General features: G+C 42.9%; 11 protein-coding genes, 1 long non-coding RNA gene, 3 other non-coding genes and 1 pseudogene across 28 annotated transcripts; 8 read left to right on the forward strand and 8 right to left on the reverse strand.

Annotated features, from left to right (window-relative positions):
- Positions 1-1742: 1742 nt before the first annotated feature.
- Positions 1743-1849, reverse strand: LOC122419954. The gene has a single exon (XR_006263154.1). It is a non-coding gene; the product is annotated as a U6 spliceosomal RNA (small nuclear RNA).
- Positions 1850-2735: 886 nt separating this feature from the next.
- On the reverse strand, positions 2736-18258 carry CATSPER2 (cation channel sperm associated 2). Its single transcript, XM_043434287.1, has 13 exons — positions 18180-18258; positions 17353-17499; positions 16443-16616; positions 15773-15841; positions 10944-11116; positions 10278-10433; positions 9881-10005; positions 8321-8499; positions 8006-8105; positions 7625-7681; positions 4765-4973; positions 4230-4397; positions 2736-2869 (listed from the first exon to the last, which is right to left on the reverse strand). Exons 2-13 carry the CDS (start codon positions 17495-17497, stop codon positions 2838-2840), a joined length of 1587 nt encoding a protein of 528 aa, XP_043290222.1. The 5' UTR covers positions 17498-17499; positions 18180-18258; the 3' UTR covers positions 2736-2837.
- On the forward strand, positions 17685-18414 carry LOC122419602 (vegetative cell wall protein gp1-like). The gene is made up of 2 exons (XM_043434295.1): positions 17685-17798; positions 18020-18414. The coding sequence occupies exons 1-2, from the start codon at positions 17720-17722 to the stop codon at positions 18412-18414; spliced, it is 474 nt and encodes a 157-aa protein (XP_043290230.1). The 5' UTR covers positions 17685-17719.
- PDIA3 (protein disulfide isomerase family A member 3) lies at positions 18344-37698 on the forward strand. The gene is made up of 13 exons (XM_043434288.1): positions 18344-18666; positions 23930-24008; positions 26109-26226; positions 29175-29282; positions 30803-30932; positions 33258-33374; positions 33527-33652; positions 34221-34403; positions 35240-35348; positions 35882-36010; positions 36538-36617; positions 36971-37028; positions 37247-37698. The coding sequence occupies exons 1-13, from the start codon at positions 18500-18502 to the stop codon at positions 37358-37360; spliced, it is 1518 nt and encodes a 505-aa protein (XP_043290223.1). The 5' UTR covers positions 18344-18499; the 3' UTR covers positions 37361-37698.
- Positions 24768-24874, forward strand: LOC122419830. Its single transcript, XR_006263050.1, has one exon. It is a non-coding gene; the product is annotated as a U6 spliceosomal RNA (small nuclear RNA).
- Positions 37699-38858: 1160 nt separating the features above from the next.
- On the reverse strand, positions 38859-56485 carry ELL3 (elongation factor for RNA polymerase II 3). Of its 2 annotated transcripts, XM_043434292.1 has the most exons (13): positions 56388-56485; positions 48153-48216; positions 42027-42160; positions 41758-41793; positions 41294-41409; positions 40964-41165; positions 40795-40874; positions 40587-40662; positions 40230-40404; positions 40098-40140; positions 39819-39990; positions 39549-39593; positions 38859-39471 (listed from the first exon to the last, which is right to left on the reverse strand). In XM_043434292.1, the coding sequence occupies exons 3-13, from the start codon at positions 42156-42158 to the stop codon at positions 39361-39363; spliced, it is 1188 nt and encodes a 395-aa protein (XP_043290227.1). In that variant the 5' UTR covers positions 42159-42160; positions 48153-48216; positions 56388-56485; the 3' UTR covers positions 38859-39360. The 2 variants fall into 2 exon arrangements, with proteins under 2 accessions (XP_043290227.1, XP_043290226.1); XM_043434291.1 differs by lacking the exon at positions 48153-48216 and having other exon boundaries at positions 56388-56479.
- Positions 43844-44429, forward strand: LOC122419603 (proteasome maturation protein). Its single transcript, XM_043434296.1, has one exon. The coding sequence runs from the start codon at positions 43904-43906 to the stop codon at positions 44327-44329; it is 426 nt and encodes a 141-aa protein (XP_043290231.1). The 5' UTR covers positions 43844-43903; the 3' UTR covers positions 44330-44429.
- SERF2 (small EDRK-rich factor 2) lies at positions 55887-57730 on the forward strand. 2 transcript variants are annotated; one of them, XM_043434293.1, is made up of 3 exons: positions 55887-56040; positions 56665-56773; positions 57371-57730. In XM_043434293.1, the coding sequence occupies exons 1-3, from the start codon at positions 56034-56036 to the stop codon at positions 57654-57656; spliced, it is 402 nt and encodes a 133-aa protein (XP_043290228.1). In that variant the 5' UTR covers positions 55887-56033; the 3' UTR covers positions 57657-57730. The 2 variants fall into 2 exon arrangements, with proteins under 2 accessions (XP_043290228.1, XP_043290229.1); XM_043434294.1 differs by having other exon boundaries at positions 55890-56040; positions 57394-57730.
- A 121-nt stretch (positions 57731-57851) lies between these two features.
- SERINC4 (serine incorporator 4) lies at positions 57852-63457 on the reverse strand. Of its 2 annotated transcripts, XM_043434300.1 has the most exons (12): positions 63297-63457; positions 62648-62824; positions 62299-62477; positions 61790-61869; positions 61466-61559; positions 60999-61210; positions 60572-60667; positions 60325-60451; positions 59868-59940; positions 59397-59445; positions 59107-59260; positions 57852-58913 (listed from the first exon to the last, which is right to left on the reverse strand). In XM_043434300.1, the coding sequence occupies exons 1-12, from the start codon at positions 63396-63398 to the stop codon at positions 58718-58720; spliced, it is 1539 nt and encodes a 512-aa protein (XP_043290235.1). In that variant the 5' UTR covers positions 63399-63457; the 3' UTR covers positions 57852-58717. The 2 variants fall into 2 exon arrangements, with proteins under 2 accessions (XP_043290235.1, XP_043290236.1); XM_043434301.1 differs by lacking the exon at positions 60999-61210 and having other exon boundaries at positions 61466-63457.
- Positions 63456-65260, forward strand: HYPK (huntingtin interacting protein K). Of its 2 annotated transcripts, XM_043434297.1 has the most exons (4): positions 63456-64179; positions 64517-64572; positions 64914-64965; positions 65104-65260. In XM_043434297.1, the coding sequence occupies exons 1-4, from the start codon at positions 64018-64020 to the stop codon at positions 65197-65199; spliced, it is 366 nt and encodes a 121-aa protein (XP_043290232.1). In that variant the 5' UTR covers positions 63456-64017; the 3' UTR covers positions 65200-65260. The 2 variants fall into 2 exon arrangements, with proteins under 2 accessions (XP_043290232.1, XP_043290233.1); XM_043434298.1 differs by lacking the exons at positions 64517-64572; positions 65104-65260 and having other exon boundaries at positions 63988-64179; positions 64914-64973.
- Positions 65261-66557: 1297 nt separating this feature from the next.
- MFAP1 (microfibril associated protein 1) lies at positions 66558-77794 on the reverse strand. Its single transcript, XM_043434289.1, has 9 exons — positions 77563-77794; positions 73773-73992; positions 72516-72645; positions 72059-72246; positions 71211-71319; positions 70947-71107; positions 69882-70041; positions 67331-67420; positions 66558-67237 (listed from the first exon to the last, which is right to left on the reverse strand). Exons 1-9 carry the CDS (start codon positions 77639-77641, stop codon positions 67055-67057), a joined length of 1320 nt encoding a protein of 439 aa, XP_043290224.1. The 5' UTR covers positions 77642-77794; the 3' UTR covers positions 66558-67054.
- Positions 77795-77870: 76 nt separating this feature from the next.
- Positions 77871-134205, forward strand: WDR76 (WD repeat domain 76). Of its 9 annotated transcripts, none has more exons than XM_043489900.1 (15): positions 77871-77989; positions 79336-79437; positions 79652-79752; positions 80566-80976; positions 91867-91959; positions 93008-93063; positions 105347-105473; positions 106664-106765; positions 106853-106896; positions 109300-109453; positions 116662-116820; positions 124263-124480; positions 125119-125271; positions 127097-127150; positions 132642-134205. In XM_043489900.1, exons 3-15 carry the CDS (start codon positions 79690-79692, stop codon positions 132895-132897), a joined length of 1890 nt encoding a protein of 629 aa, XP_043345835.1. In that variant the 5' UTR covers positions 77871-77989; positions 79336-79437; positions 79652-79689; the 3' UTR covers positions 132898-134205. The 9 variants fall into 9 exon arrangements, with proteins under 9 accessions (XP_043345835.1, XP_043345843.1, XP_043345834.1 ...); XM_043489899.1 differs by having other exon boundaries at positions 77888-78009; XM_043489904.1 differs by having other exon boundaries at positions 77888-78009; positions 79652-79746.
- Positions 97692-98131, reverse strand: LOC122455067 (annotated as a pseudogene).
- Positions 134206-134329: 124 nt separating the features above from the next.
- Positions 134330-134401, reverse strand: TRNAA-CGC. Its single transcript has one exon. It is a non-coding gene; the product is annotated as a tRNA-Ala (tRNA).
- A 418-nt stretch (positions 134402-134819) lies between these two features.
- On the forward strand, positions 134820-153342 carry LOC122455069. The gene is made up of 3 exons (XR_006273577.1): positions 134820-139085; positions 143012-143428; positions 151969-153342. It is a non-coding gene; the product is annotated as an uncharacterized LOC122455069 (long non-coding RNA).
- Positions 139751-181607, reverse strand: FRMD5 (FERM domain containing 5). 2 transcript variants are annotated; one of them, XM_043489910.1, is made up of 14 exons: positions 181500-181607; positions 177509-177551; positions 177204-177282; positions 168217-168314; positions 165851-165974; positions 163057-163144; positions 155187-155275; positions 152186-152249; positions 151556-151647; positions 148871-148945; positions 148247-148315; positions 147361-147467; positions 140705-141045; positions 139751-139825 (listed from the first exon to the last, which is right to left on the reverse strand). In XM_043489910.1, the coding sequence occupies exons 3-14, from the start codon at positions 177263-177265 to the stop codon at positions 139751-139753; spliced, it is 1284 nt and encodes a 427-aa protein (XP_043345845.1). In that variant the 5' UTR covers positions 177266-177282; positions 177509-177551; positions 181500-181607. The 2 variants fall into 2 exon arrangements, with proteins under 2 accessions (XP_043345845.1, XP_043345844.1); XM_043489909.1 differs by lacking the exon at positions 139751-139825 and having other exon boundaries at positions 139881-141045.
- Between the last annotated feature and the right edge of the window lie 104548 nt (positions 181608-286155).

Here is a 286155-nt window from a genome sequence, read left to right on the forward strand (position 1 = left end):
GGCATAGAGTTTGAATCTCTTCCTTGACTCAAGGATAGTTATAGATGGGCTATAGATGGGCTTCCCTGATAGCTCAGCTGGTAAATAATCCGCCTGCAATGTGGGAGACCTGAGTTTGATCCCTGGGTTAGGAAGATCCCCTGGAGAAGGGAAAGGCTACCCAGTCCAGTATTCTGGCCTGGAGAATTCCATGGGCTGTATTGTCCATGGGGTCGCAAAGAGTCCAACACAACTGAGAGATCTTTACTCACTCTTAGCAGGGATACTAGGTCAGAGCAAGGATAAAAAGGAAGCTGGAGGAGTAATGGACTCATTGCCAGTGGGGCTTGATCCTTAGGCCCTGAAATATTTTTATTTTGTCAGAAAAAAAATGTTTTGGTCGTGCCTGTGGTGCTTGCGGAATGTAGGATCTTAGTTCCCCACCCAGGGATTGAACCTGGGCCCTCGGCAGTGAGCGTGTGGAGTCCTGACCACTGAACTGCCAGGGAACTCCCTGAGTAGCGTCTTTGAGTAGTTTTTCTGAGTAGGGTCTGAGGACCAGCAGAATTGGCTTCACTTGTTGACATGTTAGAAAGTACAGAATCTCAGGTCCCATCCTCAGGGCCTATTGAATCAAGTGTTACATACACACATTAAAATTTCAAAAGCACACTATAGCTATATGATGACTGATTCCCCTTCCCCTTTTTATATCTAACCTTCTTAAATGAATGGCCTGTGCTTGCTGCCTCATTCTTTTAACTCCTTGTATATATAAGTGTGTGTATTTATTTATTCATTCATTCATTCATTTATTTATTTGGCTGAACCAGGCCTTAGTTGCAGCATGTGGAATCTCTTAGTTGTGGCATGTGGGATCTAGTTCCCTGACCAGAGCCCAAACCCGGGCTCCCTGCATTGGGAGTGCAGAGTCTTAGCCACTGGACCACCAGGGAAGTCTCCCTCTCAAACTTCTTTTTTTTTTTTCCTCTCAGACTTCTTTCTGGCTCCTCTTTCTCCTCCTATCCTTCAAACGTTCCTGTTTCCCAGGCTTCTGACTCCAGTCCACTTTTCTTCTATTTGCGCTAACTAAATGGAAATCTTTTGTTATCTCTAATTCTGGCTGATTCCTTTGAGGTTGCTACGTATACAAGGGCATCTAAAATTGTATCTGTAGTTCTTCGCTCCAAATATTGATGCCATATTTCTTCTTATACGAGTTTATAATTTTATTGATTTATTTTCGGTTGTGCTGGCTGTTCATTGCTGCTTGGGCTTTTCTCTAGTTGTGGTGAGTGGGGGCTGCTCTCTAGTTGAGGTGCACAGGCTTCTCATTGTGGTGACTTCTCTTGTAGCAGAACACAGGCTCAATGGTTGTGGTGTATGGGCCTAGCTGCTCTGTGGCAAGTGGGATCATCCCAGATCAAGGACTGAACCCGTGTCTTCTGCATTGGCAGGTGGATTCTTTACCACTGAGCCACCAGGGAAGTCCATTAGTACAAGATTTTAAATATAATACTGACATTCATTTTTCAAACATTTGCATTTTATTCCATATTTTATGGGAAATGTCTAAAATGCTTTTCCTTGAAACATGTTAGTTCTTAATTTTAGATAATCTTTACTTAATTTTAAAAATTGAGATTTAATTCATATAAAATTTACCATTTTAGAGTATACAATTTAGTGTTTCAAGTATTCCTCATACATATATATGTTCATACATGTTAACATTCAACAAGTGATAGAATTTTTTTTTTTTTTTAAATATGGAACGCTTCACGAATTTGCGTGTCATCCTTGCGCAGGGGCCATGCTAATCTTCTCTGTATCGTTCCAATTTTAGTATATGTGCTGCCGAAGCGAGCAAGTGATGGAATTTTTAATAATAAACATTTCTAAAGATTTGAGTCATCCAACAGGATCCTGTCTAGATAATGTTACCAGTAACTAGAAACATCAAACATTGGATAACCCCCTTTCAGTGATGTTCTGTAAAGTCTTGCTACTTTGACGGGAGACAGATTAACTCTGAGGTCTGTTCTAACACTAAAAAATCTGTGGGACATACAGATTTGCCCTGCCCCCTACAGAGTGGACTCAATGCCCTCAGAAATAGCAATGGAAAAAAGGGACTCAGTTTTGGCCCGGAAACAGGTGAAAACACTTTGATTAAAACTTTGAGTAAAGGTAACGGTGCACAGGAGAAGCAATGTTCTTAGAGAAGCAATGGGAACGACCGTCGTTGCTGTTGAGTCGCTAAGTCACGTCCAGCTCTTTTCGACCCCATGGACTGCAGCACCGGGCTTCCCTGCCCACTATCTCCCAGTTTGCTCAAATTCATGTCCCTGGAGTCAGTGATGCTATCTAACCATTTCATCCTCTGTCACCCCCTTCTTTTGCCTTCAGTCTTTCCCGGCATCAGAGTCTTTTTCCAGTGAGTTGGCTCTTTGAATCAGGTGGCCAAAGCAACGGCAACAACAGTTTTCGATTAGTTACACTCACAGCTTCTGGGGTCTCCTCACCCCCAACCCCCAGGGACCTGTACTCACTAGTGAGGTAAATTAGGATTCTAGCAGGAAGTGGATGCTTCAGAAAAGATGGGGGCTATAGTGACAATGCCAAGGGAAGAGTGAGACTCAGGAGCTGTGGAAAGGGTAGAAAGCCAACAACTGGGGCCCCCAGCGGCATCTGAACCGACTTTCACCTGATCTTGTTATCGTTTCAGTGTCCCCTCTGTCTCCGAGACAGATCACTGCACAGTTATCAACAGGATTTATTAGACTTTGAATTCTACATTTCCAGCTATTTCCTTCCTTTATGTTGGCCAAAAATAGTGAAGCCATCCACTGTCAGCTTTACTTGTCTTCAAAGTTCATCAGTGCCTGCACTGTAAAGAAACAAATAGACTGTGAGGCTGGACACCTGAGAATATTCAGAACATACAAATGTGAAGATCCTGCTTCTCTGGGTTCTAGGTTCCTCCTCATTTTTACTAATCTTTACTCTAAATTAAGCTGTATGAGTCTGTCCTCTTGGCCACAGATGAATTAACCAGTATTTAAAGAAACCACCTTGCTACCTTTACCTCTCTTTCACCCTATTCTCCCCAGAACACATGGAGAGGCAAGGCCAGGACAACTGGAAAAATGCACCATTCTGAAGTAGGCAAAACCTGTCTGACATCCTGCTCTCAATTCCATATTTCATTGTTACAAATTCCTCTTATTGCTCTCCTGTGCCCACCTCTGGGGGGCACATTCCTCTTCCCCCATTGATATTTTCACTTTGGGTTGATTTTAGCCAGGTATTAGGAGGATAACACTAATCCATATTAAACTGTAAAAGTATAAAAATGCCCCTAACTCTTCTAGTTTTTGTATTTTTAGAGGAAAAATTCATTGATTCAAATTCATCTCCAGGTAGTGAAATCTCAAGTGAGAAATAAGGAAAGATAATTTTGAGCAGGTAGTTCTCAGCTTAAATCAAACTCTGCTATTTCAATCACATATTGTCTCTGTATCGGCCGACTCTAGAAAGGGCTGAAAGGAAGAGAATTCATAAATCTCTTGAGGACAGTGGGCTCTTGAGAGCTTTCTGCCAACTATCCAATCCTCACAGCTATCAAACTTGAGCCTGAGGCCCTTACTGCCTGCGTCTGAAAGGCGACCTTCAAAGAGAGGAAACACGCATTACAAGAGGGGGTGGGCTGCCCAAACAGAGCAAAAGCCCACCTTACTATGCTAATTCCCAATAGCTGGAACTGGATACTTTTCTCTTGGGAAATCAGCTCTCAGACATCACAAGATTTGAGTCCCCTACCAGGGAGATTCCCACGTGGCACAGTGGTAAAGAACCTGCCTGCCAATGCAGGAGGCACAAGAGACGCGGGTTTGACCCTTGGGTGGGGAAGATCCCCTGGAGAAGGGAATGGCAATCCACTCCGGTATTCTTGCCTGGGGAATCCCATGGACAGAGGAGGCTGGCGGGCTACGGTCCATGGGGTCACAAAGAGTCAGATACGACTTAGTGACTAAATAATAACCAGAGAAGCAGAGTTGCCAGGGCCTCACTAGGTTAGAAGAAATCAAGACACATGCCCAGAAAGTGATATGCCAAATGCTGAATTTGCCTTTTTTAGGTGTGAGGTAGAAATTCAGAGGCTGAGATGCCACAACAGTGAACATAGTCTGTCTCCCCAGTTATATATGCTGTTCTGATGAACTTAACTCCTAGCATCCATGGCATACCTGCAAACTCTTGTAACCGCTTACGCTCCTCCAGGTTATACTGAAGCTCTTCTAGCAACTCAAAATACCGGAAGAGTGAATCTCTAGGCCAGACAACACGTTCATCCTGATCCATGTCCATTAGCCCAGGCAGATTCTGGTGCACGTGAGTCTCCCAGTCCAGCTGACCTGGAGGGAGGAATGCTTCTTAAAAATGTATTGAGATTCATGGAAGTTGGATAAAAGCTGATAAATTCTATGGGGGTAGAGGTGGAGAAAGCAGGGATGAAAGAGGATGTGGGAAGGAAAGAAGGAAAAAATGTGTAGCACCAAGAAACCACTTTTACAGTAAACAAAGAAAGCCACACCATATTTTTAAAAACTGCAGCAGAATCACAGAGGAAATGAAGAGGTGTGAAGAAAGTAATCAAGGCCAGAACATCGGACTGGTGGAGAAAATGGGGAAATAACACACAGTGGGAGGACTCATTAAGATTTTGGGATGTCTCATGGAAAAGAGGGGTCTGAATTCAACTGGAAGAAATCTTCTGCTTACCGATAGGGTCATAACATCTGGAGCTAGAAATAGACGAGCAGGAGGAAGATGAAGAGGAGGAAGAGAAGGAAGATGTAGACTTTCCCCTTTTGGACAAGGACTTTGTTATTGACTTAGATGCTTCTGAACCCTTTCTAGTGGCACTCTGTTTAGACTCTTGTTTAGAAGCTTCTGTTAAGTCTGAAGCTCTCTCTCGTTGACTGGCATCTCTGTAAGTGAAAAGGGAAATTTCATTACTTCAAATACATCTACACAATATAACTAGTTCTATCACTATTCTAGTCCTGGCCCTGGCCTAAAAGTAGAACTTAAAAGCAATGAGGCATCTCTGTTGTGGCATCTCAGCCTCTGAATTTCTACCTCACACCTAAAAAACTGCTGCCAAGATCTAAGCTTAAGTATATCTGACCTAAATTAACCAATGGGATGCACTTCTATTAGTGCTCTTCACTGCATAACTTCTGTGCTCAATCTTACCCAGGCTTTCACATTCCACACTCCACCTTATTTTTCAGAGTTTTAGCCCCACCCACAGCCCTTGGCCCTATGTCTATTACACCACAACTATGCCCCCTGCCCCCTCGATTCCATCTCATTATCAGAGGGACCGTGGGCTCAGGTCTTTATATCTTCTCCATTTACAGTTGCTCCTTTGGGGATCTCATCTCCTGAGTTTAAATGCCACCTAGATCCCTGGTGGCTCAGATGGTAAAGAATCGACATGCAGTGCAGGAGACCTGTGTTTGATCCCTGGATCAGAAAGATCCCCTGGAGAAGAGAATGGCTACCCACTCCAGTATCCTCACCTGGAGAATTCCATGGACAGAGGAGCCTGGCAGGCTACAGTCCATGGGGTCACATCAGACACGACTGAGTGACTAACACTTTCACTTCAGATGCAAATTTAAGCCCCTTGTCCAGATGTCACTCCTTAAACCAGACTTGAATATATAACTTTTACTCATGTAGAAAGCTTGAATGTCTAATGGACATCTTAAATCCAATAAAAACTAAACTCTTTTCCCACCAATCTTCCATTCACAGTCTTCCCCATCTCAGCTAACTGACCCTTCCTGCTCAGGTCAGAACTCTCATCCTTAATTCTTCTCTCATAACCTACATCCAACCCACCAAGAAATCCTGTTGATTCTACCTTCAAAATATATCTTTAAATATATATATATCTTTTCTCATTAGTATTGGTGCCACTCTGGCTTGAACCATCATCTCTTGCTTGGATAGCAGCATAGCCTAACTCATCTCTACACTTCTCTTCTTGTTCTTCTTACAGTCTATCATCAACACAGCAACCAGACTAATCCTTCTCTCTTTTGAAAATATTTATTTGGCTGCACTGGGTCTGAGTTACAGTGTGTGAACTTAGTTGCCCCAACACATGTGGGATCTTACTTCCCGGAGCAGGTATCAAACCTGTGTCCTCTGCATTGCAAGGCATATTCCTAACCACTGGACCACCAGGGAAGTCACCAGACTAATCCTTCTTAAACATAAGTCATTACATGTCGTTACTCTGCTATGTTCCCCTTTTCACCCAAAATCAAAGCCTAAGTCCTTACAGTAGTCCCCCCAACCCTATCAGGTCCCCATTGTCTTTCTGACCTCATCTCCTATCACTCTCCCCCCTGCTCACTCTGCTTCAGTCACAATAGTGTCCTTGCCATTTCTCAACCACCACCAGGCATGCTTCTTGTTTAGGACCTTGGTACTAGCTGTTCCCTCTGCCGATAACACTCCTCCCATAGATATCCACATAGTAATGCCCTCACGTCCTCCCAGTCTTTGCTCAAATGTTACGTTCTCAATAAGGCCACTCTATCTGTTTAAAATTAAAACCCATAATGAATCCCCACCCTATACTCCAATCCCCCTTAACCTGTTCTACATTTTACTTTTCCATAATGCTTATCATATTTTTAAATTTTTTAATTGAAGTATAGTTGATTTGCAATGTTGGGTTAATTTCTGCTGAACATTGCAAATGTTATACTCAGTTATACACAAATATACTTTTTATATTAAATGCTTATCATATTTTAACATATTAATTTTCTTTCTAATACGTTCATTGTTTATTGTCTCTTTCCTCCTACTATTTTATATAAGTTCCAATGAGAACAGGCATTATTGTCTATTTTGTTCACTGATATGTTCCAAGCAACTAATAAGTATTCAATAATTATTAGTTGATGCATTTCTTCTTTTTCTTTCTGCTCTCTTGTCTACTGCTGAATATTCAAGGCTTTGAATAGCATCTGTTTCATGGAAGGTACTTTTACTAGTTTCCTATGGTTGTGATAACAAATTACCACAAACTTGGTAGCCTAAAACAGCAGAAATTTATTTTCTCACAATTCTGGAAGCTGGAAATCTGAAATCAACATGTCAACAGGGCCATGCTCCCTTTGGAAGCTCAAGGACAGAAGGTTCCTTGCTTCTTCTAGCTTCTGGTAGTTGCCTGGCATCCACTGACTTCCTTTGGCTTATGGCTGCATCACTCCAATCTCTGTCTCTGTCTTGATAACTTCTTCTATTCTGTGTCTATGTCTTCTCTCCCATATCTTATGAGGCTCCTTGTCACTGGACTTATGGCCCACCTGGATAATCCAGGATGATCACATCTCAAGATCCTTAATTTATTTGCATCTGCAAATACCCTTTTTCCAAATAAGGTCATGTTCACAGGTTCCGGGGGTTAAGACATGGACATATCTTCTTGGAGGCCACCGTTCAACCTGATACAATAAGTAGTTATTGAAGGAACAGAACCCTCTCTCAAAGCCAATCTTCACCTTTGGTTTTCTACCACTTTCACAGGTGTGCATCCCACTTCACTCCTAACCTGGCATCCAGTTTGCTAATGCTTGACCTCTGTGCCTCAGGGATTAGGTTTTGTCTCCTGAAAAGAAAAAAAAAAAAAAAAAGCAAAACAGTGAAGAGAGTTACACTGAAGCAGGAGGGTAGTAAGGAAAAAGAAGAATTCTGATCATTAAGTGAAGAAAACTGAGTGAGGAGAACAAGTTGTAGTATAGGAGTGAAAAAGAGTGGGAAAGCCCTGAAAGTGGATAAAGAATCAGGCAGTATTTTAGAGCTGGGGAATTCTAACTCTGAGGCAAATCTGTCACACAGCAGGAAATGGGATGAAGGCCAAGGAGTAGAAATAGGGGGTGAGATCAGGAAACCCTCGAGAACTGAAGGTGTGTATGAAAACAAGACAGCAGACCTCTGGATGATCTGCCGCTTGAATATGTCGGCTTTGTACTGGACCTCCAGGTGTGTCATCTCCTCGTTCAGCTCATTCCTGATATTCTGGAAGTTAGTAACTGCCCCAAAGGGCCATTAGGAGTCGGAAGGCGGCGGTGACTAGACCGGGGGAGACCGCTTGGGTGGGGAGAAACCAAGTGAAATATCCATTCCAGGGCCCACACTTTCCTGTTACATCAGATTCTCCTCCCTCTGTAATCCAGCAAACCTAGCTTTCACTCTAACTTCTTCCCAACCTCCCCCTCCCACCAAGTTTCACCTCTTCTATGCTTACCCATCATGGCTACTATGATATTTCGAAAGATAATGGAACCAAGTAACAACCAGAGGATGACATAGATGCTGCTGAAGGCGCGACTGACCTCAGGCACCTTCCAGGTGTCCTGAAGCAGTGCATACCAGTGATCCAGGGTGAAGAGAATGAACACGGTTACTATGGAATTCAGTAGGTCCCTAAAGGAAAAGGAGATGTGTGTACAGAGGGAGCTAATTCTCTACGAAACACTATCATTCATACTCTCACAGCAACATAAGAGCACTTCTTTGCAGTTTGCTCTGACTTCGGCTCCTTTTCTACCATACTCTTTTTTTTTTTTAACCTAATCTTCAGTTTGAGATTGTTTTACTTGCTTTTCCCTTGTTATGAATAATCTATGAATATCTCTCAGTATTCCATCAGTGCCTGGGGCACAGTAGGTACTCAATACATAGGTATTAACTGAATGTTTAAAAATTGAATCACCAGGGAGTGGGGTTCAGGATGGGGAACACATGTACACCCACGGCTGATTCATGTGAATGTATGGCAAAAATCAGCACAATATTGTAAAGTAATTAGCCTCCAATTAAAATAAATAAATTTTTAAAAATTGAATCACCAACTACATATTATTTTTGCACATTCATTCTACACTGTCCTTCAGTGTAGTATGGACTTCACCTAGTAGAGTCACAAATTTAGCAAACATCATGCCTACTTGGTTTGCTGCATGAATTGATAGCCAAGTAAGTGGATGGATACGTGGCATAAACATGTGATTCCAGATAATGAATGATGATGAATATATCACAAAAGATCTCAGAAGATATCTAAATTTTCCCTGTTATCCCTCCATATACAAATTATTGAAAACATCAGAGCCTGAATAGAATGAATTCTATGACTTCCCTAAATCAATACTCTTACAAAACCACCTGTTAGTCTAAGATAGAGAAGTGCTGACAAGATTGGATTCCAATTCATAAATAACTTTGTCTCCTCTAAATCCAAATAGACTTTCTACTAGTAATCAGAGTTCTCTAGACAGAGATTACTAGGATTTTACTTTTGAAAGAGTGTAAGTATGTTCATGTGTAATTTCTACACTGAGAGATTGCAGTAAAACCAGTGACCAAGCTCGAGACTCATGGTAACATTTATTGATCACTAACAATGTGTGAAATGCTGTGTAAGTGCTTAAATAAATTACATCATTTATCCCTATATTCATGAAGTTATGTTACTTTTAATCCCATTTTTCAAAAGAGGTAACTGAAGCATAGAAACCAGGGCTTAACCACTGGAGTATACTGCTTTTTAAAGATAGTTGATGAGGGTAAGTTTGGATTTGCAAAACCCAGAGCAAACCAGGAACTAGCTGCCCTATTCTCAAAATTGGAGCCAATACCACTCACTATTCTTTGCTTTCTCTTTCCCTCTCCCTCCAGTGTTCTATTCCCATTTCTTACAACAGACTATACTTGTATTACTGCACTTTGGGTTCGCTTCCCAGTCTCATGTCCAGATTCTCTCCCCCACCCTCCAGGCTCCCCTCCGCCACCCAGTCCTGCCTACGAGAAGCACTCATGATACTCCAGGTCCTGGCGAGGTGAACGGGTATAATTCTCGAAGAAGTAGACACCAGCCACGGCAAAAATGTAGAAGAAGATGAGCAGCAACATCAGGAGGAAGGTCATGCTCTGAGGGCCATGACCTTGAGTCAGAGCTGGGCCAGACTAGGCTGATTGCCACCTGCAGCCCAGTCTGGCCCACCCTGCAAATCCCCCACCAGACCCTCGCTTCTAGCCTCAGCCCAGTCATCTCTTGAATACAGTGGCTTATCCCCAGCCCTTTCTCGTGGACATTTCACAGGGTCTCTTATTGCCTTCTTTCACCCACCCAGACTGTTTCATGTTATACCCCCATGCTTTTCCACTTTGCCCACTTGATAGAGCTGCAATAGTCAAATTACCTTGAGGGCCCTGACCAGGGCCAAAATGATGACTCGAACTTGATGGAATCGTGCAAAGAGTTTAAGAGACCTTAGCACCCGGCAGATCCTCAGCAACTGGAGCCATACAGGTTGGCTTGTTACCCCTGCCAGCACCACAATCTCAGGCATCAGGGACTGTAGGAAACACAGGTCGTGAGTAAAATATACCCCTCAAAGCACCCAGTACAGCTGCCCCTTTTTTATCTCTTCTTTTTCATAGTTCTTGGGTCATCATCCTTTGAATAGCATTTTCTGGGGACTGTTTCCTATTCAGTATCCCTATAAAAAATTACTTAAACTTTGCATTTCAACTTGCTCAGATGTAAAAAGGGGATAAATGCAGTGCTTATCTCATTGGATTACTGTGGAGCTCAAATGAAAAAAAAAAAAAAAAGCAAGTAAAACAGGATAGTTCCTGACATTTAATAAGTGCCTGATAGAAGTTATTGCTGAGGTTAATGTGATTAGATTCTTCCTTGCTTCTAATAACAATTCCTGCAATGCCTGACTTTTAGTTTTAGAGAAAAAACAACCAAAATAAGGAGGTTAGGTACATTTCTATTTGTTTCTTCCTATTCTGTAATTATCTTTTCTTGTCTTTCTCAGTCCAGTAAATTAATCTTCAGGATATCTATCTATCCTTACCAATACTGTGACCACAAAGTCAAAGACGTTCCAGGCATTCTTCCAGAAGAGGAAAAAGCTGGATAGCCACATAAGAAGGATCTCCAAGATGAAAACAAGCAAAATGAACCACGCTGCCACCTCCAGAGTCAGCTTCAGTGTCTCTAATCGGGTATTTGCAGATTCGAGCAATTCTGTGAGAACAGAGCAAAGGATGAGTAAAGCTTAAAGAAGGGGGAAGTTGAATGATAGAGAATGATTAGCAACTGCTAAAAAGCCACAGTTTTGCCCACTGCTATGCCATTTTTCTTTTGGAAAATGAAGGAGTTTGTCTCCTTAATACTGTTGTTGCTTCAACCTATGAAACAGAATTAATTGAACATGAAAAATAGCTTCAAGTCATCTCCTGTTGGTACTGGTACATGTTGACAGCTACAAGTTACTGCCTTCTCACTCTGGGGTCAGAAAATCACCAAGGAATTGCTTAACTACCGCCAATGCTGCCTGCTGCCCATTGTTTGGTGTTACCAGAACACCAAACTTCACAAAGCAGCAATGGGCCGTCAGAAAAGAATGAAAATGTAGGGTCATGGTATGGAAAGTGTTTTATAACATATCTAGGCACAAGAAACCAAGTTCATGGGATGTATTAGGCTATAATAAGAAATTACCTGGTTATTTTTATTTATTTGGCTGTTATGAGTCTTCATTGGGGCACATGGGCAGCACACAGGCTTACCAGCACAGGTGTTTCTCTCTAGGTGTGGTGCATGGGTGGGTTTAGTCATGCAGGTGAGTTTACCTGCCTCTCAGCATGTGGGATCTTAGTTCCCTGACCAGGGACTGAACCTATGTCCCCTGTATTGGAAGGCAGAGCCTTAACCACTGGACCACCAGGAAAGTCCTTTTGTTAGTTTTAATTTAAAACTTTCCCTTTCTAGTTTGCCTAAAATTGATTTTATTCTGCAAACTGAATCCAAACTGAACCCTCTGTAGAACCTATTTGCTAACTTTGACTCCTTAACTCATCTTTCAACCCTCTTCACCTTTTCTATACACTTAATAGATGTATATCATTCTGTAGGAAAAAAAACATTAAGATCACATCACTCTTCTCTTTCACCCTTATCAAGAAGCTCTAGTTCTTGTTCACTATCTGTCACTAGAGTGGTATCATTTACAAATCTGAGGTTGTTGATATTTCTCCCAGAAGTCTTGATTCCAGTTTGTGATTCATCCAGCTCAGCATTTTGCATGATGTACTCTGCATATAGATTTATAATCAGAGTGACAATATACAGCCTTGTATTCCGTTACCAATTTGGAACCAGTCAGTTGTTGGGTTCTAACTGTTGCTTCTTGGCTGGCACACAGATTTCTACAGAGAGAGGTAAGGAAGTTACCTGTTTGTTGTGATCCACACAGTCAAAGATTTTAGCATAGTCAATGAAGCAGATGTTTTTCTGTAATTCCTTTGCTTTCTCTATGATCCAACAAATGTTGGCAATTTGATCTCTGATTCCTCTGCCTTTTCTAAACCCAGCTTGTAGATCTGGAAGTTCTTCGTTCACGTACTACTGAAACCTAGCTTGAAGGATTTTGAGTATCACCTTCCTAGCGTATGAAATGAGTGCAAATCTACTGTAGTTTAACATTCTTTGGCATTGCCCTTCTTTGGGATTTGAATAAAAATTGACCTTTTCCAGCTCTGAGGCCACTGCTGAGTTTTCCAAATTTGCGGACATATTGAGTGCATCACTTTAACAGCATCATCTTTTAGGATCTTAAATAGCTCAATTGGAATTCCATCACCTCCACTAGCTTTGTTGACTCAATATATAATGCCACATAAAAATTCATTTCTAGACAAATCATACACTTTCTTTTTAAAAAAAGCATGATCACTTATAAAATGGAAAAAGTATAAATTTACTCACATTTTATTATTAAAATTATATAACACTAAAATAAAATAGTAACATGTTACTCTAAAATATTATTTTTACTTCAGTTTATTTCTCCATATCACAGGAAAAAATATGATAAAATAAAATGATTATAATTACTAAGGAGGTTTTCAAAGTTATATATGTTTTCCTGGGAAACAAAGTCATAGGACAACAAAGATTGGGGAGCTTTGATCTAGAGAACTGTTACTTACATTACTATTTTTCTCCCTATCTCTAATAGTAATATTTATGATCTGGAAAACTGCTTTTAAAAATCTAAACAAAGTCTTAATGTTTATCACACAAATTAGTCTATTCAAAAAAACTCTGTTGTCACAAATTATTTCCCTCTGCCAAATCCCTCCTGCCTTTCTATCATGCGTGCATGCTAAGTTGCTTCAGTCCTGTCCACTCTTTGCAACCCTATGGAATATAGCCCGCCAAGCTCCTCTGTCTGTCCATGAGATTCTCCAGGCAAGAATATTGGAGTGGGTTGCCATGCCCTCCTCGGGGATCTTCCCAACCCAGGGACTAAACCCTCATCTCTTATGTCTCCTGCATTGGCAGGCGGGTTCTTTCCACGAGAAGGTACCTAATGATCTTGCCGGGTGGTTGCCACACAGGCAGTCCACCCATCCTCTGGCACAATAATCATATTTCATATTCAGCTGTTTTACTAAAAAGAATGGTTAGTGTTCTTCTATTTTGGTTTGCCCATTAGATCCAAGGAATTCCATATATTTACTGCCCATTAGATCCAGGAAATCTCATATATTTACTTTATTCTAAGGCTTAAGTCTATACCCCTAATCCTACAAGGTAAACACTTGCCAATTATTATGATTAACGAGAAACAGGAAATGTGGGTAAAATCCTCACCACAGTGGGGAGGAAATAAAAGATTTCAAATCATATAGTGTACTGGAGTTGGCCAATGATACCAATTACTGTTGTGTCTCAAAATACTTTTGACCTGACTGCATTGAAAGACTACTGTTAAGGTGGGAAACTTCCCCCAAATAGTGATGAAACAAGGAAGTGAGTACTTCTACTATCCTTTCTGAGTGGTTTGTTTGAGATGATAATCAAACGAGTTCATTGATTTTTCCAAATATTCTTTTGCTTTTAATACATTTCATAAAATTTATGACAGGTTTTAGAGTCATTTACTCTTTTTTTTTTAATTTTTTTTTTTTGAGTCATTTACTCTTTAAGTCATTCTTCTGGCTCATCTAACATCTTAGTTGTACCTTTACATACATTGTGAGCTTTCTTATTTGTACTTAAATAATCTTTCTAAATCTATTTGTAGAAAGGTAAATGTTGGATCACCTGCTGATAGGCACTCAGTATCTCTATTAGGAGATTCATTATTAAAAAAAAACACACACAGTATGTCCCCTACACACAAACATTCAAGTTGCAAACTTTCAAAGATGCCAATGTGCATTCACACATCCAATCACGTAAGTTAGTGCATGTGTCTGGTGTACACGGTCACGCGTGTGCATCGTCTACATGCAGTTGTGCTTTTGTGTACTTTACTGTACAGTACCACACAGAGTACAGTATCTTTATTTCAACACCAGGATGTCCAGAAGCAAGTGTAAAGCAGCGGTGATGTAGCTGGTACTGATAAGAGGCACCAGAAATTGGAGGTTCAGAGGAAGGAACAAAGAGAGACAAGAGAAAGAAGTTAACTGAAGAACCAGAGAGAGTCACAACGCAGGAAATGGCGAGGGGATTTTCTGTGAGATACTATTAGCTTTTGAGGCACAGAACCCGAACATAGAACAGTACACAAAAGGTTGCAGCAGCCGTTCAGAACACAATCCAGTGCCCCCGTGTCATCTGGGACAAGATTAAAAAAAAAAGAGCTATGACCCAGACATCACTGGATCGTTTCTTTCATGAGCCTAGATAGAAATGAATTCAGCAAGGAACCAGAACCTTTCAACACCTGCCGTCAACATCAGGCGTGAATGAAATTGCAGCTTGCCCTCCATCTCCTATTGTCGATGATGCTGAAGCTCTACCATCTCCCACCTCCTCTCCCTCCTCATCAGTACCTCTTCTTGCTTGGTCACTTGATGCCAACTCCTGTGTGCCAAATCTTGTAGTGTACCTTTCAAGGTACTGTACTGTGAGATTTAAAGTATTTTATTTTTTTCAGTTTTTAAATTTTTTTAAATTTATTTTTGGCTGTGCTGGGTCTTTGTTGCTGCCTGGCTTTCTCTAATTGTGATGAACAGGGATGCTTTCTAGTTGAGGTGTACAGACTTCTTGCTGTGGTGGCTTCTCTTGTTGCAAAGCACAGGCTCTAGGGTACACAGGCTCCAGAGCACAGGCTCAATAGTTGTGGCACCCAGGATTGTTCCTCCATGGCATGTGGGAGCCTCCTGGATCACGGATGGAACCTGTGTCTCACGCGTTGCCAGATGGATTCTTTACCACTGCACATCAGGGAAGACCTTATTTGTTTTTTCTTTACATATTATTTGTGTGAAAAGTATTATAAACCTATTACAGTGCAGTAGCACTATATAGCAGATGGTGTTAGTTGGGTACCTTGACTAATTTTGTTGAACTTATGAATACACTCTCGGAATGACTTGTTCATATGTAGAGGACTTCCTGTATTAGACTAAACTAACACAAGAAATACAGCTGGTTTTCCCATCCCCAATTCCTTAGGAGTCTACAACCCCTTCCTCTAAGCGTCTGGACTAACTTAGATTACTTTTGAGAGCCCTCCCAATGCTTCTAGGCCTTAGCAGTTGCACAAATCCAGAAGACTTAATATAATTGTCACTATCACAATTCAAATAACGTTCAAAAGTGTAAAATGATCAACTTGAAGGAAAAATGACTCCCATCCTTTCATTCAATGTGAGTTCTCACCTATTTCAACCATCAGCACAATTGTATTCAAAAAGATGAGGAAGATGATAAAGTTTCTGAATATAGGACCTGTCTTCTCTTAAGAAAACATACAGAATGAAGTTCTTTCTAATTTACGCAGGTGACATAATTAGGGCAATAAAACCCTAATGAGAAGAAAATGGAGTTTGGGAAGGAAAAAATAAGTCCTTAGAGGGATGATGAGGCAAGAGAGAGTAAAATGGGATAAAAATGAGTGGCAAGAGGAACCTCCCTGGTGGTCCAGTGGTTAAGATTCTGCCTTCTAATGCAGGGGGTGTGGGTTCAATCCCTGGTCTGAGAACTAAGGTCCCACATGCCCTGGGGTATAACCAAAAATTAAAAAAAAAAACCAAAAAACTCTTGTTGGGGGTGGGGAGAATAGGAGAAAGGGATAGTTAGGGAGTTTGGGATTGACGTGTACACACTGTTACATTTAAAATGGACACCCAACAGGGACCTACCGCATAGCACAGGGAACTCTGCTCAATGTTTTGTGGCAGCCGGGATGGGGGCGGAGCTTGGGAGAGAATGGATATATGTATATGCATGGCTGAGTCCCTTTGCTGTCTGCTATCACAACACTGTCAACTGGCCATACTCCAATAAAAAATAAAGCTTTTTTAAAAAAATAAGTGGCATGAAAGGATACGCTCAAGGACCCATCCAGCCCATAAGGAAAGAGGTGGCCTCTTGCTGCATCGCACTCGAAGGGTGCTCATTAGCCTCTGGGCATGTGTAATCCGTTCTACATGACGAGGTTTTATGGAGAAGCGCACAAGCTGGTGTTGATCTCCCAACATAAGACTCTTCAGACGGGAAGAATCTACATCAAAAATAAAAGAGACAGTGGATAAATATAAAAAGAAATCTTTGGGAGTATCAAGAGCAGGTAGGGTTGGGGGGCAGGAACACTTGTTAAGTAATGGACTCCCCCCCACCCCCCGAGTATAAGGGCTTACCTTGCTGTTCCTTCACACAACAACTAATACTAGTTTGAAGTAAGAGCTAACCTATTGCTTATGACCAACACTGTTCATTCCCAAGATAAGTTACAGGTTCAACCCTCAAAGTTTTGTGTCCTTGGTAGAAATATCCAGGCCAGCCAGGACTACTAGCTATCCTAGGCCTGAAAACAAGGGACATAGTTCTATCTCCTGGATTCAGAGTTTTATTTATTAAGTCTTTATCAAGTTTGGTGTAACTTTTTAAAGCTGCAACCAAACCAATCTCCCCTGAATTTTCCACCCTTAAAATTTTCTCTGCTTCCTACTCTTTGGAGGGTGTGGTTACATGTGTGTGTGTGTGTGTTCAGTCACTCAGCTGTGTCCCACTCTTTGTGACCCCATGGACTGTAGCCCCCTGGGCTCCTCTGTCCCTGGGATTTTCCAAACAAGAATACTGGAGAGGGTTGCCATTTCTTCCTCCAGGAGATCTTCCCCACCCAGGGATGAAACCCGCATCTCCTGCATTGGCAGGCAGAATTCTTTACCACTTTGCCACCTGGGAAGGGTGTGGATGGGAGCCTTAAATGCATCTTAGTGAAGAAACAGGCTGCTGACCAAGTATCTCTCGGATGGTGTGCCGTGGCACAGCTTGGCTCAAGCCTTGGAGATGCTCGATGAGAGAGAAAGTATCAATGAGCCGGGAACGAATGGCATCAGCCCGGGGTAGTTGCATGTGTCCTGATGGGTGATAAGTGGGCATGTCTGTTAAGAAAATAAAAGAGTGTCATTTCATTTTTGGAGTTGCACCAAGACTTGGAGATTCTCTTCCCTTTCTCCCAAGGTCTTCGCCCTTAAGAAGACAAATACATTGTACTCAGACTCAAGGCCTTTTGAAACAAAAGGAGACGGGAGTCATTAAGGAATCTGCGTAGTTGACTAAGCGGCCAGGCGCCTTCACCCGTGTGACAGCATTTCTAGTTGAATGCAGCAGCCACAAAAGGTAGGAGTCCTGGGGTTGGACAAAGAGGAATTCAAGCACCACCTGGACCTGAAGGAGTCAGGTAATGCAATGAGTTGGGACAGAGGGAGGGCTCAGGGACAGCCCCCGAAAAGAAAAACCCAGTTCCACGAGGAATTGGGTAAAAGGCAACAGCCTGACATTTTGAAGATGTGTCCGATCCCAAACGTGACCACTTCAACGCGCTCCCTCGGGCGCCAGCTCCTTCTCTCAATTCCCGCTCCTGGGCCTCATCTCAGCCCAGGCTCTCTTCCGCCCACTCAGCCCTGACTTCAACTCCTCCGCCTCCGGTTCTGGAGCCCCCTGAGGTCGGCTCTCCGCAGGCGGGACGAACTCAGGGCCGGCTCCCAGCTCCGCAGCGCCACACGTCCGGCTCCCGCCCGGTCCCGCCCGGTCCCGGGTTCCGGCTGGCCCCCGGACCCACCCCCAGCAGCAGCCAGCGACCCGGGCCCCCCTTCGCAGCCCCGGTCGCCCCGGCGCTCGCCGCCTCGGCCCCGCCCCGCGCTCCGGCCACTCGGCGGTTACCAGCTGGTCCCGCCCGCCCGACGCAGGCGCCGCACAGCCAATCGGCGGCTGCCACACTGCGGCCCGAGCCGGGCTGGGGGGTTGGGACCTCCGGCTGCAGGTCCGCCTGGGCCAGACGCGCGATCGCAGGCTGAGGGTGCGTGGTCGCCGGCCCGGTCTCCGCAGTCCCCGCCGAGCCCCCGACCCTCCTGGCCGCCCCCCTCGCCTTACCTCGTCGCCATGCGCCTCCGCCGCCTACCGCTGTTCCCGGGCCTGGCGCTGCTCCTCGCCGCGGCCCGCCTCGCTGTTGCCTCCGATGTGCTGGAACTCACGGACGACAACTTCGAGAGTCGCATCACCGACACGGGCTCTTCGGGCCTCATGCTGGTCGAGTTCTTCGCCCCCTGGTGAGGCCACTCAGCCGGGGCGTCAGAGGGGCGGCCGGGTGGGCAGGGGGCGAAGGCGCGGGAACGGTTGGGCCTACGCAGCGTCGGCGCCCTCCATCATTCCGGAGAGCACGGCTGCGGCCGGCAGGTTTTCCGCCCACGGAGACCCGAGCTGCCTTGCCGAGAGCGGAGACGTCGGTGCTGATCCTCCTGGAAGCGAGAGCCGAGAAGGAGAAAGCGAAGGCCCCTCTCGCGCAGGGCCACATCCTTACCTCGGTGCTCCTGCCGCACTTCCTATTTGCAGAGGGTTTAACCACCCCCTCCCCCTCCACCCAGCTTCGATGGTATCTTTAGAGTTTCTGCGTGAGTCAGTGCTACTGTCTACAGACTAGGCTTCGCGAGACCTTATATTGAAAGCTAACGTTTCGCCAAATGCGGAGGCCCTGGGCCCCCAGGGTACTTCCTTTCTTCTTGCCCCAAGCAGCCGTTGGTATCTAGCCAAGGTCACTCAAGTGGCTGCAGAATGGTCACTTGTGCCTTCTTAAGGCAGGCAGTTATTGTGTCCATCGCCTGGTGCACACTTTATTCGTTCAACTGATGCTTCTCAGCACCAGCAGAATTCAGTTAGAAAGAGTAGATGAACAGATTAATTCCACCAGAAGCTGTCTAAGTGGTCAGTTTCAATTAGGATTTCTGGAAAATCCCAAAGAAGACCCCAAGGAGAAAGTAAGCAGTGTTGGAGAAATACTGCACCTAAGGGTGACTTTACTAGGGTGTAAGTTCCTTAGGATACAACTGACTGGGGCTGGGGGTGGGGAGAGAGCAAATAGAATTTCTGGCCCAGGAAACCTGAATGTTGGCTTTTTTTTTTTTTTACCCCCAAGATATTTATCATAGCAAACAATGATTATCTTAACGCTGGGGACGGCTCAATATAACCATGCTAATTACAGTACTTAATTTTTCTCCTGCCACAGTGACCCTTAATTAAAAACTTTGTATTCAGAAGTCTAAGGAAAAGAAAGTTAATGGATAACTTGCATTTACTTCTGTCAGTAACTCTGGTCTTCACTCTACAGGGGCTCAGCCGACTTGAGGGTACACTAGAAGTCCTGTAATGAAGACCACCCGAACCAGAGGGTGTGCTTATTTAGCAACATGTTTTCAACTTCTGATAGACTTGCATCTAGGGCGTTCCCATGACTAACTGGGAGTGCTGATTACACATCATAGGTGGTCTTTATACATCTCTAGAACTCCCATTCTCTCAGAAACAACTGGTCCCAATCACATAACAATGCTGTTGACTTTGAGGGGGTGTTCCTGTAGTTAGAATGGCTGTATGGAGCTGTATCAAAGCTGGGAGGTGCCTCTGTGACTACAGGGGTGAATATGAAGTGAATTGCTGGAGAATTGTGGGCTATCAGACAGTTTAAAGCAGATTTTTATTTTTACAATTGAGGTGTTCTGTGCTACTTTATGGGCTTCCCTGGGGGCGCTAGTGGTAAAGAACCGGCCTGCCAGTGCAGGAGATACGAGAGACTCAGGTTCGATCCCTGGGTCAGGAAGATTCCCTGGAGGAGGGCATGGCAACCCACTCCAGTATTCTTGCCTGGAGAATCCCTTGGACAGAGGAGCCTGGCGGGCTACAGTCCATGGGGTCGCACAGAGTGGGACACCACCGAAGAGACTCCACACTCACGCACATGCTACTTTAAATTGTTGTATGTGCTTCCCTAAGAACTGCATGGCCCATCGTGCACTAAACTGTCCCTAAAGTTGGGTGGACCTCTGCTATGGTGTCACCTTTTAACTGGTCTGAAAGGTAAAGAGTCATCCTCCACAATGCCTACAGGAAGGATCAGTTTGCTGAATGAGTAATTTGAAATCAAGGAAGTCTCCTGTTGATGATGTCCTTATTTCTTCACATTCAGCTATTTTTATTTATTAATATTTTAGCTGAAAATATTTTCCAGCTGCTATTATTCCTTCGTACTCTTGTTACACGTGAGATAGGAACAGTTAAAGAAGCCTTGTTAAGAGTAAAATGGACCTGTTTTGAGCAAGTTGTTTTTCTCATTTGTCCTAGGGTATTTTTTCCACTCTCGTTTTACAAGTGAAAGTGACAGATTTCTTTGCAGCTGATTCTGTAGCCTAATGTTTCCATTATGAAGTCATCATCTATGTAATTTGGAAGAATGGGAGTATCTGGATTTCTGGGGGAATAAATAGAACTATTTAAATGTGATAATTTCTGAAAATTATTGGTCAGTGTGAAGTTTTAAGTCTTCAGCATCTGCATGTGTTATAGGTTTGTGCCCTGTCCTCTGGGGCAGTAGTATTGATACCTGCTACTGTGTTTATAGATATAGAAAAAGATAGCATGAAGTGGATTTAGTTAATATTTTTCTTACACATACTGATTTCTTTCCTTGGAATTCCCTTCCCCTCTCCCACCCCCATTTGGTCTTTTAAATAAGGTTTAGCTCAATAGTTAACTTCTTGCTTCTCTGGACCACTAACTGGTTGCTCCCTCTATCAGGACCTATTGATACTATCTATCACCCCTGCCAGACTGATGTTTCTGCAGGGCTAGGACTGTATCAGTTTTTCTTCTGTCAAAAGCTAAAACAGCATATGACACATTGCAGTCATGAAGTAATGATTGTTGGGTGAATATATGTTGGGATTCCTTAAACTACCTGGATTAGTTGCTAGGTAGCATCCCTGGTGGAGAAGGAAATGGCAACCCACTCCAGTGTTCTTGCCTGGAGAATCCCAGGGATGGAAGAGCCTGGTGGGCTGCCGTCTATGGGGTCGCACAGAGTCAGACTGAAGCGACTTAGCAGCAGCAGCAGCAGCATCCCTGAAGGTGAATGGGATTATTTGTGTTTTAGTATTATCCAGTAGTAGGTGAAAGAAGTAGTGGTAAAATTTGATGATCACCTTCAAAATCCACCTAAATTCCATTCCTGATGAATTTTAAAGAGGCAGTCTCCTCCACTGGAACTTGTCAGACAGGTCCTCCTGTTGGGTATTTGATGATATTGTGAATAGTAGCAGTGCTTAAGGTTTTTAGTCCCAGCCCAGTCCCTCTGATTATCTCCTGCATTCCCAGAGGAATCATTCAGTGAGCCCCAGGGGGGTGCCTCACCACAGGGTTTTGGGGTTTTTTTTAATGCTTAATTGATATTTTGTATATGCATCTGTGTTGAGACCCACTGGTCTGGCCTAATTATTTTATGCTATTTTTTCTCTTCAGATGTTTAAAGGTAGCTGAAGTGAAACTGTTCAGAAATCTGTTGCCTCAGTCTTTTTGGACAATTACTACATATGTATTCAACAGAAATCTCTTAATACATATAACACATTTATTGTCTCTTACAAAAAAAAGCCCTTCATAGTTCTCTTGAATGAATCATTCTTACTAGTAATTTTACTTTTGCTCTACTATTCCCTTCTCTAAAATACCCTATCCTGTCCTGTATGAAGCCTTATATCTTTAAGACCCAGATCAGTTCTTTAATACACATTCATTTTTAACCTTTGCACCTGTATTATATTCCCAGAAGCCTAGATTTCTCAGCTAATTTGGTTATTTTATTAAATCAATTGGAATTTTTGTATTTTTGTTACAACCCACGTGCATGAATTTTTTAATATATTATGGAATACAGAGGATATAATGAGTAATACCATATTTTATGTCTCACAAAGAGAGAAATGTTACCACTGAAACCATGACGTGATTGCAAGACATATCCCAGTTTCTGATGTTCTGATTCAGTAAAATGTGCGTCTGTGAAATACAGTATAAGGAATGCCATTAATTCACCATCCGCCCAGTCTAAAAAATAAAGTGAATACAGTTGAAGTCCCCTGTGTGCCCTTTCCCCATGTTACACACTCCTTTATCCTGAATTTGGTTTTTATCATTTGGTTCTTCTATACTTTTAGTAAATATGTCTGTGACCCTAGTTCAGTTCAGTCACTCAGTCGTGTCTGACTCTTTGCAACACCATGGACTGCAGCACGCCAGGCTTTCCTGTCCTTCACCAACTCCCGGAGCTTCCTCAAACTCATGTCCATCGAGTTGGTGATGCCACCCAACCATCTCATTCTCTGTCGTCCCTTCTGCCTTCAGTCTTTCCTAGCATCAGGTTCTTTGCCAGTGAGTCAGTTCTTCGCATCAGGTGGTCAAAAAGTGTTGGAGCTTCAGCTTCAGTTATCAGTCATTCCAGTGAATATTCAGGGTTGATGTCCTTGTAGTCCAAGGGACTCTCCAAGAGTCTTCTCCAACACCACAGTTCAAAAGCATCAATTATTCAGCGACCCTAAGCAACATCTAATGTTATAGTTTGTTTTTAATATTACTCTTTTTTCTATGTCAGCTTTCTAATGATTATTTTTGAGTAGGACTTCTATGGACCTTGAAGAATATAAATTCTTCATTTTGTTTTAAACAAGTTTTGGGGGGCAAAATGTTTCAGAGTTACTTATTCATCCATTACTAAATAAAATATGTGACTTTTGGCTATGAAATACATCAGCTCAAATTTCTTCCTTGTTTCCTTATGTTTTCTAATTCTATTTTTGCTGTCTGTGGGAAGGTTGAAGAACTACGCACCTTCTCTAAGGGCTCCCTCTGCAACCTGTTGGTTTTTGAAGAGATGATACATAGTGGGGCTAGCTGTGTACTGATGTACTCCTCCCCACGTTGGAAGTACAGTGTGCCTGAGGGATGGGTAGGACTTCTGGGCAGAGGAGCAGGTGTTACGATGGCCCTCTGGGAAAATACTCTAATTGACATAATGCTTTATCCTCGTCAGCTCTTATAGTCAGGTGAACTCTGTAGCCATAAAAATCAGGCTTGCTTCTTAGATACATCTTTTAGATTCTTTCCCATTATAGGTTATTACAAGATACTTAATATAGTTTGCTGTGCTATATGGTAAGCCCTTGTTTACTATATAGTATCGTGTATATGTTACTTCCAGACTCCCAGTTTATCCCCCCACCCCCACTGCACTTTTAATTGAGAAGATAGAAGCTGTTCTGGACTGAGTCAGTCCTGTAGAGTAGATCACAGGCTTGAGATAATAGTACCTTTACTTCTGAGAGATCTGATTAACCTTATCAGTACTGGATTTTGTTCAGGTGATGTGTTTTCTTTTGGAAGCAGCTAATAGTCAAAAGTAGTAGGATAATTTGAAGTCCTTCCTAGAGAAACAAAATTAATAAACTTATAGGATATATAAGCTTTTTCTTTAATATATTTACATAGGTGTGGACACTGCAAAAAGCTTGCCCCAGAGTATGAAGCTGCAGCTACCAGATTAAAAGGAATAGTCCCATTAGCAAAGGTGAGTATAGGCAAATTCTTCATTAAAGGAAACAAAAGTATTTTAAATAGTTATTGGTTAACAATTAACATTGATTTTCTTTGTTCATACTTGCTAAGAAGAGAGAAAATGGGGTTCTGGGCAAATACACGACTGACTATTGATTATGGGTTTGAAAGATTAAAAGTGGTAAAACTAAGGGAAATACTGGCATATGACAAAAGTACGATATATGGTAAATAAAAATTAAGAGGCAAATATGGAAAGTAAAATTACAGTAGACAAGGTCAGAGAAAATTATCGTTGAGTAATGAGTTCCCTAAATTACTATACACTAGTCACAGTGATGGGAATAGGAAGATGACAAGAGGATGTTAAGTGAGTAATTGGTCAACTGTAAACTTAGTATTTGCTTTTACAGTCAAAGTAATGCTTCCAGAATTTTGTCATTGTTGTGTCGCAGACTCCTAGTTGCTCCAGTCTAAAAGTTCATATCTTACCAGCCTCAAGTAAATAATTCATATCTATATGGGACTGTTTTTGAAAACTGATATATATATATATATATATATATATATATTTTTTTTTTAATTTATTACTTTGGCTGCACTGAGTTTTAGTTGCAGCATGTGGGATCTAGTTCCCTGATGAGGGATCAAGCCCTGGCCCCCAGCATTGGGAGCATAGACTCTTAGCCACTGGATGACCAGGGAATTCCTGAAAGCTACTTTTAATCCTGATGTTCTATGGCAACTTGCCATAGGAAAAAAAAAGAGTTCAGTGCTCACTTCGGCAGTACGTATACTAAAATTGGAACGATACAGAGAAAGATTAAATGGCCCCTGCGCAAGGATGACACCCAGATTCGTGAAGCGTTCCATCTTTTTTTACATTACCATATGTAAAATAGACAGCCAACAGGCATTTGCTGTGTGGCTCAGGAAACTCAAACCAGGGGCTCTGTATCAACCTAGAGGGGTGGGATGGGGAGGGAGGTGGGAGGGAGGTTCAAAGGGAAGGGGATATATATATATACCCATGGCTCATTGCCCTGGTAGCTCAGACAGTAAAGCGTCTGCCTACAGTGCGGGAGACCCGAGTTCGATCCCTGAGTCCGGAAGATCCCCTGGAGAAGGAAATGGCAACCCACTCCAGTATTCTTGCCTGGAAAATCCCATGGACTGAGAAGCCTGGTGGGCTACAGTCCGTGGGGTCGCAAGGAGCCGAACACGACTGAGCGACTTCACTTTCACTTTCATGGCTGATTCATGTTGAGGTTTGACAGAAAACAGCAAAATTCTGTAAAGCAATTATCCTTCAATAGAAAATAAACTAATTTTAAAAAGAAAGAGTTTCTGTCATGACTTTGTTCCTGCCTCATGTAGCTGTAGCCTACATTACTGTAGATACATTACTTTTCTGAACTTCAGTTTATTTTAAGGCATTGGGATCGTGCCTCAGAATCTTGTGTAGGTTAAATGAGGTAATACATGCAAAGTGCTGGCCACATTACCTTGCTTGGAATAAGTGGCTAAATAAACGGAAAAATGTTTTTTGTCTTCCTGGTAGGTCTCACTAGATCTGTCTGTCATGTTATAGTTTAGCCCAGATTCAGACTAGCTCAGGGAACTTGTTTAAATGTCAGTACCTTTGCTAATAACCATTTGTGACTTGCTAAATCAAATTATACCCCACCTGATGGTTATATGTCAATCCATACATCCCATTGATGATAATCATTATCAAAGTAAGCCACTGTTACTAATTTTTTTTTTTTTTTTTTCACTGTTACTAATTTAAGTGATTTATTTCTTGCATATTCTGAGGGATGGGGAAAGGGTGGAAAACATTGCTTTAGACAATAGAGACTCCCAGGGTAGAATTTAAATAGTCATTTGTGCATTTTGTGTGAGGCCTAGGAATCTAAATTTTAGAGTTCCTGTTAGGTGGTTCTGATGTAACTAGACCAGCACCAGTCTGCCTTTAAAATCTAGTGTTCTGTGGGGTGTGTGTCAAGAATTGCTTGATATTTTGGTTTGACCGCTCTTGATGTTTTGGGAATGTGGGAAAGCCTGCAGCAGACTCTGGGATAACAAGTGGCTCACGTGTTTGCGTCTTCAGGTGGACTGTACTGCCAACACAAACACTTGTAATAAGTATGGAGTGAGCGGGTACCCCACCCTGAAGATCTTCAGAGATGGTGAAGAGTCGGGGGCCTACGATGGGCCCAGGACTGCTGGTAAGGACCCTGAGTTACGTCCTGGAAACTGTAACTATTTGGGTCCTCTGTTCTTTGTAGTGGAAACTTGACATTTTCTATACAACATATTTAAAAATTCCTCATCTAGGAGGTCAGAGTGGACACTTGACAAAAGACTTCTCTAACTGAACAGATTATGTAAGTAATATAGAAAATACTTGAGGTTGATTTATAAGGTTTACCAGGCATTTTCTTATTTGACAAATATTTATTGAGTACTGACTGTGCCAGATCCTGAAGTATGGTGCCCAGAATTTACTGATGAATAAAGCAGCCACGGTTCTCACTTTTGTGATGCTCAGATTCTGGGCAATGGAGGCAGCACTCACACGTAGCACTATGTGCACCACATAAAATATACACAGCACTACATAAAATATACATACGTAGATAACCACATCACGTCCATTAGGGTAACTACTGCTAAAAAAGAAAAGAACAAGTGTTGGCAAGGATGTGGCGAAATTTGAACTCTTGTGCAATGGTGATGTGAACTTGACATAAAATAATGCATGCAGCCACTGTGGAAAACAGCACAGCGGTTCCTAAAAAAGTAAAAATAGAATTACTGTATGATCCACCAGTTCCACTTCTGAGTATATACTTAAAAGAATTAAAAGAGTCTGGAAGAATTATATATAAATTGTACATAATACAATGGAATATTATTCAACCTTAAAAAGTTAGTTCTGATGTGCTGTGACATGGGTGAACTGTGAAGACATGCTCAGTGAGATAAGCCAGTCACAAAAAGACAAAACTATGTCATTCCACTTCTGTGAAGTTCCTTGAGTGGTCAGCTTCCTAGAGACAAAGTAGAATGTGCTTCACAAGGGTGGTGGGGAGTTGTTTATAATGAAGAGAGTTTCAGTTTTGCAAGATGAAAGCAATTCATTTCTGCAGTCTGGAAATTAGTTGAACAACGGTGTGGACGTACTTGATGCCACAGAAATATGTACTTTAAAATGGTTAAGATGGCAAATTTTATGCTATGTATATTTTACCACAATTTAAAAAGCGTGTATGCTGTATTATTATACACATAAATAATCTATATGGATAAGATAAATTCAGTTAGTTATAAGAGCATTAAAAAGGAGAAAAATAAAACTGTATGATATGATAGTGATTGGGGGTGGAATACCACATTATTATAAGGGTGATTAGGGAGGTAACCTTTGAGCTGAATGCTAGGAAGGAGCTCGCCATGAGAATATGTGGACCAAAGCTTTCCAGGCAGAGGGAAAACAGGTGCAAAAAGACCCTAAGATGTCACTGAGCTTGATGTGTTCAAGGGACAGAAGGACCTTGTGGCTGGAATATAATTAGCAAGGATGACAGGAGAGGTTTAGGAGGTAAGTGGTCTGGCCCCATTGTTAGGGCCCATAATGGATGAGAAAATATATTTTGGACAGTTTTATCTTGAGTCTTAACAATTAACTGGGCATATTTTACCTTTTTATGATGAAAAACTAAGAGGAAGGTTCGCTCAGTTTGGGCATTTTAGGTGACGTGGGATTTTTTCAGCATGTATGATTGTTACTTGTACACAAAGCTCTACATACCATGGCCCCTGCCTAACTCTGACGTTTAATTAATTTGTTGGCTGTGCTGGATCTTAGTTGCTACTCGTGGACTTCTGAGTTACAGGATGCATGCGGGATCTAGTTCCCCAACCAGGGATCAAACTCCCTGCATTGGGAGCCAGAGTCTTACCCACTGCACTACCAGGAAAGTCCCACTATCTGATAGTTTAAATTGCTTACTTATTTGGGGATTTAGTTGGAGATTTACTTATATTGTAAGCTCCAGGAGATCAGTAATAAACTGGTTGCTCAGCACTCCCACTATACCTCTCAGAATTTTAAATACTCAGGAAGAAAAGTAACACTTTTCATCATACCCCTGAGGTAAAGTTCTTTATAGTAATTTATATGGTGATATAGTAATTACTGTCCTCTTGCAGGCCAAACAAATGTGACCTGATTGAGTGTACCTATTTTTAGAATGTATTCCTTTACCTTCTGCTTGCTGCACACAGGCTTTCTCTGCCTAGTGCTGGGGTGCCTCTGCAGCACAGGGGCTCGGTAGCTGCGGCTCTTGGCCCCCAGGCATGCAGGCTTCAGTAGTTGTGGGGCATGGGTTTAGTTGCTTCTCAGCATGTGGGATCTTCCCGGACAAGGAACCAAACCCTTGTCCCCTGCATTGGCAGGTGGATTCTTACCCTCTCTACCCCCAGAAGATGACATTTTGAATGAAGACCTAAAGGAGGAAGTGAGGAAGGAAGCCAGGTGGTTATCTGAAAGACTGAAGCAGGGAACAGAATGCACAAGGGCATCATTTATGTGGTTGTAAACGCTTTACTACAGTACTGGTAGGGATATAAATAAGTACCGTCTCATTGGGAGCCAGTTAAACAGTTATAAATGTATGTACTTTTTTTGACCCAGTGAATCCACTTTTAGGAAGTTACCGCACTCAATCATGTGTAAAAGGACATTAGTACAAGGTTGTTTATGGTAGTATCATAGCAGCAAGGAATTGGAAACAAACGTTCATCAATTGTGGCTGGTTAAATAAATTATATTACATCCATACAGTGAAATACTATGTGGCAATAAAGAGATTGAGATAACTCTTTATGTTTACTGACGTAATTATCTCTAAATTGTGTTAAATGGCAAAAACAAAATACAGAACAGCGTATGTGTATGCTGCCTTTAGAGGAGCAAAGAAAATATGTCTGGAGGGATATATAAAAAACTGACATGTTATCCTACAGGGAGGAAACTGGGTAACTAGGGACAGGAAGAAAATGTCATTGGGTATGTTTTTTAACTTTTCCAACTTTAAATCATGTGAATGGTTGGTTACCTTTCAAGTATTATAAATTTGTGTTGCTATAATCTTTCATCTTGTCTTTTAAGATGGAATTGTCAGCCACCTGAAGAAACAGGCTGGACCAGCTTCAGTTCCTCTTAAGACTGAGGAAGAATTTGAAAAGTTCATTAATGATAAAGATGCTTCTGTGGTGGGTAAGTAGCAAGTTTGATTGTGCCACAAAATCATCAACATGGTTTCAAAAGTCCTCTAAGTCTGAGTAAACAATCAAGTTAAAACTGTTTACGAAACCTTATGGGCAGTTAAAAGACAACTCGAAGAACTAGGTCAGCGTTACTATTAATGTAATATGGGGGAAAAGTGTTTTTTTATTTGAGTGGCTTGGTATTCTTACAGATGTAAAGATTTAATGTCAAAGAACTAAAATAGGAATAGCTTTAGTTTTTCCTATTCTTAAACTCCTGAGATTTAACTCAAATAATACGACTGAAAATGGGGTTTTAAAGGGGGAGGGTAAAAAAATAAAATAAAGGGGGAGGGTATAGGTAAATGATAAACCTCTGTAGCTGCTATTTTCACAGTTGTAGAAGAATTTACAATTAAGATTGAATTGCTGGCGTTTGTATGTATTTTTACAGTAATCTTTGCTTTTCCAGATGTTATCATATCTCATTATTTTTGAAATAACTTGAGCCAATTAAACACGTTCTACATCTTGAGTGTTCTTTGTTTTGTTTTAAATGTAATGTATAATACATTTGACTTAAAAATAAATTTAAACATACAGTTTTGTGCTTCTCTTAATCTCCTCGTTATTGTAATGAAACTGACTTTCTGGCAGTAGAGGATGATTTATCATTTAAGTTTGACTAAAAGTCCCTTCTTAGCCGGATTTTATTCATTCTGTGTATGTATGTGTGTTTTATTTATTTAGGCTGTTCTCCATCTTTGTTGCTATGCAGACTTTTCTCTAGTTTTTTCTCTAGTTGCAGGGGCTACTCTCTGGTTGCATGAAAGGATTTCTCATTGCAATGTCTTCTCTTGCTGCAGAGCATGGGGTCTAGGGCACTCGGGCTTTAGTAGTTACAGTTCTCGGGCTCCAAAGTGCAGGCTCAGTAATTGTGGTGTGCAGGCCTAGCCGCTCTGCGACATGTGGGATCTTCCTGGCCCAAGAATCGAACCCATGTCACCTGCATTGTAGTTGGATTCTTTACCTCTTTGCCACCTGGGAAGCCCTGAGTCTGTATTTTTTACAAGGAGTTAACCATAAGTAGACATTTAGTAAACATTTTACTAGATTTGAAGTTCTAAAGATATTAGACATAGAAAAAATATGGTGAATTAATTTACATTTTATTTTGACATACTGCCTTATTTACTCCTCTGACACCTAAAATAGTCCCTGAAACTCTAAGGAGTTAAGCAATATGCTCAAATTTTTCAACTGTGAAAACTAGAATTAAGACTTGAACCCTGACAAATTCTCTCGCTCGGCTTCCTCAAGAATGTTTTTTTTTTAAGGGTAGAGAAAGAATTCTTATCCTAAATATTTTGTCGAATATCCTCAGTAGTCATGGCAAAGCAGAACTGATCCTTCTTCCTATCTTGCTTTGCTTATCCATAATAAAGGATTTGAAGAATAGAGGAGTTTTAAAGTTTTGAATATGTCTCAGCACTTACTGTTTCTTCCTTGTGTTTGACATTTTCTGTATAGGTTTTTTCAAGGATTTATTCAGTGAAGCTCACTCTGAGTTTCTAAAAGCAGCCAGCAACTTGAGGGATAATTACCGGTTTGCACACACCAATATTGAATCTCTGGTGAACAAATATGATGATGATGGAGAGTAAGTAACTGAGTTGAATGCCCTTATAGATATGCGTCTTGACCAAGTACTATTGTGTGAACTGGTGGTGTTTTTATTTTTTATTAAGATTATTTTTTAATCTTTTGGCCATGCCTCTTGGCATACGGCATCGTAGTTTCCTGATCAGGGATCGAACCCAGCCCCCTGCATTGGAAGGTGGAATCCTAACCACTGGACTGGACTGAACTGGTGGTTTTTAAACCTAGTTTTTCCAAAAACTTTATTGAGTACCTATTAGGCAGTAAGCTAAGTTCTGGAAACTGTTGCTGCCCTTGAGGGGCATCTAGTAGCAGGAGGTAGTAAATATATTTAAAACTACAAGTGTCAGTGAGCATTACAGGTATTGCGATAGAAATTAGGCAGAGTACCAGAAGTACATAGGAGGGATCGGGAGTAGTATCAGGAAAAAAAAATTCATAGAGAAAGTGACTCTTGAGGTGTATCTTGAAAGATAAATTTTTCTGGGCAGGTTATGGTGGGGGATAAAGATTATTCCATGTAGAGCAGCAGGAGGGAAGGCCTCGAGATGTGAAATAACCTAGGTGTGTTGGAACCTGTGTTCCTGCTGGAGTATTGTTCATAGATGAGGTCGTCATGAAAGGTGAGGCTGGAGAGGTCAGCAGAGACCAAATTAGAGAAGACCTACGTGCCATACAGAAAAGTGTAGGTTTTATCTTTTAGACATTTGAGAGCCATTGAAAGGCTTTGAGCTAGAGAGTAATGTGATGAATTTTGTGTTTCAGAGGAAAAGTCACTGGCACTCATACAGTGGAGGTTTGAAAGGGGAGGGATGGCAAGGCAGTCAAGAGAGTCTAAGGATGACATACAAGGAGGTTAAGCTTTACATGCTATATATACATGGCAGAACTAGGGTGGAACCTTTGCAGCCAGAAGGTCTGACTGCAAAGTTGTTGGGCTTAGCCATGAGGCTCTACTGCTCATTACGCACACCACATATCAGCTTGTTAACCTTAGGTTTGTTCCCTGTGTCTGCCTCTCACACTTGCCATTAAAGGTGGCGATCAGCCTCTGATCAGAAGTCTTATTTAGAAGACCTTATAAGAAGGGTGTCCTAAGGCCTTCATGTGTACCCCAATGCCATATCATCATTAAAGATCACATCTGGAACTGATTACAGTTTTTTCACAGTAGCTGCTCTGAAACTGGTAACACCGCTTTAAAAAATAAAAGTCTTAGATTTAGATTCTTGGTTGCCCAGCATGTTTGTATTAGGTCCTTTTTCACTGTGTAGTTTCCCTGTATGCTATGAAAATACCTGTGTTTTAAAATTGACATAAAGTTCATAGTTAATGTTGGAAGAGTTGAGAGGGGGCTGTAAGGACTTAAAGGTGCTGACACCTAGCCCAAAACAAGTGATATAACTGTATGGGTGTGATTAGTATGGAGAGGAGGAATGAATGAAGGAGAAGCAAAAGCAAGAGGCACGATATTAATGGTTAGAATAGTGATATTTTCTGGGAATGTTTATTAGATGTGAATCTGTGACTCAGAACCAAATTGGGGTTCGGTGTTAGCTGAATAAAAGGCTAGTAGAAAGTAAAGAAGGAATTTCCTTCAGATGTTCAGTGGGATGAGGAAAACTTGGCTTAGGGAGAGAAGCAAAGTAGTACCAGCAAGGGAAAATTACGTAAACTGGGTTTACTGGGATAGAGAAATCTAGAACCGAGAAATTTCTAATGAACTCAACCTAAACATTATCTATAATCATAGAATTATACCTATAGAATTTCTATAATTGGAAGGGATCTTAACTATATTTTCTCTATTGAAGTAATTTTCTTACTGTATGGGAAAGTTGAATTTTCAAGGAGAGTGTCAGGGCAAGGTACCTTCCAATAAGAGCAAGTTCTGCTTTCTCTTATTTGTACATATTAGGGCTTTGGGGTAAGTTTGGTACTTTTTTCTATTGTTTTTAAAGATTTGGAAATTGTCTACTCCAACCCCCTTTTGTACTGATGTAAAAGCTGAAGCCCAGAAGAATTAAACTGATACGTGGCCCAAGATCTTTGAAGTTAGTTGGTAGAATAAGAATTAGAACTAAGGTCTCCTAACTTTCCAACCTAGGTTTATTAAAACCAATTATTACACTTGAGATTAGAGTGGTTAGCTCTTCAGTGTTGATGAGAGGGTCGTGTTGCCAGGGCTGGGGTCCCAGAAGAAAGTCCTTATGGGCTTAAGTGGTGACAGTAGAGGTGGCCGCAAGTGTAGGTAGTCTGAGCTTCAAACAATAAAAGATGGGAGATAGTTCTCTGTCTACCTACTAAGTTTTGTTGTTTTTTTAAGGGGTATCACCTTGTTTCGTCCTTCCCATCTGACGAACAAGTTTGAAGACAAGACGGTGGCATATACAGAACAGAAAATGACCAGTGGGAAGATTAAAAGATTTATTCAGGAAAACATGTGAGTACATCTTTATACTTTTTTTGGCATTTCTTGGCTTCATTTTAGTCTTTTTAAATCTTAGTTATTAAGCATACTATCAGCTACTTAATGTTAATTTCATAATATAGATAAAAACCTGCCAGATTTGATAATGGATTTTGTCATTTCAGTTTTGGTATCTGCCCTCACATGACAGAAGACAATAAAGATTTACTACAGAACAAGGATTTACTTATCGCTTACTATGATGTGGACTATGAAAAGAATGCTAAAGGTTCCAACTACTGGAGAAACAGGTAATAAGAATAATTTTTCCCCTTTGTAGACAAGTTTACGCAGCACATAAACAGTTTCTTCTAACTATCCTGTTACCATGTGTGATCATTTGAAGCTATAAGGACAGATAAACTATTTCCAAAAACTATTGGGCATATCTTCCATAGGTGTTCCTTTGCCTTATGACACAGCTGATTCCTGCCCTCCCAGAAAAGATTCAAATGCCATCTGAAATGTCCTTTAACACATTGTGCCTTGTTGCCCATTGACACCCTCAGTGCACTTTATCCTTAGAGATTTTCCTTTTGGGTTAGTTATTGATGCCTGCAGTATTTTGTATTATATAATATGGCAGCATTCAGTGGGAATGGATTGTTTGCTTGGATACCACCAGTTTGGCGGTGAAGTTCAGTAAGACTTTGGAGTACACCCTAATCCTATGTCAGTGCACAAGAACACAAGTTCAGACTGACCCCAGAGGGCTGCAGGGACTCTTAAATGTTGCTTTCTGCTTTCTCGCTGCTTGGTTTCAGAAGTGCTCTACCGTCCTGGTGTCCTCTTGGCGTAAATCTTCCTTGTTTCCCACAGAGTGATGATGGTGGCAAAGAAGTTCCTGGATGCTGGAAAGAAACTCTATTTTGCTGTAGCCAGCCGCAAAACCTTTAGCCACGAACTTTCTGATTTTGGCTTGGAAAGCACTACTGGAGAGATTCCTGTTGTCGCTATCAGAACCGCAAAAGGAGAGAAGTTTGTCATGCAGGAGGAGTTCTCGTGAGTTACAAGTTAGCGTGGATTTGGGATTTGATTCTGCAAAGACACCATTAAAGCCTTTGACACTACTGAGGATGTATAAAGAAGAACATTGGAATGTGAAGCTAGGTTAAGACCCATGACTGTTGTTTTTCTCAATTAATTAGTTATAGATATTTTAAGGATCATGATTCTTAATGAATTTTGAAAAGCAAAAAGATTGGCAGCTTGGAATTCTTACGTGACTCTTTCCACCCTGCCATTAAATATAGTAAATAGAGAACACTAGATAGCGTCTTCGAGACTGATGTAATTTCAGACCAAACCAGTCCCCTCCCATCCCTACAGAATGTCTTTTTTCTTGGAATACCACCTTGGCCTAAAGTAAACTCAGGAAATTGGAGACATCTTAAGACAAAACCAGACAGTTTTGACCATCACCTTCTGAGACTTCGGGAGATTAAAACAAGAGAAAATTTTCCTGTGAGTGAAGCTAGTAAAACAAGATACCATAAATAGGCACTGTTCTCCAGAGCAACAAAGACAGACCTGGTTCTTTTGCAGAGTTGAATTTCCAGAAGGACTGACGTGTTCTTTCTCTGGCCTTTCTAATCCCCAAAGTACACACTAGAAATACAAGAAGGTGGTGGCTTCTTACTCAGTCTGTAGTTCTGCATATTGAGAAATCAGGGCTCCCTCTTTTTTTTTTTTTAAACTTCCAATTACTTCCTAGCGTTGAAACTTAAGCTAAAACAGAAACAATTAAGCTAAAGTGGAAACTATTCTAAAAAATTGCCTTTAGTTCTCTCATTGGTGGGAGTATGTTAAGAAGCTCATCCTTGTCTTTCTAATATCAGGCGTGATGGCAAGGCTCTTGAGAGATTCCTGCAGGATTACTTTGACGGCAACCTGAAGAGATACCTGAAGTCTGAGCCTATCCCAGAGAGCAACGATGGGCCTGTAAAGGTGAGGTGCTCACAGTGTCCCCAAGCCTCTGCACAGCTGCCTCTCCTCACTTTTTTATTCCCAAAATGCTGGGTCTAAGTGAAGACGAGGTTGGCTGTTGAGTTTCTGTTTTTATTTGTCCTTAACCTCTCTCATCATAAATTAAGCATTGGCAGAGCTCATAATGCTTAATAGAGGCAGGAGAATTTTATGATATTTGTATTAGGGCTCGGTGACTCTTTGGGACAGAACAAGCTAACTGCTAAGAGTAGTTTTAAGATTGTTGCTGTGAGATTATTTTAAGGAAGAGTTGGGTAGCACTTGTTTCCTGTGACTTCTTCAACTTAGTCTGACAGGTGACAGACATGGGAGTGAGTTGCTTTCTGGGGAATGGTAATATCTTAATAAAGCCTGTAAGTGCAAGTTGGATTTCAATAATGTATTTTTCGGTGGCAGCACAACAAATTTGAGAGGGATTGAGTCCAGAAACAAATACAGCTCATGAATGTATTCAACTGGCCTTACTAACTAGAGAATCTTAACGTGTTTTCCAGGTAGTGGTAGCAGAGAATTTTGATGAAATAGTGAATAATGAAAATAAAGATGTGCTGATTGAGTTTTATGCTCCTTGGTGTGGTCACTGTAAGAATCTGGAGCCTAAGTATAAAGAACTGGGAGAGAAGGTAAGTGTGAACTGTATTATAAAGTTGAATTTGAGTTGGAAGTTAGCATTGGCTATTGATTAATAGTTACCCTAATTAGTTCAGAACTTAAGCACTGGTGGATTTTCATTCAACTATCTCCTGTGATCTGTCTCCTGACTGCACTCTGAGCCTACTCGGTGCCTTAGCTACTTGCTTTAACTTTCCACTCCTTGGACTCAATCTAGATTATGATTAAAAAGTAACTTGGCTTCTGAATTTGGTAATGGCATATATGAATTCATTATATTTCCGCATCTTAAATCACTTGTTTTAGCTGATATCTTACTTAGGCCAGGTAATTTTGCAGCTGTCTGTATATAGTCTTAATATGTAGGAACCAAGAGAGAAAAGGGAAGTTTATGGGAAGTTTGATACTTGTGAAAGTATCACTACTCTTTCCATCTCAGCAGCAAAACCTATCCAGCCGTTAATGGTTTTAAGTCCTAAATTGACTGTGTCCGTCACTGAAAGCTTGAAACTCAAAGACCTAACCTTTTTATTAACAGCTCAGAAAAGATCCAAATATTGTCATAGCCAAGATGGATGCCACAGCCAACGATGTGCCTTCTCCATATGAAGTCAGAGGGTAAGTAGATTAAAAACTGTAAAAGTGTCTAGGCAATTGATAGGAAAAAATGAGCTTGTAAACCATTTCTGTATTGGGCATAGTTTGGAGAGTCCTCATATTCCAGTTGAACACAGAACCACCAGTGCCTTCCTGGCTTAAAGTTTCTGCAGCATGGCCCCTCATGACTGCCCCAGACCTTGTGAGCCGTCGTATTCCTGTGTTTTAGTAGGATGTAACCTCGTCACTGATGGACAATAGTATCTGGTCAGATTAGAAATCATGAAGAGAAGTTATTCATGGAAACAGCTATTATGGAAGTGTATGTTAGAGTTACTCTGAAATCTGAAATTCATCTTTTCTTCTTTTCCCAGTTTTCCTACCATCTACTTTTCTCCAGCCAACAAGAAGCAAAATCCAAAGAAATATGAAGTAAGTGCATTTTCTCATCTCCCCACACATACAGACACACACATACAGATCCAGTTCTTTAACTGAGTTTATATAACTGGAAACTCAACTCTCATGGTCCATATATGTGGTTGTTAATGTACTTTTTAAAATACAAAAGGCTTCCTATTAGGCGGGGGGGAGGAAAATTGTGGATTTTTTAAAAGGTTAAATTTTCAGACTTATCTTTCTGTTTTCAGGGTGGCCGTGAATTAAGTGATTTTATTAGCTATCTAAAGCGAGAGGCTACAAACCCCCCTGTAATTCAAGAAGAAAAACCCAAGAAGAAGAAGAAGGCACAGGAGGATCTCTAAAGCAGCAGCCAAACATCATACCACTTTGTCAAAGGACTCTTCCACCAGAGATGGGAAAACCAATGGGGAGGACTGGGACCCGTATGGAATTACTGCCTCTCAGGGCTGAGAGGGCAGAATGGTTATAATCTGAATCCTGTTAAATTTTCTCTAAACTGTTTCTTAGCTGCACTGTTTATGAAAATACCAGAACCAGTTTATGTTTGTGGTTTTGGGAAAAATTATTTGTGTTGGGGGGGAATGTTGTGGGGGTGGGGGGAATTGAGTTGGGGGGTTATTTTCTAATTTTTTTTGTACATTTGGAACAGTGACAATAAATGCACCCCCTTTATACTGTCTTTTCTCCATGAGGTGGGGAACCAAAGGTTCTCTAGACCAGCACTGTCCAGTAGAACTTTCTGCTATGATAGACATGTTCTATAATCTTCATTGCTCAATACCTATTGCTGTTGAGCATTTGAAATGGAGCTAGAACCATATTTTAGATTTTCATTAAATAGTTATGTGTAGGGCAAATAACTACCATGATGGTCTGCACAGCTGTCTGCACTGGGTCCATAGTTAATCACCTGCAAATCCTTTCCAAATTTCATCTCCTATCCTTATGTGTTTATTGCACAGGACCCTAGCCTGATGATTAGAACAGGTGAAGGACCTTTCTTGTTGGGCTGTTTCTGGCCCCCCATACCTTAAGGTTGGGTTGCTATTTATCCTTACCATGCAGCTAAGCATGTTTATACCTCCCAAGGGCTATTCTCTCCCCAGAAATGCCCTGTGTGGGTGTGGCATCAGGTTGGGGTTCATTCAAGCTGTTTTAGGAATTGCTGACACTACTGGTACAGCTCTCTCCCCCAAAGTCCAGGGTGTGGTCGTTAACTTCCTCCTCCAGTGGAAACGGGAAAGGAAACAATCATTCCTGGTTGTGAGTGAAATACTCACTTTCTTATGCAGCAGTGAGGAACAAAAAGGATAGGACTGGCAAAAGAATTGAACCATTTCCCTCTTCGTTTTTTGGGTAAATCCAAATCCTATCCACAGTTATAGTTTTGAGTTACTGGATAATTCTAGATAGGAGCCCTAGTTGTAGGTAGGAGCCCTAGTTGTAGGTGATCCTCATCTTCCATGTTTGGAGAAGGAGAGTTTACTAATCCTATCCACAGTTATAGTTTTGAGTTACTGGATAATTCTAGGTAGGAGCCCTAGTTGTAGGTGATCCTCATCTTCCATGTTTTGAGGAGAGTTTACTAACGTTCCTAATGCAGAGGGCCCAGGTTTGATCTCCCTGTCCAGGGAACTAGATCCCACATGCTGCAACTGAGAGTTCACATGCCACAACCAAGACTCAGCACAGCCAAATAAAATAATAAAATATATATTTTTTAGAAAAGACCTGGGCTGGAATCTAAGGATCTAATTTTTTAGAGAGCCCAAGAAGTGGTTCATATACACAAGCAAGGGTGAGAACCACCATCTTGGAGGATTTAAGGAAAACATAAACTTGACACAGAAGCAATCAGTTTTAATTTTTTTAGCCGTGTTTGTAAAAGAATTCACTTCTAGTACATGGGTAACACCCAAGCCCTTTCCCATTATATCCTGTTGTATTACTAGTTCCTTTAGCTTTGTTACCAAAGATTTTTTCAGGGAGGCTACCAGGTAAATTCTAATGTTCTCAAGGTATCTTGTCTTGGAGATGGTGTCACTTCTCAGGATTTGAAAATGACTTGGCTGAACTAAAGGTGGAAAAGCCAAGCCTCTGCTACTTTTCCTAGTTTTCAGTTACTGGATAACTCCTGGGCACAGCTGTGGAGTCTTGGCACTGTGCCCATGCCCTAAAAGTTTAAATATGGTAATAATGAAAACCAAACTTCAAGAACCTAGAGCAGTTCTCCTACTTGCCATTACGGACTCAACAATACGAAGAGCAGACAACTGTCCTCTTAGTTAATAGCTGCTGTTTTCTTCCATATCACACTAGGGTAAAGAGCCATGTGTCCGCTTCAGCTGCCCCTGTTCTTTTCCTCAAACTCCAAGATGAGACCTTTGATGTGGGACAGTTTCTGATGCAAGTACTCACAGCGGCGCTTCTCTTCCCTGTAACCTGGGTACCGCTGCAGAGAAAAAGTGCCCATGTCAAAAAAAAAAGTCAATTCTGCCTTCTTGCTACCATTCCCAGGCCCGGTCTTACCTTCCTGAACTTTTTATATTCCTGGACTATCTTTTCTTCCAGCACCTGAAACAGAAAATGTTAGCACTAAGTTTAACCTTGAGAAAAACTCCAACTCTCTTAGGGACTAAAGTAGCTTCATATTATGCCAAATTATGCAGACTTAATTTTTCTCTCAAAACAGACTTGCTTGTCACTTTGGTCATTGAACAGACATACTTAATGGGCAATTAGCAGGGAGTTTATGGCCAGTAGAACTTGAAAGCCAGCCTGGGTTCATCCAGTCCTTACCTTGTGTTCTGGAGTTCCTCGCTGAACACTGTTCATCTCAGCTGCCAGCTCTATGAACCTTTGGCTTGCAGCCCCAACACGAGCATGCAGGATGCGGTATTCAGCATAATCTGTCTCAAAGTCCTGCTCGTAGGCATGTTGCTGTTCTGCGCTGTGGATGGCCCTGTATTGCCTGCCAGGAGCAGAGTGTTGTCACCATCAGTAACATTGACCCCCCAAAGCTTCCAGCTCCCAGGAATGTACAAGGCTTGATAAAATTGGAAATGGCAAGGGACTCACAGGAGGTAATCTGGTACTTCTTCAGGGTTTGGGGATTCAGAATCTAGAAAGGAAACAAGACATGAAGGTGATGATAACACTTTTTCTTTTCCCCCTCCCCACAATGGCAGTTTCACCCTCTCTTTAACTCACCTGCTTGAACTGAGGGACTGTGCTCCAGCCTGGGACCCACATCTTCATCTTTATCTTCTTGCTCCCAATCTTCCTCCTGTAAGTCCTGACTGGGCAGTCCTTGTAGGGGACTTGGAGCTAGAGTTCTGAGCCTCTTTTGTTTTAGTTCTACCATAGCTGCAGGCGCTGGACGTTTCTGTTGGGAACATATCTCAGGAACATAAACAGTAAGCCAGAAGCCGCCTATTGTGCCCTTCTCTTGACAATTACTTCCACATAATGAGCTCTGGGATCATGAAAATGATAAGCTCTCAGTTTTAAAATGTTAGCCTCATTGGACACAACTCTCTTAGAAAAACCCTTGCTATTACAACTTACCTTGTCCACATGTTTCTGGCTAGCAGATGGAGGCAGCGCCTGATCAGGATCTCTGTTTGGAAGAAGGGTCTGGTTCCTAGGAGAGGAAATAGAGATCAAGCCCAGGGTAGGAAGGAAGTAGGGCTCCATCTCTTATCACAGCATTTAGAGTGGCGATTAGAGAGGAATACCAGAGCGCCCTGGGTTAGTCCCACCCTGCTCCAAGTACCTCACTTCCCACTGTGCCATGTGCTCCCTCGAGGATCCTGGGAGTGACTGTCCTTGGCTGCTTGCCAGTGGTTCTGGCACCTGGCAGGGAAAGTGGCAGGGGCACATGGCTCCCTAGGTTTCAGGCTTTGCCCCACCTTATCCTAACTCCCTGCACTTTCTGGCCTCACCTCTTCTAGTGCCATCTGTGACTGTGAAATTGTGTCTCCTTCAGGATAGTCTCCCACACTCTTCCAGCTCTCACGATCCCTGGCATCTCCAGTCCGGTTGTGTCTCTGAACTGAAGATGGAGCTGGGATAGAATCCATAGCTGCCCAAATCGTGAGGCGCTCCTTGAGTGGACCCAGGCAGTGGAGACGGTTAGGCCCAGACCTGGGAAAAGGCGGTTAAAAACACACACACACACACATAAAACTGAAGGGTGGAGAACTTTTAAGGAACTGTGGACATCCCCTTCCCTGACTTACCACAAATTCTTACCTGCTACCCATTTTCCTTACCTGCCTAGGCGTTGGCATACAAGGTCCAAGCCAGGACCACCAGCGCCCTCCTGGCCACACTGAGACGCTATGAAGGAAAAGAGGCAGGACCAGTGGGGACCTGGGAGCCTCAGGTACTGTGGGTGAAAGGAGACAGTAAACCCCATGAAAGTCAGTTCCTCCTCCCCAACCAATGCTGTTCCTGCCTGAACCAGCCGAAGACCAAAGATGGGTCCCATGGGGCTCGTTAGCACACGAGGTGCAGCTGGGCCCGAGTTCCTCAGGAGGTTAAGTCGCCGAAGTCTCTTCAACCGCAGCCTCTTGGGACCAACCCCAGCAGCCCCGATTTCCCCCATTTTGGGTTCAGTTCTCGAAATTTCATCAGACCGTGACTGCTCTCAGCCTCTCGCCCTGACGGTCCCTTCCTGAAGCCCATGTCTGTTCTCCCTGCTCTTCACCTCTACACAACCCAGACCCGCGCTTACCCCTCGGTTCCCTTGGAAAGCAATCACCGGCCGAACCTGCGGGCAGAGCACAGACTTGAGCCAAGAGCAGCAGAAGCGGCGTCCCCAGGACCGGCGTCGGGAGCCCGGGGTGGGGGGACTTGCCTAGCGGGCTTCACTTGAAGAGATGGGGAGGCCAGAGCCCGAGGATGCTGCTATCCACCCCCAGGTCCCTTCGCCGGAGTCGCCGGCTGAGGCCCGACCTCCGGAGAGGCAGAGGATAGAGAGAATGGGGCCTGGGCCAGCCGTACCTGTTGCTGATGACACTCCTGCAGCGCCCGCAGCGCTGCGTCGTTGAGCCTGAGCAGTAGGAGGCTGGTCCGGGCAGCCGGGGTGAAGCAGAGCTGGAGCTTCCCACTCAGAAGCTCCTGGGGTCCCTCCATGGCTGCGAGGTTCAGGGGCAGGTAGAGCGGGAGCCACAGACCCGGGCCACTACCACCTCGGCTGTGCAGGGCTGGGCTGGCACACCCGGGTGCCCAGGTAGGCCCCGCCCTCCGCCGGGACCCCACCCCCGGCCCCACCCACAGCCGGCGCCACCCCTGGGATTTCCCAGTCGCCAGGGGCGGCACCTCGCTCTCCCCCAGATGTTAGCAGCACCAACCCCAGCGTTTTTTTCTTGGATGGGCGGGCAGCTCTTTGGGCTTTCTCAAGAGGCTCTCTCAGTTCCGGAGAGAAAGTCTGCGGCCAGCTTCAGACGCCTCACCCGAGTCCCCAGTCCTGCCTGAGTTTTTCTACCTAATCTGAACTCAAGAGCTGCGGTCTCTAAGTGAAGCTGAACCTGCAACCCCCTAGAGGGTTTTAGATGCAGAAGGGCTGGAGATAGCGACTGGTTGCGGGGCGGGGCCAGCTCATCACGCCAAGAGCCCCAAGGAACCAGAGGAGGGCAGACCCGAGGGGCGATTTCCGAGGCCAGCACCTGGTGTAGCCTTTTGACTTTTCCCAGCCAGCGGTACTCCTGCTGACCCGAAACTAGCTTCTAAGAATGAAGAGGAAATCGGGCCCGGTGGGTGTGGCGGCAGGCGAGAAGCTTGACTTCCCAAGCTGGAGCGCCCCCCATTGATGGGCAGAGATGCGGGCAGTGGTTGATGGCAGGGGAGTTGCAGGACAGGCAAGAGACAGAACTCAGTCCCAGGTCTCCATTCCTGGCCTGTACACGGGAGATTGGTGGAGACTGGTGTGAAAGAGAGCTGGCTCACTCGCTTGGGAGGACCAAGAGGTGCCGCGAAGTTGCCAGACATCCCAGAGGTTCAGATCCTGCTGCAGTGAAACCCCAGGACCAATAATCTCCTGTCGGCCCTTGACCTCTCTGCTTGGCCCTGTTTCCCAAAAGCCCTGGTGGTGTTCTCTTTCCTGGCCAGGATACCTCTGCTAAATCCCTGGTGACCTTAATGACCTTACATTTGTGAAAACTCATCAAATTGTACACTTAAAATGTATCTATTTTAATGTCTGTAAATGTACCTCGATAAAGTTGCTTGGTTACTTTTTTTTTTTTTAAGTGAAAGCTCAGAGTCTTGACGACCAGGGAACTCCCTGAAGTTGATTTTTAAATCTAACTTCAACAACAAAGCATTGACCTAGCCCTCTCCTCAGGCCGTCTGCTTCTCTGGGTAACAATTTCCTAATTTGATAAACAGTTGTGGTAGTGGGTAGAGTTGGTCTCCCAGAGTCCTTTTGATTCTCAGATGATATCTGTGGCCTTTTGTTGGATTTTCTTGGATTTAAACTCAAAGGAGTGATTACAGGGGTTAAAATGTCCAAAGAGGTGTGAAGAAGCAATGCTGTAGGAGGCAACTAGGGAAGACATTTGAGGAAGAGAGAAGGGAGGTGGGGATCTAACAGTGTCAGGATCTCTGTATGTTACTTAATCCCTACAGCAACTTTTTAGAATGAGTATCATTATCCACATTTTTCATTTATTCATTCAACAAATATTTACTGAGCACTTATTCTGTCCCTGACACTGTACTAGATCCTTGGGATACATCAATGAACAGATTCTTGTTTTGGGAGCACTTATATCCTAGAGGGGAAGGAGACAGTAGATATGCATCAAAGAAATAAACATAAGGCGGCGGGGCCGGCTGACCGTCAAGGGGAGAGCTTCTGTACGCTGAGCGAGTCGAAAATGAATGCCAGAGGACTTGGATCCCAGCTAAAGGACAGTATTCCAGTTACTGAGCTGTCAGCAAGTGGACCTTTTGAAAGTCATGATCTTCTTCGAAAAGGTTTTTCTTGTGTGAAAAATGAACTTCTGCCCAGTCATCCTCTTGAATTATCAGAAAAAAATTACCAGCTCAACCAAGATAAGATGAACTTCTCCACACTGAGAAACATCCAGGGTCTTTTTGCACCACTAAAACTACAGATGGAATTCAAGGCAGTACAGCAGGTTCAGCGTCTTCCATTTCTCCCAAGCTCAAACCTTTCACTGGATATTTTGAGGGGTAATGATGAGACTATTGGATTTGAAGATATTCTTAATGACCCATCACAAAGTGAACTAATGGGAGAACCGCATTTGATGGTTGAACATAAACTTGGCTTGCTGTAATGCTGTGTGCTGTTCATGGAAGTAGAGGGACTGCGTCTTGTTTATAGTTGTCTTTTTCCTATAATTTGATGTGCGCAACATTAAAAGTACTAACACGTGAGAAAAAAAAAGAAATAAACATAAGAAATATAGTGAATATTATAAAAAAAAGAGAAAGAAAACTTAAAATTTTTTTAAGTAAAAACAAAACAAAAAATATAGTATATGTTAAAAGGTAATAAGAGCTATAGTAAAAAAAAAGAGAGAGAGAGAGAGCAAGGTAGAAGGTTTGGAAATGGAGGAGGAAGAAGAGGGTGGAGAGGGCTGGCTGTATATTAAGTAAGGTGATCCAAGAAGGCCTTGTGGAGAAAATGAAATTTGAGCAATGTCTTTTTTCTTTTTTCTCCCCCCTCCGCCCGTTTTTTTAAATGGCCATGCTTCGTGGCTTGTAGAATCTTAGTTCCCCAACCAGGTTTTGAACCCAGGCCCTCAGCAGTGAAACCATTGAGTCCTAACCACTGGATCACCAAGGAATTTACCCCCCACACAGGCACCTTTTTTTTTTTAGTGGGAGCAATATCTTTTTTTGGGGGGGAGGGGAGCAATATCTTAAAGGAAGTGAGGGGACTGGCCAAGCTACACAGTTGGAGGAACTGTTTTCTAGGCACAGGAGCTAACTAGCTGGTGCAAACTCTGTAAGTCAGGAGTATGTGTGGGTAGTGTGAGGAATAGCCAAGGCCAGTGTAACAGGAACAAGGTAACTGAGGAAGAGAGTAGTGAGAGATGAAGTCAGGAAAGTAAGAAGCAGGGGTGGGTCCTTGTGGGCCACTGTAAGGACTTTGGCTTTTACTTGGAGTGAAATGAGGAGTCAAAGTAGGGTTTTGAGCAGAGGAATCACATGAAGTCACTTCTATTTTTAAAGGCTCACTGTGGTTGTTGTTAAGAATAGACTGTAGGGGAGAAGAATAAAAGTAGTGTGACCTGTTAGGAGAATATTGCAGTAATCCAAGCTAGAGATGGTGGCAACTTGCACCAGGACCAGAGGTGGGAGAAGGGACAGGGTTCTGGACATATTGAGGGTAGAGCTGACAGGATTCCCTGATGGATTGAATGTGACATGTGATAGAGAAACGGCATCAAGAATAACTGGGATTTTTGGCCAGAACAACGAGAAGGATGAAACTGTCATCAGCTGAGGTAGGAAACATTGCTGGTGGAAGAGGGTTAGTTCTGAGTTGTCTATTAGAATCCACATGGGGGTGTGGAGCATGAAGTTGTACAGATAAGTTTGGAGATGGTGAGGGATGACCAGGCTAGACATGTAAACTTGGTAGCATTAAACAGATGCATAGCATTAGGTTGGTGCAAAAGTAATTGCAGTATTGCATTGTTGAACTTTGCCATTTGATATTGGAACCACCAATTGAGAGACTCACTGAAGCTGATCCTCTTACAACTACACAGAATTTGCTCAAGAACTCAACATCGACCATTCTACAGTCATTTGGCATTTGAAACAAACTGGAAAGGTGAAAAAGCTCGATACGTGCGTGCCTCGTGAGCTGACAGAAAATTTAAAAATCATCATTTTGAAGTGTTGTCTTTGCTTATTCTATTCAACAACAATGAACCATTTCTTGATCAGATTGTGATGTGCAACAAAAAGTGGATCGTACCTAGAAGCAGCGGTTGGACCTACAAGAAGCTCCAAAGTACTTCCCAAAGCCAAACTTCCACCCAAAAAAGGTCACGGTCACTGTTTAGTGGCCTGCTGCCAGTCTAATTCACTAGAGCTTTCTGAATCCCAGTGAAACCGTTATATCCAAGAAGTATGTTCAGCGAATCGATGAGATGCACCCAAAACTGCAATACCTGCATCTGGCATTGGTTTACCGAAAGGGCCCAATTCTTCTCCACAACAATGCCTGACCACATGTCTCATGTGCTTCAAAAGTTGAACAAATTGGTGTACAAAGTTTTGCCTCATCCACCATATTCAACTGATCTCTTGCCAACCAACTACCACAACTTTTTGCAGAGAAAATGCTTCCACAACCAGCAAGGAGGCAGAAAATGCTTTCCAAAAGTTCCTCAAATTCTGAAGCACGTATTTTTATGCCACAGGAATAAATCAACTTATTTCTCATTGGCAAAGATGTGTTGATTGTAATGGTTCCTATTTTGATTAATAAAGATGTGTTTGGAGCCTAGTTATAATGATTTAAAATTCACAATTGAAAACCACAATTAGGTTTTCACCAACCTAATATTTAAAGCCATAGGGCTGGATGACTCATCCAAGAAGACATAGAACAGCCTCAAGGATTACACCCTAAGGGTACTCCAATCTCTAGATATAAGTCAGGGGGAAGAAAAGTAAAGGCAATTGAAAGGCAGTGAGAAAGGAGGGAAAAGAGAGTGTGATGTTCTGAAAGCCAAGTGAAAACTATGTTTCAAAGAAAAGAGAACTGTGTCAAACGCCATAGAGAGGGACTTCCCTGGTGGTCTAGTGGTGAAGTCTCTAAACTCCCAATGCAAAAAAACCCACAAAACTCCTAATGCAAGGGGCCCCAGTTTGATCCCTGGCCAGGGAACTAGTCCCTACATGCCACAACTAAAGATCCCAAGTGCTACAACTAAGACATGGTGTGGCCAAATAAATAATAAATAAATTTTTTAGACTGCCACAGACAGGCCAAGTAAAATGAAGATTAAGAACTGACCACTGTGATGAAAATATTTTAAAACAGACAGCAGCGGTGGTTGCACACATCTGTGGATTACACTAAAAACCATAAAATTGTATGTACACTTCAAATGGGTTAATTGTATGATATGTGAATTATATTTCAACAAAACCATTACAGAAGAAGAATTGACCACTGGGTTTAGCAATGTGGGTTCATTGACAACCTTCATAAGAGCAGTTCTGGTGAAATGGTAAGGTGAAAGCCTGATTGGAGAAGGTTTAAACAGAATGATAGATAAGGCATCTACAGAGGCTATAAGGAACTTAAGCTTTGCTAAATACAGAGCAAAGAAATAGGGAGTCAATTGTTAGGGGAAATAAGATCAAGAGAAAGGTTTATGGTGGGAGTAAGGGCATATTTGTATGCTGGTGAGAATTATTTGGGGAATATCCCCCAAACTTTGATGATGTAGGAAAGAGAAGAGGGTTGCTAAAGTGGCATTCTTGAGTAGGATAGAGGCAGTGGGATCTATTCAGGATTGGCTACTCAAAGGAGCATGGATGGTTAATCTATAGGAGAAGGCCACATGGACAGAGAAGGTAGGTGCAGGTGCAAAAGATTGGTAGAGGTGTGGATTTCCCTGGTGACACAGTAGATAAAAATCTGCCTGCCAATGCAGGGGACATGGGTTCGATCCCTGGTCTGGGAAGATTTCACGTCCCATGGGGCAACTACTGAGCCTGTGTGTGCTACAACTATTGAAGTTCAAGTTTCTAGAGACTGTGCTCTTGCAACAAGAGAAGCCACTGCAATGAGAGGCCCAAGCACCACCACGAAAGAGTAGCCCACGCTCACTGCAATTAGAGAAAGCCCTGCAAATCAACAAAGACCCAGTGCAGGCAAATATAAAATTAATAAAATTATAAACAAAAAAGACTGGTAGGTGTGGAGAAAGTCTGGGGGAGTGCTCTTCTGATTGCTTCTGTCTTCTCAGCGAAGCAGGAAGCAACTGAGAAAGAGTATGAGGATGAAGGAGGAGCAATAGGAGTTTAGGGATAAAAATGGTGTGAAATAATTGCCTAGAAGGGCGAGTGAGTTAGGAATGTGCCCAATGCTAAGGACTGAGGAGAAAACCAAAGTTTAGAGGAGCTTACCCAGGGTCCCGGAGCAGAGGTTCTAAAACTGTCTGCAGACCATAGAACTCAGGAATTCTGTGAGCTTGGAAAGGGGAAAATGACACCTTTATTTTCAGTAACCTTAATAAAATGTAACATCTCCTTCAGTTATGAATGTAGGCACAAACCACTTGTACTGGCAGTAATGATGTTCTCACAAAGAGAAATGAGAAGTATTTTCATTTCATATCACATTTGTTGGAGCGATAGCTAAACCCCATTTGCACTCATCACCACTTTATAATTACAATTGTTATTACCATTACAATTCTTATTGCCTCAATCTTTTATATTACGCATTGATAAAAATGCAGTTACTATACCAGAAGCATTTTAATATTTTGATAACTATATATGAATATAATCATTTATGCCATTTATGGTCCCATGCAGTCTTAATTTTTTAATTGTGGCAAAATACACATAACAAAATTTATCATCTTCACCATTTTTTTTTTTTAATCTTCACCATTTTTAAAGGTACAGCTCAGTAGTGTTAATAGTACAGTAGTGTTAGTGGTAAGGCTTCCTAAGTGGCTCAGTGGTAAAGAAACTGCCTGTCAATACAGGAGACCCTGGAGACACAGGTTTGATCCCTGGGTCAGGAAGATCCCCTGGAGGAGGAAATGGCAACCCACTCCAGTATTTTTGACTGGAAAATCCTATGGACAGAGGAGCCTAGCAAGGTACAGTCCATGGGGTCGCAAAGAGTCAGACATGACTTAGCAACTGAGCGTGCACACAGTGTTAATTGTACAGGGCTTGCACATTGCTGTGTAACCAATCTTCAGAACCCTTTTCACCTTGTAAAACTGAAACTCTGTACTTATTAAACAAGAACTCTTCATTTCCCCCTCCTCCCAGTTCCCACTGACAGAAAGTCCCTGCTTCTTCCTGTTTCACTAAATGTGACTACTTTAGATACCTCCTAAGTGCAGTCTTATAGTATCTGTCTCTTTGTGACTGGCTTATTTCACTTTGCATAATGTCGAGGTTCATCCATGTTGTAGCATCTGTCAGGATTTCCTTCCTTTTTAAGGCTAAATACGATTCCATGGTATATATATCCCACATTTTCTTTGTCCATTAATCTGTCAATAGACATCTGGGTTGCTTCTTATTGCTTGGCTATTGTGAATAATATGAATATGGATGTACAGATACCTTGGGTGTGTTTTAAAAAATATTTTATTTTTGGCTGTGCTGCATCTTCATTGCTGCCCTTGGGCTTTCTCTAGTTGTGAAGAGTGGGGGCCTTGCTTTAGTTGTGGTGCATAGGCTTCTGCTTGGGGTGGCTTTTCTTGTTGCAGATCACAGGCTCCATGGTGCTCAGTAGTTGTGGCACATGGCTTTAGTTGCTCCACAGCATGTGGAATCTTCTCGGAGCAGGTATTGAACTGATTGGCAGGTGGAGTCTTAACCACTGGACCACCATGGAAGTCCCCCATTGGTGTATTTTAAAACCTTTTTTCACAAGGGATCCTTAAGCTTTACCAGACTGCTTTCTGGCCTAATTTTCTGGACTATTTCTTCAACTTTTATCTTCCAACTCTTCTATCATATTTTTAATTTCCAAGAGCTGTTTATTTTCTGAATTTTTTTTTTTTTTTCCTAGCTCCCCTGTTTTTGTTCAATAGCCTCTTCATTTCTAAGGATAGTAATTACAGTCCCCTCTCCCCACCTTTTTTTGTTGTTGTTGTTGTTCCTGGAATTGTTTCTAGTCCTCTTTGAGCTTACTTTCTGTTTCTGTTTTGCTTTGACCTATTTTTATGTTGAGTGTTTTCTTCAGTGCTTGCTGATCCTCGGCTATCTACTCATCTCTACAAGGCACTAAAATCCAACTAGAAGTTTAGTACTCATGGAGAGGACTGGTTGCAGTTTACAATAAATTTACTGGATTATTTCATTATGTGATCCCTCTAATTAATCTATTTATTCAAGCTTTTTCCCATCTCAGGGCCTTGGCATATGCTATTTCTATTGTTTGTCTATTGCTTAAAAAGTATTTGGAGGAAGTAACAGAAATCTGACTCAAGACACTTTACTCAAAAAACAAATATGGTGGTTTTCATAGCAGGAAGCTCAGAGAGAGAACAAATGTTACAGTTGATTTATTCAGTGGCCCAAGAGCATCATCAAGGAGCCAATTTCCTCCTGCCACTCACTTTGCTTCAACTTAAGGATTGTGCTTCAAAGAAGCCAAAAGCAGTTAAGGGCTATGTGAATGAATCCTTATTCAAGTCAAAGAGAAAGAGCTCCACAATGGAACAAAAGTCCCTCCCTTTGGTCTTGTTACCAAAAGCTAGGCCTCTCTGTACACTGGTGGCAAATCAAATCCTGGATACAGGGCTTCCCTCATGGTTCAGTGGTAAAAAATTCCTCTGAATGCAGGAGATGCTAGGTCAGGAAGATCCCCTGGAGAAAGAAATGGCAACCCACTCCAGCAGTCTTGCCTGGGAAATCACATGGTCAAAGGAGCCTGGCAGGCTACAAAGGGTTGCAAGTTACACATGACTGAGCGGCTTAAAAAAACAGTAACAGCAACAAAAACAAATCTTAGAGACAGAGTTTTGGGGTTGATTTTGTAGATCTTTTTTTCTTCTCTTATATTCTTGACTATATAAGTTCCTTTAACAGGACACAGAGTTTTGGAAGACGCAGAAAAGGATAGCCTTATTGATGCACTGGGCTTCTGCCTTGAAAAACCATCTGCACCCCAGAGAAGTTGATGAGGGTTTTTAAAACAGTGGGTCAAAAGTGGGGTCTGACAAGATTAGGGTGTGAGCAGGGCTTGCACTCCTTTAATATCCTCTCAGGTGGTTGATCTCCTAATCTTTTTTAAAAAATCTATTTATTGTTGACTGTGCTGGGTCTTCATTACTGGGTGGGCTTTTCTCTAGTGAGGCAGGGCTCTAGCGCATGTGGGCTTTTTAGTTTCAGCAGGTGGCCTTAACAGTTGCAACTCCCAGGCTCTGCAGCACAGGCTCAATAGTAGTGGTGAACGTGCTTAGTCACTCTGAGGCATGTGGGATCTTCCTGGATCAGGGATTGAACCCGTGTCTCCTGCATCAGCATGTGGATTCTTTTAACACTGAGACACCAGGGAAGCCCCTCCTAATCTTATGAGCTTCTGCTGGTCCCTTTAGTCTTGCCTCAGGTGGTTTCTTGGCTTCTCCTCCCTCAATTCTCAATGTTCCAAACACGGAGGCTGGAGTCTTGCCTACAAGAAATGGGGAACACAAAGTCTTCCATCTTTGGGACCCCCACAGGACTCTGCTTGGTTTCACTCTGATCAGACCTATTTAGGTCACAGGCTAACTCCCGAACCAATAACTGTCACCAGATGAATACCATGCACCGTTTAGGGAGGGATTCCTGAGACAATCAATGCTAAGACTGATGAATTTACTTTGATTGACTTAGCGATTCAGTTCCACCCTTGGAACTCAGGGAGGAAGGAAAGAAGTTCCTAAAACCATTGCTCTTCCTTGTTAAAGGAGGGATGTTAGAAATGTTAGGGATTCAGCTGCATGGCTGGAACCCTCTTCTACTTTTCCTACAGCTGGCTCCAGGCCTCAGTTTAAAAGTGACCACAGGGAATTGCTTGGTGGTTCAGTGGTTAGGACTCCACGCTCTAACTGCAGAGGGCCCAGGTTTGATACCTGTTTGGGAAACTAAGATCTCATAAGCTGCGTGGCACAGCCAAAAAAAAAAAAAAAAGTCAACACAGAAGTGGGGTTTTCCCATTATTCTTTGTCCTTACACTTTTGTTTCTTTTTAACACTTAAAGTAAGCTGTAATTTCATATTGTTTGGTTTGGCTACTTGTAAATTGTTAAACATCCTCCACTAAAGTGTTGGGTTACCCTGGTGGCTCAGACAGTAAATATTCTGCCTGCAGTGCAGGAGACCTGTGTTTGATCCCTGAGTCAGGAAGATCTGGAGAAGGGAAATGACTACCCACTCCGGGAATCTTGCTTGGAGAATTCCATAAAGAATATGAAAGAACCCAGGAATCAATACTATCTTCCTCTCTAACTGAATCTCCAAATATATATATATATATACATATATATTAATATTTCCTTTTATTTATTTATTTGGCTCCATTGGGTCTCTTACTTGTGGCACACAGGATCTTCGATCTTCATCGTGGTACGTGGGATCTTTAAGTATGTCACTCAAACTTAGCTGTGGCATGTAGGATCTAGGTTGTGAGTTCATAGTCTTAGTCTCTTGGACCACCAGGACAACTTCTCCAAAAATATATTTTGAAGCTGCACACTTTTGCCATTTCTGCTGCCACCATTTCAGCCCAAGTAACTATCTTCTGTGCCCTGATGTAATGGACATCTTTTATCTGTCTAGCATCCTCCTTTTCTGGGGAGTAAACTCTCTTTCTTTGATAAACCTGTTCCTTCCCCATACTAACCAAATGGTTAGCAGAACCAAATGGTTCTGCTGGGGGCTGCTCTCATTATATTCTGCTTCACAACCACCTCCCCACCACAAAGGTGGGCACCTAAACCATAAGAGCTCTGACCTGGGGTTTTAAACACTGAATTTAAAGGACGAGACTCAGAACTTCTCTCTTGGACATGGTGTGAAATTTGAGGGCAGGGACCATTTGAAGCCATTTCCTATCATGTCAAGGGATCAGGATCTGAGAGAACAGAGCAAAAATAAGAGATGGGGAGGCATCCCCCTGTTACTGGTTTTAGTTTCCCCTACAATCATTCACGTTGCAGCCCATGTCCTAGTTTGGTTACGTAAACCAATAAATTCCCCTTTCTGCCTAAATTGATCTTAACTTCATTTCAATGATCTGTTACCCAGTTAGGCCTAGCATCCTGGATGTCTGTGAGAGCCTCCTGACTGGTCTCCCCATTTCCATTTATCTGTTCTAATCCACTTTCTTCCCACAGAGTGATCTCTTAAAAAAAGAAATTTACATCCTGATGAATATCAGGGGCTGGGTTAAACTCTCAGCCTCACCCTTTACTGTCTGTGCTTCCTTGGGAAAGTTATTTAACCTGACTGTGCCAAAATTTCTAAATCAGTAGAAAGGGGATAATGACACCTCAAATGGTCATTGTAAGGTCCAAATAAGAAAAGTATACTTAATAAGCACTCACTGTTAGCTAGTAGTGGTATTAGCAGTAGTGACTCAGAGCATATAACTACCCTGCCTACTTTCTGACCTAGTTTCATACCATGCTCACCAGGCATCAGTTGGCTTGCCTATTACTTGTCAATACTATCTAATACCTATTGACTAACCCAGGTGGCATTAGTGGTAAAGAACCCACCTCCCAATGCAGGAGACATAAGATATATGGGTTTACACAGGTTCGATCCCTGGGTTGGCATGCAACCTGATCCAGTATTCTTGTCTGGAAAATCCCATGGACAGAGAAGCCCAATGGGCTATGGTCCACAGGGTCGTAAAGAATTGAACACAACTGAAGCAACTTAGTATGCACGCATGCATGCTTATATATGTATTATATATATAGAGAGAGCTTCTTCTTTTTCTCTATACTATATGTTCTATGAGTCTGGTGATACATATGTTTTATTCATCACTGTAAACCTAGTGACTAATACAATAGATGGTACATCCTTGGTGCAAAACACAATGAATATTTATCCAAAGAATGAGTGACTTCTTTGGCAATTTCAGGATAAGTTAGATTAGAAGGAGTTGCGGCAATCAGCCTAGGTTTTGTTAGGATTGGAAACAGACTCTCGAACAAGGGGATAGTGTTGGGTAAGTTAAGTAAGAGGAGACTGGTCACAGGGTTGTTCTACTCTGTCTCTGCTGGAGCTGATAAAGAGGTAGCATGTGCCAAGAGAGAAATTGCTTCCTCATCCTGCACTATTTCACTCATCCTTGGCTAGCTAGGCTTTCTCCATGGGGCTGGCTCTGTAGTCTCTCTAAATGCAAGGGGACCATGGGAACCTGGGGCTAGGAAAGCAGAGAGTCCCACTTCTTTTTGTGAACCGTGGTCTGTCTGTGGCTCTAGGTCTGCGATGCTGTCCCTATCCTTGAAGTCCAGTTTCCTCATCTACTCACTGTATATGTGGGATCCTTAAATCCCACCTCACCTCCTTCTCTGCTTCAGAGCCTTGGATCTCCATTTTCTCTAATTTAGTCCCTCTCAACTCCAACTCCCAACCTGAGTTAAAGTGGAAGTACTTTCTCTACCCTCTGACTGTTGGCCAGTGACCATAGTTCTTCACCCCATGGGCCTCTCCTCCTGATACAGCAGCTGGCTCTCCATGAGCCAGTGATCCAAGAGAGAGAGGAAAGCAAAAGTCACTATGTCTTTTAGCATCAGAAGTGATGAATCACCAGATGCCGTTTTTTTAAATTTACTAAATAAATATGAATTTTGCATTATATCCTGCATTTGAAACTGATACAAGGACTTCCCTGGAGGTCTTGTGGTAGGATTTGGTGCTTTCAGCCCAGGTTCAATCCCTGGTCAGGGAACTGAAATCCCCATAAGCACTGCAGGGCAGCACAACTTCCGCCCTCCAAATATGAAAGTTTCAAGTAATAAATAGTAGTAGTTCAGGTGATACCTGGGTATGGCAAAAATTGTGAGGATAATACTGAATGAGGTTTATTGTGCCCCTCCCTGGCCCAGTTTCACGTTGAGAGAGAAGACAGTTTGTAGTTCTAGCCTCATCTTGGTTTTACTGTGGGCACTAGCTGGAGAGGATAAGTTGAAATTTACAACTAATCCTCTCCTGTGAGATTTCCTAAGCATTTCTCCTTTATCCAGAGAAGGAAATGACAACCCACTCCAGTACTCTTGCCTGGAGAATCCTATGGACAGAAGAGCCTGCTAGCCCCAGTCCATGGGGTCGCAGAGCGGGAAACGACAGGGCAACTAACACACTTCTCCTTTATCCAGTGAATTCCTCACGACTGGTGGGGAGTCTTGTAGACATATTAGTGAATCTGGGAATGAGAGGGGGAAATCTAAGCTTCCCGCCCCATTCAACTGCCAATTAAAACCAGGTGTTGCTGGTAGATACAGTATAGCGGAGGAAACGCCAAAGGAGAAATGAACATAGTATGTGCATTTCCCAGTCTCTGAGTCCCTGATACAAGGCCACAGTCTGTGACTTTGGGGTCCTCAAATGCTGCCAAGCTACGTATTTAAAGCTTCTGTGGGCAAATGAGCAGGGCCAAGATTTTTGTACATACTGGATGTGGCCGCGAATCTCTATATTGGAGTTTGGGATGGGCGAACATGTTGGAAGGCAGTTTGTTAAGTTGTTCTGGTACATGATATTGTGCACTCAAGTGTTCAAATAGATGGTTAGTTGGGAAGGATCCTAAGTAATACCGGCGTTTTGTTCCAGTCTTGGTAACAGCACCAGTCGGACCAACTCAGCCCCCGCGAAGCCTCCCCAACTCTGTTCCCCCAGCGTTCCCTCTGGGTGAGTTTGTGTCCCAAACCGTCCCCGTATGAGGTCACTCTGCCAAGTCACGTGCCCGAGCCCGCGGGAGTGCCACATCGCCAGCCGCACCCCTCCACCTCCCCCCGCGCCGACCCTGGTCACGTGACCTGGCCTACTTTCGCTCCACCCGACCTAACGACTTGCTCGGAAAGCCCCGCCCCACGCAGCGCGCTTGGCCTGCGAACCTCCCCTTCTCGTCCGCCGGACTTCCAGCGTGGCCCGCGGCCACATGTGTTTCTTCCTGACCAATAGGAATCGGCGCCAGGGCGCGAAGGGGCGGGGAGTAAAAGACGACTTCGTTACGCTGCGAGAAAGGGGCGGGGCCTGTAACGTCGTACTGAACGAGGGGACGCAACGGAGGCAGGCCGGAGCCGTTGCCGTCGCCATGACCCGTGAGCATTGAGACCCTCTCTCCTTGCCCTTTTCTCCTCCTTTACCCTGAACACGACTGCCGAACCTCGGCATTGACCTCCTTTTGGCTTCCCCAGGGAGACCTTTCTCTGGGAGCGCTCTTTAGCCACCCTCACACTCGGAGCCCGGAAATCGACCCTTTGCCCACCGCTACTTCTTGAGAACCTTCCCCCCCCCCAACCCCCCGGCTCTTAGGCAGGCAAAGGCCCTCCTCGGTTCTCCGCGGTGTGGGAAGAGTTGCGCGCCTGTGATAGACCCAGAGCCCCCTACTCCGGATCCCTGCCCATCCCCCACAGAGACCCAGACCGTCTGCAGACACCGCCACTACCTGTCTGGGTCCTCATGCTGCGCCGAAATTCGAAACACGCCTCCAGCAGGCTCCTCAGAACCGTCCTCTGTCCACTCTCCAGTTTGACCTGCCCCGTGGCAGCTCCCCCCCTCACCTCCCCCGCCGAATCTGCAGCCCAGGCCCCGAAACGGGCCGGTGTCGGCGCCCCGGGAATGAAGTGTGGGAGAGCCTACTGGTGTCTCGTGAGGGGAGAGGGTCGCCGGTGTGCGGCCGGAAAGGCCCTCGCGTCTCACCTTTTAATTTTTTTTTTCACTAGGCGGTAACCAGCGCGAGCTCGCCCGCCAGAAGAACATGAAAAAGCAGAGCGACTCGGTTAAGGGAAAGCGCCGAGATGACGGGCTTTCTGCTGCCGCCCGCAAGCAGAGGTAGCCCCAGGGAGGGGAGGGGAGGGTGGGGTGGGACCTGGGTTTAGACCGAGGGTTGTACCTGGAAAAGTTAGCTCTGAGCTTACATCTGGACTAGCCGTGAGGGGCAGAGTGCATTGTTTCCTCTAGGGTTTTATTCCTCTCACCCTCTAAATTGTTAGTTCACAGCGTTACATACAGGAAGGGACTGGGACGGGTGCTGCCCTCGGTCTGGTTTCTGAGTGCCCCCAGGTCTGACCTTAAGGGCAAGGGCAGGGAGTTTCACATTTCAAATGCAGTAGTGGTTATGACAGCCCCATACTTTTGGCCCTCCTTGCTGTTCATTTGCCCTCCCTTCTCCCAACTTTCTCACTGGTGTGGCGGGGTGTGGTACTCGGCACAGAATAGCGTTGGGCCTGTGTGGCCAGACTTCTTACCCCTTGGGCAACAGCCAGATAGAGACTGACTGCCTTTTGAGCCTCAGCTCTCTTCCTCTTGTTCTCCTAGGGTGGGAATACAGCAGCCATATGCTGAATTTTGTCCCATCCACTTCCATCTTATCCTTTGTGCCCTTCATCCCCCTGCATCTTGTCCTTTTTGCCCTCTGGTACCTCCCAGTGCCCCATCATCTCTACCCCTAGGGACTCGGAGATCATGCAGCAGAAGCAGAAAAAGGCAAACGAGAAGAAGGAGGAACCCAAGTAGCTTTGTGGCTTCGTGTCCAACCCTCTTGCCCTTCGCCTGTGTGCCTGGAGCCAGTCCCACCACGCTCGCGGTTTCTCCTGTAGTGCTCACGGGTCCCAGCACCGATGGCACTCCCTCTGCCCTGAGTCTGCAGCGGGTCCCTTTTGTGCTTCCTTCCCCTCAGGTAGCCTCTCTCCCCCTGGGCCACTCCTGGGGGTGAGGGGGTTACCCCCTCCCAGTGTTTTTTATTCCTGTGGGGCTCACCCCAAAGTATTAAAAGTAGCTTTGTAATTCCTTGAGCGCCTGGTTTGACTGGGGATTTGGGGGGGATGGGGATGGAGGAATGGCTGCCCTTTCCCACCAAAAGGGAAGGGAATTTCATACTCTGAAAGGTTGTGGATATGTAGGCTAAGTTTAAACATCACAGAAAAATTCTTTATTGTACTGCAACAGACAGACAGGTATTGGGTGTGTGGTAGAGATATCCTCTTAAGAGCTGTAGGGACCTCTTTTTTGTGGTTTTTGTCCCTTACTCAGACCTGAGACATCATCCTAAGGATGGAGTTGAGGTCCTGAGAAGGAAGGCTGCAAGACCTAAATTTATGCTCCCTCTTCCTCATTCTTCCTCAGTTTGTTCCTATGCTTGAAAGTTGGCCCAGACCCTGCTGTTGACGGAGTTCCCATGGTTAGCTGCTCTCAAGTGCTCACATTCTCTTCTGTCATTCCTCATGGAATGAGGGTAGATTTTGTCTTCCCATTTCCTTTGACCTCAACATCAGGATTAAAACTTAGGGTAGTCTCTGTGTGCCTTTCTTCCTATGTCCTGGTTTGTTCTAGGGTTCTGGGCTTCTTACATCCCTGTACTCAGGGGTGGACTCCTGTTTTCCTTTTTATCACCAAAGGCAAAGCCAAGTAAGTCTTTGGTCCCCTTTGGTCTTTCCCTGCCCCCATCTCTACCATGAGAGCCAGGAATGAACTGGTGCCACACTGTCTGCTGGGTTAGCAGTGATTCCTGAGCTGCTGACTTGGAAACAGGCTCTTCAGCTGGGTTGAAGAAGTAACAGTAGCTCCAGTGAGTCAGATACTCTGCCTAGGGTATTAGGGTGTGTGTGGCCACTTTTTTCAAGTCAGATGTAACTACTGACTTCAACTTAAAGGGAGGTGACTTCCCATTGTGTCTTTGAGGAATCTGTTGGGCTGGACAGCTCCTGTGAGTTAAGACTTGGGAACTCCAGTTCAAGGGAATTCCAGTTTATGAAAAGTATCTAGATTGGATATTTGTCATTTGGCAATAGTGACACGATGACAATGTCGCCTGAAGATAGGATGCTGGGGGTCCGGGGTTGGGGACCAACAGAACGGTGCCAGTAGCAGCCCCAGATAGAGGAGTACACAGGCCCAGCATGAGGCAACCTTGACCCAGAAGGTAGCCCAGCTACCTGTGGTGAAGGTCTTTTCCAGCTCTGCTCCCTCATAGCTGTGGAACCAAAGTCTCTGGTTAGAGAATCTGCAGGGCTGTGACTTTCAGAGCTTAGAGCTGTCCTACTGCCCCACCAAAGAATATGGTAGACTCGTGTGTCTCGGGAGAACTCAGGACTGGCCTTGAAGTGCTTTTTTCCCTAAAACAACTAGGTTTTTGGAAGAGTATCCCAGGCCCCCCTCCATCCTACCTGAACCAGTTGGTGAGGGTAACCATGACATAAAGTGATGCAAGGAAGAAGACGAAGTGGAAGGCAGAATAGCTATAGGAAAGCTGCTGGACTTGCACTGGAGGAGCTGGAGAGGTCTCTTGGTCAGCTGGCCTGGCAGCCACACCGCTTGGTCCTGGAGAAAGGAAAGAACTGCTGGTAGCAGAGCTGCTCAAACACCTCTTCCTTCCCCCAGCCTCTTTCATGAAGGCATTTGCACTCTTTGGCATTCTGCAGAAATCTACACTTATGGATCCTCACTTGACACTCACCTTCCTCTGGCTCCACTGTTTTAGGGCAGCAGAAACAGAGTGAGGGCTTCTGTAAAATGAAAGGCAGCATGTTTTGGAAAAAGAATGTCTGGGTAATAGTAGAGGAAACTCCTCCTCTTTAAAAAGATTGGTGTGGTGTGACAAGTGGAGGCACACCTGGGTTCAAATTCTAGCTCCAGTATATGACTGGCTATGGGAACTTTGGTAAGATGTTTAACCTTCTGTGCCTCAATTTCTCCATTTGTAAAATGGAGCAAACACCTACCTCACAGGGTTGTTGTGAGGATTAAATTAAATGAGATTGTGTATGTAAAGTATCTAGCACAGTGCCTAGCATATTGTGGGTACTCAATAAAAGGTAACAGCAGCTAGAATCTGAGCATTTTGGGTAGAGGTTGATAGGATGTGTGTGTGTGTTGCTATGTGTGAGGGGGGTTGGGGTATTGGGGATATTGAGCTATCCGTCCTCACCTGGAACTCATAGCTGTAAACCTTGACAATCCACAAGGGCCCAAATACCTCAGCCAGGTAAGAAGCCTCGTTGCTGAGAAGAGACAGTTCTCAAAGTTGATACAGTCAAATAGTAGGAGGGTTACCTGATGGCATTTACTCCCAGCTGATCCCTATTAGTAACTCAGGAGGGTAGTGATCTCCCAAAGCCCCTTTCCCCCCAAAATTTTGAAATTTTTTCATGTGGGGCCCTGAAATCTTTTGTGCTTTTAAAGTTTCTCAAGTCATTTCCCCTGTCCCCTTCGTCTCATACAGATCATCTGACGGGTGCTATTCTTAGAAATTGTTTTTATGAGGAGCTTTCCTCTTACCTTCCTTTAAAGTTTAAATAAACCATGGCCCCAGACTATCTCCTAACCATCCCTGTCCTTGTGAGCATCCTCCCTTCTCACACCTTTCCCTTGACACTTTTACGCACCAAGCAAAAAGCACGCAGGCATACATGATGCCAGCACTCATCATTGCCAGAGAAGTATCTGGTGTGTGGGATTCCATTTTACTCAGGCCAGGCAGGCACAGAGTGTGATTCTGTCCTTGAAGGATTACTGAGAAAGGGCAAGCAACAGAAGAGAAAGATGATAAGAACAAAGAGCTAGGTATTTGGCAGGAGCGAAAAAGGTTTTAGCATGGGTAAACCTTGTTAAGAATCCAGGTCCTTTCCTTACCCCTCTCTGGAGGACGGCTGGACAGTGCAGAGAATGTCAGGTACATGATATAGCAGCTGATGATAGAGGCTTGTAGAAGGCCAGAGCGAGGTTGCTCTGGGGAGAAGGGAAATCATTGCATTAGCCTACTGGGTACTAATTTCCTTCACTGCTACCCTCACCTGTGCTTCTGTCTCCCCACCCTTTGGAGGAAGCAGAGAATTGGTTGAGATTAGGGAGGCAAATGAAATTTGCTATCTGGGCTTCCCTGGTGGCTCCATGGTAAATCTGCCATGGGAAAATCTCATGGACAGAGGAGCCTGGTGGGCTGTGGTCCATAGAGTTGCAAAGGGGTTGTATAGAGAGATGACTGAAGTGACTGAGTACAGTGCAATTTGCTATACTAAAGGCCCCCCCCAATCTTTAATGCTGTAAGGCATGTACCTACTGAGGCGGATGCAGGGAGCGATGGAGAGGAAGGAGAGGAGACCACAGAAACAAAGGTGCAGACTAAGCAGCATCTTGTTGAGCAGGCAGCCAGCTGGGTGCGTGTAGTGTTGGAACAGGAGCACGGCTGCTGCACCTGCCATGCTGTAGAATCCTAGGGTGGTCAGCAGCACAGCGAGGAGCCAGCGGCAGTCTTGGGCTGCACCTGTTTGCCTAAGGGTGGGAGGTGGGCAGTGGCTTGGGGCTCCCAACTCTTGCTTTTACCCGTTATCAGCTATTCCCCCTCTCCCAGAAGATTGGTGAAACTTGTCTATCCCACCTGGCCTACAGCCATCATATTCCTGAGCTTTTCCATATTGCTTAATTGGAAGCTTTGGGGTCATCAACCTGTCATGTCCTTTGCCCAACCTGACTGGGTCTAGTAATGTCAGATTTCCCAGGAAGCCTTCAGGGTTATGTGCTCCTTACCAGTTCTTGTTCCAGGAATGAGCAAAGGCAGTAATAAGCACCAACTGCAGAAGGATGAATGTGAAGCCGCCACATATGCCAATGTAATGCCAGGCTGCAAGTGAGGCACCAGTAGAAAAATGTAACTGATCATATCATTACTCCTGGTCCTCTTCCTATCCTATTTTTTTTTGGCTGTGCTGCGAGGCTTGTGGGTTCTTAGTTCCTCAAACAGGGATCAAACCCGCATCCCTTGCATTAGAAGCATTTGGACTGCCAGGGAAGATTTTTTTCTTAGAAAATCTTTTAGCTTACACCTGCTGATCAGGATGAAACAGAACGTACCTGGAAAGAGATGCTCATCAGGGATGCAGAAGGCAACAGCACAGAGACTTAGCAGGAATAGCAGCTTGAGGAGCCAGAAACTGGTTAAGAAGCAAAGAAAATGTCTCAGAATAGGCAAAGGAGAAAGCAGAACTATAGGAAAGGAGAGAAGAGAGACAACTAAGTAGAGGAAGGGAGGAACCAGTCCCATGTGAGAGGGGCTGGGGACAGGCTGATCACAGCCTATTCCAAACTCTGACTCTGATACCTAAATGACATCTGGACAGTGTTCTAGAGATGACAGAGGGTTTGCATATAGTAACTCCACTGTTATCTCCATTTCAGAAAACTAGAAGATCAAAGAGGGTAAGTGTGTGGCTTGTGGTTACACAGCAAGTATAGTGGAAGCAGGGACTTAAACCTGTTCTCTGTCTTTTTACAGTGCTATGACTTCATCTGGAAATTTCCTTTACTCAGCTTGTGTCTACTTCCCTCCCTGTCCTCTCCCCACCCAAAGAGTACACACAGACCTATTATGTAGCTGTGCTCTTAGGCTGGTGCGGGAGTGGAGGTCGATCAGCAGCATAGCCTGCAGCAGGTGGAAGGTGGCAGTTCCTGCACATACTCGGTATACAGCCCCAGAGCCGCTAAGCACTGGGCACTGAGAGAGGCCAAACAGATGGGCACACAGCCCTGAGGGCATCTGGATCTGGAGGGAAGGTACATGTGAGAAATGGCTGGACAAGTCGTCATGCACAGAGAAGTACCTACTCGTGGGTTCGTCCACTCATGTGTCCCCTACCCTCAAGCCAAATCTCCTTTACCTCAGACTTTCTCCGTTTATCCTTTCCCACTGCAGCCCAGCCTCCTCCCACGTACCCCATGTGCCTTGCCCCAGACTCTTTCCACCACTGTCCTTGACAGCAGGAGGCAGCAGACTGCTGAGGTCCCCACGTGGAGGAGGATGTAGAACAGGCGGCTACAGGGAGACTCTGTGAGAGCGGGCCACCTAGAAGGGCAGCAGCAGGTACAGGGAACGGGCCCACAGCAGGACACCTGAGGGTAGAGCAGATGCAAGGCAGCAAGGTAGAGATTTGCTGAGGACAGGCTTACATTAATACATTTGTGAGGTAAACCCATGAGGCTGAATTCCAAAATATCCCCCTCCCCTCTCTTCTCTCATTTAGGAATTCTCAAGACTGGTTCCAAGCTATTTAGGATTGCTTTCCACTGACCTCACGTAGAGCTTTCATCATAAGAACATAACTGGCAGAACTTCCTAAGAGCCTGTCACATCTGACCTCTAATCTTTCCCAGGACCTAAACATCTGGTACCAGGAAAATAGGAGGAGAGGTTTAATGATAAGTAGTCTTAGATCCAAAGAAGCAGAAGGCCTCAGCAGCAAATGGCAAGTCTGCCATGTTTACCAGCTCCCGTGGGTTTTCCTCCACAGCTTCAGCCACCATTCCCTTCCCCTTTTCAGACAGCTCTTGCTCCAGGGAGTTCTCTGCCCACGTACCCTCTCACCTGATAGAAGGGAGGACTCACTATGACACTGTTGACTCCCCTGCGTTGCGGTGCCAGGCGGAGGGAGGTGTTGGGACTTGTGACCGCTTTTGCACCCACCATCCTTATACCAGGGATTAGGCCCAGGTCCACCAGATGGAAGGCAGATGAGAAAGTAGAAGCTTTCTTTCGTCCTCAGCCCATTGGACTCCTGCTATCCCGTGCTGTTCACCCAATTTAAGGCAGAATGGGGAGGGATACCAGGAAAAGAACACCGACCCCCCCCCCTCCCCCGCCCCCCGGGTCGTGGAAAATGCAGATACCCTGTGAAACTACTTTCTTCCCAGGGCCCTTTGGGCTACTCAGGCTGTTCTCCCCAGATTAGGGAGCAGTTTGCCTATCTGGTCTGTAGATTAGCATTCTTAATTGGTTTAGGATTAGACGTCATTCATCTTGAACAGAGTTCCTTGGGGTGTGTGGGCTGGACCTAGTTTAAGAAAGGCTGGGATGGTCTGCAGTGGTGACGGGTCTGGGACACGGCCTGGCATAAAACACTGTACAAGCCCGAAAGAAAGTCCGAGAGCCGAACTGCTTTGCTTGCTGAAGCTTCTAGAACCAGCGCACTAAAAAAGGTGTGGCCCAGGGCCAGCCCCGCCCCCCATCCCGGCGGAAGTTGCGAGTTAGTTGCCGGAAGTCGTTCTAAGGCGGGGCCGGGCCTGTGTGGCGGCGCGTTGGGATCGATATGGCGACGGAGGGGGATGTGGAGTTGGAGTTGGAGACAGAGACAAGCGGTCCGGAGCGGCCTCCGGAGAAGCCACGGAAGCATGACAGTGGTGCGGCGGACCTGGAGCGAGTCACCGACTATGCGGAAGAGAAGGAGATCCAGAGTTCCAATCTGGAGACGGTGAGGTTGGCCGGGCAGCGTGTTTGGGAGGGCTGAGAGCAGACGGGGCTCGGAGGCCGAAACGGCAAGCCTGGTTCCAGGAGGGGCCCGCATCCCGCTGGTGGGAGGAGGCGAGAGGGAAACTGAACCGTCACTGGGCCCCTCCGCTTGAGAAAAGGAGCTTGATGGAGATGGGGTTTAAAATGGGTCTCAGGTGCGCAGAATTGAACTAAACGTAGGCCCGGGTTCCTGGTTCGCTCGTCATTATGAATCCACACCTCACTCGCTTGTTACTGGTATTTTAGATTGTTAGGAATTGTGAGTAGCAGAGCAGTAACTAGATCTGTCTGTCCCATAGGCTATGTCCGTGATTGGAGATAGACGGTCCCGGGAGCAGAAAGCCAAACAGGAGCGGTAAGTCTTACCTACCTGCCCCACTCAGAAAAAAGCCATCGTTAGGCTTTTGTACTTCGTACTGTTCTTCAACTCTATCACCAATTTATGCAGACCTAAGATTTACGACTTTACTGTTTTGTTGGTGGAAGGAAAGACCTCCTGGCTACACCTGCCTGCTCTAAATATTCCAGGGGATGCGGTGGGATGGGATGTTAGGCGAGGGAGCGGGAGTCCTTTTGTATTTTCAGTCAACAATGTTTATCAAGTCATTTATTTGTAAGGCACAGCTGGGAGTGATCCTTTCTGGGAGTTTATGGTGGAGGTAGAAAATGAGGACTAAAGTACCTGAATATTTTCAGGGAGAAGGAACTGGCAAAAGTCACCATCAAGAAGGAAGATCTGGAGCTGATAGTGAGTAGTAATCCGTAACTACTCTGTGGGTGGGGAATATGTCTTTTGTTTGCTCAAACAAGTGGAGTCCTCACGTTTTGCTGGCACCTTATTGCCCAGGAGGAGACTTCGGTAAAATCATTGATCCTTTTCCTGCAGATGACAGAGATGGAGATCTCCCGAGCAGCAGCAGAACGGAGCTTGAGGGAACACATGGGCAACGTGGTGGAAGCTCTTATTGCCCTAACCAACTGATTTGGGTTTCCTCAGATCCACTGGATTAACTTATTTCAATAAAGATGTCTTTTTTTTTTAAGTTGCAGTTTTATCATTTTGGACCAAGTATAATATATATCATATTTTATTGTGGAAAGTTTACATCTTGGAGTATAACCCTTAATGAACCTATGTTGAGGATTAGTGTAGAAGAGTACCTCATGTTCAGATGTTAGGTAGCAGACCAGGCTCATTCATATGACTAATTCTCGGCAATATTCAAAGTGCACTTAGCGGCTCAGTAAAGTTTACCCCATGGCATGTGTCTCTAGGGTAGCTCATCAATAGCTGAAAGGCCAGCACCTGTCTAGGAGCCACTGTATACAGATATAAGTCACCAATCCAGTTCATAAGCCACTGTGAGTTACAGTTTAGGTACTGAGGTGGGAACAGGTAACTACAATAAGAAATTATCAAAGGTTATGTCTTAGAATTAATTTATGAAAAGACTTTGATTTAATTACTATTTTAATTCTGAACCACAGCACTTACACCTTAAGATTCCATTTTCTAACCTAGAGAGAAAGCAGTTTAAAAGTTGATCAAGTTTGGCCAAGTCACCCTTGCTAAACTTCTGTTTCTTCAGCTGTAAAATGATACATATCTGATAAGATTGTTTTAAGAAGTGATGAGCAGGTACAAGTAGCTCTTACTTTTATTTTGGCTCTAGGGTGATTCTTAGATTCTATCTCTTGGCACATACAACAGTGACTTATATATATCTTTGTGTTTATTACTTCATAGTAATTATTTGCACTCATTTTTATCCTAGGACATTTAAGGATTTATGAATGATTCTGCTAGTGGGGCATTTAAAGATTGTGAAAAGACCTTGCCCTTCTCATTTTTAAATGCAATATAGAGATAAGTCTTCCCCCTGGTTATATGTCATTCTTTATAACCCCTAGGCCTCCTAATTTCTGCCATATGCAGGGTGGTTATGTAGTACATACTAAATGAAAAATTTAACTCTGCCAGTGATATCCAGCATGATGTCACTACATTGCAGCTCAAGAGCACTTTGCCCTCCTTGGAACATGAGCTAGGCAAGCAGATACTGGTGTGCTGCTTGGATTCCGTGTTTTGTGTGTCCTGTTTTGTTCTATATACAGCTACAATTTAGACAGCAATGACAATCACATATTTGCTCACGGAATAATTCTAGGTGCCATTTACAATATAGCTTGTCTAGCATCTGTGCTTGTTCCTGAGATGAAAGGGTATGATTAAAATGTGAAACATCCTTTGCCTGGCAATTCCCTGCTGTCTTTTATCTTAGTTAATAGGTAGCTATTTGTCAGCTTACACATTTTATTTCTGATATGCTAAAAAACCTCTTGGTGTATGATTTTTTTATTTCTTGACACTTGCACATAAATGGATCAAAAAGTATGTTTGCCTAGAAAAATTTACCCAAAAATGCAAAACAGGTTTTCAATGACCTTAGACTTCCTGTAAGGTAGAAATAATACATTGTCCACTTACATGCCCATCCATGTTTCTAACCCAAGCTCAGAGCTGGAAAAAGAAACTTGGAACAGTCCCAAGTGAATATGGGAAGCCAGAGCAGTAATGACATTCAAGATTTCTCAGAAATAGTCCTAAGTGGGAGCCTCTAATCCTACCTGGACAGTGCTTTTTTGCGGGCTTCTCAGCATGAGTCCAAACCTCACAAAGCACTTTCAAAGACTGGGTTTGCCCAGTGCCACAAGTATGGCAGTAGGTTCAGCAGGCTGGATACAGGGGCCATGTGAATAGTAGTAAAAACAAATCAAGGACCAGATGCTGAGATTTCCCCTTGTGTCCCACAGCTGGAAGAAAAAGTAGCTGAACTCTAAGTAGTTTTCCGCTTCTTGGCAGATGGCCGTTCAAATACATCTCGTACCCCGGCTGCCTTTTGTTTAAAGAACTTTGTATTTTGGGCGCTCTCTTGGCCCCATGCTGAGTCAAAGGAGGTGGTGTCTTGATCAACGAGGTGGGTGTATTTAGTACGACCAGAGCGTCCAAAGTTCTTGACCTGTATGGATAGATGATGAGTTATACCACCAGATTTATCATGGTCCAGCCTCAATACGTTACTTTTCTCTCATGTCATTAAGGTTCCCCATACCTGCATGACTTTGGGAAGAATGGTTTTGTTGAAATGATCCTCCAGGGTAGGTGCGCTGAAATCTCTCTTGTATACTTCTTCATCCTCATCCTGTAAAAAAGAGTCTTATCAATCTTGTGGTTTTATTTCTTATGTATCTCTCATTTTTCAAACCATTTAAAATTATTTTTATTTATTTATTTGGACTGCACTGTGCAGCATATGGGAGCTTAGTTCCCTGACCAGGGATTAAACCCACACCCCACCCTGCAGTTTAAGCGCAGAGTTGTAACCACTGGACTGTCAGGGGAAGTCCCTCAAACTACAAATTCATTAAATTTTACAACAAAGGATAAAAAGAAACCAGAGGGCATTGAACCTACTGAACCAAAAGCTTACATCAAGTTGAGGAGATGATACTCCTTTTTTCCTTTGTGTTGTCTTTTTCCTTCTTAAATGTAGCTAATTCTTGAAGGTTGGTTATATTCTTTTCACTCAATATGTTCATTCACTCACATGATTTCAACTTTATACAGGCCTCTCAAACCTCCAATCCTGATTCTTCTACTGCCCAATATATATCTTAGGTATTCTGTTCGGATTTCAAACTCACAACCAAAGTGAAAACCACATCCCTGAAATTTTCCAAATCAGCCTTTTCCTGACTTAATCTCTGTAATAGGACCAACATTCTCTCTAGATTCTCATTACTTTGGTTATTAACAGTTTTTGCCTGCAATCAACCTTACACATTTCATTAGATTAATGTGTTTCCTAAAACACAACCCTCATTATACCTTTGTCCTGCTCAAAAGCTTTCAGAGGTTCTTTCTTTTACTAAATAAGCATAATTCCTCTGTGTACTAGTCAAGGCCAAATGCTACATAGCCTTAATGTACTCCTTGCCTTTACAGATGATACTTTCTGCCTCCATTTCTTCTGGTTCCTTTCTTCCTACCACCAAATGTTAGAAAGTCTATACATCTAACATGTCATCTCCTTGATATCCTTTTCAATCCTACCAAATCCAACACCTCTCTCTTCAGAAGTCCTTTAGTACGTTCACTCTTTATGTTACATACAAATTTGTATGTTACATACAAATATGTATCTATTTGCCTTAGCTCTATTATTAGATTGTAAGCCTTCTGAGGGCAAGGAGCTATGGCTGTGTTAAACAGTACTACCCTTCATACACTAAATGCTCAAAAGGTTTATCTAATGAACTGTATAAAACAATTATAGAGTAGTTTCAAATCAACATATAAATACAACTATAATGTTGTGATACAGACCATAAACATATATACTGAAAGAATTAAAACAATACCATCTTAAGGGAAGTTTCACAGAAGGGCTGAATCTTTTAACCAAACAGTTTTGGGATACTCTGTTCCTGTCAGCTCTTGAAAGGCCCAATTTAAAGGTAGGCCTTTCATGAGACCAACTTTTCTCCTTGTTAGAGCCTGAGAGTCCCTCATTTAATCTCAGAAGCCATTTCCACTTCACCTTCCTTGTCTAGATGAGAAGAGTTGATATTTGAGTATGTGCACCAAAAGACTTTCACATGAACCTTCCCTTATGTATCTTAGTCAGGAATGCACTGGTTCTCTAAGGAGCTTGATTATTAAAACTGTTGAAATGCTAAAGCAATGATATCTTACGACTTTGAAGCAATCTAAGAAGTAATTAATAATCTCCACTGACTCCTATCTAGAAAGCTATGTGGGCTGGAAAACTACATAATAAGCAAACATTTCCTGCTGACTAGATAGACTGATTTTGGTGGGAGAAGAATAAGGAATCCTCCTTATTTTTCAAAGTTTTACAATTTTACTGGTATCTACAGCAAAAGGCAGGAATTTAGCTGCAGTGGAGATACTTAAGGTTTGCTAAACAGCATCTGTAAAAGCTAGATTACTTTTTGATACAAACTTCTTTAATATCAGGAAATAATTTAACAAACCACATGCCACTGGAGTAATAAATGTCATCAATTCTCCCATTTCCTTTCCTGCTATCTCTCTATTAAGGAATTATCACTAGTGCTAATCCAAATAATTTGGAAGCAGTCCTTTTCATTTTATACAGGGTTAACAGACTGCTGTTTTGACTTTGGTTTTTATATAAAGAACAAAGATCATGGCATTACAAATAATGGTTAGATAATTAACAACTTTCAGGTCAGATTTAGTCACTTTCTGTCCACTGAGAATGAAGTGAATTAAACTTAAACCACCCAAACATGAGTTAATCTAAAGCTCTTTACAGAGCTTGGTTTTCTCATAACCAAAATTTCTCAGCTATGAAAAATGATATCTAAGTGATCTGGGGGCCCTACATAGTCTAGTCTAGTCTAGATCACTCTCTCTTTCAGTTCCTCAATTCTGCTGTTACATCATTTCCTCCTGAGAGCTGGGGCCAAAAGACAATAGTTGCTGCCATTTCTGAAATCCTGCTGCTAATGCTTTCCTCTGTTTGGTTTTACATTCTTCACAGGCAAAAAGCAAATGAGAAAGTTGACCACTGGTAGGAAAATGGGGGGTTATTCCAGTCTCTTTTCACTTCTTACCATGAAGAAGGCACCCCGGTGATAATACTTCTGTAGGAACTTATATTTGCCCTTAACAGCTTTGTTGGTGATGACTTTGCCATTTGCCCGAAGCTCAGCTCGCCTCTCTTCCTCAGTTAGGTTTCTCATTCGTTCAATTTCTGCTTTCTCCTTCTCAAGTCTGTTCAGAGAATGAAAACTATTTATTTCATTTTAGTTTCAGAAAGACCCAGTTATCTAAATATGACACAGTCCCACCTCCTTTCAAGCATTCTATCTTCATCAATTCTGGTTACTGTTAGGAATTAAGATCGGAAGTTTAATACATAAAAAGGTCAGGTAGTCTTCATTATGCACGAAGACCAGGTACTGCAAACTTCGGAAAGTTGATTCTAGTCTTTTTGAGGTTCAGACACACTACTACTGCTTGATTTTATAACATTATGAATTTCCCTTCCCTGAAGAGCCACCTTTGTTTAAAAAAAAAATCAGAATTTAATTCTGTATAAGACTTGACTGGTATTTCTTTAGTAATGTGCTTACATGTCACAAACCAAGGATCACCGTCATTAACTAGATTGCAGCAGTTTTAACCTTTTTTGGGAGGTGCAGTCATAGGTCCCTTTTCTTCAAAAAAAAAAAAAGAAAAGAAAAGCATTCCCAGTAGTTTTTAGGAATAGGTGGTGCAGCTCCAAGATGATTTTGCTCTAACAGTGAGTATGGTAGAGGAACTGCATAGCAGCCTCCAAAATTGTGAGAAATAATTGTTTTAAGTCACATACTTTTGGGTTGGGTTGTTATGCAACAACAGAAAACTGATTAAAGCTAGTAACTAGTTTGTGTCTACCAGGAAACTACTAAAGGGAGTATCAGCTGTACTCTTATGGAGAAACACTGACAAAATGTGTTTCTCTTCCCTGATTTTATTATAATAAGCCACATTCCAGTTATGGGGAACACACCTAGCTGTAGGAACCCTGAAGAAAGCTAGAATGGAACTCACAGTAGGTGTGGAGCCTGAGAGCTACCCTACTAGGAACCTGACCACCCAGCGGTATTAAGCTCTAAGCTCATCCTATTACTCACGCTTCTCTGTCTTCTCTGTCCCTCTTGATTCTCTTTAACTCCCGAACTTTCCAGGCCTCATATTCCTCCTCATCATTTTCATCATCAGTATTGAGTGCATCCAGGGCAGCCAGAGACCGCTTGTTCTCCTCCAGCTCTTTCTTGGTTTCCTCCTCTACAATCTGGATAGGGAGAACAATTCAACTGTTGGACTTCCTTATTCTCCCTCAGACAGACCGAAACACACAACTCCTCACACTCAATCCTCACAGCCACGCCCAGCACCTTGAGTGTGTACTTGCGTCTCTCCTCAGCCATGTGTTTGGCCTCCTGCTCCAGCTCCTTCTGTTTCAATGCTTCAGCCTCACGTTCTTGAACTGTCACCCGGTCCTTCCTGCAGCACAGAGGTCCTGTTAATTACCCAAAGTCCTTAGAGTGGGGCTCTTTGTTCCCTAAATCAAGTCACATTCAAACCAGACAAAGCCAAATGGTTTCTGGCTTTATTATTTGCAAAGAGCTAAAAGTGGGAATCATTTCTGGTCTTTAGAACATCAAAATCCCATCATCTTTGAACTGCCTGAATATCAAGAAACCTGCTGGACTGTAGGATTTCTAGCCATTAGGGTAGGTAAAGGAATTTGCTCTTAAGCTTGATTTTGTATTTAAAATAATATAAGACCTTGGCAGGTATGTTTTCTTTAAGTGGAAAAGGAGATGTGAAAACTAACTCAGACCATCACCAAGATGCGTGTGTGCGTGCTCAGTCACTTCACTTGTGTCTGACTCCTTGTGACCCCATGGACTGTAACCTGCCAGGCTCCTCTGTCCATGGGATTCTTCAGGCAAGAATACTGGAGTGGGTTGCCATGCCCTCCTCCAGGGGATCTTCCCAACCCAGGGATCGAACTCATGTCTCCTGCATTGGCAGGTGGGTTCTTCACCCACTGAGCCACTTGGGAAGCCCAGCACCAAGCCACTCCTCAGCAAACACTCTGCTGAGCTGGGGCACCGGGCAGAAGACTTTCACTTAGTGCCTGCATTTCAGGAGAGCATGAGCGAGAAAAGAGGCTTCCCTCTTCAGACCCAGAAAGCAGTAATTATGTGGATTCAGGCCAGGTCTGTGAAATACTTACTTCCGAATGAAGACTGGCTTAAGGCGAGGCTCCATCTCATCCTCACTGTCTGTGTACTCCTCATACTCAGACTCTGATTCGGACTCCTCCCCAGAACGTCCCTCGTCTTCCACCTCCATGACTTCCAGCTCTTCATTTTTTCTCTCCTGTGCTCTTTGGCGCATCATGCCACGGCGCCGTTCTATTTCCTATCAAGTTACATGTCCAAGCCAGTCAGCCAAACGGCCTGTGCTCTGCGGTGGCTTTTTATTCTTACCTCATCAAGCTCAACAAGTTCTGGTCGAGTAAATGCAACTTAGTACCACTCTATTTCAATCCTATCCAAAACAAGTAGGGAACACTGGATCTGACTTCTGCCAAAAGCTTATATCTTATGCTGCTAAGGCCTCAACAAAGGAGCACTGGCCCTAATTTCTTCTTCCACCCAGAAAGAACTTCCCACTTTCCTTAATCATACCTCTTCATCAATCTCTTCTTCCTCTTCTTCACTGCTATCTTCTCGTTCCATGCGCCAAGGATCTCCTTCTACTTCGGAGTCACTTTCTCCAACCACTTCAGGTTCCACTATTTTCCGGTGTCGAGCCAACCTGAAAGACAGTGTCCAACTGTAATACCAACCTCACAAAAATGACCTTTCCTTAGTCACAGAGCACCAGGACGTGACGTTTCCTTTTACTAGTACTGAAACCTCGAGATTAGGAAACTGAGGGGCAGATTAAAGAAACTAACTCAGTGTCAAAAGAAACAGTCAAGTTGGACCTAAAACATTACATGTATGCTGAGGCACCCTGGGGCACTGGACCAAGCTTAGATGGGTGCCATGGGATATACTGTAAAGCTCAAAGTAGTTGACTTTCAACAGCAGATCACATTATGTTTCCTTTCAGTGGTATCGTATCTTTGTAAAATTGTTCTTTTTTTTTTTTTGGGCTGCTGTGATAAAAAGCAAGTTCTGCATGAAAGTCAATACAGAACTGGAAATGGGTGACAGGGTCAATGTGACTCTGAGGTTTGAGAAGTTTCAGTGCCCAAGAGGCACACAAACCCCAGTAGTAAGTAACTGTGGTTATATAAAAATGAAATAAAAATCTTTTTTCTCTTATAGGTATTAAAGTTTTCAAGTACCTAAGTTGCTAGGATATAAATATTTATTAAATCATTTGGCTCTAACTACTTAATAAAATAAAAAGAACTGTTTAGGCCCACAGGGTCTGTGAAAAAACTCCTGAGACAATGTGAACTATGAAAGTTGGGAACCTCTGGCTACTCTGTAAGGTAATGTCTCAGTCAATACAAAATACACAAAATCCCTTGTTGGGAGGGGTCCTTTTCTGACGTGAGACCACTCATCAGTCCTTTTCTCCTACTTCATCGGTATCATTTCTCCTCATTAGCTTTTAGAATAATTACCTGGAAAAGATCAATTTCTCAAATTTTAGAAAACATCTCTGTGCTAAAAAGACCCCTCAACAAACCAACCAATGTTCTGTGCTTTCAATTCCCTTAATGAGTCATTTTCCAAACCCCACTCTGCTTCAGTTTCCTGGCTGGTAAAAATGGGGGATAATCTTACCCTCATAAAATCATTATGTGGATTACAACAATTAGTTAAAGTAATATACCAGGAACAGTGCCTGGTACACAGTAAGTACTACTCAAGTATTAGCAATTGTTGCTGGGTTCACATCCGGGATAACATAGCCCTCATCATTACCTCTCCTCCACATCTTCACTAATACGGTTCTGCAAACGCCGCAGCCGAGGGTCACTAGATGAATCCTCCTCCTGTTCCTCGGGCTCTGCTTCTTGTTCTTTGGCTTTCTTAATGAACTGAAACTCTTCATCCTCCTCATCTGAGGACTCCATAGGGGCATAGTCTGGCCTCTTTCCCGACACATAACGTTTTACCTTCACTTTTTCCATCGAAATCTCACCTGGATAAGAGACAGAACTTACGTTTCAGTAACCTCTTTCCCAAAATCCTTCAACCCTTGGCCTTTCCAGGTAAAAAAGCCCTGTATTCCTGGCAAACCAAGTCCAAGCAGAAGAAGGAGCCCTGACCCAACCATCTATTCAACTATATCTTTTTCCTACAAAGGCCAAGTCATTAGAAGGTGTTCCTGTGAACACCAACACTAATGATAATGAGGTTTAGCTTGGGTACAGTGAGTGGAGGAAGGGTGGGCAGTGAAACAATACAAAATCCTTCCTAATAGGGAGACTACATCCACCTTAACTATATGCTTAAGTGAATTATTTGTAACAGTGCCCAGCACACAGTAAGGGTGACCTAACTGGGAATATAAGATTGAAATGGTGTTCGGTCATTCTTTTAGTTCCTCAAGATATTTCTCTGGCAGTCGCTATATGATCTATTACCACATAACTCGATCTTCTAATGTTTATTTCTACCTTTTCTTTTAGCTTATGTGCTACCAAACCTGCAAGAGTAGATTATCTGTCTTTTACAATCCAATGAACAGAAAAACAGTGAAAACTAACCAACACATTTTCTAAGATGAATACAACCTGGATAACCAAGCTGGACAGTTCAAGGGAAAACTTTAGGTGGACTTCACTTACAAACATAGATACAGGCAACATAAAAACTAACCAAGAAGCCCCTCTAAGCTATAGGGACATAATTAAGATTTAGCCCAGGGCTATAAGGATGGCTTAACCTTAGAAAATTAACAGGGGAAAAAGTAATGTACTTTTTAAAGTTTATATACTTACAGTCACACAATCTTAACAATAGATACAGCAAACATTATATTTAATGATAAAATATTAGAAGCACTCCTTTAAAAAACAGTGGGCATCATTAGGTTGTCCCTATCATACCTTCTAATCAACACTGTATTATGGTTTCAGGGCAATAAGAAAAGAAAGAGATAAAAGGTAAGAATTAAAAAGGAAGAAACTTCCACAATTGGCAGCCAATATGATTACTTACGTAGAAAATACAAGATAACCAGAGAAGCTTAAAAAATTCAAGTAGAAAGGAGTATAAATGCTAGATAAAAATAAATGTACCTGTACATTGGCTACATATAATTAGAAAATACACTTTAAAAATACTATGTACAATAGCAACTAATCTATAAGATACTAAGGAATAAATTCAACAAGTGATGTGTGAGGCTATAGGAGGAAAAATATAAAATATAATTGTTTTAAAGATATAAAAGATCAAAATAAATGAAGAAATGTATCATGTTCAAAGATGAGAAGATGGCAACTGTGCCCAAGTAGATCAATAAATGCGTGCTCTATAATTTTAATGTAATTTCATTAAAAGCTGTCCCCAGGCTGATTCTAAAATCATATGGAAGAATAGGAGGTCAAAAAGAGCCAAGACAATTCTGAAGAACAAGGTAAGGTAAAAGACCTTAACAGACACCTTGCCAAAGAAGATATACAGATGGCAAATAAGTACGTGAAAAGATGGTCCACATTTTATGTCTTTGTGCATGCTCTGTGGCTTAGTCATGTCCGACTCTTTGCGACCCCATGGAGCGTAGCCTGCCAGGATCCTCTGTCCATGGGGATTCTCCAGGCAAGAATACTAGAGTGAGTTGCCATTTCCTCTCCCAGGGCATCTTCCTCACCTAGGGATCAAACCTTTGTCTTCTTCATTGGCAGTATCTTTTTAAACCACTGAGCCACCTGGGAAGCCCTTATATGTCTTCAGGGAATGCAAAAAAAAAAAAAAAAAAAAAGACATGCTGCTACACACAGAATGGCCAAAATCCAGAGCTCTGACAATACCAAATGCTGGGAAGAATGTGGAGCAACAGGAACTCCGATTTATTGTTGGTGGGAGTGCAAAATGGCACAACCACTTTGGAAGATAGTTTGGTGGTTTCATACAAAACTAAGCATACTCTTACCATATGATCTAATTTCTGCTCTTTGGTATTTATACAAAGGAGCAAAACACAAAAACCTGAACATGGATATTTATTGTAGCTTTGTTCATAATTGCCAAAACTTGTAAGCAACCAAGGTGTCCTTCACGCGGTGAATGGATAAATAAACTATGGTACATTTAGATGATGGAATATTACTCAGCAACAACAAAACAAAAAGAGCTATCAAGCCATGAAAATACATACAGGAACCTTAAATGCATATTACTAAGTGAAAATACTGTGTGATACCATAACGATGGATATATATCCCTATACATTTGTCCAAATCCATAGAATGTACATCAGAGTGAATTTTAATGTAAACTACTGACTGAATGATAAATGAGGTGTCAATATAGATTCACACTACCCTAGTAGAAATTTTTACATAAGTGCACTAAAGAGACATGTTTAAGCACTATTTGTAAAAGGAAAAAAAGTAACAAAACAACAACTAAGTGTCCCTCAACAGGGATCAAACTGTGGTTTAATTATACAATGGAACTTATAAGCAGTTAAAGGGCTTCCCTGGTGGCTCAGAGGTTAAGAATCCACCTGCCAATGAAGGAGACATTGGTTCTATCCCTGGGTAGGGAAGATCCCCTGGAGAAGGAAATGGCAACCCGCTCCAGTAATCTTGCCTGGGAAATCCCAAGGACAGAGGAAACTGGTGAGTTACAGTCCCATGGAGTCCCAGAGTCAGACAGGACTTAGCTACTAAACAACAAGCAGTTAAAATGAATGAATAAGATCTTCATGTATCCAAAGGACACTTCTCCAAAGTCGTGTTGATTTAAGAAAAAAACAACAACAACAAAAGGCAGAATACACAAAGATAGATACTGTATATTTAAAAGATGAAACAGAACTGACATTATTTCCCAAATACTTTACTGAAAAAACTAGGACTTTCAGTCTGACTCCCCAAACAAGTACAGCTTTCCTTCATCCATCTGCACTCATAAGAATCCTAACTCATCCTTTAAAGATCAAGTTAAATACTCCAATCTGAAGAGATTACTCCTTCTCTGTCCTCCCAAAGCATTTCGTTTATATCAACTATGTGACAGGTTTTATAGGTGGGAAAGACCATAAACTTGTTCAGAATGTGCCTCTTTTTCTATGTCTCACATCTACAGACTATGAGTTCCTTACACCACAGTTTTACACCATTTTGTATTCAATTTAACAAATACAGTCACTGCGATGGCTGAAAGGGATAAAAAGTTTTAAGATAGAGTTCCTGCCTCAAGTAGGTTATTAACTTACGATGTAGTAGACGGAGGTGGACACGTAATTACAAGTTATAAAAGCACCATAATCAGACAATGGACAATGAAATGCCACACAACAAATAGCAGGCATTCACTATATTAGCCTAACTTATTGGTGGAGAGAGCACACAGGTCCTACTAACAAGATGAGTTCTAAAAGTAGCACCGCGATCGGATCCGAATTTGACGGGGAAAGTCGAAGAAATAGGGGCAGGGTCTTAAGGATTGCTGGGGATAAGATGGTGGGCCCGGGGTAAGTTTGGAATATGCTGGCGAAAGAGGTAAGATCGGACTGGAAAATCACTCAACACAGTACCTTTCTCATTGCGAACCGGGACGGCCCCAGCCGTTGACTGGATGGGCGGTTGCTTCATGAGTGAGCTTGGGACCGACATGTTGACGACAGCGGCGGTGGCTCCCGAAACTCGACTGATTTCAAAGTGAACAGCTACAACGTCAACGAAAAGATAAAACCCTCTGCTCCTAGGACCACTGGAAACTGCTACGCGACTGATAGAAACACCACCTACGGCCGAGCTAGAAAAACCGGAAGTACGCGACCAGAGGATTGTGGGATTGTGGAGGACTTCTAGACGCCTAGGCCTAGAAGGCGGAGTCTGTTACTGCGCATGTCCATAGGCTGCTCTGGCGTTCGCAACCTCGCAGTGTTTGTACGCGTCTTCCGTGCGGGAAGTTGGTTCCACTGGGATTTGCTGTTAAGACTGCGACGAGGGAAGTCTCAAGTAAAGGTTTTGTTGGTTAGGTTGGTCTGAACCCGAGTATTATAGGGTAGTGATGAATAATGAAACTCAGGAGATAATGAACTGCAGTTTGTTCAGATTGTCAAATTTGAAAGCTCAGAGTTTAATCGGAATAGAAATCCCGTTAACAGCACTTGATTAGCTCAGTTGATGAGGCTGAGCGGATTGTGGTGAGGTATTTTTTGGTCACTTGAGGGCAAGTGGTGGTAATTTAGGCCAGTGGCAAGAGAAAAAAAAAAATCCCCCAAGCGGCTTAGAATAATGTCTGAAATCCGAACACTATTAAGCTTTCCGTTCTGTCCATTTCTGGAGACTGCCTATTACAACATATTCCTGGCTGGAATGTTTGTGTATGGGTCCGTAAGTAATTATTAAGCACTTGTGTTTAGCTCACTTAGGAGTATGGAATATTGTTAAAAGGCTCGTGTCCTCCAGGAACTTGAATTTTACTTTGTAAGCCTTAAAGGGTTTATAGAATAGGAACAAATAACCCCAATTTTCTAGGTGGATCGTGTTAAAAAAAAAAAAAAAAGGCTAGTTGGTAGAACACACGCACTGTAGAAAAGATTTTATAACTGCTGTGTAGGGAGAGAAGGGACAGTGTGAGCAAAGTCTTGAAGTCCAGAAATATGGCATATATCAGGCTCTGTGAAGTTTGATTTTATCAGTAATTTTTGAGTCTGGGGTGAAAATTGCTGAAGGGAACTTTCCTGAAGGTACTGTTAGTAGCATTACTTCTCAAGTGGTTTCACCTGTTCTACAATTGGGCCTCAGCTGGGAGAAGATATAAAATTGGGCAAGTCTCAATCAAAGAACAGTGCACGACACAAATTTTGAGCTACAAAGTACTGTAAAAGTAGAGTTGATAGAAATTTGTATTGTAAATATATCAGCTCCGAAATTATGCTATCCCGAGGGAGTAAATCTAATGGGAAGGCAGTTCTTTCTGCTCTTGGCAACCCAGAAAATAGAAAACAACAAAACAACTTTTCATATGACAATAAGAAATACAGTGTCCTAAAATCTTATTTATGGTACTTTGTGATACAAAAATTATTTAAGACTTTCCCCCTGTCCTTGGACTTTGTAAGGTCATCACTAGAATCTTAGTTAACTGGTGGGTGAAGTTTTAAACCACCTTATCAGCTCTTGGGGGGGAAAAAGTCAAAATACTTCCCTTCCTAGGAAGAAGAGAATACGGTAGCCATAGGGCATAATTTTCTGGTGGGGGGATCACAAGGAACCATCGGGTCGAGGTAAAGCCGGCAGGTTGATTTCATTTCTTCTCTAGTTCATCTGGCAACTAAGTACCCCTGAATCTTTTCCAGGTTCACATTGCTAGGCGAGGTGGTTTTTCTTTAGGAGAAGCGCAAGTGGTTTTCAAAGTAAGATACAGGCAGCAGCAGCGTCAAAAACCACCGGGATACAAGGTAAAAATGTCGATTCGGTCCCTTCGCTTCCCTAAAGAATTTGAGTTTGGGGTGAGGCTGGCAAGCTTGCGTACCTAGACGAAAATGTAATGCCCCGTGCCCCTTCGCCCTCCCGCCGGCCGGGGGCAGCGCCACCCTTCGCCGCCCGCGCCTCCCCGGCGCAGGGCTCCTCCTCGCCCCTCCCATCTCCACTCATCCCCGCCTCTCGCCGCAGTCTTGGCGGGAAGACGCCGGCAGCTACGCTGCGGAAAGATGTCTGGGTCCCGCGCGGAGGCTGAGCAGAAGGGGGGCTCCAGAGAGCGACTTCAGGTGAATGTGAGAAACCGCTTGTCCCTTTTGGGTGTGTTGCTGCCTCATTCTTCGTGAGGGATATGCCTGGCATAGGCCGGGGAGAACTTGCCAACCGGCACCTCCTCGCTGCTACTTCCCGCTCTTTGGGGCATCTCTCAGTAACGGGTTTTGGTTTTTTCCGGGTGTTGCTTCAAAAGATAAGCTGGGATGCCTGTCCTGGTTTTCCTCTATGGAAACTGGGCCCTTAGCCCCAAGGAAGATGTCTATCAGTAACCCCAGAAACAGCGTCAGGCTGGGATCAGGAAGTCTGCGTTTGTTTTTGCAGTCGTTTTGGTGCGTTTCCCACTCTTGGAACAATTCCAGTTATTCTCAATTTTTCTCAGTTTTCTCAATTACAAATTGTAGTCATTTTTATTATTGGTCTGGGGGACTCATGGCTCAGAAATGTGCGCAGTATAATAATTCTATTTAGGTTAATGAATTAGGTATCTAGATTTTGGAGGGAAAAAAAGTTTCCTTACAGGCTGTCAGCTGGGATTTATGTTGTCATTATGAAATAGGAATTAGAAGTACTTATACAGATCTGTGGGACTTCCCAAGTGGTGCTAGTGCTAAAGAACCTGCCTGAGAATGCGGGAGACAGAAGAGAAGTGGGCTCGATCCCTTGGTTGGGAAGATAACCCTGGAGGAGGGCATGGCAACCCACTCCAGTGGTCTTGCCTGGAGAAACCCATGGATTGAGGAGCCTGGTGGTCTGTAGTCTGTGGGGTTGTAAAGAGTAAGAAAAGGCTCAGGACCTGGAATTTTAATACTCTTTTCCTTTATTGACCTGAATAGGTGAATGAATATAAGGAAAACCAAAACATCGCTGATGTATCTCTGAGACCGGTACAGACTACAGTTTTAGGAAAAACAGCTAAGGTGTATCTGGTCCCCTTTTCACTGAGTAACTACAAGGCAGGCCAACTTAAGCGCCCCAAATCCCTATTAGATAAGAATTCTAACAATGAAGTGACATGTAAGAAATCTAAGAAAGCTGAAATAACGAAAAGTTGCAGAAGGATTTTAACTCCAAAGATGGAAGCCACATCTTCCAAGGAAGAATCCACTCTGCAAAAATCATCCTTGGATGTTCATGCTGAAAGCAACAAATGGCAGTCCAAGAGCCCTTCAGATAGAGTGGTTCTCAGTGCTGATACAGAAAGCAGCCAGGAAGGAGACAGTGATGAAGACACCACACCAGGCCTGGTAAGAATCTAATTACTAGCTTACTCAGATTTTCATGTTTAAAAATTTGGAGTTTTGTTAAGCCACAGTTATCAAGGGTCTCTTTAGCTCAAACAAATTATTTTACCATCTAATTTACACTTAAGTGAAATTTTATTTTTTAAATGTACAACAGATACTTTCCTTGAGTTTGTTTGGCTCTTGTTTTTTTCCTTCTTTGGGAGGCTCTTGGTTTTGGTTTGTGAAGGAGAGGATTGACTTTGCTTCTCTCTCTTTCTCAGTTTGCTGCACTTATTTTTGAGCTTACTCCTACTTTACCGTGTCTTGCTCGCCTTCACATTGTTTACGCATAGTATACCAGAAGAGGTTGACTTGTAAAGGACATATAGTACTTGAGTAACTCTCGATGTTAAGGTGGGAAAATCACCATTAATTGACTGCATTGATGTGCTGAATAATTCCCTTAATTACTTAAAGGAGACAAACGGTGTAGTAGAGAAGATACATGAAAAACACTAATTCTGTTTGAAATGATAGTTCAAATCAGTTTAAGAATTAAGCATCTAATTCTTTTGGCTCTTATTGCCTACCGGGAATGTTGTATTTCATTTAAAGTGACAAGTTTTATGACTCTACCATGTGATAAGAAGTAGATGGAACTGGAACAGAAAATGATGGTAGGGAAAGGGAGATAGGATAATTGAGGCGGTGTTGTAATGAACTAGGACCTGTGGTGGGACAGTGTGGGCTGTCAGAAATGCATTGGACTGGGGGTTGGAAGCCTAGGTTTTAGGCATGGCCACTCTTAAGAAACTGTGTACCTTTAAGCAAGTCACTTTTATGGTGAGGGAATTAGATGAGATTGGTAGTTCTCAAACTTTAAGCCTGTATTAGAATTACCTGGGGGGCTTGTTAAAACCCTGTTTCAGGCCTTCACCACCTGTTTCTGATTCAGAAGTTTTGAGTGAGTGTTGAATTTGAATGTCTAAAATAGCTTCCTAGAGACTGGTCCAGGACTGCACTTTGAGAGCCAGTGGACTGGATTGTCTCTTTTGCCTCTTAGACTCTAAGATCTGAGTATTTGAGGCTTAATATAAAGCAGATTTTGTTTTGATGTAAAATAAATAGGGCTTCTCCCTTTGGCTCAGCGGTAGAGAGTCTGTCTGCCAATGCAGGACCCTAGGGTTCAATACCTGGGTCAGGAAGATCCCCTGGAGAGGGAAATGGCAATCCACTTCAGTATTCTTGCCTGGGAAATCCCTTGGACAGAGAAGCCTGGCGGGTTACAGTCCATGGGGTCTCAAAAGAGTCAGACATGGTTTCGCAACTAAACAACAGCAACAAATAGGGTCAGAAATTAGAACATGAGATAGTGAGTCCTGGAGATAGTCAAACAGAGTCATAAATGCTTAGCATACATTCTCTTATGACAAGCTGAAAGATCTCACATCTTTTTTAGAACATTTCATTCTTTTTTTCTCTTCCCTCTCGTTAATTATCGTTTGGGGGTAAAAATTTATGGTACCATGTTTTAGGAACAGTATTTAGTTTATAAGCTTATTTCTTTCTAAATGAAGGGTGGCTTTTGTCACATCAAAGACATATAATGATGTGTAATGTCCCCCAGTTTGTGTTTGTTGTTGTTAAGTTAGTAGGTTGTGTCTGACCCTTTGTGACCCCATGGACTGTAGCCTGTCAGCCTCTTCTGTCCATGGGATTTCCCAGGCAAGAGTTACTGGGGTGGGTTGCCATTTCCTTTTCCAGGGGATCTTCTTGACACAGGGATTGAACCCAAGTCTTCTGCTTTGGTGGTGGATTCTTTACCACTTAGCCACCTGGGAAGCCCTCAGTTTGGGTTTATCTGCTATTTTCTCATGATCAGATTAAGATTTTGCATTTTGGGGAAGGATACCACAGAAGTGAAGGTGCCCTCAGTGTATCATATCAGAGTGTACATGATGTTGATATTTTACTGGTGATGTTGACCTTCATCATTTAGCTAAAGTGGTGTCTGCCAGGATTTTCCAGTGTAAACTTAATATTTTTCCCTTGGTAATTACTGAATACTTTGAGGAAGATACTTTGAGACTATGTAAATATCTGGTTTCTCTCATCAAGCATATATTTATTTCTTTATTAAGACAGAATTCCCATATAGTAAAGTGTATAATTCAGTGTTTTTTGTGTATATACATGAAGCTGTGCAGCCATCATCACTATCCAATTTAATAAATTTTTATCACTCCAAAAAGAAACTGCATACCTGTCAGTAGTGACTATAAACCCTTACCCCTCCCTCTCTCAGCCTTGGAAAACCACTTATCTACTTTATGTCTCTGTATATTTGCCTATTCTGGACATTTCATATAAATGGAATTATACAATATATGGCTTTTTTGGACTGACTTCTTTCATTTAGCATGTTTTCAGGGTTCATTCATGTAGCATGTATTGGTACTTCATTTCCTTTCATGGCTAAATAATATTCCATTGTATGGATATACCACATTTTATTTATGCATTCATCAGTTGATGGACATTTGAATTGTTTTCACTTTTTTTTTTTTTGTTTTCACTTTTTTTTTGCTGTTAAGAATAATGCTGCCATGAGCATTTACTTGTGAGATTTTATGTGATGTTTTCCATTCTCTTGGGTACACACACACACACACACACACACACACACACCTTGGAGTGAAATAGGGTAACTGTGTTTAGCTTTTTGAGGCATTGTCAAATTGTTTTCCAAAGTGACTGCCCTATTTTTACATAACCAACAGCAATGTGTGAAAAAAAAAAATCCAATCTCTGTATACCCTCAGTAATACTTAGGTCTTTTTTAACATTTAAAATTTTTAATTGAAGTAAAATGCACAATATAAAATTCACCTCTTTGCCATTTTTAAGTGTACAGTTCAGTAGTGTTATGTAAATGTACATATTGGAAAACCAGAACTCTTTTCATCTTGCAGAACTGAAACTCTATTCTCATAAGGGCTTCCCAAGTGGTAAAGAACCTGTCTGCCAGTGCAGGAGACATAAGAAACCCAGGTTTGATCCCTGGGTTGGGAAGATCCCCTGAAGGAGGGCATGGCAACCCACTCCAGTATTCTTGCCTGGGGAATCCCTAGGGACAGAGGAGCCTGGTGGGCTATAGTCCATAATGTCGCAGAGTCGGACACGACTGAAGCGACTTAGCACACATGCCCATACCTGTTAAAAAACTCCTCATTCCCCTAGCTCTTTTCAGCCCATAACCATTCTACTTTCTGTTTGTATGGATTTGATTACTACAGGTACCATATATAAGTGGAATCATACAGTGTTTGTCTTTTTGTGACCGTTACTTCACTCCTTAACTATTTTGGTTATAGCCTTACTAGTGGATGTGAAGTGGTATCTCATTGTGGTTTTGATTTGCATTTTTCTAATGACTAATCATGTTGAACATCTTTACATGTGCATACTTGCAATTTGTACTTTGGAGAAATGTCTATTTAAGTCCTTTGCCAATTTAGAAAATTAGGTCGTGCCCATCTGAGTCAGTTCTAAAGAGGTGGATGAACCTATTATACAGAGTGAAGTAAGTCAGAAAGAGAAATACAAATATCGTATACTGACACCTGTATATGGAATCTAGCAAGGTGGCACTGATGAATTTATTTCCAGGGCAGCGATGGAGAAACAGACAGAGAAAACAGACCTGGATGTTGGGGGAGGGGAGGGGGGAGAGGGTGAGGTGTATGGAGAGAGTAACATGGAAATTTAAAATACCACACGTAAAACAGATAGCCAGTAGGAATTTGCTGGGTGACTCGGGGAAGGCAAGCAGGGACTCTGACAGGCTGAAGGGTGGGGTGGGGGGGGAGATGGGAGGGAAGTTCAAGAGGGAGGGGACGTGGATGTACCTATGGCCGATTATTGTTGATGTATGACAGAAAGTCACAAAATTCTATAAAGCAATTATTCTTCAATTAAAAAATTAAAGAAGAATTAAGTTGTCCTTTTTTTTTTTTTTTGGTCTTTGTATTGTTGAATTGTAAGAGTTCTTTATATATTCTGGGCACTGGATCTTTACTAGATATATTATTTGCAAATATTTTCTCCCATGCTGGGACTTTGTTTTCACTTTCTTGACAGGGTCCTTTGTACAAATGTTTTGAATTTTACTTTAAATTTTAAAACATTTATTTTTATTTTTGGCTGCTCTATGCATTTTTTGTCTTCGTTGCTGTTCGTGGGCTTTCTCTGGTTATGGCAGATGGGGACTACTCTTTGTTGTGTGTGGGCTTCTCATAGTGGTTTCTCTTGTGGGGCGTCAGCTCTAGGCACACAGGCTTCAGTAGTTGTGACACTTGGCAGTAGTTTTGTTGCACGGATCTGGTTGCTCCATGGCATGGGGGATCCTCTTGAACTAGGGATCGAACCCATGTCCCCTGTCCTGGCAGACAGACTCCCAACCCCTGGACCACCAGGGGAGTCCTTAAATTTAATTGTTAGAAATTTTATCAGTAGTTTTAATTTGAGTCCAGTTTTTTTTTTTTTCTTTTGTTGCTGATGCTCTGATGTCATATCTAGGAAACCATTGCCAAATCCAGGTTTCTGGAAACTTACATGTATATTTTCTTCTAAGAGTTTTGTAGTTCTGGCTTTTAAATTTAGGCCTTTGATCTATTTTGAGTTAATTTTTATATATGACATGAGATAAGGATCCAAATTCATACTTTTGCATGTGGATATACATTTGTCTTAGAGCAGTTTGTTGTCAAAACTCTTCTTTCCCATTGAATGGTCTGGACTTCCTTAATGAAAATAAATTCACCATAGGTGTATAGATTTATTTCTAGACTCAGATTTATTCAGTTGATCTGTCTGCCTATCCGAATGCCAGTACCACCTTCTTTTAAATACTGTTAATATTGTTCTTTAGTTGCCAAGTTGTGTCTGACTCTTTGCGACCCCATGAACTGCAGCACACTTCTCTGTCCAACACTTTCTCCCTGAGTTTGCTCAGACTCATGTCCGTTGAGTCAGTGATGCCATTCAACTTCTCATCCTCTGTCACCCCCTTCTCCTCTTGCCCTCAATCTTTCCTAGCATCAGGGTCTTTCCCAGTGAGTCAGCTCTTCGCATCAGGTGGCCAAAGTACTGTAGCTTTGTACTCAGTTTTAGAAATCAGGAAGTGTGAGTCTTGTAACTTGATTCTTTTTCAAGATTGTTTGGCTATTTTGGGTTCCTTTCATTTCCATATGAATTTTAGGATCAGCTTATCCATATCTGCAAAAATGACATTTAAAATTTTGACAGAGATTGTATTGAATCTATAGATCAGATTGGGGAATATTGCCATTTTAAAAATATTAAGTATTTCAGTCTATGAACATGAACTGTCTTTCCATTTATTTAGATTTTCTTTAATTTCCTTCAATGTTTCTGTGCACAAGTCTTCCACTTCTTTGGTTAATTGTGTCAAAGTATATTCTTTTTTAAAAAAATTTTATATATACTTGTGGCTGCACTGGGACTTTGTTGCTGTGTATAGTTGTGGTGACCTGCCTCTTGAGAAACCTGTATGCAGGTCAGGAAGCAACAGTTAGAACTGGACGTGGAACAACAGACTGGTTCCAAATAGGAAAAGGAGTACGTCAAGGCTGTATATTGTCACCCTCCTTATTTAACTTATATGCAGAGTACATCATGAGAAACGCTGGGCTGGAAGAAGCACAAGCTGGAATCAAGATTGCCAGGAGAAATATCAATAACCTCAGATATGCAGATGACACCACCCTTATGGCAGAAAGTGAAGAGGAACTAAAAAGTCTCTTGATGAAAGTGAAAGAGGAGGGTGAAAAAGTTGGCCTGAAGCTTAACATTCAGAAAACTAAGATCACGGCATCTGGTCCCATCACCTCATGGGAAATAGATGGGGAGACAGTGGAAACAGTGTCAGACTTTATTTTGGGGGGCTCCAAAATCACTGCAGATGGTGACTGCAGCCATGAAATTAAATGATGCTTACTCCTTGGAAGGAAAGGAGCAACCTAGATAGCATATTAAAAAGCAGAGACATTACTTTGCCAACAAAGGTCCATCTAGTCAAGGCTATGGTTTTTCCAGTGGTCATGTATGGATGTGAGAGTTGGACTGTGAAGAAAGCTGAGTGCTGAAAAATTAATACTTTTGAACTATGGTGTTGGAGAAGACTGTTGAGAGTCCCTTGGACTGCAAGGAGATCCAACCAGTCCATCCTGAAGGAGATAAGTCCTGGGTGTTCATTGGAAGGACTGATGCTGAAGCTGAAACTCCAATACTTTGGCCACCTCATGCGAAGAGTTGACTCGTTGGAAAACACCATGATGTTGGGAGGGATTGGGGGCAGGAGGAGAAGGGGACGACAGAGGATGAGATGGCTGGATGACATCACTGACTCGATGGGCATGAGTTTGAGTAAACTCTGGGAGTTGGTGATGGACAGGGAGGCCTGGTGTGCTGCTATTCACGGGGTCGCAAAGAGTCGGACATGACTGAGCGACTGAACTGAACTGAACTGACTGGTAGTTGTGGTGCATGGGCTTCTCATTGCAGTGGCTTCCTTTGTTGTATCTTGAGGGCTTAGTTGCCCTGCAGCCTGTGGGATCTTCCTGGATGAGGGGTGGAACCCATGTCCCTTTGACAGGCAGACACCCAACCACTGGACCACCAGGGAAGTCCCCAAAATATATTATTCTTTTTGATACTATTATGAATGGTATTTTTTTCTTAATTTCATTTTCTGATGGTTCATTGCTAATGTACAGAAACACAACTTATTTTTGTATATTGATCTTGTATCTTACAACTTTGCTGAAGTTGTTTACTCTCATTTTTTTGTGTATGGATTCTTTAAGATTTTCTACATATAAGATCATGTCATTGGCAGTAAAGATTATTATATTTCTTCCTTTCCCATCTGAATGTCTTTTATTTCCTTTTTTGCCTAATTGCCCTGGCTAGAACTTCCAGTACAGTGTTGAATAGAAGTGTGAGAGCAGACATATTTATCTTGTTCCTGAGTTTAGGGGAAAAGCTTTCAGTCTTTCACTGTTAAGTATGATGTTAGCTGAGAAATGTATATTTCTTAAAATTTTTATTTCGAAGTGTTTAACAGATGCATGCATGCATGCTAAGTCGCTTTAGTCGTGTCCGACTCTGTGCAGCCCCATGGACAGCAGCCCACCAGGCTCCTCTGTCCACAGGGTTCTCTAGGCAAGAACACTGGAGTGGGTTGCCATTTCCTTCTCCATAACAGATTCATAGGAATTTGCAAAAATAGTGCAGAGTGGTCTCATCTACCCTTCACCCAGTTTTCCCCCAGTGAGTACATCTTATTTTCTTTTTTATCAATTAATTAACTTTTTTGGCTGTGCCACACAGCTTGTCGCATTTTAGTTGCCTGGCCGTGAATTGAACCCGTGCAGTGACAGCGCAGAGTCCTAACCACTAGGCAGCCAGGAAATTTCCCCCAGTGAGTACCTCTTAAATAACTACACTGCAGTGTCAAAACCAGGACATTCATATTGGTACTAGGTGTGTGTCCAGTTCTATATGATTTTATCACGTGTGTAGATTCATGTAACCACCACCACAATCGTGATACAGAACTGTTCCATCTCTATAAAGATCTCCTTTAGGCTACCCCTTTGTAGTTAAGCCCGCGGCCCTCCTTCCCACCAGCCTTAACCCCTGGCAACCACTGATTTGTTTTCCATCTCTACACTGTTGTCATTTGGAGAACATTATATATGTGTCACACAGCTGGTAAATTTTTGGCATCAAGCACATTTTTAGTTCAAGTTACTTTTCTTCTTTTGTTTTCTAAAGGTAGCATTTTCCCTCTTATTTTATATATGCAGTAACTGCTTAAGTGTCTCTGAAGATAAAACATTAATGGGATTAAAAACATTTCTGTTTCCTATATTTACTTTGAGAGCCCACTTTGATATTCTTTGGTTGGTCTTTGATGTTGCAAGTTCTGGAGGGGCAGGTAATGGGTGAGAATAGTTTGAATGATGCATACCTCGAAAAAAGTCTGATTTTTATTAATACATTGTCTTATTTTTTTCCTGTGGTAATTAGAATCATTTAAATTTTATTCCTTTGATGTCCAAATGCAGCATTTTAAGATAGATTCTTAGGAAGTCCCTGATGATGGTGGTGGTAATGTTTTCCTCTGAGAGGCATTGTTCAAGGCAATGACAAAATAACCATTCACCTTTGCTGCCACTATTATTTGTGTGAGAAAAATCTTCATTTTGGTCAAATTGATACATGTACATACCTGTAAGTCATAATTCCGTGTGTGTGTGTATATATTTGTTGTTGTTCAGTTGTTCATGTCCGACTCTTTGCAACCCCATGAACTGCAGCATGCTAGGATTCTCTGTCCTTAACTGTCTCCTGAAGTTTGCTCAGACTCAAGTCCTTTGAGTCAGTGATGCTATTTAACCATCTCATTCTCTGCTGCCTGCTTCTCCTCCTGTCTTCAGTCTTTCCCAGAATCAGGGTCTTTTCCAGTGAGTCAGCTCTTTGCATCAGGTGGCCAAAGTACTGAAGCTTCAGCATCAGTCCTTCCAGTAAATATTCAGAGTTGATTTCCTTTAGGATGGACTAGATTGATCTCCTTGCAGTCCAGAGGACTCTCAAGAGTCTTCTCCAGCACCACAATTTGAAAGCATCAAGTTTTCCGTGCTCAGCCTTCTTTATGGTCCTACTCTTACATCTGTACATGACTACTGGAAAAACCATAGCTTTGACTATATGGACCTTTGTCGGCAAAATGATGTTTCTGCTTTTTAATATGATGTCTAAGTTTGTCATAGCTTTTCTTCTAAGGAGCAAGCGTCTTCTAATTTCATGATTATAGTCACCATACACAGTGATTTTAGAGCCCAAGAAAATAAAATCTGTCACTGTTTCCACTTTTTTCACCATCTGTTTGCCATGAAGTGTTGGGACTGGATGCCGTGATCTTAGTTTCACACAAAGGTAATTCCTTACGTGGTGGTTGTTGAGTCACGGTGTCATGTCCAACTCTTTGTGACCCCATGAACTGTAGCCCACCAGGCTCCTCTGTCCATGGGATTTCCCAGGCAAGACTACTGGAGTAGGTTGCCGTTTCCTTCTCCAGGGCATCTTCCTGGTCCAGGAATTGAACCTGCCTCTTCTGCATTGCAGGTGGATTCTTTACCACTGAACCAGTGGGGAAGCCCCAATTCCATATCTACACACATGTATGTATACACGGAACCAAATCTAAACAGCCAGCAATTTTCTGTTACATACCTATTTGTGATTACTGCTCAACAGACAAATTATACTTTAGGCCATTTTAGCTTTTATTTCACATTATCTGTTGACTTACTATAGAAGATTAAGTTTACACATGTGTGCTGTCTCCTCCTTCCCATGTTTTTACCTTCTGCGTTACATATAGTCCAAGCTTTACCTGAGTTGTAAAATTTTTCTTAGTATAAATCAAAGAATTCTAATGGCTTTATATATATTGTATATCTGTGTATATGTATGTATATAATTCATAAAATGTTTTCTGGGACCCTCCATCATTCTGGACTGTTTTCTCTTTCTTGGCCTTCTCTTTACTGTTTTTCTTTAAATTTCTTTTTTTCTCTCTCCTGTGTTGGACTTCTGTAGCCTGGATCCTATCTTTCTCTTTCTTGGTTTATTGTCTAATTTTGATGAAGTGCAGCTTATAGTAACTTCCTGAAAGCTGGTGTATGACAGATAGTTTGCTGCTGGTAAGTGCTCAGTCATGTCTGACTCTTTGCAACCCCATGGACTGTAGCCTGCCAGGCTCCTCTGTCCATGGGAATTTTTCAGGTAAGAATACTGGAGTGGGTTGCCTTTTCCTTCTCCAGGTGATCTTCCCAGCACAAGGATTGAACCTGGGTCTCTTGCATCTGCTGCATTGGCAGGTGGATTCTTCACCACTCGCACCACCTGGGCAGCCCAACAGATAGTTTGCATGTCTGAAAAAGTCTTTATGCTTTACATTTGATTGTTGGCATTATTGAATTTAGAATTGTAAGTTAAAAATAATTTTTCTTTAGCATTTTTCGCACATTCTTCCTTTGTCTTCTAGCTTCCTGGATATTATGAAGTTATCATTCTTGGTTCTTTGTGGTCTATTTTTCCCTCTGCAAACTTTTGGGATCTTCTCTTTATTTCACTCATCTTCAGGTATTGAGAAATGATGATGTGATGATGTGCCTGGGCTTGAGTCTTGTTTTCATTCATTGTGTTGTATACACGTTGGGCCCTTTTAATCTGGAAACTCATTTCTTCAGTTTTGAGAAGCTTTCTTGTATTATTTCTTTAATGATTTTCTCTCCTCCATTTTCTCTGCTCCTTTCCCCGCCGCCACCCCCCCCCACCCCCGACAGTAACTATTAATTGGATATCGGACCTCCAAGATTCTCTAGTTTAAAACTGTCTTTTCTGCTCATGTGATTCTCTTTTTTATTGAATTTCTTTAATCTCAGTGAATTTAAAAATTTGTTTTTGAGTTCTTTCTTGTTTTGCTTAATAAAAAGGTCACTTTGTGAAATAATATAGTTAAGGGCCAGTAGGAAATAATGTGTTATTGGGCTATCCTACTTGACTTCTGATATCAGATCACCTGTTATTTAATTGGGAAGCCATGCATATATCCTGCAATTATCCCAAACCCAGACTTTTTCTCTTAGTATCCAGTGCAGCAAAGTTTATGTGCTGTTTGGTAAGATAACATAAAATAACCATGGTAGGTGCAATTTGAAGGAACATATACATGTGGAGAATGCAACAGCTAGTTTTGTGAGGTATTTTTGCTGTGGATTATGTAAATAACAGAATCTTTTTGGTGTTATTTTACAGGATGATTTTTCAGAATTGTCACCATACGAAAGGAAGAGACTGAAGAACATATCAGAAAATGCAAACTTTTTTGCTTCTCTTCAGTTGTCTGAGGTTTGTTTGAAGTTTCTAATCTAAGCTGAGATTCTATTCCTCTTGCCAGTAGGTCAATAAAATACTCATAGTATCAGGTTTCATAGTGTCAAATGAGGGAGGGTAAAATTAGCAAGATTTACACTTAATACAGTTTACCATATTTTATTGATTCCAAGACTTTTTTTTTTTAAACTGTTGTATTAAAGCTGTAATTGGAAGCTTCCCCTCACTCCTTTCTATCCCTGGTCAGGGAGCTAAGACCCCACAAGCCTCGAGGCACAGCCAAAACTGAAGAAAAGAATAGAGGAGAATATGGTTAGTATTGTCAGCTTTAAGGGTTAATGGCCATAAGTATGCTAATGTTTTCTAATCATCTTTACTAAAGGTATAATTTACACTGAAGGTCTTCACACTGCAGTCAAACTTCTATGTGTGTGAGAAGAGCTGTCCAGGAGGATGTGTGATGTTTCCCCCTAAAATACATTAAACCCTTGGCTTTATTAAATAGTTTCTGGACATACCAAATTCCTAAATATTCAGTGTGTATTTGCATTTTGAGGGGAGGGAGGGTGAGTTAATATAAGGCACTAAATTGCTGAGTCACTCACAGTTGAAAATTCATCGGAAATGGAGACAAAAATATCTCTGATTTTGACTTTAGTTAACAGAAATTACTATTGATTTATGGAAGTACAACCTGTAACTTTTCTGGAAAACACCCACAAAGGGTTGCCTGAAGTATAAGTTAAACTTGAAAATTTGTAATAGCATATTTAATAAATGTTTACTTATGTAAACTTGTTAGTAGCCTGGTCCCAGGAACCAGAATGTCAGTACTTTAGACAGTATTATATACTTCTCTTTATTATTGATAGTGTCTTTGTCTCATGTCTACTACCAAGAACAGTTGTCATATCTCAAGGTTCTTTACTTCCTGTACAGATCTTGGCTTAGTGTACAGATAGTAGCAGATACTCAAATGTTTTAGAAGGTAAGCTATGTAGTTACAGTATTTTTTTTTATAAGATAGTATTTTTACATGTATTATGTTTTGTGTATTTTGCAGTCAGCTGCAAGGCTCCGTGAAATGATAAAGAAGAGACAGCCTCCTGAATCCAAAAGGTAAAAGATTGGGTTTACGTTTCCTATACCATGATATATTGCTGAGTTGTTTTATAATTTGAAAAGAATGGTTCTACATAGTACAATAAGTAGCAGATCAGAAACAGTAATTTGGTTTAATCGTTTATATCTCTGAGGGAATACTATGTTTTATTAACTCTAAAGTTCTCATCTTCATCAAAGGACTGTAGAGGAAATAAAATCTTGAGAACTGAATTTTATTTATATTTATTATCACTGCTAATGGAAATCTTTTTTAAAAAATATTATTTTTTTTGGTTGTAGTGGGTCTTCATTGCTACATGGGCTTTCTCTAATTGTGGCAAGCACAGGCTATTCTTTAGTTGCAGTGCATGGGTTTTTCATTGCAGTGGCTTCTCTTGTTGTGGAGCATAGGTACTAGGTACACAGGCTTCAGTAGTTGTGGCACACGGGCTTTGGTTACTCCATGGCATGTGGAATCTTCTTGGACCAGGGATCGAACCCATGTGCCCTGCATTGGCAGGTGGATTCTTATCTACTGTACCACCAGGGAACTCTGAGATAAATCTTTTTTACCACTAAATTGTTCTTATTTTTCCCTAAAAAAACTATTGTTTTTAAAGATTCCTCTACTTTATTTTTTTGTTTTTTCTTTCCCATTCCTAGAATAAAAGGAAGGAAATGAACATTTGTTGCACATCTGTGAAATACAGTGCACGCATGCATGCCAAGTTACTTCAGTCGTGTCCGTGTCTTTGTGACCCTATGGACACAGACTTTGCTGTCTATGGGAGTCTCCAGGCAAGAATACTGGAGTGGGTTGCCATTTCCTTCTCTGAAATAACAATGCAGTGACCTAAACATTTTTATCCTATATTATCTCATTTAATTCTGGCCAAAATTTTGTGAGATCTAAAACAGACTCAAAGAGGTAAAGTAATTTGCCCAAGGTCAAAGTAGCTCTTAAAGACTTCCCCAGCAGTCCAGTGGTTAAGAACTCCCCACTTCCAATGCAAGGGGTGCTGGTTTGATACCTGATCAGGGAGCTGATAGCCCACATACCATGTGGCATGGCCAAAAAAAAAAAAAAAGTTAGCTTTTAGGTGAAAGCTTCAGGATTTGACCTCCAGGATGCCTTAGGTTCTCTTCTTTGCATTTTCACAATGCTTATGTATAAATGAAGAAACTGAAAATCTTGGCATCATTAGATCATTGTTTTAGTACTGGATGCTAATGTAACATCATTTAATTGATTTGATTCTGGTATAGGTCAACTAGCTTGAGAAAAGCTAAACCTTTAATTATGACCAGGTATTTGCAAGTGTGAAAAATTGTTACAAGAGGAACAAACAGCGTTTAACACTGGAAGATAATAGCACCTGTCCTGTTGTCAGTTGATCATTAGCTTTATATTTGCATACATCTGTATATTTTTGGCTGCTGCTCAGTGTGGCATATGGGATCTTACTTCCCTTTGTATGTTATTTTATTAGCAAAGATTAGTGTTTTTTTTTTTTTTCCCTAAATCACCTAAGTCACAAAGTTCCAGCACTTAATAGTTGTGTAAAGATTAGTATCCAGCAGCTAGAGCAGAAGTTATATAGAAGAAAGAGCATAACTTTTGAAATTTGGCAAACTTGATTTCAAGTTTCAATTCAGCAACTTATAACTGCGGTATTAACTTTGGACAGTTTATATAATCTTTCTTTCCTTATCTGTAAAGTTGACGTTATGCCAATCTAGAGGGGTTTTTAAAAATTACTAAATATACATACAAAGAAGCACATATGAGTATTTATGTAATTGAAAAAATAATAATAATTCAAGCATCCATCCATATATCTGCCATCCAGGTCAATAGAAATTTATAGTACCTTTTAAGGCCCTCCTCGAGGTAACAGTCATTATGCTGAATTTTGTGATAATTACTCCTTGCATTTATTTATAGTTTTACCACCGATGAATGTATATTAATATAATATTAATATTAATACAGTATTTTACTTTTTTTACCTGTTTTTTATATTAACATATACTATGATGCCATTTTTATATTCTGGGATTTTCTTTTGCTCACTTTTACATCTTTATATGTTTTAAAATTCATTCATGTTGTTGTGTACAGCTTTACTTCATCCTGTTTTTTTCTGCTCTATGAATGCACTATGTTGACTTGAATATGGACAGTTGAATTTGTCTTCGTATTTCCTTTATTTATTTATTTTTTCCCCAATTATTTTTATTAGTTGGAGGCTAATTACTTTACAGTATTGTAGTGGTTTTTGCCATACATTGACATGAATCAGCCTTGGATTTACATGTGTTCCCCATCCTGAACCCCCCTCCCACCTCCCTCCCCATCCCATCCCTCTGGGTCATCCCAGTGCACCAGCCCCGAGCACTTGTCTCATGCATCCCACCTGGACTGGCGATCTGTTTCACACTTGATAATATACATGTTTCGATGCTGTTTTCTCAGATCATCCCACCTTAGCCTTCTCCCATAGAGTCCAAAAGTCAGTTCTATACATCGTATTTCCTTTATTATAAAGACTGCTGCTCTGATCAGTCTAAAGTCTGTTGGTGTTGATGTGTGAAGAGTTTCTCTCTGAGGAGGATTCTCTAGGAAGATTATACATTAGAACCCAAATTTTTCCATATGCTGAGGATTTTTTTTTGGTTAAGTGAGGTATTAAATGCTTAGTATAGTTTCTACCACACAGTCTACTTTAAATAGTAGTTATCACTCATCTTCTAAACAAATGTGGACTGTGGTTGAGATTTATGCATGCGAATTTTTGGAAGTAATTTCAGAGGCTTCTCTTTCCCCAACATTTTTTAATGAACTACTTTTTTTTTAAGACTTAATTTTTTAAAAAACAGTTTTAGGTTCACAGCAAAATAGGAAGATACAGAGATTTCCCATATATTCTCTACCCCTGCCCATTCGAAGCTTCCCCTATTGTAAACATCACATATTAGAATGGTACACTGGTAGATTATCAAGGTTGAACCTACACTGACACATCATAATCACTTAGAATCCATAGTTTATCTTAGGATTTGTTGTTGGTGTTGTATTTCCTGTTGGTTTTTACAAGTGTGCAATGACATGTATCCATCATTAAGATGGCATACACCGTATTTTCACTTCCCTGAAAATCCTCTGTGCTCTGCTTTTTCATCCCTCCCCAAAACTACCCTCCAACAACTACTGATGTTTTTACTGTTTGCACAGTTTTGCCTTTTCTAGAATGTCATGTAGTTGGAATGATACAGTATGTAGCCTTTTCGGGTTGGCTTCATTGCATTTAAGTTTTCTCCAGTGTCTTTTCATGGCTTGATAGCTCATTTCTTTTTAGTGCTGAATAATAGTCTGTTGTCTGCATGCACCACACTTTATTTATTGGCTATTGCCAAGTTTTGGCAGTTACGAACAAAGCTGCTGGAAACAACCGAGTGTGTGTTTCTTTTTTTTTTTAAGTACCAAGGATCTTTATTCTTAGGTCTGATATTCAATCTGTGGCTGCAGATAATACGTCACTATTTAGAGAATAAAAGGTCCCATTATCTTCATTCAAGTCTTCAGCCAAAAAGTTACACCTTATTCTCATACAAGATAAGGGTTGCTAGGGGATTAAGGAGGTACACTGAGGAGAAAAGCAAAAGGGAACAAACACTTTTACAAGCATATCGTCCCAGTTACCGTGAAGGTTACGTCTCAGGTTAATTTACAAAAGTAGTGACAGGACCATGATTTCAGTGAAAATCAGCACGTTATACCTTTTAAAAAACCAATTCAGAAATACTAAGTCAGGCAAGCATGCAAAATTCAGAGTATAAAAAAATGCAAGGGCTGGTGGCCCAAACAGGTATTTCCCTCAGAAAGAGGGATTTGAAAATGCTGCACAGAACCAAAGGAATTAGAAGCTGAATTAGCAGACCCATTTCCTCAGTTTATATATGAGGCAAGTGGGCAGACATTAACTGGTAAAGCTTACTCAGCCAGATTAAGAATGTATAGACATCTAATTCCTGGTGCTATCTGCAACTACATGTATCTAAAATACAAGGAGATAAATATCCAGAACACATCAAACCCACTGATTTAAAGAAAACATTTCAAGGGTGGGGGTGAAGTTGTCATAGCATAGCAGCACATTAAACATATTTAAGAGATTAAATGGAAAGAAATAATCTCTTATTTTAATGCTCAGTTTTGATCAACACAAGTTTCCAGCCAACTTTCTGATGTAGAACAAAGCAAGTATATTCTTCAGTTTTCTTCTACACTTTTTTGGGCCTATCTTTCAAAACTGAGCACTGGGTATTTTTAATGTAAGTAATGGGATGTTATATGTACATTCTAATTACACATTTTAGGAATAAACAAAATGCATATTTCACTAACTCAGAGTGTATTTGTAAAATGAAAAGCTCTCTATCAAAATACACTTTTCACTGGGAAAAATAAATAAAACAGACAGATGGATCTACACAAAGTAAAAGTTAACTTTGGTAGACTTCACTGTGGAGGACAGTCCATAACAAGCTCATCTGCCCTTACTCCCCCAGAGCTGATCATCTTCCGAGTTAAGATTTTAAAAATATGTTTTAATTGATATCATTATGTTGATATTTGTTTCTCATTCCACATCATCTTCAGCCAAGCTCTGAGCACCTTACAATTCTCTGACTAATTGTTGGGAGCTTAGTCAGAAGCATCTGGAACACTGGTGGTGGAAGAGTTTGTTGCAACACTTGCAGTAACTGCTGTGGCTGTCCGCACACAGCAATTGCATTTGTCAGATGGTCCACACCCTTCTCATATTCACCTTGAGCTAGTAATTCTTGACCAAGCTGTATTTCTTCTAGAAAGAATTTCTGAACGGCTTCAGCATCTTTAAGGTCAGGTAACTTGGAAAGCCCAGCTCTCTCCTTGGCAAGCTTTTGTTTTCTTTCTTCGTTCTCGCAGCCTTTTCTTGAAGTTGGGGTCACTCCGTCTCTTGTGGTCGAAGTAAATGCAGTAACCGATGAAAAGGGCCCCACACACGCCGGCGGCGATGGCGCTGTTCCGGCCCACCATCGTCTCTTCATTGAAGAGCCGGGTTGGCTGCGGCGGGGCCCGCAAATCCCGAGTGTGTGTTTCTGTGTGGAGTTTTCAGCTCCTTTGAGTAAATATCAAGAAGCATGGTTGCTGGATTGTATTGTAAGAGTTTGCTTAATTTTGTAAGAAACCACCAAACTGTCTTCCAAAGTGATTGTGTCATTTTACATTTGCACCAGCAATTGATGACAGATCCTGTTGATACATATCTTTACCAGCATGTGGAGTCATCAGAGCTCTGGATTCTGGCTATTCTAATATGGCTGTAGTGGTGTCTCATTGTTTCAATTTGCATTTCTCTGATGACATATAATGTGAGGCATCTTTTCATATGCTTATTTCCCATCCGTGTATCTTCTTTGGTGATATGTTTGTTAAGGTCTTTGGCCATTTATAAACAAAGTTTTCTTTGTTGTTGTTGAGGGTTTTTAAAAATTTTTTTGAAATTTATTTTGGCTCTGCCTGGTCTTAGTTGTGGCAGGTGGGATCTTTAGTTGCAGCATGTGGGGTCTAGTTCTGTGACCAGGATTGAATGTGGGCCCGCTGCATGGGGAGCACATAGACCACCAGGGAAATCCCTAGTTTTAGTTTTTTAAGGAACCTCCGTACTCTTCTCCATAGCGGCTGTATCAACTTACATTCCCGCCAACAGCATAAGAGGCTTCCCTTTTCTCCACACCCTCTTCAGCATTTATTGTTCGTAGGTTTTTGGTGATGGCCGCTGTCTGGTGCCGTCACATATTTAGAATCATACAGTATGTAGCCTCATTCGGATTGACTTCTTTTTTTAGTACTATGCATTTAAACTTCCCCCATGTCTTTTCATGGCTTAATAGCTCATTTCTTTTTTTCTCCATATACTTTTATTATGAATCTTTTGTTGTTTAGATCATTTCAGCAAAAAGACTGAGGCTAAATTACATAGAAACTGCCATTGACTAAGTAATGTGACAGACCTGCTTTTCTCCAACTGCCAGCCTTCTCTCTTTACAGAGTTCAGTTACCATAGGTCAAAGCCTTTTGGAAATAAATGTCAGTTTTAGTAATATGTGATACCAGATTTTAGTTCTGTTTATGATGCTATCATTATCTTCCTGACAGAAGATTTAGAGGACTCTGAAGTTGGCACATTACCTGTAATATTTTAATACTGTGAATTTTCATAGAGATTCCCTGGTGGCTCAGATGGTAAAGAATCTGCCTGAAATATAGGAGACCTGGGTTTGATCCCTGGGATAGGAAGATCCCCTAGAGAAGGAAATGGCAACCCACTCGAGTAGTCTTGCCTGGAGACAGGGACAGAGGAGCCTGGTGGGCTACAGTCCATGGGTTCACAGAGTTGGACATGACTGAGCACCTAACACTTTCACTCTCATGAAAGTTAATAATGAATGTTAAATCTACCGAAGACTTCTGCAGGAATCTTTGGTAAATTTAACCAGTATTTAACTAAGTATATAGCAGGTATACCTGGTTTTGTTTTATATTAATACTTCATTGTTAAGCTAAAGTGATAACATTTATTTTTTAAATTATTTATTTATTTTTGACTGGATCTTTGCTGCATGTGGTCTTCCTCTAGTTGCAGAGATTGGGGGCTGCTCTCCAGTTGTGGTGCACGGGCTTCTCATCGCAGTAGCTTCTCTTGCTGGGGCGCACAGGCTCTGGGCACACGGGCTTCGGTAGTGGCAGCGTGTGGGCTCAGCAGTGACGGCTTGCTGGCTCTAGGGCACTCGGGCTTCAGTAGTTTCAGTGCACTGGCTTAGTTGTGCCACGGCATGTGGAATCTTCCTGGACCAGGGATTGAACAAGTGTACCCTGTGTAGGCAGGCAGATTCTTATCTGCTGTGCCACCAGGGAAGTCCTAAAGTGGTAGCATTTAAGTTAAAAGGAGCTGGTTACAGTCCTTTTAAGGCCTTGGGCAAGAAATCAGCCCAGTTTTTGGACTTCATATTAGCTTTCATAGCAGTGCAGTGTGCTGTGCTGTGCTCAGTCGCTCAGTGCTGTCTGACTCTTTGTGACATCATGGACTGTGGCCCGCCAGGCTCCTCTGTCCATGAGGACCCTCCAGGCAAGAATTCTGGCGTTGGTTGCGATGCCCTCCTTCAGGGGATCTTCCCAACTCAGGGACTGCACCCAGGTCTCCCGCATTGCAGGTCTGAGCCACCAAGGAAGCCCAGCAGTACAGTTTAAGTACATATCAATAGGTCATATACTTTATTAAATTGTGAACCTCTCTCACCAGGGGGGAAACAGCGTTACCTCTGGATCCTATTTACTCAAGATCATATTAAAATTTCCAATATGTGCTCAGTTCCTATTGACTGATCATAATAATGATGGGGATGAATGGGAAGCCAGGCTGCAATTGTAGTCCGTTCTCCTAGGATTTTTTTGTTAATGAATATGATAGTTCCATATAGATAGAATTCCAGTTGAGCTGTTTCAAATCCTAAAAGATGATGCTGTGAAAGTGCTGCAGTCAGTATGCCAGCAAATTTGGGAAACTCAGCAGTGACCCCATGACTGGAAAAGGTCAGTTTTCATTCCAGTCCCAAGAAAGGCAATGCCAAAGAATGTTCAAACTACCACAAAATTGCACTCATCTCACATGCTAGCAAAGCAGCACTCAAAATTCTCCAAGCCAGGCTTCAATAGTACGTGAACCGTGAACTTCCAGATGTTCAAGTTGGATTTAGAAAAGGCAGAGGAACCAGATCAAATTGCCAACATCCGTTGGATCATTGAAAAAGCAAGAGAATACCAGAAAAACATCTACTTCTGCTTTATTGATTACGCCAAAGTCTTTGACTGTATAGATCACAACAAACTGGAAAATTCTGAAAGAGATGGGAATACCAGACCACCTTACCTGCCTCTTGAGCAATCAGTATTCAGGTCAGGAAGCAACAGTTAGAACTGTACATGGAACAACAGACTGGTTCCAAATAGGAAAAGGAGTATATAAAGGCTGTACATTGTCACCCTGCTTATTTAACTTATATGCAGAGTACATCATGAGAAACGCTGGGCTGGAAGAAGCACAAGCTGGATAAAGATTGCCAGGAGAAATATCAATAACCTCACATACGCAGATGACACGACCCTTATGGAAGAAAGTGAAGAACTAAAGAACCTCTTGATGAAAGTGGAAGAGGAGAGTGAGACCATGGCATCTGGTCCCATCACTTCATGGCAAATAGATCGGGAAACAATGGAAACAGTGAGAGACTTTATTTTTTTGGGCTCCAAAGTCACTGCAGGTGGTGCCTGCAGCTATGAAATTAGAAGATGCTTGCTCCTTGGAAGAAAAGCTACGACCAACCTAAATAGCATATTAAAAAGCAGAGCCATTACTTTGCTGGCAGAGGTCCGTCTAGTCAAAGCTATGGTTTTTCCAGTCATGTATGTCATGTATGCATGTGAGAGTTTTACTATAAAAGAAAGCTGAGTGCTGAAGCATTGATGCTTTTGAAATGTGATATTGGAGAAGACTCTTGAGAGTCCCTTGGACAGCAAGAAGATTAAACCAGTCAATCCTAAAGGAAAGAAACCCTTGATATTCATTGGAAGGACTGATGCTGAAGCTGAAACTCCAATATTTTGGCCACCTGATGAGAAGAACTGACTCACTGGAAAAGACCCTGATGCTGGGAAAGATTGCAGGCAGGAGGAGAAGTGGACAACAGAGGATGAGATGGTTGGATGGCATCACTGACTCGATGGACGTGAGTTTGAGCAACCTCCGGGAGTTGGTGATGGATGGGGAAGCCTGGTGTGCTCCATTCCATGGGTTCGCAAAGAGCTGGACACTGACTGAATGACTGAACTGAATTTTCTGTTATCTGGAAATACCACAGTTTATTTGTCCATTGGTTTATCGAAGGATATCTTGGTTGCTCCCCAGTTTGGCAAGTTGTGAGCAAAGCTCCTATAAACATATATTATGTGTAGGTTTTTGTGTGGACTACCCTGGAGTTTTTTTTTTTATTCTGTTGCATATCTTTTTAAAAATTTATATTTAATTAAAAAATAAAGGTATAGTTGATTTACAGTATTAATTTCAGGTGTACAACACATTTAAAATTCTTATAGATTATACTTTATAGTTATTATAAAATATTGGCTATATTTCCTGTGCTATAAATATATGCTTATAGCTTAGTTTTTACAAAGTAGTTTGTACCTCTTACTCCCTTACCCTTATATTCCCCCTCCTCTATTCCTTCTCCTTACTAGTAACCACTAATTTGTTCTCTGTATCCATCAGTGTGTTTCTGTTTTGTTATGTTCATTCATTTTATATTTTAGATTCCACATGTAAGTCATAACATACAGTATTTGTCTTTTTCTGTCTGATTTATTTCATCAAGTATACTGCCCTCCAGATTCAGTCATGTTGCAAATGGCAAAACTTTGTTCTTTTTTATGGCTAAGTAGTATCTCTGTGTGTGTGTGTGTGTGTGTGTGTGTGTGTGTATCCATTCATCTGTTGATGGACTTTTAGGTTGCTTTCGTAACTGGGCTATTATAAAAAATGCTGCTATGAATGTTGAGGTGCATGTATATTTTCGAATTAGTGTTTTTTGTTTTCATAAGTACCTAGGGGTGGAATTGCTGGATCATATGGTAGTTCTAATCTTTTAATTTATGCTTGTTGACCATCTGTATTTCTTCCTTGGAAGAATGCCTGTTCAGATCCTCCGCCCATTGTTTAATCAGATTGGTTTTTTTTTATATTGTGTAAGCTGTTCATATATTTGGGATATTAACCCTTTTATTTGACTGTGCCCCGTGGCATGCAGGATCTTAGTTTCCCGAGGGATTGAACCTATGTCCCTGGCAATGGAAGCTTGGAGTCTTAACCAACTACTGGACTGCCAGGGAAGTCCCCACATATTAACCCTTTATTGGACATACCATTTTCAAAAATCTTTCCTTCAATTGGTTGCATTTTCATTTTGTGGGTTTCCTTTGCTGTGCAAAAGATTTTAAGTTTCATTACGTCACATTTTATTTTTTGCTTTTGTTGCCCTTGCCTGAGGAGACATATCTGAAAAATATTTCCAAGACCACTGTCAAAGAGTGTACTACCTATGTTTTCTTCTAGGAGTTTTATTGTTTCAGGTCTTACGTTAAAGTCTTTAATATATTTTGAGTCTGTTTTTTTATATGGTATGACAAAATGTTCTAATTTCATAATTTTATCTGTAGCTCTGTAGTTTTCCCTGGAGTTTGTCTTTTGGTTTTTAAAAATCCTTATTTTATTTTCATTATTGATTGGGGTGCACTGGGTCTTAGTTGTGTCATGTGGGATCTTTTAGTTGTGGTGTGTGGATTCTCATTCCCTGACCAGGGATTGAACCTCGGCCCCATAGATTGGGAGCGTGGAGTCTTAGCCTTGGAACTGGAATTTATAACTCTTAAGTAGTTTTGGCGTGTGGGCTCTAGGTAAGTGGTCTTCAGTAGTTGTGGCAAGGGGGCTCAGTAGTTGTGGCTCACAGGCTTAGCTGCTCTGTCTTGATATGGAGTGGTATGGAGTCTTCCTGGAGCAGGGATTGAACTCATGTTCCCTGCATTGGGAGGAACGTTCTTATCCACTGAACCACCAGGGACATCCAAAAGCGCATTGTTTTTATTTCATGATTACGGCGTGTTGTCTATGTGAAACTTTTTATTTTATTTATTATTTATTTATTGACTGTGCTGGATGTTTGTTGCTGTGCCCAGGCTTTTTTTGGTCTAGTTTCTGAGAGCGGGGGCTACTCTCTACTTGTGGTGCATGATCTTATCATTGTATTGGCTTCTGTTGTTGCAGAATTTGGGCGCTTGGTTATGTTGGCTCAGTATTTGTGGCACATAGGCTTAGTAGTTGGAACTCAGACTATAGATTGAGAGCATCAGTAGTTACAGCACATGGGCTTAGTTGTTCCATGACATGTTGAATCTTCCCAGATCAGGGATGGAGCCCATGTCCCCTTTTTTGGCAGATGGATTCTTAACCAGTGTATCACCAGGGTAGTTCTGAACTGTTTTTTTAAATTAATTTAGGTTGATTATAATTATTTTTTCATAGTTTTATTTAGTTTATTTACTTTTGGCTGTGCTGGGACTTTGTTGCTGCACAGGCTTTTCTCTAGTTGCTATGGGTGGGGTCTGTTCTTCGCTGTGGAGTGTGCGTTTCTTTCTGTGGTGGCTTCTCTTGTTGTGGAGCCTGGACTATTGGCAAGCAGGCTCCCGTAGTTGCAGCACGTGGGCTCAGTAGTTGTGGCACACAGGCTTAGTTTCTCTGTGGCATGAAATCTCCCTTGAGCAGGGATCCAATCCATATTCCCTGCGTTGGCAGGAGGAATTCTTGTCCAGTGTACCTCTAGGGACATCCAAAAGCACATTGTTTTTATTTCATGATTGCTGCATCTTATCTCTCTGAGGTTTTTGATTTTTATTTTATTTATTATTTATTCATTTATTGGCTCTCTGAGTCTTTGATGTGCACAGGTTTTGTTTTGTTTTGTTTTGTTTTCTCTCGTTGAAGAGCATGTATTTTGGAGTGTGTGGGTTCAGTAGTCTTGGTTCGTGAGTTCAGTAATTGCAATTAGCAGGGTCGAGGCTGCGAGCTTTCATAGTTGCAGGACACAGGCTTACTTGCCCCATAGCAGGTGGAATCTTCCCAAACCAGGGATTGAGCCTCTGTCCCTGCATTGGCATGTGTATTCCCACCACTGAGTCACCATGGAAGCCTCTGAACTACTTTCTTAAATGAAAAAATAATAAATAAAAAGTAGGGTATCTCTATGATTTTACAAGGTAAACTATATGGAAGCGAATGCAATGAAATAGGTAAGTCTTTTTTTGTCAAAAAGCAAATATTACCATATTCAACATATACTGTACCTTCTCTTTTGCTTCTTATATCTTAGAGTTCATATCGTCGCACATAGAGATCTATTTCATTCTTTTTTTATGGCTGCTTAATAGTTGACTAGATATGAATGTCTTAATTTAATACCCCTTTCCTCCCCATAGTGAACAGTTATCGTGTTTCCAAACTTTTAATTAAAATTAGGTATGTATATATATCTTTGCAGTGTTTGACTGTATGTATGAGATACATTACTAGAAGTTATCGCCTTGGGAGTAATAAATACATATAACTCTTTTATGAGTATAACATGGTTTTCCCTCCATCCTTAGGAAGAAGCCCAAGAAAAAAGAAAATGGAACTGGATGTAGAAGGTCAATGCGGTTACTAAAAGTTGATCCTTCAGGAGTCTCGCTGCCAGCAGCTCCAACCCAGACAGTATTAGAAGTAGATGAAAATGTAAGAAAGACACAATGTATTAACTCAATAAAATACTGAAAAATTTGAAGTGTTTGAAAGTAGAGTAAAAGTAAAGTATGTTTAATTTGTACTTCATTAATTTAATACTTGACTGTAATATGGTTTAATGAGTAAGATTTCAAACTCATGAAAGACTGGATTATTTATTTCTGCAGACTTACCTATGTCAGATTGTGGGTAAACTGCTTAGCCATTCTGAGCCCCAGTTTCCCTATTTTTAAAATAGCAACAATAACAGAAACCTCTCACAAGGGGTGTTATGAGGGATTAAGGTCCTTACATTATATTGAATGCTTTATATTACTTAGTAAGTAAGCAATAAATGGTGGTATTAATAATAATATGTGATAATAATGATGGGGGTCCTATACTGTAGTTAATTTATGCTGTCAGTGAGTGGAAAGAGTTTTATTTACCAAATTTATTGTCTGAGTAAGATCATTTTTTATTCAGGAGCACCTACTGTTTTTAATACTTTTTATCTAAGTGCTTAATTATAACTTGGAAGATAGCACTCATTAGCCTGGTGCTTTGAGAGCTAATTGGAAATTAAGTTGCTAAGGATAGAGTAGCTCATTTTTTTGAAGCCTCTATGCATCCATGATAGGAAATACATTGAATCTACTCCGCGTACGCGCACGTGCGCTCACACACACACCTCTGAAACAAACCTTTTGTGAAATGATATTTAACTCTTACTACATATGATATACTGTTGTATTTTCTGGTCTATTCTTTTCTCATTCAGTAAAACACACTGTTGGTTGTCACATATTAGAATGATTTCATGACTTGTGGGTTACAATCCCTGATATAAAAAAATGATACAGAGTGATAACTTTTGAGTAATGAAATTGAACTGATCTGAATCAATTCCTAGCAACTCTATTTATGGACAGTGTAACTTTGGACAGATTAACTTCTCTATGTTTCATTCTGCTGTCTTTGAAATGTGGTATCTCATTCACTGGATTATTAAGGGAATTAAATGAGATAATACATGTTATTACTTTACAGGATACTTGGCATTCATTCATTGAACAAATATTTTTGATTGCTGACTATATGTCACCCTTGTTGTAGATATTGAAAGTAAAGAGAAACCTCAAGCTTGAATTCTAGGGCAGAGTGACAACCAAGTTTTTTTTTTTCCTTATTTTTTATAACAGCCTTTGATACCTCCTGGGCCTTTAGAAATGACTCCTGAAAATCGAGATGATGATGATGAACTACTTAAAGGATTTTTGCAGACTTGGGCAGAACTGAGCAAGGTATCACTTGGGAGGGTAAACCCAAGCTTTTAAGCAAATTTCAGTTCATGTGTTAATTTAGTACTTTGGTTTCTTCCATTGTTTCAGACAAGAAGTAAAAACACTGAGAAGGAATTATCTAGCATTAAAAGGTGAGTTAAAATCCCTTGCCTTTGTTTTACATTTCCTGAGATCTTTAAATTATAAAGACTATATACCATTAGAGGAAATTTGAAAATGAGGTGAAAAGCATTATCCATCATGTTTCTACCCTAACAACTGTTTTTTGTGTGTATTTCCTTTCAAATATTGCCATATACAAAACCACTGTGACACAAGCTTCATGAATGCATGAATTTTATCTCAATAGCCAGAAAAATACATGGCGCATAATATATATTCATTCAGTTTTTAATAAACGAGTATAATTACATACATTTTTGCTTCATTATGTTTTAATATATGTACAGTTTTGCATTATGCTTTTCTATTAACATTGTGGTTGGATGTTACTACTCTTTAGATTTGTGGAATAATTGAGTAATATTTCATTCAGTAGATGAAATTTGCTTAACCTCTTGGTATTTGGAGTTGTTTTCTATTTAGTTTTGAGTGTTTGTATGTGTGTATCTGTTGAAGATTATATTGTGATAGTGGCTTATTTCCTTAGGATAGATTCCAGAAGTGAGGTTAATGTGTCAAATATTATGGACGTTTTTAATAGCCTTTCAGTTCGGTTCAGTCTCTCAGTCGTGTCCGACTCTTTGTGACCCCATGAACCACAGCACGCCAGGCCTCCCTGTCCATCACCAGTTCCCGGAGTTTACCCACACTCGTGTCCATTGAGTCAGTGATGCCATCCAACCATCTCATCCTCTGTCGTCCCCTTCTCCTCCTGCCTTCAATCTTTCCCAGCATCAGGGTCTTTTCAAATGAATCAGCCTCTTTGCATCAGGTGACTGAAGTATTGGAGTTTCAGCTTCAATGTCAGTCCTTCCAATGAACACTCAGGACTGATCTCCTTTAGGGTGGACTGGTTGGATCTCCTTGCAGTTCAGAGGGCTCTCAAGAGTCTTCTCCAACACCACACTTCAAATGCATCAATTCTTCGGTGCTCAGCTTTCCTTATAGTCCAACTCTCACATCCTTACATGACTACTGGAAAAACCACAGCCTTGACTAGATGGACCTTTGCTGGCAAAGTAATGTCTCTGCTTTTTAATATGCTATCTAGGTTGGTCATAACTTTCCTTCCAAGGAGTAAGCATCTTTTAATTTCATGGCTACAGTCACCCTCTGCAGTGATTTTGGAGCCCAAAATACAAAGTCAGTCACCGTTTCCACTGTTTCCCCATCTATTTGCCATGAAGTAATGGGACTGGATGCCATGATCTTAGTTTTCTGAATGTTGAGCTTTAAGCCAACTTTTTCACTGTCCTCTTTCACTTTCATCAAGAGGCTCTTTAGTTCTTCACTTTCTGCCATAAGGGTCATGTCATCTGCACATCTGAGGTTATTGATATTTCTCCCGGCAATCTTGATTCCAGCTTGTGCTTCATCCAGTGTTTCTCATGACATAGTCTGCATATAAGTTAAATAAGCAGGGTGACAATATACAGCCTTGACGTACTCCTTTTTCGATTTGGAACCAGTCTGTTGTTCCATGTCCAGTTCTAAATGTTGCTTCCTGACCTGCATACAGATTTCTGAGGAGGCAGGTCTGGTATTCCCATCTCTTTCAGAATTTTCCACAGTTTATTGTGATCCACACAGTCAAAGGCTTTGGCATAGTCAATAAAGCAGAAATAGATGTTTTTCTGGAACTCTCTTGCTTTCTCAATGATCCAGCAGATGGTGGCAATTTGATCTCTGGTTCCTCTGCCTTTTCTAAAATCAGCTTGAATGTCTGGAAGTTCACGGTTCACGTATTGCTGAAGCTTGGCTTGGAGAAATTTGAGCATTACTTTACTAGTGTGTGAGATGAGTGCAATTGTGCAATAGTTTGAGCTTTCTTTGGCATTGCCTTTCTTTGGGATTGGAATGAAAAGTGACCTTTTCCAGTCTTGTGGCCACTGCTGAGTTTTCCAAATTTGCTGGCATATTGAGTGCAGCACTTTCACAGCATCATCATTTAGGATTTGAAATAGCTCAACTGGAATTTGATCACCTCCACTAGCTTTGTAGTGATGCTTCCTAAGGCCCACTTCACTTCATATTCCAGGATGTCTGGCTCTAGGTAAGTGGTCATAGCATTGTGGTTATCTGGGTCCCCCTTTAGGACATGCCAAATTGTTTTCCAAAATCTCTTTTTTTTTAATTTCTGAAAATCTTATATGAATTTACTCTGCTGTTGGTATATATGAATGTTTAACTATAGCCTGCTAACTTTTATGAGTGAAAAATAGCACCCTGTTGTTTAATTTGCTTTCCTTGATTGCCAGGAAATTGAATATTTTCCCACATTTATTGTGACTTTTCTTTTTTAAATCACCTTTCATTGTTTTGACCGTTGAGTTTGGTTTTACTTCTAAAGTTTAACTTTTTAATGTTCTCAGCTACAAAGTCAAATTAAATGGCATGGTCATTAGTGAAGATACTGTCTGTAAAGTTACCAGAGGCTCAGTTACCTCAATGGCCATCCACCCATCAGAAATGAGGACTTTGGTGGCAGCTGGGGCCAAATATGGGCAAGTTGGACTTTGGGATTTGGTAAGTTATTATTTTTTTGAAGATACTGAAATTCGACTAAAGGAAATAGTCTGCGAAAGAACAGCCTAGAGCCATGTGTTTCTAGATGTTACTTGAGATTTATTGCTTTGTGATTCCAAATTTTAGAAACCTAGAGGAATTTAAATTTACTTTATGGAACTTCTGACATTTTTAGCTTGAATATCATTAGTCATCTGGGCATAAATGCCTGCCAGGAAACTTTATTACAGCTTTAAATGTATATATGAAAATATCACAGCAAGTTCTTAGTTTTCTAATTTTGTTTAAAATATAATTTTCAAACGGGATCAAAATATCTTCCCATGGATCTTCTTAGGATGATTCTAGTCGTTTTTTGATGAGTCAGAAACTGATATTAAATTTCATCTATTGCATATATAATAATGCATTGATTGCTTTTAGTGGTTACAAAATTGAAGAAAGCCACGTTAAATGTTCTCTGAATTTATTTATTTATTTATTTTTGGCTTTGCTGGGTTTCCCTTGCTGTTGGACGTTCCTTCAGGCTCGGTGAGCAGGAGCTCCTTTGTAGTTGGGAAGCTCAGGCTTCCTGTTTTGGTGGCTTGTCTTGTTGCAGGGTCTCTGTGGCTCCTGGGCTCTAGAGAACTGGCTCAGTAGCTGTGGTACACCGGGTTAGTTGCTCTGCAGCATATGGGATCTTCCCGGATCAGAGATCGAACCCATGTCTCCTGCATTGGCAGGCAGATCCTTCACCACTGAGCCACCAGGGAAGCCCTGAAGTTTATTTTCTAATTGGGGAAGTAGAACAAAGACATGGAAAATGCCTTAAGGACAGTTAATGGAGATGGAGAAGCCATTGTGACTTGTCGAGGGTTGGGGTTAATAAATAAAATGAATATTGTGAGAAGAGAAGAAATAAAAACCAAGTTCTCTTTTATTTTGAGTGCATAGGTTCTTGCTTATTTTGATAAGATGTTAGTAGGGGTAGGAGGTGAAAGGATTTGGTAAAGAAAACAGAAGAAGGGAAGTGGGAAGAGGACCAGAAATAGTATAAGGTTGTATAAGCTAAGAGATGAATTTCAAGCATGGGAGTCTGACAGGGCTTTTTTTTCAGAGGAGTTAAGAAGAATGGGCGGCTTCCCTTGTAGATCAGTTGGTAAATTATCCACCTGCAATGCAGGAGACCGGGGTTTGATTCCTGGGTTGGAAAGATCCTCTGGAGAAGGAAATGGCAACCCACTCCAGTCTTCTTGCCTGGAGAATCCCAGGGACAGAGGAACCTGGAGGGCTATAGTCCATGGAGTTGCAAGAGTTGGACATGACTTAGTGACTAAACCACCACCAAAACGAATGGGAACAGAAAAAAGGGCTGTTAGTTTTGACATAGGGTCTGATTAGTGAGTTGAGAGAATAGCTTCAACAATAAGGTAAGGAAGGAACAGAGACTTTTAGGAGATTAAAAAAGTACGGGGTAGGGGACTTCCCAGGTGGTGCAGTGGATAAGAATCTGCCTGCCAAACATGCTGTGGAGCAACTAAGGCTGTGAGCCAGAACTACTGAAGCCTGAGTGCCTAGAGCCTGTGCTCTGCAACAAGAGAAGCCACTGTGATAAGAACCTTGAGCATCCCAATCAAGAGTATCCCCCACTCACTGCACTAGAGAAACCCGCATGCAGCAATGAAGACCCAGTGCAGCCAAAAATAAATAAAACAAAAATTTTAAAAATATGAATTGAAGTTTAGAACAGTCCATTTGTCATGTCTTTTCTGATGACTCCAAACATCTTTTTTACTGGATGTCTATCTACAGTGCAGTGTTTTTATCAACTTTCTAGTTTTTCAGGACACCTGGTTATCTCAACAGACTGAGCAAGTCTAAAGTCAGTGTCTTAGCTATCCTGTTCTCACTTCCCAACTTCCTTAGTTTTTTTTTTTTTAATATTTATTTTTATTATTTAACTGTGCTGAGTCTTAGTTGTGGCACATGGGTTCTTTAATCTTAGCTGTGGAACGTGGGATCTTTAGTTGAAACATGTGAACTCTTAGTTTTGGCATGTGGAATCTGATTTCCTGACCAGGGAACAAACCCAAGCCCCCTGCACAGGGCGTGGGGCATCTTAGCCACTGGACAGCCAGGGGCGTCCTCCCCTAGTTTTTGTTTTTTAAATTAGTTTTGTTGAGGTATAATTCACAGTTTATAAAATCCACACATTTAAAATGTACAATTTAATGATTTTTAGTAAGTTTATCGAGTTGTGTAACCATCATCACAATTCAGTTTTAGAACATTTTCATCACTCCTGTAAGATTCCTCATGGCTATTTACATTTAATCCCTGTTTCTACCCTTATCCCCAGGCAAATCTCTACAAATTTGCACTTTTTAGATATTTCATATAAATAGAATCATAGACTATATGGTCTTTTATGTTGGTGTTTTTCTTTTAGTATGGTTTTCAGGTGTATCTGTGTTACTATAACATGCTAGTAGATGCTAATCCATCAGCACTTCTGTCTTTTATTGTTGAATAGTATTTCCTTGTTAGATTATACAACATTTTATTTATGCATTTATCACTTGGTAGACATTTGGGTTGTTTCCACTTCCTGGCTGTTCTGAATAATTTGATTTTAAATATTTGTGTACACATTTTTGTGTGGCAGTGTGTTTTATTTCTTTTGAGTGGGTACCTGGGAATAGAATTGCTAGGTCATATGGTAACTGGTTAACATTTGAGGAACTGCCAAACTGCTTTCCAAAGGGTTTGCACCATCTTCTATTCCCACCAGCAATGTATGAAGGTTCCAGTTTTCCTCCATGCTTACCAACATTTATTATTGTCTGTCTTTCTGATTATAGCCTTTCAAGTGGGTTTATCTTCCTAGTGAAGTTTTATCTCCCTGTGGTTTTGATTTGCATTTGTCTAATGAATAATGATGTTGAGGCTCTTATCCTGCCATTTGGGTGTCTTTGGTGAAATGTCTATTCAAGTCTTTTGTCAGTTTTTTTTTATTGGATTGTTTGTTTTCTTGTTGAGTTATAAGAGTTCTTTGTATACTCTAGATGTGCATCCTTATTAGATACTTGATTTACAAATTTTTCTCCTTGTCTTTTCATTTTCTTAATGCTACTGAAGTGCAAAAGTTTTGATTTGATGAGGTCCAGTTCATCAAATTTTTAATTGATTGTGTTTTTGGTGTCATCTAAGAAATCTTCCGTGTAGCCCAAAGTCAGGAAGTTTTTCTCCTATATATTTTTCTAAATATTTTTATAGTTTAAGCTTTCACATTTAGTTCACTGATCCACCTTGAGTTATTATTATCTTTGAATTATTTTTGTATATGCTCTGAAGTAAGGGCCCTAGTTCATCTTTTTATATGTGTATATCCAGTTGTCCCAGCACTGTTTGTTGAAAAGACTCCTTTACTGCATTGAATTGCCTTGGTAGTCCTTCAGTTTTCCATTTAACTTTTTGTCAGATCCCTAGTCTCACCTAAGGTCAAAAGTTGCGTTGTCATTCATTTGGTCACTCATGCACCCATTCATTCATTCCACACTTACTGAGTGTTTTGTGTTAAGTACTCTTCTAATGATACCCCAGCCATATTTGTGAGGAAAGACTGTCCATGTTCTCACAGGGTTTGGAATTTAGTGGCAAAAGCAGCATGAATGAAGTAATTATATGTTTGATAAGTGGAGTGAATTATATACAGTGATTAATGGGGTGAAGGAAGAGTGATATTTTTCCGTAGCAAGTAGACTGGCCTAATTTGGAGGATCAGGGAAGACTTCCCTGAAGAAGTGAGAATTGAGTTGAGATTTGAAAGCTAAGTAGGAATAAACCAAGCAAACAAAGGGAAAAGAGCATTTCAGGAAAGAGGAACAGAATGTCAAGGACCTTCGGCAGTAGGGTGCCTGCTTGATACATTCAAGGACCTGAAAAAATGCCTGTGTGGCTGGAGCATGGACAAGAAAGGCATGGATGGAAGGGATGAGTAGAGTGGGGGTGGGAAATACAGAGGTGGGAAGAGGTCAGATGTATGTCTTCATAAATTTTGTTGAGAATTTCGCTTTTTATCCTAAAAGCAAGAGGAAGCCATGGAATAGTTAGGTTGTCCCTTCATTCCTTATATCTAGTAAAATCCTTTAATGGTTTTGCCCCCCCTTTCCTATCCTGGCTAACACCACATTAGTGAGGGCTACATTTTCTTTTTTGGGATTACTGTAATAGTCTTTATTGGTGCTTGTACTTTCAGTTTTCATGTTCCAATCCAGTGTGTACAGACAGTCATTTCTAGGCTCAAACCAAACTGGTCCTGGACTCATTTCGGTTTGAAGTCATTAGATGCACACTTGTTATTTTTGGACTGAAATGAAATTTGGACTACGGGTTTCCCTCCTCATCCAAAAGTAGAGTATTACTATGAAACTGTTTGTAAACTCAAATGGTATAATGAAAGAGGCAATTACCTTAAGATGTCTTGCTAATACATGCACAGAATAAATCTAGATAAAGTACAGATGCTGTCAGACACAGTTCAGAGCTAAGAGCGACTTCACGCTGAGATGCTGAGTGTAAGTCCCCTGGGTCAGAGCTTGGTGGTGCCCCTTGCTGCTTGGGGTGCGCTGCCTCTGTAACAGCTTCCTGCAAAACAAATGCTGAATGCTATTTTCATTTTTTACCTTTTCTCATAAAAATAAAAATCCTCTTGGATTCCCTTCAGTTAGCAAAAATAGGTATTAATATAGGTGTTTTGTAAGAGTGAAGTGGTATAAAGCAAAAAGCAAACTTTTTGAATAGCTAGGATACCTGTGTTTATTTTTAAAGTAATTAAAATAGAAAATTCAGTTGTTCACTTATACCAGCCACATTTCAAGTGCTTAATAGCCACACATGGCTAGTGGATACCATATTGGACAGTGCATACATATATTATTTTTGTCATCTCAGAGAGTTCTTTTGGACAGTGATGCTGTGGAGTAAGTTAATAACAGCATTAATTTTGGTAAAATAAGGCTCAAAGATAAGATAACAAACAATGGAATGAGGGAGCCAGCAAAACTAAGAAAACAAATAGAAAATCAGTGAAACTAATAGATTAGAAGGAACAGAATAGTAGACATTGCTGAAAATAAAATTACTGATATTAAAGGAAAGATTTGAGGTTATCTTAAACACAGATGAAAAAAGTTTTAAGAGAAAAGTCAGAATTGGATTGGCACGTTTGAAAATGTATGCCATGTTCTCAGAAACTTTGGAGCTTAAAGGACAAAGAATTCTTCAGGTAGGAAAAACAAATTATATTCAAGGGGAGAAGTCAGGCTTGCCTCAGTTTTCTACAACATTTCATGTAATGTCTGCAAAGTTCTGAGGGAAGGAAGTGTGGCCTGGAATACATAGGTAGCCCAGGATATTATTCTAATGTAAAGGCAGCAGGTAGGTATTTTCACATGTGAAAAAACTCTAGAAATTTAAGACCTGTGAGTTTATCTGGAAAAACTGCTTGATAGAAAGTCTCAGCCAGTTAAAAGTAAGTCAAAATTAAGAATTCAGGAGAGAAGAAGCTTGACAGAAGAATCAATGATGAGTATTAAATCCATTTAAGTGCAGAACTAATATTAAATAGCAATATGAATTATGATTACAGAACTAGATATGAGTGTTGTTAACCTGGACAAAATAAAAATAAATCTAGAGATAGAAAAAGGGGAGATTGGGTGGGGGGGAAATAGTGTCCTCAATCAATAGAAATCTGAAATTGAGACATACATAGTTAAATTTAAAAATAAAGCTTAATGACTGTAAGTGCTTTATGCTTTATACTTTTTCCTTCTTAGATAACTCTTGTAAAGAAATACTCGAAATTCAAAAATTCCTTCAGCTTGCTTTTCTTTTATTATTTTAAAGTATAGTTAAATTTAATACTATTAAAAGTGGCCTTCCCCCGCGCCCCCCCCCCAAATTTCTTCTCTATCCTATCCATATAAGTAACTGCATGTAAAGACATCTATAATGATTGCTTAGTATTTCAGTGATAATTTTGGTCAATTTTGGGTTTTGAATGATTTTTCAGAATTTTATCTGGGGAGTATTGTTTTCCTAAAAAATATATGCTATGGACAATATGCCAAAGTGTTAACAGTGGTTAACTCTGGGTAGGAGGAGGAGTTTGTGTTGTTGTAATTTTTTTCCTTTTTTTAAAAAGATTTTTTCTTTCTTTCCTTAAAAATTTTTTTCTCTTTAAACTCTTAAAAAAGACAAAAACAATGCTTGAGTATTTCAGAGCAGACTAAGATAGATTTGGAGATGATAGTTGTTGGTTCATGATATAACATGTGGTATAGGAATATAACATGGAAATTCAAAACATGATGATTTCGGAGTTGATAATCCAGTAGTGAAAGGATAATCTTTAGAAGCAGTAATATTACTATATAAATTCAAATACACGCATTTTTCATGGGGTATTTAGGGGATTTGGTTTTTTTTTTTTTTCAGTTGCTAAGTTGTGTCTGACTCTTTGTGATTCCATGGACTGCAGCATGCCAGGCATCCCTGTCCTTCACTACCTCCTGGAGTTTGCTCAAACTCACGTCCGTTGAGTCAGTGATGCTATCTAACCATCTCATCCTCTGCTGCCCCCTTCTCCTCTTGCCCTCCATCTTTCCCAGCATCAGGGTCTTTTCTAATGAGCCAGCTCTTTGCATCAGGTGGCCAGAGTATTTAGGGGATAAAATATTTAAAAAACTATCATTTTGTGCCAGAACCAAACACCGTATGAAAATTGTGTGCAGGATGATTTACTCATATACAAGCATACTTAGCAAGCAAAGTAGAAGTGACATTGATGTATTTTAGTAGGAAGGAATTATCCTGTGTGTGAAATAAAAAGTAAATCTCACATTTCCTGAGGATTTCATGAAATGAAGTCAGAATAAGCAGTAATTATTTCCCCTCTGCATTATGAAAAACTACTTGTCTAGTTGCAAAAAACTGGAAACTATTAAAATTAATGAGACAGTTCTGTTGGGTTGAAAATTAGGAAAATAACTTAGAGTATAAAGTTTCTAGTTCTGACTTTCTAATCGGGAGGTTGGGTATAACAACAGACTGAGAAAAGACTGAATATAATACAGACATAAACATTTTAACAACTTAATGACATGAAATATATTACTATTTCTCACCAGTTTTTGTCTCTCTCCCCACCCCTAACTCTCTTCCAGACTCACCAACCTAAGGAGGATGGAGTTTATCTTTTTCAGCCCCACAGTCAACCGGTTAGCTGTCTTTACTTCTCACCTGCCAATCCAGCTCACCTTCTGTCACTGAGCTATGATGGCACATTACGCTGTGGGGATTTTTCCAGGGCTGTTTTTGAAGAGGTAAGTGTTAATATGTTTACATATTGACCTTAGATGATAGTCTAGATTCTTTATGAAGTACCATGTGAATGATTATTATACCATCAGACTGGATGAGCTGGTATGGAACAGGGACTTTAGAACTATACTGCCTAAATCCATATCCCGTCTGGTACTATTTGTTTGACCTTGGCAAGTGCCTTTACCTCTTTGTGTCTCAACTTCCTTAGTTTTGAAATGAGACAGTAATACTATTTACCTTACAGGATTGTCACAAGGATGAAGTGAGTTAATGTACTTAAAACAGAGCCTGGCACATAATAGTTTTTTTTCTCTTATTTTTTATTTTTGCAAAAATATTTGAAAAACAATAACCTATTCTTCTGTTGTTAAGGCTTAAAACTTGTGTTTTATTCAGGAAAAATATGAGAATGTTATTATATTTTTGTTTATTATTTCTAGCCTTTGCAGGTATGAATTTTTGTGAGGCTGAGTCTTCAATGTGACAGAAAAGACTATAGAGAAATTCGTCACATAACAAACAGTACTATAGCACATTATATGTAAAACATATGGCCAGTAATGTAACACAAAAACTATAAAATTTGTTTTTTTGTCTTCTAGCTAAGATTTATCATGTCTTACATGCCATATATATATCTGTTAATAGATTAGCTCAGTTATTTTTGTCTGGTGAAGTTAGAATGAAATGCTGCAATTGGATGTGATAAAATTGTACTCTGGCCAAAAATGGACACCCAGGCGATTTCATTCAGAACATCTTACGCCAGGTTTATTCATAACCACCTCTTGAGGATAAGGTCTTTTCCTGAGCTAATGTAGCCCCTGTGAGGTCAGATTAAGTTGAAGTCTGTTTAAGAATAGTTGAAAGATGTTAGGCTTATACTTGTGACTATCCATCCGTCTAGAGATACTCTACCAAGATAAACAGACTTTACCCCTTGAAGGTTTTCTAATCCATTTGACCTCTGGTTGGGTGGGCCAGAAGCTTCCAAAGGCCTGAGGAATCCTCACAATATTTGATCCTAGTGATTACATTTGGTCTCCTACTTAAATATCTACTACTTAATGCTTACAACAAACATGTCATTTCAAGTGAGCTTTCACATTTGCTTATTAACCATATTAGATTTCCTCGTTTAGAGAATTCTTATAAATTAAACCCTTTTTCAATGTGAATTTTAATCTTTGTGAAGTTTAGCATGGTTTAGATGTAGGTTTTCACCCTTTAACTTATTTTGAATGGAACTTTTGAAGTTTTTAGACATCCTCAGTATTAGGGCAATTTTATATGTGATAAACAGTGAAGAAAACACAGTATCACCACTGTTATGATTTATCATCATAAATACTAATTGATGATCTAATTTTATGTATGCCTTAATTGTTTATGTAAACCGGTACTCAAAATTAACACATTCTGATGTCTTTGTGATTATTCTAATGTTCTGTGTACAGATTATTCATAATTACTTATAGGAATTTCTCTTAATACATAGATTTATTGAAGCATAGTTGACTTACAGTGTCTCAGGTGCACAGCAAGGTGATTCAGTTATACATATATACATATTATTTTTCAGATTATTTTCCATTATAGGTTATTAAAAAATATTGATTATAGGTCCCTGTGCTATACAGTAAGCCTTTGTTACTTGTTGCATCTATTTTTTTTAAATTAGAAATCTAGCATTCTCTTCATACTAAGTCAAACAAGTGGAATCGAAATGTCATAAATTTTTTACTTAAGTGAAAATTTATAAGTTTTCTAAAATACACATGACATATACATATGTATACAAAAGTTTTTGTGCTATGCTTGAGAGAGAACAAAAGAAAAAAGGGTGGAGAAGTTGGAAAACCTAAACTGAATGAAATGGAGCACTGAGTATGAAATAGAAAAGGTGAAACAAACTAGATGAAAGTAAAAGATCGTCATATAGTCCAGTTGGATTTAAACGTGGCTGCTCATTAGAAACATATCTGGAGCTTTGGACAAAAAAGCAATACCTAGGCATTTGTAATTCTGATATGCATCTGGATTTAAAAAAGTGATTATAGGTTTTTCTATTAAATGGTAGCTTTGGTGATAGAGAGTTCTATTATTTTTCTGTTGATCAATCACGATACAATGGTATTAAGTGAGTAATAGTTCAATTCAGTTGCTCCGTTGTGTCCAACTCTTTGTGACCCCATGGACTGCAGCACGCCAGGCTTCCCTGTCCATCACCGACTCCTGGAACTTACTCAAACTCATGTCCATCAAGTCAGTGATGCCATCCAACCATCTCATCCTCTGTTGTCCCCTTCTCCTCCTGCCTTTGATCTTTCCTAGCATCAGGGTCTTTTCCAATGAGTCCATTCTTCACATCAGGTGACCAAAGTATTGGAGCTTCAGCATCAGTCCTTCCAATGAATATTCAGGACTGATTTCCTTTGGGATGGACCAGTTTGATCTCCTTGCAGTCCAACCTGTCCAACCTTCTGTTTTTTCCTAGCATCAGGATCTTTTCCAGTGAGTCATCTCTTTGCATCAGATGACCAGAGTGTTGGAGCTTCTGCTTCAGCATCAGTCCTTCCAATGAATATATACAGGGTTGATTTCCTTTAGGATGGACTGGTTTGATCTCCTTGTAGTTTAAGGGATTCCCAAAAGTCTTCTCCAGTAACACAATTTGAAAGCATCAGTTCTTCAGTACTCAGCCTTCTTTATGGTCCAACTCTCACATTTGTACATGATTACTGGAAAAACCATATCTTTGACTATACAGATCTTGTCGGCAAAGTGATGTCTCTCTGCTTTTTAATGTGCTGTCTAGGTTTGTCATAGCTTTCCTTCCAAGGAGCAAGCGTCTTTTAAATTCATGGCCACTGTCACTGTCTATAGTGATTTTGGAGGCCAAGTAAATAAAATCTGTCACTACTTCCACTTTTTCCCCCTCTCCTTGCCATGAAATGATAGGACTGGATTCCGTGATCTTAGAGTTTTGAATGTTGGGTTTCAGGCCAGCTTTTTCCACTCTCCTCTTTCAGCCTCATCAAGAGGCTCTTTAGTTCCTTTTTACTTTCTGCCATTAGAATGGTATTGTCTGCCTATCTGAGGTGGTTGATATTTCTCCTGGCAATCTTGATTCCAGCTTGTGCTTCATCCAGTCTGGCATTTCGCATGATATATTCTGCATATAAGTTAAATAAGTAAGGTGACAGTATAAGCCTTGTCATACTCCTTTCTTAAGTTGGAACCAGTAAGTTGTTCCATGTCTGGTTCTTACTGTTCTTACTGTTGCTTCTTGACCTGCATACAGGTTTCTCAGGAGAGAAACCATCTCTTATATCAATGTATGGCAAAAACCACTACAATATTGAAAAGTAATTAGCCTCCAACTAATATGAATAAATGAAAAAAAAAAAAAAAGAATTTTCCATAGTTTGTTGTGATCCATACAAATATTTTAGTGTAGTCAGTGAAACAGAAGTAGCTGTTTTTCTGGAATTCCCTTGCTTTCTCTATGATCCAGTGAATGTTGGCAATTTGATCTCTGGTTCCTCTGCCCTTTCTAAACGCAGCTTGTACATTGGAAAGTTCTCTATTCATATACTGCCGAAGCCTAGCTTGAAGGATTTTGAGCATAAATTTACTAGTATGTGAAATGAGTGCAGTTTTATAGTAGTCTGAACATTCTTTCTCATTGCCCTTCTTTGGGATTGGAATGAAAACTAACCTTGTCCAGTCCTATGGTTACTGCTGACATATTTTCCAAATTTGCTGACATATTGAGTACATCACTTTAACAGCATCATTTAGGATTTTAAATAGCTCAGCTGGAATTCCATCACCTCCACTAGCTTGTTTGTAAGTAATGCTTCCTAAGGCCCACTTGACTTTACATACTAGGGTGTCTGGCTCTAAGTGAGTAACTGTACCATTTTGGTTACCTGGGTCATTAAAACATTTCTTTTGTATAGTTCTTCTGTGTATTCTTATCACCTCTTCTTAATCTCTTCTGCTTCCATTAGGTCCATATTGCTTCTGTCCTTTATTGTGCCCATCCTTGAATGAAGTGTTCCTTTGATATCTTCAGTTTTCTTGAAGAGATCTTTAGTCTTTCCCATTCTGTTGATTTCCTCTACTTCTTTGCATTGTTCATTTAAAAAGGCCTTTTTATCTCTCCTTGCTGTTCTCTGGAACTCTGCATTCAGTTGGGTATATCTTTCCCTTTCTCCCTTACTTTTCACTTCTCTTCTTTCCTCAGCTGTATGTAAAGCCGCCTCAGACAACAATTTTGCCTTTTTGCATTTCTTTTTCTTCTGGATGGTTTTGGTCAGTGCCTCCTGTACAGTGTTACAAACCTCTGTCCATAGTTTGAAGGACTATGGCACTCTGTCTACCAGATGGAATACCTTGAATCCATTCTTCACTTCCCCTGTATAATCATACGGGATTTATTTAGGTCACACCTGAATGGTCTAGTGGTTTTCCCTACTTTCTTCAAGTTAAGTATGAATTTTGCTATAAGGAACTGATGATCTGAGCCACAGTCAGTTCCAGGTCTTGTTTTTGCTGACTATATAGAGTTTCTTCATCTTTGTCTGCAAAAAATATAATCAGTCTGATTTCAATATTGACTATCTGGTGATGTCCATGTGTAGAGTGGTCTCTTGTGTTGTTGGAAGAGGGTGTTTGCTGTGATCAGTGCATTCTCTTGGCAAAACTATTAGCCTTGCACTGCTTCATTTTCTACTCGAAGACCAAACTATCCTGTTACTCCAGGTATCTCTTGACTTCCTACTTTTGTATTCCAGTCCTCTATGATGAAAAGGACTTTTTTTTTTTTTTGGTGTCAAATCTACAAGTTTTTGTAGGTTTTCATAGAACTGTTCAGCTTCTTTGGCATAGGTGGTTGGGGCATAGACTTGGATTATTGTGATGCTGAATGGTTTGCCTTGGAAATGAACCAAGATTATTCTTTCATTTTTGAGATTGTACCCAAGTACTGCATTTCAGACTCTTTTGTTGATTATGAGGACTACTCCTTTTCTTGTAAGGAATTCTTGCCCACAGTAGTAGATACAATGGTCATCTGGATTAAATTTGCCCATTCCTGTCCATTTTAGTTCACTGACTCCTAAGTTATCCTAAGATTTTTTTAAAAAAAAATTCTAGTATGTCAGTGTTGTGAACTAAGTCATAGTTTAAAGAACATGATGAGAGTGAAGTTTATGGTATAGGAAATACTACTTCTCAGTAAAACCGTAAAAAGAAATTAAGAAAGGGAAGGAAAAAAGGACAGTGGGCCAAACCAAACCCAAGTGCAGACTTGATTCCGTCAACTGACAACTGTTAGATGCCTTGAAGTTGAGGCAGAGGTGTCAGTAGTTAAAGCTTTAGGCTCCTGGTTTGTGGTTGAGCTTTGTTGGTCTAGTCAAATGGTGTCAAGGGTAAATAACATCATTTTGGGGATTCTCGACCTGTAGATCAATCTTGCCATCTCCTGCTTTAGTGTGTCCAGTTTACCTTGATTCATGGACCTCGCGTTCCAGGTTCCTATGCAATACTGTTCTTTACAGCGTTGGACTTTACTTTCACCACCAAACACATCTGAAACTGAGCATCATTTCTGCTTTGGCCCAGCCACTTCATTCTTTTTGGAGCTATTAGTAATTGCTCTCTGCTCTTCCCTCATAGCATGTTGGACCCTTTCTGATTTGGAGGGGGGCGGTGTCCATCTTCCGGTGTTCTATCTTTTTGCCTTTTTATACTGTTCGTGGGGTTCTCCTGACAAGACTACTGGAGTGGGTTGCCATTTCCTTCTCCAGTGGACCGTATTTTGTCAGAACTCTCCAGTGTGAGCTGTCTGTCTCGGGTGGCCCCGCACAGCATGACTCATTGAGTTAAACAAGCTTCATTGAGTTAAACAAGCCCCTTCACCACGACAAGGCTGTTGTTCATGATGGAGATTTGCTTATTAGTAATTATTGTAATTATTTAAAGAAATGTCTATTTGGATCTTTTGCCTGTTTTTAATTGGGTTATCTGTGTTTTTAGTATTGAGTTGTCAAAGTTCTCAACTTACTTATTTTTTTAAAATCAGGTTTATTGAGGTATACAATACATACTGTAAAACTTACCTATTTTAGGTGTGCAGTTTTATGAATTTTGGCAAACTTATGTAACCACCACTGCAGTCAAGATACAGAAAATTTCCATCACCTGAAAAATTACCTCATAATTCTTTACAGTTAGTCCTCTCCTCTTTCCCAAAGCCCTTGGAAACCACTGATGTTACTACTGCCCATATAATTTTTTAAAAAACTTTTATTGGAGCATAGTGGATTTACAGTGTTATGTTTCAGATGTACAGCACAGTGAATCAGTTACACATATACATATTATCCGCTTTTTTTTTTTTTTTAGATTCTTTTCCCATATAGACCTTTACAGAATATTGAGTACAGTTCTCTGTGCTATATAGCAGGTTCTTATAGTTATCTATTTTATATATATTAGTGTGGATATGTCAGTCCCAATTTATCCATCTCCCCCATCTCCTGGTAAACACAAGTTTATTTTCTACATTCATGACTCTACTTCTGTTTTGTAAATAAGTTCATTTGTACCCATTTTTTAGGTTCCACATGTAAGCAATATATGATATTTGTCTGTATCTGATTCACTTCACTCAGAGTGGCAATCTCTAGGTCCATCCATGTTGCTGCAAGTAGCATTGGTTTGTTCTTTCTTGTGGCGGACTAATATTCCATCAGGGTGTTCTGGTGGCCTAGATGGTAAAGACTGCCTGCAGTGCAGGAGACCTAGGTTCGATCCCTGGGTTGGGAAGAACCCCTGGAGAAGGGAATGGCTACCCACTCCAGTATTCTGGCCTGGAGAATTCCATGGACTTTATAGCCCATGGGGTCACAAAGAGTCAGACATGACTGAGCGACTTTCACTGAAACTGAATATTCCATCGTATATATGTACCACATGTTCTTTATCCACTCCACTGTGGATGCACAATTTAGGTTGCTTCCATGTCTTGGCTGTTGTAAATAGTGCTGTTGTGAACATTGGAGTGCATATATCTTTTTGAGTTTCAATTTGTACTTCAGTTGAGTAGAAATCAAATTCAATCCATTTCCTAGTAAGTTTCAGAGTAGATCTGCAACTGAGGTTTATTGGGTTTAAGAGATTTGGGATGTAGCCCCAACATGGGTGGATGGGCTGTTTGATTGCTGGCAAGTCTTAGAGTTGATCAGTGCTTTCGATTCCATCTCTGCCAAAGAGGATGACCATTTTGTCCTGTGCTTCCTGTGGGGATGATGGGAGGATAAATGAGGTATTTGGGGTAAAGTGTTTTGTTGCTTTTTTAACAAAGAATCCATGCATTGGCTTTTTTTAAAAGAAGATTGTTACTTAAGTTGATTGTTCCTTATATCCTTAGGTATATAGAGATGAAAGAAGCAGCTTTTCCTCCTTTGACTTCTTGACAGAAGATGCCTCCACTTTAATAGTAGGTCACTGGGATGGAAGTATGTCACTAGTGGATAGGCGGACTCCTGGAACTTCTTGTGAGAAACTTATCAGATCTTCTTTGAGCAAAATAAGAACTGTTCATGTGCACCCAGTGCATAGACAGTATTTTATCACTGCGGGATTAAGGTATGTTCTTCATAAAATTTTATGATATAGATCTTTTAACATTAGGAATAATGTTTTAGTTTGATTGACAAAAGACTTTTTTGTGATACCCACAGACCAAATAATTTTCCTGTCTATGCTAATTTGAGGGTGTTTTTTTTTTTTTTTTGAGTTTTTTTGTGATTCTTTAAAATGAGATTTAATACATAGTGAAAATATTGAGACTTTGGGACTCTGTGGGAGAAGGCGAGGGTGGGATGAAACAAATATACATTTTTGTTTTCCTTGGTCTCGTGCATTTACTTCAGTCTTTGGAGAAGAAAATCTGTAAAAAATACAAGTTAAATGGGACCTGCAATTTCTTAGTCTGTGTTAACTTTTTTCTTGAAGAGATGAGAAAACCAGCTAGAATCTTTTCTATCTGTACCCACCTGCTCACATATATATGCTATAATTTTGGAATTTTTCTAATTTTTAATCTATACCCATGTTTTTAAAATTAATACCGAAAAAAAAATTAATACCGAAGATTCGAGGGGCCTGTCTTAACTGTTCTTCAATGTAGTGTGTATTTGAGTGTCTAATTTACGTTCTGTGCTGTTGTAGAGGCTTACTCCGTGTACTGTGATAACACCTGAGAGTTATTCCTCCTGTTACAGGGATATTCATATTTATGATGCAAGATGCCTGAATCGCAGTAGAAACCAGCCTTTGATTTCTTTAACTGAACACACAAAGAGCATCGCTTCAGCCTATTTTTCACCTCTTACTGGTAACAGAGTAGTAACCACATGTGCTGACTGCAAGCTGAGGTAAATTGGGAAGACAGAAATACGTCGTTAAGAGTCTGTAATTACTTAGTTAACCAGTAGCTTTGTTTACTATTACTCCTTATTACATCACTAGTGTTAATTGTTTTGTAGTCATGGCTAGGTTCCCAAAGATCAACGACCTGTACTTAATGGCATTTCAGCAGTTTTGGAATCTGTAAATTTCCTTGAGATTGGCAAGGAAGGTCTGTAACTACCCTGGGGAATGATGTCAGGTTTTCCTTTTAGCACTGAAATCTAATGAAATCAGGCTTGTGATAGCTTGTGTGAAAGTCACTCGGTCGTGTCCAGCTCTGTTTCCCCATGAATTGTAACCTGTCAGGCTCCTCGGTCCACGGGATTCTCCAGGCCACATACTGGAGTGGGTAGCCTTTCAGGGGATCTTCCCAACCCAGGGATTGAACCCAAGTCTCCCACACTGCAGGCAGATTCTCTACCAACTGAGCTACCAGGGAAGCTTTTCTGTGTGATATCTTGGATAGAAGATAATTTTAGCATAGGAAGACGCTCTTACTCTGGGGATAGTGGGATCCCTCCCACAAGTCAAGTGCTGAACTGAAGTTGCAGAGCCCTTGGCCATGGGCAGGCAGAAAAGATAGCAAAAACTGGGTTTCTGTTGGATAAATTGGATAAAATTGGATAAAATTTTATGGTTTTAGCTTTGGTACCTTTCTATAGCTACTACCTAAAAATGGATTTTAAAATGTAACATAAGCCAGTTGAACAAAAATAGAAAATAATGCCAATTTTTTAAAATGTGGAGAATGTTAATGCAACCATGAAGGAAATAATTTTGTTCTCTTCTAAAATCCCCAATTTTGCTTAACATTGCAAGCAATTCTCAGTTTATGAGACTTTTACCTTAAGTGATTTTGGAATGTGTTCATTATTCACTCAACAAGTGTCTGTTGAATGCATACTATGGGCTGGGCTCTAGAAAACCACCTAATTTCTGTTTAGACCCATATATTGGGAAGAGCGTGGTTTATGGTGTGTAACAGGAGCCCTGTTAATTCCTAGTAAAGTCTGTGAGCATTACCAGGTAGTACATTAAGAGATTTAATCACTGGGCAGTGTCAGCCCAGTGTCCCCTTTCCACCCATGCCGTTTTCTTTGTCTTAAAGGCCACTTACTTGTCCCATTCCTGTTCATTTGCACTGCAGACTTTACTCTTGTGATTTGGCTTTCTGGTAATCTAATTAGTTAATAAGTTCTAGTGCCAAGAAATGGCAGTGGGATAGCTAGGCACAAGGAGCAGGGCGAGGTGGTGATGACATGGCTACTTTCTGCCAGGGTGCCTCGTGGAGGCTTCTGAGCTCCTCCAGTTGCCCCACGAGTTCCTCCCCTTAGTTACTGGCCAGTCAGTCTTGTCATAGCCTGGAAGTGACAATATGACGCCCTCAACTGATAAGTCTCATGGGGAAATTGCTCTTGATACATGCCTGCACTTCTAGGTTATTTGTGCATTTGCAGATGACATCCGTTATGTATGACCTATATTACTGTGGATCTGATTATAGAGTCTGGATTATCACTGTAGAATGTACATTTAAGTTTGGAATAATAGTGTTTAAATAGTTTCCACACTAAACTCTAAGCACTGAGTTTTACGATATTCTTTGTCACTTTTATAAATATATTAGCTAACTGAGGTTTGTTAGAGCCTGATCCTATATATTTTAAAACAACAACCATTTCATATCATGAACCAATGAAAAGCTTGTTAAATACCCTGATGATATTTCAGAAAAATCTCAAGAAACAATAAAAAGAGTGTGCTTCTTTATTCTTGCTGTTTATTTTGCAGAATCTTTGACAGCAGCTGTATATCCTCGAAGATTCCTCTTATCACCACTATCAGGTCAGTTTCCATATGCCAAATAATGTGGACCCTGGATTACTATGAGCTCTTTATTGGACTGCATACATTAGACATCTGATTATCAAAGAGATGTATAGGTCTGATTTTATATTACAGTGTTTCTGGTTACTTGTTCCTATCCCATCCAGAAGGGTTCTTGCTTCCAGGTTGCCTGTGTCTACAAAGAGGTTCTGTCTCTTTTAGTCTGTAGCTATTCTCTGCCTCCAAGTGGTTATTTTTGGTTAAAGTGAATGACTTTATTCAAAAACTGAATTACTCATGTTATTGTATTGAGACTAACTTGCTCGTGAGGTTAGCTGAAGCACTCTTTATTTGCGCCTGTTTGTTCTGGGCTTAGCTTCCCCATCTTCCTGTTTCTTTGTTTGGTTATCCTCTTTTTGCATCTGCTACTTTTAATATATGTGTTGTACCTCAAACTTTACTCAATGTCTACTTCCTACACATACTTCTTTATCAGCATTTATAAAGTTGGGGACAGGGTATGCAATATATGTTAACTGTTGTTTCATGAGTTTTATAGTGTATAGAGGCTATATATGGAGACAGCCATGCCAGCCCACTCCAGTACTCTTGCCTGGAAAATCCCATGGCTGGAGGAGCCTGGTAGGCTGCAGTCCATGGGGTCGCAGAGTCGGACATGACTGAGCGACTTCACTTTCACTTTTCACTTTCATGCATTGGAGAAGGAAATGGCAATCCACTCCAGTGTTCTTGCCTGGAGAATCCCAGGGACGGCGTAGCCTGGTGGGCTGCCATCTATGGGGTCACACAGGGTCAGACACGACTGAAGCGACTTAGCAGCAACAGCCGAGGCTATATTTAATATGCTTATTTTCTTTTTCATAGAATTTCCCCTCTTTGTTTCCTTTTTCAAACTTTATTAACTCTAGTTTATTGACTTCTAGTGTGTATTTTAAAAAAATTATCTAGGGTGATGATTTTGGGGTCAGTAGAGATAAGGTCATTGAATGGCAGTGGGAAATGTGGTTCTCCATTGTTCATCCTTCTTTAATAAGAAAGGGCTGTTGGTGTTGCAATGTAGAGAATAAGAGGGCAGTGCTTTGTTTTTTGCTTTGGAGAGCAGTGAAGAGCCCCACATATATTTAAATTGTTTTTTTACCTTATTTTTAGTTGTGATTATAAACACGCAACAGTAAGTCAGCCACCTTAACTATTTGTATGTATACAGTTCATTAGCGTTAGGTGTGATCACGTTGTTGTGCAACAGAGTTCTAGAATTTTTTTATCTTGCAAAACTGAACCTGGCCCATGAGACATTAATTCCTCTCTCCCTCTTTTCCAGATTGTGGCAGACATCTGTCTAGTTTGCATTTCTATGATTTTTACTACTTTAGATATTTCATATGAGTGAAACCATATAGTATTTGTTTTTTTGTGATTGGTTTATTTCACTTAGCATAATGTCCTCGATGTTCATCCATGTTCTAGCATGTAACAGGATCTCCTTCCTTTTTAAAGGCTGCATAATTACTCGATTGCACGTATATGCCATATTTTTTTTATCCATTCACCTCTTGATGGACATTTGGGTTGTTTCTACCTCTTGGCTATTGTGAACAATGCTACAGTGAACAAATGGGTGTAAAGGTATCTCTTCAAGATCCTACTTCGAATTCTTCTGGATAATACCCAGAAAGGAGATTTTAATGGATCATCTGATAATTCTATTTTCAATTTTTTGAGGAACGTCTATACTGTTTTTCCAGTGCCAAACCATTTTACATTCCAGGAGTGCACTAGGGTTCTAATTTCTCTTTATCAATACTTATCCTGATGATTGTGAGGTAATATATCATTGTGATTCTGATTTGCATTTCTCTAATGATTAGTGATGATAAACATCTTTTCATATGCTTATTGACCATTTGTCTATCTTCTTTGGAAAATTATCTATTTAGGTCTTTTGCTTATTTTTTTTTCTTATTTTTGAATTATATCATTTTTGTTGTTGAGTTATAGGAATTCCTTACATATTCTGCATATTGGTCCCTTATCAAATATATGATTCTCAAATGTTTTCTACCATTTTGTGGTTGCCTTTTCAGTCTGTTGATTGTTTCCTTTGCACAGTTTATAAGTATGATGTAGATTTGTCTATTTTTGCTTGTGTTTCCTGTACTTTTGGTATCATATCCAAAAAATCATTGCTAAATCCAGTGTACTGAAACTTTCCCCTGTGTTTTCTTCTATGTTTTATTAAGAGTTCGAAGTCTTAGGTATAGGTCTTAAATCAACTTTGAGTTGATTTTAGTATATAGTATAAGGTTATGGTGGTTTTGTCACTACGTCATCTATGACTCTTGTGACCCCATGGACTGTAGCCCACCAGGCTTCTCTGTCCATGGGATTCTCCAGGCAAGAATACTGGAGTGGGTTGCCGTTTTCTCCTCCAGGGGATCTTCCCGACCCAGGGATCAAACCCCCACCTCCTACATTGCAGGCAGATTCTTCACCACCGATCCATCAGGGTTCCTGTCCAGTATTATTCTTTTGCATGTGGATATCCAGTTTTGCCAGCAGCATTTCTGAAGGGACTCTCCTTTCCCCGCTTTGTGGTCTTGGCACCCTTGTTCAGCGTCGTTTGGCCGGGAACGTGCGCATCTCCTTGTGGGCCCTCTGGCCCGCCCCCTGGTCCCCAGTGCCTGTCTCCATGCCAGTTCCCCCCGGTCCCCAGTGTCTGTCTTCATGCCAGTTCCCCCTGGTCCCCAGTGCCTGTCTCCATGCCAGCTCCCTGCTGCCATGGCTTCTGTGGCTTTGCGTAGTATATTTTTTGAAGTCAGGATATATGAGGCCCCCAACTTTGTTGTTCTTTTAAAGATTATTTTGGCTATTTGAAATCCCTTGAGCTTTCATACTAATTTTAGGATTTTTTTTTTTTTTCTATTTCTGTAAAACATGCCCTTGGGATTGATTGCATTGGTTGAATTCTATAGATCACTTTGGGTAGTACAGACATTTTAACAATATTGAGTCTTCTAATCCACAGACAATTTATTTGTGTCTTTGTTTGTATCTTATTTGTGTCTTTTTTTTTGTTTTGTGGCTTCCCTGGTGGCTCAGAGGATAAAGCGTCTGCCTGCAATGCAGGAGACCTGGGTTCGATCCCTGGGTTGGGCAGATCCCCTGGAGAAGGAAATGGCAACCCACTCCAGTATTCTTGCCTGGAGAATCCCATGGACAGAGGAGCCTGGCGGGCTACAGTCCACGGGAGAGCAGAGTCGGACACAACTGAGTGACTTCACTTTGTTTTAGTAATGCTTTGTAGTTTTCAGTGTACAAATCTTTCACATCTTTGGTTAAATTTATTCCAAAATATTTTGTTCTTGTTGATGTTATTACAAATGGGATTTAAAGAAATATATTTATTTATTTTTGACTATGCTGGATTTTTGTTGGTTTGTGCAGGCTTTCTCCAGTTGTGGCGAGCAGGGGCTACGGTACATGGGCTTCTTATTGTGGTAGCTTGTTGAGCGTGGGTTCTAGAGCGCAAGTTCAGTAGCTGTGGTGCACATTCTTTGTTGCCCCATGGCATGTGGATTCTTAACCACTGGACCACCAGGGAAGTCCTGGAGTTGTTTTCCTTTCTGTATTGGTCATTGTTGGTGTGTAGTAATGCAACTGATTTTTGTGTGTTGATTGTATCCTGCAAATTTGCTGAGATTTAGTTTTAACTCTGTGTGTGTGTGTGTGTGTAGTCTTTAATTCTGCCCAGTTTTCTAGTAGTGTGTGTGTGTGTGTGTGTGTGTAGTCTTTAATTCTGCCCAGTTTTCTAGTTCTACCGAATTTCTAGTGTTAAATATGTTGAATAGACGGCAAGAAAGACATCTTTGCCTTTTACCAGATCTTACAGGAAAAGCTTTCAGTCTTTCGTCATTGAGTATAATGTTAGCTGTGTGCCTTTAACATATGACCCCTATTTTATTATGTTGAGATAGTTTCTGTCTATTCCTAGTTTGTTGAGTGTTTATCATGAAAGGGTACTGAATTTTGTCAAATGGTTTTTCAGTACCAGTTGAGAGGATCTTATGATTTTTGTCCTTCTTTCTGTTTATGTGGTATGTCAATTAATTGGGTTTTATGTTTTGAACCTTCCTTGCATTCCAGGTATAAATTCAACTTAGTCATGGTGTATAACCCTTTTAATGTGCTGTTTGAATTTTTTTTGCTGGTATTTTCTTGAGAATTTTACACCAGTATTCATCAGGAATATTCGTCTGTAGGGCTTTTTTGTTTATTTTTTCTCCCAGTAGCGTCTTTGGCTTTGGTATTAGAAGTGTTTGCCTCATAGAATGAGTTCAAACGTGTTCCTTCCTCTTCAGTCTTTTGAAAGAGTTTGAGGAGCATTTGGTGTTGATTCTTACTTAAATGTTACATAGAAATCTTTAGTGAAGCCATCTGGTCCTGGGCTTCCTTTGATGGGAAGTTTTTGGTTATTGTTTTAATCCCCTTACTAGTTATAATTCTAGTTAGATTTTCTATTTCTTCATGATTTAGTCTTGGTAAATTTTATGTGTTTGGGAATGTATTAATTTCTTCTGGATTGTCCAGTTTATTGGTGTATGATTGTTCATAGTATTATAATCCTTTTTATTTCTGTAACATAAGTTGTAATGACCCACTTTCATTTCTTACCTTAGTTATTTGCACTTTATATTTTCTTAGTCTAGCTTGCCAGTTTTTTTCTCTTAAAAAAACCAACTGTTTATTTTTCTATTGTTTTTGTATTCTCTAATTCTTTTACCTCTAATCTTTATTATTTCCTTCCTTCTGCTAACTTTTGGTTTTGATTATTCTTCTTTTTCCAGTTCTTTGAGATGTAGTTAGAGTGTTGATTTTGAGATCTTTCTTCTTTTTTAATGTTTACTGTTAAAAATTTCCCTCTTAGTATTGCTTTCATAGCTCCCATAGATTTTGGTAGTTGTGTTTTCATTTTTATTTGTGTACAGATATCTTCTAATTTCCCTTGTGATTTTTTTCTTTGAGCCCCCAAAGTACGTTTTACCTTAAGGTTGTATAGACTATAAAATGATTTCAGGGTTTGGTTATTAGGGGAATACAAATATGGGAAATAGATTCTGTTAAACAGCAATAACTTAGATTGTATATTTCTTTATTCTAGGTCTTGTATTTGCATGTGCTAAAAAAAAAGGAGGGGAGTGCATTGAGTTAGGAAACAGTGAACAAAAAAGTGCCATTTCAGTATGTTTAGTGACCATCCACTGAGCACAAACCACTGTACTCAGCACTGGAGGTTCAAAAATGCAGACAACATCTCTCTCCCGAGTTTCAGTCTTGTAGGAAGGATAAGATTAGGTCGTCGATGACTCAGTAACTTGAAACTTGGCAGAGAAAACCAGCATTTAGGAGCAATGCCATCTTTACCCTCTGCCCATGCTATTTTGAGTTATTTAACACTTATTGTCTTTCAAAAAAATTGTTTTTTCATTAGGCACAACACCATCACTGGGCGATGGCTGACCAGGTTCCAAGCTGTGTGGGACCCTAAGCAGGAAGACTGTGTCATAGTTGGCAGCATGGCCCATCCACGGCGAGTGGAAATCTTCCACGAGACAGGAAAGTGGGTGCACTCTTTTCTGGGTGGAGAATGCCTTGCCTCTGTGTGTTCTATCAATGCTATGCACCCAACTCGGTATATTTTGGCTGGAGGTAATTCCAGTGGGAGGGTACATGTTTTTATGAATTAAGAAAGTTGTGGAGTTTTTGGTTTGGAAACACCAATTTGTTCAAATTAATCTGTCTAAGGAGCCTAGTAATTCATGTGGCTTAGTCTGTTTACTTGGTAATATGTACTATTTAGCGAATTTAAACTTGCTTTGTAAATAAGAATTATGAGCAGAATGTACTCTTAGGAAGAGGGAGGCCTTGGAGGTTGTTTCTGTAGGATGGGGAGGGCATTGGAGGGGTGACTGTGATGCCTTCAGTACTTTTTTTTTTTTTTTTTTGCCTTCAGTACTTTTAACCAGGCAGAATGTTGAGAAATTCTCGTTATAAATTACAAAGCTTTGAGTGATCAGTGTTTTGGTTTTGCTGCCTTGATTCTATAGTCATATATAGATTTGTGGTTTATTTTACAGTTTGAAATACATATTTATTTCTAGACTTATATACACTGGAAGGGATCCTGAAAGGTTATGTCATCTGAGTGATTTTGAAACTTTTAATTTTTTAAACTGAGCACTTTTTCCCCCTTGCCTCTAAATTAAATCTTACATGAAATCCCAAGATAATTGCTGAGAAGCTGTGGTTCACTTGGGCAGGGCCCGGGTCCCTGTGTTGACCTTCTCCCCACTGCCCTCCTCTCCATGGCTCCTGAGACACAGCCAGGGAGTCCCAGGGCTTGTAGGCACAGGGATGGAATATACTAATCCCTGTCACCCAGTGTGAGATCACCTTCAGACCACTGTTTCCCAGACTCTGGGTTGTAGCTGTTGATGTAAGTTAAGTGACCATGACCAGTGTCTAAAAAAATGAAAAGGAGACGAATAGTATAGAATAGCAAACATAATTAGAACAGATATTCTTTTGTGAAGCTTAGTTCCATATACATACATAGCTATAGGTATACATGCATATGTATTTTATGATGTAAAATGTATTTCTTTATTACTATGGTACTGTGGGTCATGGTTAAAGAAGAGCTCCTACCTTAGAAGGCCCCAGCCAGCTTTATGTGTCCTTGTCTTTTAAACTCTCCAGAGGAGATTTAGTAGCCTGGTAAAGTGTTATGGAATACCATTTCTGGCATTTATTCATTAAAAATGTTTGTTTTCAGAAGCTGTGGCAACTTGAATGTGTCTGTTGTTGGACACTACTAAATCAACAACTGAGATTACTGTGTGTTATTATCTATCCAACATTTTTTGTTGTTCTTCATTGCCAAACGACTACTGAAAGACTGTTGTAAATACTTTCAGCAATATGCCTGATTTCTAAGAGGATTTTTTCAGAATTGTATGTCACAGAAATAAAGTGATATATATAATTTCCTTGAATAACTTTTTTTTTTCTTTTTTAATATTTATTTCTTTGGCTGGGCCACGTCTTAGTTGTGGCATGCAGGATCCTCAGTCTTCATTGCAGTATGCAGGATCTTTAGCTGCAGTATGTGGGATGCAGTTCCCTGACCAGGGATTGAACCTGGACCCCTGCATTGCGAGCACAGTGTCTTAACCACTGGACCACCAGGGAAGTTCCAACGTTTTTCTTAATTTCCTTCTCTGTAATTAAAGACTAAATAAGTTTTGAAGCTTATTAAAAGGTTATGGGTATTTATAAGGAATAGGGCTTCTCTCTTTTCTTGGTGCTGGAATACAAGAATTGATAAGCAAGGTGGAAATATTAATTTATGAAATACAAACTAAGGCTCTGTGAAGTTGTACAGGTGCATGTGCTTAAATGCTCAGTTCTGTCAGACTCTCTGTGACCTCCTCTGTCCATGGGATTCTCTCAGCAAGAATACTGGAGTGGGTTGCCATTTTCTCCTCCAGGGGACCTTCCTGACCCAGGGATCGAACTAGAACTCGCACCTCTTAATGTCTCACTGCATTGGCGCCACCTGGGAGCCCTATGTGAGGTTGAGGTATGTTATAAACTGTTCTGGAAATAGTTAAATGAAGACTTTAGGCTCCCTTTCCCTTTTCTACACCAGTTAATTTTATAGATTCTAGTCGTGGCTGGTTCTGTGGGAATTGTTCTTTTTCTTAACATGTTGAAAACTACTCTTAATCAAATTAGTACTGTCATTTAAGCCTTGAATACGTCATGGTAATTGCCTGGTTTCTGCTATAAATGTTAGAAAATTCTTGATGTTTCTCACTTTTGTGGTCTCTTTTGCCATTGTAGGTTCATAAACTGTGGGTTCATAAACTGTGCTATTTATATCCATTCCAGAGTTCTGTCTTCTTGAGGCAGTGCAGGAAGGAGAGTGAGTGGGGGGCCTGTTTCTTCACAGTAAGCTCTATAATGAAACAATTGTCTAAATCTAGAAAGCACATAAAGGACAGTTGTCTCTCTTTGGACATGCTTAAATGTATTCTGTTGTGAAAGGCACTTTTCCCAGAGACTTGCTTAAAGTCAAGTGGCTTCTGTAATTATGTGTATGTTATGTTTGCACTCTCTCCTTTCCGGATAAACCTTTTGTGTTAGTTGGCCTTTATGATATCTCATAACCACGTAAGCTCTGAATTTTACTGGTGTTATTTTCTTTGAGATGCCTGACTTCTTTTTTTAATGTGACATTGAGGAGGAAGGAGATGATCTCATTTGGGGTGAGTGGAGACTTGGTCAGACTAAGAGAAACTGCAAATGATTAGGGACTGATAGAATCTTAATTGCTTAAGACCTGTTTTAGTATTCTGGCTTTTGAGTTACCTTTCCACAGAGAAGACTTTGCAAAGACACTTCTCCAGGAAAGCAGAGCTTTAGGGCTGTGGATACAAAGATTTAAATATTTTCAGCCAGTGTACAGGGGAAGAGGAGGAGGGCAGAGAAGTGCCTTCTGTATCAAACTTGAGAGGAAAAAATAGATGCCCTCTGTCTTCAGATTCCAAAAGCTTAGGCATCTCATTTGTTAGGCTGTCCCTTCTGATATAGTACTTGTTTTGTTTTTCCTTTTTAATACAGAGTTGGGCTTCCCTTGTGGCTCAGCTGGTAAAGAATCCACCTGCAATGCAGGAGACCTGGGTTCGATGCCTGGGTTGGGAAGATCCCTGGAGAGGGGAAAGGCTACCCACTCCAGTATTCTGGCCTAGAGAATTCTATGGACTGTATAGTCCATGGGGTTGCAAAGAGTCGGACACGACTGAGTGACGTTCACTTCACTGGTGGCCAATCGTGAGTTTTAGTTATAAGACAGCATAGACCCATAATTCTGGTTCATTTGGCTGTGTTTGACTTTTCAAATTAAAAGGTGGAGTTTTGTGAGGAAGATAACATTTAGTACAGTTACCCAGAATGAGAAATAAAACATCTTAATATATATTTTCCTAAAATAGAATCTATGTGAGGAAATGTTTTATAAGTATCTTTGGGGTGTTTTACTTCACTCCATCAGCACGTGGTAGGGGTGTGTAGAGGAAACCTGTTCGGGAGCAAAGAGCAGAAATGTGTTCAGGTGTGGCAGTGTGGTTGTGGCTGAGGAAACCGAAGCAGTGGGAGTCTGGACAGGGGCCCTGAAAGGATGTGCACACAGGTGAGTCCTCGTCAGTTATCCAGGAAGGGCGGCAGCTGTGAATCTGTGGCATCATGGGAAGCCACTCTTATCCAGTGGTTCTCATGCTTTTTCCTTTTCAGCTCACTTTAAGCAAAGATTTTTGTCAATTAAAAAAAAAAAAACTTCACTGGGGACAGGATACTGGATGTCATTTTAAAGGTAATAGGAATCTCTTAAAATTTGGAGGTGACTGCTTTCAGAAGATGATCTAGTGGCAGAATGGAGGGTTGGAGGGCAGGTAGAATTGAAAACAAGATGATTAGATAATAAGTAGCACAGTGGACCTTGGTTTCATCTTTTATGCTCATGGAATTTAGAAGACCATTACCAGCCTGTAGCCATAGAGTGGTTACAGATACGAGATGGTGTTAAAGGAATGGATGCTGAAAGTACTTATAAGTACAGGGCTTGTCACTGTAGTGGTGAGGTCATCCTGTTCCCTTTATAGGAAGTGTTTTCTGTTCTCTTTCTTACTCCAGACTTAATAGGAGTTCAGAAGTTGGACCGTCAGGGTCTCCTCTGGGCTCTAAGACTGTGTAACCTTGGGAAAATAATTTCTTGTTTTTTCCTCATCAGAAAAACGAGGTCCAATTCATATTTAAAATCATTCCACACTTACAGCTTCTAAGTTCTTTTTTTAAAAAAATTTATTTTTTGATTGAAGGATAATTGCTGGTACAGAATTTTGTTTTCTATCAAACCTCAATATGAATCAGCCATGGGTATACATATGTCCCTAAGTTCTTAATAGTATTTATCTGGGGGGGAGGAATAAGGATAATAGATGACTGTAAGCAAAGTGATTCTTTTAAATAATTCCAGTCACAGACAGCAGTCAGCTATGTAAACCCCACTGGTGTCCTTTTATCTATGGGCTGTTAACTTGAGAAAGTGAGACCGGCTGTCAGTTAAAAAGAAAAAAAGAGTCCACTCTCTTCTATGATATTTAAATATTTATTTAAGTTTAAAAATAATTTTCATGGCACCAGTGATTTTATGCTAACTACATACTGCATATGTAGAAAAAAGTACATTGCTTTGAAGGAAAATGTAACTTAGAATTTTTGGCACACGAAAGGTTAACAACTATATATATATATATTTTTTTTAATGAAACTAAGAAATTCACATTTGCAGGTAGTTTACCTTCTACTGCTTAAAGATGCAGTACACTATTCTTCAGTAAGAGTTTTATTTCCTCTGATAGATGAAGCTATGGAAACCATTGCTTTTTCTACAATGAGATCAAACTAATTTTGAGAGAAAATAGACATAGTGGAACACAGTAAAACTAGGTTAAAAAACGTGAACAACTTTTAATGATGGGGGAGATACCAAAAAAGACTAGTCACCAACAGAGGAGGTTTGTTATTCAAGCATTATGTGAAAAGCAAATTGAAGGAGACTTTTCTATCTGTATTTTGTAGGATAAGCTCTGGAAAAAAATAACCCACAAGTTTCTGTTCAGAGAGCAAATCCCGCTGTTGGAAGTGGTGTGGACTGTTGTACCGTTGGAACTCTAGATACAAGTAACATACCAAGATATGGAATACTGCATCTTTCATTAATGTGAATATGAAAGGTCAGAGTCGAGGCTATCACTCACTGCATAGAAACACCATATTCTACAGACTGAGGTAGGAACACTACACTAAAAGGTAATCTGCTATGTTGCATAAGACAGTAGATATCCAGGGTAAAACCAGCCCCCTGTCTCCTGACAGCCTTGTCCTCTTTGAGTCTACTTTTCACTCACGTCCTCTGCTAGTAAAGCCTTTCCTGTGTAGATGACAAGTGGCAGTGGCTCTCTGGTTCTGAGTGATCCCTGACCTTTACTAGGATCTCCCTCAGTTTTTGTCTTGTCACTTGGAAAACAGATGTTTGTAATTCTGCCCAAATTGTTGCTGGTATGGAAATGATCAGACAGGCCCTCTTCCAGGCTTTGATTCTGGCTGCGTAGTAGCATTACAGTTCTTCATCTTGCTCATCATGGCATCAGACATCTCTGCTGGTTGGTTGTTCGAGCACCCTTTAAACAAGCAAGCCCACCACCTCTACTGGGAAATGATCCTGGATCTTTACCTGTCAGGAATCAGAGCAGAGCTGGCCTTCCTGCTCACACACTGGTAAGAAACAGTTCTGTTGTCTAGATCGGGGTTGGCAAATTCTGGCCTGTGGGCCAAATTCAGCTCACCGTCTTTTTTTTTTTTTTTTTCACCATCTGTTTTTATAAATAAAAGAGCAAGGCTGTGTTCCAATAGAACTGTTATGTATTACCTGTGGCTGTTTTTGTGCTAAGACAGCAGAGTGGAGTAGTTGCTACAGAGTATGGCCTTCAAAACCAAAATTTAAAAATATTTACCACCTGGCCCTTTACAGAAGTTTGCCGACCCTTGGTCTAGATAAAAGGGCATTTGAAATTTTGCAATACCCACCTTCAAAAAGAAGAACTCTGTTTATTCCATGGCTGTGATATTCTGTACATGGATATGGTTCTGCCACCTCAGAGGACACACTGGGGCAAAGCAGACCTGCATGTGACTCATTCTGTTCTGCGTGCCCCAGGAATCTGTCCACGGACCGTCCTGCCTACATCCTCCAGCCCCAGATGACTTGGAAATCTCTCCCTGAGATGAAAACAAGTTTTTTGTGTGAGCGGCTGTAAGTATTGTGGAGCTTGGGCCGCAGACTCCACACTCACCCTTTACACTTCCGCCTGCTTCCACGGCTCTCAGCCAAGAGAACCAGCGCTTTCCTACAGCTTTCATCTTCCTGGTGCAGCGGATGACCCTGGGGGCAGTGTTTCTACAGCTAAGTGTTGGTCTTTGCCACGTTCACCTTCTTTTGGAGGCATCTCTTAGAACTCTTGTTTAAAAAAAGTGAGATTCTTTTCTTGGTCCCTTCCAAGGCTGTTTGGTTGATCTTGGAATTATATTTTCTGAAGCTTTTCATTCTCAGGATCAGTTTCTTTCTTGCATCTTTAAGTTCATCAGGCTCTATTTTTCTTACTCCATAAAGTAAAAACAAAAGGTGAATTGATAAGAAAATAATATTTTGTTGTTAAAATATAAATTGAAATAGTCTTTTCTGGGGGGAGAGGGGTATACAAAATAAGTACTGCTGTCTGATCTCAACAGTCTCTCTGCTACCTTAGCTCTGGTTTCTGTTAACTGTACTTGGTCCAATGTCTGACAGTGCTGTCTACCCCTGGCACCACTGAATTTACCTATTGCTTCTGGAGCACTGTAAAAGTCTTGAGGTCCTTAGAAAAAAATCACGGGAGTCTAAGTTCATTATACAGAACTCATGGTGATGCTCACTAGGCTCTAGTCTAAGGGGACAGACTTACCCCACCCCTGCTGCTGTTGCTGCTTTAGTGGTGGTCCCTTCAGATGCCCACTCTGCTCAGATTTGAAAGAAAGAAAAGGAAAAGAAAATCCAACTCAGACCGTCATAAGAAGCAACTTTCCATTTAATCGTTCTACATGGATGTTTACTTTTTTTTTTTTTAAAAGCTCTGTCTGGGAAGAAAACCTAGACAGTCCCCATTGTCCCGGCCCCTGACCTGCCCCGCTGAGGCTGCAGTGATGAGTCTGCTGGGCCCCCAGGGAAGCTCCTGCAGTAAACAGAAGACGCCAGCCCTCTAGTCTTCAACTAGTGTCCCGTCTGCTGGGCGACACTACTGCGAGAATCAGTAATAACAAAATAAATTATTTTTGATATTTTCAAAATAATACACATCTATGAAAAATCAAAAATCAGAACCAAAAATTATCCTGCAGATTGGGAGGATGAGAAACGGAGTTGCTGAGCCTTTCTTGAGGGAACCTCTGAAGGAAATGCGTTTTCCCAGTTAGTTTAGACAAGGCGTGTGCCTATCCCCTTTCTTCTTCTGGGAAACGACCCTCCTAGGCTGTGGACTTTTTGAGTCATGAGAGGAGGACTTGGTACATGTGCCGATGGTTCCGCGATGGGTCCCATTGCTGGGAATGGGTAGCCGGGCTCCTTGGTCCACCTGGCTAGTTATTGGGAGGATTCATGCCTTCTCAGGTGTCAATGAGCAGGCTCACCACTGAGCGGATTTTGCAGGCAAACCATCGCCTGAGGGGACAAAAGTATTGATAGTGGAATTGTTCAAACTCGGGGGTCTGGCGGATATCGCGGAAAAAGGCAATGTCAAGGTCAGACTCAGTAAGGATGATCAGGAGGAGGAGCAAAACAAAGAGGAGTCCCATGGTCACAAGGAGCAAACGGAGGACACTTAAAACAAACTTATTCACCTGTTCCTCCTCTGGCCTGCCGTGCCCCTGACACAGGGCCCTCAGCTCGCCCCCGAGGGCCTCCAGCTCGGCGGCAGTGGGGGTGCTGGCCTCGGACTCCTTCTCCTCCTCGATGCAGGTCGCCCCGTTGATCTGCCGGGAGAGCAGCATGAGCTCCAGGCTGTGCTCGGCCACTGGGGTGGGCAGCACGCTGTCCGCCGGGCTGTAGGCCTCGTCCGCGATCACGGCGACTCGCTCGTTGCTGTCTGCCCGGCTGCTTCTCACGTGAGGCAGGAAGGTGTCCCCGTGGGAGGAGGCACGTACCGGGGTGGAGTGGGCGCTGTCCCGCAGGGACTCGAGGCCTGGAAAGACAAAGGGGAAGTGAGCAGGCTTTCTGTGTACTGGCGCACGCTTTGTCTGGTGGAGGCAGCTCCATTCTGTTTGGTCACTGAAGTGTTAGGAAGCCCCTCTGCAGCCCCACGTGGCTAGCCGCCGTCGCTCCTGCATTCTGTTTTGATGTATCAAGAATAGGACCAGAGAAGCAGCAGGAATCACAGTGTCACTGGTTGTACGTTGTTGTTTCCCCACCCCCCCTCTTTTTGTTTATAGTTTTGGCCAATTCGTTACTGATTCTGCCTTTCCTGCCTCTGGCTCTAGCCCAAGCTGAAAGAGAATTGCATACTATCCCTGACCCAGAACTGGGGTCTTGGTTCAGGGAGCCCCGAGGGTCTTAAGAGGCAGGAATGAGGAGGAGACTGTTTTGCCCAGTGGGGCCTCATCAATTACCTATTCTGAAGCTGAGTGTCCTCCTGACACCCGAACACACTGCTCCTTGAACTTGTGAGCTCATCTTTTGGACTTCTGCAGTTGCTGTCGGTCTCTTCAGCCTCCACTTTTATCTGTACTGACCTTGAGTGGGGTGAAAACCCAACCAGCTCTTCTTAAGTGCTCGCCCTCTCTTCTCACCTTCAATTGAGCTGGGTCCAGAATAGGTAAAACCACGGAAGCTGTCAGCCTGGAGTACAGAGTGGTCTCTGAGAAGAGGACCAGTGGGAAATTCTCTTAACGTTTGTTAGGAGGGAGGGTCTTTTGGCCCTAACACTGCTCGTTATTCTCTTAGAACATTTCTCTTTCTAGAGCTCGAGCTCTCTGGTAGGGAAAACAGGAACTGGTTACTTCCCTCAACCACACAGCGGCCACCCAGGCCTGAGGATGTGGACTCAGGCTGGCCGAGTGTGGCCCCCGTCAGAGTGCTCCCAAGAAAAAGGCTTGTTTCAGATTCAGTGTCTGCATTTCCCACTCCTGGACATACTGGTGGTGCCGGAGTGGCTCTCCCTACCTTTGTGGTCCACATCAAGAGAAGCTTGTCCTTTTCTGTTGCTCTGAAATCGACCTTGACTGCCCCAGACTGAACCAGATTCCCAGGTAGTAAAGATCTGACCTAACCAGGGCTTGCTTAGGGAGTTTTCTGGCTCAGGGTTAGCTTCAAAAGCCCAAAGGTCTCTTTTAAAAGGTGCCGGTCACCTTTCAGAAGTGGTGTGTCTCATCTTCATTAGCTTCCTTGTAGGGTAGCCAGTTGCAGCCAGGCCACCTGCCTGCCCAGGCTGCTTCAGCCCGTCTCAGCGTGTCTGCAGTACAGGTTCTCCAGAGGAACAAACGAGTGGCTGGGGTGGGTGGGGGAGACGGCAGCCTCCCGTTCTCCGCCTCTGCCCCCCATCACATCACCATTAGTGTATTTGCCACAGCTCTCAGCTCCTGCTTTCAGAAGCTTCGTGGTCCTGGCTGTATTTCCTTTGTCTCTACGCTCTAAACTCTTAAATCTGTATATAATGTTTTAAACATTTCAAAGCACTTTCATCTTTCAACATTCTTCCTGAACTAGAGAGGGCAAGAGGTTACAGAACTTGCCAGAATCATGTGGTTGGTTGTTATTGGCAAAGGTGACGGTGAAGTCCTAGGATCTTTCTATTCCATGGTGCTAATGACCGTCCAGCTGGATTCCGGGGCGTGGAACAGCGGGCCAGGATGAATTAAGTGAACAGCCTGCACCTGCCTTAGATTTAAGTTGCCCAAGAAACCGTCATGAAATAAGATAAGAGCCTGTCCCTTGTTGCAGCGCCTTTGATGTTGCTCTGCTCTCTGCTCCTCCCTTCCTCCCCCATTGCACGTGTAACATGAGAAACATGTACCTGGGAGTATGAAATGGGTTCCTGATAAAACAGAAACCTCTTCAGGCCCTGACTGCACAGGATGCTGGCTCAGCTCCTTTCTCAAATCCTCTTGTGGCTCTCCACTCTCTGAAACCTCTGCTCCCTTGCACCTCACAAGGACAGCTCTGATGGCAGACCTTGCAGCATATGACCAGAGTAGCTGCCAGAAGCCACTTCACTGCAGTCTCAGCTTGACCTACAGTTCAGCTCTAAGCTTGCTGGGGAAGGTGAGAGGCCAAGGCCGTGGCATGAGAAGGCGTAATCAGCGGGGCCACAGAAGCCACCTCATCGTGAGTTGTTGCTGCTCTCAGTAAGCAAGACACGGGCTACGCGTGCGTTTTTTCCCTAAGGAGAGCACCCAACAGACAGAATTATTCAGTAAATATTGGTCTTCTGTTCCCCCCACAGCAGGCTTCCCTGGTGGCTCAGACAGTAAAGATTCCATCTGCAATGCAGGAGACCCAGGTTCGCTCCCTGGGTTGGGAAGATCCCCTGGAGAAGGGAATGGCCACCCACTCACAGACCCGCCTGTGAGGTGATCTTAAATCATCATTCCTGTGCCAGTTTGGTCCTGTACAGACCTTCAGGTTTCAGTAGAAACCATCACTCGCCTCAAACCTGTTGTTCTGGGATGGCTCGGGTGGGCGGCACAGCAAGACAAAGGGTGTCTTTTTACCTTGGAGGCGCTCCAGCTGGTCGCCTTGCCTGGAGTCAGCTCCCCGTGGGCTGGGGGGCACAGCGGTCAGGAGCCTCCCCTGGAGCCGGGGCCCCAGCCTCAGGATGCGCACGCTCAGCGGCCGGAGGCAGTGATTAGTCAGCCGGAGCTGAACTCGGACGCGCGTGTGAATCTTAATCAGGCTCTTCCCCATGGTGGCTCAGGAAGGCAGGCACGTCTTCAGCGGAAACCAGCTGGTCTCCTCGTGGGACCAGCCAGGAAGAGAAGGTACTGGGGCACGGATGGAAAGCCAAGCAGGGACGAAGGCCTTTTCACTGATCACACGCCACGGCAGCCCCTTTACAGTGCCTCCCGTGCTGGAGACAGCAGAGCGGCTCTGAGAGGCCAAGCTTATCAGGGCCCTGGATTCAGTCAGAAGCACTTAGACCCATAAAAAGTAATGTTTTCCCAGCCCGTAGAGCTGGTTCCCTGAGGCCCGTTATCAGGGCCCCAGGCCTCTCAGAGGGTTAGGGACCGAGAAGGTAGGGGTGATGCCAGAGGGGAGAGGAAGCGGGACTGCCCCAGAAAACCCAGGATGTGAAGCCGCAGAGGCAGGGGGCCTTGTGGTGCGAGGCTGTGAGGTGTGAGGAGGGGGCTCTGCGGCTGGAAGTGGGCCCTCTCCTCTGCTGGGCTCTGTGCAGTCTGGTTGCTGACTGGTGGCCCGGGGGTACAGTGAGTGACAGGAACAGACATACTTGAGTGTCCTCTCTGGGTCTGGGTCAGGCCTGTGCTAACGTGTTATCTTGGCATCCATGAGAGCAGAGGGCAGGGCCAGGCTTCTGTTTAAAGGTCTCAGTTCAGTGAGATTACATGGTTTCATTCAAACTATAATGTTACGTTAACACTTTTGCAGTTTACCCCATTTTTCGAGAAAAACAAAGCTTTCCCCTGGAAAAGGCAAAGGGTTTCTGTGATAGCAATTTATATGGTGTATGGACTGCAGGAAAGACAACCCCTGATGGAGCATGAACCCATTTCAAATGTCCATAACTTCCTGGGAGTTTTGATGGTTTGCCATTTCTCCGAGGCCCCCATCACGTCCCTCCTACCCTTCCCTGCCTGGTTGGGTGGACAGTGGGGATGAGCCATGTTAGGGGCTTTAAAGGCAAAACCTCCCTTCAGAGATGATGCAGCTGAACTCTCTCCTCCTGCAATGATCCATTCTTTATTTCACTAGGCTTCATGACCCCTGTACTTCCCAGGTGGCACAGTGGTAAAGAATCTGCCTGCCAGTGCAGGAAACACGAGAGATGTGGGTTTGATCCCTGGGTTGGGCTCTAGTCCATGGGGTTGCAGAGAGTCAGACGTCACTGAGTGACTGCACATGGCACATACCTCTCTTCTACTCTGTTTAAGAAACCATTTACTTTCTGGGCTTCCCAGGTGCCAATGCAGGAGACATAAGAGACGCGGGTTCGATCCCTGGGTCAGGAAGATCCCCTGGAGAAGGAAATGGCAACCCACTCCAGTATTCTCGCCTGGAGAATCCCACGGATAGAGGAGCCTGGCAGGCCATGGTCCACAGGGTCGCAGACAGTCGGACATGACTGAAGCGACTAAGCATGCACGCACGCACTGGTGAGAGCCACTTAACTGCTGAAGTCTTGTATTTTTCCAAGGCAGATGTCCATCTGCCTCTTCTCATCCTGACTCTCATTCTGCCTGTGAGTTTATTCCTGCCGGGGCAGTTCTGAGCTGCCTACTCCCTCCTGGGTCTAAATGGGCCCCGGGTGGGGATGAAGGCTGTGCTTGTCTGTAGGCAGCCTGGGGCTTGGGGAGAAGCACTGGGACGGAGGCCTGCTGGGCTGTCATCTGCCAGGTGTCAAGTTCTGAGGCTGAGCTTCTGAGGCCGGGCCCTGGCCCTGGGGAGAGAGGGGGTTCTCTGCTCTACCAGCTTTCGTGTGGCCTCTGCATCCTCCTTGGCCATTTTGCAAGCTCAGGTGACTTTTGGATGTTGAGGAGCTTACTGCTGCTATGATGGGAGAAGTACAGGTTCTGGGAGGAGGCTGAAGGCATAGCCAGGGCTGGCTGGGAGCTGAGGCGGCCCCATTGGTCGTCTTGGGGAAGCTTGAGGACAGTGTTCCCACCCTTGTGGAGTTGCTAACCCTGCTTGCAGTTACTCCCGATGACTTCTATCTCCACCTGGATGGCCCCAGTCTTCCTCTTCTGGGAATGCTGGTTTTCTTGATGTTCTTCCCTGTACTGGGGAGCAGTAATGCCCGAGGCTGCTCTGTGATACTGTATTACTGCCAGCTCCCCCTGGGGGTGGCCTTCTCTCTGGGAGGACAGCTGTCCCGACTTCCTGCAGGAGTCCTGGGATGGACCTGACGGCTTCAGCCTCAGGACAGATGGCAAGAAGGGCCTCAGAGAGGGGAGGAAGATATGTGTCCTCAAAAGATGAGAAGACATTTCACTTTGCTGAGATGCACCCCCCAGAAGAAGAGAGCCAGGCTCAGTTCTCCACTGAAGAGTAAGATAGGAGGGAAAACCAGGGGGCAGTGTCTGATGACAACTCATCGCAGTTATACTTGGTAGTTTACAAGGCCACCCCCAGCCGACACCCATTCCCCTCTTTGCAGTGGGGGCAATAAGCTCAGAGAGGTCAAGCAATCTGCCCCAGAAAATGCGTGGCAGAGCTCCTATTCTGACCTCCTCTTTGCTGTCTGGACCGGGGCTCTTTGCACGGTGCTTGCTGCTGCCCAGTAAATGCTTTCATCTCTTTAAAGTACTTGCACAGGACCTCCCTGGTGGTCCAGTGCTTGAGAATCTGCCTGCCAACGCAGGGGACATGGGTTCGATCCCTTGTCCAGGAAGATCCCACATGCCTCGGAGCAACTAAACCTGTGCTCCACAATAGGAAACCACCACACTGAGAAGCTCGAACACTGCAACAAAGAATAGCACCCACTTGCCACAACTGGAGAAAGCCCACACGCAACAATGAAGATCTGGTGCCACCAAAAACAATAATATAGAAAAGTACTTGCACATACACCAGTTTCTTCACAATCCCATGGAGTTTTACAAATGGAGCACTATGATACTCTCATAATTAAGGCAGTTGATGGTGGTTGCCCGGCCAGGGTTCTTAACCCCTAGCCTGTTTGTAGTTCTGTAGCATACTTGGGTGATGCAGTCACTTACACATCATTAAATTCTAAGCACAAGCTAGGGATCCTCCCAGAGGAGCAGCAGAACAATGTCCTTCCTAACCTAAGTGATTCTCCATTTTCATTAACAAACTGCATTCCCACAGAAAGGGCAGAGGGCCTTCCCTCCCCAGCCTCCAGGACAGAGACAGGTATGAAGCAGTCGTATTTTGTGTCCTGTTCCTTGAGACCTTCTGAGGCCCTACAAAACGTCATCTTCAGAAAGGAAAGCACTCAACTTTATACCTGTATCAGGCCTGTGGGGCAACCCGGGTCAGTGACCACAGCTGGAGAGCAAGAGTCCTAGAGTCTCATGGTATTAACAGCCCAGAGATTGGAGAGGTATCAGCCTCAGCTACTGGGTGAAGATACATAGACTTTGTCTTTCTTTCTGCCTCCATCAAGAAGGCAGATTTCTACAAACGGTGGCAGCTACTGGAATGCTTCAGAACCATGCAAAATGCAAAAGAGTTTTCATTTCCTGGTCAAGTGCCTCACCCACCTTGATCCTTTAGGCTGTAGAGACCGGGTATCAGATCTGGAACACAAGTGAAAGCCTGCTATGTAGAGGGACCCTGGGTCACCTCCAGAGCTCGGGCTCACCTTCCATGATGGAGATGTGAACAGCTCTCCTGCGGGTTCTGGGGACGCTGCTCAGCCTTGGGCCGTGGGTTATGGAAGGACAGCTGCGGCTGGGGACCATCCCCGCTCTGAGGTTAGAGAAAAAGAAAACTCTTGACTCAGTGCACAGACAGATGTAGAGTTGACTAGTTGTATTCTAGTTACTAGAATGGCCTGGCTGTGTTTTGTTTTTGAAAATCATTATTACCTGCCTTTACCTTTAGTCCTCGGATCCCAGTCAGAGACACTACTTCAAACCTGTCAACCTCCTAACATCCCAGACCCACCGGAAGCTCAGGGGGTAGAGCCCAGGGTATGCGGCACTCCTAAAAAGGAGCCTAAGACCGATTCTGCAGCCTCCCCTGACTTCCCACAGGGGCTGCTGGTGGCTGCGGCTCCGTGTGAAGGCACGAGTAACGACCTCTCCCATTCGCAGAGGTCAGGCTGGCAGCAACCCCAGCCCTCTTAGCCAATCGTCTTCTCCCATCAGGTCCTAGGAGATGGACTCCTGGACATGCCTGATTTACAGTTACACATAAAGCATGGATCCTGAAACTATTTCAGACCTAGTGTGACTGGCTTCCTTTCATGGATTGTCTACAGAACCCATGAAATCTTGCTGCTTGGGCATGTCCTCTGAGGTCTGTGACTAATTTGAGGACTTGGGATGACATAGAGAATTACCCGCCTTGGGAAGGTGGCTCCTGGGTCCCATGTATTGTCTTGGCTGCATTCACCCACCTACCCTCATTCTCCATCAGGGCTCAGGGAACCAGGGTCAGCCTGTTCCCCAGGCCTTTGGCTGAGACTGGTCTCTTCAGCCCCGCGCCTGTTTTGGGAGCCATCATGGCCCACCCCGGCAGCCCACCTGTGGATTTCCGGCGGCTCCCGCTTGATCTTGGCACTGGATTCCATGACTTCCTTTGCAACTCGGCCACTGTAGGTAGTAAAAGAAGACACGCAGCAGGAGGTGAGACAGCGTTCCAGGGTGTGTTCCTAAGAGCTCAGAGAACTCTGGCTGCCCTGGGAAGTAGCCTCTTTGGCCTACCCCATCCCAATGTTCAGGTCACTGAGAAGGGCTTGCTTGTGGGGGTAAAGAGCCCTAAGGCATCCTGACAGCTCTCTATCTGGAGTCTTTGGGATCTTCCATTCTCATTTAAGAATGATTCCTCATTGTCCAGCATGTTCCAAAAATACTGCCCCCCAAAAAAGATCTTTAGACAAAAATGAGAAGCATCACTGTTACAGTTCTTATTTTGCTGCTTTTGTAAGAGCAGGAGGAGAAGATACATATTGTCAAGCCCTACAGGCAAACGGCTGCAGAGAAGGAAATAGTCAAAGGGTTAGGAGATAGGAGAACCAGATGGAAACCACAGGCTGCTCTGGAGGTTCCCAGCTTCTCTGTTCTCAAGGGTAAGGACCACTGAGCCACTGTGCTCCAGGGAAGGGTCTGAAGATAGGTCCGTAGTGGTTACTTACTGTCACTATTTACCTGTATCGGAACCGGCTCCCTTTAAAGAATAAATTGCTGCTGGACACTGTGCGGACTTGGCTTGACTTCTCCAGCCTGCAGCAAGGCAAAGTCCAATGTGACAGATGGCCTGCAAGGCCTTACAGCCTAAGGCAGTGCATCCCCAGCTCCTTCCAAAGGCTGCTTGAGGAAACCCTTTGGGGAAAGGCCCTTCACAGCCCAGCTTCTCTCCGACTCTCCTTTAGCCCCTGAGGGCCACGCTCACGGCCTCAGTGCACGGGGTGGGCAGGCTGCAACCTGCTTCCATATCAGGAGTGTAGGGGCTCCTCGAGAGTGCCGGATGGGGCTCTCCAGGGAGACCGGGAGAATAAACATTAGTGCCGGGGGCCTGGGCGAGGAAGAGAAGGCCACCCGCTGAATCTCAGCCAGGCCTCTGGTTAGCAGCGTGCCCTGGGCAGGTTCTTTCCTCTCCCAGTCTTCTCTATAAAACAGTGGAGCTGGGGCTGCTTGACCTCAGGAGTCCCTTCCAGACCCAGCATTGAGAGTTCATGTCGATATCTGGGTAACTGGGTGGAGAAGAGAGCAGAGTCTGCCTTCCTATTCCGTCTCCTCCTTGGAGAGAAACTATGATGTGGTATCACTTTAGAGACTCTGAAAAGTCCTGAAATGAAGAAACTAGCTGAACTTTAGTAAAAGTTCCACCATTTATTTGAACTTGGAACCATTCGCCCTCTCTCAGAATACCTATTAACATTGCTTTTGAGGCTGTGGATAGTTGAGGCGGAGACTCTGGACAGCCTGTCTATCCTCTTGAGTGACCTCTTTGGTCCTCTCACACTTAGACAAGGAAGCTTGGGCACAGCTCCCTAGATTGAATCCCCTAAGACCCAACTCCACCCACAACACACCCTGGGTGCGTGTCGTACTAACCCAGCTGGGAACCCATCTGGTCCAAAGCCTCTGTCCTGAGTGGTCAGCAGACACTTAGGGAGGTGTCCCTATAACCCAGGAACAGCAGTTTCCGGGACACCATCCCCACCTGGGTCAGGGCTCCACGAGGCTCTGAGCCTACCTGCCCTCCTGTCTAAGCACATTCTTTTTTTTTTTTGCTTCAAAATATTTAATATGTGTCAGATACGTAAAGTTACATTTTTATCTGAGCACGTTCTTGAGTCTGACCCAGCACCTTGTAAAACCCTAGGCCAGGAGCAAGGCAGGGATCTGAGCACATGGCAGATGCTCAGAGTGAGGCCAGAGTGGATCTTGCTAGAGACTTGGGGTAAGTGGGGATCTGACCCAGGATGCAGCCTTCTAATACTTAATTAGTAGTCAGTGGAAAACAGTGGCAAGCAGCCCTGGTTTCCACTGTGGGTGCTGTCAAGGTATGGAGATCTATTAACGAAAGGCTCGGAAACTGAGTTTGGTCACAGGTTCAGAAGCTCAATTCTCTTCCCGTGGCACAGAGGGGAAAACAAAGGCAGGCCTCCAGAAATGACGCTGAGATGTTCTCCTGGCTTTCCTCGGACAGCCAGGGATTGAATAGGAGGGAAACGGGACCACATCAAAGTCTTTCGAGTGCCTTCTCCACGAGAAGAAAGAGGCCGACTCAGGTGAGAGTTCAGGCTGCCGATTCAGTTCCTCCCCCAGTTCTGGTATCAAATGCACAGAGGTTACTACACAGCTCAGAAAGCCTGCCCAAGGAGCAGCCTCTGGGGCCCTGGTAGACATCCCACAGCAGGTAGCAGAGTCCTTGGAGTGGGGAGGATGGGGCCCCCTGACCGCCCCCCCCGCCCAGCCCCCTTCCCCTGACAGGGAGAACTATGGCCTGTCAGAGGAGGAATATACTACACATTCTGTCTTGGTGGTTCTGATCAAGATGCAGCTTATTAAGGGATAAATCATTACATTCTGTTTTAAAAACAAGACCAAGAGTTCTGGCGAAACATACTTTTTCTGGCATCACCCTGGTTTCCTGATGGGCTATTTCTTTGCTTCCTAATGCTTTTATAACCACTTTCTGAAAACTGGGCACAAAAGCCTAAGTGTAACTTTACAAAATCGTTTGGTAAGCTGTGCCTTTGACCCAAAGCTGGTATCTCAGTAACAGACAAGTCCTTGCTCCCTCCAGCTACCCCAACGCTGGGCTCCTGGGCACTTGGCCTGTCACTGGCAACATCTCTGTCAGCACCATACCAGGAAGGGCTGGGCCTCACTCCAGCTCAGCACCAGGCCACCCACGGGGGAATGGGTCCCGGAGTCTCTCCAAGACTTAGGAAACTGTTCTGGGCTGTGCCTGCTCCTTCATGGAGCTGTTGTATTCTGGGCCGCCCAGGCCTCTGAATGGCTCCACAGGGCTAGCTTACAGTCAGATACCCATGGGCTTTCTCTGGCCCAAGTCTTCCCCTAGGAAGACACAGAAGTGCTCTGCCACGGGGGATGGGGGGTGGTTGGCTGTCCAAGGACATCACAAGGTAGACCCCTTGGGCAGCTCTTCTGAGGCACTTTCCCAGACCTCAGCTTTGACCCTCTAGTTGGTACAACCAGTCACCCTGAAAGGGCTCTGGGTTTTATAAGGAAGCCCCGCTTTGTCATCTCATCTTCACCTTTGTCAGAGATTCTCGGTTTCCTGCCCATCATTGCTCTAAAAGTTGCTTCTCTTGACTCTGGCCCTGATCAAGGCAGTCCCCACCCCAGGTATTCACTCACTTGTAGAAGGCTTGGTTCTCGATCCCACATTTCCAGAGGTGCTTGCAGGCTTCTGGAGTTGGAGCAAAATATGTGAGAATAATTTTCTTTTCCTACAAAAAATCCCACATAGGAACAGCTGAGTGTGGATGGAGACGTGAAGGGCGAAGTGGGCCAGGACACTGACCCCGGGGCTGTCTGAGGGTTCCCTACCGCTCCTAGGGACCGGCTTCAGGTGGGGAGGGAAGCCTCAGCACCCACAGACGGAGCTCAGGTCCGTGCACAAGGGCACACCCAGCAGTCAGGTCCCGTCGGAGTGAGTCTCCGCTGGCCTAGTGTGAACCAGGCGAGCCCGCCCCAGGGTAAGCGGCACTCTCATCTGGGATTTTCTTCTTTTTTGGGGTATTTATCTTCCTGGAATTTTCATATGGAAGCGAAAGAACCTTACTCTGTACTTCCTGGAGGCATGGAACCTGAGGGGTCATCAGCGTCCCTGATGAAGCCCCTGCTGCAGGGCCTACCCACCTCCATTCCTCACCTCCAGATCTTGCCCTTGGTCCTGACTTAGCCTGCAGGGGGCTTAGCTCTACCTTGGTGGACCACCTAGGTTCAGCCCCGGCCCTCCCTGAAGAGAAGGAAACTAGCACTCACCTCTTTCTGACTTACGTATAAATAAAAGGTCTTTCCTTCAAATTTCAGCTTGGTCACCTCATTCCTAGAAGCACAAAGAGAGCGCCTGTCAGCTCGCTGCGGGCCGCCTGTTCACAACTAAGTCTCGCAGATGCACAGCCCACCCCGACTGGAAGGGGCTCCAGGCACAGACACAGTTTTAGCCAAAATTAGAACCGAAACAAGACAGCAGCGCAGGGGCCTTAGAGAACAGTTGCTGAAACAGTTCAATCCACAGTTTTCTGGTCAATCACACTATCATAATAGGGTGATAGGAGGATTTCGGGCTCATCAACAGTGGCTGTAAAAGGGAAGTGTCTGCATGGGCAGTGAGTCTAGGTAGAGTGGTCCTGGGCCATTTCAGGATTTGGTTCATAACACAGGTGCATTATCTAGATGGGACTGTCAAATGTAAGATGCCACAGGTAGCTGATGAGGCCAAAGTTCAAGATACAGCAAATAATGAGAAACAATGCAACCGGGTTCTGAGGGAGTTGAGTCTTTCAGGTGCCACTGGATGGAGAATGCAGTTTAATGCAGACAAATGTCAGACGATCTCGGGGAGGGGGCAGGGCAACATACCAGAGAGAGGACAGATTACATGGAACAGTCATGCAGCGTACTGACCAGGAAAGGGGCTTAGGGGTTTGTGTAGAAAAATCCTTGAAGCCACCAGCCCAGTGAATGGCTGCAGTAAAAGAGGCAAACAGGATACTGGGGTACATCGCCCGCAGGACAAACACAAATCAGAAGAAGTGACATGGTTACTGTACATGGCACGGCTTCGACCTCGCCTCCACATCCTGCTCTCAGCCTTGGTGACATTTACAAAGTGGAAGAACGGACCGGGGTCTTAGCTTAGGTGGTTGTCCCTGAGAGCCAGAGGACTAGGCCTCAGCGTCGACCGAGGCCTCAACTTCCCTTCCACTGACCTGCCTGACAGCTCCCCTGTGGAGCCCGAAGGCCCCCTCCTAGCTCACTGGGGCAGAGTCTTTTATTTTTCTACCCTCTCCCCCCGCAGGGAGGTCTGACCATGCACCTCTGCCTCCACTTGGCTTCTTCCTCTTTGCGATTTCTAGGGAGCTTTCCTCAACATCCTAGAAAGGTAGACAGGTAGTGAGAACAGTGTACCCGGTTCACTCCTGGACAGAACTCGTGGGACAGAGGAGGGTCACTCGTTCCCTGGAAGCCGCGGCCAGGTCAGGATGAGAGCTCGCACCTCTGACCACCAGTTCTGAGCTCATACGGGCCTTCCCTGTGAGGCTCCCTCCCAGGCAATCCACCTCATACAGAATACCGTACTTATCAATCGATTGATAAGCAAGCACATGTATCATCTCAGCTTCAACAAGCAAGGTAGAAAAGTAGAAAATTTTCTGTTGGGAGTCAGGTTAAGTTTACATCTGTTACTCTGGCGTTGAGAGAGATGAAGAGACTTTCTGAAGAAGTGGGCTGTGAGAGAAGGCAGAGAAGGAAAAGGGTCTGGGGCAGCCTGGAGAGCTGCAGTAGGGCTTCTGGAGGGTGAGGGTCCTTTAGGGACCACCGGCCCCGGTAACAGGCGAGTCCTCCATGTTTTTAGCTAAAATGTCCCCTACCAGCTGCCTCATATGACAGCTGGCCTGGCTGGAGTGTGGCCAGGATGTGGGTGCTCTGGGAACGTCAGATCACCCAGAGGCTCGATGCGGCAAGTACCCCTAACGAGGAGAGTGGTGCCTGACCCTGCGCAATGTCTGAAAAGATCTGGTTGGACAGAAGACCCCAAACCCTCACCATCTTCACCTAGAGAGTGCAGTGAGTGGGCCAACTTGGGAAGGTCAGGCAAATGGGTGTGTTGGGGTGCACCCTGGTTACGGCAGTGCAGCAGGCCCACTCGGAAGGGGTTTTCTGGGGAATGGGGCCTGGCCAGGCACGTCTGGGGAGCAGTTTCACGAGCACGCTCATGATGACTGTGTCTTCAAGCTTCACAAAAGTTATGAGAGTTGGAAATGGGGTGTCTGGCCTGCAGCACCCCTGGCAGAAAGCTCACCAGGGAGAGCTCTTCCTCAGGTTTCCCACCGGCTCTTCTGGAGAAGGCCAAGGGGATGAGCCAGGAGCGGGCTTCCCCGGCTAGCCCTGCTGGGCCAAGGAAAGCTGCTTGTCCAGGCCCCTGAGGAGCGGACCAGCTCAGACCTGGCAGCCTAAAGGGAGGTTCGGGGATTGCAGGGGCCAAGGAGAATGTGGAGCATGGTCTGATGAGGCTGCCAGGTGTCTGCGTGGGCCCGAGAAAGAGTCTCTTGGAGAGCCAAGTGTCCACCAACAAACCAGAGTCTGCGGCTTCAGCCCACAGAGCCCCGCTGCAGAACAGGCCCCGGCAGACGGGCAGGGAGGAAGCGGTCCGTGCAGCTGCAGCGGGGGCTCCTGCCTGCTGGAGATGGGAGTGGGGGGGGGGGACAAAGGGAGCCATGTGACTCCTGGGGGCCGAGGACCCCTAAGTCCCGTAAGGGGATGGGAGACAGCGGCATCTGCTCCGTCAGGCAGTGCCCACTGAGGGGCTCGGTCCGAGGAGGGCATTTTGCAAAGTAACAGGGTCGCTTCTGTCTGCGCCAGGGCTCACTACAAGCCCTCCTTCATTAGGAGAGGGTATGGAGTGACCCTCTCTGCGATGCTATGGCCCCCAGTGGAGGACAGTCCCAAGGACTCTCTTCTCATGGGAACTTTGCTTCCCCGACACTGGCTCCAGCTCTAGACCTCTCATCTTACCTAGAAACCAAGTCTCCACACCTTTTCTCTCTCTGGAGAGGCTGATGGCTCTCAGGAACACCCCTTTGGAAGAATAGGATCCCTAGAAGAGACCACTACCTTCACCAGTTACCATTACGGACGCAAGGCTTAGGAGAGGGTTCAGAATCAGAACTCGCCCACTCACAGACAAAGGACATGGGAACCACAGCCCTCCCCAGCTGGTGAGGGGTAAAAAGCCTGTTTCGGAAATGAAGATACTCACCATTTAATGAAGTGGACCCTCTTGTTTCCTTGCAGAACAACAAACCCAAAAGGAGTGAAGGCTAGAAATGCAGCATTTCCTGACACGTCCTGTAACATAAACATTTCTCGTCAGGGTGGTGCAGGCATAGAGGGAAAGGGTGAAGAACGCAGCTGTCCTCTGAGGATACAGGGTTAATACTTGGCAACCGGTCACAGAAGGAAGAGCTTGGCATTTTGAAGTAATAGCCAAGTTTCTTACCTTTCCTGAGCCTCAGTGGCCTTAATTGAAGTTGTAGATTATAATACCAATCTTAGAAAGCTGTTGCGAATATCCAGAGAAACACATTGCTGAGGGGATTGTAAAATGGTGCAGTCACTTTGGAAGCCGTTTGGGAGTTTTTCAAACTGTTAAATGTAGAGCTACTGTATGACCCAGCAATTCCCCTCCTAGGTATGTACCCAAGAGAACTGAAAACATATGTTCACACAGAAACTTGTGCATGAACGTTCAGAGCAGGATTATTCATAGCAGCTGCAAAGTGGAAATAATCCAATGTCCATCAGCTGACAGATGAATAAACAAAATGTGGCACATCCATACAATAGAATATTATTTGGCAGTAAAAAGGAATGAAGTTCTGACACCTGCAATGATACAGATGAACCTTGGAAACACTGTGCTAAGTGAAAGAAGCCAGTTAATCAAAGAGCACCTGGTATATGCTTGCATTTATATGACATGTCCAGAACAGGCAAATCCACAGAGACAAAAAGTGTGCTTCTGGTTGCCAGAGGCTGTGGGGAAACAGGGATGGGGAGTGACAGATAACAGGTACAGGGTTTCTTTGGATGATGGAGATGCCCTAAAATTAGATAGTTGTGATGGTTTCACAAGTGTTAACAGACTAAAAACCATCGAACTGCACACTTTGAAAAGGATGGATTGTTTTGATGTGTGAATTATATTTCGAGAAAACTGCTCTGAGTGAGTGAGAATAGCAGTAATCAGTATCATGACGGCCTTACACACTGGACTCCCTCAGGAAAGTTTAGCTGAAGAAAATATAAGAAGCAACCAGCCAAGTGGAACAGTTACTGCGAGCCCTGTGTCGCCTGAACCAACCAAGAGATCATCTGTCACTTTCGGCCGGTAAACACGAGGCTTGAGGCTCTGCTGGGCAGAAAGGGGAGAAGGTGCGGGAGAAGCTGTAGGTCCTGGTTCCCTCCTGTGGGAAACGGGCTCCAGAAGGCCTAGGCCTTTTCGAGGCTGGGATGGGGCCCAGAACGCTGGCTGCTGGGGTACATTCTCTCAGAGCTGCTTCCTTCCTAATAATGGCCACAGGTGAGCATCTGTTCTGTTGGGGGGTGAGTGTGTGCAGGGGGCCAGAAAATTATGCCTGGATGCTGACTGAATGGGACTGATCACAGGACAGTCATCTGAGACGCAACTCAGATGGTGCCACAGGGTCGGAGCTGGGTCCCTGGTGTGATGCATGCAAATCGGGGCTGTGGCTGTGGGGCTCTCCTAGCCTCTCCCACCTTCCGGCTTTGCCTCACTGGCATAGACCTTCAGCCTGATCAGTGGGGGCTCTGCAGGGCCTCATGGGCCTTGCCTCAAGAAAAAAGTACAGTTTTGCCTTAAAACTGTCTCTTCGAGTCAGGGTTACAGGTGTGAACATTGGGCCCAGGGAATAAACCAAATATACATTTTGCAAACATTTGAATGAATGCACAGCTGTTATTGTCCTTTCCTCATGGTCTGTTGTGACCCCAACACTTGGCTGCAAACACCGCATCATTCAAGCCATGGGCACAGCAAAAAGCTGTTTAAAAATAACCCGAATGGAGATACTGTGAAGCCGTGGGGCTGGGCTTCCCCCTGCCTGTCATCAGGGCTTGGTGGTGCGTGCTAATGCTTGAACACCAGCACTGCACACAATGCAAGTATGCCAGGGGACCCCGCACTAACTGGGCAGGCCGGAGGAGTCGGACCTCTGGGAGGGTCACTGTGGTGACAGAGTGAAGGGAGGGGCAGGTCCTCCCACGAGCTGCGTGGTGCTGGCTGGGTTCCTCGGTTGGCACTGGTCGCTGCACCATCCAGATACCCCAGGGCTGGCCTCTGAGTGAAGGGTGTGTTGGGCTTAGAAACAGTCTCTCCTGACCAGACTGGCTGACTAGGAAGAGGGAGCAAACGTGCTAAGAAATCCTGATTAAACGCCAGTAAATATCACTTATCATCCCAGTAAATAATAATAGCACCTGTGCTATATCCCCACCCATCCCCTCTTTTGAAGAGAGCAGTTATCCAGACTGCTTCTGATGCAACAGTTGCAGACGGAGCTGCTGAAGGGTCTGGCACCTGGCATCCACGGGCGGGGGCCAGGCAGCTGGGATACTTGCTACTTGTCTCTGCAAGTGAGGAGTGGGACTGGAATGACAGCAAGAAATCACACCTGGACCAGCGTGAAAACACACAGGCGGCCACACCGACACCCTCTCTGGAAGCTTTCCAGTTTGTTTCTTCTACCGAGCCGTTCTCCTTGTGAGCCTGCCCTTGGGGTTTGTGTGTGCAAGGACACGTTACATGACAAGAGAAGGAATGAGGACAAGGAGAGAAGTCACACAGACAGCCGCGCCCTGATCCTCAGTCTCCCATCTCAGCCATCTTTCCTCCCTGTCCCCCTCCATCCTGACGCAATCAGCACCCATGGGATTGAGCCATTAGTGATCTGGGAAGTGGAATAAACACCCAGGTCTTGCCAGCCACACAGCAGTTATCACCAGCCCTGCTTCTCATCCCTGTGGAAGGAGCTTCAGTCCTGGTTTAGGACCCCAGCAATGCTTCTTATTTGCTCTGTAACCTCCTTGCTCCTCTGGGCCTCAGTTTCCTCATTTGTAAGATGAGGACCACCATATATACTTCAAGAAATACTTTCTTGACTTTCAGGACTTCCCTGGTGGTCCAGTGGCTAAGACTCCTCACTCCCAATGCAAAGGCCCGGTCAGGGAACTAGAGCCCACATGCCTTATCTAAGAGTTCACAAGCCGTAACTAAACCACAGCTAAAGATCTTGCACACCGCAGCAAAGATTAAAGATCCCACGTGCCGCAGCTAAGACCCAGCACACATAGGAAAAAAGAAATATTATTTCTGTCTGATTTTAGGCCTAAATGACATATTGCCAGGACAAGGCCAACGGTGTTTTTCTTGGGGAGGGGATGAGTTTGCAGAGTCATTCACGTGTTCATATGGAACCCACCATGAGACCTAACCTGCATCCATCAGTCATCAACTATTCACCCTGAGATGATCACTCTGCCCAGAAAAGGATTTTTGGAAATCAGCCCTGACAGGTTCTTGGAAATGGGGACACCTGGCCACCTTTGCCCAAACCCACCTCTGAATACAATGAAATAGGCTCTGTCTGCCACCCCCACCCCCAGAGGACATCCCGGGGGTTACTGGGTCAGGAACACAGTATTCTCAGTTGTTATGCCGCTCAAGGTCAGACAGTCCTTCCTCTGGACCTGACTGAAACTAATTCAGTGTGGGTGAATGAAGCCTCTATTATTCTTAAACAAACAAACAAAACCTTAGTAAAGAAGATTGCACACGCTCTTCCGGATAGTGATGCCCATTCCTGAAAGAGCTTGGAGCTGCGGGACCTTCACACTAAGTCAATCATGAGAGTCACCCAGTTTCAACATACTTAAACATGGTCATGGGACTTTCCCGGTGGTTCAGTGGTTAAGACTCTGCACTTCCACTGCAGGAGGCATGGGTTTGATTCCTGGTTGGGGGACTAAGGTCCTCCAAGCCATGAGGCATATCCAAAAAAAAAAAAAAGTCTAAACAAACAAAAAACATGGCCACAAGAAGGCACAGTGGTGATAAGGAGAACAGGCAGCACCCTTGAAGAGGCTTGGCATCCACCCATGAGAGCTCAGAAATGCAAACCCTGGCAGAAACTTGCCACTTAAGTGACTTTAGTCGAGTTTTTCATTTTGGTAGTAAACCTAACATTCTCTGCATGGTAGCCAAGAGGGGCCAACCTGAGGGTGAGGCGAGTCAGCACTGATCCCTCCTGTTCTGTTTCTCTGAGGTCGGGGCGGGGGGGTGATGTGTCAAGATGGGGGGTGGCTTTACTTAGAGAGGAGCTTACGCAGCTGGGTTATGAAAGTAAACGATCCCACTTTAGGAGCAAGGAAATGGCACTAGCTTGCATTTGTGTGGTTGACCTCATCAAGATCTTGCTTTAGTCAGCTTTTTTCTTGGTCTGTATGGAACAGGCATAAAACCACCTCGTCAATTTATGTTACATTTTCCTATGATGATTTCAAAAGTCTCATAGGCCTTTTTGTCCTCTCTTGACCAGAGGTGGCTGTGAGTCCCGCTTTGTTCCTAAATAAATGCCATCTCTCCATGTGGAAGATCATGAACGACAACTGGAAGAGTACAACATGGAGACATCGAAGCTTCGAGTCCCAGTACCGTCCTTGCCAGTAACTCTGGACGTTAGTCCCTCAAAGCTCAGTGTTCTTATCTTAAAGAGAAGAATGTCTTCTTAGCAGAGTTGTAAAGATGAAATGAGACACTCTGTGTTCATGCCTGGCATGTGCCAGCTCTCAATAAATGGCACCTTCAAGACTCATGATAGGAGGGGCTCATGTGATGGGTTTGACCAGTCCATGAACCTCGGCAGGGCAGGGGGCCACAGTCTGGAGACCAGGGCAAAGCACCAGGCTCAGGCTCCCCGGAAGGAGCAAGATGGTATCCCCCTAATGTTGGAGAGGTGTCAGGCTGCAGGGCAGGCACAAGCCTGGGCCGTCAGCGCTTAGCTCCATTTTTCTCCTCCAGCAGCTGTAGGCTTGGTCTGTTGGGGGCTTCTGCCAGAAGCTGGGAAAGGCAGAGAGCTCAGGATAGCTTCTGAATTCAGGGTTCATGTATTAGTGTAAGACAGCTAGCTACTGGAGCCCTCTGGCTGTTCCACCCAGAGTTGGTAGGATCCCCTCTTCCTCGTCCCAGGGCCAGGCAAGGACACGCTGGGCAGAAAGAAACCATCAGTGTGGACAGGAAGAACAGCAGCTTCTTAATCAGTTCAGGAGCACAGAGCCCAGCGGAAGCCTTGTTCTGCTCTCTTTTAATTATCGAAACGATTCTTCTTCTTCTGGCCTCCCTAGGGCTGTGTGCCCCAGATTCCCAGGGCCCAGTAATTGCCTCTCTGTTAATAGAAATCATCAGTATTTATTACACCGAGCACTCCAGCTTACTTCGGCTCCCCTTGTAGCAACATTAAAGCGAGTGCTTGGTAGCCTATCACCAAAGTGACTCTACTTAGAGGCAAGAGGAAAGGCTCCCAGACTGTTCTCCTTGCCCAGGAGGGCTGAGGAGATCCTGAGCTGGAGCCCAAGGAGATGAGCCGTGGGGCCTGCAGCAGGGCCCTGCGTCAACAAGAAGTATGGAGCCCAGGAACAAGGGAGTGGAAGCCCAGCGAGACGACTGCTCCCATCTTCTCCTCAAGGAAGTTTCCTGGGCGCGTCTGCTCCTTAGAGATGCACAACAGGAAGGGACCTTAGTTCATAGTCCTGCTCTGCCACTCAGGGCCTTGCACACTGTGGCCTGCTGGAATCTTCATCTTCTTGCCTATAAATCAGGAAGAATAATATCCACATCCCAGTGCTAGCATGAGGATTAAATGAGAAAATAATGTGAAAGGATTCCAGTGGGCCTGCCCGGGAAGGTGTGCCACAAGCCTCTTCTTCCTCCCTCCTTCTTGGAGTTGGTGCTGTGGGGATGAAATGATGTGATACACGGGATTGGGCCTCGTGTAGTGCCCGGTATGAACGCTGGTTCCTTCCTGCAGCCTCTTCACCTCTCTGTCCGAAGGTGGACAGGCTCAAAGACAGGGCTGAGCCAGGAGCCCCACAGCCCCAGGGTGTGTGTGGATTTGGGCTGGACACCAAGCGGGCTGCCCCTTAGCTTCCAGATCTCCCGAGACAACAGGAGAGAATCTTCACCCATTCCACTCAGTTGTCATGCCCAGGCTACATGCCACCAGGTGACGGCCCTGCCCAGCGACCCTCCTCTCCTCAAAGGGACTGAACAGATGTGGGGTCAAATGCAGAGGTGACCTGGCATCTTCTGTGGACCATATACATCTTTAGGCAGCTACATCTTTTTTTTTTCCCCAACAAAAGGTCTCATGTGTTTATTACTAAGCCAAAAGCTCTAGTGCAGAAACACTTGACACAGAGAAAAATCATTTTCCCAATAAAACACACCCAGCAGGTCAGACAGTACGGATGCTCTCAAAGTGATAATGATAAGATGCACGTGGCCTTGACGCAGCCTAAATGTGTGCCGCTTCATGTGTGAGGCTCCTGAAAGACCCAGCTTGGTTTCTTCTCCAGCGTCTTCTCCTGCAGTTGTACCTGATTTTATTACCAGTTTTCATTTGAATCCATTGGGAAACGGGATGATTCCGCTTTTGTTTCTTGGCCAGGAATCGCTCAGTCCTGAAAGTCTTGTGAGAAGACGCGGAACAAATTCAGCCACACACAGGATGGCAGAGAAGAAAAGAAGGCAGCGGTGTCTCCTAAGGTCCTGAAGTGACTCAGGGGTATCTGCTGAGGGCTTTCACACAGACAAGGCAAGGGAGGCTCAGAGAAGCCTCTGAAGGCCCCAGTAAGGAGGAGGCCAGCACTGAAGCCAAGGCCGGCTGACCCCAAAGCACTCTTTGCTCCTCTGCAGCCCTCTGCCCTTGGTATCTGAGCAATCGACGCAGGTTAAACTACGCTGGTGGTGCAGAAGGCATTATTCAGGAAGCTCTGCTAATTCATTTGCACATACCCATGTCTTTTTTTTTTTGTATAAACCAGCATGACAGTATTTTCTGACAGTGCTGGCCCTCAAGAACATGGGTTATCTGTCAGTAGACTGTGCTGGTGGACAAGGAACTGTGGAGCTGGGACGGTGGCCAGGTTTCTGAGTGCCAGAACGTTCTCAAAGTTAACTGAAGTTTCGGCATTTAATACTATGCAAGAGCATCTCCTCACCAAGGGGCCACCACGAGAAAAGTAATTCTGGCTTCTTTGGTTTCTGTTCTGCTCTTTCTCGTTGGAAGCCTACGCTGCCCCTCACTTTTTAGGAATGAGAGGTCAATGTTAGGAGTCAGTTTTACTGGGGTCTCTCTGGTGGTGGAGAGAAAGAGGCACAGATCCAAAGACTGAGGCAGAGACCAGCAGCGTCAGAGCTGGAATGAGATGACATGCGGGGATCCAGCCACAGACAGACAGGAGAGAGGGCCATGGTCTCCACTGCTCTCCTCGGTGTCCATGGCTGCCCGAGCTCATCTCCCAAGTACCAGACGCATGTGAGTAATTACAGAGGGTTTCTCCTGGCAGAGCCTCCCGGGCTGGTCCCCGTCCCGCCCTCACAGGCGCATAATGGAATTAAGTGTGACTCCACTGCAGCTCTACAGTCAATAAAACCCACTCCTGGACAGAAACTAGATTATGGGTCAGGGAAGGGTGGGCCGTGCACTGAGCTGCCTCTGATCATTCCCTGAGGGTGGGGGGGGCTCCCACATTCCGCCTCTCCTTGGTTCCATCAAATTACCCACGGCTGCCAAAGGCGGGCCCTGGTTTCGGATTTGTTATCTAGATGGACTGTGCCTGTATGCTTCAGCTCTGATGTGGCACAAGATTCTGCAGCGTGGAATCCAGAGGAGTTTTCACCATGAGATGTTTTCTCTGGCCTCTGTCACTAATGAAGCCAATCATTCCAATATTGAAGGGGCAGGGGGGTGCAGGGATGAGGTCCCTCCCTGTCATCCTCTGATGGGCAGGGGGCAAGATCAGTGCCGTCTCCAGCCACGGGGGTGCCTTACCTTACACGGGTGGGGGTCCACTCCGTACGTCTCCAATGTCTGCGCTTTCCTTAAAAAGTTCAGCTCTGAAGTTGCTGGTGTTTGACCACTGGAATAAAGAAAACGAAGCGATTCAGGATTTCCTGTTCCTATAGGTTCCCCTGAGATGAACTCAATTAAGAAGTGCCCAGGGTCTCTCACGCTCTTATTTTTTTCCATGGGGTGTGCTCCCTGCTCTGTCCTAGGACCAACTTCACAGACTGTATTCTAGGGTCAAACCCTCAGATGTTTTCAGAGTGAGGCAGGCTGTGTGATGAATACATGGGCTGAGTGTAACACCATAGGGAGTGGTGGGGACTATGGCAAACTGGGAATGCTGCCCCATCTAATGAGGGAAGCTGCTCTCCAGCTCCAAGATGGTAGTGTTGGAAAGCAGGGCCCAGCATTGCTAGGTGTGATTTTTAAAGAGAATTCAGACATACTGATTTTGATGTGGCATTTCCCAGTTTTAAATATGATGGGGGCAGAAAAAAATACACCTGTAGGCTGCCTGCAGGCCTTCTGATCTAGACTGAGATACTAAGACAGGACCTGTGTATCTTGTTGCCTAACCGTCTTCCTTTACCAGAAGGGAACACGGGACTGGAAGGAAAAGAGATGCAGTGAGAGACGCTGCTGAGCTCCCCAGACTCCACCATAGCTCTGCCTGCCCACAGGCTGACTATGAAGAGGAAACAGACAGAAAAAGGAAGAAACCAGTGCTGGCACCAAGCCCTCTGAAGCAGCAGCCTTGAGCCTCGTCCCCCTCCTGCTGGCTCCTCAGCAGAGGCGTGGACGGGCTCCGCACAGGACCGGGGCAGGCCGGGTCACACGGGCTCTCAGCGTCCAGCGCCCTGGCAAGCTGACGTCCTTCCAGTGATGTGGGGTGGGCTTCAGGGTCAGGAGGGGGCGGGCAGTTTGTGCAGTCAACAACTCCCACGGCTGCTGGACAGGACTGGAACTCTCTAAGGTCATCACCTGCCTCAAGTCCTATGGCAGGGCGGGAAGACAAACCCTCCCAAGGAGGAGCAACCCCGGATTCCCACTCCTGTCTTTCCGGAGAGGCAGCAATCCATCAACACCTCAGCAGCCTTTGGGTGGCGAGGTGTGAAACATACCACAGAATATAATGCACAGCCTGGGCCCTCAAGGATCTCAGAGCCGGAGAGAGGAAACACCAGTTTTACGTGATGAAGATGAGGCTGAGCCTGTGTGAGCAGTGAGGGCCCTGTGGACCGCAGACATGTACCTCCACCAGCGCACCAGGGACACGGGGAAGGTGTTGGGAAAACGCTGGCGCAGCAGGCAGAAAGCCAGGCCCCCGAGGCCACTGAGCACCCACACCCCTTCCAGGGAGGCTCTGCTCCCTGTCTGGAGGCTGCAGGGCTCCGTGGGCTCCATTCACCCCTGGAGTCGGCCCAACCCTCTGGGGCCCTCCAGATGGGCATCATTTCCTGGGGGATCACCCTGACTTCTGTTAGGTTTCTGGAGGACTGTCCCCAGTGCTCTGACTTCTAAAATCTTCCTGGCAGCGCCTCCGGGCAGTTCCAGCAAACCCTGATCTCTCCTTTGAATGAGCTATGATCCGTCATCATCTGTGTCTATTCTGACTTTTACCACAAGGGGCTGCTATTCGCTAAGACTGATCGGAGGAGCCGTGGGAGGGGCTGGGATTCCACCTCTAGAGGGGTCTCCATTCCTCTAGGCAGGGTGGGGTCCAATCCGGCCATACAGAGCGGGCAGGCGGTCTGTTTATAATGATAAGGAGGCTTTGGGGACATATTTCTAGGTAAAATCTTTGAGTGCAGGTGAAGGATATTTTTGGTTTTTTTTGGGGGGGGGGGGGTCATCAGTTAGCAACTAGTTTAAGCTTAATATTATCATTAGGAATATTTTCCCCCCTCCTGTTGGGCACTGTTCTTCCCCAGAAATGTAGTTACAAAAATATGTTAGAAGATTTTTAAAAATTGTACTGTATTAATATGCTGTGTTGAATGTAAATTTTTTCTTCATAGTTAACCAGTTTGGAGCATCAACTCCAGCATGCCATACAAAGGAGAGCCTAAACACCCTTTTGTTGCTTTTTTATTTTTAGATAAAAATCAACCTTTGTAGAAAACCTTATTTCATATGGATGAAAGGATGCATTAATACTATTTTATGGACTTGGGCATATTCTGGGTGAGCTAGGACAACCTGAGGAGGACAGTTACCTCCTGCTTCTAGCTGCTTCTCCCCTCCTTCCCTGGGTACAGTGGTGTGGGGTTGAGGGAGGCAGTGTTAAAGTCACACCCCCCGAACCGGGAATCTCTGGGCAACCAGAGCATCTGGCCCTGCTCAGTCCTATCCGCTGACCCAGAGTCACAGACCAGGGGTGGAGGTGGGCCCATTTTCTTAACCTGTCCTCTCTTCTCTCTGTTCTCTTTTGCTATTTCTTTTATGTTTTCCTTTCCCCCGGTTCATACTTCTGCTCCACACACCCCTATGGGCCCCCTCTGCCCCGCCCCAGTCTCTTCATTTATCTTAGTGAAGCAAATACCTTTCAGAGGCAAATCCTTCTCCGTTTTCCTTACAATATAGCATCTCTCTTGCCTTTAAGCCTCAGCCTACACCACTGTTCTTGGAGAGGGGGCCTTAGGGTTGTACCATCAGTGGATCACCGAGAACGGAACATCGTTACATCCTGGAGTGAGGAGGGCTGGGTCTACTGGAGCCGGTGCTGCGGGCACGGGCTGTGGGGGAGACGGTGGCCTGGCCTGAGCCGAGGGACACTCACCTGAGCTCTGTCTTGTGAATCTCAGCGATCTTCCTTTCCAGCTTCTCTGAATGTTTAGGGAAAAACTGGAACTTGGAGCTGTAGCCTTCGGGGTGTTTTCCTGGGTCATAATCCCCAATCTCCGCTTGCAAAAGGAAAGCAGAGGAAGACAATTGTGGAGACAGGTAAATCGTCACTGGCAACACAACAGGAGGCTAACACACACAGCGAAAGCCAGAGTCTGCACCAGATTTGCCGAGAACAGGGATCCTGAGCACGACTGTCGGTGGGGTGGGGGGGGTGGGGCGGGGGGCAGAGGGCAGGTCCTCGGGAGCAGGCCCAGCTTCTCCCTCACGTGCACATGGACTGTGTTGGTTTCAGGGCCACGTGGAGAGAGTGGAGCTGAGCCTGTGTTCTGAGGCCACCACGTGTAAAACTGCTGTGAAACAGCAGACCCCTGCACCACGCCCACATCCATTCAGCCACGAGGAGAGAGCCTGGGAGCGAAGCTCTCTGTGGCAGCGAAGGAAAACTGTGAGCCAGATCAGAAGATCAGAATCTTTTGGGCCTTGGCCACATCCGAAGTCTAAGTCTCGTTTTGAGGATTTTAGCAGGGACACGGCCAAATGATGACTGAGGCATGACCCAACAGAGTCATGACCCAAGTTGACTCAGAACTCAACTCTCGTCCAAATCAGATCAAGTGAATACATCTAAGTAACAAGTCACTGAGGGCTGACCAGGTGCAGGCCCCTTGGAGAAGCCTGCAGAGTGGAAGACTGGCTGTGACCGGAGAGTGCCACGGGGTTCAGGAGCATCGGGTCCCCAGGCTGACTCCTCGGTTCCCTATAGGGAAGGGGGGCTTCCTGCTCCTGAAAATTTAGAGTCTATCCCCCAACTGCTGAGACCTTAGATCTCTGAACTCTGCTCACAGTGTATCTCTAGGTCAGAACCCAGCCTTCTCCACAGGGAGCATTCCACAGGGAACGCTGTGTGTACGTTAGGAGGAAGGACGTTGAACAGTTCGGCCGCTGTGTGGTTGTCTGTTCTCCTTCCCTAGTGAGAACCACAGCCAGTGCAGGTGAGAAGTCTAGAGTGAGGAGTAAATATTAAGGAAAAAAATGTGCCCTTTTTTCACAACTGAGTCTTGTTCTGTGGCACTAGTCTCTTGATAGTATCTTCCAAATTACTTGGGAATTTCTATCATTTAGCAAGAGACTAAACGTTTCCTGGGGCTTAATGTCTGAAATGACCTTGAGCCATGGGGTCATTTATTATAATTTTACTTAGAAAGCTCCCAGTGGGAAACATCAGTGTTGGATATCAGTGACTTCTTTAAAACACACAAAAAAATTTCAATATGGCTGTCAGGGTAAAACTAAAGAAAAGACTAGAGTTTATAATTTCACTTAGATGGGACCAGGTTTTCCTTTATAAACGAAAGGGATCTCTTTGGGTACCTTAAAGTTGGCAAGCACCTTCCAGACTTCCTACTTAGGTAGATTTTTAAAACAGGAGTCTCAGAAGTCAAAGTTCCAACAGAATGACTTTTACATTCATAACGCAGCTGTGACATTTTTCTTGCCGGAAGAACTTTAGTTTCTTATTGGCAAGCATTTTTTTTTTTTAAGGTTCTATTCACAAAGTAGCTTCCTGGAGTTCACAGATTTCCGATTATGAGTTCAGTTTCTTTGGTAGAAACTCCGCGATTTTAGCGCTATGATCCAAAATAACCCAGTGACAGTTTCAGGCTGAAGGACTAACAGAAGTCCAGGAAGTGGCACTTAGGAATCTCCTGCATCTCATGAAAGGAGAAGGGATGATGTATGAAGAGTGCACAGCTTTCCCTCTGTTTTGCCAAAAAAAAAAAAAGGAAAGCCAGTCTGGGTACTGGCTGGGTACAGCCCCAATTCTTATTTGTGTGTAGAAAATGGGTTTGTAACTTGGAAACATTTTCAACTTTGAGCACTCTGAATGGAGAAGTCTCTGAAACTGACACCAGAATCCCAAGACGCTTCACATCTTTGAGATTTGCACAGAAGGACAGGAAAAAATACAAAACAAAACAAACAGATTTGGATTACTCTCCAGAGGCTTAGTAACTTTATCAACCAAGGATGCAGGGAAACACGCCCCCTCCTCCCACCCTCCCCACACCAAACAGAGTCTGAATGGCTTGAAGGGGCTGCCAGAAAGACTTGAGGTACAGACAACTTGAGGCTGAGTGGTCAGAGCTTTTTGGATCAAGGGAGTCCAGGCAAAGTCCTTTAACTTGGACTCCGTTTCAAGATACTGTTTATATCCAAGAGGTAGTCATCTGTGGTAACTGAAATAATGTAATCAGTACTTTGCACGAAAAGCAAATTTATCCTGTCAAAAGTCATTACCTTGAAGGATATATGCTGCTAACAAGGCAGCATCTGATGTCTTACAGAGGAGGCGGCCGTGGTAGAGATCCCTTTTGATCTGCAGGAAGACTAAATACCTGGAGAGAAAACAGAGAATGAACTATAAAGGATTTCTTTGATTGCTTTAAAGACATAAATATGTAATATCAGCCTATCAAAATCTCTGTCAGGACACTTTTACTACCTTAAAACAAAAATCTCAAAACATGCCCCAGAACAAATACATTTTTCATATCCCTGAGGACTAGACTCTTTCAAGCACTCTGCCCTGAACTGATTTTGAAGTTCAATTCCAAATGACCTGTCAGTTTCCTTCTGCAGCTCAAAACAGAAATGGTCTTTCCTGGTTAAAAGCACTGTGCCCAGTGTTGGGCTCTGGAAGGAGCCAACCCCAGTCACTCAGCACCGACAAAGCAACCTGTGTCATGAGAGAGGAGCTGACGGAGCCTCTCTCTACCTCGGACCCTCGCTGACATCTCCTGAGAAGCAGGGGACTTCCTTGGTGATCCAGTGGCTAAGTCTTGGCGCTCCTCATGTAGGAGGCCCGGGTTCGATCCCTGGTCGGGCACTAGATCCCATGTGCCGCAACTAAAGATCTCGTATGCCATAACGAACGGTTATTGAAGATCCTGTGTGCTGCAACTAAGACCCAGTGCAGGTAGGTAGACAGGTAAGGAAGTAACCAGTAAAGAAGCAGAAATGTGGTGAAGGAATTAGCCCTTGGGAGGGATCTGCCTCTGCTTGCCAGTGGACCTGTCCTTATGTGGAACAGCCCTCCTTATTGGCAGAGGTCAACCAGATCTCTCAGAATCTGAATAAGGCGTGGGAAGAGGCACTGGTGAGGGATGGACAGAAACCTGTGGCTAGTATTTCTTCAACCACAGGGAGCTCTCACATCAGGTGGAAGCAGGCCGACTCTCAAGAACAACACATGGTAGCTGACGTGTATTGAGCACTTACCATCTGCCAGTCCAGGGATTACTGCAGCCTCTCAGCTAATTTGCACATACCACTCTGAGAACAGATACTGTTACTGTCCCCTTTTTATAAGGTAAACTGAGGCTTCAGTGATTTTCTCACGGGCACATAACTGGAAGGTGGCAGAGCCAGGATTCAAGTCCAAGACCGAGGTCGGCTCTTCATCACCATGTTATTCCTCCCTATGCCATGGCTGCTTTGTAGTCTCACAAGTGGTTGGGTGGACCCTGTGACCACAGAATTGTTGACGCTCCATTTTGAAAGGTCTTTGTGAGGAGTGGAGTCTCTGATGTTCATTACATCACAGATCCCCTGAGAAGGGCAGAAGCCAGGGGTATCAAGTCCTTAAGTGAGTCACCCACCACAGCAGTTCTTTGGCCAGGGGGCATCTGTGGTGGTTTAAAACATGTCCACAGGGAAGTCCCCGGCGGTCCAGTGGTTAGGACTCCATGCTTTTACTGCTAAGGGTGTGGGTTCAATCCCTGGTTGGGGAACTAAGATCCAACAAGCCATGCAGTGAGGCAAAAAACAAAAAAAAGTCCAGAAATTCCCCGATACTCCACATTTCCAGAGTGGAGTATTAATTTGCTCCATCTGAGTGTGGGTTGGACTCGGTGGCTTGCTTCAAACAAGCAGAGTCAAGCAGAAATGATAATGTCTGACATCTGAGACCAGGTCATAACATCCCTACAGCCTCCTCCCTCATTCTCTCTTTCTCCTAGATCACTCATTCTGCTCGAGGACACTTAAGCAGTCCTGCCGAAAGGTCCATGTGGTGAGGAACTGAGGCCTTCTGCCAACAGCTAGAAGTGAACTGAAGCTTTCTATCAACGGCCATGTGAGTACACCATGGTGGAAGTGCATCAGTCAAGACTTCAGATGACCACAGGCCCAGCCCACCTCTTGGCTTCAACCCCAAGAAAGACCCTGAGCTGGAGCCCCCTAGCTAAAATGCCCCTGAATCCCTGACCCACAGATACTCAAAGATGAGAAATACTTGTGATTTTAAGCTAAGTTTTGTGGCATTTTGTTAAATAGTCATGGATAACTACAGCATCCCTACAGGAGTAATGGGAATATAGTGAAAAGTAAAAGTCACTCAGTTGTGTCCGACCCTTTGCGACCCCATGGACTACCTAGTCCATGAAATTCTCCAGGTCAGAATACTAGAGTAGGTAGCCCTTCCCTTCTCCAGGGGATCTTTCCAACCCAGGGACCAGCTGAGCCACAAGGGAAGCCCTGGGAATATAGTAAAATTCCCTTAAATTTCATTAGCTTGAACCAAAAAGAAATTAGGCTCTTCCTGGACAACTTGAGGTTTCCATGCTTCTGTTTTCAGGCTGAAAAATAACACAGAGGATTCCATGCCCCCTGGATCATGTGAGAATGCTCAAAAGAAAGCAGACCACAACTTCTAGGGTGAGGGGGGTCACCAGCAGGTGACTCAGAGCCCGGGGCTTGGTGATTCAAGTAATTAAATAGAAACGGAGTAATCGTCATTCTCTTCCAAGCCCTGCTACTCAAAGTGTAGCCCATCTTACAGAGGTATCAGCAGCAGTTGGGAGCTTGTTGGAAATGGAAAATCAAGTACATGTGAGACCTAATGAATCAGTTTAACAAGATCCCCAGGTGATCTGGACATAGATTAAAATCTATGAAGCACTGTCCCTAGGAAATTCAAAAGCATCCTTCTAACCACATTAGGATGGACCACCCTCCTCAAACCAAAGGGAGGGTGACTACTGCAGTGTGGAAGTTAATAAGAATTCCCCTCCTCTTCTCACTGACCATATCCCCGATCGACCCAGTATTTGCCAAGGAAAACTGAAGGAAAATTACGTCATGCAGTAAATAGTAATTTTTTAAACTGAATCTAGCAAATCAACCCTGAATATTCATTGGAAAGAGTGATGCTGAAGCTCCAATACTTTCGCCACCTGATGTAAAGAGCTGACTCACTGGAAAAGACCTTGATGCTGGGAAAGATTGAGGGTAGGAGGAGAACGGGGCGATGGAAGATGAAATGGTTGGATGGCATCACCGACTCAATGGACATGAGTTTGAGCAAACTCCGGGAGATACTGAAGGACCAGGAAGGCTGGCGTGCTGCAGTCCATGGGGTCGCAAAGAGTCAGACACGAGTGAGCAAGTGAACAACAACCACTACCAAATCCAGTTTGTCTACACTCTGCTTCCCATGGTGGAATGTTACAAGATGTGTGGAAGGGAGGGGCTGGGCCTTCTCTTCCTCTCGCCCCTCCAGCCCCCACCTGCCACAGGCTTTGGGAGGACGTGGCAGCAAGCCTTTGGCCTCCTGCTCGTGAATCACCTCCTGGACCTGAGTTCACGCATCACTCTGCCCACACCCCTCTGCTTGTCTGGATCCAACATTCAGGGACAGCACTTACTGGACTGAAGGAGAGGTTTCAGAGGCCCTGGGCAACGATCCTCAATGTGGTGGTGAGGAGAACATCCCCCGGGGTGGGGAGCATGTGAGTCTGGGTTTGAAAAGGCTTGTCCAGAGCTTCTGATTTGCTCCCTAAGGGGGATACATGCCTCCTCACAGCGAGAACCACAATCGGTGCAAGACAGGGTCCTCGGGTGAGTTGGAGAGGAAACAAGGCTTTCCACTGCAGGGCGGCCTTCCTTCAGCCTTCTGGAGGCAGAACAGCTACAGGGAGGTCAAGGGGCAGGCCGTGGGAATATGATCCGGTGATGGTGCGATCACAGGACGGGAGGGACAAGGGAGGGGCACGTCAGCATCCTAAAGAAGCACACCGCAGTCTTCAGAGGACGGGAAGAGACAAGCTCATGAAAGAAGCAAATGATGGCTCCATGGAACGGAGTTACCCAGGGGGTCCCCCCTTCCTTTTCTGCCCCAGCGGCTTCCATCAAGCTTGGTGTTTTGTTCATTTGAGAAGGTAACCAATGACTCATTGTGGTCGGTCATGAAAATCCATCTCACATGACTCATAGCATCCTTATGCCTATCCCCAAGATGCCATGACATGTTCTCCCCCGCCACACAAAGGCCTAAGGAAGACCGTCTCGTTGCCGGGGGCTCTGTCCTCAGGGCTGCTATGCTGCCAGGTGAGGGGTCAGCCTGCTGGGCTGCCCAGACCAGCTGTTCATGACGAGCAGGCAGGCTGGGTACCCAGGCTCGGAACCTCAGAGGAGGAGTCACAGAGCCTAATTCCCACATTTTAGAGCTGAGGAAACAGAAGCTTTTTCTACCTGATACTTTTTCTACCCCTGTGGTTAATTCAGTGAGCTATGGTTAGGGAGAGAAAGGTCCTAAATGAAGTCAGGAGAAATCCTTGTCATCAGAGAGAAATTCTCACTGGAAAAAAAAGAGCAATCAGCTTTAGACCAGGTTTAAGACAAAAAGGCTTGCTCTTTAGCACATGTTTTTGGTTGAATTCTGCCTCTCTCCTTTTTGCTTCAAAGAGGCTTTACCTCACCTCCGATTTTGTTTAGATGCCAAGCTGTCCTAAATGGATGGAGGACCGTGCAAAGGCAGATTGTGCGAGAGCCTAAAAGATGACAGAGGAAAACTCAAGCGTTTCTGGAACACGTACGTCCAAGGTACTAGCATTGGCATTGTGATTTCTGACATCAGAGGGTAGGGATGAATCCAGAGATATTCCCACAATTAGAGGGTCTGAACTCTGGAAAGCACTGGTGGCCTCTGAAGAGTTTCTTCCAGAAGACCCTTTGGCCCTGGCTTCCTCTCTGCCCCTGGCTTCCTCTATTTTCTGCCCTCCTTTTCCCTGACTGTGATCAAGTTTATGTCTTCCTCCCCAATACTAGACTGTGGGCTCCTTGGAATTAGAGATTCATGTTTCATTACCTTTAACATTCTTCTAGAGAGCCTGTGACTTCCGTGGTGGCTCAGACCATAAGGCGTCTGCCTGCAATGCGGGGACTTGGGTTTGCTCCCTGGCTTGGGAAGATCCCCTGGAGAAGGAAATGGCAACCCACTCCAGTATTCTTGCCTGGAAAATCCTGTGGACAGAGGAGCCTGGCGGGCTGCAGTCCGTGGGGTCACAAAGAGTCGGGCACGACTGAGCGACGTCACTTTCACTTTCAGAGAGCTTATACATCCTATGCCTCTTCACCCTCCCTCCCTCCCTCCCACCCACCCATCCAGTTCAGAGCACCCGCCTGTACCAGGCACAGCCACAGCGGCTGGGAATACAGCAGAGAAACAAACTGAGTCCTCCTTCTATGGAGCTTACATTCCAGTGATTTACTCAGGTTTTCCTCCGTCATCTTTTAGATATGCTGTGTGCCTTTAACATGCACTCTTTCATTTAATCCTCACAGCAACTCGATGAGGTGGTTACTGTTTTTAATCCCTGTCTCATACACGAGGAGAGGGAATGATCAGAGGCAGTGCTGCTTGCTTTGTCCCATATCCAGCTAAAGAACAATCTGGGATTTGAACTCAGGTCTTCTTGATGCCTTTGCCCAGGACTGGCAAACTAAGCCTGCCACCAGGGTCCCCAGTGAGATGAAACAACATTTGATTGGAACACAGCCATGCTCATTCATGTATGTGTTGTCCACGGCTGGTTTTGCATGACAATGGCAGAACAGAGTAGTTGTGACAGGGACCATATGGCCCACAAAGCCTAAAATACTTACTATCTGGCCTTTTCCGGAAAAAGTTTGCCAACCCATCTTAGCCTAAGCAAAGCTCCAATGATATTCGCTGTTGGAATAAATTACCTATACACTTTATTAACATTTTTTTAAAATGGCCTAAAAAAATCTATTAACATTTTTTGAGCACCTGTTCAAACATGTGTCGGGGCTGTTTGCTTCCTTGGAAGGTGGGGCCCAATTGGCACTCAGTTTCCTTCTATCGCTTGATCTTTCAACCAGTTCGAACACCTGCAGCCGTTGTTAAAAGCTAAATCTGGTGCCTAATCCCCATTTTCTCTGCCTGGTCTCTAGCTCAGACAAGAAAATCTATTTATTACTTTAAAAAATGACAAAAGAGATTAATCAGGATTTGGCAACTAAATTTATCATCTGGGAAGAATCCAAGAGATAAATTGAAGCACAGTTCTTTACTCCCTACCTCATCCCTCCTCTCAGCCTGGCTTTATGGGGACAGCCGAGACGGCGGTGAAATTTAGGACCAATATTGCCCGGAAGAAACACACTGACAGCTAAATTAGTCTGGCAGGAAGGTGGGGTGCAGGGCTCTAAGCCAGGAGTGAACTGTGGGCATTGAATGAGGCGAGGGCAGGCACCCACTTAGATGCAGCTAAGCCCAGGCCTCCAAAGAACGCCTCAGGGAGCAGGGACACAGACTCCAAAGCAGACCCAGGCGCCCTAAGAGTCACACTCCTGGCAACGCCTGGAAAAAATGTGCCCGAGGGAAGGAGGGCCGCTGAGGTGGAGAGCAGGGAGAAAACAGTAGAGCGTTGGTCCCCAACCTTTTTGGCAGCAGGAACTGGTTTCGTGAAAGACAACTTTTCCATAGACCAGGGCGGGTGGAGGGTGATGGTTTCTGGATGATTCAAGCTATCACCTTTCTTATGCACTTTACTTCTATTATTATTACCTGAGCTCCACCTCAGATCATCAGGCATTAGATCCTGGAGGCTGGGGGCCCCTGTGGAGGATGGTGGGCATACATGTGTGTGGAGTGGGGTGGAGTTCACACTCTTGCCATTGTCTTTAAAGTCTGCTGACGTGGAGAGAAGCCTGACCCTGGCTTTCTCAGGCCTCAGCTGCTTAAGTGTCCCCAGCTAGCGTCTGTGACAGAAGAGGTGTGGGGATTATCACATCAACAAGGGAGCAAAGCCAGAACTTGTGGCCTGTGCGGAGCCCCTGGGGTCCACAGGCCATGTGACGGGCCTGGCAGTGAACAGTGAGCCTTGGCTCAATGCCAGGCTCCCTGGGGGTGCATTAAGAAGTACAAGACCCCGTGTAGTGGTTAATCCTCCCGACAAAGCTGTGAGGTACTACTGCCATCCTCATTTTATAAACAGGGAACCTGAAGGTCAGAGAAGTTAAGGATTTTATGCTCAAGGCCACACAGAAGTAACAGAACAGGATCTGAGCCCCCAGGTCTCTGCTGCCTTTGGTGGGGGGCACATGAGTATTATGCAGTGACATTTGCTTTAGAAGAGTCTATGGTTAAGATCTCCTCCTAACGAACTGTATATTTTTGTCCTTCAATCAAATCGGAAGGCCGTGTCTGCTGTGCTCTCGTGGGCAGCCCTCTGGGTTATTAGACCAATCCCTCTCATCCTCTCTGTTAGTCCAGGGAGGTGTGGACGAGGTGATCCTGATGCTGGGTGTTAGGAGGCGGGGAGTCAGGCTCTCAACAAAGATGTGTTAAACGTGCCCTGACACATGGACAGGAGCGTGGTCTTCAGGGTTGGCCCTGGCCTCCTCACCTCTTTCCAGAGAGAAGGGGGGAAGGAGGGAGGTGAGGGAAGGGGGAGGGGAGAGCTACGGCAGACACTCTGGAAGTCATGAGCAGGGCGTGCGCAGTCGCTTCAGCTGTGTCTGACCCCATGGACTGTAGCCCGCCAGGCCACTCTGCCCATGGGATTCTCCAGGTAAGAATACTTGAGGGGTTGCCATTCCCTCCTCCAGAGGGATCTTCCCAACCCCGGGATCGAACCTGTGTCTCTTGCGTCCCCTGCCTTGACAGGCAGGTTCTTTACCACTAGTGCCCCCTGGGCAGGGCAGGCCAGTTCTTTGCCAAAACTCTTCTCTGCTTAAGTGGTTAAACACTGTGGTTCTCCCCTCACTCTCCTGCCTAATGCTACAGGCTTGCTCCTGAATATGGATGAGCTTGGTTTTCAAAAGCCAAGTGGGAGGCACGCCCACTTCCGTGTGGATGAGCAGGGCCTGCAGTCTGCAGGTGCCCAGTTCAGGGGCATGAGATTTGGTTCTAACTGCACAAGGCACTGTCCTCAGTGCTTTAGGCTGGGCGGGCTCAGGATTTAGAAACAGGTCTCAAGGCCTTAGAGGACCAGCAGTCTCTGCACTGGCAATGACCTCGTCATCTTTGCTGTCTCTAAGGGTTTTTGGTTTTGTTTTTTGCTGCACTGCTCTGCATGTGGGATCTTAGTTCCCCGGCCAGGGGTTGAACCCACGCCTCCTGCAGGGGACCACTTGGAAAGTCCCTGTTGTCTCTAAGACTTTAGGGGAGGGGTTAGAGCAGGCTGGCACAGCCGTCTCCTCCTTGGCTTGAGGACTTCCTGGCCTCACGTCTTTACCGAGGGCTCCACCCTTTACAGGGAAACGTCAAGGTTTTGCTAATGTCAAAATCAGATCTTTCTAACAGAAAAATTAAGAGTCCCAGTTCAGAGAGTGCCTGAACCTTTGAGGCAAGACTTTTAGAGTGAATTCGGCTCAGATGTACCAAGCCCTCGAGGAAGCGGTGCCTCTCCTGTTCACTGAACCTCTTGTAGATTTTTTCTCATCCTCAAGTGCAGCTGCCTGCCTTCTCTGCAACATGACCCCCATAACGAAGAGTTTATCACGACCCTGGGCCGTCAGCACCCTGGATGTCACCCACTTGAATTTAAAATCTTCAGCGTTTTCCGGCTTGTTTTTCAGTTTCTTGCTCTGCCATTTAGGCTGCTGGAGTCTATTTCAAGCCCCCCAATAAGCAGCAACACAGCCCTCTCCCAAAACATCCCTGGTGACCACATCATTGGTGAAAGAAAAAAATGCTTTTGAGAAATTCATTACTCCAGTTACCTTTGCAGATGACCAGATTAAGATGAAGTATTCACACTTCTTGAAGGAAAGAACCTTAATCTGTTGCAATTCTACTGAGGAGGTGAGCAAAGAGAGCATGCGGAAGTGAAACGCAGAAGTAAGGCTATATTTAGGAAGAATTCTTGCCTAGCCGAGTTAGGAGCTTTCCAAACAGAGGACCTAGGAAGTTATGGCCCCTCTTTCCTATCCTTCCCAACAGGTCTCCCTCTGAGGGATGTAATAACCAGCCTTACCTGGTTATTTCTTCTTTCAGGGCCACAGGGTCTGCAGGGTAAAACTTCACACGGAAACACATGGTGAACGGAGGCTGGGCTGCAGAGGGAAAGAGGTGTCCATTAGCAAAGACCCTCCCCAGAAGACGACGGGACTCCCTGCCCCACTGGACGCACAGGACTCTGAACCATCAGAAGATCCTCTCATGTTTAGGGCCAACTTCCGCTCAGGACAGAGGAAGGTTCCTAAGACACACTACAAGGGGGAGGATTCCTCCCGCCCTCCCTGGGGGTGCGGCGTCCAGCTTTTCATGGACAGTACTTACATCTCAACTGCTTCACCACAGACTTTGTAAACTCCAACCAATGCTGAAACAGAGAACACAGGCCAAGAAAATCCTAATGAGAAGCAGTGTCAAATATATCTTGCTGTATTCGATTTAAATAGCTAGACAGATTGTAGCCCAGGGTGAAAGCGGCTCAGGAGCCTGTGATATGTACGTTTGGAGAGTAGAGAGTGATAGGATTTTCTGAAATAAGCTCCCCACGGAACCAGCTGTGAAGTGGGGAAGAGTTCCAGCTTCGGATGCCATTTCTGGGGCTCCCTGGCAATGTCGCCTTCCAAGATGGGGCGCCAGAGTTCTGAGCCATGTTTCTGGTGTACCGATGGGCAGCAGTGAACGCTTGGGTATGTGCTGGGGACAGAACTCCACTTGGCTTGGGTAGCGAACGGCTCCCTTTAATGAGTTGTGTGTGTCTGTGTGATGTGGTGGGATTGTGGGGAAGTGACGACACACAGAGGCTATTGGGAGCAGCTCTCGAAAGCACTGGCAGGTGGAATTTCATAAACGGTGAGAAGGCAGGGATTGGTGTGTGTTTCGTTTTTGTTTGAGCAACGCATTGCCAGCCCTCGTGTGAGGGAATACATACTCAGAATTCCTTGGCATCCAGGGATGTTTAAAATTTAAGTCTTGTAAGATACCCAACCACAACTAATGTAGTATCCTGTTTTCCCTGGATTTTCACAGAGGCTGGACATAGTAGCAACACATTTTTCTTCCCCCCACGGTACTTATGTTTGGGTAAGGAAGCAAGGAGACAGGTCTATGTCAGTTTCCCACTTCTACATGGATGCCTTATAAAATGCATTATTGATGTTTACTGCTTTTGTGCTAATAAGGAAACTTGAAAATTTGCAGAGAGCTAGAAGAGCTGATATTCGGGGCTTGATTATCTGGAAGTAGCTTAAAAGCACTGACCACAAGCTCTGGGAGGGCAGGAAACTCTGCCTGTTTCCCACTGTGTCACTGGTGACCAGCTCGGCATTCAACGTTCAGCTGTTAGATGGATGGAGGAGCTAGTCCTCACTTCTCTTTTCTGGCGACTTTTACTCAGTCCCGGGGAGCGTCTTGGCAGAGTCCTCTCTCTGGCAGGAGAGCAGCCGGGGCCATGCAGACACATCCTGGCCTCCCTCGGTGCCCAGATCTCACCTTCTGGGCTGGGCCGCGGTTCGTGCAGTTAATGGACCCACTAAGAGCCAGCTCTCCCATCAGCTCCACGTGGATAATCTGAGCTGACACTCGGCTCTCTTGCTTCCCTCTGATCTGAGTTCCCATGAGGCTGGCAACTCATTATAGCCACTCAATGTGGTTAAGAGGTCCTTCTCACATTACACGGCCCACCGCAGCGTGGCTTCCCAGGGAAGGAAAGGCATGGGATGAAATTGCACGGAAATGACTGGGGTTCCAGGCCGTGCCTGGGAAGGCGGAGGAGGCCGGCCGGTGCAGAGCACACCGGGATTGTGGACAGTGAGATGAACACAGCACATGTCTGGGGCTCAGAAGACAGAAGGCCCGGGGCACTGGACCCATAGATTAAAATAAACAAAGGTAGATAGACTGTGGGCTGACCCGGTGGCCCAGATGGTAAAGAATCCCCCTGCAATGCAGGAGTCCTGGGTTCGATCCCTGTGTCAGGAAGATCCCCTGGAGGAGGGCATGGCAATCCACTCCAGTATTCATGCCTGGAGAATTCCATGGACAGAGGAGCCTGGTGGACTACCAGGGGCTCGCAAAGAGTCGGACACAACTGAGTGACTGACACAACAACCACAACACAACTAAGTGCAATGCCAGATCCGTTATCAGCAGAAGGCAGAGAGGCTGAATGACAACAGGCTATTCCTCTTGGCAACAGGTGGAGAGAAGAGTTTGTACTGGAGTGAGACTCCTGAAAGAAGTGAGGCTGGAGGAGACTCAGAGGGGTGGGCAGGCAGTGGAAAGCTTGTCTAAGAGACTTCAAGGGTCTGGTAGAAAAATCTTGAGAGCATCCCTCAAAATGTGGTGAGGGCCAGGGTGACCTTTTGCAGCTGTCTGGCTAAATCCAGGTCCCAGAATCACTAGCAAATTCATAACACTGGCTTGGGGAGGGGGGTTAGGAGAAGAGTGAAAAGAAGGTTCAGAGACGGGAGCTTCCACCTGTATTTGGGTGAGCGGACCCGTGTGGTAGTCTTCAGATTCGGGGGCCTTGAAGGACAGGCTGAGATCAGGATGAGCCCAGGGCCTGAGGCACAACAGGGGACGGGGGGTGAGGGCAGCTCCTCCAAGCGTGGCCAGAGGAATCCTAGATCCCAGAGACCCCCGCAGAGCAGGAAGTGACGTCATGGATGTGAGTGCCAGGTTCTGCCTCCCTGGTGCTCAGGGAAAGAGGTCTAAGGGGAGCCGGGGAGCTCACCTCCTCCATCTCTGACATGATCAGTAGATATAGAAGGACAGTTCTCTACTGGTCCGTTTCCTCACAGTGCTCAAGGACCCTTGCAAGCCTCCTTGCTCTGCTTAAACCCTCAACAAAGGCACAGAATCAGGTCACCTTAGAGGTTATAGGGCAGGAATTCAGCAGGGAATCCCAGAAACCACACAGGCTCTGGCATCAGGCAGGTCCGAGCAGGAGACAGGCTTTGTCAATTGCCTTGGGCAAGTGAGGCAACCTGTGGGAGACTGTTCACTTGTCTGGAGAGTGGATGGTCAACTGCCGGTATGCATCTCATTCATGGGAAGGATGCAATAACTTATGTGAAACTCTCAGCTTCATGCATAACACCTCAGCGCTCAACATCCATCGGCTCAAAGGTCTAGGTGTGTGCCCAGCATGGAGCCTGGCACACGGCAGCCACTCCATCAAAGTTTATTTCTCCTTTTCCTTATTTTTCTCTGTCTCCTTTGGCTTTAAATCTCTGTAATCTCAACATACTCTCTTATTATCCTCAAACACATTCTAAGTGAAAAACAATGAACAGGATACATTTTACCCTTTTTTCTTCACACACCACTGTCTTTGGAAGGTGAAGAAGAACTGCAGGATTTGCAAGGGCCAAAAAGCCTATATCAGTTAGGCTACATCTCTGTCCTGCCCGGACAGGGTTGCTGTGGCACTCAGATGAGGCCCCTCCTAACCAGACCAAGGCAAGCGTGCCCATTTACCGGGGAACGTACAGGACAGCCTCAGACTGTGCCCTGGGCTCTGGGGCTACCACACCAGCCCAGCCACTCTGCCTCTAACCGGGCAGCTTTGGGCAAATCTCTTCAGCTCTCATGCATATTAAAAAGCAGAGATGTCATTTTGCTGACAAAGGTTTGTATAGTCAGAGCTATGGTTTTTCCATTTGTTGTGTATGGATGTGAGAGCTGGACCACAAAGAAGGCTGAACACCAAAGAATTGATGCTTTCAAACTGAGGTGCTAGAGAAGACTCCTGAGAGTCCCTTGGACAGCAAGAAGATCAAATCAGTCAATCCTAAAGGAAATGAACCCTGAATATTCCCTGGAAGGACTGATGCTAAAGCTGAAGCTTCAATACTTTGGCCCCCGTGATGCAAAGTGCTGACTCACTGGAAAAGACCCTGAAGCTGGGAAGGACTGAGGGCAAGAGGAGAAGAGTCGACAGAGGACCAGATGGTTGGATGATCATTGACTCAATGGATGTGAGTTTGAGCAAACTCCGGGAGATAGTGAAGAACAGGGAAGCCTAGTGTGCTGCAGTCTAAGGGGTTGCAAAGAGTCAGACACGAATGAACAACTGAACAACAACAACTTCAGCTCTCCAGGTTGCCATTTCAGTGTCTAACAATCGATGGACCACGCCAGGTGAGCTCCGCTGCAGGGTGTTCCAGGTCTCACAATATGATCTGAAGAGATGACACCCAACTGCAGGGTCCAGTTGGTCCCCTGACTCCTGAGGCTAAGCTCTGAACATGAATGACAAGGCCTCAAGCTTACCGACTGACCCTCTCCCCCATCCATACTTTGAATATGGACTTACCCGCTGCTTATCAGGGTCCACAAAGCGGATCCCAAAATAGTCTTTCTCCAGTAGATTCAGGTGGTGGCAGAGCAGATCAAACAGGTATTGGCCTTTGGCATCTCTCTGCAAAGAAAGCAAGCTCCACTGAGAAACGGAGTGTAACTGTGTTTTGATGGTCATTAAAGGTCACTTGTGACAGTTGCGTGAGGATGTGAAAGGGATACATGTTCATAACTGTGTCCTCCCCGTTGTGATGGATTCAACATTCTTGAGAATTCTGAAGCTTTTAGCACCTGGAAGGAGCTCAAGAACCCTTCCTTCCACAAAGATGTCAGAGAAGGCAGACAGAGTCAGGTAGGCCCAGTTCCCTCCTCAAATGCACACAGCTTTCCTTGAGACTGTTGGGTGGAACATGCCGAGTCTAGCTTGTCTCCATCCCCATCACCAACCCCACAGATGAAGCCATCACCATCTCTCACTGGGGACCCAGCCAGAGCCTTCTAGCTGGTCCTCTGCTTCCGGTCTCTCCCTCGCTCCACGCGGCGGCCAGGGTGACCACCATTTAGACAAACTTTTTTTTTTTAACTGAATAAATAATGCAGGCACATAGTAAGATATTCAACCATACAAAAGCATATACTATGAAGAGTAAGTCTCCCTTGGACCTCACTCACCCTGTGCTACAGTTCCCCACCCCAGGAGCAACCCCTTACCAGCTTCTTGGGTATCTTTTTTCTTTTTTTTTTGGTTTTGACTTTTTTCTTTTTAATTTGAGGAGGATTATCTGGAAGAGAAGCCTGATGAGGAAATTAAGACAGAAGTAAAGAAAACTTAGTGAAAAATCACTAAGTCACGTTTCTCAACTTTTCCACCATGAAGATCCTTAAGATGTATTTTTCAAACATTTTCAACTGTAATGCTTAGTTTAGAACATTTTATACTGCAAGCCAACACATGTATCCATATGTACATGTATATGTCACTTAATATACGTGTACATGTGTTATGTATATACACACATAATTAAAACAACATTCACAAAATGCTCTCCTTACTAGCAAGATGTAGGTTGATATTTTAAGTGCTATCTATGACTTCACTAAGGTAATTTCAGAACCTCTCCTGAGTTGTGACCTACAATTTGAAATACACTGTTAGAAGTTCTCTTCCCAAAAGTTCATCTCAAACTTGGATCTTCTTCTTCTTTTCTTGTGTATCTTTAATGTGGTTATATTTTATACCCAGGCAAGCCTATATATACACATATACATCTTCTCTTTTTTAAAAAATCAGCGGCATATTTTATACTGTATTCTGTTTCTTGGGATTTTTCCCCACGTAGGGTCTCTTGTGACTCTTCCTGTAACAGCACATATACACACGCCTCACAGTTTTAAACTGCAGTGAGCACATTGTGATCTTTAATTACATTATCGCTCCTGCATAACGCTGTCAGCAAGGGGCTTGTCTTGCTCTCAGAACAAAATCCAAACTCTGATCGTGGCCTCAAGGCCCTGCATAAGCTAGTTCCGGCTTCCTCTCTGAACTCCCCCAAACCATTCTCCCTCCTCTCTGGCCACAGTCTCTCTGCTCCTGAGCATGCCGAGGCTCTTCTGCATCTTAGCGTCCTCTCTGCCTAGGATGCCCTCCCTCCACTCCTCATCTCCTTGAGGTCTCAGCTCACATGTCTCTGGTGCAGAAAAGTCTTTCCCCTATAGAATGACCCCTCCTCGTCTCTTTGTAGGTCCTTTATTTATCCTGTTTATTTCCTTCATGGCACTGACCACAGTCTGTCAGTGTATTGTTCATTATTTGTTTACTGATTTATCATCTGCTCCCTTTCTAGACTACAGTTTTCATTTTTTTTTTAGTTCTACCACTTTATTGCTACCAACCCATCTCCCTCCACCCTCGTGAACACATGCTCAGTCATGTAACCCCATGGACTGCAGCCCACCAGGCTCCTCTGTCCATGCACTTTTCCAGGCAAGAATACTGGAGTGGGTTGCCATTTCCTTCTCCTAGACTACAGTTTTCATGAGGGCAGAAGCTACCCCCCAGAATCCAGCACAGGGCTTGGCATATGGCAGGGACGTCCTCAATGCTTATTTGCTGAATCAGTGAATAGCAGGTGGAGGGGTGGCCAGAAGGTTTTACAGACTGTCAGGAAATTAGGTCCCTCACTTCTAAACCCATAACCTTCTCCTTCAGGGACCTGCCTGGAATGGGCTGGGAGGAGAATGACTTGCAGGTAAGTGTCAGGACAGCGGGAGCTCTGCAAGTCAGCGTCTCTGGGCCTCTCCCCAGCGGTCTCTGCAGCTCAGCCAAGATGCTCGTCTCTGGTGGATCTGTGTTTAGTGCTGCATCGAAATCAAGGTGGTCTTGTAAGATCCGAATCATCTCACCTGGGACAAGGCCCAAGGCCATGGGGCGTTATGGGAGGGCCTGGTCCTGCTCTAAGAATGGGCAGATCTTCAAGACCTCTTCAGAAGATTTACCCCTCAGAGACTTCCCTGATGGTCCTATGGCTAAGACTCCATGTTCCCAATGCATGGGGACCAGGTTCAATTCCTAGTCAGGGAACTAGATTCCACATGCTGCAACTAAGAGTTTGCATGCTGCATCTAAGACCCAGTACAGCCAAATAAATAAAAATACATTAAAAAAATATAAAAGAAAATAGTTTACCCCTCATTATTTCCCTTCTGCCAGCTCACCTGATACTTTTCAAAAAGAACTAGGGCAGGATAATAGATCTCTCAGCGTGTATATTAAGAAGCTTATCCTTGCAGGATTGGAAGGATGAGCGAGGGGACAGCTCAACTAAGGAAGGTGGTGTCACGTGGGCACCTCTCCCTCCTCTTCTGCAGGCCTTGCACTCCCTCTCACGACACAACCCCGAGGCAGCGGTCCCCATTCTTACACCCTTGGGTCTCCCACCAGAAAAACCTACTCTCACAACAGAGCCTTGTTGTGAATCACCCTGGAACTTCAGCGTGACGGGCCATAAAACCAGATCTTTCAAAGGACTCTAAGAACAATTGTCATTGTGGGCAGGGCTGTCAACTCTTTCCTTACTGATCGACCGGAGGGTGACAGAAGCTTAAACTCATTTTTAAACGGAGGAAATAGGCTTAACCCTATCTCAAGCAGCATGTCCTGTACTTATTCTCTCTCTCAAAGCAATTGAAATGGAATACTAAGAGACAGCGCATATTATGAACATTTTTCTCTACCAATTTTCCTTTGTACCAAGCTGGCTACTACACTGTGATCAGCTGGGGGTGAGGTTTCTTTTTCTTTTTTTTAATCAAAGTATAGGCAATTTATAAGATTATGTTAGTTTCAGGTGAAGAGCAGAGTGATTCAGCATTTTGGCAGGTTATACCTCATGATAGGTTATTACAAGGTAATGGGTGTAATTCTCTGCATGATATAGTATATCCCTGTTGCTTACCTATTTTATATATGGTGGTGGTTTAGTCGCTAAGTCGTGTCTGAGTCTTGCGACCCCACGGGCTGTAGCCTGCCAGGCTCCACTGTCCATGGGAATTCTCCAGGCAAGAATACTGGAGTGGGTTGCTGTTTCCTTCTCCAGGGGATCTTCCTGACCCAAGAATTGAACCAGGGTCTCCTGCATTGCAGGCGGATTCTTTACCAACTGAGCTATGAGGGAAGCCCTATAGTCGTCTGTTAATCTGACACCCCTAATTTGTCTATCCTGGGGTGAGTTTTTTAGATTGATTATTTATTTATTTATTTTGTGCTGGGTCGTCATTGCTGCGCTTGGGCTTTCTCTAGTTGCAGGCTTCTCTTGCTGTGGAGCTGGGCTCCAGGGTGTGTGGGCTCAGCAGTCGTGGCGGACAGGCTTAGTTGGCCCTCGGCGTGTGGATCTTCCTGGACCAGGGATGGAACCTGTGCCTCCTGCACTGGCAGGTGGATTCTTAACTTCCCTGGCCAGGGAAGTGCCCTGGGGGCAGCTTTAATAGCTGAAGAAGTTGGCTTTCTTGCACACAACAACCATACTAGCAGGAGCGTGAGGCAGCCATGGGGAAATTGTGCTTCTGTGATAGAAATCACACAGACACAGAACTATGTCTTCCATAAAAACAACTTAGTCTCACAAGTTGGTGGCTCAAATACACTTGCATGGCTCTTAGCTGGTAAGAACATTAAGTTTGGTAGATCCAACCTTGGAGTTGTTCCACTTCACAGGAAGGAAAAGGAAGCACTGGCTTTTCTTCAGGTAGTCACAAAAAACAACAACAATATCAGCCACACATGTACATCCCCGTATCAGTACAAAAGGGTCTTTTCCTATTTCCCAGCATCTGGTGAAAACCCTGCTCCCCACTATGAAGTGAGAGTTCTCTCAGGTTCCTGCCTACCCTACCTGTGGTGGACGCATGGTTTTGAGCTAGTCGTGGAGACTAATGAAGACAAGCATCTTCCTTGCTGTGTCTCCAAGGCTGGAGGGGAGGAGGGGAGGGAGGCGTGGGCAGAGCTCTTCCTTAGAGCAGAACCCCATGGAGTTTAAATTCCCAGCAGAAACACAAAGGCGGCGCTGGGGCACCCGCCACGCAGACTTGCAGTCACCCCTCCCTTGGAGCACCGGGCCTGTGGCTGGTGGCCGGGCCCCAGGCAGCCTTTGGGGAAGTCACATTTAGGGGGACCTCGTGGTGGGTCCCCACAACAGGCCTCTGGCAGGGCCTAGCGTTTGAAGATTGAAAACTTCCTGGCCTGCACTTACAGATGCCCGCCGTGTCCTAGGAGTCCCTCTCCGTGGTCTCCGCGGCTTAAGCGGGGGGCTTTCCGGACTATTCTCTGGCAGCCAGCCTTCTCCTCTGGCGGGACGGCAAAGCCCAGTGAGCCCAGCTCCTTCCCCCTCGGCCGCCGTCGCCCTGGTGCCACGCTCGCCCGGGTGCTCTGTGCTGGATGTTGTGCCATTGATTACACTGGGGAAACAGGCGCTCACGCTGACAGGTGATTACTGTTTAGTCACAGAATCGGGGCTCCAAGCCTGAGGCCGTTTATCTTCGGGACAAGCGAGCCGAGGCAGAGTGCCTGAATCCAGCTAAATCTTGGAGGTTATTCTCCTCACAAGGACATGAGTAAGGGCAAAACAGCGTATGAAGCACCCATCTAAGACATAAATTTACATTTTATGAACCACAGTAGTACCTACACACATATTTAAAAATGGTAGTGCATAGACAGGCAACCTCTTAATTCTGTCTAGACAGTGTCCAGAATGATGCATGAGCCCCTCAGATCCGTTCTGCAACTCTTGAGGTCTGGAGAATTCATACTCGTGTGCCTTCCTGGAGTGCCTGGTTTGGTTCTCCACGGTTTGTCTATTCTCCAGTGAAAGCATTGAGGCAGGAGGCAGGCCTGGGTCAGTGACCTAAACTGTTCAAGGTTAATCGCATTTTCTGCCTTACAATCAATATTCCTGGGCAGGAGAACAGCTTTTTTTTTTTTTTTTAAGCCATCACAGGGTCAATCCCAGGGACTCTGGCCTGGTGCACCCTGATCAGAGGGGCTAATATGTAGAAAGCCCCCTACTCACTGGGCCTCACCCTGTGCAATCCCACTTATCCAGAAGGCAGGCAGACTGTTAAGTGCCAACTACCTGAGTCATGAAGAGGGCAAGAGACACTACACCCTCCTCAGATCCTGGGTCCCAGGCAGTTAAGGGGACGATATAGTATATATATGCCATGGCTTCAGGGCCCTTTGAGAAGGTAGAGGGGAGATGGAGGGTTGCAGGAGGTGGCATCAGCTCCCCTGTCCCCAAAACACAAGAGTCCAGGGGTGTGGAAAGGCCATGCCAGGATGGAAGGAGCAAGAGTAGAATGAGTTGTCCTTGGGGGTCTCAGAGGGATGAGGCACCGGGGTGGGAGGAAACCCTAGCCTCTGTTCTGCCTCAACTTTACATTCCTTGTGGGCCCAAGACTGGCTTTCTCATCCGTGTCCTCCAAGGGTATGTGGGCGCCGCCAGCTGCCGGGTTCAGGAGCAGATGCTGAAAGTACTTTAATGTCACAGGGGGACAGCCACGTTAGCTTATCTCCTCAGGGCCAGGGCGTGAGCACGCGGAGCCGAGCAGTGTGAATCAATTCCTGCGGTGCCGTTCTGCCCTGGTGTTTGCACACTACAGCGGCCGGGCCTTCTGGGGCACAGACGTGACCAGCAGGGCCCTGGATTGCTTCACCGCTGCACTTTCCATTTCCATTTTCTTTGAAGGGCCAGAACTCCTGCCAAGCTCTGGGCCCAGGAGCCCACTTTCCTTGCTTAGTTGTAAACCAACAAAATCTGTCCAGGAACTGCTGAGGCTGCAGTTAGACAAGCAGCCGGCCTGCTCCGGGAGGAGATGGGGTGGTGGGGGGGTGGATGTTCAACTCCATGGAGAAATGCCGGGCAGCTCAGGGCAGGGCCGGAGAGGAGCCCTCGCTCCCATCTCTCAGCGGAGACAGACTCCAGGGCTTGGCAGCAAGGCTGGGGCCCGTGCAGGCACTTGGCATCTAGACTGTAGCACCAGGAGGTCCCAGCACCGCCCTAGGACCAGTGGTCATGTGGCTCCTTGGGGGAAAGACTGGGGCCTAAGGAGGGAAGTTGGAGTTCAGACGGAGAAAGGAACGGCACGCACCCGGACTCCTGCAGCCACCTGCCCGGCTAGTCCTTAATAAATGCACACCTTCTTGAACCAATAGCCCGCCCCTCCCCACTCTACAGGCAGACTGAGAGAGTCGGGGTGCTTTCCATGATGCAAAGAGCTATCTGTAGGTTCCGATGCCGGGCGTGGAGCCTCAGGGAGCCCCGCTGGCCGTCCTCGCTCGGGTCAGCTTGGCGCCACGTGGTGTGGTGGGCAGAGGACGTGCACGCAGGGCAGGGAAAACACATTCCATCTGCAACACGGAGGTCCCCGTGCCCAAGTCAGCATCACGGGAGGGAGGGCTACACGTTCTGTCAGCACAGATGGCCCAAGCCAGACTCCACAGGGGCGATTAAGATCCTCTGAGCAGACCCCTCAAAGCGGCTATCAGACAGCTCGTAAGAGCAGGGCAAAGGAGAGGGCGAGACTTATTGAGTTATCAGTGATGATGTTTCACAGCCAAGGCGCCCCTGCTCCTGTGTGGACTCCTTGTACTTGGGGAAGTTACCAGAAAGAAAGAAAAAAAAAAATCTGAGCTGAGCCTGAAGAAGAGCAAGCGTGTCCATCTTTCCTACGCTGGGGCCACCTTTATAAGTAAAGTGACTCTTAGAAGTGTCATTGTTTCTTGCTGCTGATTGAATAAGTTTCAGTTGTATTTTTCCAGCCAGTATTGAATATCTCAGTGGACTAGTCATGTCACAGCTGTAGAATTACGAAAACTCAGCCAAACTTGTTAGGGGGAAAAAAAAACAAACAACTCAGCATTATGTGTGAAGCTCATATTCTCTCTTTCTTATACACACACACACACCCTCTCATAAAACTATGCCTTCTATACAACATTATGTCAGATGTCAGGTAATTTGTAAGGAAAGCCCAGCATTGGGGGGCAAATAAACACTCCCTTGGAATGTAAACTGGTACAGCCACTATGGAAAAGAGTACAGAAGTTCTTCAAAAAACTAAAAATAGGGTCTTCCTTGTTGTTTCAGTGGTTAAGAATTCACCTTGCGAGGCAGGGGACATGGGTTTGAGAAACAGCCCGCATGCCACAACTACTGAGGCCCATGCTCCGTAACTGGAGTCTGTACACTGAAGTGAAAGATCCTGCACACTGCAACTAAGACCCAACACAGCCAAATACATAAATTAACTTAAAAAACTAAAAAAACTAAAAGTAGAGTTGCCATGGGATCTAGCAATCCCACTCCTGGGCATATATCTGTACAAAACTACAACTCAAAAGACGGTAAAGAATCTGCCTGCAATGCTGGAGATCTGAGTTTGATTCCTGGGTTGGGAAGATCTCCTGGAGGAGGGCATGGCATCCCACTCCAGTATTCTTGCCTGGAGGAGAATCCCCATGGACAGAGGGACCTGGTGGGCTACAGTCCCTGGGGTCGCAAAGAGTTGGACACAATTGAGTGACGAGGCACACATAATTCAAGAAGATAACATGCACCCCTACACTCACAGCAGCGCTATTCACAACAGTCAAGACATGGAAACAAGCTAAAAGTCTGTTGACCCATGAATGGTAAAGAGGACAGGCTACACACACACAAGGGAATACTACCCAGGCATAAAAGGGGGAAATTCTGCCATTTGCAGCTACATGGATAGATCTAGAGATTATCATATTAAGTGAAGTCAGAAAGAGAAAGACAAATACCATACGATATCACTTTTATGTGAACTCTAAAGCATGGCACAAATGAACTTATCTGTGAAACAGAAACAGACTCACAGAGAGAACAGACTCGTGGGTGCCAAGGGGGAGGGAAGAGGGGGAATGGATTGGGAGTTTGTGATCAGCAGATGCAAACTATTATATACAGAATGGGTGAACACCAGGGTCCTACTGTATAGCACAGGGAACTCTATTCAATATCTTGTGACAAGCCATAATGGAAAATAATATTAATAAGAATGTATATGTGCATAACTGAATCACTATGCTATATAGCAGCAATTAGCACAACATTGTAAATCAACTACTTCAATAAAACAAATTAAAAAAAACAAATTACTTAAAAAAAAAGACATCCCCTTGCACCCAACGCTAAAGACAGTAAACTGACAATACATTTTATTGTCTTTTTTTTTTTTTCCCCAAAGGGCAAATGCACATGCTATTTGTCAAGCCCAGGAATTTCTGGGGTTAAGGGGAGTGGCCTGTGTGGCCAGGGTCAGGAGCGCCGTGTCAAGCTCAGCATCCTCACTGGTTCTCATAATCCCGCAGCCTTTCCCTCAGCCTCTCTGACCCTCAGCAGGAAACTGTTTATTGGCCACTACCGAGAAACGTGGTGAATTCTCAGTGGGACACATCCCATGATGAAAGAGGCCAGGATTTCTAAGTCCTGGTAAAATCTCCTTTTCAATTATCCTATCAGGTCACTTGTATTCCCTTGGAGTTGAGATGGAGGCAAAGAGAGCAGAGAGGGGAAGGGCCCTGGGAAGGCTCACTGAGGATGAGCCCTGGGCTTGGAGCCAACGCCCTGCTCCGGCACTCCTCAGCTTGTGACCTCGGACTGTCCCTTAATCTGTCTGAGCTTCTGTTTCTTTAGCTACAAAACAAGGTTAACACTACATGTCTCAAAGGATTATTACGAGGATCAAAACCAGAGACATACAGGCATAAGGACCCTGTGCATTTTTCCGACTAACTTCCTCTGCCTCCTGTAACCTCTGCTTCCTTTAGGCTGAGTGGACTTGTACATGACAAGGCCTTAGTGATGAGGCTATGTTCTCCCTGGACAAGAACACTCAGGTGGGGCCTGGCTACATGTCCACCTTTGCAGCACCCCTGAGCTTGTGGGGATGGCCACCACTTTGGAAATGTTCTCCATGGGGCTCTCAAGGCACAGATTTGCATCTTGTCCTTATCCCAAAGTTATTTTTCCCAGACAAGGTCAGAAGCAGAAAATATCAAATATACGAAATTAACCCAAACCCTCTGGAGGCTTGGCAGAACAAATAAAACTCAAAGTTAGTAGAAGGAAAGAAATCATAAAGATCAGAATAGAAAGAAAGTAGAGATGAAGAAAACAATAGAATGGATCAATGAAATTAAAATCTGGTTCTTAAAAAAGATAAACAAAATTGATAAACCTTTAGCCAGACTCATCAAGAAAAAAGACAGAGGGCTCAAATCAAGAAAATTATAAACAAAAAAGGAGAAGTTACAAGGGACAGCACAGAAATACAAAAGATCATAAGAGACTACTACAAGCAACTATAGGCCAACAAAATGGACAACCTAGAAGAAATGCACAAATTCTTAGGAAGGTACAAACTTTCAAGACTAAAGCAGGAAGAAATAGCAAATATGAACATTCAAATCACAAGTACTAAAATTGAAACTGTGATTAAAAAACTCCCCCAAAAAACAAAAGTCCAGGACCAGATGGCTTCACAGATGAGTTCTATCAAATATTTAGAGAAGAGTTAACATCTATCCTTATGAAGGTCTTCCAAAAAATTGCCAAGGAAGGAACATTTCCAAGCTCATTCTTTGAGGCCATCATTACCCTGATACTAAAACAAAAGATATCACAAAAAAGAAAATTATAGGCTAATATCACTGATGAAAACAGATAGAAAAATCTTCAACAAAATACTAGCAAACCAAATTCAACAACACATTTAAAGGATCATAAACCATGATCAAGTGGGATTTATTTCAAGGATGCAAGGACTCTTTAATATATGCAAATCAATCAATGAGATACACTACATTAACCAACTGAAGAATAAAAACCATATGATCATCTAATATAGATGCAGAAAAAGCTTCTGATAAAATTCAGCATCCATTTATGTTAAAAAGTCTCCAGAAAGTGGGCATAAAAGTTTCTCCAGAAACCTACCACAACATAATAAAAGCCATATACAACAAACTGACAGCTAACATTCTCAATGGTGAAAAACTGAAAGTATTTCCTCTAAGTTTAGGAATAAGACAAGGGCACTCATTCTCACCACTTTTATTCAACATAGTTTTGAAAGTCCTAGCCATGGCAATCAGAGAAGAATAAAAAAGATATAAAAGGAATCCAAATTGGAAAAGAAGTAAAATGACCAACTATTTGCAGATGACATGATACTGTACATAGAAAATCCTAAAGACATGACCAGAAAACTACTAGAACTCATCAATGAATTCAGTAAAGTTGCAGGATACAAAATTAATACATAGAAATCTCTGATACTCCTATACACTGACAGTGAAAGATCAGAAAGAGAAATCAAGGAAACAATTCCATTTACTATTGCATCAAAAAGAATAAAACACCCAGAAATAAACCTAAGGAAGCAAAAGACCTGTATGCGGAAACTATAAGATGCTGATAAAAGAAATAAAAGATGATACAGATAGAGAGCTATACCATGTTTTTGAATTGGAAGAATCAATATTGTCAAAACGACTGTACTACCCAAAGTAATACACAGATTCAATGTATTGTCTATCAAATTACCAATGGCATTTTTCACAGAATTAGAACAAAACATTTTACAATTTGTATGGAAACACAAAAGACTCCGAACAGCCAAAGCAATCTTAAGAAAGAAAAAAATGAAGCTGGAGGAATCAGGATTCCTGACTTCAGACTATACTATAAAACTACAGTGATCAGAACAGTTTGGTACTGGCACAAAAACAGAAATATAGATCAATGGAATAGATAAACCCACATACCTATGGTCAACTAATCTATGACAGGGGAGGCAAGAATATACAGTCTCTTCAATAAGTGGTGCTGGGAAAACTGGACAGCTACATGTAAAAGATGAAAATTAGAACACTAACTCCATACACACAAAAAATTCAAAATGGATTAAAGACCTAAATGTAAAGCCAGACACTATAAAACTCTTAAAGGAAAACATAGGCAGAACATTCTCTGACACAATTTTGCAGCAGTATCTTTTTTGATCCACTGCCTAATGAAAATAAAAACAAAAATAAACACATGGGACCTACTTAAACTTAAGTTTTTGTACAGCGAAGAAAACTATAATCAAAATGAAAAGACAAGGGGAGAAATATTTGCAAATGAAGTGACCAACAAGGGATTAATATCCAAAATATACTAACAGCTCATGCAGCTCAATATCAAAAAAACAAACAACTCAAGCAAAAATCTCTGGGGAAGGTGAAAGAGAAGAGTGAAAATGCTGGCTTAAAACTCAATATTAAAAAAACTAACATCATGGCATCTGGTCCCATCACTCCATGGCAAATAGATGGGGGAAGAAATGGAAACAATGACAGATTTAATTTTCTTGGGCTCCAAAATCACTGCAGATGGTTACTGCAGCCACGAAATTAAAAGATACTTGCTCCTTGAAGAAAAGCTATGACCAACCTAGACAGCATATTAAAAAGCAGAGACGTTACTTAGCCAACAAAGGTCCATATAGTCAAAGCTATGATTTTTCCAGTAGTCACATATGGATATTAGATTTAGACCATAAAGTAGGCTGAGCACCGAAAAATTGATGCTTTCTAACCATGGTGCTGGAGAAAACTCTTGAGAGAGCCTTGGACAGCAAGGAGATCAAACCAGTCAATCCTAAATTATTCACTGGAAGGACTGATACTGAAGCTGAAGCTCCCCATACTTTAGCCACCTGATGTGAAGAGCTGATTCATTGAAAAAGACCCTGATGCTGGGAAAGACTGAGGAAAGAAGGAGAAGGGGGCAACTGAGGATGGGATGTTTGGATGGCCTCACTGAATTAATGGATATGAGTTGGAGCAAACTCTGGGAGATAGTGAAGGACAGGGAAGCCTGGCATGCTGCAGTCCATGGGGTCACAAAGAGTCAGGCACAACTCAGTGACTGAATAACAACAAACAAAAAGTAGGTAGAAGGTCTAAATAGATATTTCTCCAAAGACCACTCAAATATTTCTCCAAAACACATGAAAAATGCTCAGTTGCTAATTATTAGAGAAATGCAAATCAAAACTACAATAAGGTATTACTTCACACTGGTCAGAATGGCAAAAAAACCTGCAAACAATAAATGCTGGAGAGGGTGTAGAGAAAAGGGAACCCTCCTACACTGTTTGTGGGAAGGTAAATTGATACAACCATCATGGAGAACAGTATGGAGGTTCCTTAAAATCTAAATATAGAACTACCATATGATCACAATCCTACTCCTGAGCATATACCCAGAGAAAACCATAGTTTAAAAAGATACATGCACCCCAGTGTTCACTGACGCACTGTTTTCAATAGCCAAGACATAGAAGCAACCTACATGTCCACTGACAGAGGAGTGGATAAAGAAGTTGTGGTGCATATATACAATGGAATATTACTCAGCCATAAAAAAGAACAACATAATGCCATTTGCAGCAACATGAATGGACCTAGGGATTCTCATACTGAGTGAAGTAAGACATATAGAGAAAGACAAATGTCATAGGATGTTGCTTATATGTGGAATCTAAAAAACAATGGTACAGATGAACTTATTTACAAAAGAGTGATAAATCAAGTCACAGATGTGGAAAACAAATTTACAGTTACCCGGGGGGAAAGGGATAAATTGGGAGATTGGGATTGATATAGACACACTACTATATATGAAATAGATAACTAATAAGGACCTTCTGTACAGCATAGGGAATTCTACTCTATACTCTCTAATAACCTACACGGGAGAAGAATCCAGTGGACTTCCTCCTGGAGTCTGCAGATGACTGTCCATCCTGCTGGCAGGTGAAGGGGGAGGCAGGGACAAGTAGAGCTCACGGCTCCCAGTTAGGATGTCCAAGGTCCCTGGAGCTCACCCAGTCACTCACAGCTGCTGGCGTCCTTAGCTAGGACCAGACTGGTCATTCTCACGGCTTCTCCTGAGGAGGACAGCTAGGGCCTCCCTTGAAAAGTCTCTCATCAGAGCAGACAGGACTCTGAGGGAGGGCTCCAGGGCCAGCTCTTGGTCTCTGGTCCCACTGATGGATGCCCTACCCCCTCTCCCAGCACTGAGTGGAGACAACTTCATTGGAACAGCAAAACTGGAAGTCCCAGGAGAGGGGTGAGACAGCTGGGGCCAGAAGACAAGCAGATGGTGGGAAGATGGTTTACTGTGCAAATGCTGAGGCCGGGGGAAGCAATAGGGCAAACCCCAAATCTCCCAACAGCAGCTATGTCAGTGGTGGAGCGGGGTGGAGAGGAGAGGTGAGGTAGGAGGCAACGGCTAGCTCTTTTGAAAACAGTTTCCTTAATAAATTCAGCACCGTACCATGCTCTGGACCAGTGGTTGCCAACTGGAACCTGTACTGGAACCACCTGGAAAGTTGTTAAAACAGAACGCTGCATCCCTCTTCTAGACTATCTGGTTTTGTGGGTCTGGAGGGGGCCTAATGAGATCCAGTGATGCCAAAGCTGATGGTCTGGGGCTCACAGGGCTAGATCCACTCTTCTCCAGCACCTGTTGGTCACTAGCAGCTTACAGGGCAAAGCCTGCCGGAGTGTGGGGGAGAGAAAGTAGGTATTTGAACTCCATGAAAATCCAGGTCTGTTGGTACGATTCTCACTTTTATTTATCTTTCACGTTCTCTTGTACCAAGAGTACCAACTTCAGTGCCCTAGGCTTGGGAATTTAATACTGCAGAGGCACTCTGTTCTTTCCTGCCAGGTTTCCAAATTCTGCCTTTCATGACAGTGGGCAGCTGCCCAATTCTGGCTGCAAAGTTCAAGTCCCCAATTACCATCTACTTTCAACGGCTAAGTAGCACAAAATTCACTGCCCTTTTGCCATGAACTAGATCATCAGAAAATAAAGCTGGCAGGTATCATCAAACCCAATTCAGAGAAAGAGCTCCCTTCTCGTCTCAGTTCTGCCAGGGGCTGGAGTCTGTTCCAGAACCTTTCTCCTCTGGCCTCCAGGGTCTCTTGTCCAGGAGGTGGGCTGGGAGCTGCCCCAGACCTCTGCCTGCTGCTGCCTCCTCCCCGATCTGTGCTCCTTCAGCCTCTCAGTCAGCCCTCTGTCTGGGCTGTCATGACCAACCAGTCTTCTCCTTTCTCTTTGCTGGGAGAGGATACAGACGCGCCTCTATCAGGGGATGGGGAAGTGGATGGGGATGAGATGGGTTCCATGCCAGGGATGCAAGTCTTCTGTGTTCAGCTTTGAGCAGGGAGCTGGGGCATGAGGGAGTAAGGAAAGGCAAATCCTGAGTGCCATCTCTTGGGCAAGTCATCTCTCTCTCTGAGCCTGTTTCCCTCTGTCTAAATGATCTCATGTCCCCTTGTGGCTCAGAGTCCTTGATTCTCTTTTCAGTTGACCAGAGTTATCACGCTCCAGGTTTGTCTTAAGTGAGGATTAAAAAAGGGAGTGGGGAAAAAAAGGGTAAATCCAGTAATTTTACAAAGTAATGTTTATTAAGACATTTATTGCTAGTTTAATTAATTTAAAAAAACTCAGGGCCATTGCTCAAAGTAAATGGGAAGAGTAACTAAACAGAATTCACTCAATTCTGGAAACTGCCTCTAGCAGGTCTGAGACAGTGAAGACCATTTACGTGAAACTATTATAACTCAATGAGTCTGGTCATTTTACATTCTGCTGTGAACTACGGAAAAGTCCTCTTAGATCCTTCCAGGGAAAGGGAAACACAGCTCTGCTTCCAGGAAGGTCTAGCTGGGTCCCTGCCATTGGAAAGGGAATTAAAAGTTCAATACTGGAAAAGACTAATCATTGCATCTGCGTAATTATATTGATGTGAATCTCAGAGCCAAGTTCCTTTCAGGGAGCTGATGTTGGAAAACACTGCCGTGCTCCTAGGATCATGGGGAATAGGATTCAGGATGTTTTTAATTTCTGGAAATTATCAGACATCTCCCTATGGGCAAATTTCATGTCTCTAGGTGTTTCTTCTTTCTCTCACAGTTTTTCTGATGCTCTGCCTGTCTTTCTAAAACACTTCCTGACACCTGGCCAAGGTGCCCAGGATCTTTGGGCTTCAGATCAACAGGTGATAAATAACATAGGATTGGATACCTGCCTTATCACTTGTCACAGGCTACACAGGAAGTGGCTCTAGAATGGGGTTTAGCACACAGGATGTTTTTAAGGAGTGCTCGTGGAATTGACACTCATGGAAAGAAAGCTGGACTGGGCAGAGGGAGAAGGCAAACTGTGAGGCAGGCCGGGTGTTGACTTGGCTGAACCACGGTGAGCTCTGGAGCTAGAATGGTCCTTCAGAACCAAAACAGCCAGGCCTTGTATACCCCTCCCTGGGCAATCACGGGATGTGGACCACTGCCAATGGCACCCCCCGGGGGATTGGGCGGGACATCAGAATCCATTACGTCACTCTCAACACAAAACCAAAATCATAATTACTGTTTCTTAAGAGAAATATGCATAACAGTCTACAAACATTCTCTCTAACAATTCCATTTGAAAGGTTTCTATTAATCTTATTTTACAAAAGAGGAAACCAAGGCCTAATGAGTTAAATGGCATATCTAGGACCATACAACTAGTGTACGGGGCTCAATTTCAGGCTTGCCTTGCCCCAGTGTTCACATCCTTCCATTATCCTGGACTCCCATCTATCAGTTTTTCTCATATGGCCCCTGTGGAAGGAACCTACGGCTCCATCCTTCCATGCACTTTAGGGTTGGATTTATATCCTTGGACTTCATGTCCAAATGCATAGCTAAAGCCCACTGCCTGAAATTTCTTATGACTCTCAGACCTGGGCACTATTGGCCTGCTTCAAGCAAAAAACCACTTCTGGGACCTTCCCTTGTGGCCCTGTGGTTAAGAATCCAGTTTCCAATGCAGGGGACATGGGTTTGAGCATTGGTTGGGGAACTAAGATCCCACACACTGTGGGGAAACTAAGACTGTGTGCCACAACGAAGACCCAGTGCAACCAAAATTACAAAAAAAGAAAGCCATTCCTGCTGGAAAAAGAGACGCCAGGCTTTTCCAAGAGGCTAAGCAAATGGGGAAAACTCCTCAAAACCTAACAGGAAACCAATAACTTACTCAATGGTGTTTGAAAATGATGAATAAGAAATAAGCAGCATTTAAAGCCAGATTTCTTATGTTTTTTTCTTTTAGATTTTTTGTTTATGAGGGGATCAGAACATTTTCAAATCTTTATACACAGGAGGTTACAGCTCAGCTGGAAACGAACCCTGAATCCCCTAGATAGGAAAGCTGAGCCAGGGGCTGGGTGTCACATGAGAGGTTACACGCGCTCTTTCCATCCCCCTAAAGGCTATTATCAATCTTATTCTTCCTTTGTACACTCCAGACATCCTTAATCTTGAATACAAGTACAGGCCAGAGGAAGTCATCAGCTCACAGCAAGACATGTTGCTGCCCCAGCAAAATGATGCATTGATGGCAAGTTTATTGGGCTCTGTGGGTCTTTCTCCTCAGGTAGAGTGTCTAAACATGTTGTTCTCCAAGGTGCTCCTTTTAACTTATCAAAGGTGTCTACCTAGGAAAGCAGGTGACATCAAACTGTGTAAGAGGACAGAGCCAATGGAAGGGGGTCTAAGCAGTCTCTCTGTATGGTCAAGTCCTTCCTGCACCTCATGCAAGAATTCTTTTGATGTTTTGAGAGAACAGCATCAAAACATGTATATTATCTAGGGTGAAACAGATCACCAGCCCAGGTTGGATGCATGAGACAAGTGCTCGGGGCTGGTGCACTGGGAAGACCCAGAGGGATGGGATGGGGAGGGTGGTGGGAGGGGGGAATCGGGATGGGGAATACATGTAAATCCATGGCTGATTCATGTCAATGTATGGCAAAAACCACTACAATATTGTAAAGTAATTAGCCTCCAACTAATAAATGGAAAAAAAAAAGAATTCTTTTGAAGCCATATGATTGATACCTCATCTCCCTGCCCAGGAGGACTCCAGAGATGGAAGAGTGAAGGGGTGATCCTCCCCATTTTCCCTTCACTAGAGGTGAACCTTATTTTGGCGAGGGGAAGAATTTCTCACACATTACAGTGAGGAGATAAATTTCGTAACAGAGGTATGTACCGGGAAAGTGGGACAGAATGAGACTACCAGAAAGATCTCACAAAGGAAGGGACTGACAAACCGAGTCCTGTGGGATGCACAGAGCTTGCCAGCCCACGAGCGGGAGAAACGCACGGAGAGCGGCGCGTCCGGAGCAGGGCACGTCCTAGGGGTTTTACCACCTGCCACGGCACAGGGTCTGCTGCAGGAGATCCAGGTGAAATACAGAGAGGCAGATAAGGCTCAGGTGCTGAATGGCTGCATGTGCTCTGCTAAGGACTTTACTCTGTCAGGGATGGCAAGGGGTGCCAAGATTTTAAGTGGGAATAAGATGCAAACGGGTTTCATGTTGATGGAGGATTAGAAGACGGTAAGACTCTAAGAGAGTTTGAAATAAGTCAGAAAGAGAAAAATGAATACTGTATATTAATGCGTAATATGGAATGTAGAAAAATGGCATAGCTGATCTTATTTACAAAACAGCAATAGAGACACATAGAGAACAAGTGTAAGGACACCAAAGAGGGAGGGGGTGGGGTGAGAGGAATCGGGAGATTGGGATTGACCTATATACACTATTGATACTATGTATAAAACAGATAACTAATGAGAACCTAATGTATAATTCAGGGAACTCAACTCAGGGCTCTGTGGTGACCCAAATGAGAAGGAAAACCAACAAAAAAGGGGATATATGTATATGTAGAGCTGATTTACTTTGCTGTACAGTAGAAACTAACAATATTGTAAAGCAACTATACTCCAATAAAAATTCATTTAAGAACAAGTCTATGTTTCAAAAAGGAAGATCAGATAGAAAGTCATTGTAACAATCCACATGAGTCTTTTAAAAAAAACTATTTCCAAATTTTTGTGGGCTGTGCTGCCCAGCATGTAAGATCTTAGCTCCCCATCCAGGGATCAAACCATGCCCCCTGCAGTGGAATCACAGAGTCCTAACTACCGGATGGCCAGGGAAGTCCCCTGATGAGCTTTGATGGACACACAGACTAAGATAATGATGAGGAGGATAAAAATAGGATAGATCAAAGAAATAGTTAGGTGGCAGAATACACAGTGTTTCAGTGACAAATCTGAAGAGAGGTGTGACTGACAAGTAGAACTGGAAGGCAAGGTCCACAATTTCAGTTCAGTAAGGAGCCTGGGAGAATAGGTTGCAAAGTTATCTTTAAATTGAGCATTATCACAATGACTTTGGTGAGTGGGTCATTAATTCTTCCAAGACCTGACTACTGAATTAATTAAGGAAATAATTAAGATGTCTCAGATCAGTCATGACATTAGTTTATTTTTAGAGCACAGTGGTTTTGGCAAGTCTTGTCTTAAAAAAAATAAGTTTACCAAAATACATTTCCTCCTTATAGGTAACACTGTTGAATTCAATTATTAAGACACAGAAGTCACGTTTGTATGAACAGAGCTTCGTACATTTCTTTAAAGTTAGCTTTAGATGCTCTCCTGTGATTTTCCATAGTATTCTGGGCATACCATCCCTCTCAAGATGTAATGATCTACTAATTTGTCATGGGGGCAGGGTGGGGGGACAGGGACCTTGTCTTACTCCTTTGGTATGCCTGGTTCTTGAAACACAGCAGGCACTCAAGAAAAGAAATCTTGGCTGAATAAAAGCTGTAAAACTAAAATTGTAAAGTATATCTAACAAATCCCATTAAGAGTGCCTTTTCCCTGGACTGGCCTCAGCAGAACTCAGACTAATTGTGCACAAAAGCCTGTGGGGATGCTCCTGTCGCGCCAGCAGCTGAGTCTCAGCACCAACTTCAAGTGTTAGATCGGTGATCACTTTCACACCAAGGACAGCTGATTCCAGGCATACGGAAATTCAAAAACACATCTCATGACTTAGCCTATCAGTAGGCGCTCTGGAGGCAATGTTTTTCTCATCGCTAAGATTCTTATTCAAGAAATCTATTAAGAGAATGACTGGTACTTATATTTATCATCAAATTAGCCATGACAGCTGCAAAATGTTTTCCCTTTAAGTTGAATCTCAAACGCTTCATTTGCATTTTCTCTAACTCAGGGATATTGTTAAGAGAATGCCAGGGTGGCTGGCATAAGGGTGGGGGTGGGGTGAGAGAGGATGTTTCCTCTTTGGTTCTTTTAAATTGATTTAAATATTTTAAATTAGTCATCTCTGATCTGTCATTAGGTGATTTGTCCATATACTGTTGTTGTTGTTGTTTTTTTTTTTTTTACAAATTACAGCTGCTATGAATTTACAATTTAAGAATTTGTGAAGGTCAAAAATATGGAATTCCAACTAATCTCTGAAATGACAGCCTCAAAGACAAGAGTCCTTACCACCCCCTCCCTCTCCAAGAGCAATCTAGTACAAGGGCCACCACTGAGATGCAGGCATTTTCAAATGCAGCAACACTGAAACTCATTATAAGTTTTAACAACTAGCTTTTCAGTCTATGGGGCTTTGACAGCCTAAATTTAGGTCTCCTTAATGGAATAGCTTTGCTTTAGAGAACAGATTATGTCAAGGGCTTTATAACCCTATTCTCCCCCAAATTCATTTAACTTTACTCATTTGGAACAATGGAAGGGAGAAATAGCCAGGAGAAGGCCAGGATTACTTAGCAGAGTCTTAATTTTAAATGATAATGATAAAATTAAACTGTTGTTACTTCTAATGACAACACAGATAAAAGTTAAAATATAGATGAGTCATGAGTAATTAGGTATTCATCATCATAACACACAACACACTTTCCTGAATAACAGAGTTTCACGAGATAGAGAGTACTTCAATAATTAAGGATTATTTAGACCCAGAACTTGAAGTTCTGGATATTTCATAATACTTTTTATTCACCTCTGTACTGGGTAGAAAAGTGTTCCCCTACCCCCTCAAAAATTTAGGTCTACTTAAGAACCTCAGAGGGTTTCTCAGGTGGCTCAGTGTTAAAGAATCTGCCTGCCAAGCAGTAGACATGAGTTCAATCCCAGGGTCAGGAAGAACCCCTAGAGGAGGAAATGGCTACCCACTCCAGTATTCTTGCCTGGAGAATCCCATGAACTGAGGAGCCAGGTGGACTACAGTCCATGGGGTTGCAAAGAGTCAGTGACCAAACCACCACCATCAAGAACCTCAGAATGTGACCTTATTTGGAAATAAGATTTTTGCAACTAGTTAAGATGACGTCATCCTGGATTATGGAGAAGGAAATGGAAACCCACTCTAGTACGCTTGCCTGGAGAGTCCCGTGGACGGAGGAGCCTGGTGGGCTGCTGTCTATGGGGTCGCACAGAGTCGGACATTACTGAAGCGACTTAGCAACAGCAGCAGCATCCTGGATTAGGATGCGCCCTAAATTCAATGGGTCGTGTCCTTATAAGAAGGCCACGTGGAGACAGATGTGTAGACAGAAGGCAGACAGAAGAGCCAGATGAAGATGGACGCAGGGTTGCTAGTAACCACTAGAAGCTAGGAAGAGGAAAGGAAGGATTCTTTTAAGACTTCAGAGGGAGCAAGACCCAGTTGACACCTTAATTTCATACTTCCAGTCTCTAGAACTGTGAGAAAGTAAATTTCTGTTGTTTCAAGCCACTCAGTCTGTGATTATTTGTTATAGCAGCCCTCGGAAACTAATGCAACTCTTTCAGGGCAAAGTCCCACTTTGCGCATGACAGACCTTTGGCCCTGAATGTGGCCTGTGTTATTTCATGTTTTCACATATACATCCTTGTTATGGTTTCATGTGTGTATGGAATTTCACTAATATCGGAAATGATGGTCTCAAAGTCAAATTTCAACCATACTTAACTTGCCCCAGCACACAGCTGCACACCAAACCAAGAGCTCAGTAAACCAAGAATTTACTTGCATTATTTAAAAAGGGAGATGCTACCTAGAGAAGATATAAAGTTTTGAGTTTTTAAGTCTCAGATGGGCTCCTTGGAGTCTGTCCCAGGCATGAATAGTCAAGGGTCAGCCAGAGATTTGGGGAGAATTTGTGCACAGAATCTGGGGTTCCCTTATCTGTGTCTCTCCTTACTAGAATTTTCTTCTCCACTTTCCAGCTGCTGTGGTTATCCCAGACTATGACCTCTGTGGGTTTGATAGAAACCGTGGGTTTCTAGGAGTTTTTTCTGCCTTACATGACAGCAAATGGGACATACCCTCAAGCGAAAAGCTGTAAAAGAATGGGAAGATCCCCCACTGCTATTTTCTCCCCATCAAAGTAGACCCTCCTTCAGTTTCTGCTGCTTTCCAATCATGCCCTGGAGGCTTGAAGTGGTTGTGTTTTATACTTTGTCCAGCATCTATAGTTGTTATTTGTGGTGAGTTAGTTCAATAGGAAGTACTTGGCCATTAAAGGAAGCAGAAACTTTGCCTAAACATTTTGATGCTTTTTTTTTTTTTTAAATAAAAAATTTTCCTGAAGGGCTTCCCTGGTGGCTCAGTGATAAAGAATCTGCCTGCGAATGCAGGAGACACAGGTTTGATTCCTGGTCTGGGAAGATCCCACATGCCTCGGAGCAACTGGGCTCATGTGCCATAACTACTGAGCCTGTGCTCTGAAGCCTGGGAACCACAGCCACTGAAGCATGCGCCCCGCAACAAGGGAAGCCACTGCAACGAGAAGTCCACAACTAGAGAGGAGCCCCACTTGCCACAACTAGAGAAAAGCCCATGCAGCAATGAAGACCCAGCACAAAAGCAAAAAATATATGTTGCTTCTGAACCCAGAGAATTAGAAAGAGTACTACACAAAAGTCAAAGCTATTGCCACTTGCAAGCAGAGGGGCACTGATTTAAATTACCCCTCAGGATGTCTCAATTTTTAAGAAAATATGAACTTACATTTGCCTATAACATTAAGTATCAGTAGGAAGGGAAGAGGCTGCTGGAACCTGAGCCTTTGATGCCCTGTTTTGCGCCCACCGTGAGGACACTGATACCAAAAACACCTTCAGCGTCATGTACAGTCAACTACAGGCACCCAGCTCCTAACATCCTGGAGTGTAACACAGCCCTTGTGAAGGGAGTGGAGTGGGGGGCTCACAGCACGACAGAGAGTAAAGCTTTCCCCAATCTTCTCCCAAGTCTCACTTACACAGGTAGCTAACTCAAATCCTCCCCCTCTCACATCTCCCTCTTCCAGGTCCCAACCAGCCCCCTCTCCCTTCTCTCTCTTTTGGAGATAAAGCTCTCAACTGCTTCAAATCTGCAGCTCTATCCAGCTCTCTGCTCATCACAACAAAGACAGTGCAGTCGAGCTTTTCAATGGCAGGATGCTCTTCCTTGTGGTGTGGTGGGGTGCGTCTATGTGTGTGGGTGCGCCGCATGACTGTAAATAGTTATCACTTAATAGCTTTCTCCTGTCACAGTTGCATATTTATATACATGTGGAAATAACAGGAAGGGAAGGGGAGCATTTTAGGACGACAGAGTCTGAGCTAACCGTGTGCCACGCACTGTATGCACACACATCGTTTCCAATCCTCTCCATCTTTCAGATGAGGAACTTCAGGCTCAGAGCCCCTGTTTGTTCTCCTTTGTCCTAGCCTCTCGGATGTCACTAACGTATTAATGTAAGATGCAAGAGAAAACATGAACGATACGTCTGGGAGTTGGTGGGGAGAGGAAACGGAGTAGAGGCTGGGCTGTCTTGGGCTCCGAAGGAAGGTCTGGGGGCTGGGGCAGCAGAGGGAAGAGGTTTTTTACAGGAAGAGTCCTCAATGAGGCAGGGACGGAGGGACTGACGGGGGTCTTGGTTCATCTTGTCCTCCTCGCTCCCCTTCTGGCCAGGGGTGGTCACACAGCCTCCTCTCTGTGCCTCAAACTCTCCCCCAGCTCATTTTTAAAGACAGAGGCAGGCACTCTGAATGGTGACTCGATTAATTTATGCACTAAAGCTAATTAAAGTAGATACTTTGGAAGTCTCATAGGAAATTTCGGTCTTTCAAATATTGAATGACACCATTTCAAATGGTAGTTAAACTACTTCTCCTGCTTCACCACATGCTAAAGAGGACAAGTTTTTAAATTTCTAAACATCTTGTCAATTTGGGGTGAACAAGTCCAAAAGAAAACAAAAACTATCTACAGAAGTGACTGCTTGTAAATGTGTCACTTGAGTAGAATTTAATGAACACTGGTACTTAAGTGACTTCTGTTTTATTGTATGATATCCTTTAAAACCTACATTTCCTGGCATAAACGTCTTGAATGATTCATTTTTAGCAAGCCTTTCACAGGGATGACTGCTGGATATTTATCTTGGATCTGAGCATATGTGTGAAGAATATTAGCTTGGAAATATACTACTGGTAGATTACAAAAAGCCACGCATGGCTACAAAAATTAACATTTATACCGTGTTCCAAACTCCACATATTTAAAAGCTGTCATCTCGATTTCATGCTGACAACTTCAAGTTGGGCAAAATATGACAGTTAAAACTGCTTTCCCATAGAGTTTAGGTGTTGTGTGGTAAGAAGCAATTTACAAAAGAAAATCCATTCGAAATTTAAAATTCAGATTTTAAAATGGTGGTTTTTATGATCTCTGGTTTTAAGGAGGTTTCAAGGAATAAAGAAGGCATGAAAAAGAGGAAGAAGAATGAACAAGTGATGAAGGATGATGGAGACGGAGTCAAGGGAACTGGTGAGCTGCATCACTGACAGAGCGATTCAGAAAGGCAAAGGCAGGACAAACCTCAGATCCAGGGAGAAAGCTCAGCTGCACATTATGCCAGAGAGAGAGAGAGAGTCATCCTGGGAAAGTTAAAGTTTTGATAAATTAAATTTTCTTGTTGATGAGGCAGAGGCAGCTGGGATATTTGAAAATTAAGAGACAACTCAAACCCTAACCACATTTCAAACCCCTCTACCCCAGCTGTTAGCAAAAGCGAAAAAGCAGCCAGGCTGCTGCTCTTCAAATAGCCATCTTCATGTTTATCCTCCTGCAGGTGGATAAGTACGAGAGGCAGGGAGGGAAGCAAAAAGAAAGTCAGCTCTGACCGAGTGTTACGTGTCAGGCCCTGCATTAAGCATTTCACAAGTATTGCTTCATCGTCATGGCAACCATATGAGACAGGCATTATTATCAAGCCCATTAAACAGACGGAAAAGCTAAGGCACAGGGAAGGTTGGCAATGTGATGATTATTACACAGTCAGTGACTGAGCTGGGAGCTGGAATCAGGCAGTTTAACTATAGAACCCAAACACAAAATCACCGTGCCATATGGCATTTTCTAAAATAACCAAAAATTGGTTGACAGGATAAAAAGGGACTGCGAATGTGTGGTACTTTAACACCTGGCTGCCACCTGGAAATCTGTTAGGACATCGTGGTGGAAGTCCTGAGTCCTCCTGGAGATTAGTATTAGTCTCTGATCCCCACCATTATTTTTAAGTCAAGGGAAAAAAAGAAAGAAACCTATTGGAAGCTCTTCTTCCTTCTAGAGTCAAGTATGAATAAGTGATAGAATTTAAAATGTTTGAATTTTTGACATATTCACTTCAGTCTATTAAAATTTCTACAAAATGTCAAATACTCCTTGAGGGAAACATTTCAGTAATTTGGTGGTTGAATCATGTAGCAATTATAAGCCTAACTTCTAAAGCAGTTTCCAGAAAGAGGGTGTCATTTTTTTTGAAGTATGCATAAATATACACACATACCAATACTCTCTCCCTATAAGACATCTTCAAGCCAAGTTTCCATTTCTTCAGGTTCTATTTATGTGCAAGCGGTTCTAAGAATTCTCAGAAAAGGACAGGCCCGACCCTGTCCCTTCGCTAACATCCCTTAGAGCGAGAGTCCTCATCCATTTTTCAGGCATGACCCACTTGAAGGGGCTGGACTCTGTGAAGAGTCACATGTGTATCCTCTGAGGCCCTGGATGGGCTGCAAACGAGATGAAATGAAAATGACTGAAATGTTCAGAGTCAGCCACCTTAGTTTCTTTTCCTATTTGCCATTTGCCCACAGATCATTAGGTTCAAATCACATTTTTGTAAATAAATATCTAGAATTCGGGGCCACTCCTCTGGCTTTACAGCCTTACAGGCCCAGAGCGGCAGCAAGCAGGAGCAGGGCTGCAGTGCTGGGAGCAGCGCCCACAGGGCAAGAACTCCAGGAGGCTCACAGACGGGGGCGCCGCAGGCCCCAGCGTGAGCTCACCTCCTCACGCTTGTGTGGGTGACTCAGGCCTCGCACAGCCCCCACACACGGCTCCTGACAAGTTCTCTGTAACTTGCTTGCTCCTGGTAACTGCAAGCTCCTCACTCCCTGCCTTCCTCCCCTCAGGCCCATCCACACACTCATGGTCCACGTGAGGCCCCTTCACAATGGCCTTTCCATCTCTCTTCTAAATCAGTCTTAAGGTCCTCCTCCTAACCTTCCACCCAGTGCTGTGACTATTCATAAACATATTCTATGTCCCACTAGACTGTAAGCTCCCTTTAGCAGGGCCCACATCCAATCCCCTTTCTACAGCTCGTGGGGCCTTGCCTAGTAGATGTTCAGTAAATACTGAATTAAATGGTTCTGCAAACGGAGAAGACACTGCAGCTCAGTGGAAATCATGGCTCTGGCCGGGCACCATGTGAGTCTCAGGAGGTTCATTCCTCGTGCAGCGCTGGAGTTGCGGGATTACTCTGCACACGCTGATGGCGTTTTCTGTACGTCTGTTTTGAATACTCACTTGTGTCCCAAAGGTGAAACAGTCCGATTAGGCAATGACTGTTTAAACACACATGAATCATGCATTAGAAGTCCTAAGTTGAATAGCATGATACACAAGGAAAATACCTTCGACACAAGGATCCATTACAGACAGAAGTGATCACTCACGTCCTGACGTGTACATGTTTGGAAAGTGAATGCACTTCAGGGAGCTCTGCTTACTTGTAAGAAAAACAAGGATGAGAAGAGAAAGAATACAGCTGCATGCTGCGTGGAGACCACAGCTTGGCAGGGAGGCCCAGGGGCTTTGGAATGTGTATTGGCCGTCGTGATGATGAGCTGCTCCACACGAGGATGCCTCAGTGTCTCTAACCGCTTCCTTCTTTCCCTCTGGCGTGCAGCAGGACTGGGAGGCCGTCTTACACTGCAGGTTCTGATGACCAACGCCCCCACCGCTCAGGGGGCTCAACCCTTCCTGCAGAGGTAGCAGCAGCTGGTGCAGCCCCTGCAGAGACCCCTCAGATCTCTGTGAGCACACAGGGTCCAGAACCTTCTGCAGGACAGTGAGCCTGGAGGGGTGAGTGCAGGAGGAGCACGTGACCAGGGAGGAGCACATCCTCCTTGAATGAGATCCTATACCCACTCCTATTCTCAAGAGAAAGGACAGCAGGTTTTCTTTGTCTGGGGACAGACATTGGCTTCACCCTTTAAAAGATGCATTCGTGCATATGAACACCTTTGCCTGAACTACACCAGGACAGAAGCTGATGACAGATCCCTGGTGATGATGGATCTGTGCCCTCTCGCTCAGCTGTCTCAGGCATGCCTGGGGACAGGACATGTGCGGGCATGCACACACAAGCCTCTTGGCAGGGTCACAGTGAGAGAGGCACTGTCTGTGCTTCTTAGCCTCAGTTTCACCTGCAGCTCCTAAATGACAGAGGCAGAGGCCAAGCATTTCCATCTGACGGAGCTGAGTCCCCCGCCCCTCAGAGCGAGCTCAGCTTGGGACCTGGCATCCTGAGATGATGAAGAGATCTTGACCAACAGGCACAGCTGGGGCATCCGTGCCAGTGACAGCAAACTCCAGATTCTCGATGGTTCTCTCCAGTTGCCTTGCTCAGCTATTTTCATAACCAGAGAGGAATCTGGGTGCTTAACAGAGTGCTCCCCTAACTGCCTTTTTGGTATTGATTATGGGCCAAGTGATACTGATTTTGAACAAGAGGGATACATACGCTACGATATAATGCTCTTCACATAAACAGAGACTGAGTAACCTTAGTTTCTTTCCTTTAAACATGGCATGTGACCAGATAAAATTCAAGTGGGGCCATCTGGCGACCTGGGCAGAGGAAAAGCACTTAACAATATAGAGCATTCTGATTACATGTATAAGAACCAAGATGAAAACAGACTAGAAGGAAATAAGAGCAAATGATAATTATATCAGTGTTTTAAGATGCTGAGGTTGAGAGCTTTTCTCATAATTTCTAAATGTTCCATGAGGTTGACTTTTTGTGTGATGAAAAATATTTAAAGTAAAAGAATTCATAGTGCTCAGACTTCAGGTATTAGATGGCTTAGACTCTGGATAATTAAACACAGGCAACTGAATTCTTAAAGCATGTCACACACAGGAGGGGGTACAAATGTATTAAGATATTGTTGCTCCTCAGTGCTTTTGAGTATTAGGCTGCCATATCAAAAACTATTTAGAATAGCTCTTTTTCTAAAAAAAAATTTATTTTGGGCTGTGTTGGGTCTTTGTTGCTGTACATGGGCTTTCTCGGGTTGTGGCAAGTGGGGGCTACTGTCTGGTTTTGGTGTTTGGGCTTCTCACTGCAGTGGCTTAGTTGCCCCGAGGCATGTGGGATCTCCCAGGACTGGGGATTGAACCCGTGTCCCCTGCATCAGCAGGTGGATTCCTAACCACTGGATCAGCAGGGAGGTCCTAGCATGGCTCTTGTTATGGTGAGTGGTATTCAGTAGGGATAATTCACAGGCCATCAACCAAGAACATCCTTGGATTAAAAAAGAGCTTGCCCACTATACCTCTTTGAAGAAAAACACTAACCCGTGATGGATTCTCTCCTGGCCAGGCCTCTCTCCCATCCTAGAGGGAAGGCTGAACTGTGACAGCAGCACACTCGTCCAGGCCCAGCACACTCGTCAGGGCATCCGTCTGCAGGTGTGAGTGGTTCAGAGCCGCCCTGTGGTCGTCCTGCCACAGAGTGTCCCATCCCAGCTGGCCGAGCGGCTCCGCGGGGAGGAGCAGGATCAAGCAACAATCTGCTCAGCACAGCGAGCGACTTCCTCCCCAGGTGGGAAAATCTGACTCTCTCTCATGCCCCACATAAGCGTGAGCTGCACTAAATATATATTCCAAAGACATTTCATCAGGAAGCCAGAAAAACATCGGCATTCGTGCTCAGGCTAATGCTCTATTACATGGATCAGAGTCAACTGGAATAAAATGAATATTCTCCATCACAACTCAATTGTTCTTTATACAGCTTTTTTTTTTTAAATGAGATTGTGCCCAGTGTCACAGCAGTACTTATGTAATGACTCTATATAACTCGGCCAGCAAGGAGGGAATGAAATCTCCTTATCAGGGTACGGCAAACCAAAACCGCCTCAGCAGACTGTCTCTCTCAGCGCACTGCTGCATTTTGGATGGTCTGGGAGTGCAGCCATCATGCAGAGGGAACGCCTGGTGACCCAGGCTTCGGCACTGCAGAAAAGCTTTCAGGGATGAGGACTGCACTTTCCTGAAATGTCTCAGGAAGACGTTCTATGAACATAAAGGGGGCCTGCAACCTTTGAGCTGGGTCCTCTTTCATCAGGATGGTCAAAGGGACACATGTGGCAGGGGGCACCTCAGTCGGAGGCTGCTGGAGGCAGCTGGAACCTGGACAATCCATCAGGGAAGAGGGGTGAGCAGGAGAAGTGGATGGAGTTGAAAAATAGTTTATTTGCCTCCTTGAGGAAAACTGGAGGTTAGCAGAAAGCAGAATGAAGAAAGAAAGGGCCTCTGAGAAGCATGTTAAATCTGCTTTAAGTCATCTAGATCAGGAAGTCATCTAGATCAGGAAGATGGGTCTCTGCCTGCTACTGCTGGGGAACCTGGGAAGCCAGGGGCTGGACCTTGAGAAGTTCCACTGAGCCTCTGTCCTGTGGTCTCAGGAATGACTTTCTTCTTTACCTGCTGTTCTGCTTGGGGCCATGAGGGAGAGCGCAGTCTCGGTTTCTGCTAAAGCATTCTCAGAGCATTCCCAGGGAAGCACAACTCCAGACCCTGCCGAGGTAGAGAAAGGGAGAAGGGATGGGATGGCTGCATTAAAAGCCCTCGCTCCAGGCCTTCCCTGGTGGTCCAGCAGTTAAGAATCCGCCTTCTGATGCAGGGGACACAGGTTCGATCCCTGGCCCGGGGACTAAGATCCCACATGCTGTGATGCAACTCGCGGACCCATGTGCCACAACAGAGCCCTCGTGCCAAAACAAAGCCCCAGCAAAGCACCCCTACTCCCTACAAAAGTCCTTGCTCCTGCTTTCTGGGCTTCTCTCTAGTAGCATTGCCCCATCCAAGTAAGACCCAGTCCTTGGTGGCAGAGGCGAGCACACCTAGGAAGCAAGTGCCGCGTCTACCCCACAACCTTAAAAGATCAACAATGAGAAGGCTTGGTCAGAGAGCCACAGGGAAACACAAATGGAGAGTCTCCACTCCTTTGGTCTACACTGCAGATGCTTTGTTCTGCGCAGTTGACATCCTTGAATCAACACCACAGACCACGCTGCTCACCAAGCCTTGGGGATCCTTCTTTGCTTCCTAGGCACCTGCTCTTCACACCCATTTCCCTCCCATTTCATCTTCAACTTTCCCTGCCAATAACAACAACAATAACCTTACACCTTTGTTACAATTTACACTCCTTGTGTAAACAGAAAGACAGCTTAGCAAGTTCCCACATTGTACCTTTCATGTGTTACCTGAAGGGGTGGTATTATTTGCACTTAGGTGTGTTAACAGTAAGACTCCAGTCATAGTAATATTCAGCACATATTTAACCTTTCAAAGGGCATTCTCAGCTATTATGTGGTTTTACAGTCTCATAAAAAAATTCATGGCGACTGGCAAGGTGGGCATTCTTCCTAATTTATAAATGAAGAAAATGTAATTGACAGAAATTAAGTGACTTGGGGTCAGGTGGTAAAGGATCTGCCTGCAATGCAGGAGACCTGGGTTTGATCCCGGGGCCAGGAAGATCCCATGGAGAAGAGAATGGCTACCCACTCTAGTATTCTTGCCTGGAGAATTCCATGGACAGAGGAACCTGGCAGGCTACAGTCCATGGGATCACAAACCGTCAGACACAACTGAGCAACTAATACTTTCTAAAGTTTGTGACACGACTGAAACCAGTTCCCAGGTTTCCTGATCCTCACCCAAGGACTCATTCTATGAAAAGGTTCTGTGCTGCCTCAGTGGAATGATCACTACAGAAGCAATCTGGAAGAACTGAGCGGCTCGCGATGGGAAGAAAGCTCCTCAGCCGAGCCTGGTTAGTGCCCAGATTCAATTAAATATCACCAGGAAGAGGGCTACTCAGCTTGTGCACTTCTTATCCCGTCCTGCTCCCGTGCTGTCGTGGGGACGGGCACAGAATCACACGGACGGTGATCCAGGACCTTCTTCTGGACCAGAGACGCCTCCGTGCGTCTGCTGACGAGGAGATGGAGGTCTGCTGGAGGCTGAAGTCCGAGGCAGATGAGCAAGATCACCAACGCACATGGCATGGCCCCTGGCTTACCCAAGCACTGTGGGAGACAGTGACTCAGTGGTTGCCTTACAGACCCCAAATTATTCAGCTGCCCCATGTGATTCCTTATCCCAAACACAGGGGCTGAGCAAGAGGATGAAGTGAGAATCTGGGGGCCAAAGTAAGATGAGTAATATTAAAGGGTAGGCCAAAGAATGATTCCAAAAGGTACACAGTGCTGCTTTTTACTCACCCCGATGCCATCCCAAAATACGTGTTGGGTGACAATGTGTGTGGGGAAGGGGAGGTGACTCATCCTGGCTTGCCATATCTCAACAACAACTATGACATTTTACTTTGCATTTCTGTAGCACCTCTTTTCTATTGAGCTTGGCACTGGCCACATCCGCCTTCCCTTGGCTAGATGAAATAGGCTTGTCTAGCAGGGTCCTGTTAACAAGACTGTTCCTACCATCCTGCTAGGCCTAACATGAGTTTACCTTTCTTCATGAAGTCTTCTCAAATTCCTTCCAATTCAATGATATTTTCTTCCTTTAAAGGCTCAAAACATTTGCCTCTAAACTCATGTATTTTTTTTTTTTGGACAGACATTCGTGCAGTAGGCTCATTACCCCACAAGGAATAATCATTAAATTAGGTTTCTTGGGGGTGGGGACTGTGTCCCACTTACTGTTTGCCCACCCCAAGGCCTGCAAGTAATGCCCTGACCACGGTGAGCGCTCCGTGAATGCTGTACAAGAGACATGGGTTAATTTTATCTCATCTACGCTGGAACCTCTCTCAGTATTCCCCTGCTATTCTCCCAGGTAGTCTTGACCACACTGAGCTCACCTCTGTGGCAGTAACTAAGCAGTAGTAGAGTCCTCCTGTCTCAGGCGCATGGTGTAAGCAAAGCTGGACAAACTGATCAGGAGTTAGGATTAGAGGATTGCTGAAGTTCCTTCTAGCTATGAAACAATAAATCTAAAATGTTGGATAAATGAAAACAGGAGGTCAGTGAAGGCGGGGGGCGGGTAATAAATATTGAAATAATTCATACATGAAAAAGGAGGTGTGTATGTTGTAGGGCTTCCCTGGTGGCTCAGACGGTGAAGAATCTACATGCAATGCAGGAGACCCGGGTTCAATCCCTGGGTCCGGAAGATCCCTTGGAGAAGGAAAGGGCAACCCACTCCAGTATTCTTGCCTGGAAAATCCCATAGACAGAGGAGCCTAGCAGGCTACAGTTCATGGGGTCACAAAGAGTTGGACACAACTGAGTGACTAATAGTAACAGTTCAGCATGTTGTAGGCTCAGGGAACATACAAAATACTCAGGGAAGACTTTCTGGGACAATACAATTTAAGATGCTCCACAAATAATGGGAAGAACAATTCCCAGAATAAGTGGGGAGCTTCTCGTACAACAGGGTCTGGTTTAGGGAACGTCTTGAAATGAGATTAAATGCATATAAAATAGTGTTGAGTAAATCTGACAAGGAGAGTACAGGAAAGGCAATAAGACAGTCTGAAACATGACAATCTGAAAAGACAGTGAGCTCAGACACTGTGTGTGTGTGTATGCATGCGTGTAGGTAGTAGGTAGGTGGATGTGATATATTACATATAGGTTTTGGAGTCAGATTAGTGTGGAATCCTGGCTGCCATGCTCAGTAGCTGTGTGACAGTGGGTAAATTTTAAATGAAGTTTCAGTGTCTTTTATGTTTATCATGAAGATATATATGCATCTTCATGTGAAATTAAACGTGACAAATTATATAACATACTTAGCATAGCACCTAGCACTCATTCATTTAACAGACATTTATTGAGAATCTTATATGTGTTAGGTAGTTTGCTAAGCATTTTACATGAGAAATCATCAGAAAATTGAAGCTATAATTGTTATCAGCTAAAGGGACTATGCCTCCTCTTCCTGCATCTCCTGCTGCAAATCATGTCCCTGTTGATTCTGGAACTCAGAAGGAAAAAAATATCATTTTATTGTATATGAGAATCCACTTCTTTGTCTTTGGTATATTTTGCTTAAAAAATAAAAAAAATCCAAAATTTTGTCCCAAGCTTTAAGTACACTGTAAATGCAAATTAAGTAATAAGAATTTTCTTAAAATCTCAAATTTTTAACACAGTCTCTCCTTTGCGTACAGAGGCATAATAAAAAAAAAAGCCAAACACAGATCCTTCCCCCCTCTTGGAAAGTCACTTCTTGACATGGTACCCAAAGAGACATCTTGAAAAAGACGTGCATGGTTACGTGTCCCCTCTCAGGGGACAGTCTTCTCCCGTGGATATAAAACAGGCTTTGGCAGCTGCTCAGTATCATTAGATCAAGGGCAAGTCAACTGCTCTCTCAGGCTTAAAATAAAGTTATCATTTCAAACCAAAAATGCTAAGCATTTGACCAAGCAGAGAAAGCCAGTGGAGATTCAGTTATCATGAGGGATTTTCTGTTGATCTTATGAGCTTTCTACAGTGAATGGCTGAAGGTCTGATTTGTATTTTTGTATGCATGTAGAGTAATATGGAAAAATTGCTGAAGGCACCTGCTTTGCAGAAGGGGCTGTTTTTGTGTGTAGATCAGCAAACCATGAAACTTAAGTGAGGTTTGTCTTGCTCAGCATACAACTTCTTAATACATTTCACAAGCAATCAATCTCTGGGAAAAATATGTTAGCTTCCAATAAAGGAACACATTATTTTTCTGTTCTATATGTTGCTTGTTTTCCAATGGGCTGTATCTACTCTGGTTATAACCAAGAATAAGGTGGCAACTTCAAAGACTGTTTCCCTGAGGTCTTGGATATATGAGAGAATCCAAACGTTTTCAGAATTTCAGATGGATAACTTGGGGTTCATTTGGAGTTCGTGTATTTTGGGGGGAAGTTCTCAACAAAGAAAGCAAAGATATGAGGAAAAGTAACTGGTACATGTAAACAACAGGTCTTCAGAAAGTCACTCACAGCTACACTCATTCAAGTTTTAGATAAGAAGAAAGGAGGGCACAACTCGCTATTTCACTTAATAATTTGAATATGATCCCATCACACTTAGGGCAGATCTATTTCTAAATTAATGCTTGGTTTTCTCTAATCCCTGTTTATTCTTATTTGACACAATAATCTCTAGCTAGGGTAAGGTATTTTCTCTCATAAATTTATAAACCTTTACAAAGGAAATTACTTTGGGGAAATTACTTCAAATGTCAAATAATGCAAGAGACTTAAGTCTTGGAATTTATGTTTCTATTTTTAATGTTTTAATCCAGACACATTTTTTCCCCTTAATACTTGAAGGGACTGAATCAGCTCTTGTACAAAGAGCTCATCAGAAGGGAAATCAGAATTTTCCTCCACAATTTTAGTTCTTTTATATTCAGCTGTTTTGTGTAAAAAAAAAAATTAAATGAAATCAAACCAATTAAAATACACATGATGTGAGATGACATTTTCTGCTCCAAAGTTTTCAGCATCTCAGTTACTTAGAAACATCTGCTCAACTAAGAAAAATAGATTGAACGAAGGAATCTCAAGAAGCCATTCAATCTATGATACCATTCCTGGGTCACATGTCAACTAAAACATTCCCAAATATAACTGCCTATCTTATGGTCTCTGAACCTGAACTTGGCAACATTCCAAAGCATCAAATAAAATGAATTTGAAACCATTTTCATTTGTTAAAGATGCTACATAGCACTTTATTTGTGTGTGTCTGTCTCCTTCCCTAAAGGCTGGAAATGATGAATCTATGAATTTTAGGAGAGGTACAAGCAAAAGGCATTAATCTCTGTCCTGTTTATATAACTTTATATTCAGGCCTTTTCTCTTTTGTATCTCCAACACTGACCATACTGTTATCAATTCATTTCTTTCAACTCTCCTCTTTGAAAACAAGAATTACCATCATCTACTCCTTATCTGTTCTTTCACCTGTACTATCAGGAGGGAGTTTAGTCAGCCTTTTTGGGGGGGAGTAAATATCTTCCCCCATTATCTCCTTAAAAAGTGATTCATATAGTGTTTTGCAGTTTACAAAGTGCATATTTATCGAAATTATCAGAGATTTTTAAATTATCCTTAATCTTCTTTATAGATATGAAAATTAAGTGAGATTGTGTGTTGCCTATTAAAGTACCTGTGATAATTTCTAGCTTGCTGTTGTTGTTTGGTTGGTGAGTCATGTCTGATTTCTTTTGCGACCCCATGGACTGTAGCCCACCAGGCTCCTCTGTCCATGGGATTTTCTAGGCAAGAATACTGGAGTGGGTTGCCATTTCCTTCTCCAGAGGAGCTTCCCAACTTAGGGAATGAATCCACATTTCCTGCATTGTAGGAATCCAAATTACCACTGAGCCACTTAAGTGCCTAGAAAGTGCTGAGCAGAGGCTCACATCCAGATTCTCTATGTCAAATCTTTGATTCTCTCCATTGTTCCTTATGGACCTTCCAGAAGCCACACAGGCATTTATATAACTTGATTTAGTTCTCTCAGGGCTTTAAAGGCTTGTAGCTCCAAACCAAACTAACACTCCAGTGATGTACAGTCACAGCATGACCACCTGACGTTGAATGCCACGTTCTTGCCAAACATCCTTTTAAAATAGCCTCTTTGCACTGATTATTAGTTCAACTACCAGTCTGCCTTGATTCCTTATCATTTTCCCCATGTTTCCTGTGCTAGCAAGCAAGTAAACATCACCACCTACTTACTTTTTTTTCTAAACACAGAGAAGATTTACTGAATCCTTACTGTGAGTGAGACACTGTGCTTAATTCTTGTGTAACTCCATGGGGTATATATTATTATCCTATTTTATAATGAAGAAACTAAGGCTATTTGTGATCATTTCTAGAATACATCTAAGAGGATTTGAAATTTTTATCAGATTTTTCTTCATTCCATTTATGTTACAATGTATGTTCCTTTTTATCTTACATAAATTAAAGAAGCACCAAATGCCACTCCAAAGAATGACTCACTTGTGCACACACTAGATTCAGACTATTAGTGAAAGTGAAGTCATTTAGTCATGTCTGACTCTTTGTGACTCCATGGACTATAGCCCACACCAGGCTTCTCCATCCATGGGGTTTTCCAGGCAAGAATACTGAAGTGGGTTGCCATTTCCTTCTCCAGACTCATGTTAATAAATGCTGGCACACAGATGCTGAATTAAGTACTGAGGGCTGCTCATGCTTGAGTACCATTGATGTACCTAAGTAAAAAGGTAAGGAAAAGTAATCTTGGAAGGAAAAAAAGGAAAAGGTGAAAGAAAGAGGAAGAAGGGGATAGGTTTTGCCTGTTTCTGTTGCCTCCGACATGATGCTTTTTAAAAGCAGGTTTTGTCGGCTCACACTGTTACCGAGTTGTTACTGACACCACTATTGCTTGAGGGCCTGTTCTTTCCCGCGTGGTGGTCTCTATGACTAAGGATTTTCAGAATGACAGACTTGGTAGAAACAGAACATCTTAGTGCCAGACTTTGTGTCTCTCTGCTGGCCACTCATGTTAATCCAAATCACACTGGGCATACCAGCAACACTGCGGTCAACTCTTCCATCCATTCTCTGAACAGAGTAGAAATGAGGAGGCCTTCTTTATCTTAGTACAAAGCCCACTCCCCACCATCACAGAAGACTGCTTTCTTACAAATTCAAACAACTTCTAGTGACTAATTATGTAAGAAGTCTCTCTCCTTGGACCTCGTAACTGACTACCTCAGTTCCTCTCAACGGAGCCATCTGTTAGCCAAGGACTCAACATCAAAACATTCTTTGATGAGTCACAATTAATGACAAGTACAATGTGAGTACTGCCAGGATGATAAATTTAACACTATTCAAATATTCATCATGGACTAAATAAAGAGCATTTTAGGTTTTGGAAACGAAGTATTTTAAGGTTTAAAAAACTGCTTGGCTTTAAAAATAAACCAAATACAGTCCTGGCAGTTCCAAAGAGATCGATTGATATTGAGGTAGTGTTGGCAAAACTGCCATTATGTGCCTGAAAATAATTGCAATGGACTTATTTAACTGTTGATACAGAAAACTTTGCAAATACAGCAGTGGGATGAATGCAGGGTGAACTGGGATAGGAGACCCAAGAGTTCTTAACTCTGGTTGTTCAGACGATGACCAACGTCCCTACCAGGACTAATGCTCCATCATTCTAGGGGTGTGTTTAGATCCATAGACATATAGCTGCCTTTCGGGTTCCAAGGGGACCTCACTGATAGTATTACTGTGTGTTGAGATTCCTGGCAATCCTCTAAAAATTTTTTCTGGACCTTTTTGCTTGTTAAAAGACCAGCAAAATACAGTGAATGGATTTAAGTTCAATATTTCTCTTCTCTTTTAATGGGTTCTAGTTGGCAAGACCCATTACTTGGTACTAATGAAAGAGCAAGTTATTTCTATCCACACTCACTAAAATTCTCCAATGAGATGATTATTTTTAAAAAATGAGGTCCATATATTGGAAACCAACAGTTTTCCTTTGGTCTGTTTTACAATCAATAAAAGGTAAGTAAAAAATGATCAGTGATAATGAGCAGTAGAAAAACAAATATAACTTGGAATTTGAGTCCCTTTTTATGACTCAAGACTGAGTAGCAGAAGTGGACAAATTGAAGACTAATTTTGTATCTGAAAAAAATGTAACCTATTTTTAAAATTGCCCTTTTAAAAGCATTTGTGAATGCAACTTCTGTTACAACCATAGGTTAAATAAGATGACCACTTGTTGGTTATAGATCAATTTTAAATAGATTAGCCACAAGGGATCCATCTCAGAAATGCACTCTACACAATGGGTAGGACTCAACAATCAAAAGTCCTTATATATCATAACATGATCCTCTTATGATTTGATTTCCCCTATTCATTTATTTGATAACTATGCATCTATTTTTTTCCCCTGAGCTTTTTTCTGAACTTTTTTTGGATTTGTTTGTTTTTAAGCATGAAAATAATACAGTATTAAATATTTTTAAAAATGGCCATAATAACAGAATCCTGATATTAACAAGGATTTTCAATAATGGCATATTAGATTTTGACCTTTTCCACATGCTGATGCTTTTTCATATGTGTAAGCAAGCTCGTATCCAGAAGCATGCTCTCAAAGGAGAGAGCATGGCCAATTTCAGATTATGATACTTCTCTTTCGACCTTGTATTCTGCTAGTTTTATATCCAGAAGTATAGACAATATTGGGCTTTATGGCTGAAGACTGTCTATATCATTGTTGTGGGTCTCGTCTAGAAGAGGCAACCCTGGATCACTGAATAAATGAAAACATGATGATTTACAGCCCATGGTTCAGACTGAGCGCTGGCAAACCTAATATAACTGCAGGTAGAAGAATGCGCAAGAACTAAGTACGATTATGGTTGCTATGAGATAAAAGAGCAAGGAAAAAAAGAGGGTATAACTGAGCTATGGTTTGGGTTGAGGGGGCGCCTCCAAATGAGCACTAGGGGAACTCACCTGCTACAGAATGGGATGAAAAATGGTCTGGGGACCCAGGACTTTTTAAATTGACAATTAGGGATTCCAGATATATTTAGCCGATGATCTTTATGGCTGAGGATGTACGAGTGCAAACAGAGAGCATGGAGGCAAGGCTTGGAGAAGGGGGTGGAGGTTTTTTCTGACTCTGTTCTATGTTTGCTGCATCCTAACCCACAAGAGTTAGTTACAACCATGATCTTTCACTTTGGCAATCTATCAAAACCCTACGATGTACACTGAGATATTATCTGCCTTTTACTGACCAGGCACTGTACACCTATTGTGCTCAACTGTGCGAAGCAAGTATTGCTATTGCTTCCACTTTATGACTGAGGAAGATAAGGAATAAAAAGGTCATGTAAGTTGCCAGGATTTCACATATGTGTCTAGGTTGGGATTTGAATTTAGATCTGTGGAACACGTAAGACTGAACTTTCCCCCATAACTCTACTCTATAAGGTAGCACACAAAATTTTTTTAAAATTGAGGTCATTTTTAAGATCCAAGAAAATACAAATGAGGGCAGTATTAAAACACTAACTATTGGCCACACCAGGGACTAAACAATTCTACTTTAGTTCAAGTGATATTTAAAAATAGCACTTATTAATATTAATAAGTTAATCAAAGTACCTGCTATATGCAAAGCACAGGGTCTTGACGCAAACACAAAAGTCTTAATTCTTGCCTTCTAAGAGTTTGTAATCTAATTGAACAGGCTAGGAAGAAAGTTAAATAACAGCAGGTATAACTATTTAATATAACAATGAAAGTGATATCATGACAGAACACACAATTAATTGCCAAAGCAAACGTATTTAAGACTGCAAAAAAAGAGACATCATATGGTCTCAAAAGGTTTAGGAAGACATCCTGGAGGAGGAAGGATTTAGGCTGATTCTTAGGGACTGATAAAATCTGGGCAGAATACACAAACATAAACTCAAAATGGATTAAAGACCTAAGTGTAAGACCAGAAACTATAAAACTCTTGGAGGCAAACATAGGCAAAACAGTCTATGACATAAATTACAGCAAGATCTCCTATGACCCACCTGCTAGAGTAATGGAAATAAAAACAAAAACAAGAGGGACCTAATTAAACTTGAAAGCTTCTGCACAGCAAAGGAAACTATAAACAAGATGAAAAGATGGGAGAAAGTAATAGCAAGTGAAACAACTGACAAAGGAATAATTTAAAAAATATACAAGCAGCTCATACAACTCAATACCAGAAAAACAAACAACCCAATCAAAAAATGGACAAAAGACTTGAACTGACATTTCTCCAAAGAAGACATATAAGGCTAATAAACACATGAAAAGATGCTTAACATAGCTCATTATTAGAGAAATGCAAATCAAAACTACAATGAAATATCAGCAGTCAGAATGGCCATCATCAAAAAACCTACAAACAATAAATGCTGGAGAGGGTATGGAGAAAAAGGAACTCCCTTACACTGTTGGTGGGAATGTAAATTGATATACCAATCTGGAAGACAGTATGGAGATTTCTTAAAAAACTAGGAATAAAACCACCATGTAACCCAGCAATCCCACTACTAGGCAGATACCTTGAGGAAACCAAAATAAAAGACACATATACCTCAATGTTCATTGCAGCGCTATTTGTAACAGCTAGGACGTGGAAGCAACCTAGATGTCCACTGAGAGATGAATGGATAAAGAAGCTGTGGTACATATGCACAATGGAATATTATTCAATCATAAAAGGAATGCATTTGAGTCAGTTCTAATGAGGTGCATGAACCTAAAGCCTGTTATACAGGGTGAAGTAAGTCAAAAGAAGAAAAACAAATATCATATATTAATGCATGTATATGCAATCTAGAAAGATGGTACTGATGAACTTATGTGCAGGGCAACAATGGAGACACAGACATCAGACATAGAGAACAGACTTATAGACACAGTAGGCTAGTGAGGAAGGAGAGGGTGGGATGTATGGAAAGAGTAACATGGAAACATACACATTATCATTTGTAAAATAGATAGCCAATGGGAATTTGCCGTATGATTCAGGTAACTCAAGTGGGGCTCTGCAACAATCTACGGGGTGGGGTAGGAGGAAGGTGGGAGGGAGGTTCAGGGGGAGGGGACATAGGGATACCTATGGCTGATTTGTGTTGATGTTTGGCAGAAACCAACCCAATATTGTAAAGTAATTATCCTTCAATTAAAATTAAATAAATTACAAAGAAAGTAAAGAGAAGATTAATGCATCCAAAGGAAAAAAAATCTGGGCAGACAATGAGTAAAAGGGTACTGTATTCCAAGAAGAGAAATGAGGAACAAAAACATCATAGAGTAAGCCTGTTGCTTGGAGCTGAAGGTTAAGAGAACCTGAGCAATGTGAGGTAGCTGGAAAGGGAAATTAAGAGTCCAAATGTTGGAAACTTTGAGAGGGTGGTTAGGTAAACTGGATTTAATCCTAAGGGGCAGTGGGGATCGAGGAATGTTTCTGAGCAAGGAAATCACATGATCTAAGTGGTGTTCTAGGAAGACTTCTCTGCAAGTAGATCTCAGGAAGATTGCAGAGGGCAGAGGGAAAGCAGGAAGATCAGTTAGGAGTTGATTAGAACAACTCAGGGGCTTCCCAGGGGGTGCTAGTGGTAAAGAACCCGCCTGCCAATGCAGGAGATTTAAGAGACACGCCCTGGGTTGGGAAGATCCCCTGAAGGAGGGCATGGCACCCCACTCCATTATTCTTGCCTGGAGAATTCCACAGATAGAGGAGCCTGGTGGGCTATGGTCCATAGGGTCTCAAAGAGTCAGACATGACTGAAGCGACTTAGCAGGCATGCATGCAGAGCAACAGTTCAGATCTCTGATAGAAACAGAGGGAAAGAAGATATTTCAGTTTTGTTCTGCTACTCTAGATGTAGAAAAACTTGAGCTTGGTTCTGGATGGAACTGGTTTAATTAAATCTAAATTTGGGGAAAGTAATGCACAAATAACTTTGGATGGGTTTATAGTTCTATTAAGAATTATTTAACTTTACAGTTTTGTATAAATTTGCAAGTTACATAGTATTTTTAGAAATATTCATTCATTTATCCTTATGACACCCCACGAGCTAGGTAAGCTTTTCAGATGTTGAAACCATGGTTTGGAGACCCGAAGTAACAAACCCAAGGTCACACTGTTAGTATTGATACACTTTGGGACTGACACCTGCATAAGAAGTATTGGGCTTCTGATTCCATATTCCATGTACCTGTATTTACCATGCTAATCTCAAATTTTTTTTTTTATTTTGGAGGATTGTTTAGATTTTTTAATGGAAAATTTCAAATATATACAAAAGTAGAGAGACTAGTACAATGAACTCCCATATGCATATCACCCAGCTTTATCAATAATAAACTCACAACCATTCTAGTCTCATCTGCAGTCTCCCATTCCTGATTATTTGCAGCAAATCCTTCAAATCACATGGTGATTCTTTTACGTTTAAGGCCCAGCTGATGTTTTAAGGAAGAACTCAAAATTGATTGTACTCCTTACGATGGAATATTTTCTATCTTTAACTTTAATTGAAAAACTGAGGAGGATGTATGCTGTCTTGCAGAGCACTTTTCTTACCTAGATGTGAGAAAGTGAGGAGCAAAGCAATTGACCCCTTTCTCAGAAGAATTTCCTGGGAATTTCATTTTTTGCAAGCCTCTCGTACGTGAAATATATTTCTTTTGTTCTCCTGACTCCCATTCTACTCTGTATGTTTCTCTTTTCCAAGCTGGAATGATGACACATAAGTGACACATAAAGTGCTAGCAGATTTCCTAAAGGCGGTTTTAATAGAATGCCTTGGATCCATCCACATTATTCTACTGTGAATGAATATGGAAGATGCAGGGTAATTTTAGGGACTAAAGGATGCTGTTTTTCTTTCTGTACTCTGAGGGAAAAATATATTTCTACGTTTAACAAGTTTTTCCTAAAATTGCAAAAAGATTTCCTTTGCTTGGGGCATAATAACTTTATAATCATTTATTCTTACATTGCTTAGGAAAAATTCTATTTAGAATTTTAAAGTTAATAACTGAACGACACTGAAAAATCTTTGCTTTCATCCCAAATCCTGTTAGTTGTCTTTTTATTCTGAATTGGTACCTAAAGTAACATTACTTTATGCTACTGGGGGTGAGACAGGACTGTGGGTGAATAAGAACTGATCAATTTTATCCAGAGGCCTTAATACAGATTTAGAGGGAAGGATATACTTTGTTAAAGACACCCCAAAAAAGAGGTTTAAATTGCTTTGATTCTTTATTTGGAATTTGATAGCCTTGCAGATTCATTCATTCATTTGATCCACATCTACTGTACCCAGGTTCTGTATGAGATTCTGAGGATGCAGATAAAGAACAAGACAGATATGGTCCTTCCCCCTAGGTGGTATTTCTCCAAATAAATTAGTGGGATTTCTACAAATTCATATTGCAATCTTTTGATTGCAATCTACAAATACAAATTGTCTCATATACTCAAAAACACTGAAAGGTCTTCTTTAAAGGGGCTCATTTTAAATGTCTTAGCCAATAAATAACTGTAACTAGGACTGAGAGGATTGTATGTGGCCTATAACCAAATCCATGACTTTCCAGATAGAACATATGCCACTGATAAGCCTGTAACTATGGGAATAGGAAGGGCCTATACTAGTTAATCGGATGTTTTCCTGGTTAAGAAAAGATGAATGACACTAACGCTCGCTCCTAAGATTTTCTGGAGGTAAGAGCTATAATGGTTATAGATATGCTTTTGTTGGAGCAATGTAATTTCATTTCTTCTGCTTTCTAATAGGACTACCTCCTCTCTCAGATGGGGCCTTTCATCATGAAACCTGCCAACTGGCTTTAATTATTGCCAGTTTTTCTGTCCCTTCCCCAGAGTGAGGGTCTTTTTTCAGTGGGAATCAGTAGGAACTTGTGGCAAATCTCTGTCCTGGCAGCGTGTCAGCAACTGGAACAAGCCCCGTAGCTGGTGAGGCACCTGGATCACACACAAGAATGAAGTCAAAGCAGACTGCTGCACACACAGTCACACGGGTGTCTTGACTGAGACACAAACTACATTTGACAAAATGCAAATCATAAAAGGGAGAGTAAGAGAAAAGGGGGAGATTGGATTCTATGCTTAATTTTCTACAATTACTCCATTGTAATGTGATTGATGAACTAGATAGAGTTCTAAAATCAAAATGGGAACTAGGTGGAGATTTAAGATAAACCTCTATTTCCAGAAACATCACAGACAACCCGGGTTGCTAGCCTGATGCTCGTGGCCTATCTGCTGCCAGCACTTCTGACGATTCACTCTTGCTAAACTGCTTCAGGCTTCTTTTCTTTGTCTTTGAAATGTTCCTCTTCCAGTGTTGGACTGGAGACGGAACACAGCCTAGGAGTCAAAAGCACTGCATCAAATGTTTGTTTTCAGCTTACGCCTTCTCCTGCTTCAACATGTATGGTATCTAGGGAAACTCACTCTTCTTGGATATAACATTTTACCCCGTCTGTTTCTGAAGCTCATTTTCAGGAGCATTTCCTCAGTCAATGAGGTGTCTTTTTCCCTCAAAGATTTTAATTGCACTGTTTTGGTAGTATGTGGTAGTAATGCAATCAAAGAAATGAGAATGTAGAAGGTGTGAATCCCATTGGTGAGTAATCTTCTAACAGGGTGGGCGGGTGAAATCAAAATCAAATTCTGATGTGCTAGTAAGATAATTCAACTATAATTCAACGATCAGTCTAGACATTCCAGGGTAACTCACACAACCAACCCAATCCATCAGCTCAGTATAGCAGGCAAGTTTGGGTCATGGGAAGTTGAAAAAGAGAAGAACATTTTTTTTTTTTTAAATATCATATGTGGAGACACAGGGTGAAATGAAATGTTTCAATGTATAGTTTTCAAAGTGAAAGAAAGGTTGTTTTAAAGTATTTGTTTTCCATTTACAAAATACATAAATCTCACCCATTATTTCATCCTGCAGAGAGTAGATCTCTGTTACTATTTTGTTGTTTTGGTTCAAGAAAATTTCTATGCAACAGAGTTGAAGTGATATTATATGTACAATTTTATATCTGGCTTTTAAAAATTTACACTTAAATATAAGAATTTTTAGCACGGAACATTTGAACAGTGTTTCATCTCCAAAGAAAGATATGACCTGGCACTGGGTATGCCTCAAACATAGCAGAGCTCACACCTTGTTATTGGGAGCACTTACTAAGCATGGACAACCATCCAACTCCATCCTTCTCATCCCCTCCTGCATAGCGCAGCAAAGATGCTCATGGGGAGAGAGTCAAGGAGAACTTCGAATGCACCAACATTTAAAAAGTATAATTAAATTATGCTCTTTGGGGTTAAATGAAATCTATTTGCTTTTTTTTTTTTTTTAACTTTTTCTTCTTGAATGGTAAAAGTTATCAGGGAGTTAGCAGTTACTAAGCTGTTTTCTTATCTGATGAGGAAATCTTTCTGTATCTGCTAGACATGGAGTACCTTTTGGTGAACTATATAAAGGTGCCTCTTCCTCTAGGGGACCAAGGCCAGGACACATGATGTAACCACTGTAGCACTGGCTGGACATCAGCCTTAGTTGCCCCCTTGGCCAGTTGGCCTGTGCACTAACCAACCTGCACGACCATAAAGCTCGGCTCTCAGGGTGCTTTCCAGTTTCTCCCGGGAGACAGAGAAATAATCACCTCAAATACTAGTCCATTGCATCTCTGAACAGTGTGGTCTGTGGCAAATTCTCGACAATGAGAAGAAATGCCTTCTTATAAGTTCTATCCACTGATCCTAATTTTGCTTCCAAAGGAACAGAAATATCCTCTACTCAGGCCTCCACAAGATTGCCCTTCAGATATGATACTACAGCATGTCTTCCCTTTCCCAGGCTGAATACCTAATTCTTATAACTGGATCTTCACATGACTTATTTCTAGGTCTTGGTGAATATCCCATGTTGTTTTCTAGTTTGCTCACGTTCTTTAACTAAGAAGATCATACTGAACATGATACTCCAAGGATATTATAACTTTCTAATACAGTAAAGCTATCAAATCTTGATCTGAACACTATAGTTCCCTTAAAAAAAAAAACCCTAAACTCGTATTTGGTTTTAGAGAAACTTACATTGTTCAACTTGTGTGTATCTAGAACCCCATTTCAAGCATTCCTTTACTAAGCCAGACATTCCTCAATCTTCGATTTGTGCAATTAATGGCTAGAACTAAATATGGGGCTTATTATGCCTAGTACACTTCTTTACATGGATGTTAGCCTACTGTTTCAGTATATCAAGATCCTGTTGAAACATATCAAATTAACTTTTTTTTGGAAGTCACCCCACAGCTCAGCCAGAGAAAGGTCATAGCTATAGTGAATCAGGCTTTGAACAAAGCACGTCATCAAGATAGAGAGTCATCTCTTGGGTGAGTTTGATTTATAGCCATTTGAACAACTATTTTCTAAAAGGTGCTGCTTAATAGAGCAAGTAGATCTAGAGGGGAACTCTATGTTTTAATCCCATCTCTTCCAGCAGGTAACGACAGAAGGCACCAGCCTACTCTTGAGGAGAGACCGTAATTCTCAGGACATGTAGGACACAGCCAGGCATATAATCGGCTTTTTCTTTTCTTAATTGAAGAATATTTGATTTACATATTAGTAGTGCACACAATCAGTTTTTGATAACTTTAACCTGGACCGTGGAGGACACGGAGACTGATCCCAATCAGAAGCAAAAAGAAAACGAGACCCTCCTCCAGTTACTGACGCTCCCTCACAGTATTTGTCCCTCCAGCTTCCGTCCCCTCAGCCTTATCCTCATCTTTAGGCTTTTTCTTTCTTTGGGCTAAACACTCCCCCTCACCACCCTTCATCTGTTCATCATTATTCATTTACTTACCACATACTTCGCTGTTTATTCATGTCTTCATCAGCTACTTAATGAGTGCCTGCCACAGGCCTATACAGTGCTAGACACAGCACTGTTCAATATGATGGTGAGCAAGACGTGTCTGTGGTCTCCTGGGAGGAGACACACAAATAGAGAGGCACCTGTGATGGAGCGTGGTAAACCGAACAGTCAGGGCATATGTAGGGTGCTATGAAAGCATGTAAGAGGGTCCCCAAGCTGAGGTGGGAAGTAAGCAGGAAAGCCTTCCCAAAGGAAATAAAATCTAAGATGAGTCCTTAAGGATGGGTGGGAGCTGGCCAAATGGAAAGGGTCATGGAAAATCTTCTAGAAGAGAAGAGTGTGAGCAAGTGTCTGGGAGCACAGAAATCTGACTGCCAGCTTCTTTCAATGTCTGTTTTTTTCGTCTCCAGTCTAGTTGTCCAGAAACCACATGTTGCAGGTATTCATCTGATTCCCTAGAGATATTCTTCCTGACCAAGTTTCTATAAGTAAAAACTGCTTGCTTTTTGTGTCTTAGAATGGTGCTACTCCTGCCTTTACCTTCCCTTTTCTTTCTCTGAGAAAGCACTGGAGTTAGTTAATTTCTGCCTACATTCTGGCATCTGTAAGCGAGAAGGACCATCCTATCTTCATCCTGATAATGCAGGTCCCTGACATGCTGCTCGGCACACAGTAAGTGCTCAACAAATGTCTGAAGTGTTGAAAAGCAAAACTTACCAATTTATAAGCTGTAATTCACATAAAGAATATTCTGTAAGACACCACCAGACCCAGGTAGCACTGACTCAGAAATCACAGAATGCCTCTTTTATAGCCTACGGAAACCAAACTTTTAAACCAAAATCAATCAACCAATGTGCGGCAATTTACAATTCTGTAAAGCAATTATCCTTCAATTAAAAAATAAATTAAAAAAAATCAATCAACAAATTTTTCTTGACTAATTAGTATGGGCAGATCCCCTCCACTGCTCAAAGCAAGTTCACAGGACAATGACTGAGGCTCTTGTGCCTTCTGACAATCACCACCCAGAGTCGCTGAGCAAGCTGCCAAGGTGCCTGTTGCCTCAAAGGTGAGAACCCCAGGCTACCCAAGTTCTGCCCAGCGACGCACAACTGTCTCTCTCTTTTAATGTGCTCAGTTGGAACAGACTCACAGAATGTCCAGAGCAGTGAACCACGAGGAATGAGCAGATTAGCTGAGCAAAGAGATAAACTAGGCATTGCCCAAGGGACGCTGACAAGTGAAGTGACCTCCTGCTTTGCTTTCAAATCAGAGATCTCAAAAGTTATCTCAGTTAGAACATCCAGGACACAGGAGAAAGACTGGAACTGGCAGAAAGTAGAAGAGGATAAAATTAATAAGGAATGAAAAGATGTAAAGAGGTATTTGCACCTAAGCCTAAATTACTATACCAGTATTGAGAGCTAAACAACAAAAACAAAAAATTAAACTATCAATAAAAACAAAAAAATAGTTGAAAAACAGGGGACCCTAAAAATATCCAAATGGAGATATTCTTGCTAAATACAACGTAGGGTCAATATGAAAGCAATCCAGGGAAGAGGAAACCTGAAGAGCCAATAATCACTCAAAAGATGCTTGATCCCAGCAGTGATCAGGGACCTCCACTAAAACCTAAACGAGATACCATTTCACATGCAAGTGATTAGCAATATTAAAAACTCTAACAATTACGCCAAAACCAACAAAACATCGCTGAGAGAAATTAAACAAGACCTGAACAAATGCAGGGATGTGTACCTGGGTTTTAAGACTCAGTATTGTTAGGATATTAATTCTCTCCAGATAGATCCATAGATTTGGTGTGACTGCTGTCAAAATCTCAGCAGGCTTTCTGAAGAATAACAAACCAATTCTAAAATTCATGTGGCAATACAAAGGACCTAAAATAGGCAAAACAATTTTGCATAAGAAGAACAAATTTGGAGGACTAATACTACCTGATTCCAAAATGTATTATAAAACTATAATAATCAGGACAGCATGGTTCTGACAAAAACAAACACAGCAGAACAAACAGCCCAGAAATAGACCCACACATTTTTCCTAGGTTGCTCTAAGCTTGCATCCTCCTGATTCATATATTGTTTCTTCATCACACTCTTTCTAAACCACCTTTGGAGAGAGAAAGCTAATTATGACTTCAGCCTTGTGTAGGTGGGAGAAAATTATTCTCCCCACATTAAATACGCAATTAGTTTTACTAGATGAAATCTGTGATTGGTTTGTACAGTGCTGTGGGCCTGTAATGATAAGGTTGATGAACAGAAACTGTCATTCTTGTCAGTGCCCGTAAGCCTGCCAGTTAGCAGGGAGAGCCTTTTCCTTACCAGCAATCAACTGAGAGTGTCCTGGGAGTGTAGAAAGAACGATACTGTTTCTTTTAGCCATACCTGTGAGCACCCCCAGCCTCTCCTCATCTCTGTGGATAATGGACAAATACTTCCTCCTTAAAGCATTCTTCCATGTAGACTTCTAGGGTACTATTCTGGTTGGTATGTCTCCTGTTTACTATTTCAGACTCTTTCTCTTTTTCACCCCTTAAAGGTTGCTGCTGTTCATGGTTTCTTCTTCTAATCTCTTTCCTTATTCTATGAAGTCTGAGATTTCCCATCCACTTCTTTTCTTTTTGGTCCCACTCTGCAGCTTGTGGGATCTTAGTTCCCAGACCACGCGCTGAATCTGGGCCTTGGCAGTGGGAGGAGAGAGTCCTAACCACTGGACTGCCAGGGAATTCCCTTCCATCTACTTCTATAGCTTCAACTGCCCCTGTTGGTGACCCCTCTCTCTCCTGAACTCCAATTTAATTAATACCATCTCGGCAGTGTTTTCCTCATTCTACACCTTCTTTAAAAAGAAATTTTAAATGTTTTCATTATAAAAGTAAAACAGATTTACTGCTAAAGGATTAATAAAGAAAAGAAAAATGTGTCCACAATTCCCACAATTTATCTTATCATACAATTTTTCCAACTCAAAACATTTTCATCTTTTCCTTTCTCCACTCACTCTTCACTCAGCTTGTAAACACAAAGATGATCCAAATTATAGCTATAAGAATAAGATCTAGTTATATGCTGGTTTCAGTAAACATGAAAGTGACATGACTTGAAGAAAGGATAAATAAAAAAATTAGTGAGTCGTGTATACAGCCTCTGAAAATGTCCAAAAGCCTACTTCAAAATCCTGTAAAACTTTCCATCAGCTCCCATATTAGCCTCTGATAATGTGATTTTCACTAAGCACCACATTCAAAACTTTAAAAAACTTTATTATTTAATATTGGGTTTCTTTCTTTTTTTTTTTTTTAAACAAACTGTCCTATAACCACTTGCATTTCTGTTTTTCATTACAAAAATACAGTTCATTAGTCATTCCATGAGTTCAATGATATTTTTGGGCTAACCTAAAAATCTCATGCCCATCTACAATATTACACCTCTGGAATAATATAGGCTTCTATAAAACGAACCAATTTAGAATAAAGTTTTGGAATACAACCTATGTGTATATGGGGAAACTCTCTGTACTTTCATAGGCTGTGGAAAATGACAGTATTTATTATTATATCTATCTTATTTCATTTTAAAATTTTATATGATTCCAAGTTTCAGGGACTGTCCTTTTTATAATTAGCCCTATCCAAATTATTCATTTGGTGATATTTATTTCTTCTCTATAATTTATACTGATAATCCGCCTTTGAGCTGGGTTATGGGAATATTTGCAATGACCACATTCTGATTCCTAATCCTATCTTTCATCTACCATTTACTCCTTCTCTAAGATTTACACTTTCTAGAATTCAGAGTCTAAGCAAATTGAGATGTGGTAGGATGTGACATCATCTCTTTTCCCTTCTCTCTCCTTTTACCCTTATGTTGCCACACTAACTAATAAATAACTGAAGATGTGTTTCTTTGTCCCTTAAGATTTTCTTCTTTAGATTTTCCTTCTCTTTTCCTTTTTGGAGACAGTCAGTCATACCTAATTGGGGGTGCCCTTCACACGCCCATACAAACAAAGCAAGCAAATGGCTGAGGCTATTTTCCATGAATTTCAAGAGTAACGGCAACATGTCTCAGTCCACAAATGCCTTTACTATAATGGGAAAGATAAGTGGACTTAAGGTGTGCCCTCTTTTATATAACATTTCCCTGAAAGAATTGTAAGTTAATTAGAAATTAACTGAATAATTTAAAATGCACTGAGAAAAATGGACACGATTTGCAGTTCTAACAAGGTGGATGAACCCACAGCCTATTACACAGAGTGAAGTCAGGAAGAGAAAAACAAATATCATATATTAACACATATACATGGAATCTAGAAAGACGGTACTGATGAACCTCTCTGCAGTGGAGACACAGACACAGAGAACAGACTTGTGGACACAGTAGGGGAAGAAGAGAGTGGGATGGACTGAGAGAGTAGCATGGACACATACACGTTACCATATGTAATATTAGGTAGCCAGTGGAAATTTGCTGCTATGATGTAGGGAGCTCAAATCCGGTGCTCTGTGACAACCTAGAGGGGTGGGATGAGGTGGGAGGGAGGTTCAAGAACAAGGGGACAAAAGTATACCTATGGCTAATTCTTGTTGATGTGTGGCAGAAATGAACACAACATTGTAAAGCAATTATCCTCCCATTAAAAATAAATTTAAATTTAAAAAAGAAAATTCAACAACAACAACAACAACAAAATGGACATGACTCAAGTATAGTGTCTAGGAATGCACACTGGGGTGATAAGATGATAAAAATGCAAGGAAAAGTGATGTCTACAGAAGTCAGAACAGTAGTTACTTATCAGGAAAAGAAAGGGCTATGACTGAGTGAGGGCATATGGATGGGGACATGGACTGGGTGACCTGGATGGTTCTTTTAGCCAGCTCAGGCTGCTGTAATAAAGTTCTGGCCTACACAACAAACGTTTTATTTCTCACAGTTCTGAAGGCTGGGAAATCCGAGGTCAGGGTACCAGGATGGCTGGGAAGTGACGAGAGCCCTCCTACTGGTTCACAGATGGCTGTCTTCTTTCTGTGCCCCTACGTGGCAGAGTCAGACCATTTCTCTGTGTCTCTTCTTATAAGGGTCCTACTCCCATTCATGAGGACCCTCCCCTCATGGCCTGATTATCTCCCAAGGGCCCCGACTCCACATACCATCATATAGGGGATGGGGGCTTCAATCTATGAATTTGGGGAAGGATCAAATATTCAGTCTAAAGTGGTAGTGTTCACCTTATAATAATTTATTATGCCATACATTTGGTTCACATGGTCTTCCATGTCTGTGTTTTATTTTATAATAAAAGAGTTTTAAAAACTGTACCAGGAAATTTGATTTTTTAAATAAAACATTTGCCAACTTTAAAACAAAAAGTTCTTTAATCTTCACTATTGAATAAGCGTAGTTCTTACATATGAAGTTTGCTTAAAGGAATATGAAAGTACTGTTCCCTGAAATGCCAATAAATAAGCCTGTGCTTTCGAGGGCAACACACTATTTCTGACACTGTAGAAACTGCTTCCACAAAGGGTTCAATCTATTTCCCAAGGCATGTTCACGCAGCTTCTATAACCCTTGTTGCTGCTGTTGTTCAGTCGCTCAGTCATGTCCGACTCTTTGTCACCCCATGGAGTGCAGCACGCCAGGCTTCTCTGTCCTTCACTATCTCCTAGGGTTTGCTCTATAATCCTGGGCTTTTATAGACATATTCTGACCCATAATGACTTGGATTCTATTCCCAGGAGAAGGGACAGACACTAAAGTCAAGGAACTGGGAATTAAACACAGCCCTCCATGGTTTAAAAGAGGCAACGTCCTTCCAGATTCAAAATAGTTTACTCCACATGGGTTGGGGCAGCGGTCAGGGGAGGGACAGCAAATCTGCAAACATCACCACATTACTGACCAGAAAGAAACCTAGACAGTGATACACAAAACCATTGGGTGACTTCGTTCTCTTGGTCCCCAAAGTCCAAATGGATTGTCATGAGGCATTAGTGGAGGTACTCTGAGTACTTTGTATATTTTCTGTTTCATTAAGAATTTATGCAGTGATCTCTGCTTACATTTACCCACTGTTCTTCACAAATGTTAGGGAAGTCTGGAAAATATCCCAGAATGATAAAACAGTGAGATAAGGGAGAATATTTCTTATTCAACAACACAAGAATTGGGCAATGATGTAAAAACCAAGGCTGAAGAACAAAACCAACCTCCAATTGGAGAATAGAGTATTTAGGATAAGGGAATTGGGAAATATCAGCTTATGGATGAATTCAAAGTCCATTCACTGCTCAGACTCTTAGATGTTCCATTTGAATTCCTCCAGTTGCCACTTGGAAATACTAGTCTATAAATTCATTGATTATTAGCATGATTTCCCAAGATACTTGTTTATTCATTTCATGTAGCATTATATTGCCTTTACATCGCACATGCTAGCAAAGTAATGCCTTTACATCTCACAGGCTAGCAAAGTAATGCTCAAAATTCTCCAAGCCAGGCTTCAACAATTCATGAACCGTGAACTTCCAGATGTTCAAGCTGGATTTAGAAAAGGCAGAGGAACCAGAGATCAAATAGCCAACATCCTCTGGATCATCAAAAAAGCAAGAGTTTCCGAAAAACATCTATTTCTGCTCTGTTGACTATGCCAAAGCCTCTGACTGTGCACAACAAACTGTGGAAAGTTCTCTAAGAGATGGGAATACCAGACCACCTGACCTGCCTCCTGAGAAACCTGTATGCAGGACAAAAAGCAACAGTTAGAACTGGACATGGAACAACAGACTGGTTCCAAATAAGAAAAGGAGTACGTCAAGGCTGTATATTGTCACCCTGCTTATTTAACTTATATGCAGAGTACATCATGAGAAATGCTAGGCTGGATGAAGCACAAGCTGGAATCAAGATTGCTGGGAGAAATACCAATAACCTTAGATATGCAGATGACACCACCCTTATGGCAGAAAGCCAACAAGAACTAAAAAGCCTCTTGATGAAAGTGAAAGAGAAGAGAGAAAAAGTTGGCTTAAAATGCAACATTCAGAAAACTAAGATCATGGCATCTGGTCCCATCACTTCATGGCAAATAGATGGGGAAACAATGGAAACAGTGAGAGACTTTATTTTTTTGGGGGTTCCCAAATCACTGCAGATGGTGACTGCAGCCATGAAATTAAAAGACACTTGTTCTTTGGAAGAAAAGCTATGACCAACCTAGACAGCATATTAAAAAGCAGAGACATTACTTTGCCAACAAAGGTCCGTCTAGTCAAAGCCATGGTTTTTCCAGTAGTCATGTATGAATATGAGAGTTGGACTATAAAGCAAGCTGAGCATGGAAGAATTGATGCTTTTGAACTGTGGTGTTGGAGGAGACTCCTGAGAGTCCCTTGGACTGCAAGGAGATCCAACCAGTCCATCCTAAAGGAAATCAGTGCTGAATATTCATTGGAAGGACTGATGCTGAAGCTAAAACTCCAATACTTGGGCCACCTGATGCAAAGAACTGACTCATTTGAAAAGACCCTGTTGCTGGGGAAGATTAAAGGCAGGAGGAGAAGGGGATGACAGAGGATGAGATGGTTGGATGGCATCACTGACTCAAGGAACATGAGTTTGAGTAAACTCTGGGAGTTGGTGATGGACATGGAGGCCTGGTGTGCTGCAGTCCATGGGGTCTCAAAAAGTAGGACATGACTGAGCGACTGAAGTGAACTGAACTGCTTAAGTGTAAGTAGGACTCAATGGTCTCAGCTCCTGTAACAGAAAGTTCTGCCTTCCACTTGTGCAGAAGTCCTTCAGAAAATGGACAGTACTGGCTGGGCATAAGAGATTCAATCTTTAGATTATTGGCATTAGAAAAGCAAATGTGCCCCTCTTTAGGAAGAGTTACTGTAAGTGAAAATAACCTATTACATTTACCACAATGTCCCCCGTAAGTCTTTACCATTTCCCTATTCACATCCTTATGTCTTTTCTGTTACCACTGAAGTTGTTTTGGTCCCTTAAAATCAGAGTCAAGAAAGCACTCAATTAGAATTTGCCCTGGCAGCCTCCTGGTGGCTCAGTGATAGAGAGTCTGCCTGCCAGTGCAGGAGACATGTATTCCACCCCTGATTCGGGAAGGTCCCCCAAGCCGTGGGGCAACTAAGCCCATGTGCCACAGCTGTTGAGCCTGTGCTCCAGAGCCTGGGAGTTCTAACTACTGAAGCCCATGTGCCGTAACTACTGAGTGTCCTAGAGCACTTTGCAACAAGAGAAGCCACTGCAACCAGGAGCCTGTGCACTGCAACTAGAGAGTAGCCCCCACTTGCTGCAACTAGAGAAAAGCCCATTCCGCAAAGAAACACAGCTATAAACAAATAAACAAAATTATTTTTTTAAAAAAGAACCTTCCCTGGCTCTCTCTCAATGCTCCCTGACTTAGGGTATTCCACTTTGACACCTCTCTAGTCTTTTGACTTTTTTCCCTCTTACATGTGAAACAAAGTAATCATGTGAACATATATATAAACATCCAAACCATGTATCAGAAATCAGAGTCTTCTTCATCTTAAGACTGGTTCCAGGGGCTTCCCTGATTGTCCAGTGGTTAAGACTCCGTGCTTCCAATGCAGGGACCCAGGTTTGATCCCTGGTCAGGCAACTAGATCCCACAGGCTGCGACTGAGTTCGTATGCCACAATTAAATATCCTGCCTGCTGCAACTAAGACCCAGTGCAGCCAAGTAAATTAATTTTAAAAAATAAGATTGGTTCTCAATTGGAGGCACCCTAGGAAACTGAAGATATATGCTATTTTAATGAAGGAAAGGGGTTTCCCTGGCAGCTTAGACAGTAAAGAATCTGCCTGCAGTGTAGGAGACCTGGGTTTGATCCCTGGGTTGGGAAGATCCCCTCGAGAAGGAAATGGCAACCCACTCCAGTATTTTTGCCTGGGGAATCCCATGGACAGAGGAGCCTACAGTCAGTCCATGGGGTCAAAGAGAGTAGGACACGACTGAGTGGCTAACACCTTCACTTTCAATGAATGAAAGGGTTTCATTAAAGTTAAGATTGGAGCTGACCCTGGCCAGACACCGTGGGTACTCATTTCATGTATTCATTATATGTATACCATATGTAAAAGGCATTTATTTATTAAAAAACATTGATTCAGCACCTACCCTGACAGGTACTGTGCTTGTGGCTGCAAACAGAATAATAAGCAAAATGGTGTAACCCCTGGTGTAACTATTATTACAGTAATAATGCACAGGTCTACAGATCCTCAAATCTACTATGCAAGTTTCACACTGGAAAACTACAGGGACAACAGAAGAGAAATAATGAGGGAGACCTGACTTGGTCTGGGGGTTAGGGAAGTCTTTGAGGAAAAGCTTCAATGTGAAGGACGTATGGAAGATACCCCAGTGAAAGGAGAATGGTGAGCAGAGCCCTCCAGGCATAAAGAACAGATGTGCAAAGACCTTGAATAGAAAAGCAATGAGGTACATTCAAGGAGATGGAAGAGCAGGATGGTTGAGCCCTGAGTGGGGCAGATGTGGAAGAAGAGATAGAGGTCAGGTGCTACAGAGCCTTGGAGACAATTTTAAGGATCTGGGTTACTACCCTAAGAGCAAAAGAAAGCCACTGAAGAGTTTTTAAGCAAAGGAGTTGACAGGATCAGACTATGAGTTATCACAAAGGAACAAAATTATGGAGTCTAGTTATGTGGCTCTTTCAGGTGATGCAGTGGTAAAGGATCGGCATGCCAAAGCAGGAGATGTAAGAGACTTAGGTTCAATTCCTGGGTCGGGAAGATCCCATGGAGTAGGAAATGGCAACCCATTATGGTATTCTTGCTTGGAAAATTCCATGGACAGAGGAGCCTGGTGGAGGACAGTCTATGGGGTCACAAAGAGTCAGACACGACTAAGCATGCATGCCATCCATCTAGTTAATGGCTCTGGCAAAAGATGAGAAGTAGACAGATTTGACAGTTCTTTAGAAACTAAAAGAGGGCTTCCCTGGTGGCTCAGATGGTAAAGCGTTGGCCTGTAATGTGGGAGACCCAGGTTCAATCCCTGGGTTGGGAAGATTGCCCTGGAGAAGGAAATGGCAACCCATTCCAGTACTCTTGCCTGGAAAATTCCATGGACTGAGGAGCCTGTAGGTTGCAGTCCATGGGGTCACAAAGAGTCCGACACGACTGAGCGACTTCACTTGCACTTAGAAACTAAAATGGATAGGACTTGGTGATGGAAGGATCACGAGTGGAGATGGAAGGTCCATTTATTGAGATAGAGTTTGCCTAAGGATACTTCTATTGAGAAGGGGGAAAGTACATTTTCATTCTAAAACTTATACAATGTCTTAATAAATATCTATATTCTACATGAACAGTAAGATTGGGTGAGCTCTTAGAATCATCTTGTATTCTGGAGAAGAAACAGAAAAATATCTCACAGTAGCAGAAAAATTATCTGATAAGCATGTCAGAGAACTTTATAAAATGCCACATAATCTACTGTATTAAAGAAAGCATGGATCACAAGAATTTTAAAGTAGTGAAGAAAAGGTCTTACTTATAGTAAAATTAAATGCTTTCATGTAGGATAAAGCCAGGACACTACAGACTTTAATCTTTTTTTTTTCCCCCATGATCATTTATCTTTGGAGAAAATTTGAAAGAAGACCTGGAAGACCTTTAAAGGTATCTTACTTTAAAATTTCTCTGGAAAGACATTGCTTCCAGGAAAATCCCAGGCTTCCCAGGTGGTGCTGGTAGTAAAGAACCTGCCTACCAATGGAGGAGATGTAAGAGATGCAGGTTCAGTCCCTGGGTCCGGAAGATTCCCTAGAGGAGGAGCACATGGCAACCCACTCCAGAAAGTCCCATGGACAGAGGAGCGTGGTGGGCTACAGTCCACAGAGTTGCAAAGAGTGGCACACGACTGAAGTGACTTAGGATGAATGCGTTGTTTCTGGTCCTCATTAAATCTTATGAAGAAAGTCTTTGATGATACTGTTTTGTAACTCTTGAACTAGTGACCAGCTAAAAATACCAAACTGAAACTGGATTTATCTCCGCTTCTGCAAAGTCAGGGACTAGAAAGACACAGAAATCTTCAGGTGTCTAAATAGAGCATAGAGATGGCAGGACTGCTGAGAACTAGATAGCCTTCACAGAACGGGGTGAAGATACCTGGTTCTATATACAGTATAGACTCTCTCTCTCTCTTTCAAAGTATATTCTATATACTTTGCTTTCTGTTTAGAGAACCTAGTTTCATACTTCACTGGGAAAGAAATGGGGCTTCAGGAACCCAACTAGGAGCTCAAAGAACACTTTATGGTTGTTGTTGTTGAGTCATGAAGTCATGTCCCACTCTTTTGTGACCCCATGGACTGTAGCACGCCAGGCTGCATGGGATTTCTGAGGCAATAATATGGACTGGGTAGCTGTTTCCTTCTCCAAGGGATCTTCCTGGACCAGGGAGCAAAGCCATGTCTCCTGCACTGGCAGGCGGAGTGTTTACCACTGAGCTACCAGGGAAACCCCAAAGAACACTTTGACTACTCACAAATTATACTGAAAAGCTTTGAAAGAAAACAGAAAATAAAAATAAAATTATTACCTAGAATCGACTGCTGGTATGATTCCCAAAGAACAGAAGGTAACGTTTCTTTGTTTATGAGGGTATATGACTTCATGTTAAAAATATTTATTAATTGAAGCTAACCTTTACTGAGAAAGATAAAACTGAGCATTCACTTGCAAATTAAATTTCCCTAGGTTTCTTTTTCAAAACTTCTAGCTTTTTAAGGTGTTTCCTTATCATCCCAGGATTGGATGCATCTACATATAATCAAAATAGATGTTTCTGTATATTTTGTTCTGTCTTCAGGGTGAGCTCTAACTTAAATAAGTAGTGGAATCTTTTCTACAACTTCTCAGTAGGGCCTGTGAATATTTTTAAAAGAGTATGCTATTATGAAGGGGGCTTCCCAGAGGGGGCTCGTGGTAAAGAATCCATCTGTCAATGCAGGAGATTCGAGTTTGATCCCTTGGGTGGAAACATCCCTAGAGAAGGAAATGGCAACCCACTCCACTATTCTTCCCTGGGAAATCCCATGGACAGAGGAGCCTGGTATGCTATAGTCCACGGGGTTACAAGTAGTCAGATACAACTGAGTGACTGAGCGCACACACATATATGTGCACACACACACATGTTACTGTGAAAGGTACTCATGGATAATTCTTTATGGTTCCAGGAACTTTCTGGAAAAACCTGAGTCATAGAAAAGAATGTGGAGGGTAGAGTCTGTCACTTAATAGTTTCAGCCTGCAATACTGACTGAGCCGGTAATGTCAGAATAAATCAGAGATGGAACACACCAGGGACGTGGAGGAGATAACATTCCAGAACTAATTCTTCCAAGGACCAAGCAAGGGCAATGGCAGTCTATACAGGGAACCCACCCTCAGGGAAGCTGGGCATGCTTTTAGAAGGTAAATGGTGTTTATACATCAGTTATGGTGAAGATGGGGAAAGACAAAAACAATTTAAAAGGGGGAAAATCACCATCACCAAGGAATACTCAGTGGATTCAAACCTGATTTGCCTGTAAAACCAATCCCAGAAATACTACATTTCAGGTAAATATCTCCACCTAGAATCAATTGGATAATGAAGAACATTCTTCCTAATGTCCTGTTCATAAGACTTTCTTCCTTTGCCTCTTGAACATTTTAAGTGGACTTATTCTAAAGTTTCTTTCATATTGTTCTGTTATCTGTAGGTTCTTGGTTTTGTCTGCAAATGGGTTTTGTTTTTCCTGTGAGCTCATCTCCAGGGAGAGCTGCCTTTTTCAAGAATCCTTCTGGGGCCCTGAGTTGAAAAGTCATCTCAGTGGAGAGGCTGTGGCCACGGCTGTTTTTTTGTTTTCTCCCTTAGTCTTTGGACCAGTTTTCACATTAGTTTCCTTGGCTTGGGGCTTCTGTGCTTTACAAGTAGCCTAACTCTGGGCCCGGCCCCGAGTGAGTTGACCCTTACCAGAAACTGAACAGTCCCTTTCTGGCCCCTGGCGTTAGGCAAGGAGCCCAGGTCCATCGCCCAGACAGCAGGGACCTCAATTCCAGTCACACAGGACACTTTCCAAATTCCATCTTCTATTCAGTAGAAAAGTACTGATCTGGTTTCTCCAGCTGTAGGAATGCAGTCCCATCTCCTCTCAAAGTCTGTCATAGAGACCAAAACTCACAACTGCCCAATCACTAGGATTTTGTATTAAAAGAAGCCTGAAAAATGTGTTTTATTACATGCAGTACGATGCAGTCAAAACCATACTGGCCTGGGAGTCAGTAGCCCTGAGCTAGACTCTAGTCAGGTCCAGCTCCAAACAAGTCACGTGACTGTGGCCAAATCGGTTGACCTCTTGGGCTCTCAGGGGAGAAAACTAAGAATCTGGAATTGAAACACAATGTTAATACCTCTTCCAGCTCCAAAACGCCATGGTTCAATGAAATACTGTCTTTTATCCTCTGGGGTCTAGTGGGAAGCTGGGGTGGGGGCAGCATGTGCTTGAGAGAAGGTGAGAAAATGTAGAAGCAAGGCCCTGGATTTCAGCTTCACAGGAATAAGCAGCAACTCCTTTAAAATGGCTACCAGACACATTAACATTTCAAACGCTGTTGCCTCTGACAGGGGAGCTCAGGGATATTAGGAGGTAGACAAATTCTGTTTTTGTTTTTTTTCCACGCCAGGTTTAGAATGTAAACATTAACTGTTCATACACTCTCTTCGGCAATCCCCATTCATTTTTCATGAACTCATAAAACATATCAAAGGGATATATGCTTGACTCCTTAGTTCTTCTCTCAGAATGACAGACAGACTCAATTTCCTCTGTCAGCAAACCTGAAGGCTGGAGTCTTAGTTTAGTTGTAAGAATGTCTCGTGGAAATAGAAAAAGCTTCACAGACTAGGACATCCCCACCCCACCCCACGTTCCCCCCCTCCTGTCAGGCGGTGTTAGTAGTTACACAAACAGCCTCTGGAAACAAACGCTGTGTACAACTCAAGCAGATATCTAAGCACATCAGAGGCGGAAGGCTGGGCACCAGCGGGCAGGCGCAGAGCAGACAGGGTACAAGCACCAGAGCCTGACGGAACTGAAGTCCCCAAAGCTTCTCCAGGGCCCACAGCACCTGTGACGTAAAAAAATCCTGACCTCCACCCTGCCCATCCATAACAGAGAACCTTAGTTAAGCACCTCTCCTCAGAAGTTAATACACAGATTCACTCATACCAAGAAAAAAAAAAAATACCACAGTAGAGCTTTAAGATGATAGTCAATGATTCTGATTGTGATCTAATTAATGGAAATCAGGGGGAAAGGGTACTGAATTTAGTCTGGAAACACGGGTTCCAGTTCTCACTGTCTGTAACTATGAGACCATGGCCAAGTCATCTGGCGTTTCTGTGTCTCTTTCTTTTCTCACTTCTAAAATGAGTAGGTTTGACAAAATGATCTCTAACATGTGTGTCAGTTCTATCAGTTTATGATAAGGTTACTAAGAACTAGGAAGACAAGGTTTATATTATAGACCAAACCTAGCTAATTACATGGGAGCACGTTGACTCCCAGGTCCTTCCCCAGACCCTCAAAGGGCTTGGGGAGCTGTTTGTAAAACTCCTTGGAAGATCCTAATGCTGAACAATAACCGGGAACCACTGGCCTTAAGCTAACAGAACTGACTGAACTGCATGATCAAAAGGATAACTCTGAACTGGCCGAGTCAATCTGGGAGGTAATAAGGAACTGACATTCTGTGAGGATAGTTAGTATTCACATTAACGAGTGGGGAAATGTCTAATTTGCAAATGCTAGTAAACTTGGGAGGGGAATCAATTCCAAAAAACTTCAGAGACTGAAGGAGTGATGCCTAGTGGAAACAAAAGTATGAAATCAAAGGGGAAAAACCTAATGTAGTATCCCTGGTGAGAAAAGAAAACGTCACTATGATGAAGTTGGCAGGGCTGTATGTCAGAAAAAGACCTTAAGTGTTAGCGTGGATAACAAACACCAGGAACCAGAACATTAGCAATGACCTGGGGTACATGTAGGAACTGAATAAGGCCATTCCTATTTTGCGTGGTTCTAAAATGCCAGGATTTCAGTTCCAGTAGTTTAGCTAAATAACACAAGTTCTCCAAGAACAGGTTCAAATTTCAGCAGCCAAGGGACAGTAGCTGTACTTGAGAAGGTACAAATTTCACTGCTTGCTCTTCAGCTCACATATCACAGCATAAATAACGAATATGTGTCATGATTGGTGACAAATCACCTCTTCTTCCAAAGTCTGTTGGTGATTGGTCACTGTGGGTCTGTTACACACAGACAACAGAGTGTCCCATGGGGTGTCTCCTTGCCTCCCAGTGATGAACCCGATAATGGGAAAACAGAACCGGTCAACAAAGGTAAACATGTAGCAAAGAATAAAAAAAGTGGCGACTTCCCTGGTAGCCCAGTGCCTGAGACTCGGCACTTCTACTTCCCTTGGTGGGGAAATCAGATCCCACATGCTGGAACTAAGAGTTCACATGCCGCAAGTAAGATCTGGTACAGCCAAAATAAATAAATAAACACACATTAAAAATAAAGAAGAGAAAAGTGATAATGCTGGAATGTAAGCGGAGTTATAGAAGAAGGAGCTAAGTGGGAGTTGTTGACACTGCTGCGTGAGACTACACACACGCAACAGGGGAACTGAGGGAAGGCAAACTAATCAACATAAATGAGGAAAGTGGCTGTGATGAGAAGCAGAAGATGTCCCAGAGGAAGGGAAGCTGGCAAAAAAACTTCACATTAAAGCAGCTCTTGGAGCTATTTCATGACACTGATAGCACAAAGGAAAAAAAAAAAAATGTTGGAAGCTGATCCAGACTTAGGAAGGAGTGTACCAAATTGCCAAAGCATGCAAGGGATGTGTGCCCAGTATGCAAGTCATACGACAAGAAGGCAAGCAGTACTCAAACCACTCTGGGTATGGTTTGTTGGGTTTGTTTGGTCTTGCCTCTTTCAGTACTTTTTCATCTTGGCCCTATTTATCTAAGTTTTAAACAAATTTTGGCCTCGCCACTCAGAATGTGGGATCTTAGTTCCCCAACTAAGGATTAAACTCCCACCCCCTTCAGGGGAAGTGCGGAGTCTTAACCACTGGACGGCCAGGGAAGTCCCAGGAAAAGTCTTTTACACAGAAGTGAAACACTTAAATTTTTAATGTTTTAAATTATAGTATCTTAATACTAGTTAGACCATGGATTTTTTAATATCTCTGTACATATATAACCAACAGCCACAGTTTTTTTTTTAAAGGTTTCAACACACATTTATGTATCATTTTCCCACCAGTTATTAAAACCATACTATCCAGTCTCAGCCTGCATGGTCATTCTTATAGTCTCACACTACTGTGCAAAGCAATAATCTCTGGTATCTAGGAACTGGAGGTGAGTTTCTTATTATACTATGTACTTGTCAGATATTTCTACGGCACTGGATTCAGTTCAGACATTACAACCAAAGACTGATATACAGAACTTGAAGGAGAAGATGAAAACAATAATTAATAAGAGGCTAAAAAACAGGCCATCAGAAAATATGCAAAAAACCCGAGATTTCTGTCTGAAAAGAAGGTTGAAGTACTAATTTACCTATGGCTGATCTTCAGAGACTTTGTCATAAGAGATACTGACTAGTCATTATACATCTCCACTAAAGAATAAACCAATAAAAACCAGTTTTAACTGCAATGGGACTGATCTGGGTTCACTGAAGAATGAACTTACAAACCATGAGAAAGGTACTACATATCAGAACATTTTCCACAGAGAGCTGTGTAATTTTCTTCCTGAGGGCCTACATCACAGAACCGGTTCTTATCCATCTAGAATGGTTTAAGTTTTGAAGACAGGCAAATGGAAGATGGTCTGTATGACCTTTCAAGGTCTCTGCCAGAGCTAAGATGCTATGATTTTTTACCATTATGGGACTTTATCTTATCCTAAGTGGCCAATTATTTCTGAGCACTGTACTTAAATTGTTCTATGCTTCGTACATTCAGGGCTCTTTGTCCCGGATCCTCTCTAGTTAAAGGGTGCTAGATTGTGAGGTGGAACGCTGATGGGAAAGCAAAGCTGCAGAACAACCCTGTTTTCTATGAGGCTCTATGATGGGGACTGCAGTAGCTTAGATGAACGCCCCTCCCACTCCATCTGTGCATCCATACAAATGAGCCCTGAGTGCCTGGGACAGCTCCTTCGTGCTGCTTCCCGTGCGCTCAGACCAGCACCGCTTCAGAGCCCTGGGATGGGTTTGAAGCACAGATACTCACAGAAACCGATTCCCAAACCCGGCTTACAAACGCCCTCCCGGGACAAAGCATTCACAGTAAAGACAAAACCAGACCTTTTGCGCTCTCTTCAGTTCTGACAGTTCTTGAACTATAACCCAGACAACTGTTGCCACAAGAAACACAATCTCTTCAACTCTAAGAATGATCAGGCCTACCAGGTGAGGGAAGACTGGGTATTTTTAAACAGGACACTGAGTTGTTCTTCATTCTCCCATTCTCCGATCTCCATTTAAATATCAGCTCTGCTAAAACTTGAGATCTACTCCAGTATTCTTCAGGAGATGGCTTGATAATAAAATCTCTAATACAGTGTAATATCCTAGCCCTGCAACCTTCTTCCAATTACTGGATTTCCAGGGGGAAAACATGTGATAGACAAAACCCAAACTCTGACTGCCCATAGCTCCCAGCAAGATGAAGTATGAGAGACACAGAACTTCATTAATTATGAGTTACTTGAAAATAAAGTGTCTTTGATTTAAAAAAAATACATATGATTGGAAGTAGAATACTAGCTTTCTGTTATAAATTTTGATTCAGAAATACCATAAATATTCTCCATTCTGGAGTCTCACACCAGAATTGAAATTGTTCTTTCGGCGGACTTCTAAAGGGAGGTTTTTCTGAGTTTGCTTTTGTTTTAATTTGATGTGTAGTTTCAGACTTGAGCAGTGGTCCCCAACCTTTTTGGCACCAGGGACAGGTTTCATGGAGAACAATTTTTCCACAGACTCGGGAGTGGTGGATGGTTTCAGGATGATTCAAGTGCATTACATTTATCGTGTACTTTATTTCCGTTATTATTATATCAGCTCCTCCTCAGGTCATTAGGCATTGGATCCTGGAGGCTGGGGACCCCTGGACTTGAGAATAGTCCCTACAGCAGAAACAACCCAATTTTGGTTGGACATGACCTGAGTATGACCAATTGTCTATTTGGAGAGAACGTTGTGAATTCATAAAAGAAAAAAACTTTAGATTTTAAGATTACTTCTTTTTTCTTTTAAATTTAATGTTGACATGTCACCAAACACTTTTAGAGTTTAACAGACAATGTTTTAGCCCACATCCTATCACACATGTACAAACCTTGCTTCAACATCTAACACAGGTATCTCTATTTATAAAGAACAGACAGCACTGATTAACCAATGTATTTTTTACAAGCTCACAGAACATTCTACTAGGAGATGGGAGAACAGAGTTGTCTGAAAATGACTATTATAAACTAAAACAGTTTATCTGGCCTCTTTTTGGATGAAATTTGGTCTTTTTAAAACTAAGAAAACAGAATGTAACAGTTTTAGAAATAAGAGAACTTCTATTTTCAGACTGTTGTATAGAGCTGCGTCTAGAGTTTTCACAGTGCTGGCTGATAGAACTTTGCGTTAATGGAAATGTTTTATATTTGCACTCTCTAAGCCACTAACCACTTTGTGGCTTGATGCAACTTGAAATGTGGCTAATGCAACTGAGAAACTGAATTTTTTGTCTAATTTAATTTTAATTTAAATACCCACAAGTGGTTAGTGGCTAGTAACAATGCAGATTTGGGGCTTCCCTGGTGGCTCAGTGGTAAAGAACCGACCTGCCACTGCAGGAGACGTGGGTTTGATCTCTGGGTCAGGAAGATCCCCTGGAATAGGAAATGGCAACCCACTCCAGTATTCCTTCCTGGGAAATTCCATGGACAGAGGATCCTGGCAGGCTACAATCCATGGAGTTGCAGAAGTGTCAGATGCAACTTGGTGCCCAAACAACACCACAATGCCGATTTAGAATGAAGGTTCCCATATTTAATTATAGAGTGGAATCAGAAGGTTCCCATATTTAGTTATAGAGTGGAATCACTAGGGGAGCCTAAAAAATATCCATGCTTGCTAGACCCTACCTCCTATTGCTTCTGACTTCATAAGTCTGAGTAGGGACCATTATTGGTCTGCTTTCTAAATTCACCAGATGATTTTATAAATTTTTACAGCAGTTTTAGATTCATAGCAAAATTAAGACTAAGATATAGAGACTTTCCATATTCCTCCTGCTCTCCAGTAAGCATAGAATCTCTCATTATCAATATCCCCCAGCAGACTGGTACACAATTACAATGGATGAACTTAGGCTGACATAGCATAATCACCCCAGATCCATAGTTTACAAAATCTAGGATTGTTTCTCTTTGATTTTTCTGTAATGTGAAAATGATATGACTAAGTGTAGTCTTTTCTACATTTGTCTTGCTTGGTGTTCTCTAAGCTTCCTTGATCTTTGTTTTGACATTAATTTGGGACAAATTTTCAGTCATTATCATTTCAAATACTTTATTCTTTTTTTTTTTTCATTTGTTATTACCATTATGTGTGTTACACCTTTTGTAGCTGTCCCAAAGTCCTTATATTTTTTTCCCAGTCTTTTTTTCCTCTTTGCTTTTTCAGTTTTGGAGGTTTCTATTGAGAAATCCTCAAGTTCAGAGAATCTTCCCTCAGCCATGTCTAGTCTGCTAATAAACCCTTCAAAGGCATTCTTCATTTATGCCATAGCAGTTTTTATCTCTAGCATTCCTTTTTGGCTCTTAGGATTTCTATCGCTCTGCTTTCAACGTCCATCCATTCTTGCATGGGTCTATTTTATCCATTAGAGCCCTTAGCAAAATAATCACAGTTGTTTTAATTTTCCAGTATGATAATTCCAACAACTACTATGTCTGGTTCTGAAGCTTGCTCTAGCTCTTAAAATTGTGTTATTTGTCTTTTAGAATGCCTTGTATTTTGTTTTTAATTGCTAGCTAGACATGATGTACTGGGTACAGGGAACTTATAAATAAGTTTTTAGTAATATGATGAGAAGGCATGTGTGAGGGGAAGCATACTAAACTCCTACGATTAGACCTCAGTCTTTTTGTGACCCTGTGCCTCTGGACTGTGAGCTTCAGAAGTATTTCTCAGCTTTTTCCTCCCCCTCTTTAGCTGGGATAGGATGGCTACAGTGGGTTGGAGTTGGGTATTTTCTTTCCCTAGGTCAGTTAGTCTCTGATAATATCTGAGTAGGTTGCATGTGTGGGTGCTCAGTCACTCAGTTGTGGCCGACTCTTTGGACCCCATGGACTGTAGCCCACCAGGCTCCTCTATCCATAGGATTTCCCAGACAAGAATACTGGAGTGAGTTGCCATTTCCTCCTCCAGGGGATCTTCCTGATCCAGGGATAGAACTTATGTTCCAGCAGTTGCAGGCGGGTTCTTTACCACTGAGCCACCAGGGAAGCCCCATCTGGTTAACTAGCTTCTCTCAGGGTCAGCCTTATTAAGAAGAATAGAGTGCTCTGGTGTATGTAAAAATGGTCCCTTTTCTCATGCCCACTTCCACCCCTCCGGCCTGCCTGCAGGAAACATGAGGAAATTTTTCTCTGATATTTATTGTGTGAACCTGGAGGAGATCCTGGTGGCAAATCTCACAATGTTATGGGAAACCTCCTATGTATGGGTGCCCTAGAGTTTAACTCTCATAGTTGTCCATGCTGAACTTCTTGCAATTTGTCAATTATAGTTCAGGTTTTTCTACCAGGACACTGGTCCGCTTGGCAGTTTCTGCTCTGGTAAGTTGTGACTCCCTATATTCACTGGTCTCCCCAATCTTGGTGGCAGGGGCACTGATTTGCCCTGTATCCTCTCCTCTCTTTTGGATCCAAGAAGAGTGGTAGAATTTTCAGACTATTCAGTTTGTTTTTTTTTTAACTTTCAGGACAGGATGGTGACTTCTAAGCTCCTTTCATGCAGAATAGGATACGAGAAGTCTCTCCAGGTGATCCTGTTACTTGTTACTTGTCAAATTCTTATGACCAGAATTTGAGAATTCTTGTTGTAGAATACTGCTACTCAAAGTGTTCTGTATCACCTGGTAGCTTGTTAAAAATGCAGACGCTCAGGCTCTAAGCCTGGATCTACTGAAACCAGAAACTTCCGTTTAACAAGATCCCCAGATGACTCACTTGCACATCAAAGATTGAGAATCGCTGCTCTTGAACAGAATTCTCCACTTGGGCTACACATTAGAATCATGTGGAGAGCTCTTTAAAAAATAATACATATATCAGTATTTCTTTAAAGCTCTCAGTGATTCCAGTGTGGGGTTAATGTGAGAGACACGGAGCTAGAATGCACAGACACAGCCAAGAATCGCTTGGGTGTACTCTGGTCAGGGTGGGTCCAAGGAAAAGAGAGAAGGATTGAGCTCCCAGTTTCAAGGGGGGAAACACAGGGGGCCAATCTTATGCGAAGAATGTTGCTGGCACCAGAAGGAAAATGATCTTTGTGATAATAAAGGCCTACATGGTGTCTCTCAAGTTTTATCTGGTTTTCACCAAAAATGGTGTATTTCACAGCATCTTTGCTCTATATCTCTAAAGCTGTGCTTCATTGTTGTCCTTCTGTTTGCCCACTCCTCTCCCCAGATCACACTGAAAGAGTACGCTTAACATTTCTCAAGAAAACATATTTCTGGTTCTAGGAAAGCAGAATGGATCACAATAGAAATTCCTCATTCTACTGTAAGGCTGTAAAGGATATATTCTTACCAACACATTGTCTTGTATCATTCATCACATCCCCTTCAGGGTGCCTACTGGCAACAACCCAGGATGCCAGAACCGCTGATGCAACCTAGTCTTTCTCCATATAAGAAATTCTCTTCTTGCCTACAGTCTCCCTTCTCCTGCGTTTTCTTGATGTAGCTCTGTTGCCCAAGTGAATGACTATATTCCCTGGACTTGAGTGCCAGTGATAAGTCTTTGTAATGCTAAAGTCTAACAATGATAGTATTCTCCCTATAATTTAGAGGATACTTGCCAATAATGATAAGAAAACATCTCCATTCTTTCAGAAAAAACCAGGATGGTCATATACAACACAAGCAACAATCATTTCAGTTCATATGATTCTGTTGTTTTCAAACAACAACAAAAGATAACATTTCTCAAGTTTCACAAGACTGAGAAGTTCCATCCATCTCCGTAGGTCTTTAAAAACTTTTTCTCCTCGATGTTGCTTTTTTTTTAAAAAATTAATTTTTGTTGGAGTATAGTTGCTTTACAACTTTGTGATAGGGAGTATAGTTGTGGTAGTATCTACTGTACCACAAAAGGAATCACTACACGTACACATATATCCCATTTCTGACTTCCTTCTCATTTAGGTCACCACAGAGCACTGAGTTCCCCGAGCTATAGAGCAGGTTCTCATCAGTTATCTATTTTACACACAGTGTCAATAATGTGTGTATGTCCATCTCTCTTGTATGTTCTGTGTGAGGTATTTCCTCCATCACAGAGACCTGGAGAGACTTTATTAGATGATTGTGATTAGTAAAACTATATTTCCTCAACTGGGTCAATGTGGAAACTCAGATACTTTCTATACCAATCCACCAGGGAAAAGGGAGTCACAGCTGCTTACTGATGGTATATGATCTCAGCTATGTTTCTTTCTCTATAAAATGGGGATAAGGCTCTCTCTGTTCTGTTGTCAAGATTAAATGAGACAATGGAGATAAAAGGGCTTGTAAGTTACAAAGTGCTGTATAAGATTGAGATCTGCTTATTACTGGTTGGGTGGAAAGAATGATGCTTCCTGGAAGATAGGCACAGAAACATTTTCCAGGGCACAGTGAAGGTATCAAAGGATAGACAGAGGTTCCTCTGATGGCAAATCTTTGGACCGGTGAACAAAGGGTTTATTTCTAGTTTCTTGTCAAAAATTAGTGCCAACACTACACACTGCCTTTGACGTTAGTTTCAAACAAGCATACCGATCAGAGACAGTATATACGTGATCCAGCAGTTGGCGGGGAAGGTTCCTGTCAGGACTGTCAGGCTCCCTGGTTCACTCACTTTAAGTACAGCCCCCCAAATCCCACTGCCAGTCACAGTGGCTGACACTGAGGCTTGCACACTAAAGCGGAAACAAGGGGGTACTCTCTGAGATCTAATTACGGCCAGCCAGGGGTTTCTATCTGCGGCAGCACAGCCGCTTTCTACCAGGAAACTGACTTGTGCGAGGAGGGCTGATTTCAGCATCCCAAAGTTTGCCTGCAGTTTCTGAATGGAAGACTGTTTGCATTCCCAAGTTCTGCCCTGCTGTGAGATAGGCAGGCTTGTTTCTACCCAGCTGCCATTCACCATGCAAGATGACACTGCTTTCTAGAACACAGATAATCTCTGTGGACAACCTGCTGGTAATCAGGCACCAAAACATCTGCAGAAAAACTGGGCTGGGGGTCATTGAATACTGCAGATAAAAACACACAGCAATTCCACGCCTCAGCTGTTAACAGTGTTCCTGTTAGCTTTACAACTGGCTTCTAGACAAATCCCAAGTTCTTCATCTCTGATAACCGACTAAAAGTGAAGTAAAGAGCATTACTGGAGGGAAATATAAATTATTTAATTGTTCCAGGACCCAGTCCTTGGTTCTGGTCTACCTTAACTTAATCCATTGGTAGTCTTGTCAATTCTCATAGCCTTAAACTCCATTTATAATGGAGACCCCTCAATTGTTTATCGTCAGCCCAAACCTTTATCTCAAACTCCAGGATATGGTACTGTCTGTGTGACATCTCCATTTAGATGTCTGCTACTCAAACTCCATATGTCCAACACCGAACTTCTCTTTGTAATTTTTTGTTTTTTGAAATAATTTCAGATTTACAGAAAACTTGCAAGAATAATACTAAGAAATCCTCTATCCCCTTCACCAAGATTTCCTGTTAACATGTTTCCATATTTACTTAAGCATTCTTTCTCTACCCATATATGTGGCGATATAGATTAGTGTTATTTTCTGAGCCATTCGAGAGTAAGTTGCAGACATGATGGCTCATTACTCCCCCAATACTTGTGATGTTTCCTAAGAACAAGGACACAACCACAGTGCAATTGTCCAAATCAGGAAAGTAACACTGATACAATAACATTATCTTATCTACAGGTCTTATTCATATTTAAGCTAATGCTATAGTCCCAGATTTGGCCAGTGGAATTCTTTCAAGTTTGTTCCTGTGTCTTCTCAACATGCCTGTATTATTATTTCAGTACTTTCTTACTTCCTGGCACAGTAAGATGTCCTGGGCTCATCTACCCTTTCTCTGACCCAGTCTGGAATCGGCTATTTCTCCAGAGTACCTGATTTCTCTAGTGGAGAATGATATTTAAAAACCTACATCTAGGTGCTGTGTGCTCGTTGTATGTGGAATGCCATTCCTTTCCAGCCTTTTCAGTGATGGAGTTAAGAAAATATGTTTGAGAATGTATATTTATATCCATTTCTATACCTATGTATCTATATATGAAAAACCGTGAGTTCATACTGATAATTACAATTCTAATCCAGCATCACATGGTCCATTCCAGTCTTCCCTCTTTCCACACTTGTAACTCCCTTTTCTGACCTCACTTTTACTTATGAGCTTAATCCCAGATGCACCAAAAGTAGTTTCAGAATTCCCAAGTCATGTAACACTGGGAAATTAAACTCTAGCTATTTCATTCCAAATGGGCTCCACCCACAGCCTTTTCCATCTCAGTTGATGGCAACTCTATGCTTCTAGTTGTTCAGGACAAAATCTTGTATTCAACCCTGACTCTTTCTTTCTCTCACATCAATCAGTTCAATTCAGTTGCTCAGTCGTGTCCAACTCTTTGTGACCCCATGGGCTGCAGCATACCAGGCTTCCCTGTCCATCACCAACTCCCAGAGCTTGCCCAAACTCATGTCCATCGAGTTGGTGATGCCACCCAACCATCTCATCCTCTGTCGTCCCCTTCTCCTGCCTTCAATCTTTCCCAGCATCAGGGTTTTTTCCAAGGAGTCAGTTCTTTGCCTCAGGTGGCTAAAGTATTGGAGTTTCAGCTTCAGCATCAATCCTTCCAATGAATATTCAGGACTGATTTCTTTTAGGATGGACTGGTTGGATCTCCTTGCAGTCCAAGGGACTCTCAAGAGTTTTCTCCAACAACACAGTTCAAAAGCATCAATTCTTCAGTGCTCAGCTTTTTTATAGTTCAACTCTCACATCCATAAATTACTACTAGAACAACCATAGCTTTGACTAGATGGACCTTTGTTGGCAAAGTAATGTCTCTGCTTTTTAATATGCTGTCTAGGTTGGTCATAGCTTTTCTTCCAAGGAGCAAGTGTCTTTTAATTTCATGGCTTCCGTCACCATCTGCAGTGATTTTGGAGCCCCCCAAAATAATGTCTGTCACTGTTTCCACTGTTTCCCCATCTATTTGCCATGAAGTGATGGGACTGGATGCCATGATCTTAGTTTTTTTGAATGTTGAGTTTTAAGCCAGTTTTTTCATTCTCCTCTTTCACTTTCATCAAGAGGCTCTTTAGTTCTTCTTCACTTTCTGCCATAAGGATGGTATCATCTGCGTATCTGAGGTTATTGATATTTTCTCCTGGCAGTCTTGATTCCAGCATGTGTTTCATCCAGCCTGGCATTATACCCTGTATCTAATCTGAGAAGAAACCTTGTCATTTCTGCCTTCAAAATACATTCACAACCCAACTACTTTCCAACACCTCCACTTCTACCAACCATGCTGATCCAAGCCACCACCATGATCTCAGGCTTAGACTTCTCCCACCTGATCTCCTTGCATCTTAATCTTATGTCAACACAGGAGCCAGACAAAACGCGGGTCACCTATTTTATATACAGTAGTGTATACTTGTCAATTCAGTCTTCTGATTTATCCTTCCCTCCCTCCCCACTTTCCCCCCTGGTAACCATACATTTGTTTTCTGCATCTGTGACTCTATTTCTGTTTTGTAAATAAGTTCATTTGTACCCTTTTCTTAGAATCCACATACAAGGAATATAATACATTTGTCTTTTTTTGTCTGACTTACTTCACTCATAACTAATAAGGACCTATTTGATAGCACGGGGAACTCTCCTCAATACTTTGAAATGACCTACATGGGAAAAGAATCTAAAAAAGATCTAAAAATCAAAAAGATTGAAGGCAGGAGGAGAAGGGGACGACAGAGGATGAGATGGTTGGATGGCATCACCAACTTGATGGACATGAGTTTGGGCAAGCTCTGGGAGTTGGTGATGGACAGGGAAGCCTGGATATGCGCACATACATACATCACTGACGCACTTTGCTGCACGGCAGAAGATAACCCAACACTGTAAATCAACTCTAATAAAGTTTCTTTGAAAGGAAATAAAATGTAAATCACTCTTCTGCTAAAACCCTGCAATGGCTTCCCATTTCACTCAGAGTAAAAGCCAAAGTCAGTGGCCTCAAATGGCCTTACATGATCTAACAGCCTCCATGTCTCACTTTCGTCTCAGCTGTCTTTGCTGTCTGCCATACACTCCCATGTAAGCCCTTTGCTCTGCAAAAAACAATTCCTCATTTTCTTCAAGTGCTGGATCTCACTTTCTCAATGAGGCCCACACTGACTCCTGGGTTTGAGACTACACCTCACCCACCAGGGCTATCCTCCTTATGCAGCTCTAAGTTTTTTCCTTCTCTAACAATAAGCACCTTCTCACATACCATATAATTTACTCATTTATTATGTTAATTATTTATCATCCACTGCTGGCTGTCAGCCAGAATTTAAGCTCCCTGAGAGCATGAATTCTTGTCTGTTTTGTTCACTGATGTACTCCACATGTCCAGCATGGTGCCTGGCATGCAGTGGACATTCAACAAACATTTGGTGATGTTGAATGAATAAATTAGTGAGGTTCCAGCCCCAGGAATTACTTCATCTCCTATTTTGGCAGTATAGCTTGATTATAGATTTTCTGTAAGCCGTAATTTGATTTTTAATATATAACAGCAGTTCGGGCCAATGATTCTCAAATTCACTCTCCCCCAAGGAGGAAGGTGTTCTCACCAGAAATTCCGTAAGTAACATATCCATACAAGTGGTCCAAGGGGCTTCAAATAAATATCAAATAAGAGTTCCAGAGAAAATTGGATTGCTTTTATATAACTTGTGTGAATCTACATACGAGGCTTCTGCTTTTAATTTCTAAATAGTGTGAGGGCCTAGAATTTCATTAGGAGTTAATGTACACATTTGATGAATTTTCTCATTTTGAGAGCACTATTTAAAAAATCTTCCACTTCTCTGTCTGCTGATAAAAATGGGAGATTACCATCCTAACACACTGCATTTCCTAGCACCTACAAGAACAGGTTTTTTTTTTTTTTTTAATTCAGTTTTAATTGGGGGATAATTGTTTTACAATATTGTGTTGGTTTCCACCATACAACAACGTGAATCAGCCACAAGTACACATATGTCCCCTCTCTCTTGAACCTCCTTTCCACCCCACCCCCATCCCACTCCTCTAAGTTGTCACAGAGCACCAGATTGTTCTCCCTGTGTTACACAAGCAACTTCCCACGAGCTATCTATTTTACATATGGTAATGAAGGCCAGATATTTTTCACATGGGGTACATCAGTGGTTTTTGTAGTCAAAATTTTGTATGTATCTATTTTCAGCGGTGGAAGGAGAAGTTAATAATCTCATTAAATTCTTGAAGGAGTGGTTTTCCCTGCTGGTCTACTGGTTAAGAATCTGCCTTGTGATACACGGGACATGGGTTCAATCTCTGGTCAGGGAACTAAGATCCCACATACTGCAGAGCAACGAAGTCTGCACATCACAACTAGAGAGTCCATGCACTGCAATGAAAGAGCCCACATGACACGGTGAAGATATTGTGATCCAATGCAGCCAAATAAACACACAAATATTTTTAACATTCTCACAGGAGTCTCTGACCTAAAAAAAGTTAAGAAACATTACATTTGGCCATTTAGTGGCACTCTTCCATTAACAGTAAGTTTTCTGAGGGCAGGAACCATGCCTTTCCCATCCTCAAACCTCAGTGCCTAGCAAACAGTAAATAATGTGCTTGTTGAGCAAAAAGAAGTGAATAAGTAAAGAATAAATGAAATGAATCACTGCTGCCTTGGCTCACATTCTCTTTCCTTTCTCAAGGTTTCTGAGGAGATGAATCATAGCAGCACATCAAAGACATCTAAATGATAATGTTTCCAAGAGTAAGAACTACTCCAAGAAGTTATCGCCAGGTTTGAGTCGGGGAACCTTCATAGGAGTGGAAAAGAAATCATAGAGATGGGAGAGACATTTGTCTTTCTGTAGCTCTTTAAAGTTATGGTGTTTTTTTGGTGGGTGGGCAATGGGTCCTAGGAACTTCGAGGTACTAAGGCCCAGAGTATAGTTTGCAAGAATTTGTTTCAGGTTTTAGGTTTAAGGGGAAAATGTGATAGATAATACCTTTATGTTCCTTTCTAAGTCATCATCAGGATAGGAAAGAAGGCAGAAATTCAAGTAAGAACCCTGTCCAGGAATAAACACTGGATTTATGATGTATCATTTTAGAACCTGAATATATTAGTCAGGGTAAACAGGCTACTCCTCTAATAGCATACCCTGAACTTCGAAGGGACTTTGAAATATTTATTACACAATTTATGCACCATGTTGGCCACAAGGATTCATTTCTATTTATAAGAGAGCCATCCACGAAGATTGATCAGATTCAATCTCTGGAATTGGCTGCATCTGTTCTGCCAAGGGAACTTTCTGCCATGGATGGCTTGGCTATGAATTATCCGAAATACTCCAGAGGGCAGCAAGTTGCCTTCTGTCCCCACTTCACACTCAGCAATAGACCAAAGTGGCTGCAGAACACGGTGGGTTGCCTGGAAATAATCATGACATAGGCTCTACATGGCTTCAGTGATGGCTAATCTCATAGAGGAAGCTGTGCAAGAACCTCCCCCCCAACATCAGACCCCACAAGCCATGTTCCTGACAGAGGCAAAGAAAGAGGCAACAGAGGTAAACCTAAGCCACATACAATGGAGAAATCTTCCATTTACCCTTTATGCTGAGCAAAAGAGCAGTAACTGGGGGCAGGCGCAGTAAAGGTCACACTTCATTACTCAACACTTCCGTGAGTACCTACTATGCATTAAAGCACGGTGCTGGGTACAGTGGGGCCCCTAGGTGAACAAGATGACAGCCCATGATCTCTCTCTGGAGAAGGAAATGGCAGCCCACTCCAGAATTCTTGCCTGGAGAATCCTGCGGACGGTGGAGCCTGGTGGGCTGCTGTCCACAGGGTCGCGTAGAGTCGGACACGACTGAAGTGACTTAGCATGCATGCACGCATTGGAGAAGGAAATGGCAACCCACTCCAGTGTTCTTGCCTGGATAATCCCAGGGACGGAGGAGTCTGCTGGGCTGCCATCTATGGGGTTGCACAGAGTCAGACACGACTGAAGCGACTTAGTAGCAGCAGCAGCAGCATCTCTCATAGTAGAGGGGAACATAAACGCTAATAACTGAAATGCAAGTGAGAGGTATCCAGACACACATGTGTTTACAGAGGTCATGAGAGTGTGTGGCCAGTGGCGGCAGAGGTCTGTGCTTGTGGCTGGTGGATCAAGGAAGGAAGGAAGGAAGGAAGGAAGGTTGTGGTCTTGGGTGCCCAGTTAAGGAGGCTTCTTCTCCTTTCTTTCTTTCCTCCCTCCCTTCATTTCTTTCTTCTTAATACTTTATGTCCTTAAAAGTTTTGACTAGAGAATTAATGATGCTCAGAGCTACTCTCCAGAGAGATTAACCCAGTAGTAACGAAGTTTGTGGTAATGGAAATTAAGCAACAGAGGCAATGGCTATTTAGGACATACAGTCAACAGGTCCAGACTGCTGACTGCTGTGGGGATCATCAAGAGAGACGAGTAAAAGGTCACTTGCAGAATGCTGATGTCTCTCAAGAAAAGGGTCCCCAGGAGAGAAACAGGAGGCTTGAGAAAACAGATGATGTGCGGTTTTGGATATACTGAAGTGCTAAGTCGCAAAGAGTCGGACACGACTGAGTGACTGAACTGAACTGACTGAAGCTAACCTGACAGGCTGTCGGAAACGTGGGACTAAAGCCTTGGGGAGAGGTCTGGATTGCTGAAGCTACCGATGAGAGAGCATCCTGCATACAAATGGGAGCTGACACCACGAAAATGGAGGAGAGCTACCAAGGAGAGAGTTTACAAGGACAGCCGAGGGTCAGGGGCAGAACCTGAGGGGATGCCTGCATACAGGATGAGAAAAAGGGCCGGACAAGGAAACAGAGAGAGCAGTCGTCAGGGCAATAATCGGAGACTCAGCAGACTGTCACAGGAAATAACCGAGGCAAGAGGCTCAGGAAGCCGTGGGCGGCCACCTCCGGAGGGGCACAGCGAGATGAGAGGACAGGACTTGGGGCAAGGCTGCCGGGCGTTCGAGGAGCAGTTTCACTGGACGTGGGGGCAGGGTCACAAGTCAGGTTTCAACTCCAGGGGTTAGAGAGGGAATGATGGCTGCCTAGTTTATATATACAGCAGTGTATGTACGTGAATCCCAAACTCCTAATTTATCCCCTCTCCCCCACATTTCCCCTTTGGTAACCACAAATTTGTTCTCTAAATCTGTGAGTCTGTTTTTGTTTTGTAAATAAGCTATACCATTTTTCTAACTAGATTCTACATATGAGTGGACCTAGTGTATAGCACAGGGAACTAATATTCTGTAATAACCTACAGGGGTAAAGAATCGGAAAAAGACTGAATATTTGTATATATAGAAATGAATCACTTTGCAGTGCATCTGAAACTAACCACAGCACTGTAAATCAGCTATCCTCCAATAAAAAAATTTTTTAAAAAGAGGGAACAAATGAGTTGTTCAATTCATATTTGTGAGCATCCATCTGTCTTTACTGCTTGCCTCTTCTTTTTCCTCCCTGAACTCACCATCTGTCCACTTCCACAATTATGTGCAAGTTTCTAAAGCCTCTTCCTATTAAGGATTCAATAGATACTGACAAATATTGACAAAACGAATGAGTAAGTCCCTCTAGGAATCCCCAGGCTCCTAGTAGGTTATTGCTTGTCTAGATTTTGTCCCCCAGGCGAAGAAACACCCAAGACGAATGAAATGTAGCTGTTTATTTTCACGGGCTGTGAGTCAGACAGGTCTGGATTTAAACCTTTGCACCCCTACCACTTACTACCTGTGTAATTTCACTGAGTGTCAAGTGAAAAAAAAGATGTAATCATAGTTCTCATTTCAAGGAGTTGATGGGAGGACTAAACAGGATAATGTACATGGTGCCTAATACAGAGTCAGGGCTCAATAAATTCTATCACTATTATGTCACTGGGTATTACCAAGGGCTACTTACTGAATAAGTATTTATTATTGATAGAGACAATAAGGAACACAAAAGAAGCATTTGAAATCATTTCTGGCCTCACAGGAGTTTATGATCTCATGAGAAGACTCAAGGTTGACATAGAATAGAAAATAGAGGAACACCACCTGATAAGTGTGGTAATGTCTATAAGTGAAATAGAAAATGAGGGTGAGGTGGAGATCACTGGAAATTCAAAACAGAGGTGGGATGCTTTTGATAGGCTATGGAGAGAGTGAGAAGATCAGAAAGAAAGAGACAGACAGAGAGAAAGTAGTCCAGAGGATGGGTGAACGTGTTAATGCAGAAATGCCTATGCAGGTACTGGGGTCACTTATGACCAGCTTTCTGTACATGGAAGATAAGTGATGAGGAGCAATCAGACATGAAATTGGTTATGGCAGGATGGAGCCTGTCAAGATCTTAGCACCACAGTTCTTGGTGTTTGGTGGCTATTGTTGGGAGGTCCATGCAAGTCTATTTGGAGGTGGGCAGAAAGGTCTGGTAGGGAGACCAGCCTCATTTGGTGGAGTCAGTCAGGAAGACTAAAGTCTGATGCTCATGCAAGGCTCCAGAGGACTAAATGTTTTTTTGAATGCCAGCCAGGATTGGAAGCAAAAGACTCATTCCAGACTGGACTTGCTCCTAATGAAGCAGTAGATCTGGATCTTGAGCCTTTTGGATAACAGGGAGCATCACGGGTGCTGGGGCGGAAGTGGGACAGGGAGAGATCAACGCCACAGCAAGCATGCATGTGTGCACCAATGAATGAATGACTGCGTGAGTGCAAACTTCCACAGTCTTCCTGGGTATTGCACAGACTCTAAATCTCCCTCAAGATTGCAGAGAGCATCGTTCTCTGGACAACTTTAGGTTTTGCAAAGCTACACACTTTTAATTACATTTAGTGAGAAAGCATCATAGAACTTGAGTGTATTTCAAGTCTGTAACAGAAAATGGCATTAAATGATAAAGCTTTCCTACCAAATTAAACATGCCTAGCCATCCCTATTTATAGATATAAGAAAAACATAACACAGATACACTTCTTTCAAATTCAGTGACCAATTTCCCAAACATCTGCACTGAAAAGATATGATGTTAAGAAGTGCTGGGGGAAAGAATCACAGTACATGCCACTAGTGGCATTCACTGATCTCAATTAATAGGATGTCCACTTGCCGGGGAGATAAATTAATCCAAGTTTAACATGATCATCTTTGGGGTTTACTACTCCATAGACAGAGTGTGGGCCATCTCAAAAGGTGAGAGGTCCCAGGGTACAGGGTTGTCAGTTTTTATAGGAGTGGGTAATTTTATAGGCTAATAAGTGGGAAGATTATTTCAACTGTTTTGCAGAAGCAGGGGATTTCCTGAAATTGGGCCACCCCCCACTTTTGGGCCTTTTGTGGTCTGCCTTGGAGCTGTCATAGCACCTGTGGGTGTGTCGATTACCTAATGTATTACAATGAGCATATAATGAGACTCAAGGTTTAGTGGAAGTCAACTTGTCCACCATCTTAGACCTAGTTGGTTCTAACAAGCTTGTGTTGTGACCTCCAGGGCTACATCATTCTTTTAAAGGTTGTGTCCTGCCCCCTTCCTGTCTCATTCCCCACCTCAGAGATTTTGTAAAAGTTTGTTCTCCAATGAAAGCACACATTGATTTCTGAAAGTCAATATTTTGCAGTTTGCATTTCCAACTTTAAAATTTTTCTCAAATACCAGAAGTTAAAACTATCATTACTGGAAACATCTAAATTATGAAAAAGGTATATTCCCAGAGTTTATCAGTGCTTCTCTCATAGATAATCAATTGTGCTGTGACCATTGTTTTCAACTCAAAAAAAAAAAAAAAAAATTTGTGCCAAATTTTCACCTAGGAATAGGAATTTTTAAATGGCATTATGAGGTTCTCAGTGAGAACCAAGCAAGTCCTACTGAGACTATTTTAGGAGTGTATTTTCTTCTGATAACAAAAAATATAAAATACAACTCTCTCTCTCATTTTTTTGACAGCATTGCACTATGAACAACTACTCAAAATGGGTTCCATTAAAGAGTTCCTTTCATTTCACTAAGTGAAATAAGGTCATCCTTTTTAATTTTGGAAATGTCTTTGCCCAGCCAAATGACAAATGTCATTTAAACTCCTGGCACATAAATTGCAATAATTTTTTAGACACAAACTTCAGGGTTCAACTGCCAAGTCTACATGCTTCCTTTCATGGTGTGCCAGCACAAAGAGTTACTAGGGGAAAATGTTTGTTAAATGAAAAAGGTTACATTATATTGAAGGACTGTGTGCTTAGGAATGGTTTCCTTTTGCCTGGTAGTCCAAGATCAGAGTAGCTGTCATTTCCTCCTTTACTGCAGGATTATCCTTTTAAGTAAATGAAAGGCTGATTCATATGTGCATTACCCTTATTATCTTGCTAGAGCACAGAAAAAGGTTTAGAATGCAATATTCGGGTCTAGAAAGTGACGAGATGTGAAGAAATTCCTTGTTTAGTGTCTAACAGAAAAGACTAGCCAGCTCAGAGGACCCAAAGCAGCATTGCTCTCTGCCTACCAGCTATGCTAGCAGTCCTCACCACTGTCTCCTTCTCTACAGAGCAACTGCGTTAAACAACATCATCTGCAAATCCAAAGCGATGACAAAATGTGACAGACCTGATCAGAGAGGGGAAAATACTAATAACCACTAAAATGGCTTAGAACACAGACCAACAAGTACCAAGCCGTGTAACAGGAATTTGTTATGCTAATGAAGTGTTTTACCAAGAAACCATTATAGTCTTTATATAAGACAGTTAATGTTTTTATATACAAATACTGTATTTCTTCAATATACCCTGAAATAGGTGATATTCCAACGCTTGCTTCTTTGAAGAAAAGCTGTGACCAACCTAGACAGCATATTAAAAAGCAATGACATTACTTTGCCAACAAAGGTCTGTATAGTCAAAGTTATGGTTTTCCCAGTAGTCATGTATGGATGTGAGAGTTGGACCATAAAGAAAGCTGAGCGCCGAAGAACTGATACTTTTGAACTGTGGTGTTGGAGAAGACTCTTGAGAGTTCCTTGGACTGCAAGGAGATCCAACTAGTCAATCCTAAAAGAAATCAGTCCTGAATATTCATTGGAAGGACTGATGCTGAAGCTGAAGTTCCAGTGTTTTGGCCACCTGATGCGAAGAACTGACTCCTTGGAAAAGACCCTGGTGCTGGGAAAGATTGAAGGTGGGAGCAGAAGGGGACGACAGAGGATGAGATGGTTGAATGGCATCACCAACTTGATGGACATGAGTTTGAGCAAGCTCTGGGGGGTTGGTGATGGACAGGCAAGCCTGGCGTGTTGCAGTCCATGGGGTCGCAAAGAGTGGGACATGACTGAGCGACTGAACTGACTGAGGTAACAGACACAGAGCATGGCATTACGGAAACTGCAGAGGCCCTGGAGTGTGATGACATGGATTCAAGTGCAGCTCATTAGAAACAGGGGGGCCTTGGATAAAAAGGGATGATAATCATACCTGCTGTATTGAGTTCATAGGATTTTGGAGGAGCTCAACCAGGATCACGTATGTGCAAGTACTCTGTAAATTGTTAAGACCTTTCAGATCCAGTTCTTCATTATCATGATTATATTTGTCTGCTTACTTACTATATTAATCAGTATGGATCACAGGGTATACTGTAAATCAGTCAGCATATGTATCAAGTACTGATTTTGGCAAGTCACTGATTTAATAGCTTGAAGCCTTTGGGAAGATAAACATGGCTCTCAAATCCTGCTGTAGGCTGCAGAACAAGCCCCACTGTCTAGAAAGGCTAAATGTTCATCCATTTTGTGTAGAAGGAAAGAGCAATAAGCAAATAGAACCTTGTACATCTGTATTAGCATTTAAATCAATATTTTATCTGAGAATATATTAGACAACAGGATTATTTAGGTTAATGTTATCTACTTGAAATATTTGTTCAAAGCACAGGCTGCCATCAAAGTATTTAATGTGGTTTAGATCAAGGGATTAGACTTTGAGGCTTAATGGAAATAAACTTCAAAAGACCCTTTTCACAAAAGTTAATATAAATAGAATATATAAACATAAAATATCATTTTTGTCTCAAAGGAACAGTTAAGCAGTAAACACAAATCTGTTTGTTCCATGTCTCAGTGGGATTTAGATTTTTAAAAAGGGGAGGGCCAATTCCTTTAATGTGGAATTACTTTTAATACCTGTCTGTATGAAGTGATGAGGGACAATTTGATTAAGGTTAGGCATGTGGGTAAATAACCCTTAGCAGGAAAATCTGAATGTGATCTGTGCATATGGAACCTTGAAAAGAAAGAATACAAGTTTGGGGCATATCATTAAAAATGTCCTGTCACAGACATGGAAGCAACCTAGATGCCCATCAGCAGACGAATGGATAAGGAAGCTGTGGTACATATACACCATGGAATATTACTCAGCCATTAAAAAGAATATATTTGAATCAGTTCTAATGAGATGGATGAAACTGGAGCCCATTATACAGAGTGAAGTAAGCCAGAAAGATAAAGACCAATACAGTATACTAACACATATATATGGAATTTAGAAAGATGGTAACAATAACCCTATATGCAAAACAGAAAAAGAGACACAGATGTACAGAACAGACTTTTGGACTCTGTGGGAGAAAGCAAGGGTGGGATGTTTCGAGAGAACAGCATCGAAACATGTATATTATCAAGGGTGAAACAGATCACCAGCCCAGGTTGGATGCATGAGACAAGTGCTTGGGCCTGGTGCACTGGGATGACCCAGAGGGATTGGGTGGAGAGGGAGGTAGGAGGGGGGATCGGGATGGGGAATATATATAAATCCATGGCTGATTCATGTCAATGTATGACAAAAACCACTACAATATTGTAAAGTAATTAGCCTCCAACTAATAAAAATAAATGGAAGGAAAAAAAAAAGTCCTGTCACTAACTTCTCAAACTATGTACTTGTTTAATACCAAGACCATAACCACCAGCCAGGGACTGTACCCCAAGAATTATAGTCTGATTTTAAGGGGTGAGACAAAGTATACAGGGGTGGAGGAGAGAGTCCTAGCTTCCTTGACCCTAATCCTCTTCTTTTCCATTATATTTTCCCATGTAGAAAATATAGAGCTTTTCGCCCTGTACATCCCTTGACCCCCCATGTTTTGGTCCTCCTGACACAGACAGCTTATTCCAGGGAAATAACTTTTGGCAGAGTAAGACAGACTGTTAAGAGGCAGAGAGATGGCTAATAGTTTGTGTGGATATATATTCCTAATGCCTCTCTGCTGTCTATTTTTATTCTCTAACAGACTGTATTTCACCCAACTTCGTAAATCATAACGCTGACAATCTTATTAGCACAGTGAGAGTACACAGCAATCATCTATTAAATGCTTACTGATGATGATCAAATACCACCATTCAAGATGCCCTGGACAAGAAAATCTATGCTACTTCAGAGGTATTACAAAGAGTTTTTATAATCAGAAAATTTATACTATCCACAGTATCTTTAGCATCTTATTAAGAAAAAAAAAAGAATACACATTAAAATCCTTGGCAGAGTGCCTAATACCAAACAGTTATTACTTAATTTTCTTTTGTTCTCCAGATTAGTTAATGTAAATTGTCATTATAAGCAGATTATACACCCATTCAGTGCAAGGAATATATTTCTCTGGTATTTTCTAGAGCACCTAGAGCTGAACCTGGCAAAAGAAAAAGTTGCCAAGTATTCAGAGAAATACAGTGCATAATATATGTTTTCTTTGGGTGAAACAAATGATCTGTATAAAAATCCTTATTTCATTAAAGAGTCCTTTAACCAATATAGAAAGAAAATACATACTCAATGTGTATTATCGTATCACATCATATCTTAATAATGCTACTTTACATTTGTTTAGTGTTGCTTGTTTATAAAGCACTTTCATCTTTATTATCACCTTGGCTTTTCCCTCACCCCAATGTGACAGTAGCTTAGGAACACTGTCCTTAATTTACAGGTGAGAAACTGAGACACTGAGAAGTTAAATGTCTTCACTTGTTCAACAGGTCAGGTATTTTCTACGTTCCCTGTTCATAGTGATGAGCAGGACAAAGTTCCTGCTCTTATGGAGCTTACTCAGTGGTGTCTGTAAGTAAGGAACTCTTTGAGTGTAAGTTTGCCATGAAGGTATGATTTAACATTTTCCTTCACTTTCACGAAGATGACAAAATTGAAATAGCAAAGTCCTATGCTGGAATGTCACTCATTTCTCAATAATCTGAGTGACTTCTTTGCTAAATTAATAGTTTTCAAACGTTAGAAGAATATTTTCTCAATTTTTGTGCTATTCATGTGACAGTCATAGACAGTAAATTATGAACATTTTATTAATCATTTTCTTAAATTCAGATCATCAACAAAACAATAAACTAGACCCTGATTTATAGCATTGGATGATTTTGGTGCTATAAATACTCCTATCATGACCAATTTTATGCTATCAGTACAAAGTCACTGAACTCAGAGTTGGGAAAAAAAAGTACAACAGCACACCACTATAAAGTACTTCTGCCACTCAGATAATAGACGTAAATACATGTGAGAGCACAGATAATTATAAAATGGTAAGTTTTGAGCATTTTATATTTTTAAAATATAACTTAATTTTAAGCTTATATAGGTTAATTTGTAATAGCTTGCACAGTGTTTTTCTTTTGTTTCATTTTTTTTGTAAACAGGCAATGCACAGGAGAAAACATTGGCAAGTCACATATCAAATAAGGGATTAATATCTAGAATACGTAAAGAACACCTAAAACTCAACAACAAAAAAGCAAACAATCCTAGTAAACAATGGGCAAGGGGTCTGAATAGAGATTTCTCCAAAGAAGATACACAAATGGCCAGTGAGCACATGAGAGGGTGTCCACTATCACTGACCATCAAGGAAATGCAGGTCAGAACCACGTGAGACATCACATCACATCCACTAGGATAACTCCTGGTACACAAAAAACTCAAAACAGAAAAAACAAGAAATAACAAGCACTGGCAAGGGTATAGAGAAACTGCAACTCTCACACACTGTAAACAGGAATGTAAAATGGTTTAACTGTAGTGGAGAACAGTATGGTGGTCCCTCAAAAGTTTAACACAGAATTATCATATGACCCAGCAATTCCACTTCTAGCCATATACCCAAGAGAACTGAACAATATTTAAACCAGTGTTCTTGGGAGCATTATTTGCAGTACTCAAAAAGTGGAACAATGGGGAAACAATGGAAACAGTGAGAAAGTTCATTTTGGGGGGCTCCAAAATCACTGCAGATGGTGACCTCATACATGAAATTAAAAGACGCTTGCTCCTCGGAAGAAAAGTTATGACCAACCTAGACAGCATATTAAAAAGCAGAGACATTACTTTGCCAACAAAGATCCATCTAGACTAAGATATGGTTTTTCTATTAGTCACGTATGGATGTGAGAGTTGGACTATAAAGAAAGCTGAGCATTGAAGAACTCATGCTTTTGAACTGTGGTGTTGGAGAAGACTCTTGAGAGTCCCTTGGACTGCAAGGAGATCAAACTAGTCAATCCTAAAAGAAATCAGTCCTGAATATTCATTGGAAGGACTGATGCTGAAGCTGAAACTCACTGGAAAAGACCCTGATGCTGGGAAAGATTGAAGACAGGAGGAGAAGGGGGCAACAGAGGGTAAGATGGTTGGATGGCATCACCAACTCAATGGACATGAGTTTGAGTAAACTCTGGGATTTGGTGATGGACAGGGAAACCTGGTGTGCTGTAGTCCATGGGGTCGCAAAGAGTCAGACACGACTAAATGACTGAACTGAACTGAAAAGTGGAAACCTGGAGGGGTGGGCTGGGGTGGTAGGTGGGAGGGAGGTTCAAGAGGGAGGGGAAATGTGTAAATCTATAGTTGATTCATGGTTATATATGGCAGAAACCAACACGGCATTGTAAAGCAATTATCCTCCAAATAAAAATAAACAGATTTTTTAAAAAAGAAAGTAGCATAACTGTTACCAGGGGCTCAGGGGAAGGGAGAAGGGGAATTATTGTTCAATGAATACAGAGTTTCAGTTCAAGATAATGAAAAGTTTCTGGAGCTGGAAAGTGGTAATGGTTGTTCAATAATGTGAATATACTTAATGTCACAGACTTAAAAATTATTAAAATAAAAATTTTATGTATTGTATATATAAATTTCAACACAATTTAAAAAAGAGCAAGAAATAAAATAAGGAACATTCTGATGCCTGAATAATTTAAAAAAAAAAGCAACAGCTGACAAAGTTACTGAAAATTTAACAATCAGATTTTGTGAGTCAGGACAGGCTGGCTCCAGCATACCAATGAGCCTGCCTTCCTTCTAACAGGGAGGCGTAAAAGAGACTGGCTCAGGGTCATACATGAAATGGAAGATCCAGTCCAACTCTAGATCCTCCAGGGGTCTAGCCCTATTTCTACAGTAGCAAAAGACCCTAATACCAGGCAAGATCAATGGCAAAAGGAGAAAAGGGTGGCAGAGGACAAGATGGTTAGATAGCATCACCCACTCAATGGACATGAATCTGAGCAAACTCCAGGAGATAGTGAAGGACAGGGGAGCCTGGTGTGCTGCAGTCCATGGGGTCGCAAAGAGTCCGACACGACTCAGCGACTGAACGACAACATACTGTTTTCCATATAAGCAAATAACTATCAGATTAGTATCAGAAAGTTCCAAGGTATATCTGGTTGTTACAGGATGGCTGCATGGAAATAAGAAAAAAATGCCTCAAAGGTAAAGATGGTGAAATTGGGAAAAAAGGATGCAGCAAGTTCTGGAGAGAATAAAGATGGGAGAGTAGAACAGAAGAAGTCAGTAGGTTTAGTAGCTGCTCAATCTGTAGATATGCAGGAATGTTGCAGTGGGGAGAAGGAAGAAGCCCCCTTCTAAATGGGTTCTGATTAAACTCAAAAGGGAAAAAAATTGTAGCACAGCCAAGGAAACCATCAACAGAACAAAAAGACAACCTAAAGAATGGGAAAGGGTCTTCCCTGATGGTCCAGTGGTTAAGAATCACCTTCCAATGCAGAGGGCATGGGTTCGATCCCACATGGAACTAAGACCACACACCACAACCAGAGAACCCCTTGTGCCGTGATTCAAGAGGAGCAACATGGATGGACCTGGAGATTATCATACTAAGTGAAGTGAATCAGACGGAGAAAGACCAATATATGCTATCACTCATATGTGGAATCTAATTTTGTTAAAAGTGATACAAATGAATTTATTTACAAAACTGAAATACAGACTTAAAGAATGAACTTATAGTTATCAGGGAGAAAGGGTGTGGGGGGTATAGATTGGGAGTTTTGGATTGACTTATATACACTACTATATTTAATTAATTTTTTGGCCACACTGCACAGCATGTGGGATCTTAGTTCCCCAGTCAGGGATCTAACCTGTGCTCTCTGCAGTGGAAGCATGGAGTCCTAACCACTGGACCACCAGGAAATCCCCTATCAGTTCAGTTCAGTTCAGTTCAGTCACTCAGTCGTGTCCGACTCTTTGCAACCCCATGAATCGCAGCACGCCAGGCCCCCCTGTCCATCACCAACTCCCGGAGCCTACTCAAACTCATGCCCATCGAGTCGGTGATGCCATCCAGCCATCTCATCCTCTGTCGCCCCCTTCTCCTCCTGCCCCCAATCCCTCCCATTGGAAAAGACCCTGATGCTGGGAAATCCCCTATACTACTATATTTAAAACAGATAACCAACAAGGATCTACTGTATAGCCCTTGTCTCAATATTCTACAATAACCTAAACGAGAAAAAATTTTAAAAAGAATGGATACCTGTATGGATATAACTGAATCACTTTGCTGTAACCTGTAACTAACACACTATTAATCAATTATACTCCAATATAAAATAAAAATTAAAAAAAGACATACAGATGGCCAAAAAGCACATGAAAAGATGCTCAACATCACTAATTACCAGAGGAATGCAAATGAAAACTATAATGATATAATACTTCACCTGGTCAGAGTGGCCATCATTAAAAAGTCTATAAACAATAAATGCTGGAGAGGGTGTGGAGAAAAGGGAACCCTCTTACACTGTTGGTAGGTATGTAAACTGGTACAGTCACTATGGAGAACAGTATAGAGGTTTTTTCAGAAACTAAAAATATAATAGAGTTACCATATGACCCAGCAATCCCACTCCTGGACATATATGTAGACAAAACTGTAATTCCAAAAATATGTGCACCCCAATGTCCAATGCAGCACTATTAACAATGACCAAGACATGGAAGCAACCTAAATGTCCATCGACAGAGAAATGGATAAAGAAAATGTGGTACATATTTACAACGTAATATCACTCAACCATAAAAAAGAATCAAATAACGCCATTTCCAGCAACATGGATGACCCTACAGATTATTATATTAAGTACACCACCCTTATGGCAGAGAGTGAAGAAGAACTAAAGAGCCTCTTGATAAAAGTGAAAAAGTTGGCTTAAAGCTCAATATTCAGAAAACTAAGATCATGGCATCCGGTCCCATCACTTCACGGCAAATAGATGGGCAAACAGTGGAAACAATGGCTGACTTTATTTTTCCGGGCTCCAAAATCACTGTGAATGGTGATTGCAGCCATGAAATTAAAAGATGCCAAAGTTATAACCAACCTAGACAGCATATTAAAAAGCAGAGACATTACTTTGCCAACAAAGGTCTGTCTGGTCAAGGCTACGGTTTTTCCAGTAGTCATGTATGGATGTGAGAGTTGGACTATAAAAAGAGTTGAGCACAGAAGAACTGATGCTTTTGAACTGTGGTGTTAGAGGAGACTCTTGAGAGTCCCTTGGACTGCAAGGAGATCCAACCAGTCCATCCTAAAGGAGATCAGTCCTGAGTGTTCATTGGAAGGACTGATGTTGAAGCTGAAATGCCAACACTTTGGCCACCTGATGCGGAGAGCTGACTCATTTGAAAAGACCCTGAAGCTGGGAAAGATTGAGGACAGGAGGAGAAGGGGATGAGAGAGGATGAGATGGTTGGATGGCATCACCGACACAATGGACATGGGTTTGGGTAAACTCCGGGAGTTGGTGATGGACAGGGAGGCCTGGTGTACCGCGGATCATGGGGTCCCAAAGAATTGGACACAACTGAGCGATTGAACTGAACTGAAGTTAAGTCAAACAAAGACAAATGTCACATAATATCACTCATATGTGGAATGTAATTTTTTTTAAAAAGTGATGTAAATGAACTTATTCAAAAAACAGAAACAGACTTACAGATATTGGAAACAAACTAATGGTTACAAAGGGGATGAACATTCACACACTACTATATATAAGGTAAGATAACCAGCAAAGACCTCCTATGTACCACAGGGAACTCCATTCAATATTCTGTGACAACCTACATGAGAAAAGAGTCTAAAAAAGAATGAATATATGTATAATTGAATCACTTTGCTGTACATCTGAAACTTACACACCACTGTAAATCAGATATACTCCAATTTTAAAAAACCCAATTAAAAAATGGGCAGAAGATCTGAATAATTTTCCAAAACAGGCAGACAGATGGCTAAGAGATAGACAGATGACTAATGAAAAGATGCTCAACATCACTATTTATTAGAGAAATGCAAATCAAAACTACAATGAGAAATCACCTCATACCTGTCAGAATGGCTATCATCAAAAGTCTACAAATAACAAACATTGGAGATGATATTAAGGGTAGGGTACCCTTGTACACTGTTGGTGGCAATGTAATTGATGCAGCCACTGTGGAAAACAGTCTGGAGGCTTCTTTAAAAACTAAACATATAACTACCACATGACCTAGCAATTCTACTCCAGGGTATATATCTAGAAAAAAAACAAAAACACTAATTTTAAAAGAAATATGTACCCCAATGTTCATTGTATTATATACTATGAAAATGAAAATCGCTCAGTCATGTCCAACTCTTTGAGATTCCATGGACTATACAATCCATGGAATTCTCCAGATCAGAAATACTGGAGTGGATAGCCTTTCCCTTCTTCAGGGGATTTTCCCAACCCAGGGATCGAACCCAGGTCTCCTGCATTGCAGGTGGATTCTTTACCAGCTGAGCCACAAGGAAAGCCCAAGAATACTGGGGTGGGTAGCCTATCCCTTCTCCAGTGGATCTTACTGACCCATTGAACTGGGTTCTCCTGCATTGCAGGCGAATTCTTTACAACTGAGCTACCAGGGAAGCCCACTATATACTATGGAAGCAACCCATATATGCCTCGACAAATGATTTCATTTAGAAGATGTCTCTGTCTCTCTCTCTGTCACACACACACACACACACACACACACACAGAGGAATATTACTCAGCCATAAAAAGATCAAATACTGCCATTTGTAGCAATGTGGATGGATCTAAAGAATACTATGCTAAGTGAAATGAGTTGGAGAAAGACAAATACTATATGATATCACTTACATGTGGACTTTAAATATAATACAAATGAATATATATGCAAAGATAAAGACTCACAGATATAGAAAACAAACTTGTGATTACCAGAGGGGAGAAGGAAGTGGGGAGAGACAGATTAGGGGTAGTAAAATGACAGATACAAACTACTATATATAAAATAGATAAGCAACAAGGGTTTACTGCATAGCACAAGGAATTACACTTACTATCTTTTAATAACTAATAATGGAGTATAATCTGCAAAAACACTGAATCACTATGCCGTACACCTGAAACTAACACAATATTATAAATCAACTAAACTTCAATTTTTTAAAAAAGCCCCTTTCTTTGGTCTTCACCAATTATGCACACTCCTAGGTTGTGATCAAGGATTTTCTGAGAGATGTCCCTGCCTTGTCAATGTAGCTACTACCAAGGATATCTTTATCTCTCCTAAATTTCCTCAGGTCCCCCAGCACCTCCTATGTGGAGGGTGTCTTAGGAAATGCTGCATAAGAGGCATTACCAGTGATAGCCTGATAAAGGAGTCCTAAGCGACGATGTTGAGAAAAAACATTCTGTTCAGAGAAAACGGTATGTACCAAGGCTCAGAGGCAAGAAAAAGAAAGCGAAGGGCTTTGGATAGAAAATAGCTTTTTTGCCAGAACAGGGAGACAGCAACAGGCAAACCACTGCAAAGCACTCTGAACCTTGTGATCAAGAACATGTCTTATTGTGAGAAAGAGGTTGTTTTAGCACATTTTTTATCTATTTTCTGTAGGAAATAAGTCTCTCTCTCAACATTTGTTTACATCTAGACTTAAAAAACTGTAGACTGAATTTTGAAAACCCTCTTTAAAGGAAGTTGGACTTATTTATGGTCCACACACTCCCAACAAAGCGTTGATCCTTCCAAGGAAGGATGAAAGGAAAATGAAATTATAAGGGGGATTAACAAATATGAAAGTCTTTGAGAATATAACTTTGGCAGCATTTGAGTTTCACTTTTTACTAATATTAAACTAGGCTCTTCTGAGAGATCAAGTTATTAGCTGATTGTAAAATATGGAACATTAATGCTTTCAATATACAAAGGTAATACTTAGTGCATTTCTGAGAATCAGCATGATCAAAAAAGAAGACATACTTTACCTCCTTGGGCCTCATTTACTAGCTGGTCTAACAATACCTGCATTGTAGGGTTGTTGGAAAAACAGAGTGTGAAGTATATATAGCACCTAGGAATAAGAAAGCATTCAGTATACTCTGACTGCTGTTAGCACTGTGCACACACATGTTTAATTTTCAAAAAACAATTATTAGGTGTTACAATGTACAAAACTTGGTCTAAAATCTGAGCTTTGTTTCATCGTTTATTCTGTTATAAAATATTTCAGTCACAGGAAAAAAAGAGAAGAACCCTCCAGATATCTGGCAAACCATTTGTTTTCACTCCCTATGATTTTCAACTTTATGAAAATACTACAATTTATCCAATTCCCCAAATAATACTGGCAACTGAACATGCCTCCTAGGAGACTCTCCCTAGGGTATATATCTAAAGGTGGAATTGCTGGTCACAGGGTATGATTATCTTCCTACCACAAATTGCTCTCCAGATTGATACATTATCCTCTTTTGCATCCAACATTGTAGGAGCACTTTCATTCACCAACACTAGATGTCAGGCATTTTAATATTTGCCAACCCTATGGGTATGAAGTAGTATCTCATTGCTTTAATTTACATTTCCCTAATTATTAAAGAGGTTGAATATCATTTCATGTGTTTTTGTCTGTTATAGGGTTCTCCTTCAGTAAACTTCCTGCTCATGTTTTTAATTAGGAAGTTGGTCTTTTCCGTATTGCTTATATTCTGGCTCTCAATTCTTTTCCAGTTACACATACCATAAATATCTTTCAAAGTCTATTCCCTGACTTTTTAGCTTTGTTCACTGTGAACTATAATCATCTGTAAATGGAGAAGATAACATTACCTCATATGATAATGTACCTGAAAGCTCCGACTCAAGCATCAGGTACAGATTAAATATTTAGTAAAAGTTGAATTTCCTCCATTCTCCCTCAACTCACAATCTTAAGAAGTTCATAACTTAGTAACAGAGGAGTGATTATAAGCACTTGTTCTGGAGTTGAGGAGACTCTACCATATTTAGCTCTATGATCTTGGCCCACCTTGCTTAAGCTCTTTTAGCCTCAATTTCCTCATTTGTAAAAGTGAGATGATAATATACTTAACTCACAGAGTTATTGTAAGGTATAAGGGCTTCCTGGGTGGCCTGGGTGGTAAAGAATTTGCCTGCTAATGCAGGAGACGCAGGAGACATGGGCTCAATCCCTGGGTCAGGAAGATTCCATGGAGCGGGAAATGGCAACTCACTCCAATATTCTTGCCTGGAAAATTCCATGGGCAGAGGAATCTGGCAGGCTCTTGTTCATGGGATTGCAGAGTCGGACATGACTGAGCACACCCGTTATATAAAGTGTTAGCCCTGGGGCTGGCAAACAGAAAGGTCTCAACATATGATAGCTGCTATCACCATCAACATTATGAGGAGAGATACACAATGAATGCAGATAACTGTAATATAGAGCCAAGTATAACTAACATTTCTATGAGAAAAACAGTGATTCAATGCTAGCAGAGTGCAGAGATAAGAGTGATAACATACAGCTGGGGTTCAGAAGAAGTGACCAAGGCTCCACAGAGAAATGGTGTATGAACAGGCCTTGGAGGAAGATAGAAATGAAAGAGCCCCCTGTTCCAGCAGACAAAGCAGAGAGGCATGGAAATTAGATACATCTATCTCCAGTCTGCCAAGATATAGGGACAACTGACTCAGAAACCAAGCATTCATTTTTCTGGTTATCAGAGTATTCTATGCACTAAGAGGTAATTCATGGCTTAGGTATATTCTGAGTATAAATATGGAATCCTGTTGGCTTTGGAATAAAATATGGTGCACAAGACTCAGTGGAAGAATTACTCAGAGAAAGGTGGGTTAGGAGAATAGGAGACAGAGCATCTGACTGGCACAGAGGCAGCAAATAGATGCAGATGACAAATGAGTGACAGGCGAGGGGGCCGCTGGTCCAGAGAGCCAGGTTTGGTGGCTGCTCACTTGCTGACTTTCTGGGGACCAGCAAGGTATGATTTTTCTTTCTTAAACAAGATGCATTCTGAAATTTGACCAAGAAAAAATACAGCCTTTACTCATGGCCTTTGCTTATATAGGCCCAGGCGATCATTCCCAGTCTGTTTTTTTTTTTTTTAAATGAAACAAATTTCATTAAGTATGTTTTGTTTTGAATAAAATGTGCTCCACTTATACTTTTATCTACTTATAATTTAAAATAGCATTTGACTGTACTGGAATATACCAGAATATCTATTACTACATTTCTCATGAGCTAGTTGGTTTCTTTCCACATTCATAGCACATGATCAATTATTTTAGAAATGATTCAGCAGCAGCAGGCCTTACTTTACTCTTTTTTTAGGTTTATAATTTAGTTACTCATAAGATTTGTAGGTCAGTTATCAGATCCAGCTGTAAAGTTTGTCCAGCACAACATAGTATCTGAAGCTGGACTTCAAAAATATTAGGACTGTTATTTTTGTCCTCGAACCTAAGTTTGTGTGCCTGATGCACAGTGGGACCACACAAACAGAAATGTTGGAGTCTGGAGCCGAGAAAGGTTTAATCCAAGAACCCAGCAAGGAGCATGATGGGCGGCTCATGCTCAGAAGACCCGAACTCCCTGACTGTTTGCAGGAAAGAGTTTTAAAAGGCAATATTTGGAGCGGGTGCTGCAAGGATGTGACTTTCTTCTAATTGGCTGATGGTGAGGTAACAGGGTGGCGTCTCCAGAATCCTAATCTTCTGGTTCCAACCTGTCTGGGCTCTGTGTACTTGTGGTCAGCATGCACTCACTGTTCTCCACCTGGGTGGGGGTCTTAGTTTTTGCAGAATAACTCAAAGATATGCATCAGATTGCTATCTATATCCCTTCAGGAGGAACTAGGGGTCCTGTGACTTTGCTGTCTTGTCAATGCTTGAGTCCGCTCTCTGGAACTCACTGAAGGCCTAAAAGAGAGCCTCAAAAAATTTTTTTCCCCTACAAACAACAGGGAACACAGAGGGGTTTTGGTACCCAGGAGGGCCCCACTCAGTTTCCTATGTTTTTTTTTTTTTTTCTTACCAAATCCCAGGTTTGAGCATGGAGAAATGCTTTTCCTCAAACAGAAAACAGTGGGCAGTTCTATATGCAAAGCCAGAAATGAACCACAGCAGCAGGGAAATCTTCCAATCGCTCAAACCCAGCAGAACCCTAAGCATCTCTAAAGGAAAAAGCTACTATGTTTTCCTACCTTTTCCAAAATTTGTCTGCTCGAGGTGATTACTGCCGGGGCACAGGTGCAGTCAAAACAATCACTGTGGGACCAACAGTTCTTTCCTCATTGTCTCCCAGTTCTTCTGTTTGCCTCTGCCGTAAGCAAACAAACAGCAGGTGTGTTCACCACTAAGTTAGTCTTACCTGCTTGCAAATCCCTAAAATACAATAGGATGAAAAATGGCATGAAGAATCCTTGCTGTTTGATGGAATCTGAGCTCAATCAAACAATAAGGACAGAAGGATCCTGTGGTTGATCACAAACCATGGATCATAACTCTAAGACCACAGCACAGAAGTTACTGGCCACTGTATGAGGTTTGGAGAAGGAAATGGCAGCCCACTCCAGTATTCTTGCCTGGAAAATTCCATGGACAGAGGAGCCTGGCAGGCTATAGTCCATGGAGTCACAGAGTCGGACACAGCTGAGCACATGCACAGGTATGAAGTTAACACCCTCTTTTACATATTACTTCTCTGTAACAATATAACCTCAAAATGTTACTTTCTTTTTATAACCACTTTCTAATTGTCACCTGCACGCGCTGTATGCACAGAATACAGCATCATGTATATATGGTGTATATATATATATACAGTGATGATTACTTTTTTCTTTTGGAGCAAACAGCCCCAAAAGCAAAACACACACAAAATAAAAAACAAACAAAACCCAAAATATCACAGTTTGTTTTCCATATTAAGTTTCTCTCTTCATGTAACCAGGCAATATTTTGAAAAGAATTCAGATGCTTTATTCTTTTGCCTTTCTGAATGCATAACCTTCACCCTTTCTAGCTCAAGGCGTCCATCTGCTTGGGGAGAGATAACGATTTATTAGAGAAGGAATATAAATAGAAAGAAGGAAGTGACATTTGGCTTTTGATATGCAAAACTTTATGGAGTATTATTAGTCAGCTGTGTTGTACAGTAACAAATAACCCCAAATCTCAGTGGCTGAAAGCAACAAAATTTTATTTCCTACTCACATTAGAGCCTGGCTGCAGGCCAGGGTCAGCTTGTTGTGTGACCCAGGCTGACAGAGAAGCTCCTGTTTTGGTGGTGCGCCCCTCATGGAAGAAGGAACAGAACAAGAGGGCTGGTGGAACCAGCGCCGACTCGCAAGGCTTCTGCTCTGATGCGGCCCCTATCACACCGGCTCACACACCACTGACCAACGAAAGCACTGGTCTCCGCCCCACATCAACGGGGCAAGGCTCTGCACTCCTCTCGTAGGAAGTGCCGCAAGCCACATGGCAACAGGAATGGAGAATGAACAGCTGCACACAACAACAGAATGGACAACATGCCTGAAGACAGCAGCCTTGCAAGCCAAGTTGTTTTGCAAGAGGATTTTCCGCAATCCTTTACCACTCCCTTTGCTTTATTAACCAACAAGCCTACCGGAAAAGAGAATGTAGAGAAGATATCCCATCTAGCTCTTCAGCCACAGGAGGTCTATGGAGAGAGGAGGATATAATGTCAGAGAAAGCCCTGTCCTTGCAGAGCCTGGGAGATCTGGGGAAGGGCAGCAAGGCAGCTCTGATTTCCCTATCCTGCAGGGCCTGTTAAGTGAGGAGGAAACCAGTGCCTGAGTGCCTGCTCTCTCTTCTTGCTTGTCTGAAACTCTAGGACAAGATCAATTCTCAGGTGGCCTCCACTACCACACGGGGCACCAACCTGGCAACTCAGTGTTACAGCGGGGCTGGCAGAGAAGAGCCTGATGCTTAGGTGTCCTGAGACCCCATAGGTCCCCTGAGGCTCAGACCCTGCAAGATGACAAGAGGAAGAAGACAGGTGTATGCAACCGGAAGAAGTCAAGGTGAAGCCCAGCCAGCCAGAGTGAGCTGGGCAGGGTTCTGAGCAGGCAGCCTCCAGCCACACTTCAGCCGCGATGCCCGCAGAGCAGGCAGCACTCAAGTGGATGAGGGACAGTGCCCCCAGGACCCAGAGACAGACAGGCTTGTCATTTGTGTGACACAACCTCAAGGGACTGTTGGAATCATTGTGTCAGCTGAAGCTTTAAAGTGGATTGGATATGTAGGTGGTTTGTCTTCCCTGCCAATCAGTGGTAGAAGCTCAGAAGGATGGACATCGTGATATTGACAAAATAATGAAGCTACTTTTTTCTCTCGGGAAGGCTCAAAGAAATAAGCTGAACAACTTCTACTTTGTCCACTGTTATATCCACAGCCCTAATACAGTGCCCGATGTAAGGATTCAAGAAATGTTCGCTGAATGCACGAATGAATGAGAGGCCACATGTGAGAGGAGATGGATTAACAGGTAACGCTGTCAGCCAGGCAGACTGAATTTAGAAGACAATGCCAGTTTCTTCGTGGCCTCAAGCCAACGCACCCCCCACTTCATTCCTGAAACAAGCTTATAATCTTTATGACATGGCTCCTATCACCATATTTAACTTACATCTGCTTCCCTGTTTCAAAGCCCTTCGGATAACTGCTACACCTTTTGCCTCAAGGGAAAAACAAAACAAAACAAAACATGAATAGCTGTGTAGGATTCAACCTCGCAGTCACAACAGGAGAGCACTGAGGGTTATGGAACCCGAATGGGCGATGTCTGAACCAATAAACTAACTCTGGCATTTCGTGGCAACTTGATTTTTACTGCCCCAAGATAATTTCAGTGCTGGAGCTACTGAGCCTGTAGGCACCATTGTGGATGGGATTCATACGCAGCACATCACAAGGAATGACAGAGAAAACATGGTAAATAAAATACAAGGTTACACAGGATTGAGGTGGGGATGTGTGCTCACTGAAACAATCAACTACCACAACGAACTCTGCTTCTCAGGATTCTAGCTATACACCAGGATCACCTGTGAAGCTTAAAAAAATCAAACAGATGCCTGGCAGTTCTGACTAAGCAGGGCGGGGCCTGAGCAATACTAATTTTTAAAAGCCCTACAGGTCACTCTGACCAGAGTGTTCTGCAAGTGAGAACGCCTGAGAACATGATCAGCAAGGACTGCATTTATGAATGAATGAAAAGGCTCCTTGAGATTATAAATTCTTTGTGCGTATGGACTACGTCTTATTTTTGTGTGCTAACCTCCAGTGTGTCTTGTAATGAATGAATAAATGGATGAATGAGTCACAAATACTCTGCCTTGGTAACCTGATCTCTCAGGAAATTTTGAACATGGGAAACAAATAAAAAAGTTGATAGCAGATATATACTGTATATACTTCCTAACAGAATTCCTAGCAGAATATCAGACAGACTAAATGAGAATGAACATACGTGGTCATTGTTCATTCCCACAGACAGTGAGACACAACTGAGTGACTAACACACACACACGTGGCCATTACAACAGTCATTTTTTAAAAAACTAAATGAAATGAATTTTTGTTGAACTTGCAGGGTTAAGGGAGGGGAACCAAGGAAATTGGTGTTTTGATAAGATTTGCGTAATGCAATCCTACACTGGGGTATGACAAAGAGTAGAATCACAAAGCTGCCTCATTCTATCATTTGTTTATTTTTCTATTTACTTCTCCTTGGACAGCAGTGTAAGGTACAGCGGAAAACACCTGGTGTTACTGATAAGATTTATGATATAAGGCACCGTGCTTTTAGAAATGTTTGACGTGTTAATGACTCCAAAGCCCTGGATGAGTGAAGCAAACCTGGATGGGCTCACTGCAGTTTCGAGCTCCTTGCGCTTTATGCTCAAGCTTTGTGGTAACAGAAGCCGATGCTGGGAAAAAGCAGCACGTTTCGCTTTCTAAGCCTTCCTAGTTAGATGCTAAATCACAGGCAATTCTGCCTGCCAACAAAGCTCAGCCACACCACGGATCCCACTCTGTCCCCCCAAAAAGAGGAGGTGAAGGAGGAGGCTGGCACGGTGTGACCCTGGGGAGAGTCTGAGGGCGGCTCTCAGTCTGTCACACGGAGCTTACACGGAAGGGACGAGGGATGCCGAACAAAAGAAGGTGAAGTCTGAGGCAGGCCGGCGAGAGAAGAAAGGCTTGGAACCAAAGAGGGAGAAGAAATCTATTCTCGGCTAATAAGACAGGAGCTTTCGGACTACAAGCTTTTTCAAAAGAGGCCGGTGTAAGGAGGGAAGGAAGGAGAAGCCCTGAGCATGCAGGAGGGCTGTTAGTTTGACTGAGTGTCCTAATCAGAAGGCCTGGCAGGGTGATTAGACCCCCACGTGCTCTGGGCCCTGCCTGCCTGGTGGCACACGTGCCCACCTGCCCTGGCTGACAAAAGCAATCACACAAGGCAGTGCCCATGAAGGCTGTCTTTGAATTCCTCAAAATAAGCAAGAATGTGAGTCTGCCTGGGGCCCCTCATCTGCAGGAACACAAACTGTGGAAATGACAGCTATTCCATTATTTCCCTACGAAAACACAGAAACAAAATCAATAATATTAGTGCTCTTTTTGTTCTACTTCGTGTACTTCAGTATTTGGTGGCTGTATCTGTGGCATTCCTTAATCACTGTACACCTTCTTCCGCATTAACTTTAAGATTACCTGAATGTTTCAAAGACATTAGAGAAACTAAAAACAGGGATTTCTTCTTTTGTTTCTCTCAACCGATGACTCTGTCCCTGTTCTACAGATAACATGGCCAGAAGCAGGCTGTATACTAGCCAGCTCAGTCCCTTGAGAAGCTTTTTAAATATTCCAGCAGGCCAGAAAACAGACTACTAAAGCTTCTCAAACTGACAATAAAGGACAAATTCTCTTCTAAGTGTCTCAACAAATACCACAAATGATAGTTTTTACATAAGTCTCTTTCTTGATACTGCGTTAGTGAGCGCTATGCTTAATATTTTCATGTGTTATGATTTGCACTGTGCATATTCAATAGAGGCTTTCATTTATCCCATTATTTCCTTTTGCTTTGTGAGATTTTTTTCCCTCAGGAAACTACATGGCTAAACATTTCTAATATCTAAAAAATGGTCTTAGTTCTGACTTAATTTCAAAAGTAGAGAGATGAAAGGCAATGGAATACAATGATTAAAATCATAGGCACTGCAGTCAAACTCCTTGAGTTCAGATTCTGGTCCTTTCACTAACTTGGTGACTTTGGGCAAATTATTTGAGCTAAGTCTAGCTTTCTCTATAACACAGGGAAAATGGTTTATCCCTAAAGATCTATAAAAAATTAAACAAGGTCATTCATGTTTGGGGCTTAGCACAGTGTCCCATATCTAGTAAATGTTCAGTAAATGATGATTATGACTCATTTGCACCTGCTCGATATAGAGTATAAATTTTCCCTGCAGCACTCACAACATACAGGAAAACACAACAGGCCACAGATACAGCGTATCTGAAGTTGGTGGTTAGAAAGATTTTAGGAGTATGCCTGGTCACACAGGATTCTGGAATTTAGCCAGGCTGCAGAGTCGGAGTTTCTGCTCTTGCTTCCTTCCTTGGCAATAGTCTGGGCATGAGAAGATTCCAATTTTGATAATCAAAAGTCAATGAAAATATACTTTTCAGGCAGGTGTCTAATTGAATCTGGTTTACTTGAAAAGAACAGTGACAGAATTTGTCATAATAGGATCTTAAAGGTCACCAGTCATGCAGGGAAGACTACTGTTCATTCAACCCTCCTTCTCCAGCCAAGTAATTTAGGTTCTCAGGTCTTCCAGTTAGAATGATCAGACTACTGACTTAAATGCTTTGTTAGCCTGACCAAGTAATGTCTGTGTATTTTCCTTGGAGGCCCGCTTGGCCTATGCTCAAGTTCACGGACTTCTATAGACAGGTAAACGGAGTGATGTTGCCCTCACTGACCACCTGCCTTAGCACCTGTTTCTGCATCAATTTCACAGTAAGGGATTATAGAGAGAAAGCTGTATCCCCTTTCTTACTCCTTTGGGTGTTAATGGGCTTATGTGTGCGTCTATCTCAGAGAAAGTATCTCCCCCTTAGTTAGCACTGTTTGGGGTAGGGAGATAGAGGGCTTGCCTGTTTCTATGTCCCTCCACCCCCAGCCTCAATCTCCATACCAAATCCTCAGAAACATCAGCTATCTCAAATCTAGCTCTTTCTCTAGGGTTTGGGTCAGTGTGAAGTTTGGGAGCTGAGAGGCAAGAGACTTAAGAAGCCCTATTCAAAGGGTAGGAACAGAAACGCAGAGGTAGAGAACAGACATGTGGACACAGGGGAGGGGAAGGGGGGAAGGACAAATCGTGAGAGCAGCACTGACATATACACCCTATCACGCATACAACAGATAGCGAGTGGGAAGCTTCTGCACAACATAGGGAGCTCAGCTCTGGGCTCTGTGATGACCCAGGGGCGTGGGATGGGGGTGGGGTGGGAGGGAGGCTCAGTAGGGAGGGGATATATGTGTACACATAGCTGATCCACATTGTTGTACAACAGAAACTAACACTGTAAAGCAATTATATTCCAATAATAATAATAATAAAAAGCAGCCCTGGTTCAATACTAACGAGTTCAGTTATCAGGCTCAGTCGAGCTCTAACCTAGCAGGCGGTTGCCTGGAATCAGGAGTCCATTTTCCCTGAACCCAAGTTACAGAGCCTGTCTCCCCCTCATCCACCTGTGCATCTGTCCCCTCTTTTGGCGATCTCTGGCCCTGAAGACGACTCCCTGAAAAACTGAATGAGGCTGACTCGAAGAGTCCCCATTGCCACTGCTTTATGCTGATACCACTTCTCGCTAGAATTCTCCTCTTCTCCCTTTCCACTTTCGCCAACGACCTGTTCTACCTCTAGAAGGGCCAACTTCCTCCCAGCACACACAACAGGTTCCAGACTCCATTCCACGCCCCGAGGAGCCGGCAGCCACCCTGCCACCGGAGGCTCTTCTTGTAACTGGCTGAGTTACAAGACGCAGTGCCCATCCCCAGAGGACCCTCTCCATAAACCCACAGTTTACATTTTTTGTTGTTGTTGTCTTGCCATGGCAAGCTGACAGAAGGCCACAAGAAATTTATAATCACGAAGCAATGAAATCAACCCTGGAGTAGGTTGAATACCACCAAGGCTCAGTCTGAGTTCGGGTTTGAACGCATACTACACCAGGCACGTGCTCCTACGTGCTACCCCGGTGGTGTCAGGGAGGACCCCTGAGTCTGTGCATGTGCCTGGCTGGCTGTGAGCCAGGCACACAGCCTCCTGGCTGACTGAGACGCTGGCATTTGCTGGAATGTCTTCTGCCAAATTCTTCTGGCGTTTGCTTGGAGGTGTCAAAATGTGTTGTGTCTCCTGAAGGATATTTTACTTTCTTATCCAAAGAAGGTCTGTTGATTATTATCTGCCTACTAGTGTTGTTAGCCCACAGAAGGAGCAGGATTTGGAGACTCCTTGCCATCTACACCATCAGTGATGCGCAATCGTGCGGCTGCTTCCCTGGTTAGGGCTTGGTGCCTTACTCTATTTTCCTTCGAACCAACTGCCAACCGAACAAGGCTGAGCCTAAGTCGAAAGATCTATTTTCTGTCTATGTATCACAAACCTGAGAAGAAGCTCTGTGCCATCTTCGAGTCTCTCAGGAAGTTGAGGTCAGTCTGGTATTTCTTATTCATCAGCCGAGAGGCTCTTATTCTGTCCTAGAGCCAACTAAACAGAATGACTCAAAAATGTCACATGGGTGCCCCTGACAGACCTTCCCCATAGTAAACCCTCTCTGAAGGCACTGCTTGGCTGAACTAAGTGAGAAATGTGTGCTGACCTGAGAGAAGCCTCTGGCGAGAGCAGCTGAGTCACACGTCACAAAAATTACAAGCAAAGCTCCTAACACAGCACTGCCCTTCACAGCCGGTCAGAGAGCGCTCGTCAGCGGGGTAGAACACCACCAGAAACGCCGTCCTCCAAACTCCACAGTCTGCTCAGCCAGCACCACTCTTGACCGAGTGTCAGTGGAGGACACATCCTTTCTCCCCACCAAGGTTGAATGTGACCTGAGGTGGTGGTTCTTTTTTTATCTCTTTTTTTTTTTTTCTGTCTCCTTCAGACCTAAGTTCCATTAATCGGTCTCTCTCATCCCCATCACTCACACGCTCACTCAACATTCACCTATCTCTTAAAAAAAAAAATAAAACTCAAAAAAACCTCTCCTTGTATCCTGGGTCTCTTCTAACTACTCTGTCCCTTATCTCTGAGGACAGTGGGGAGCAGTGGTTAAGAGTTTGGGTCCCGCAGCTGGACAAGCCTGGACTCAAGTCCTTTTACCCACGTGGCTGTGTGACTGTGCTAGTTACGTAACCTCTCTGTACCACCATTTCCTTATCAATAGAATAGGGATGATCACTGTACTTCAGTGTAGTTACTAAGAGGAATAAACAACATTAATACATGCCAAGGACGTGAAAGAAAAACCAAACTCTGATTTTTATATATTCTTGTACTCAGTAGTTTGTAGAGTCTCTTGGATTTTTCTACTAGAAAAAAAAACAAAACTGCATCATCTCTAACAATGTTATTTTTGTCTCTTTCTAAGCCTTACTCTTCTGTTTTTGTTTTGCTTTATTCAGGGGCTCCCAGTGAGAAGCAGTGCTGTTCAGAATCCTTAGGTACTAACTCTTCTCTTCAGTCCTGTGTTTTAATGAGGACACCTGCCCCACGATGCCACTAAAAGGTTCTGACAAAGTCCATTAATATCCTCCTTGCTGTTAAATCCAACAGGCGCATCTCAATCATCATGTTCCCTGTTAAGTATCATGCAACATTGATGACTACAGCTTTTTTTTTTAACTCTTGCTTCCCTTGCTTCTCATGAACACATGCCTACTTCTGAATATTCTGTCTCAACTCCTTTGATGACTACACTTCCTCTGACACTTAAACATAACCTGCGACACACAACAGCTCACAGTGCAACTCAGATTTGGAAAGAAAAACAGAATTCCTTTATTTTGCTTAGAACTAATCTGACTTTCCTTCCAAGCCTACACTCACTGGTTAGTGGGAAAAATTAGCTGAACTATCCAATTCAGTTTGTAGTCTTATAATTTACAAAATCCTATACCTCAGAGAGGGCAGGCCCTCACTTTGGGCTTCCCTTGTGGCTCAGCTGGTAAAGAATCCGCCTGAAATGCTGGAGACCTGGGTTCAATCCCTGGGTTGGGAAGATCCCCTGGAGAAGGGAATGGCTACCCACTCCAGTATCCTGGCCTGGAGAATTCCATGGACTGTGTAGTCCATGGGATCGCAAAGAGTTGGACATGACTGAGCAACTTTCACTCACTCATCAGGAGTTAGAATTCAGTCTCTCTAGGATTAGACAGATGTGTCCAGGAAAGCAATTCTTCTTCTCCAGGAGGATTAGAGGTGGCATTACTGAATAATTAGCAAACTTCATCATTTTTTCCTAGATAGTTTTCAATTTAACCTTAGATTTTTAG

The sequence above is a fragment of the Cervus canadensis genome, chromosome 17 (genome assembly GCF_019320065.1).
Source record: "Cervus canadensis isolate Bull #8, Minnesota chromosome 17, ASM1932006v1, whole genome shotgun sequence".
Lineage (NCBI taxonomy): Eukaryota > Metazoa > Chordata > Mammalia > Artiodactyla > Cervidae > Cervus > Cervus canadensis.

Coding starts and splice junctions, on each gene's coding strand:
- WDR76 (XM_043489900.1), top strand. CDS start 79,690: ATGTCTGGGTCCCGCGCGGAGGCTGAGCAGAAGGGGGGCTCCAGAGAG. Junction 105,474..106,663: donor TATTAGAAGTAGATGAAAAT/GTAAGAAAGACA, acceptor TTTTTATAACAG/CCTTTGATACCTCCTGGGCC. Junction 106,897..109,299: donor GAATTATCTAGCATTAAAAG/GTGAGTTAAAAT, acceptor TAATGTTCTCAG/CTACAAAGTCAAATTAAATG.
- PDIA3 (XM_043434288.1), top strand. CDS start 18,500: ATGCGCCTCCGCCGCCTACCGCTGTTCCCGGGCCTGGCGCTGCTCCTC. Junction 35,349..35,881: donor GCAACGATGGGCCTGTAAAG/GTGAGGTGCTCA, acceptor CGTGTTTTCCAG/GTAGTGGTAGCAGAGAATTT. Junction 36,011..36,537: donor ATAAAGAACTGGGAGAGAAG/GTAAGTGTGAAC, acceptor TTTTATTAACAG/CTCAGAAAAGATCCAAATAT.
- LOC122419602 (XM_043434295.1), top strand. CDS start 17,720: ATGCAGCAGCCACAAAAGGTAGGAGTCCTGGGGTTGGACAAAGAGGAA. Junction 17,799..18,019: donor CCTGGACCTGAAGGAGTCAG/GTAATGCAATGA, acceptor CCGCCCACTCAG/CCCTGACTTCAACTCCTCCG.
- MFAP1 (XM_043434289.1), bottom strand. CDS start 77,641: ATGTCGGTCCCAAGCTCACTCATGAAGCAACCGCCCATCCAGTCAACG. Junction 70,042..70,946: donor GACAGAGAAGACAGAGAAGC/GTGAGTAATAGG, acceptor TTCTCTGAACAG/ACTTGAGAAGGAGAAAGCAG. Junction 67,238..67,330: donor TTCTTCCCAAAGTCATGCAG/GTATGGGGAACC, acceptor CTATCCATACAG/GTCAAGAACTTTGGACGCTC.
- ELL3 (XM_043434291.1), bottom strand. Junction 41,410..41,757: donor CTTTCCAAGGGAACCGAGGG/GTAAGCGCGGGT, acceptor TTTCACCCACAG/TACCTGAGGCTCCCAGGTCC. Junction 39,472..39,548: donor AATATAAAAAGTTCAGGAAG/GTAAGACCGGGC, acceptor TTTTCTCTGCAG/CGGTACCCAGGTTACAGGGA.
- LOC122419603 (XM_043434296.1), top strand. CDS start 43,904: ATGAATGCCAGAGGACTTGGATCCCAGCTAAAGGACAGTATTCCAGTT.
- SERF2 (XM_043434293.1), top strand. Junction 56,774..57,370: donor GCTGCCGCCCGCAAGCAGAG/GTAGCCCCAGGG, acceptor GGTACCTCCCAG/TGCCCCATCATCTCTACCCC.
- SERINC4 (XM_043434300.1), bottom strand. CDS start 63,398: ATGGTGGGTGCAAAAGCGGTCACAAGTCCCAACACCTCCCTCCGCCTG. Junction 60,668..60,998: donor CGCTCCCTGCATCCGCCTCA/GTAGGTACATGC, acceptor CCTTCTCCCCAG/AGCAACCTCGCTCTGGCCTT. Junction 59,941..60,324: donor GCCTGCGTGCTTTTTGCTTG/GTGCGTAAAAGT, acceptor GTCTCTTCTCAG/CAACGAGGCTTCTTACCTGG.
- FRMD5 (XM_043489909.1), bottom strand. CDS start 177,265: ATGTGTTTCCGTGTGAAGTTTTACCCTGCAGACCCTGTGGCCCTGAAA. Junction 168,315..177,203: donor CTGAAAGAAGAAATAACCAG/GTAAGGCTGGTT, acceptor TTTTCTCTCCAG/GTATTTAGTCTTCCTGCAGA. Junction 147,468..148,246: donor GAGCCGCCGGAAATCCACAG/GTGGGCTGCCGG, acceptor CTCTAACCTCAG/AGCGGGGATGGTCCCCAGCC.
- HYPK (XM_043434297.1), top strand. CDS start 64,018: ATGGCGACGGAGGGGGATGTGGAGTTGGAGTTGGAGACAGAGACAAGC. Junction 64,180..64,516: donor AGAGTTCCAATCTGGAGACG/GTGAGGTTGGCC, acceptor TCTGTCCCATAG/GCTATGTCCGTGATTGGAGA. Junction 64,966..65,103: donor AGGAAGATCTGGAGCTGATA/GTGAGTAGTAAT, acceptor CTTTTCCTGCAG/ATGACAGAGATGGAGATCTC.
- CATSPER2 (XM_043434287.1), bottom strand. CDS start 17,497: ATGCCCACTTATCACCCATCAGGACACATGCAACTACCCCGGGCTGAT. Junction 10,434..10,943: donor ACTTTGTGGTCACAGTATTG/GTAAGGATAGAT, acceptor TGTTTCCTACAG/TCCCTGATGCCTGAGATTGT. Junction 2,870..4,229: donor GCGGTTACAAGAGTTTGCAG/GTATGCCATGGA, acceptor GTTTCTTTACAG/TGCAGGCACTGATGAACTTT.